General features: G+C 43.1%; 3 protein-coding genes and 1 pseudogene across 7 annotated transcripts; 1 reads left to right on the forward strand and 3 right to left on the reverse strand.

The window, feature by feature from the left end:
• The first annotated feature begins 1253 nt into the window (after positions 1–1253).
• RBM47 (RNA binding motif protein 47) lies at positions 1254–166561 on the forward strand. 4 transcript variants are annotated; one of them, XM_080677179.1, is made up of 8 exons: positions 1254–1350; positions 1500–1658; positions 75973–76057; positions 133246–133369; positions 154711–155870; positions 156727–156933; positions 159777–159973; positions 163833–166561. In XM_080677179.1, the coding sequence occupies exons 5-8, from the start codon at positions 154742–154744 to the stop codon at positions 164067–164069; spliced, it is 1770 nt and encodes a 589-aa protein (XP_080533305.1). In that variant the 5' UTR covers positions 1254–1350; positions 1500–1658; positions 75973–76057; positions 133246–133369; positions 154711–154741; the 3' UTR covers positions 164070–166561. The 4 variants fall into 4 exon arrangements, with proteins under 4 accessions (XP_080533305.1, XP_080533306.1, XP_080533304.1 ...); XM_080677180.1 differs by having other exon boundaries at positions 1257–1350; positions 156730–156933; XM_080677178.1 differs by lacking the exons at positions 1254–1350; positions 1500–1658; positions 75973–76057 and adding an exon at positions 92839–92904.
• A 42689-nt stretch (positions 166562–209250) lies between these two features.
• Positions 209251–219731, reverse strand: CHRNA9 (cholinergic receptor nicotinic alpha 9 subunit; the record flags this gene model as incomplete). The annotated part of the gene is made up of 5 exons (XM_080668029.1): positions 209251–209792; positions 213243–213775; positions 218124–218278; positions 219235–219380; positions 219668–219731. The coding sequence occupies 5 exons, from the start codon at positions 219729–219731 to the stop codon at positions 209251–209253; spliced, it is 1440 nt and encodes a 479-aa protein (XP_080524155.1).
• A 23217-nt stretch (positions 219732–242948) lies between these two features.
• Positions 242949–243542, reverse strand: LOC308253362 (transmembrane protein 126A-like; annotated as a pseudogene). The gene has a single exon. The product of its transcript is annotated as a transmembrane protein 126A-like (transcript).
• Positions 243543–283367: 39825 nt separating this feature from the next.
• Positions 283368–283949, reverse strand: RHOH (ras homolog family member H; the record flags this gene model as incomplete). Its single annotated transcript, XM_080660757.1, has 1 exon — positions 283368–283949. The coding sequence occupies exon 1, from the start codon at positions 283941–283943 to the stop codon at positions 283368–283370; it is 576 nt and encodes a 191-aa protein (XP_080516883.1). The 5' UTR covers positions 283944–283949.
• Positions 283950–288358: the final 4409 nt, after the last annotated feature.

Raw genomic sequence — 288358 nt, forward strand, 5'->3', positions numbered from 1 at the left:
TCCCTCCCACTCTCTCTAAACACCCCCCCCACAAAAATTTCTCTCTCTTCCTCTCCCTCCCTCCCACTCTCTCTAAAAACCAATGGAAAATATATCCTCGAGTGAGGATTAACAATACATACATACATACATACATAATCAAAGGAACCGAAAATGTTTCAGAATTCATTGCTAATTTTAAGGAATCATTTTCCCTAAGGGTGGCAAAGGCTGTTTTTTAGATTTAACTAGAACCATGAGCTAGTCTCTGCCACACCATGAAATGAAACTTGGAACTAATTGATCTCAGTGTCTTAACCTACAAAAGGGGTATAAAGTAGCTCTTAGGATTGATTTGTAAGATCAAATCAGATGAGGTGGGTAAAATGCTTGGTAAAGTACAAAGGGCCTCATTGATGTAAAGGGATTTCTTCTTTAAAAGTGAAGCTAAAAGGAGGGAAAAGGGTGTTCTGTAGGCACTGACCAGATTTTAGCCTCCAATAATCACTTTTTAATATTCATGACAGGTTTAAAGATTATTTCCCCCTATTTCATACTGGTTTTCACACCCCTACTTCACACTATTAGCATCAGTTTCTAATTGAATAGGATAAGGAACCCTCCCAGGGTCAGAGAGCAAATCAAATGCCTAAATCCATGCTAGAAGGAAGCACATGGAGGGTGATTGCTGGGTCCAGAGTTTCCCCTCTGTCCGTGAGATTCTTGGAATGCACAGGCCAACTTATCTCCACCTATCTTGTCAATCTTGCAACTTTTCAGTGAGATGAAAATCAGCTGGACACTCCTTTACATGAACTTTCTTCCCAATGTAAACTGTTAGCAAAAAAGACCCAAAAAAACAAAACAAAAAACACCTCATCATTGGAATCTTCCAGAAACTGACCCTAGGAGATGTTTTTTAAAAAATTGCTCATGGCCTTACCTAACTGATCACTCCCTCTCCTCTTCAGAAAAAAAGCCATAGTACAAATAATAATAATAATAATAATAATAATAATAATAAAGATAGCTAATGCTACGTGGCAGGCACTTGTTCCAACCTCTTTGTATGAATTAATTCATTTAACCATCAAAAAACATTTTTTGAACTAGTTCTTCAGTAAAGTAGCCCAAAGAGAAACAAGCACTTTTTTTTTTCTCTCTCTCTCTCTCTCTCTCTCTCTTTTTTTTCTCAGTTGCATGACATTGCAACCAGAAATCACAACTCTGTTTTAGGTTCCTGGTGGTTCCTGCTTCCTCTTCTAGTTTGTTTAGTCACAGAATTCGATTCCTGTTGGCCGATTACGCGCCTGTAAACAAGCTTAGCGCTCCATTGAAATGCGTGAGGCTCCTGAACTCTTGTGTAAACAGGTAATGCGAAGGGGTGGGGCACAGATTGCCGGCTTCTTCGGGATGAGGATGGGGGTGGGAGTTAGAACCAACTCCTCCGAGATCAGGAAAGGTTAAGGGAGGCCTTGGCTGCTGTTTTAAAGTCCAGCGTCTCTTGGTTCCCTTTCTAGAAACCAGCTGTAACTTTAGGGCACAGCGCACTCAGTTAAGCCACTTCTGAACAAGCTGCACCCAGGCCCCGGGCCGTGCTGCCCAGGCCCCCGGCAAAGGTCGGCCTCGGTCCGCGCGACGCTCCCTCCTGCGCTGGTCCGAGCGGCGCTCGCCTTCAGGTAAGGACACCCTGGGGGGTCCCCCTTCCGTCCGGCCCGCCGCGCTGCTCGCTCTGATCCTACCTGGTCGAACAACGTCTTTACTAGGGGCCGGGATGGGGGCGGGTGGTGCTGATCGGCTCGTGATTCAGCTGCAGGTTCCTTATTCCTCAGCCATGGTTCTGCTTGGTTTCTCTGAGCAGCCCGAAGGGGGCCGGGCGTCTGTTTCGGATCGCTGTTCTCAGGTGGAGCAGGTGTCACTTCTGGGGTCACGTCTGGGTGTCTGAAATGGAAGTGACTCTCTGAGCGGGGAGGGCAGCCTGCAGCGAAGTCCCCCGATCTCTCCCATCGAGGCAGACTTATTTTCTAACCTTCAGCAAAGGTATCTCGGCTCCTAAAACAACAGGAATGTTGCACTGGCCTTCAGCCAGTGGAGGCTCAGCGAGCAGGATAAAATTTCAGTGCAGATTTACGGGAAGTTCTCGGTGTTGAGAGTAAAAATCTGGTTTGGTGAGTTTAAGGGAAGGGAGTAGACGAGAGACAACCTTGCTACTGTGAGGCGAATGGCCCCGGCGGGGGAGGGCAGCAGGAGGAGGGAGGAGGGGACCGGGAAGGGCTCGGGGAGCAGGCGCTGAGCGCTCCCGTGCGCTGCGCCGCACGCAGCTGGGCTCCCGGGCCGCGTCTCCCCGGGGTGCGCACCGGGCGCCGTCCTGCCAGGAGGATCGCCGCGCTTTCCAGGTCTCGCTCCGGCCTGGAGTTGAGCCCCCGAGCGCTGGCTGCCTTCTGGCTCTCGCTCCTGCTTCCCGCTGCGGGGTGTGCAGCCTGGGACAGCGAGAAGCCCGGGCTCGGGGAGTTGTCCTCGCTGAGAGCTTCTCTCTGCAGGTTTCCAAAGTGAAAAAATTCTGACAAGTTGGAATTCCCAGGGCCTGGGAGTTCAGCCTGAAACGACCTGTTGCTTTAAGCGGCGCGGTGGGGAGTAGCTGGACACTCCTTATTTTGGTTTTACATTAAAAAGAGCGAGGCCGGGAAGATGTAGTAGGTGACTTGCTAGCCTTGTCAATTGCTGCGGGGCTGTGAATGAATGGTGTTAATTTCTGAAGTGGGGCGACTCCAAATACATAACAAAGGTAAGGTGGTTTTTGGTAATCCTTCCAACTACTGTTGCTTCATCTTACATTTGGGTCCCTATTTTGAAAAAAAAAAAAAATTTTTTTTTCTTTTTCTTCTCTCTTTAGCCCTTATGTCCCTCATTCCGAAACCTTCCTTGTGACTCTCGTATATTTAGTGGGAGAGGAATGGTTTATAAAAAAAAGATTTTAAAAGCGTCAGCTTCTGGAAAAGCAGAAAATCATACACAGTCATCGGCTTCATGTTTCCTATGGTGGTGGAACCTTTTCATACAAAAAAAACCCCAGATTTTTGTCACCCTTGAAAACACATGCTGGGGCCATCCCGAGGCACAGTTTTTAGATTCAGATTATTAAAGTGAGGTTGAGGAAACCAGACAGCCATCTCATTTAAATGTTAAGGAAGAGGGGGGATGCCTTCCTGCAGTAATTTATCTCCAAAGGTAACACTGGCTGGAGGCTTAGTTGTTTAAAGTTAGAAATTCAATCATAAAAGTGTGGGACTGATCAATTATGACAGCTGGCCAATCACTAGTCAACAGATATTTAAGAAATCAGTTACAATAAATGAAATGGAATTTTTCAAATAAATTATTCCTTTTTTAATTAGGTAAAAGTTCGGTTACTCTTGGTTACTGTCTCAAGGCCTTTGGGGTTGTGGCTTCTATCTTGAGGCTTATCAAAGTGATAGAAAGATAGTGTCCTCAAGGTACTTCTTATAGGCCATACTGCGTTGAAGGGAAAAATCAAATAATAGATTTTTTCTTCCCAGTGGCATTTGAATGACTCACTCCATTTTCTTTAGCAGGAATGTAGGTTAGAAATGTATTCTTTAAAAGCTTTAATGCTGGATCACATGCATTTTTCAGAGGAGGGATAGCAGAGGGTTGACAATACAGACGTGAAGAGGTGGCCGCAGATTTAAGCACAGTTACAACTAGACCAAGAGCATTTGGGAATTTCAGGTGCCAATTCTTAAAAGTGAGGTGTTGTCAGCGGCATAAAGCACAACCCCTAGACAAACTGAAGTACCCCACCTCGGCAATGAGATAACACTTGGTGGGAAATTGTGTCGCTAATAATTTAAATAATCATCTTTGTCAAATGGATGATCTGGAATCTTGGAAGGGAACAAAGCCAACCTGGTCTGAAAGGGAAATCCGGGAGGAGGGAAAGAAAGAAGTTTGGGGTTTTGTATCCTTTCTTCTCCACCTAACCCTTCCCCCTGTTCTGATACACTCCCTGATGGATGGCCTCTTTGACTTGATTACTGGGTAATTTAAACAAAGATTAGAAAGTTAAAGTAGATGGAATTCTTTTACAAAATGAGTTTGCTTTCCAAATTTTATTCTTGATCTGAAGATTAAAAGTAAATCGCCACAGGAAAGTATTTGACTATTTCAGACAGGTTTCCACCCTTCTGAGGGACACATTTCAAGTCCCTTCTGAGTTTTCAGGACCAGGCAGGGAATGGAGACCGAGGTGCTGGTGGGGAAAAGGAGAGCTCCTCGCCAAACAGACCCCAGGTTCAAGTGAAACTGGGATTAGATTTCCCCAGAGAAATCATAATCCTAGAAAAAAAAACTTACTCTGAAAAGGGTTTTAATTTGGGATTCCTAAGACTTAGAGAAACAATGCATTTTTTCATGACTCTAGTATTGTGCGCCAAACATTTGTGACATTGAAGTGAAGATATAATGCAGCTTAAAAAATGGTTGTCAGAATGATGCCAAGTTAAAGGTTATATTGGAACGTTACAGCTGCTGGCCTGATTAAGAGATATATTTTTTTCCTCTTGGGAGCAGTCTCTGTGTCTTATGATGATGTTGATTTTCTGGTTTAATATCTTAAGAGGTATGTATTAGTCAACCACCTGCTCAGAGTACCTGCTTCAAAGAACAACAGGAAAAAGGTTTTCAATAATGGCAATGCAGGTTTATGAGATAGGGGCCTTTAGGATCTCAAGAGAAGAACTATCGTAGAAATAACAATAATTCATTGTTCGGTTGCCACCTCCATCTGTTGGGAACTTCTCATGCTGGAGGGATTTAGGGGGAGATGGCACCCTGCCACTTCTGGTGTGTGGTCCTGAATCGTCTTGTCAGTCAAACACTCCTGAGGTCACCTGGCCTTGATTTCTGAGTGTTCCCACTTCTGTCAGAGTTGCTTCCCTTTCTAGTCTATCAGCATCTGTATGAGGGAGAGCCGGCAGAGGGGGGGATATCCTCCTTTTGAAGTCAGTGAACCCCCTCTTTTCAGAACGTCTTATATTTTGCCCTGAAAAGGAGGTGAAGAAATTTCCCAGTGAATGTAGAAGGGGAGAGAGTGTCTGGAGGAATAAATAGACAAGAAACAGGTGATTTGCAAACACTGTTAGTAATGCAGAGTTCGCCAGAAAGCTGGCATGGAGGTGATCAATGTCCTCTGAAATTGAAGGTGAACTGTCAACTGCAGGGATTTGAAGCTCATTTCCTCACTTTTTGTAGTTCCGATGCTCCTAGCGCAGTGCAATAGATAATTTGAATGAGTTAAAGATATCATCTCTTGGTACAACCAAAAGTAAACTGATTACAAAAGGCACAAGCCTCCCAACCTCACTCCCACTGTGTCTGTCCTCTACTTTCTGCAGTGATTTAAGGACAGCTGAAAAACAGCACCAAACCCACAGCTTAGTTTTTATAACTTATGTATATGATGTGAGCATTCTTTTTGTTGTGAATATGCAGTTTTTGTCCTTATATGAATTTAGTTCATGAAAAATGATTTGTGAAATGTGCTTGGATGTATACAGTTTATATGTTTGTAAAATACAAAACATAAGTAAATTGATACTTTAATAGAAATCATTAGCTGCAGTTTATAGTTGCCCTTTGGGCAAACCCTATCCGTTTCTGAGAGAGTCGTTTTAGAAATCAAAAGTACAATTCCCCACCTTGCTGAAGGCCGTGTAAGAGAGATGACATCGGAGAAGTGCTAATGTAACCCTGAAAACTCTTTGTGATTTGGGGAAAAATACCAATCCTTTGGTCTCAGCAGATTCCTGGTAGTGCAAAATATATACTTTATTTTATAAATTGTAGCCATTCATATTAATCAAGAAAACAATCTCTGCTTTCTTCAAATCACGATGTTTGTCTTTGGGGATAGCGTCTGTTTGTGGTTCTTATGAATGTGGCAGCCCAGTGCCAAGGACAATAGTAAGCGCCTGGTGGGTGTACGTTGAAGACAGGGGAGTTGCTGACAGTTGTAGCCCCGTGTTTGTGCGTGGCTTTGGATAATAGTCAATATTGTGAACATGGAAGCTTCTGCCAGCTGGGCAGAGAGACCAGCTGATCCCATGATAATCCATACTTGGGTGAGCAAGAGTTAACTATATGTACGAACGGGCAGCGGGTGGGTGCACAATGAATGCGGGGCATTGTGCAGGTGAAACAGGAACAGGACGCCTCTACCTGACCAAGGAAATGCCAACCTGTAAAAATTATAACAAAAAGCATTCAGCTTTCAGAGCACTGAGACCCGGCTTGGTCATTCCTGTGAAACATTGCACATCGTGCCAAAAACACATAAAGAACTATTTACGAAAATGAAGATTTTTTTCAGGTGTTCGTTCTCTTAGATCCATTTGATTGCCATTCTGAAAATGTACATCTGGGCCTTTCGAGCTCAGGTGAAATATTCATGTTTCTAAAAGGAAGGATCCGTGCCCGTGATAGCACTGTGCCTTTTGAAAAGATGTCTTAAACCATATTTCTTTTTTGTTTGTTGTCATTTCGTCTTTGAAATAATAACATGGTTCTTGGGACACCAAGCCCTTGCCAAGATTAGGCCCATCTTCTCAGTAGCCTTCTTAAGACAAAGTTGCCTTTGTATAGCGGCAACCGGGAGGATTTGGTGACACAGAAAACTCAGTGGGGCACTGCAACTTATTATTAACAGAAAATCCAATGGCCTCCTGTTTGTGCTGTTTGTTATGCTCTCCGAGCTAAGCTCTGTGTTACATCTCTCCATAGAGATGATCTTACTGTGTAGACTTGCCCAGGAAGGACGTGGTGGCTGCGGGTTTATCGTGGAGTTTAGTTAGATTACAAAAGGCCAAAGCTGCAGCATGCCGATGCCCAGGAGAGCTCGGCTCGTGAGCTAGTTTGTTCTCAGGGTAATCAGCAAAATTTGATCACAGGTGGAAAGAAAAAAAATGGCCTCAGCCAGCGTGAAAAATGACAATTTTGGGGGGAAGGGCTGACTATTGGCTCTAAATTCAAACTGCATGGCAGAGTGACTAGGAGCAGAGATAGCCTAGGTTCAAATCCTGGCTCTGCCTCTTACATGCTGTGGGTCTTTAGGCAGGTTACCTTTAAAAACAAAACAAAACAAAACACTCTGTGACTCAGTTTTCCCAAGCATAAACCGCCTACCTGGCAGGGTCTTGTAAGAATTGAATTAATTAATCATGATTGTAAAAAAATTTTTTTTGGTATATACTTCCTAGATTTCTCTTTTCTCTTTCTAAAATGCCTGATAGGGGCATATTCAACTTCTTAGATTGCCTCCTTATATTTGAAAGGTGTCTTATATTGTTTATTCTCTCATTACTCATTTTTCTTAGCGGACTATTCTCGTTTTAGGATCTTAGTCTGTACAAGATCTCCTGTAGTCTTTCTGATGATATTAATTAAACTTATGTAATCTCTCTCTCTTTAATTTTTTTTGGTTGTTGTTAAAGTATACTTGGCATACACTAATATATTAGTATAAATTAATATATCTACTGTCTGAACAGAGCTTAGAACAGTGCCTGGCATGTACTCAGTATGATGTGCATATACATCATGTTTGAATGCATTTCTGGGTTTGAGTTCTTGTCTCACTATTCTAACCATGTAAGAGTTGTCTTTCGTGACCTCTTCTGCTGGTTGGAATCTAGGATTCTCTTCCCAGCATAACTCCTTGGCTTGGACCACATGGCCACTGGCATTGTAGGCAGGCACTATTTTGCTGTTTGTTTTGTTTTTTGTATCTTAGTTGTATGAAGAAAATGTTACTTAGAATGATCCAGGTGCATTTTCCCTCCCTTAGTAAACTAGATCTGTCAGAAACAAAAGGAATGATGCTATATCATAACTGCCAAGTGTGAGACTGCACGATTCTGAAGATGACTGATGCAAAGTAGACATTTTCTGTGTGAAAGAGAAACTTAAGTAGTTAAGTAGTTCTTACTATGTTTTTTATTGGTTAGTATTAACTAGTCATAAGTATAATATACAATCTGGGACTTGCTCAGAACTGCCACAGTGCCTCATCTGTGTACTTCTCATGGCACAACTATATCACTTCTGACTTTGGTTCCTATACTATTTTTTCTACCAGACAGAAATGAAGTTCCTTAGTGGCAGGATTTGTGTCTGAATAACATTTGCATCCCTCAATGTCCCTAGTTTATAGTTGAGTGCTCATAAAATAATATAAGAATTTATTTGTCCAAATACACACATAAAAGCATTTTTGCATTCCATGGTATGTACTATACATCGTAGTTGTCTGAATGACTTGTAATGAACTCAGGCAGGAATGGATGAGAACCTAAGCCCTATCCACAGCCCTGCCTCTGAAAGCTTGGCAGGGTGGGGAGGCCTGGGATAGGGAGGGTCGATCTCTTACAGCACTTAGGTGCCCATTACATTGTGTAAAAACGTATATGCTCCTCTTTTTCTGTTCTTTACCAGTCTTTAAAAGGCTCAGCTTTGTGGCTAGGTGACTATGAGAAGGGGGGAAAATATATTTTCTCAGAGTTAGAAGGAATTTATTAGATAACTAATAGAAAAATATGCATATTCTTAAATTAGGGAAAATGAACAACCACAACAAAATCCAAGTGAAGAAGAACAATATCAGGTGAATGTTCAGGTCTGTGAGCCCAGTGGTGCGGTTTTCCTGGTGGGCTGGTTTTCTCTTGGCTAAAGGAAAGAGTTGAAGGACAGGTGGCTAAAGAAGTATTGAGACAATTGCCTCTAGTGAAATCCTATTTGCAGAGCAAAGAGAATGCAGTAATAAGTCAGCTCTTTCCACTTGGTGCAAACAGTAGTTTGGCCCAGGGACCATCTTTGCTCTTTGCCCTACATTGTAGGTTTCAGAATCTGCCTCAGATAGTACCGAAGAGTGGAATTTATGCTCGTCTCCGCCCCCTCCCTCCAGACTCCCCCCCCCCCGAGCTTTATTGAGATATAATTGACGTATAACACTGTGTAAGAATAAGGTGTACAATGTGATAATTTGATACACATATATAATGAAAAATAACTATACTAATAAGGTTAGTTAATACATCCATCACTTCACATAATTACCATTTGTGTGTATGTTGAAACATTAATGTTTACTTGCTTAGCAATTTTCAAATATCCAATAGCGTATTATTTACTAGTGGCCTGGTGCATGGATTCATGCACATTGAAAGGAAATTAGAAGAAATATTTTAATATTGGTATTCGCCCTTTCTCTATAATAGAAGTGTCAACCAAATTCACGATTGACAATGACCGATAGAAACACTTGCGTGCGATTGGTGCCAGCTAGAGCTTTATATGTATAGAGCATGCGCGAGTCAACTTAGCCTTTTGTAGATATAGAATAAACTTGCTTAATTAGACCTGCTTTCTGATTTAGCTAAACTTTTTCCCAGCCCAGTGAAGCACCCCAACTTCTCTTTCAGGTAATTGTTAGCAACACAGCAGTAAATATCAATACAAAGCATATCATTATTGTAGATCACTCAGGGAGAACAAAGGGTAAAATATTTAACTGCAGCAGTGTTTGACTATATTCTGCGCAGTGAGAAAACCTGAAGTCATTTTCAAGGTCCACCATTTCTTACTTCTTTTCAGTCAGGTTAAGTTTCTAAGCTTTCTAAATCTTTGTTTTCTGGCTAATGAAAAGAAAATAGGATTCTACTGAGTCTCCTATCTACCTACTCCAGGACTTCTGTGAGGATCAAATGAGAGGAGGCATGGAAAACGCTTCACAAACATTTGGTTAAATTGTAAAATATTTGCACCTGGCTATAAAGCAAGTTGTGTTCCTGGGCTGAAGAAACTCTAAGGCTAGTTGCTAGGGAGAGGAAGCCAGGTGTTGCTATGTGACGTCATTACCTGGAGCCCACAGTGGCCATTTCTGGGCTGGGCTGGGCGGTGGGCCGAATTTTGTGTCATGGGGTCTCGGCAGTGTTGGCTGCAATTTGGTGGGTTGTCACTCTGGGGTGATAGCGGGGCCTGTGTCCCACTTGGGGGAAGCCGAGTATTGCTTTGTCGGCGCCAGGTCCACGCTGCCGTTTCTCTGTAAATGGCCAGTGCATGTCACGGCAGCGCCTGTGTTGAGAGTCTGCCCCTTGGTGATCAGTGCACGTCATAGTGACTGGTTGGATGGGCGGATGGACACTTAGCATATTAGCCTTTTATATATATATATATATATATATATATATATATATAGTCACCATGCTGTACATTAGGTCCCCAGAATTACTCATTCTTTTAACTACAAGTTTGCAGCCTTTGATCGTAATCACCCATTTCCCCCTCACCCCCCACTCATCCCTTGGCAACAACCAATCTATTGTCTATTTCTATGAGTTTGATTTTTTTAAATATTTACTTTTTAATGTAATTTGTGCCTTTCAACTGCGGTTGCTCCATATTCATAACCACCCGAGCCTGGGAAGGCAGGGCTCTTGGGATATTCTTCTAGTGCCATTCCCACTGTGGAAACCAGGAGTCACTCTCTCGGTGGGAAGGCACACAGACCCTGAAATGAAATGTTAACAGCCAGGCTCAGCCAGGTGTGGCTCAGTGGTTGAGGGTTAACCCAGGGACCAAGAGGTCACTGGTTTGATTCCTGGTCAGGGCATATGCCCAGATTGTGGGCTCAATCCCCAGTAGGGGGTGTGTAGGAGGCAGCTGATGGATTATTCTCTCTCAACATTGATGTTTCTCTCTCCCTCTCCCTCTCTAAAATCAATAAAAATATTTTTTAAACGAACAGATAAATGTGAATGTCCATGTTCTCACACATCCTACCTAGTATGGCGTGAAAGGTCTTGCCCTTTCCCCATTGGCTATAGCTAGTGAAGGAACTAGTCAGTGGAATTGTAGAATCTGCTTATCTTTTCCCCCTACTTCCATCTTTGCCCTCATCCACACCTGTTATTGACACAGGATCCAGAGCAGAAGTCAGATCATGTAAGTCCCCTGCTGAAAACTTTCCAGTGCTTCTCCATCTCACTCTATAGCCAGTGAGGTACTCCCTGTATTTCTAACCTAATTACCTCGTTAATCTCAACTCTTATCACTCTGTTTTCACTCTGCTTTAGCCCGTTTCATGCCTCAGGGCCTTTGCACTGGCCGCTCCCTCTCCCTGCATCAGCTTCTCCAAATACCTGTGTGGCTCACTCTTTCACCTCCTTCAGGTTATTTCCTCTCCTCCCCCCATCTAAACAGTAATTCCTCTTTCCTGCTGGCACTCTCTCTCTCTCTACCCTGTTCTATTTTTAAAATACTGTATACTTACTAGTTTTTAGCCTACTACATAATTGTATGGCTTGTCTCTTCCCCACTAGAATGTCTGCTTCATTTAGTTCAAGCATCTTATCGCAATCTGCTGCAGAGTAGCCACTCAATAAATATTTTTTAAATGAATGAATAAAACACAGGCTTTTACACAGCACAGGTATGACTGAAAGTGTCATATAACTTGTGTGTTCTACACAAAATACAACCTTGAACACACCTTTCTGAGTAAGCATGGATTTCCTCCCACACCTCTCCTATTAAGCGGCCTTGTTTTCTCTGGTTTCATTATTTTTATGCCACCCAGAGCCCCTAATGGAGGCTGATGACTAAGTAATGAGCAAGGCAGGTCTCCGGGTGGGGATGGTGCAATCATTTCAGCACTTCTCTCTGTTTCCAAATCAAAACCTGGTCTTTGGCAATCTTTTTGTGATTTCCAATTCTTACAGCCCTCTGGTTTGAACCGGGCTTGTGAATTGCATGCCCTACAGATAATTACACTTAACTAACGCATGTTACTATACTGTTTATCACTTTTTCTATTGTCATTTAATTATAATTAATGATTGTTCTGAAAGTTAACTGTCAAGACAAGTTATTATTTTTTTTTAACTATCTCTTCTGACCTTTGAGATTTTGCCAAATGCCAACTGCTGCTACAGGATTCCATCTAGATTTTTCTCGATTGCAGAGCTCAGTTAGGTATTTTAACTTGACCTGACATGAAATAAGAGTGCTGGTGTCATTGGCCGAGTCTTCAGTATTTCCCCAGACCTTCACAAAACCTTGGTCCTGCCCTTTACTGAGTGGCAAAGTAACACTCTGATCTGTCACACTTGTTCGTTAGCCCCGGCCTCATTCTCTCCTTTTGTACAATTACCTTGGTTTGTGAAAACTGCATTTCTTGATCTTTGGAAGTACAACTCCCTCTGTGTGTCCACTTGCCTCATTTAGATCCATAACTCGGCACTGGGGAGGGCTTCCCCAGTGGTGGGTAGAATCCCGGGACTACTAGGCTTGGGGACCCTAGAGCCAGTCCTGAAGGCGAGTATGTACTCCAGGAAGGTTATTTGCTTAAGAAAAGTAATGTTATATAAGTTTTGCTGAAGGTACATGAAGATCCTGGTTATGGTTATTTCTGACTTGTTGATCATGGCTTGTGGCTGATTTAGAATTATTGTATATTTTTTCACTTCTAAATTGATTTGGAAATTGTTACCACAATTGATAGTAACTGGACAATTTGCTGAGGAATTTTTAAAAAATGAAATATATTTAATAAACAACTAATATTTATGGTACTTTCTGCAAATCATTTCATTACTTACCATAGCTACCAAATGGGAAATTAAAAATGAATAGCATATAAATGTTAAATTAGACAGATCTGTCTTTAACAATATACTATGTAGAAGGAGCTGGTGGTAATTACTTACAATTTAGAAAAAATTATCCAAATATAGAATGAGTAAATAGGTCCACTTGTAAAAAATAAAGATGATTATTAATTAAACTGGACATTGAAAGCACCTACTTTTCTAATGTAGACATGGACTCAGCGGTTACTTTTTGAGTACCTGCTATGTGCCAAACACTAGGTACTAGGTATGCAGTGGAGAGTAAAGTTCTCTGCTCTCTTGGGGCTTTCTTTGGTGATGAAGATGGGATTCAGTACTCTGAATGAACCAGCAGGCACCAGACAATAGTGATGGGATTCTTTTTTTTGTTTGTTTTGTTTTTAAATAAATCTTTATTGTTCAGATTATTACAGATGTTCCTCTTTTTTCCCCCCATATCTCCCCTCCACCTGATTCCCCACCCCACCCCATGCCCTTACCCCCCGCCAGTGTCTTCATCCACAGGTGTAAGATTTTTGTCCAATCTCTTCCCGCCCCCCTCACACACCCTTCCCCCCGAGAATTGTCAGTCCACTCCCTTTCTATGCCCCTGATTCTATTATACTCATCAGTTTATTCTGTTCATCAGATTTTTTATTCACTTGATTTTTTAGATTCACTTGTTGATAGGCATGTATTTGTTGTCATTTTGTTGTTCATAATTTTTATCTTTACCTTTTTCTTCTTCTTCCTCTTCTTAAAGAATACCCTTCAGCATTTCATGTAACCCTGGTTTGGTGGTGATGAACTCCTTTAGCTTTTTCTTGTCTGTGAAGCTCTTTATCTGACCTTCAACTCTGAATGATAGCTTTGCTGGGTAGAGTAATCTTGGTTGTAGGTTCTTGCAGTTCATCACTTTGAATATTTCTTGCCACTCCCTTCTGGCCTGCATAGTTTCTGTTGAGAAATCAGCTGACAGTCGTATGGGTACTCCCTTGTAGGTAACTAACTGTTTTTCTCTTGCTGCTTTCAAGATTCTCCCTTTGTCTTTTGCCCTTGGCATTTTAATTATGATGTGTCTTGGTGTGGTCCTCTTTGGATTCCTTTTGTTTGGGGTTCTCTGTGCTTCCTGGACTTGTAAGTCAATTTCTTTCACCAGGTAGGGAAAGTTTTCTGTCATTATTTCTTCTAATAGGTTTTCAATATTTTGCCCTCTCTCTTCTTCTGGCACCCCAATAATTTGGATGTTGGTATGCTTAAAGTTGTCCCAGAGGCTCCTTACACTATCTTCATATTTTTGGATTCTTTTTCCTTTTTGTTTTTCTGGTTGGGTGTTTTTTGTTTCCTCATATTTCAAATCTTTGGTTTGATTCTTGGGGTCCTTTGGTCTACTGTTGAATTTCTGTATATTCTTTATTTCAGACAGTGTATGCTTAGTTTCTGACTGGTCCTTTTCCATTTTTTTGGCATTCTCATTAAGATCCTTAAAGGTCTCACTAAGTTCCTCAGAGGTTTTTAGAAGATTCTTGAGTAACCTTATAAATGTGGTTTTGAACTCTATGTCCAGTAGTTTGCTTTCCTCCATTTCTTTCATTCGTGACATGTTTCTTTGTCTCCACATTTTGGCTGTTTCCCTGTGTTGATGGGGTGGTTTTCTGTGGTAGGTGACCTATAGGGCCCAGTGGTTCAGCCTCCCCTATCACCTGAGGTGGACACCCTTGGTACATCCCTTTGTGGGCTGAGTGCAAAGTCTTGTTATAGTTAAGCCTTGATTACTGTTGGTATACTGGGAGGAACTGACCTCCAGGCCAATTGGCTGTGAGGAACCGCTATGTCTATAATGGAAGAACTGCTGTGCTGGAGACACACTTATGGGGCAGGACTTGTTTCAGTGGGGCTTTGGTGCTCACTGAGTCTGCCTCTTGAATGTGTCACTTATGGATGTGAGGAGTTGAAATCTGGTGTCATCTCACACTGACCACTAGGTACACTGGCTTCTGCATCTCCGATAGGGTGCAGGTCAGCTACTGTCTGAGGCCACCCAGCAGGAGCTACAGCGAGATATGCAGATTTCTCCTTTTTGCTTGGGGTTTGGAGGTTTTAGAACTGTCTGACAAGAGCTGCACTTTGTTAGGTTAAGCTGCTATAGGGCAGGCCATTTATATGCAAAAGCCTCTGCTTGGAGCTTGGGTGGGTTTGTAAATTGTGCGGGGCAGGGTTTCAGGGAGTCACTAGGGCGTGGCAAACAGTGATGGCTGCCAGTCAGCTGTCTCTGCATCTCCGAGTTTCCGCGTCCCTGCGTCCCACGTCCCAGCACAGTAAACAATGATTCCTGCGCGCACCTCTGCAAGAAAGCCACCCTCACTTTCTGACCCGATGGCAGACAGTCCAGCTTCTCCCTGTAGATATCTGGGTCCCCAGAGTCTCGCCGGAAACTGGAGTTCAGAGTAATCGGGAGCTTGTGTCTCCCTTTGGGTCGCCAGCCGCCAGCCCGATTCGCGCGCCTCCGTACCTCAGCTTTTCCACGCTTGTGAACGTCTCAATGCTCTTTTCTCTTTCCTTCTAGTTGTAGAACTTCTACTCAGCCAGCTTTCCCGCGGTTCTGGGTGCTAGACGTTTTGGCTTTTAGTTGTAGTTTTGGTGTGGTTGTGAGAGGCAGCTCGTACAGATGTATACCTTATGCCACCATCTTGGTTTTCTCCGTGATGGGATTCTTAACTGGAGTGGTCCCAGAAGGCTCCTCCAGGGAGGTCATGCTGATGAATAGAAAGATTCTTGCCAGATAGAGTAGCGTTTATATAGGTCCTAAGGCTGGAAAAAGCTTTGCATGTTGAGGGATGTAAGTGCTAGGAGCAAGGAGTTGATGGATATGAGATAGGGTTGTGGGGGTTACTGAGACCATATGTAGGCCCTTCAGGACCATGGAAAAGAGTATGTGTGTTGTTCTTTAAGCCCATTGGAAAAGCCATTAAAGAGGATTTACTTGTCAAGAGCTAACTGACAACTGGGTGAACATTAGACTGGAGGGAGGCTGTCCCAGCAGACAAAGCATGAATATTTGAGTTCCTATTGGAGGGTAGCAGTGGAGGTGGAAAGAAGCTGGTCAAATGGGTGCAATTTCTTCTGTGCATCCAACTGCATTTTTACAGCCTCAGTTCAGCCCTGGCAGGAGTTTCACCAGTGGCTGGCAGGAATAGCAAGATCTGATGATAACCCAGATGTAGAGGTAAAGAAGAGAAATAAGAATTCTGACTTGAGGTACTGGGTGCAATGGGGGAGAACAGGTTTGAGGAGGGCAGAGCGGATCAAGAGTTCAGTTTTGAGCCGAAACCAGTTTGGCTCAGTGGATAGAGCGTCGGCCTGCGGACTGAAGGGTCCCGGGTTCGATTCCGGTCAAGGGCATGTACCTTGGTTGCGGGCACATCCCCAGTAGGAGGTGTGCAGGAGGCAGCTGATCGATGTTTCTCTCTCATCGATGTTTCTAGCTCTCTATCCCTCTCCCTTCCTCTCTGTGAAATATCAATAAAATATATTAAAAAAAAAAAAAAGAAAAAAAAAAAAGAGTTCAGTTTTGAGTATCTTTACTGAGATGCCTCATAAAAATCACAAGGAGATGTTGTAAGTTTTTTCTTTGTTATCCAGCACCTCCAACAGAGCAGGAGGTTCCTTCTAGGCAACTATTTTATATTTTAGTATTTCTCTTTCTCACTTGGTCCAGATTTACACATATAGGTAAGGTGTGTGACCTTTATTTATATAATAATCTCAAGTGACAAAATAATATTTTTAATTGAGCAGCTACCGTGTATAGGAAACTGTGATGGGGGATGGGCTAAAGGATCGAACATTTAACAATCTTTTTTTAAAAAATATATTTTATTGCTTTTTTACAGAGAGGAAGAGAGAGGGATAGAGAGTTGGAAACATCGATGAGAGAGAAACATCGATCAGCTGCCTCCTGCACACCCCCTACTGGGGATGTGCCCGCAACCAAGATACATGCTCTTGACCGGAATCGAACCCGGGACCCTTCAGTCCGCAGGCCGACGCTCTATCCACTGAGCCAAACCGGTTTCGGCTAACAATCTTTTTTTAAAAAATATATTTTATTGATTTTTTACAGAGAGGAAGGGAGAGGGAGAGTTAGAAACATCGATGAGAGAGAAACATCGATCAGCTGCCTCCTGCACACCCCCTCCTGGGGATGTGCCCGCAACCAAGGTACATACCCTTGACTGGAATCGAACCCGGACCCTTCAGTCTGTAGGCAACGCTTTATCCACTGAGCCAAACCAGTTAGGGCAACAATCTTTATTTATTTACTAGTGGCCCGGTGCATGAAATTCATGCATGAGGGGAGGGGGGGTCGTGTCCCTCAGGCCGGCCTGCACCCTCTCCAATCTGGGACCCCTCGAAGGATGTCCTACTGCCGGTTTACAGGGATTGGGCCTAAACCGGCAGTCAGACATCCCTCTCGCAATCTGGGACTGCTGGCTCCTAACTGCTCATCTGCCTGCCAGCCTGCTCGCCCCCAACTGCCCCCCACCACCGGCCTGCTTGCCCCCAAATGTCCCCCCCCCCCCCGCCAGCCTGATCACCCCCAACTGCCCTCCGTGCCAGTGTGCTCACTCCCAACTGCTCCCCCTGCTGGTCTGCTTGCCCCCAACTGCCCCCCCTGCTGGCCTGCTCGCCCCCACCCTACCTCCCCACTGGCCTGCTCATCCCCAACTGCCCCCCCTGCTGGCCTGCTCACTCAGCTGTCCTGATCACCCCCAACTGACGCCCACTGACAGCCTGCTCACCCCCAACTGGCCCCCCTGCTGGTCTACTCCCTCCCAACTGCTCCCCTCCCTCCCACCGGCCTGATCACCCACAACTGCCGTCCCATCCTGGCCTGATCACCCACAACTGCCCTCCCCTCTTGTCCTCTAACCGCCTCTACTTCCACCCTACCACCATTGCTTTGTCCAGAAGAACATCCGGAAGGTCTCCTGGAAGGTCTCCCAGTCTAATTAGCATATTACCCTTTTATTAGTATAGATTTTATAGAACTTATTGGAGTGACTTTGGTTCACAAAACCATACAGGTTTCAAGTGTACAACTCAACAAAACATCATGTGCTTACTGCATCGTGTGCCCTTCGCCCAAAGTAAAGTCTCTTTTCGTCCCTATTTACCCCCCCCCATTAAAAAATCTTAAGGCCCTAACTGGTTTGGCTCAGTGGGTAGAGTGTCGGCCTGCGGACTGAAGGGTCCCGGGTTCGATTCCAGTCAAGGGCACATGCCCTGATTGTGGGCTCGATCCCTAGTAGGGGGTGTGCAGGAGGCCGCCAGTCAATGATTCTCTCTCATCATGGATGTTTCTATCTCTCTCTCCCTCTTCCTTCCTCTCTGAAATTAATAAAAATATATTTTAAAAAAATCTTAAGTATAGTTTCAGCACCAAGCAATCTTCTAATTCAAATTAATCCTATATATAATATTGAAACCTTAAATGTATATTTGATATTTATATTACCTATTTAACATTAATTTATGTACTAATATAAATATACTTAATGATCTCTAAAACTTGAATTCATATTTAATATACATTAAACAACATATTTGATATTCAAAACTAAGTGTAAATCATGCATGAACAAAAATTCACCCACATTACAAAAGATAAAAGAAAATATTGCAGGATGAAACAGTGGATTTCCTTGAGTTACAATCACCCAGAGGCATGCTGATTCATGCTGTAAATATTGACAATAAAAATGGATCCGTTTAGAACATGCAAATATATTTTTTCTTTTCCTTCCCTAACTTTACAAAGGGCCTGCCGCACTTCTGCATGACATGTGAGTGGAAACTGGGAGCCAGTACAGACTCATTTTACTAGAAACTACGTTGTGAAAGGCTGACTTATTTCTCTAGCAAACTCATCTTTTGAGCTTCTAGAGCAAGCATTGGGATATGATGGTGAATAAGGCACAAGCCTTTTGGAGCTTAGAGGAGTGGAAGCTTTATCTGCTTATCCTATCACCACTGCAAGCCCTCCCCCGCAAAAAATAAAATGGTTATTTTGGGGGAGGGAAAGTGGTTGAGCATATATTTCCAAATTTATAGGAATAAAATGCTATATTTTGGTCTTACGCTCTGGAAAAGTTCAGTTTAAAAAAAGTAATGTTTTAAAAAGTCATAAACCAGTAGGGGTGGTAGATGGGTATTATTTTGCAATCATAGCTATAGGAATTGTCAACGGCTATAGCTTTTCATTCTGGTATGTCAACACCAGTGAGTCTATGGGGTATAATCAAATTTATTATTCTTAATTGAGCCAAATGGTGTATTTTTTGTTTTTGTATAAGATGGGTCAGTTTCCAAAAGTAGTGCCTGAATGTTTCACATTTATTCAAATTCTGATTTTGATAAGAAATATACTTTGGTGAGGAGTTGTTAATGTGTGCCTACAATAATCTCATGGAGAAAGGAGGAGGCTTACGTCTGAGTAATTGCTGAACGGCTGTCTGTAACTAAATATTTGAGGTTGGGAGCTAAAAACAAAATAATAATGACTAATAATAATGGCTGACATTAAATAAGCACTTTCTGTATGCTAGGCATGACCTTATTTAATCAACAGAACCACTCTTAAGAAGTAGGTCCTAATATTATTTATTTATTTTTTATTTCAGAGAAGAAAGAGGGAGAGAGAGAGAGAAACATCAATGATGAGAGAGAATCAATGATCGATTGCCTCCTGCACGCCCACACTAGGGATTGAGCCTGCAACCCAGGCATGTGCCCTGACCAGGAATCGAACTGTGACCTCCTGGTTCATAAGTTGATGCTCAACCACTGAGCCACGCCAGCCAGGTCCTACTATTATTCTTATTTGACAGATGTGGAAATGAGGCACTGAGAGGTCAAGCAACTTGACCAGGGTAAATAGTGGTCAGGATTTCAGGCTATTGTAAGGCTTCCGAAGTGAGGGCTGGGAAAATCCCTGGACCAGAACCCAGTCCTCTTACTGAGATCTGTTGCTGGCTTAGCAGACAAGTGCCCTTGGACATGGTATGTTTTACTGGCTTTCAGTTTCCTTGTCCTTAAACTTGGATAGAAGGGAAGGGAGGTTTTGGACTAGACATGTTTTGCACAGCCCCAAATTTCTCGACTTCTAAGTCTTTTTACGTTCATGGTTCAAATCTATTATAGATTGCTATTCGTCAGATGTCTAAAGGAAAGATCAGGGTGGTGGGAGTAAACTGGGGCTATGGGATTAGAAGGGCAGGCACCACCCTGACGTTAAATCACAGGAAGGAAATTGCTAGGTTAGATGGTGTGTCCAAATCTTACAAAGTTCTTACAGACTTGATTCCTGACTCCTGAACCCATTCAAGATAGTGAATATAGCTGGTGTATGGGGTGGTTCTAGACAGGTGGTTCTCCACTGGGGGAGACTGTCTTTCAAGGGAACTTGGGCAATGTCTGAAGACGTTATTGGTTGTCACCATCTGGGAGGGGCAGGGTGCTACTGGCATCTGTGGGCAGAGGCCAGCAAGCTGCTAAACATCCTGCAATGCACAGGACAGCCCCTCACACAAAAAATTATCTGGTCCCAAATGTTCATAGTGCCAAGCTTGGGATACCCCATTCTAGATGAGCCTTCGTTTTCCACATCCACTACAGTCTTACAGAACCCGAATAAGAAGTGTTCAGACTTTCTTTAGGGGTTACCCTTATCTCTTTCTGAAGAGCCAGAGTCTGGGAAGGAATTTGGGGAAGGAGGTCAGTGACAAGGCTGGATTGAACGTTGTCTTTTGGGTGCAGGGGTTCACCAGCAGCCTGCCAGCAAAGGCCTCAGTTCATAGTTTATTTTTCCCTTTGCTGTGGATTTGGTGACTAATGTCAGTCACTTCACTCCTTCCTTCTCCAGTTTTGAGAATTCGTCCTTAGTCAAATGTCACTAAATATTTCCAGAATTTGTTAGACTTTTAAAAATATGTATTTTTATTGGTTTTTAGAGAGAGAGGAAAGGAGAGGGATAGAGAGAGAAACACTGATGAGAGAGGAACATCATCAACTGGCTGCCTCCTGCATGCTCCCTACTGGGAACTGAGCACACAACCCGGTCATGTGCCCTGGAATTGAACCGGCGATCTCTTGGTTCCTCGATCCATGCTCAATGGCCAAGCCACACCAGTTGGGCTAGACTTTCGTTTTTGAGAGGTGTCTTGGTATTTATAAATTTCTAACAGAGCTGGGCTTTGAGAAAGTTTGTTAGTAGAATCTTTTCGGACCTAAAGTTTGAAGCTTGAGATTAAGTAGAATGAAGTTGTTCTATGCTTTATCAAGTCTGTATCTTAAATTCATTTAAAATGAAAAGCATTTGTACTATGCTTTAAACTCCGTGGAGAGAGAAGAGCTATGGTAAATGAATACACGCGGGGATAAAGATGCATTGTCCACAGCTTTGGAAAAACGATAAACATTAAAGGATGGCTAGAAATGAACTCCATGTACTAGGCTGATATTTCCCTCTGCGGAAACATTTTGGTCAATATTTGATATCCTGTAGATTTGGGAAAGAAAGATAAATGCATTTAGGTTCGCAGTTGTTCCTGGCTGAGGGAAGCTGAGTTTACCTAGTTTCCTTAAGAAATCTATTACAACCAAAGAAAACATTTTGATCCCCAGTGGGGGTGCGTGCAGGAGGCAGCCGATTGATGTTTTGCTCTCACATTGATGTTTTTCTTTTCCTCTCCCTTCCTCCTCCTCTAAAAACCAATAAAATGTGTGTGTGTGCGTGTGTCTATATATATATATATATATATATATATATATATATATATATATATTTACACAGTATAGGTCCAGTGCATGAATTTGTGCATGGGTGGGGTCTGGCCAGCCTGGCCAGGGGAGGGGACATGGGCGGTTGGCCAGCCTGCCTGCTGGTCAAACTCCTTGTCGAGGGGACAATTTGCATATTAGCCTTTTATTATATAGGATATACACTGAGTGGCCAGATTATTATGAGTTCAGAGATCATAATAATCTGGCCACTCAGTGTATATTTAAATGAATGCCATAAAATATTCTAGATGCTATTAGGAATCAGTAGCATCAGTTCAACCTGAGGAGGCATAGCCGGTGAAAAGAGAGATGTTTAGGGAACTCTTCATAAAGATAAGACCTTTAATATACTTAACATTTACATAACACGTGGTAGGTGTCTGGTGCTATTCTGAGTACTTTACAAAGATCCATTCATTTAATCTGCATAAAAACACTGGGAGATACATACAGTTATTGTAGTTTTACAGACCAGAAGACTGAGGTACAGATAAATAATTTGCCTAAGATGACATAGCTAGTAAGGGCAGAGCCAGGGTTTGAACCCAGGCAGCTTGGCTACAGAGTTAGAGGTAATTCTTGAGTGAGTCTTGGAAGAGACTCAGAGATCTGAAAAACAAGTAGTTGCCATTTAGGGGGAGTCCCTGAGCCCAGAGAGAGATGAGGCTGAAGAGGTGGGGAGAAACCAGATCACAAGGACTTTGTCTCATGGGTAAAGCATGTTCTTTATAGAAAGTATAGAAAAATGGAAACTATCAGAGAAGGAAACATCACCTGGGCTCCTACCCAAAGAGCTACGTTAGCTTTGTCGGTGCCTCTCCTTAAAGCCCTTCTGAACATGTTTGCATTTTTTCACATAGTTGGCCTCAAACCATACTGCACTTCTGTACACGACTGTCCCCCCTTTATCTCACTTAATCCTCACAGCATTCCTGTGATACTCACAGTTTCCATGTTATAGAGGTGGACACTGAGGCTCCATGAGGAATCTCCTTAGTTCATATGGAACCCACAGTTTAACCTGGTGTTCTCCCACAGTTTAACCCGGTGTTCTCCCACAGTTTAACCCGGTGTTCTCCCACAGTTTAACCCGGTGTTCTCCCACAGTTTAACCCGGTGTTCTCCCGCAGTTTAACCCGGGTGTTCTCCCTCAGTTTAACCTGGGTGTTCTCCCACAGTTTAACCTGGGTGTTCTCCCACAGTTTAACCCGGTGTTCTCCCACAGTTTAACCCGGTGTTCTCCCACAGTTTAACCCGGGTGTTCTCCCACAGTTTAACCCGGGTGTTCTCCCACAGTTTAACCCGGGTGTTCTCCCACAGTTTAACCCGGGTGTTCTCCCGCAGTTTAACCCGGTGTTCTCCCGCAGTTTAACCCGGTGTTCTCCCGCAGTTTAACCCGGTGTTCTCCCGCAGTTTAACCCTGTGTTCTCCCACAGTTTAACCTGGGTGTTCTCCCACAGTTTAACCCGGTGTTCTCCCACAGTTTAACCCGGTGTTCTCCCACAGTTTAACCCGGGTGTTCTCCCACAGTTTAACCCGGGTGTTCTCCCACAGTTTAACCTGGGTGTTCTCCCACAGTTTAACCCGGTGTTCTCCCACAGTTTAACCCGGTGTTCTCCCACAGTTTAACCCGGTGTTCTCCCACAGTTTAACCTGGGTGTTCTCCCACAGTTTAACCTGGGTGTTCTCCCACAGTTTAACCCGGTGTTCTCCCACAGTTTAACCTGGTGTTCTCCCACAGTTTAACCTGGGTGTTCTCCCACAGTTTAACCCGGTGTTCTCCCACAGTTTAACCCGGTGTTCTCCCACAGTTTAACCTGGGTGTTCTCCCACAGTTTAACCTGGGTGTTCTCCCACAGTTTAACCCGGTGTTCTCCCACAGTTTAACCCGGTGTTCTCCCACAGTTTAACCCGGGTGTTCTCCCACAGTTTAACCCGGGTGTTCTCCCACAGTTTAACCTGGGTGTTCTCCCACAGTTTAACCCGGTGTTCTCCCACAGTTTAACCCGGTGTTCTCCCACAGTTTAACCCGGTGTTCTCCCACAGTTTAACCTGGGTGTTCTCCCACAGTTTAACCTGGGTGTTCTCCCACAGTTTAACCCGGTGTTCTCCCACAGTTTAACCCGGTGTTCTCCCACAGTTTAACCTGGGTGTTCTCCCACAGTTTAACCCGGTGTTCTCCCACAGTTTAACCTGGGTGTTCTCCCACAGTTTAACCCGGTGTTCTCCCACAGTTTAACCCGGGTGTTCTCCCATAGTTTAACCCGGTGTTCTCCCACAGTTTAACACGGGTGTCCTCCCACAGTTTAACCCGGTGTTCTCCCACAGTTTAACCCGGTGTTCTCCCACAGTTTAACCTGGGTGTTCTCCCACAGTTTAACCCGGTGTTCTCCCACAGTTTAACCTGGGTGTTCTCCCACAGTTTAACCCGGTGTTCTCCCACAGTTTAACCCGGTGTTCTCCCACAGTTTAACCCGGGTGTTCTCCCACAGTTTAACCCGGGTGTCCTCCCACAGTTTAACCCGGTGTTCTCCCACAGTTTAACCCGGTGTTCTCCCACAGTTTAACCCGGTGTTCTCCCACAGTTTAACCCGGGTGTTCTCCCACAGTTTAACCCGGGTGTTCTCCCACAGTTTAACCCGGGTGTTCTCCCACAGTTTAACCCGGTGTCCTCCCACAGTTTAACCTGGGTGTTCTAAATCAAGGTTCTGGTCTTTTTCTTTTTCACACCTACCTCCCCAGCAAAGGTGGATATGAAAAGAAGAGGTAAGGAAATGTATCCCAGCATCGCAGGCAGCTCACTTATTTTGTGTCATCTTGTTTTTCCGAAGCAGTAATGACAGCAGGATTAGCAGATTGGCCCTGAGGAATGTACGTATAAGACCCTCAGCCTCCTTGCACGGTGCCACGTTCGTGGAATTTCTGCAGTGTATAGTTACTTCATAGCATGTGCTCACCCAGAGTGTGGCTTCCGTGCCAGGATCTGAGAATTGTACCTGCTTTACGAACAATGGCTTTGGCGGGACAGTGGTTACCAGAGCGGAGATTGTTATAGGCCGACAGTATCTAAATTTGGGATTTGCATGTTTGCCCGGCATAACAAGCCTCGTTGACAAGAGAGAAAAGAAAACTAAGTCTAAGCTTGTTTCGTTCTCAAGCAAAAGAAAGGGCTTTTTATGCTGTTTTGCGCACAGACTTCACACTCGGCAGAGGTGCCCCCACCCCAGCCCCGCACCGTGCCAGGGCATATGAGATTTTTTGCTACTGGGTTGGTACTGTAGAGCCTCACCCTTAAGGAAATAAGTTTCTCTCCAAGTCTTATATGGTAGGGTTCTGCTTATTATCTCGACAAGCAATGACTAGAACAACGACTGGACACTTACTGGTCATTCTGCTGAATTCTGGGGAGTTGTAGATGAACAGATGGACACTCTTCCTGCCCTTGAGCTGCTCACCTTCTGTGGAGACAGTGCCCATTTACTGTGGTGTAACAGGGCATGTAATCTCAACAGGGAGCCCAAAGGAGGGGATAGTCAGGGGATGGTCTTTTGGCTGGACTGTTTTTTTTTTTTTTATGTTTTGTGGGGAGAGATAAAATTTCATCATTTAAAATGTAAAATTCAGTGGTTTTTAGTATATTCACTAAATTGTGCAACCATCGCCACTGTCTAATTGCAGAACATTTTCATTACCCCAAAAAAGAAACCCATGCCTGTTAAGTACTCACTTCCCATTTCTCTCTCCCCTACCTCTGGCAACCACTAACCTACTTTTTATCTCTATATATTTTCTTGTTCTGGACATCTATAATAATAACAGCGTAATATGTTAATTAGACCAGACAGCCAAACAACCTTCTGGACGTCATTTGGATATCCTTCCGGACAAAGCCACCATTGGGGGGGGGGGGGGCTGAGGCAGAGGCGGTTAGGGGCGATCAGGCAGGCAGGCAGGTGAGCGGTTAGGAGCCAGTGGTCCCAGATTGCGAGAGGGTGCAGGCCGGGCTGAGGTGTTCCCCTCCCCCCCCATGCAAGAATTTCGTACACTGGGCCTCTAGTTTCATATAAATGGAATGATATAATATGTGATCTATGGTGTCTTGCTTATTTCACTTAGCATGTTTTCAAGGTTCATCCATGTTGTGTCATGTCAGTACTTTATCTTCTTTATGGCTGCGTAATATTCCATTATATAGATATACCACGTTGTGTTTATCCATTCATCATTTAATTTCAGCTGGATTTGGAACAAATAGAAAAGTTTTTGCCAGGCATAGAGGGAGGGTGCATTTTGGAGCAGGTAAAACCCATCATTTTAATGCATACGTATGGAATGTAGCACAGTACTTACTGAATGCCAGCCACATTTCGAGCCCTTTACAAATACTAACTTTCTGAGTTCTCACTACCACCCTGTGAGGTGGCATATGAGGCACAAAGAGGCAAAACCATTTCCTAGGTTACCAACCAGTAGGTGGAGAGCTTAGGGGCTGAATCTAGGCAGTCTGGCTCTGGAGTTCCTCTCTCAGCCACCCAGTCTGCTACAAAGGCAGGGTCATGGGCAAGGCGAGCCCAGTCAGTGCAGCTGTCTAGATGGGGTTAAAGGGCACAATGGAGATACAGGAGAGAGTGATAGATGAGGTCAGAGAACAGGTGTCCTCACTCAGCAGTTGTCTCTATAAAAGACACATCTGACCACATCATTTTCTATCAAAAAACGGCCCCTGGTTCTCCATCTTTCTATTTAGCTTCCCAACACCAACCATTTCCTACTACGTTTACAATTTTCCTCAGACCTGTATTTCATCTGTATCATTGTTTCATTAATACTTTTATATATATCAACTCACTTATTTTGCTTAAATGCATTTATTTAAAGTGCAATTTTGTCTCACTACCTTAAGAGGAAAAGCAGTGTTTTTCTAATTGCATTTAGATAAGCCAAACCATTTAAATGAACTACCTTTAGTCATTACCACCCAAAAGCAGCTTGCACACCAGCAGGGTGTGTCACGCATACGGTATTGAGAAATTGGGGCTTGGAGGGTAAGGGTCTAACACTTTCACTAGGTTCTTCAAAACCTGGCTTTAGTCCACACCACAGCCCCACATCTGGTTCCCACACATCAGCACCTCATGTGACTATCACATCAAGTGGGCTTCCCTCCTCCCTGGACTCATGCTTTTTCATTGTAATATATTGTTCCTTTGATAGTCCTGCCTCTTCTTTGTCTATCCTTTTTTAGGATCAGTTCAAATAATTTCTCCACATTTATTTTATTTCTCTTTAAAGTATATTTTGATTGACTTCAGAGAGGAAGGGAGAGGGAGAGAGAGATAGAAACATCAGAGACGAGAGAGAATCATCCATCGGCTGCCTCATGCATGCCCCACACTGGGGTCCAGCCCACAACCAGGCATGTGCCCTGACCAGGAACTGAACTGTGACCTCCTGGTTCATAGGTCTACACTCCACCACTGAGCCGTGACAGCTGGGCTAATTCATCCTCAGTTAAGTCTTCTCACATGCTCTGGGTTCCTCCAGAACTTGGCTCTGAGATAAGGTCTTCTTTTACATTGCTGTTACTTGTTTAGTGTATCCCTATCAGATTGGGAAGTGCCTCAAGGCTGGGGACATATTTGTTGAATGAGTAAATGATCGGTTAGGGCCAGAGGGTAAAGACCTTGAATGTGATCTTGAATGCAGCATTCCCAAATCATAGAATGTTTTGAAACAAACATTTCCAGTGCTATTTTTAACATTGTTAAGTGTGGTTGGTTATGTGGAGGTCAGAGGAGGAGTGAGATCCTAAAGGCAGGGAGACATACATGAAATAAGCACTAATTAAAATGTCTGGAGCCAAAAAAAAAAAAAAAATGAAAAGGATTCACTAAAACTAAAAATTTTCATACCTTTTGAGCCAGTGACTTGATTCTTAGGAATGTACCCAATAAAATATGTACATATTAGAGGCCCGGTGCATGAAATTCATGCCTGGGTAGGGTCCCTAGGCTTGGCTGGCGATCAGGGCCCATTTGTGGGATGACTGGCAGAGTGATATTGGGGGGGGGGGGGGCAGCTGGCACCCACCTTGGCTGGCCTGGCACCGCCTGCTCACTGGCCCCGCCCCCCATTGCCGCCACTGGTTGCCTCCCTCTGCAGGGCGACCGGTGGGGTGATGGGGGGGCCCCCCACTGGCATCCGCCTTGGCTGGACTGGGGCCTGTGGGCTGGGGGCAGCTCCTGCATTGAGCGTCTGCCCCCTGGTGGTCAGTGCATATCATAGTGACCAGTCGTTCTGCTGTTCAGTTGATTTGCATATTAAGCTTTTATTATATAGGATGTTCACCAAAGACAAGCTTAACAATGCTCTTTGCAGCATTATTGAAAATATGACCAAACTGAAAGCAACAAAGATATGTATCAATAATAGAATGAATTTAAAAAAAATACCTATGGTATATTCCTTCAGTGGGATATTCCATATATAATGAGAATGAACAACTATTACTGCACAAAAATGTGCTCAGAGCTCACAAACATGATGTTCAGTGAAGGAAGCCAGACGCTATAGAGTAGCCACTGTAAGCTCCATTTACATAGAGTTCAAAAACTTGGGCAGCTGGTTACAAAGAGACCATGAGGGGTCTTCTGGGCTGCTGGTGAAACACCTGTTCTGTTCCGTTTGTGAAAATTTACTGAGAGGTGCTCTCCTAGCCTGTGCGTTTTCTGAACGTATGCTAAACGTCAATGAAAAGTTTATATTTTTAAAAATGGGAAGAATTGCTGAAACTGGTTTGGCTCAGTGGATAGAGCGTTGGCCTGCGGACTGAAGGGTTCCGGGTTCGATTCCGGTCAAGGGCATGTACCTTGGTTGCGGGCACATCCCCAGTGGGAGGTGTGCAGGAGGCAGCTGATGGTTGTTTCTAGCTCTCTATCCCTCTCCCTTCCTCTCTGTAAAATATCAATAAAATATATTTTTTAAAAAAAAAATGGGAAGAATTGCCCTGGCCGGTTTGGCTCAGTGGATAGAGCGTTGGCCTGCGAACTGAAAGGTCCCAGGTTCAGTTCTAGTCAAGGGCACATGCCCGGGTTGTGGGCTCGATCCCCAATGGGGGACTTGCAGGAGGCAGACGATCCATGATTCTCTCTCATCGTAGATGTTTCTATCTCTCTCCCTCTTCCTTCCTCTCTGAAGTCAATAAAAATACATTTTTTAAAAAAATGGGAAGAACTAAAAGGACTTAACAATTTTTTTTTAAATTAAAAAGCCCTGCTCCAGAAAGAAAGAAAGAAATATACTTAATAAAAAAATAAATAAACTAATGATGACTCTCAGATCCTGAGCTGTTTCTCTCATGAGTTTTCATTCAGTGAGCTTGGGATTTTTTTTTTTTTTTTAAATATATTTTACAGAGAGGAAGGGAGAGGGATAGAGAGCTAGAAACATCGATGAGAGAGAAACATCGATCAGCTGCCTCCTGCAAACCTCCCACTGGGGATGTGCCCGCAACCAAGGTACATGCCCTTGACCGGAATCAAACCTCGAACCCTTCAGTCCGCAGGCCAACGCTCTATCCACTGAACCAAACCGGTTTCGGCTGAGCTTGGGATTTTTATCTGCCGCATTTTAGCTTTAAAAGTCATGGCTACTAACAATTGCCTTTTGTTTTACAATTGTAAGCCATATGGAGTCATTATTCTATTTCATCTTTAGAACATCTCTATGAGGGTTCATTATTATCCCCGTTCTCCAAATGAAGAAACTGAGACCCAAAGGGATTTCAGTCATTTACAAGCCCTGATTCACAAGGCTAGTAAAGTGACTGAAACCGTTTCCTCTAAGTCCTGTCCACGACTCAGGGCCATCTGGGGTTGGCAGTTGTGCTTGGACTATGAGTCTCCAGGATCAGAGAGGAGCAGGAGGCTGGCAATTAACGGAGAAGGAGTGGTGAGCTACCTATGTGACAAAATCCATAATGAACATTTTATAACTAATTATTTCAAGCCAATAAACGAAACTTTTTTGACATGTAAATTAAATCCATTGTTCTTTCTCTGCTTTTCTGCTTATATAATTAGGGGTCTTCAGTACAAATTAAATGACCCCAAGGTAACAAAAAGAGATTGTTGTGGTCTGGATTGAGTTTTAATTGAAAAACATTTGGCTGCTTTCAACTGACACAAACTTGCCATGAGTGGTCGTGGGATCATCTAGCATGTTTTCAGTTGGACCAGGCCACAGGGACTTTCTGGTTCGACATTCCATCCAATGCAGGAATGCCTCTGCAGCATTAGTGATAACCATGATCTGATAAATATGTTCACTGAGCTTCCCATGTAAATTATCTCTATTTTTCAGATGAGCAAATTGTCTTAGAGAGGCTAAAACACACAGGTAGTTATAGCAAAACAGATCCAGACACAGGTCTCACTGCTTCCATGCTGGCCTTGAATTCCTACAGTGATGGGTGCATCATTATTTCCCTGAGACACTTGAGGATGGAAATGGAAAACCCTACTGGGAAGCTCTTACATTTATCTGGAATCTTCTTTCTCATAAATTTCATCCATGGGGCCGAGTTTTTTTGTTTTTTTTTAAATATATTTTTTATTGATTTTTCACAGAGAGGAAGGGAGAGGTACAGAGAGCTAGAAACATCGATGAGAGAGAAACATCGATCAGCTGCCTCCTGCACACCCCCCAACAGGATGTGCCCGCAACCAAAGTACATGCCCTTGACCGGAATCGAACCCGGGACCTTTCAGTCTGCAGGCCGACGCTCTATCCACTGAGCCAAACCGGTTTCGGCCCGAGTTTTGCTCTCAAGAGGAATACTACTTCAGATCCCTCTTTTGGGGTGAAAGGCACCCCTTTAGAAATTTAAAGTGAGGAGTCACATTAGTCTGTAGCTTCCAGAATGATGCATGGATTCCAGTGATCTCTTGGTATATAATAAATCTTAGTAGGTCAAACACCCACCAGTGAGTACCATCTCTCTCATGGTTTGGGCATGATTTGGGCAGATCTCAGCTGGGAGATTCTTCTGTAATACATGCATCAACAGGGATCAGTTGGTGATACTCAACTTGTGGCTAATCTGGCCCAAGGATCCTGGGCAGGGTCAGTCTCAAGCCTCTCCATAAGTTCTCTCTTGCAAATTAGTTGGACTTCCATATCAGCTAAGCATTCCAAGGGTCTAAAGGCCATCAAAGCTAGCCTCTTTGGGCCTGGGCTTGGAAGCTGAAACAGTGTCACTTTCAGGGTAAAGCAGGCACAGAACACACCCAGTTCAAGTGGAGGGACGTAGACCAACTCTCAGTGGGGGGAGTGCTACTTTGGATCTGCCATGCTAGGGATCAACCTCATGTAATCCCCATGTTCCTGGGTTGGTACTATCTGTTTTGGTTTGGAGTCCTGCTGAACATTTTATTTTCTCTATTTTGGGGCATTTGAACTTTGGGACTTCTTGTTCTAATAATTATTTTAGTTATATAGTACAATCTTTATCAGTACTAATTATTTGCTGAAGTTAAGGATGATGAGCCTGTTAATATTTTAATCATACAAGGAAAGATCCTCCTTCAGACTGATGGACAAAAGACTTATTTAAAAAATATATATATTTTTATTGATTTCGGAGAGGAAGGAAGAGGGAGAGAGATAGAAACATAAATGATGAGAGAAAATCATTGATTGGCTGCCTCTTGCATGTCCCACATTGGAGACCAAGCCTGCAACCTGGGCATGTGCTCTGACCAAGAATCGAACTCTGACCTCCTGATTCATAATTCAATGCTCAACCACTGAGCCACACTGGCCGGGCAAAAGACTTTCTGATATAATTCATTTGAAATTTATACACATATGAGTAGAGGACAGAGGATGCTGGAGATTGGGTAGAAAAAGAATGTAGAAACCCTTCATCAAAGGGTTCTTAGAAGGAGCTTACTTTAGACTCTTATCCTATTACATAATTTTCGGTTTTCAAACCCCACAGAGCATGTGTGGCATTTTGATTCTTTAAAACAGCATTTTAAAGTACTGTAATTGGGGTTAATGATATGTGTACTTTGTTTTCCATTGGAAATTGGGGCAAAATTCAATGGGTGATTCCTCTACCTATATTATCAGAAGGGGTTAATTGAAATTATTTCTAATCTTTTGATCCTTATCACACTCCTGCTATGCAATAATGCACTAAAGAATTTCCAGAAAGCAACTGTCAGGGACCTAACGTAGCTCCCTGCTTTAAGAATTTGCCATTTTGTGGAGTTCTGCTAGCAGCTGGCATGCTAAATTGACCAAAAAAATGCAGGTTTAGAAAGCAGAAAATGCCATGTGCAGAAGTAAAATTGAGATCCTTTGGATAAGAGAGGTCAGTTTATTCAATAACAAGGTGCTTTGTTTTTCTACGGCTCAGACTCCCGAGGAAAGTCTGTATGGGGATTTACAAGCTGAAATAATAGGTTTTTCATGGACACATGTTAGCGTTTGTTTACTTGTTATTTTTTACTGACATAGTCATTACTGAAAAAATAGAAATGAACCTGAGCAATCTCATTTTATGTCCCCTTTACCCTGTTTTATTGAAGTATTTCAGACCTAGGGAAAAGTATAGGGAATGGTACACCAAATGCCCCTGTGTCCATGATTTAACATTCTATATAATAAAAGGCTAATATGCAAATCGACCGAATGGCGGAACCACTGGTCACTATGAGCGCACTAACCATCAGGGGGCAGACGCTCAACGCAGGAGTTGCCCCCTGGTGGTCAGTGCGCTCCCAAAAGGGGAGCACTGCTCAGCTAGAGGCTGGGCTCGTAGCGGCGGTGGGGGGAGCCTCTCCCACCTCCGCAGCAGTCGGACATCCCCCAAGGGCTCCCGGACTGCGAGAGGGTGCAGGCTGGGCTGAGAGACCCCCCTCCCCAGCCCAGTGCACAAATTTCGTGTACAGGGCCTCTAGTAAAGAATAAAACATTAGAGAGCTAATTGAAGCCCTTTGTGAACCTTACCCCTCCTCTTCCTCCCTTCACAGGAGTGGCCTCTACCCTAAATGCAGGGATTATCATTCCCTGTTATGTTTTCTTATCTTTACTACACCTGGGATATACCCATAAATAACATGTGGCTTTTACATTCTTAATCATTGTGGTGGGGAGTGCGATAAAAAGAATAACCTTTTGTGACACTTGAAAGTTATATGAAATTCAAATTTCAGTGTCCGTAATAAAGTTTTATTGGCACACGGTGTAAAGACGTGTTGTGCTATGGACACAGACAATAGTGCAGTAAAGACCTGGAAGGAGCCACGAGGGGAGGAAGGGGACATCTATAATACTTTCAAAAATAAAGATACATTTTTAAAATGTAAAAACAACAACAATAAAAGACATATTGCCTATGCTTACTTTTGTGTAATGTGGCAGCTTTGAGTTGTTGGAACTGAAACTGTATGGTCACCAGTGCCCAAGTATTAACTATTTGACCATTTACAAACAATGCTTGCCAACCCCTTGTCTAGCATTTGCACACACACAAAGTAAATAACCTGGCTAGAGAAAGGTTGGTATGTCAGTATATGCGCTTTGGCCAGGAGAAGGCTGCAGTGGACAAAAGGCTTTTCTGTAATAACCCAGAAATTCTTCCTTCCTTTTCTCTTGTCTCAGGAGACCAAGAATGATTAACTTTCCCCGTCCAACCCCCATCCCCTGAATGATTAGATCTTATTCTTCTGCTTTAAGCTTCTTTTCCTCTTGCTCTCACTTTCCCACCTTCATGCCTACAAAACCAAATTCCATTTGTCCTGTGACAGAAAGAACTGCTCCAAGGATAGTCACCTCCCCACTGCTGAAAGCTCTCGCTTAGCAATATGCTTTGCCTGTGTCTCTGATTAGGCACATTGAGTTCCCTTGTACTTCCCTTGCCTTCTGTCTCTTAAAATTCCCACTTATGGCGCAGCAAGAGATCACGTCCACACTAGCAGAGGTAGACAGGCCACGGTCAGCAAGAGTAAGTGAGCGAATGAATTTCTAAACAAAAACTATAAAGAGTTGGAGATATTTCAGTTTCTTTTGAAAAAAAATTAATAATGATAATAATACCTCTTCCTTGTTTCTCTAACGAAGATTCTTCTCCTTTCCCATGCCAAAACGATGTAGGTAATTGTCCCAACTGGTTATTTCCTTTTCCAATAGTAGCTGAATGTTGAATGGTGCTGCGCACTCAAGGGGGGCCCTATGCACAGTGGTGAGCTTCGTCGGCTTTGAAGCCCGGCAGTCTGTGTATTAGCAGTGAGACCTGGGAGTTCTCTTAGCAGAGAAGAAGGGAATGGTCATCTTGGGTGTCTGCAGAGATGACAGATAGAATACAAAGAGTAATAATAATATTCAGTCTTCAACCTCAGGGCACAAGTGAGCAAGTGAAATGAAACAAAGAACAATTGAAAATGATAAATACTCCAGGGGGAAAAGGTAGAGTGTGATAAAGGTTACAAGGGAGGTACAGCAAAAGTATTGGAGCGGGAAGGAGGGAGAGGTGTTTTCATGCTGGGGACACTCTGAAGGGCTTCTAGAGGACCGGCAGGAAAAGCAACAATGGAATTCAGAGCAAGAAAATTCTAGGCCTTGGGATCCGCGTGAGCAAAGGTACTGAGGCAGAGGTAATCAGGTTGCAAGCGAAGACCAGGGAATGATTCAGTTGGACCACATACAAAGGGAAATAGAGGGAAAGATGAGAGTGGTAATGAGGTTTAAGGTCTGTTAGGCAAGGCCTTGATGCGAGGTAGAGGAGTTTGGTAGCTATGGTTGTGTATATACTCCTACCAGCAATTTGTAAACCTGCATGATGATAGCTTTTTGAGTGTGAGCTCTGTCCTCCGTTCCAGAAGACTGCCATGCCACAGGCTTTGGCTTTTCCTGTCTTGGTCCAATGTCACTCTGTGCCGATTTGCTATCTCAGTACAAATTAAAAAAAGAAAAAAAGTGGAAGGCACAGGAACATGCTGTTTTCCAAAACATCTCCGAAAGAACCAATCTGTGAAGCATTGCACAATGGCCCTCATTTCTCCATTATCACTTTCAAATCAAGAGAAATATCCCTGAGTATAGTGGAATATGCTTCCACAGCTCTAGGCGGAAAAAGAGGCCAGAGTGGAAATTTTCATATCTGAAGTGGGTGGAGGAGGGGAAAAGAGAAGAATGATTTTCTGAATTATTCCCTTTGATTGGTAGGGAATGTGCCAGGGTTCAGGTACATCTAAAGTGGCCTTCCACAGGTCTCCTTCCTTTAGTCAGGCATTATTTAAGGTTTCTATTTATGAAGACAGTTCATAGAGTAAAAACATTCTTTAATGTTTTTATAATAGACTAGAGGCCCGGTGCACGAAATTTGTGCATGGGGGTGTGTGTCTCTCAGCCCAGCCTGCACCCTCTCCAATCTGGGACCCCTTGAGGGATGTCCGACTGCCCGTTTAGGCCCGATCACCCCCTAACCACTCCCCTGCCAGCCTGATTGATGCTTAACTGCTCCCCTGCCAGCCTGTTTGCCCCTAACTACCCTCCCCTGCAGGCCTGGTCACCCCTAATTGCCCTCCCCTGCAGGCCTAGTCCCACCCAACTGCCCTTCACTGCAGGCCTGGTTGCCCCCAACTTCCCTTGCAGGCCTGGTCCCTCCCAACTGCCCTCCCCTGCTGGCCATCTTGTGGCGGCCATCTTGTGTCCACATGGGGGCAGTCATCTTTGACCACATGGGGCAGCCATCTTGTGTGTTGGAGTGATGGTCAATTTGCATATTATTCTTTTATTAAATAGGACAGTGGTCGGCAAACTGCAGCTCGCGAGCCACATGCGGCTCACAAGCCGCGGTTTGCCGCTCTGTTGACTAATGAGTTTGCCGACCACTGACTCTCGATTTCAATAATTACAGGCTGTTGTTGTTCCTTGTGGCTCGCGAGCCGCAGTTTGCCGACCACTGAGATAGGATGATGTCCCAAATTGTTTTCATTGATACTAAGTTGGATGGGGAGGTTATTAAACCAGACTAAGGTTTTGAATGCCATTTCAGTGTTGATGTAAAGGGGCAGGGATTCTCAAGTGTGCCAGCCTGAGTCCTGCGTCAGGACATTCTGGGTGTGAGGCCGGGAATCCGAAATGTTATACAACCATCACTTCTATCTAGTTCTAAGTGTTTTCATCACTCCCAAAGGAGACCCTGTATTTACTTAAGAAATCACTGCCCATCCTACCTTTCCCTAGCCTATGCAACCACTCATCTGCCTTCTGTATCTATGGCTTTACCTATTCTGGATATTTCATATAAATGGAATTATTCAGTAGATGGTCTTATGTCTGGCTTTTTTCACTTAGCATGATCTATTGAGGTCTGTCCGCATTATAGCATGTATCAGCACTTCATTCCTGGCTTTACTTTTGTTTTGTTTATCTATTCATTTGTTGATGGACATTTGCATTGTTTCCACCCTTTTGGCTGTTGCCTTTTTTTTTTTGTTTTTTTAGGTGAGAAGGAGAGAGAGAGAGAGAAAAACATCAGTGATGAGAGAGAATCTGCCTCCTGCATGCCCCACACTGGGGATTGAGCCCACAACCCGGACATGTGCCCTGACTGGGAATCGAATCGTGACCTCCTGGTTCATAGGTTGATGCTCAACCACTGAGCCATGCCGGCCGGGCATGGACCGTTGCTTTTTAAGTTAACCACAACTAAGCTAAGTACTGATTACCAAGTGAGGCAGTGTGTCTTCAGTATGGATGCCAGGGCCCTTGCCCAGGAACAGGGAGCTCTACCAAGACTGCTTAGTGATCTTAGCTAAGAGGCTGTAAATGGGCAAAATGAGGGCCCCAAGCTGTGTTGGGTTTCCTCTTGCAGGCATTGTGGTCTTGCTCAATCGTTAACAATTGAATCAGTTGCCCACATTTAAAATTTAAGAGATCCTCCCCACCCTCCACACACATCTGAATTTCTGTCTTACAAAACAAAACACACACACAAACACACACACAAAACAAAGCTTTAATCAGTACCTGACATATCTGCCTGGCAACTGCCACCCACAGTGGCGTGTGGGCTGCCCCATTCTGCCCCTGGTGGTTGGGGAAAGTCCTCTCCGGGTTGTCATGGCCCCACCTTTTTTTTAGTGAGGCCAAAGGTCAGACCGCTTGAGTTGCTGTTTTTTCTAATAACGAAGCTAGAGGAAAGTGAAAGATGGCCCCTACCAAAAATAGAAAAAGAAATGAAAGTCGCTGCTTCCCGAATTGCTTTCCTTGCCTCCTCAGGCACTTAGGATCAATGTCCTCCATTTGACCTTCCTAAGTACCTGAATTTTTATAAAAACATTTTATTGAGCCCTAACCGGTTTGGCTCAGTGGATAGAGTGTCGGCCTGCGGACTCAAGGGTCCCAGGTTTGATTCCGATCAAGGGCATGTACCTTGGTTGCGGGCACATCCCCAGTAGGGGGTGTGCAGGAGGCAGCTGATCGATGTTTCTCTCTCATCGATGTTTCTAACTCTCTATCCCTCTCCTTTCCTCTCTGTAAAAAATCAATAAAATATATTAAAAAAAACAAACAAAAAAAACAAAAAAACATTTTATTGAGATAGAATTTACATCCATACAATTCACCCATTTTTTAAAAATTTTATTTATTTATTTATTTAATTGTTTGAAGTATTACAAATAGTAGTACATATGTCTCTTTTTTTTTTCCCCCATTGACCTCCCCCCAGCCTCCCCTTCCCCCCAGTACATGCCTTTTATTCACCCATTTTTGAAGTATACAATTCAATGAATTTTAGTATAGTCACAGGTATCTGCACTGATCACCACAGTCAATTTAGAATATTTTCATCACCTCAAAAATAAAACCTTTGGCTAGTGCCGCTCTATCCCCTTCTCCTCAGACCTAAGCCACCACTAATCAAATATCAGAATTTTTGATACAATAGAAGGGATTGGAAGAGATTGAAAGTGAAAGATGGCCCCTACCAAAAATAGAAAAAGAAGTGAAAGTCGCAACACAACACTTACATGTCAGTGAAAATTCCAATGCAACCACTGTTGGAGCATGACAGTGTCTCCCATTGCCATCAAGGGGGTGGAGAGGGACTATAGCTCTTCATTATTGCTCTTCCTTGTCCCCCACTAGCCCTGCTTTTTGCTCTGCCCAGTCTCTTATTAACTCACTAGAGGCCTGATGCACGAAATTTGTGCAAGGGTAGGGCTTCGCAGCCACAGCTGCCTGGATCCCTCCCTCGCAGCCCTGGCGGCTGCCTCGATCCCATGTCTGGTCTAATTAGCATATTACGCTTTTATTATTATAGACTAGAGGCCCAGTGCACGAAGTTTGTGCACGGGGGGGTCCCTCAGCCCGGCCTGCACCCTCTCCAATCTGGGACCCCTTGGGGGATGTCTGACTGCCAGCTGTCGGACATCCCTCTCCCAATCCAGGACCGCTGGCTCCTAACTGCTCACCTGCCTGCCTTCCTGATCGCCCCTAACTGCTCTGCCTGCCAGCCTGATCGCCCCTAACTGCTCTCCCCTGCTGGCCTGATCGCCCCTAACTGCTCTCCCTTGCTGGCCTGATCACCCCTAACTGCTCTCCCCTGCTGGCCTGATCACCCCTAACCACCTCTGCCTTGGCTCCTGCCACCATGGCTTTGTGTGGAAGGATGTCTGGAAGACGTCTGGTCTAATTAGCATATTACCCTTCTATTAGTATAGATGTTGCACCCCCCGCCCCCCGCTCCCCCTCCCCCCATCAATACAGGATCTTTCTTTGGAGTCTTAATTCTCGCAAAATAATTTACAGCTGTGAGCAGCTCATCACTACATTCCAAGTCCAACCCAGGCATCTGAGAGGATGGACATAGTTAGAATGAAATCAATTGGTCCCTTTGATCAAAGTGTAGTTACTGCCACACATGGAAAACTTCTAGGCTCTCACCCAGCCAGTGAATTTCTATATGAACTTCAGAGACAAACTCATTTATGCTTGAGTGTTTTTAAGGGAGTGTCACGACTTCCCCCCCTACCCGAACATTTCTTGTTATGGTTGGTCATCTTTTGAGGAAAAGTTCAGTTTTAATGAGACATATGCAAGGACATTCCAGGTGTCGCCATTATTCTTACTGTGTATTCAGTTGTGACACTTTGAATCCTGAAAGGGAAACCACCCCAGCAATAATGACCTTGGGGAAGAAGCATTGAATTTAAATGGTAAATCCTCAGGGGCTGGACAGTTTCTTTGCTTACCCTGGGGGACTCACCTTGCAAGCAGTCTTCAGTTTCCTGTTGACCTAAGGTTGCCATAGTTAAACAAATGAAGTTTTATTGGTTGTTTATGTGAAATTCAAGTTTATCTGCCATTCCTCTGGCCTCACCCCAGTTCATGCCATGGCTCTGTGTTTGCTGTGTGTCACTGGTCCTTTGAGTTGCAGGTCCTTAAGGCCAAGTCTGGGAGGGTTTTGCACACCCTGGGAGAAGTGGGGACTCAGTGGGGAGGGCACTGGGCTGGGGCCTGTCCCAGCTCACACAGCAAGGTCTCCTGACTGGCCAGGCAAAAGAGAGATTCTGGCAAGTTACTGACAAATGGAAAACACGTAGACTGCCATGCGACTTACTCATGGTGCTGCCTGGCAGAGGTCCAGTTTTAGAGCCTGGCTTTGTCACTTGGTCAAGTCACTATAATTCCCTGGAACTGCAGCTTCATCCTTTTTACTTCCCTGAAATGAAAACAGTGAAAATACCAAGTAACCAGCATTTGTCTAGGGCACTGCTGCTTGCTGTTTAAGTTAATTAACAATCCTAATTAGTCTGGCCTCCCCACTCACCCGTGCCCTGGGCATCTCATTTCATTTTTACAGCTACTTTCAAGGGTGTCATTATGCCCATTATATAGACAGAGGCTCTGATGGTTAAGGAAAATGCCAAGGACGGTCTTATAGTTGTGAATTAAAATTCTGAGAATGCCCCCACCCCACCTTTCCAATATTTTATTTAGTGAAATCAAGTTAAAATGAACTCTAAAACTTGCTTGGTGGGGAAAAGAATTCATAGAAATGGAAGGAAAAGGCTTATTTTGTCTTTATATTTCGTGTCCATGTCCCTCTACCATCCCTACCTTTCTGTAGCGTCGCAGGGGTCCTCAAACTACGGCCCGCGGGCCACATGCGGCCAGCCGGGTGCCGCTGCCTGTCCTGCTTAGCAGCCGACTTGTCCCTGGCCCGCAGTGCGCATAGGAATTTGTTCATAGTTTTTTTTAAACTATAGTCCGGCCCTCCAACGGTCTGAGGGACAGTGAACTGGCCCCCTGTTTAAAAAGTTTGAGGACCCCTGGAGGGTGCTTGGCACAGAGTCTTAATACATGTTTATTGAATGTATTGGGTAAACGTTTGGAACCAGAGGGAGCAGTGAAGGGAGTCAAGCCTTCTGGTCTCTTCCTTCCCATGACTCCCCACCCCTGCCCACAGCTCCTCCTCCAGCACAGCCTGTGGTACCTGTGCCTCTGCTCCAGCTCCTAGGACCCTCCTCCCAAGTCAGCAGTGAGGACTTCCCCAAACACACCACACACAGTCCCAAACGTAAGGCTGTGAGTCTTTGTCAAACTGTTCTTCCCTTTGCCCTTTCCCTCTGCTTGTCTTGCTAGATACTCAAATCCTCCTCGTCCTCAGCCCCGGTTCAAGTCCCGCCTCCTCCACAAAACCCTATCCAACCACCCAGCACAGTGGACTCCTCCATTCTGAACTCTGAGCACTTAGTGTGTATCACACCTTTTAGTACTTAGGTTAGTAGCTCATGTCAGAGCAGGAAATTCCTTTGGTAAAAATATTCAGCCCAAACCCCCCATTTTATGGATGAGGCCCAAGCAAGTCATGTGACGTGCCCAAGGTCACACTGTTTTCTAAAATATTTGTTCATTGCCTGCACACAGCTGTTCTGAATCTCCCGTCCATCCCTTCATGTTACCTGCTGTGTGTGTTTATGCATGTTTTCTGTAAGGAAACTCAGAAAACGCCCTTAAAAGAACTCAGATCTTCCAAATGGGCATTGGAGGGGGTCATCAGTGGTTGGGGTGCCTGGTCCTCCTCCCTGTGACTCTTTTCCAAGGACCACCTAATCCTTGGATGGCTCTTACCCATTACCGTTACCCACCCCCTCCTGGCTGTTCTCAGGAGCTCTACTCCCACTTTAAAACTTGAGTAAAAGCTGGATAGTGGATGCTTGAGGGGATGAAATAAACACAAAGTTACATGCAGACTACACACTCTGATTGACAAGAGCAGACTTTTCCATCTTTGCTGGTAGGTGGGCCTCTGCTCTAGGTCTGTCTCCCTCTCATCTCCATGAAACAGAGGCGGTTACTAACCCCTTGATACCCAGGTGCATCCTCCAAAGTCTGACACTCAAGCAAACACCCCAACACAGGAGTTTCTATTCCTGGAGATCAAAGGCTCACCTTCCAGATTCTCTTTCTGGTTTGAGGAGCCTCTTTTCACAGTTACATTCTTTGGGGGGACCCCCCCCCCCACACAAACACACATACACTACCCAAATGGTTCTTGATCCCAAAGCTCAACAGGATGAACCCAGCAGATTATAACACATTGATCCCTACATTCAACATGTCTGCGCAGGAGTGGGAGGTGGGAGGCAGCTTTTATGGTGTCTCCCTAACACGCTAACTCTCTAAGACGGGTACCCTCTCTTATGAATTGCTGGTCCATTAGCCTTTAGCACAGTGCTGGGCATTGAGTGAACTTGAACCGAGTGGACTTGACATATCAGTGTATTTTGGGGAAGGGGCTTAGGGTAGGAGGAAGAGGTTTGTATGGGAAGAGATAAAGAATGCCACCATGCCTGGCCGGTGTGGCTCAGTGGTTGATCGTTGACTTATGAACCAGGAGGTCATGGTTCCATTACCGGTCAGGGCACATGCCTGGGTTTTGGGCTTGACCCCCAATAGGGGGTGTGCAGGAGATAGCTTATCAATGATTCTCTCTCCTCACTGATGTTTCTCTCACCCTTTCTCTCTGAAATCAATACAAATATTTTTTTAAAAGAGTGCCATCATGTTTCCCACCTTCCAGAATACTAAAGAATGACTCCTCCACTTTTGTTCTCTAGAATGTATTTATTCATTCATTCACTCATTCACACATATTTCTAGAGTGCCTGTTGTTTGCCAGGCATTTTATTTGGTCCTGGACATCAGTAATGAATACAAATAGCCTTTGTGTATGCCCTAAAGAGCTTTGATGGGTGACCTGCCATGATCTCATTAGTAACAGTAGGAGCGTGGTTAGTAAGGCATGCTTGATCATGTGCTGAAACACCTCTGTCTCCTGGAATGCCTGGATTTCCTTGATTTTGTTGTGCAGTATGGATGCTAAGATGGGTTTAGCCCAAGAAGCCCCACCGATGTGGTTACCCTGGTTAACCAACACTACCAGTTTGAGGCAAGAAAAATAATAGGCAGTTGTGTAATGTATGCACTTTATCTTTACGTAAGACCTTTAAAGATCAGTTTATTAGAGCCTAATGAAACAATTAGGTATATATGGGGGTAATTTAGTTGCTTCTTTACTTCTACAATAAATGTCACAGTTTTTGATGATTGCAAATTTGTTCTGGTGCCTGGAAATGAAATGGATACATAAGAATTAGGCTCACCAAGGCCTGCATGGCTCAGTGGTTGAGTGTCAAGCTATGAACCAGGTGGTCCCATTCAATTCCTGGACAGGGCACATGCCTGGGTTGTGTGCTCATGGGGCGTGCAGAAGGCAGCCGATCAATGCTTCTCATCACTGATGTTTCTACCTCTGTCTTCCTCTTTCTTCCTCTCTGAAATTAATAAAAATATATTTAAAAAAAGAATTAGGCTCAAAGGAATTTGATCTTATTTTCCCCTTTTCATTTTTATTTGGCTCATGAATTTCATTCCATACCAGTTTTTTTCCCTGTGTACAATTAAGTTTTAAAATAAACAGCAGCAACTCTGTTTTTCTAGTTTAACTAACATGGAAACACATAATCCTCTTAGTTTTCTTGGTTTTTCGAGCAAGGATTTGTTGGGATAAAATCTTTAAGTAGTCCAGTCACATGGAGTAGGTATTCATGTAATGACCTCAAGTACAACATATTAGAAAAGCAGAGTAATGAATTAATAATGTCCCTTGGTTATTTTCTCTGCTTTGTTTCTCAGCCACATTTTGTGCAATTGTAATGGAAGTAGTGAATGCACAGTAGTTTGCCCCTGAAGTAGAGGGTAGTCAGTTTATGTTCTGCCGCTGCTCTGTGCAGTCCAAAGCCACCAGCTGCTTGTGGCTTCTGAAATGTGGCTACTGTGACTGAGCTGAATTTTTAGCTTTAATTAATTTAAAAACTGAGGCACTGTAAAGTATTTTTTATTAAACACAGCTTTATTGGTAAGCTTAAAGTATGTTGGAGTAACTTGGATGTGTGAATCTACTTTTTCAACTGTAAATTTTATGTCATACTGATTATTTCTGATGAAAATTTAGCATCCAAATTGGGATGTGCTTTAAGCATAAAATATACCCAGATTTTGAAGACTTGGTTAAAAAAAAATTCATGTGAACTATCTTATTTAGTAATTAATTTTTTATATTGATTACATTTTGAGTGGTAATGTTTGGAATATGTTGAGGTTAAAGAAAATATATTAAAATTAATGTCAGCTGGTTTTTGTACTTTTAACATGTGGCTACCATAAATTTAAAATCATATGTAAGTGTTTCTCATGATGTTAATACAGAAGAGCACTGGTCTGATGGATCACAACAAAAGGTTCCGTGTCATGGCCCACAGGGTTCTCACCAGTTTACTTTGTGAGGACACCATAATGAGCTCAGTTAAAAACAAACAACGAAGTGTATGTCATAGCAAATCACAAAACACATGTAATAATTTGGTTTTTTAAGCTTGTCAAAGCCAGAGGGTCTTGGATAATTTCTGATTGCCAAATTGCACCATATATTTAATTTTACTTATCATGGAAAATATCATAATTTGAATATTGAAATTTTATTTTATTTTTTGTTAATCCTCACCCGAGGATATTTCTCCATTGATTTTTAGATAGAGTGGAAGAGATGGGGAGAGACAGAGAGAGAGAAACATCAATGTGAGAGACACACATCGATTGGTTGCTTCCCGGACCAGGGCCAGGGATCAAGCCTACAACCAAGGCATATACCCTTGAACCTGTGACCCTTCAGTCCTCAGGCCAATGCTCTATCCACTGAACCAAACTAGCTAGGGATAAACTTGGAAATTTTAAACAGCTCAACTGGTGAAGAGCCATTCAATAGCATGGTTAAGTCGATCTAATTATAGATAACATTATAAAGCTCTTAAATAATATTTTCTGCTATGAACACCGAGTACTTGTAGTTAAAAGCTCTGGTTTTAGAGTCAGGCAGACCTGAGCTTGAATTCCAGGTCTGACATTTTCTAGTTGTGTGACTTTGGACTAATATTTTAAACTTGCTAAGCCTTGGTTTCTTCATTTATAGAATTGGACAATAATAGCCCCTACCTAAAAGCATTGCTACAAGTATTAAAAGTTATAACCCACATAAATCACCTGGCATCTGAGATGCGCTCAGTTTTTGATAATGGTTGCTGATCACAAAGTTATTGTTGTTGTTATTATTATTATTGGCCTTATAAAATATCCAACACTGTCCTCAAGCATCCGATTTGCTATCTTGCTGTTGTATCTGGAAGGCTCTGTCAGAGCTGCCATTCCTTTGCAAGTTGTTAAAGTTATTTTAGTGTTAAATTTACTTGCTCTTCTTGTGCTTATCCTTGACCTTGTCTTGTTTTCCTTTTATCCTTCTGTGTTCTTTGCCCCATTCTGCAATTAGCCTTTGATTCCAAAGTTTCTCTTCTCTTACTTTGTCCTTTCTGTAGTGGGCACATTCCATATCTCTACTAAAGTTTTATTTATGAGCATGTACTAAGCACTTACTATGTGCCAGGCTCTCTGATACGTGCTAGGAATACAAAGATGAATATGAAGTTCCTGCCTTCAAGGTGCTTACTACTAGTCCAGGGAGAGAGTTTATAAATCAGGACAATAAATGTCACAGGTGCCCTCATAGAAGGTGGAAGAGAGTCCAGTGTGGGCAGAGGCAGGAATGAGACAATGGATTCTACCAGGGTGGTGATTAGGAAAGATTTCTTAGAGGAAGTGACAATTGAATGGTTTTGATAAATGAGCAGGAATTGAGAGTAGGGCATAAAGTTGGAGTAGCTCCAGGCAGAGGGCCCAGTGTAGACACAAGAAACAATGCGAAGCCAGAGTAATGTCAGTCCAGTAGCATCTCCTTGTATTTAAATAAGACCCCACCTCCTTTCCATGGCTCCTAAGGCCCTTTGCCACAAGACCCCTGGCCAACTTCCCAACTCAGCGCTTTCTCCCCTGCCTCTATCACCAGATTCCAGCTACAGGTTCCTGTTCCTGGAATGAAACACAAAACAAGCGAACCAACTTGCTCCTGCTGCAGGGCATTTGCACCAGGTGTTTGCCTTGTGTGTATCAGCTCTGCTAGGCTTCCTTCACTCTTTGTTGAGGTCTCAGCACAGATATCTGCAAGTGGCCTTCTCTCCCCAATCCCTGTCAGGCTGCACCCATTGCCCTGCTGTGTACCTCTCAGCACCTACGGCTGTCTGAAAGTATCTTGTTTACTCGTGTATGGTCCATCTTTCCCTTTAGTGTGTAAGGCCTGGGTGCCCGCCTACCCCCAGCACCTAGCACAGTGCTGACACATCACAGGCACGCAGTAGGTACTTGTTCTAAGAGCTTGATTCTTGGGGGAAATACCCCTAAGTTAAGGTGTTCTTCTCCCCAGTCACTTCAGCTAAGTTGCTGTGAAACAGATGCTAGTTTCTGGAGTGATTGTATCTTTTGTGGGAGGAAGGGGAGGCAGCTCTATCAGTCAGATTCCCGATAGGAAAGAGATGTACACTCAACAGGATAATTGAGGAGCGATTATTAAAGGGGTTATCGAGGTTTAGGGAAACCAAGAAGGGATTGTGAAGTACTCCAAAAACAGAGAGAAAATAGTTACATGGAGCAGGCCTGCAGCCACCCTGCTGTCACCCGGAAGCCAGGGAACCCATTGAATGAATGCCCTGACCTTCTCTGCTCCCAGTCTCTCATCTGCCCGTGCCCCCATTGGCTTAGCCCAGTGGGGTGCCACAGGGCAAGGGAGACAACTCCACATAGATCAGCCTCCAGCAGAGGGGAAGGGTGCACAGTACAAGGAGAGTAAATCATATAATGTGTCATGCCAATTATTTTGTTCCTTAATCAAACACTGTTTTGTATTGTTACTTATTTTATATGTTGCTTTTTTTATATGATGCCAATAAGGGGATGGTATTTGTGGACAGGGAACATGCTTACAGCTCCTTTAAGACCCTGGAATGATGTGATGGGGGTTATTCCTCAATATGTGTGAATTTTGAGTCTTAATTAATAATATGTGAAAACTTGTGAAATGAGTATGTTCTGAAACCAGAATATTTTGAGTAAATCTTAGGAATGACAAGCCACAATTTAACCCTCCATGATAGCTTGTTCATAGTACCCCAGCGCCTGGTATGCAAGAATGATAGATGGTCATTTTTGTGTGTTGGTGAGCTTGTTCAAGTGCATCATTTATGGCCACAATCATGGCACTCTATTTGCTTCCCAGACCTGACAAAATTCTCTGTAGGGAAGTGGATGATTGATGAACCTTCCAGGGCACTTTCTCTGTCTCAGCTCACTCTGTTCTGAGGCTGATTATATTCCTAAAGGGTTAGTGATTCAGCATTGTCCTATCAAATAATGTATTTTAGGAACAAAAAAAGTGATTTAATTTGATGTTAAAAGGCAAAGCTAAGTACTAACACAATCTATTCTTTATCATTTGTTGAGAGCTCATGATGTAGATCCTGAATTTTAAAACATAACAGAAAATAATAGCTACCTCTTTTGAGCTCCTACTCTGGACTCTGCCTGATGTGCAATCCAATAGTCTCATATAGTTGGTATCAGTGCAGCGTTATTTTTGAAATAAACTTAAAGCATCATCAGGAACGCTAGATTCAGGTTTCAAGCTTGGCATCTCTCTGAAGCCAAGGGCCAGGTTCTTGCTGCATGTACAGATGCCCTCGGGCGAGGACTGTGGGGACCCTCATCGGCAGCCTGCAGAGGGTAAGGGTAGGACTGTGGAGCTGGTCAGTGAGGAGGACCGGGCTGAGGTGGTCACGCGTCGCTCTCTTGCTTTGCTGTGCCGTAGGAAGTAAGCGACCACGGAGAAGGATGAGTGGCGTGGAAAGGTCCACGAGGAGTGCCGCTGACGCCGCCAGTGAATGCAGCCCCCCGTTGGTTGACTCATTGGGGAGCACTGGCAACCATCATTTCAAGCCCCTCTCCTTCCAACGTGTAAATCAACTGTCATTCCGCTTATGGCCGTAGGGCCTCCACCATGTGTCTGAGTTCCTCATTTTGTACCCGAAGGTTATCTTGTAGCTTTCTCAGGAATTGTTGGAGCCCCGAAACCAGAAAGAGGATTTAGAGTTTGGGTTCCAAATGAGGAACCTAAACTCATTTGTCGAGCAGTTTGACTCTCTTTCACTGAGAGGAGGTATTGGAGACTTGGAGGAGGAAAATGAGAAAGAGAAAAGGATTCAAGCATACAGGTCAGTCACTTGGATTCTAAGATTGTCTTTTTTAAAGTGAAAGTAAACAAACTTAGAAACTATCCATGAGGTGGAATCATTTGACTTTGCTGACTAAACGAAGTTTAGTAGAGGAAGATTTCCTGGTGGATATTCAGCATGTTGGCATTTCAACAGAATTAGAATTTGGGAGCACTCTGAAAACATTTCTGGGTAAAAAAAAAAAATTACTAGATTTTGCATACGATTTTCTACACAGTAATGATCAGGGTGGGAGAAAATGCTTTGTATTCCTGCTGGTCAGTAATTACCTTAAAGTCCACTTTCCCAACGCAGTAACTCCAAAATCACTGGGAAAAAAACCAAAACCAAAAACAAACATGGCAGCAAAGAAATGGCCCACAGGAAAATGCTTCATAGGCTTTCCCCAGAGCTGCTTGTTAATGTGCATTTACCCACACGTGTGGCGAAGTGCTCTGATTTGCACAACCTCCACAAAGTGGGTACAGTGAACAATCTCGTTCTCCCTGAAGTCAGACCTTAGTTTTCATCATTACTTTTTAAAAAAAATATGTTTTTATTTATTTCAGAGAGGAAGGGGGAGAGAGAGAGAGAGAGAGAGAGAGAGAGAGAGAGAGAGAGACAGACCAGTAGAAACATCAATGATGAGAGAGAATCATTGATCGGCTGCCTCCTGCATGCCCCCCAATGGGATCAAGCCCGTGTGCCCTTGACTGGAATCGAACCTGGGACCCTTCAGTCACAGGCTGATGCTCTATCCACTGAGCCAAACAGACTGGGCCTCATCACTCCTTTTAAAAGTGACAAAATTCTAACGACAGAGACAATCTGAACTAGTGATCCTGTTTAACGGAGGGATTTTATTCATCGATGGCAGACAGGCTGCTTGAGCTGTGCACTATGCACCAGGCTTCGTGCCAGGTGTCTTAGGAGCATTATCTTGGTCAGTGCTCTCACAGCATGCACTGCTCTCACACCATTTATAGGTGGAGGATCGGGGGAACAGAGAAGGTCAATCTCTTAACCTCTTGATATCCTATGTAGCACGGTAATTCTCGAAGTTAAGGTAAAAGAGAAAATTATAGGAAAGGCCCCCAAACACAAGCTTTTAGAATTAAGAACAATGAACTGTAAGTAGGCTTTGACACGAGGTAAGGGTATAGAGAGAAAAAACTAAGAACACTGAAAATGAATGGAAGTAGAGAATGGACTCAGAGGGAGACCATTTATTCAACAAATACCTGTTAAGCACCGGGGGTAGACTCCTAAGTGTGTGTGCGTGTCAGTTTCTTTACCAGGGAAAAGCACAATGGTCTTACAGCTATCTAATCAGAAGATTTGTGCTGAAGTAGGAGAAAACGCCAGTTTGAGAGTGTCTGTGATAAGGTGAGATGGAGGCTTTTGGTTTCTTGTTTGGCGACATTCCTGTCTCTGTAATTCTAAGGTTATTCCAGACCTTTTTTTTTTTTCAAAAAAGCGTGAAACACCGTAGGAGAGGATCAGGAAAGGGAATTCAGGATTTTTTTATTTTTATTTTTTTTAAATTGGGACACAGGAGGAGAAAATAATTGGCAGAGAGGAACATCATTATTTTTGCATAGAATCTGACCAGGTGCCTATTACACTCTCTGCATTTGTTTGGACTATCACGTGAGCTGTTTCTAGAACTGTCTTCATTAAGCTACTGACTCCGGGGTCTTTCTGAGGCCACCTGCAATGAGTTTCGTCTGCCGACAGCTGTGGGTCAGGGACCCTCCTTGGTGAGCAGGCATTTCTGTTTGAGGAAGTCTCCGTGGCTCTCCCTGTGAGGCTGGAGTGTGGACGCAGCGACTGGAATTAGCCTCTTTCCCAGAACTGAAACTGGTCCCATCTGTTGGCTCAGCACTCGAGGAAGGCTGTTCCAGGAAGCAGACCCAGAAGGAACTAACACAGTCATGTGTTCCTGAGTGACTCACTCAGGGTTTCCACTCAGCACGTGACCCTCAGGCCACCAAATGCTTGGGGTGGGCTGAAAGTTACTGATTCATTCCAGGAGGGGCACCTTATCTGAACAGTCCCTTCTTTATCCTGGAATGGCTTGAGTGACAGGTAAACATTCAGCATTCGCTTTGGAGCCAGCCTGCCTGAATCTGAACGTTATTTAATATTCTACCTCAGTTTCTTCTTCTGTAAAATGGGCATCAGATTCATAATACTGCATAAGGTTTTTGTGAATGTTATCTGAGCTAACACATGCACAGTGCTTATAACAGCGTCTGCCCCGTGGTAATTATAAACATTCATCAAGAAAGAGAAGCCGCCGTCAACTGCTAACCCTCAACCCAAATGATTTCTCATTATGATGTTAACCCATTACATTTATTTTTATTTTACAGTTTGTGAAATGCTTTCATATATGTTATGTCCAGTGATCAGAGGATAGAGAGCAGTTAGAATATGTCCCACATTTATAATAGGCTGATGAGAGAGCATAATCTAGGAAAGCTAAGGGGGATGGTCTCAAGGGATGCGTTTCATTGCCTGAGGTGCCGCCCCAGGCGGAGCTTAGGAGAGGTGGTCCCACCAAGGCTGACTGCACACCCTGTCCCTTAGCAGGCTGTGTGGACCCCAGGGCAGGCGCGATTCCCCAGGACCCTCTCCCAAGGAGAACCTGGACCCTGGACGGGGAACTGGGTGGGTGTAACTGGGGGGGAATAGAACCAGAGGAACTATTGACAAGTCTGAGACCCCAAGAGACTCCACCCTTCCTATTGGGGCTGTTTGCCAAGAGAGCATCTGAGAGATCAAACTCTTTCTTTCCCTCCTGCGGCCTGGCCTGCCCGTTGGGAGCTTGTGTTTTTTTAAAAATATATTTTATTGATTTTTTACAGAGAGGAAGGGAGAGGGACAGAGAGTTAGAAACATCGATGAGAGAGAAACATCGATCAGCTGCCTCCTGCACACTCCCCACAGGGGATGTGCCCGCAACCAAGGCACATGCCCCTGACCGGAATCGAACCCGGGACCCTTCAGTCCGCAGGCTGACGCTCTATCCACTGAGCCAAACCAGTTTGGGCGGTTGGGAGCTTGTTATACGTGAGGCCAGGCACAGAGAAAGCCGTGAAGAAAACCAGATTTGTCTCTTCAGAAGAGAAAAATTCCAAATGACCAAGTGGCACTGTGCTCTTGGCCAGCAGAGTGGCTTCACTGGTCCTTTCAGGGCTAAAACCAGGACAGTCCCAGGAAAACCCTCAGGGGTTGGTCACCTGGCACACAGCGGCCCTGATCAAGTGGCCCAAGGCAGATTAAGGACAAAGCCATTACTCAATGCCAAGGCCAGGTAACTTGGTGAGACTCCTTAAAGGTATCTACGGGAGTAATATTCCCTTTGTGAATGATAGTGTTTCATTCTGTGGGGCCAATACCCTCCCTACCCAGACTTCCCTCCAACCCCTGATCAGGGTTTTTCTTTAGGAAAATGACCACCTGATCATCTGTGTAACCTGTCTGAGTTATTCTTGATTTTGTATTTTTTCCCTTCAATTATATTTCTTCCAATATTTTGATAGCGGTCTTGCTCTTTTCTTCTCCCCTCCTACAGTATTTGATCTTGTGGTTACTTATGAAATTCTCAAACATACCTACAGAATCCAGGTTTGTCTTAACAGCCGGGAAGGAGTCATTTCTTTGAGTTTTTTAGAATCTGGAGATTCTGCCCTCACCAGTTTGGCTCAGTGGATAGAGCTTTGGCCTGCAGACTGAAAGGTCCCAGGTTTGATTCTAGTCAAGGGCATGTACCTTGGTTGCGGGCACATCCCCAGTAGGAGGTGTGCAGGAGGCAGCTGATGGATGTTTCTCTCTCATCTATGTTTCTAACTCTTTATCCCTCTTCCTTCCTCTCTGTAGAAAAATGAAATATATTTAAAAGAAAAGTATCTGGAGATTCTTACCTCAATTTCATTTGTCTCAGTAGGGTGGGTCCCCTGAGGTTCACTGGATTCAAGCAAAAATAGGTCTTCAAGGTTTCTTAGAAAAATTATAATTAAAATTTATGTGTTTTTTTGTTTGTTTTGTTTTTACTAGAAAGCTTGTTTCTCTCATGGTAGAAGCTTTTCCCGGGCTATTTCTGAAATAATGCAGTGATGTTCTGTGTAGGCACTTTAGGAGGAGTCTCTTGCATTCTTAGAGAAGATTGTAGATGTCAGAAGTCCAATAACCCACAACACCCACAGGAGGCTGCAGAACCGAAGACCTGCACAATGTGGATTCTTCCACCTGTTCAGTTGGCACTACTCTTTCTAATTTCTTTAATGGAAAAATATTCTAAATATTGCTCTTCAGTTGCTATGACAGCTTTGTGGCAAAACATCATCTGATTGACCTTTTAGCTTTTAACAAATTAGTATTTAAACCAAAGCTATCTAATACTATTTTTAAATTCTTAAACTCTTGCAGAAATAGAAATTCCAATTATCTTTATTAGTAAACTGTTCCAGTTTGTAATCACCCTCAAAATAATTTTTTCCCCTTTTCTTAACCACTGAAGATAATTTTCTTTTTTATAATGTTTACTTTATTAGGAAAAATTTTAATCTAATTATAAAAATGGCCACTAAAGAAAACAGAGAGGAACACAAAGGAGAAAATAAAAATAATCTGTAATCCCACAAACCAGAGATAATTGTGTTGGAATTATACATCTTTTTAAAATGCATGTAATATATGGTCATCAGGTTTTCTCCTATTCAGTTCTCTCTAGGGATAGAAAACATTTTCACAGTTTTGCGGTGAATTTTAATTTATTGTACTTTCAAATGAATAAATAAAGAGTTTCATAGGAAAATTAAATGAACAAAGAATGCATCATGATGAACACACAACACTTTTTTATTAAGTTGTTTTATTCAAATAAACTGGGCATGGGCCATGGGTACCAATGTTCTTAGTTTCTTATCTATCCTTTTGGAAATTTTTTCATGCTATGCAGGCAGATATACTTGTAGCTTCTACTCCTCTCCTTCCTTTTCCACAAAAGGTAGACTATTAGGTGAATAGTTTTGCAACTTGTTTTTCTTCATTTGGCAATACATTTTGGAGATCTCTCAATCTCAATGCATTGAGAACTTCCACATTAACTTTAAAAAAATGACATAATATTCAGTTGTATATATTTACCATAATCTATTTAACTAGTTCACTGTTGATGGTCATTTGGTTTGTTTCCAGTCTTTTGCAATTAAAAAAAAAATGCCAACTAACATTTCTTATACTTACATCATTTTGCAAGTATTAAATATACCTATAGGATAAATTCCCCAAAGTATACATGCAATCCTATATAATAAAAGCCCAGGGACCATAATGGCATAACAACTGGAACAACCGCTCGACCAGTCGCTGTGAGGTGCATTGACCACCTCTCGGCCCGCAGGCTCCGCTGGCGGCGGTGGGGTGGGACTGGGGGTCAGCGACGGGAACCAGGTGGCTGGCAGCGGCGGGGCGGGACTGGGGACTGGCAAGCGGGCAGAAGACGGTCCTGATCACAGGCTAGGCCTAGGGACCCTACCTGTGCACAATTTCGTGCGCTGGGCCTCTAGTAGTAATTATAATGTAAATATAATAGGTATAGTAATTATAATAGACTAGAGGCCCAGCGCACGAAATTCGTGCACGGGGATGTGTGTCCCTCAGCCCAGCCTGCACCCTCTCCAATCTGGGACCCCTCTCACAATCCAGGACTGCTGGCTCCCAACTGCTCGCCTGCCTGCCTTCCTGATTGCCCCTAACCGCTTGTGCCTGCCAGCCTGATCACCCCCTAACCACTCCCCTGTCAGCCTAATTGATGCCTAACTGCTCCCCTACCAGCCTGTTTGCTCCTAACTGCTCCCCTGCTGGCCCGGTCACCCCTAACTGCCCTCCCCTGCAGGCCTGGTCACCCCTAACTGCCTTCCCCTACAGGCCTTGTCCCCCCCAACTGCTCTCCCCTGCAGGCCTGGTCACCCCTAATTGCCCTCCCCTGCAGGCTTGATCGCCCCCAACTGCCCTCCCTTGCAGGCCTTGTCCCCCGCAACTGCTCTCCCCTGCAGGCCTGGTTCCTTCCAACTGCCCTCCCCTGCAGGCCTGGTCACCCCTAAGTGACCTCCCCTGCAGGCTTGATCACCCCCAACTGCCCTCCCTTGCAGGCCTTGTCCCTCCCAACTGCTCTCCCCTGCTGGCCATCTTGTGGCGGCCTTCTTGTGTCCACATGGGGGCAGGATCTTTGACCACATGGGGGCAGCCATCTTGTGTGTTGGAGTGATGGTCAATCTGCATATTACTCTTTTATTAGATAGGATAGAGGCCTGGTGCACGGGTGGGGGCCAGCTGGTTTGCCCTGAAGGGTGTCCCGGATCAGGGTGGGGGTTCCCTTGGGGCGTGGGGCGGCCTGGGTGAGGGGCCTGTGGTGGTTTGCAGGCCAGCCACGCCCCACGGTGACCCAAGCGGAGGTCCTGGTTTCTGGGATTTATTTATCTTCTACAATTGAAACTTTGTAGCCTGGAGCAGAGCCAAGCCTTCTGCTTGCTCTGTGGCAGCAGCCATTTCTATTGGGATTTATGTATCTTCTATAATTGAAAGTTTGTAGCCTTAAGCGAGGCCTGGGCCGGCCAGGGTGTGCGGAAAGCTTGGCTTCCTCCATCACGGGGGGCAACCCTAGCCTCCTGCTCTTTCCAGCTCCGTGGCTGCCGCCATTTCTGTTTGGGTTTATGTATCTTCTATCATTGAAACTTTGTAGCCTTGAGTGGAGGCCTAGGCCGGCAAGGGCAGATGGAAAGCGAGGCTTCCTCCATTGCCAGGGAAACCCAAGCCTCCCTCCTGTTCTCTGTGGCCGTAGCCATCTTGGTTGGGCTTATTTGCATATTCGCTCCTGATTGGCTGGTGGGTGTGGCTTGTGGGTGTAACAGAGTGATGGTTAATTTGCATATTACTCTTTTATTAGATAGGATATATAATAAAATGCATGTGTCCCCCATAGGGGTTGTACCAATATACATATATTCCCATGAGAAATGCATGAGAGTATCAATTTCCCCACATCTTTGACAATATATTAACACATTAATATGTTACTATCAACTTTAGGATTTTGGCCATCTGATAGATGAGAAATGATATTTCAGTTATTTTCAGTTTGCCTATTTTATTTTATTTTATTTATTTATTTTTTAAATATATTTTATTGATATTTTTACAGAGAGGAAGGGAGAGGGATAGAGAGCTAGAAACTTCGATGAGAGAGAAACATCGATCAGCTGCCTCCTGCACACCTCCCACTGGGGATGTGCCCGCAACCAAGGTACATGCCCTTGACCGGAATCGAACCCGGGACCCTTCAGTCCGCAGGCCGACGCTCTATCCACTGAGCCAAACCGGTTTCGGCTAGTTTGCCTATTTTAATAAAATTGAAGGTCATTTGTATTTTGTCAACTACCTGTTCATATTCTCTGCTCATTTTTTCTATTAGTGTATCAAGCATTTCCTCACTTATTTGCATAAGCATTTTATATATTACAGGAACAAGCTCTTTGTGTTGTGAATTATGAATATTTTCCTGTTGATCATTTATCCTTTGATTTTGTTTGTAGTTTTAAGAACTATTGTATGGACTTGAAATTATAAGACTTTTGCTATGGCTTTTGGTTTATGAGTCATGGTAGAAAGGTCTTTCTTATTTCAAAGTTATGAAAGAATTCATGTTTTCTTGTAGAACTTTTGTGGTTTAATTTTTCACATTTAAATATTTGATCCATTCAGGGTTTATTAGATAACAGATATGGGATATGAGGTACAAATCTAACTTTTTTTTGCTAAATGAATATCTAGATGTCCCAACACCAAATCCTGTCTCTATCCTATATAATAAAAGGCTAATATGCAAATCAACTGAACAGTGGAACAACCGGTCACTATGATGCACACTGACCACCAGGGGGCAGATGCTCAATGCAGGAGCTGCCCCCTAGTGGTTAGTGTGCTCCCACAGGGGGAGTGCCGCTCAGCCAGAAGCCAGGCTCATGGCTGGCGAGTGCAGTGGCGGTGGTGGGACATCCTCCGAGGGCTCCTGGACTGCAAGAGGGCCCAGGCTGGACTGAGGGACCCCCACCCCCAGAGTGCACGAATTTTGTGCTCTGGGCCTCTACTTTGTATATAATATCTCTTTCATCGTCTATTGAATTGCCATCCATACTTTTCTGGATTTTCTTTTCCATTCCATTGTTCCAACTACCCCTGTGCCAGCATTCTATTTTTTTGTATAAGTGTTTGTGTTTTATCATCCCATTTTCCCCTTCATTAATTTGGAATTCTGTCTTTTTAAAAAGCAGCATTTACCTTATATGTTGCTGGATTGCTTTTAAGTCTATTTACTTACCTTCTGACTTATGTGCTATTCTTGCCATGTTTAATTAGTATTTTTAATTTATTAAATCTTTGTTTATATTAAAACCTCATAAGACATTACCATGAAAGTTTTATATAGCCGATGTTTATTTAATTTTATCATTTTTATTGCTTTTTATTCTATCCTGTATTCTCTAACTTCCCCTCCTGACTATTTTCTTTTTGCTTAAAGAGCATCCTATAGTGGCCATCCACTTGCGATGAACTCTCACTATTACTTTGATCGAGTATGTCATTATTTTCAGTTTCATTTTTGAAAGATTCTGGATGAGAATGGAATTCTATGCTCATAGTTTTGGTTTGTTTTCCACCATATTGAATACATTCTACTGTGTTCTGGCTTCCTTTATCAGTGCTAAGAAGGCAGTTGGCAATCTAACTATTAGTCCTTTGAAGATAATAACTGCATTTTGTATAATAAGCATAATTATTATATTTGTCTAATAATTTCAATATCTGAAGTCCCTGTGAGTTTAATTTTGTTTCTTATATTTTTGCTGGTTCTCACTCATGTTGTCTGGCTCTCTTTGACTGGATGCTGGATTTTGTATTTGAAATGTTTTTATAGAAATGATCTGAGGTCTCCTGTTCCTCCTGGATCACACTATTTATTTATTGAAGCTTTATACTATGTTTCAATATCTGATAATGCTGCTTGCCCTTCAGTCAGAATTGTCCTGCTTATGAACTTTGGGATTAACTTGTCTACTGCCAAAGCTCCCTTGCTTAAAAAACAAACAAATGAATGAACAAAACAACAACAACAACAAAACTCCATTTTTTTTTTTTTGGAGGTGAATATGTTAAATTTATACATTAATTCAAAATGGCATCTTCTGATGTTTAATCTTTCTATTCAAGAGTATGGGAGAGAAAACACTTCGAAAAAGAATGTTGTTGGGATTCTTAGATATAAATTGCATAAATTAAAACTGTTATCTGAGGTCACTGAAGCCAGTGTTAGGGTATTTAATATAGAAATGATTATTTTAGATTGCTCATTTATAAAGCATGGTAACATTAGGAATGATGTGATATTAGATTTTTGAGCTCTTGGTTCTCCAATTTGAGCTTCTATTTCCATACCTCTCTTGTCTTGTTCCATCCCCAGTTATTTTGGACAACCAAGTGCCCTGACCTTTATCTGGATACTGTTGGGCTAGCCCCACATTTCTTTGGCTTTTATAGACACTGATCACATTCCTTCCTTCAAATGCATTTGCTGTGCTGTACACCAGTATTGGATACCCAACCTTTTATACTTGGGCTAGAGACTTAACCTTTTGAAGACACAGCTTTCTTCTCTGAAAAATGGACATCACGAGAAATCATCATCGAAGTATCATTGTGAACATTAAATGAAAAAACTTAAGGGTATGTACAGTAATAGGCATATACTAAGTGCTCAATACATTTTAGCTATAATGCAACCCCTTTATTTTATAGATAACTTCTGAGGGTCAGACACTTAAGTAACTTTTCTAAAACCCCTGCATTTTTAGGAAATGGGGGAGCTTTTGTCTCTGAGTCCAGTGTTCTTTTCATGGCGCCACCAATGAATAATAAGAATAAAGAATAAGTAAGGGTGTATGGCCCTTAACCCAGATAGGCACCATTCTTAGCACTCTGTTTATCCTTATGAGTCAGAAGGCAGGTACTATGACTATTCCTAGGTATAAATGAAGAAACGGAGGTCTAGAGAGGTTAAATGATTTACATATAACTAGTAAGTGATGGAGCCAGGATTTGAACTAAGATGGAGGCCTCAGAACTGGCTCTGCAGTCCGGTTTCTAATATGATGCAGGGCTTCTAGTCATTGCGAGTGAGAATGAGCTCTTGCTTAACCCAAAGTTCTAGTTTGGGCTGGTAGTACCCCCACTTGGGGCATTGCCCTGTTTTTGAAGCATTTCTCTTCAACCACGTGTGACATCCTCCTCTAGGTTCCTCTTCTTTTTTTTTTTAAATCCCCACCTGAGGATATTTTCCCCATTGATTTCCAGTGAGAGTGGAAGGGAGGAAGGACCGGGAGAGAAAGAGAAACATCCATGTGAGAGAGACACATGGCTTGGTTGCCTCCCACATGCACCCCTGTTGGGGCTGAGGAACCTACAACCCAGGCACATGCCCTTGACAGGTAATCAGACCCACAACCCTTCGGTCCATGAGTTGACACTCTACCAGCCGTGGGCAAACTATGGCCCGCGGGCCGGATCCGGCCCGTTCGGCTGTTCTATCCGGCCCGCGGAGCCGAAAGAGCGGAGGGTTCTCTTGCTCTCCCCTCCGCTCCTTTACTTTGAATTTATATTAGTTCACACAAACACTCCATCCATGCTTTTGTTCTGGCCCTCCGGTCCAGTTTAAGAACCCATTGTGGCCCTCGAGTCAAAAAGTTTGCCCACCCCTGCTCTAACCACTGAGTACTGGCCAGGACTAGATTCCTCTTTGCCTTCTTTTTTCTTCTGTTTCCCCCTCCGTCTGCTTATCCTTTTCATTCTGTGATCTTATCATGTAGCCTCTGTTTTTTCTTTATCCTAATCCAGTGGTCGGCAAACCGTGGCTCGCGAGCCACACGCGGCTCTTTGGCCCCTTGAGTGTGGCTCTTCCACAAAATACCACGGCCTGGGCGAGTCTTTTTTGAAGAAGTGGCGTTAGAGGAAGTTTAAGTTTAAAAAATTTGGCTCTCAAAAGAAATTTCAATTGTTGTACTGTTGACTAATGAGTTTGCCGACCACTGTCCTAATCTATGTGTTTTATGCTTACAGTGAAGGTGATGTGAGCTGGGAGGGGGTTCGGGGAGACTAGTTTTCACTAAACACCTACTAAACATCAGGCATTGTATCAGGTGCTTTCCTATCTAGCTCTCACCCTCATTTTGCAGTTGAGAAAACGAAGGCTCAGAGAATATAAGGAATAAGTTGCCCAGGTTCACACAGGTGGATTGTAACTGAATTAAGATTTGAGCCCAGGTCTGTTTCCAAAAGCGACCAGGGCTGATAGTTGTGTGCACTGGTACAGCCATGCTGGTTTTAAAAGATAAAAAATCTTTCTGTACCTCTTGGTGGATAGCTGCTGCCCCAAGCCTCCCACGTGTCCCCACCACCGCCAGCCTGGACCCCCTGGCCGCTTCCCCAGGAACCCCTGGACCTGCCCACAAGCCAGCAAGTACAAGGTTAATGTCCAGCCCAGCAGAGGCAGCAAGGCCGCTGCTCCAACTCCAAGGCTGGCGCGCAGATGTGTGCCCTTGAGTTCCTCCTGCTCTCACCCCCCTGCATGTCGTATCAAGTATCGTGCTGAGTACTGTTTAACATCACTGGGGCTGCTCAGGATGAATGAGAAAATAACTTCCCAGCTCATGAATGAAACTGCCATTTGGGATCACATCAGAAACACTGTGGAAGCTTAGCTGAATTCATTGCCTCCCTTCATTGAGTACAGGATGAAGACCGTTGCATCTGTGGACAGCTTTGGATTTTGTGTTCTCACCAAGACTGAGGTTGCTGGAGGGAGCATTTCTCAGACCCTGCCGAGTCCACTCCTGCTACCTAACCTCACCTACCCAAACCACCCATCCAGGGCCCTCCTTCTAGGCCTTCAGGCCCTGGGGCCCTTGCTTAGAAGCTCCTCTGCCTGTCTGTGCCCCTCCATTCACCAAGGATCCCCAGGCCTCAGAGGCACATAAGACTGGTGTTACTTTTAGAATCATTGCTATTGCACTCGGGCAAAAATATTTTTTGGTAGGGTTGGGGGTTGTGACCATCATTTCTAACATTCTTTCTTTGGAAAAAGGCATTCTGTGTTTCAAAAAGCAATTTATAAATGAACTGTTCTGAAAGCAAGATAGGGATTTTTCTTATATTCTAGAAGGAAACTCGTTAGCCTATGTTTTACCCTTTCCCAAATCCTGTTGTCTTGTGCTCGATGATAAACAACAGATGTTACCTGTGCTGTTTATTTCTCTTATTTTAAAGCTATACCTTCCCCAATCTTCAGAGATTCCTTGTTTTCATTGGGATTGGCTAAGAGGCAGTAACCTAGACCCCAATATGTCAGTGGCTTACCCAGTAGAAATGTATTTCTTGTCATTCCTGATGTGTGTGCACGTTAGTGGGGCCTCATCTCCATGAACTTATTTGGAGCTCCAGCCTGAGAGTGGCTTTGCTTTTTCCAGTCCTTGGTGTCCAGGGTTGCCTGGGCATTGCTGTCCCCGTCAGCCAGAGAAGGAAGAAGCCAGAGGAGAGTGCTTGGGCGATTTTTAGGGCCAGGCCCACATTGCATCACCTTGGCTCACATTATTTCCTCTCCATTCATTGGCCAGAGCTAAGTCAAACGGTCATACCTAACGGTGGCCTCACTGTGTGGGAACGGTAGCCACACTGTGCTCCATAAGAAGGGAGCAACCTGTGCACCTGTGTTTGTCATAACTTTCAAATACATCTGGCATTTATGCTTGTAGATGTGTCATTCTGAAGGCCATACTTAGGACATGTGCTACAACAGTTCTGTCACTTTTTTTTGCTTTAATTTCAAGAAGTAGCCTTGGTTTCACAGCCTCACTGGGAGGAGTGTTTATTACCTCTCTGTATTAGGAAAGCACAAAGAGTAGATCAGGTGGGAGGTCAGCATGTGAGAGCCCACCAGGGTTTCCCTAATGGACGCCACCCTCTCCGTTGTACACGCAGTGGGAGAGGCCTCCATCAGGTCTGGGTGGTGTGACCTTGGACAAGTCATCTCTCTGAATCTATTTTCTTATCAGCATCAACTAGTAGATATCTAAGGTATTTCACTGTTTTAAGAATTTGGCCTCTGGCGATCCTGCATAATTATAACAGTCATAAAGTTTGGAGAGCATTTTGTAGCTTTTACAGCCATTTAATCTTTTTTTTTTAAAAAATGTTTAATGGCCATTTATATTTTTTTTCTTTTTAAAATATATTTTTATTGATTTCAGAGCGGAAGGGAGAGAGAGAGAGAGAGAGAGAGAGAGATCGATACATCAATGATGAGAGAGAATCATTGATCGGCTGCCTCCTGCACGACCCCTACTGGAGATCGAACCTGCAACCCCAGCATGTTCCCTTGACCAGAATCGAACCTGGGACCCTCCAGTCTGCAGGCTGATGTTCTATCCACTGAGCCAAACCAGCTAGGGCCATTTAATCCTTTTTTCTTTCTTTCTTTCTTTTTTTTTTTTTTTTTAATGAAAAGAAGAGCACCACAGAGCCTCAAAGTGTTCATTGCTTAAATGCTATTTCTGAAGTAAAAAGGTTTTATTTGGAGCCAGCATTGTTGAGTGGTGAACAGTTTGGAGGTCAGTAACCACACTAAAATGTACTTTTGATTTTAGTGAGGGTGAGTGCTTGGGAGATTTGCCAACTTAATATAACACATGATTCATTCACTCTGGATAGTTTTAAAGCACATGTTTATGCTGCCTTATTATTGAACTTACCTCTCTCTGGGATGTGACTCTTGAAGCTTTCACACCCACAGAATATGACTCTCATCCCCTGGAGTGAATTCTTTATGGATGCCTCTTTTAAGAAGAATATTACTTCTGAGCAGTCCTATATATATTGACCCAAACCACTCAGCAGGAAAAAATATATTGTTCGTGAACTAGGTCCTAGTTTCCAGGGAGTCGTCATAAATAGAAAGGAAGCATTTTGTGGGCAAGTTTTGTGTGTGTGTGTGTGTGTGTGTGTGTGTGTGTGTGTGTGTGTGTTGTCCACTGTGGGAACAACGTATTGTGTACCTAAACATTTCTGTAGGTTTTGACCAGGCTGTTGAAAAATATTGAGTGCTCATTTGCTGAAAGCACTGGGCTAAGGGTGTCGTTAGCTTTCAGAATATTAACATGGCTTGGGCCATCTCGCATGAACTGGTCTTCTGAATATCATGTCCTGTGGGATTTCAGTGGGTCAGGATCTAAGTTTCTGGGACTCACTAAGTAGGATTTTTGGGCAAAGGAATGTGGAAAAGGGGGCCTTGGTTTGAAAATAAAAGCTGTTATACAATTCTCAAAGGATTTTTCAAAAACTCTGAATCCCCACTTTATCCCATTGCATTGAATATATTGCCTTTTACTGGGCCCACACCCACAAAGAGGTTAAGTCCGTTGCCAAAGAACTGTGGTTGACAGTCTTGTCCAATGAGTAGACTTACTGGGACACTATTTAAAATTAGATATTTCCAGCTGACCAGCATGGCTCAGTGGTTGAGCTTCGTCCTATAAGCCAAGAGGTCAGGGTTCGATTCCTGGTCGGCCCGGGGTTGCAGGATCGATCCCCAGTGTGGGGCCTGCAGGAGATAGCTGATCAGTGATTCTCTCTCATCGTTGTTTCAGTCTCTCTCTCCCACTCTTTTCTTCTCTGAAATAAATAAAAATGTATTTTAAAAAATGAAATAAAATGAGAGATTTCCAGACCCTTCCTTTAATGGTGCTGATGCAGAAGATCCAAGGCAAGGCCCAGGAATTTTAACAAGCTCCCCAGGTGATTGAGCAAGCTTGAGTGCAGTGCAGGGTCCCCCCCGCCCCCTGTTTCAGAAGAGGGGCTCTCTATAGTGGGCATACGTGCTCCTACTAGAAGGCCCAGAGGCAGAAGATCTGAGCAAACGTCTCACACTACAGATGGCTTGGAGCCGGCCCTCTATCATATTTGTTGACTTTTGAAAATAAGGTTACTTTGGGAAATGAGGACATTCACTCTCAACCTTGGGTGGCCAGGGAGTGGCAAGTCACATTCAGAAGACCTCTGGGTGAGCATGGAGTTAGAGCTTCCTTGGCCTGGGATGACCCCAGGCTGTTTCACAGGAGGCCCATCTTCTCTTCCTTCTGAAGTCCAGGGGCTTCCAAAGTCCCTCTCCCCATCAGGGCTTCAGGGTGCTCTGCCAGCTTTCCCCTGGCCCGCTTTTCCTAGGCTTCCCAAGGAGGACCACCCTTCCTCCGGCAGTCACATCGGTTCTTTAATCACATTGCTCTTGCAGTGTTGGAGCCAGACAAACCAGGTGGTCTTTTTCTGTTGACTTTGCATATCTTTCAATCTAGTGGATCTTGAAGATGATATTTCAAGGGGCTAGTTCTCTGGATTGTCTAATTACAGCTTGTAAAATATGCAATTGATTTAATATTAGCTTTAAAAATCAGTAACTATAACCAAACATAAAATTTGGTGTATAATAGAGTAGAAGAAACAGGTTTCAGGTTATATATAGATGAGCAGACCATGTGTTGTGGACCTCTAACAAGTGTTGCTGATTGGATGGATGGATGGATGGATGGATGGATGGACGGATGGAAGGATGACAAGAGATTTCTGATCTCCTAATAGAAGGATCTCTTATTTTAAAACAATGGAATAATGCCAGAAAAACCAAGGTGTAAGTCTCAGCCTACCTCTTAGGAGCCTTTTTTTTTCCCCCAACAAGACAGTATCCCCAAGCTTCAGTTTCTTCACTGAAAATAGGCTTACAGTCCCCACCTTGTTTGGCTGTAGGATTAAAACCAGACACATAGTCTGTGTTAATACAGTGTCTGGCACATAGCCAGTGTGAAAAACATGGCAAATACTGAAAGAAAAGGGAACAGCATCAACATCTGATTTGGTATGGTGGTCAGCAGTCAAAGGGGACACTGTACAGACTGTATTGAACTTGAGATGCCGAGGAGGTAGGGAAGATCAGGGAGCAGGTTGAGCCCTACCTCCAGGCTGCTCAGGCTTGTGACATAAGGCAGCACTGGGGGGAGTCTGGAGAGCCAGGTATCTGTCCTTTCACCCGAGGGATTAATTATAAGCTCCAATTAGGTTTTAAAAAAATTGAACCTTCAAAGAATGCCTTGAGCTCCTTTGGTCATCGAGGGTGGGAAGGAAGTGCTGGGCCATGCGAAATCTCACTCCTGTGCCTTGGGGACGAGGAGATGAGCACTTGTATTTGAAGGGCTGACCTTAGCGAGTGCTTCAGGCATCTTAGGGGGCTCTGCACTTTTCATGGAGTGCATTCAGATTCTGCGGGTGATGTTGGTGGAACCTTTTACTGCCGGTGACCTTGGCCATGTTAGGAAATTCCTAGTGATTGTGAAAATTCTGAGTGGTTTGGCTGTGTTTGAACAACAGCGTTTCAGCTGACTAGTCTGGTTTTTAACTGTTGTGCGTCTAGGAGGGTTGGGGCAGAAATGAGAACAGGTTAATGCCTGAGAGTGAGTGCCTGGCTATGGGTGAATGAGTCAAAGACCTGCTTGCTAATAATTCATTAGCATCTATCATATGTAATTTGACAAAAAAAGGGGGGGGGTTTGGAGAGTGAACATTAAAAACTGTTTGAAATATATAGATTTGAAGGAACACGGAGTTATCTATTTCATTTGTGGTTTGCTGGGCTTGAGAGTCAGGGCCGGGCATATTTTGTGCTGCCAGCAGGAATGAGGAATTGAGAAATCATGAACAAGTGTTCTTTCTACCCTGTAATAAGGGGCCTGACTTGGCAAAGCAACAAAAATCCTGCTTTTGTGCCACCAAGAGCCTTCCCGATGTGGGTGGGATCCGCAGGATGGCCGAGGCGATATTTCATGAAGCTAAGAAAGAACTTTGCTCAATTCAGATTTTTCTCTGCCCCTGTGTTGGTCACTCACATAAACAAAGTTAGAACCTGTGTTTTATATTTAACACTCAGTCTTTCTTCTCAGATACTCAACTCACTTTTTAAACATTTCAGACAAAATCTACAATGTTTGCTTCAGATTTTCTCACTTGACACTACCCTGCACTCTGGGGCTCCAGTTTCCCCACCTGCAGTAATACCTGTTTTGAACACTAAAAAAGGCAACCGCATAAATAGGGCAGAGGCCAAACACTGGTGAGGGAGCTGTGAGAAATTCAAGACAGTATGATTTACACTCAGTGTGTTCCTAATCTAGCTGGGAAGACAAGATCTAAACAGGTTAAAAGTTAAAGGCTAAGAATAATAGAGTGAAGTAACCGCCCAGAACTGTGGAGATAACACGTCACTGAGCAGCACATGATGGATTTCCAAACAGCATTGCCCAGGCATTGAGGCTTTCACAGTCAGAGGTTGGGGAGGACCTCGTGTGTGTCTGCTGTGAGGTGCTGCCAGCCCCTGGCTTTCTTCTGTGCAACTCAAGACTCATTCATTCATTCATTCATTCACTCATTCAACCAATATTTATGGCGCCACTAGGATGTCTCAGGTGCTGTGCTACGTGCAGGGGAGGTAGAGGGGAGCACAGACAAGGATCCTGCCACCATGGAGATTGCAGTCTGGTGGGGACAGCCAGGCAGTGAACAAGTGGACTCACACATATTTAAGGACAGATCATGATGGGTGCTGTGAGAGAAGGCTTTACACCAAGATGTGAGAGAGAATGAGGGCGGGTATTTAATTTGGGGTGTTGGGAAGGCTTCCCTGAGGAAGTTGCATTTGAACCGGGATCCGAAGACTGGAATCCACCTCAAGTATTTGGTGAAGTGAGAACACTGCTGGGCCAGACTAAGACTAACTAGCATCTTTTATTTCCATAAATAAAAAGCCAAGACACATTTATCACTGCTCTGTGTTCCGGACATTGGGGAAGTCAGTCGGCAGTGAGCACGTGCTTCCATGCACACACACACACACACACACACACACACCATCTCTGCTTGCATAGCCTCCTGCTCCACCTACGGCTCTCCCACGCCACTTTGCAGATCATATGAAAGAATGTGGGAAGATCATACCAGATCTCTAGCAGATTTGCCTCAGTGTTTCCCAGAAGCTCCCGGAGGGGCGTTCAGGGAGGGCAATGTTTTAATCACCAAAAAGCTTTGTATGCCCTCTTTCTGAACGTGGCCATGACCTCCTAGGAAATCACTGTGCTCGTGTTACCATCCCCAAGCCCTCCTTATCTGGGGTCATCGCTAGTCCTAATCCATCTTCATGGGTGACAACACAAGTCCGCCCCCACATTCACCTCTGCATCTTATTTCCTGGAGCCGCACCAGAAAAATAGTTGAGGCAATAACTGTTTTTCAGGTCACATCGGCATCATCGATGAGAGAGGCAGGATAATGTGCCCCAAGCACACCTGCAGAACTAGCCTGTTGTCACACTGAATTGCACTCCCAGCTTTGCCACCACCTACGTGTGTGACTTTGGACAGGTTGCTTCTCTGCGTTAAGGTAAACCTGAGACATCCTGGCTTGAAACCCATTGGGTCAGATGTGCTTTGGAATCCAGACTATTTCAGATCTTAGAAAGATAATGTGCCGATGCACTCCACATTGCTTAATCCCACTTGCCAAGTCTGTAGCAACGCCCCCTATTCAAACACTTCACTATTTCTTCAGCAAAGCACATGGGTATGCAGACCTACTGGACCAAAGCAAGTCTGCAGGGCGTCACAGGGGTCCTCAAACTTTTTAGACAGGGGGCCAGTTCACTGTCCCTCAGACCGTTGGAGGGCTGGACTATAGTTTCAAAAAAGAACTATGAACAAATTCCTATGTGCACTGCGGGCCCGGGATGAGTCAGCTGCTAAGCAGGACAGGCAGCGGCACCCGGCGGGCCGCATAAATGTCCTCGGCGGGCCGCATGTGGCCTGTGGGCCGTAGTTGGAGGACCCCTGGTAGATTTGGCTGCGCATTGATTTCTGAAAGGGACTTGGGTTTTGTAGTATCTCTTCCACGGGTGAGGTGTTTGTCTTGGGAGGGGTCAATGAGGAGAGGTATGTAAAGTGCTGAGAACAGAAGGCACCGTGCACGTATAAGCTGTGATTATACTAGTAAAGTGAACTTACTGTTATTATCAAACCACTGTAGGCTGAGTATAAACGGAATCTGCTCTGTCATTTTCTTCTCTTCTTCCTCCCAGCAAATGGGCCATGACTGTGTGCCAGGCACACTGCTAGGTGCTGCAGGGAAACAAATATGAACCACACCGGCTCCTGCCCTACAGTACAGTCTCGGCACCTAAGGCCGCGACCAGTTTACTGCCAGCTTATCCTCCCTCCTCCCTCCGCCCATCCTTCCCTCCCTTCCTTATTTGCATATCCCAGCTTTTCATATTCCACGTTTTCCTTGGTATTTCCAGGCTGTGCTATTTGAGTTATGTTAGAATTAACCAGCCCCCAGATGTACTATCGGGCCTCATATGTTGTCAAACTGCATATTAAAGGGAGAGAGGACAGGAAGCAGTAACACATGACACAGCAGCTGGAAATGGCTCTCGGATAGGAAGTTGTCGTTGAGACAGAGAAGAGGGGAAGTACAGAGCAGCTGAAAGAGCCCTGAGAGCAGGATTGTGGGAGCTGTTACTCAGGCGCACTTGTGCTGAGCGCATTCTTTGTGCCAGGTACCGTGCTGGGCCCGGGATTAAGGAGATGAACAGGGCAGGCACTGTACATCCTGTAAGCGATCTGGTATTTGCTGATGTTTGCTGTTTCTGTGTGTGTCTGGAGGTACCAGCCAACCTCTCTGAGCCTGTGTACTTATCTGCAAAACAAAAGGGCTGCAGTAGGTTGTAACTAAGGCCCCATTTTACCTTCCAAAGTCTGTGGTCCCAAAGCATTATTCCGCAGAGCATGTTGGTCAGCCACTGTCCATCACTCTGGGATTCGAGTAAAGGATATCGGCGTTTCTTGCCATAGGAGAGACTTGAGGCAGACCGTGTTGCTAACTGATAGCATATTTTATTAGGGTTTATCATCTCCCCAAGCAGATTTATTATCATTTCTCAAATAATAAGTACTGGCCACTCCCAGGCTGTGTTTGAGGAGAAAAAGCCCCTTCTCTCAGGGAGCTCACATTTCAATGGGGCAGAGAGATAATAAAACGTGATAAAAGTAAATAAGCAGATAATGTAATGTCAGATACTAATAAATGCAGAGACAAAAAAATGAAGATGGGGAAGAGGAGAGTGAGTGCAGGGTTCGTGATTGGAAGTTTGTTGTCAAAGATTAGTCAGGGAAGACTTCTCGGAGGTGATGTTTGAGACCTGAATCAGGGGCAGAACCCTGTGTCTGGGGAAGGAAATTCCAGGGGAGAGCACGTGGAGCCCTGGGAAGGATTTTGGGTTTTATTCCAAGTGTGAGCAGAAGACATTGGAGGGTTTTGAGAAGGGAAGTGACATGACTTGATTTAAAAAGAAAGGTCGCTGTGCTAGAATATGGACACGCAGTCATTCATCAGGCGCGAACCTAGCCCTGGTAGAAGTTAATGTAGTCCAGCCTTATACTACTGATCTAGACTCGATGAATTTTTTACATCTCAGCCATTGAAATACAGCATGTCTTCCTCTATGTCCCATCTTTTCTCTCTATATTTCTCTTACAAAAGGCCTTGTATGAAGATGAATTGCTTTCTAAAGAGAAGACTTGGCCATTTTTTTAAGTTCACGCTTGTGCCATCTTTTATCTTCCTTATTCGTTCAACTTTTGAAAGATATGCCATTTGATCCCCCCCTTCTCCCTCCCTTCTTTTCCTTCTTGTCTACTTCCTTCTTCCCTCCCTCTGTCCTTCCTTCTTTGCTTTTATTAAACAAATGCTTCATGTTTCATAAGACACCTAGATTCCCCACGTGCCAATGTTAATAAAGCCCAGTGTTTTGGGTTTGGTTGGTTGTTGTTTTCTTTGTTCAGGTAAAGATATCTTGGGAATGTTGAATAATACAGATGCTGGGATTGAAACTTCGTTCTCTTTGCCCTCACCTTGTTTGAGACACATGCTTGCTTGTGATAGGCAGATTCTGTGTTGCAAAGATGAAAGTGTGTGCTGGAGTACATTAAAATTAACTGACAATTTCAATGGAGATACAATGTCTTTTGAATTCATCAACCTCAAACCGTGTATGTTTTGTGGCAAGTCTATTTTCTTCGTTATGGAAAGCTCAGCTGTGACACAGCCCATCTGGCCCACGTGTTCTCTTGGTGGAAGCGGCTAGCACACCCACTCTCAGTTACCTTGATAAATAAATGTTTGTGGGCAGGCTGGGATTGCCACCCTATTAGCTTAATAACTGCCCACTTCTGTGCTCAGAAAATATATATCAGAACCACCAGAGGGCAGCTTGTCCAGTGAAACTAGGGGTAAAAGACTGTTCTTTAGATGTAGGATGATGAGGGTGAATTTTAAAAATGTGTCTTTCATAAGCAAGCTCTTTTACACTCCTAGCCAGCTGATGTTTTTGGAAATTGAAAGTGTGTGTGTGTGTTTCTTAAATCTTCACCCAAGGGTATGTTTTTATTGATTTTTAGAGAGAGAGAGAGAAACATCGATCAGTTCCCTCCCATATGCTCCCCGACCAGGGATTGAACCTGCCACCGAGGTATGTGCCCTGACTGGTAATCGAACCCACAACCTTTTGGTGTAAGGAATGACGTTCCAACAACCTGAGCTACCTGGCCAGGGTGGAAATTGGAAGTTTTAAGACAAGTTCTTTCATGCAAATCTGTTTTTCCCTTCTCTTTGGAATATAAATATCAATTTTTATGTGAATTCCCCTTCTTCCCATCTTCCACTTTATTCAATCTTTGTTGAAGTTTAATTTACGTATAGTAAAATTTACACATTTGAAGTGATATTTGGAACATACATAGCCTTGGAATCACTGCCCCAGTCAAGACAGAAATTTCCATCACTCTAGAAAGTTCTCTTGTGCCCCTTTGCATTCTCCCTTAGCAAGTCCCATGGCTCCTTGAATCTTGAATCTCTGAAAACATTTTACCTGAGACAAAGCATTTTATAAATTTAAAATCACAATCATGCACAAATGTTGGGGCCCTTTCTAAGAGGCTGTGGACGAACTCTAGAGATCAAGGAAATAGAGGCTGCTCCTTTCCAAGACAATTACTGAAGAAGTTCTTAGTCTGTGGTTGGGCTGTTGGTTTAATCTGGCTCATGTTCACTGAGAGGGAGGACTCTTAATTGCAGTCATTAATTATGCATTTGTTCTTTAAAGTTTATTTCTGCCTTACTAGTTGCTAGCACTTGTCGCATTTAAGTACTTATTTGTATTAATGAACTCCAGGAATCCTTCTCAGGGGAGTGTCATTGTTATCATATTCATAGAAAAGGAAGCTGAGGTACAGTCACATATGGCCTTGACGGATAAAAAGAGTGAGTAGGGTTAGTTTCCTGACGTGAAATGTAAGATAAATGAAATTAAGAGCTTCTTAAGAAATGCACGTTCTCATTGACCAAAGTACCCAGCTTAAAAAACGAGTGCTTCTTTTTACGCACATAATGTCCTTGGGCAATGTCACCCAGGGCCATGGTTGAACACCATGACGATTCCAGTTCTGCATCCCTGACCTTGACCAACAAGCATCCCTCATCTGTCTCCCTGGTTCCTGCCTTCATCTTCTGATGGATTGCCCTGCCTTTGGCCCTTTTTGAGTTGTGGTCAGGGTGATCTTTCTAACATGGAATTTTGGCAAGTCACCTTCCTGATTAAAATTCTCCCATGGTTCACTGTGCACTAAAATGTGAGCTCCTGGTTCTTTGCCTTGTTCGGTGGCATGCCTTGCAGCTCTCCACAGCTCACCCTCAGTCCAGCTAGTTGTCCTTGTCCAAAGATGCCATGCCCTCATGTCCCTGGACCCAGGAACTGGGTGTTCCTTCTGTCTAGAAAGTGCCCTCTCCTTGTCCGTCAACCCTGGGTTGCCAGACAAGCTGCACCTCATCCTTCAGGAGTTGGCTCACATCTTCTTCGATTAACCTTGAAATGACTTGGAATCATTTTCTCCCCACTTTGCATTGCTTCTTGTGTATTAAGCTGGGGTCACATTGTCTTAAAATGTTCTTGTTGCATCTCTATGCCCTGCTAATCTGTACCCTCCTAGAGGGTGACAGCTGTGTCTTTTCAACTTGGTATTTCTAGCCTGGATCAGGCTATCCAGGCCATTACACTCCACGAAGGCAGAGAAGACACCTGTTTTATTCAGCACTGCTATGCCCAGTGTCTGGCCTAGGGTCATAATTAGGACAGTGAAACAAGGACCATTTCCCCCCTGGTTGTAAGTCTCATGGGGTCCCTTAGAGATTAGAGGATACATGCCTGTGGAGGAAAGGGAAGGGGAAGGGAATGGCACGGGTGTGCTCCCTGGAGGGAGAACGTCCATAGTGGGTGTCTTTAAATATCAATTGTTATTAAATGTCAGACCACAATGGTTTATTCCATGGATTGTAACTGAAGGGTCGCCAGCATAATTGGGCTCTGAATATATTTTCTTTTTCTTTTTTTTAATAAATCTTTATTGTTCAGATTATTACAGGTGTTCCTCTTTTTTTTTCCCCCATAGCTCCCCTCCACCTGATTTCCCACCCCACCCCATGCCCTTACCCTCCGCCACTGTCTTCATCCACAGGTGTAAGATTTTTGTCCAATCTCTTCCCGCCCCCCTCACACCCCTTCCCCCTGAGAATTGTCAGTCCACTCGCTTTCTATGTCCCTGATTCTATTATATTCACCAGTCCATTCTGTTCTTCAGATTTTTTATTCACTTGATTTTTAGATTAACTTATTGGTAGGTATGTATTTGATGTCATTTTGTTGTTCATAATTTTTATCTTTACCTTTTTCTTCTTCTTCCTCTTCTTAAAGAATACCCTTCAGCATTTCATGTAATCCTGGTTTGGTGGTGATGAACTCCTTTAGCTTTTTCTTGTCTGTGAAGCTCTTTATCTGACCTTCAACTCTGAATAATAGCTTTGCTGGGTAGAGTAATCTTGGTTGTAGGTTCTTGCTATTCATCACTTTGAATATTTCTTTTTTTTTTTTTTTAAATATATTTTATTGATATTTTACAGGGAGGAAGGGAGAGGGATAGAGAGCCAGAAACATTGATGAGAGAGAAACATCGATCAGCTGCCCCCTGCACACCTCCCACTGGGGATGTGCCCGCAACCAAGGTACATGCCCTTGACCGGAATCGAACCCGGGACCCTTCAGTCCGCAGGCCAACGCTCCATCCACTGAGCCAAACCGGTTTCGGCTGAATATTTCTTGCCACTCCCTTCTGGCCTGCATAGTTTCTGCCCAGAAATCAGCTGACAGTCCTATGGGTACTCCCTTGTAGGTAACTAACCGTTTTTCTCTTGCTGCTTTCAAGATTCTCTCTTTGTCTTTTGCCCTTGGCATTTTAATTATGATGTGTCTTGGTGTGGTTCTCTTTGGATTCCTCTTGTATGGGGTTCTGTGCGCTTCCTGAACTTATAAGTCTATTTCTTTCACCAGGTAGGGAAAGTTTTCTGTCATTATTTCTTCTAATAGGTTTTCAATATTTTGCTCTCTCTCTTCTTCTGGCACCCCAAAAATTCGGATGTTGGTACGCTTAAAGTTGTCCCAGAGGCTCCTTACACTATCTTCATATTTTTGGATTCTTTTTTCTTTTTGTTTTTCTGGTTGGGTGTTTTTTTGTTTCCTCATATTTCAGATCTTTGGTTTGATTCTTGGGGTCCTTTGATCTACAGTTGAGTTTCTATATATTCTTTATTTTAGACAGTGTATGTTTAATTTCTGACTGGTCATTTTCCTTTTTTTTTTTTTTTGGCATTCTCATTAAGATCCTTAAAGGTCTCACTAAATTCCTCAGAGGTTTTTAGAATATTCTTGAGTAACCTTATAAATGTGGTTCTGAACTCTATGTCGTCCAGTAGTTTGCTTTCCTCCATTTCTTTCATTCGTGACATGTTTCTTTGTCTCTGCATTTTGGTTGCTTCCCTGTGTTGATGGAGTGGCTTTGTGTGGTAGGTGACCTATAGGGGCCAGTAGCTCAGCCTCCCCAACCCCCTGAGGTGGACGCTCTTGGTACACCCCTTTGTGGGCTGAGTGCAAAGTCTTGGTATAGTTAAGCCTTGATTGCTGTTGGTACACTAGGAGGAATTGACCTCCAGGCCAATTGGCTGTGAGGACCCGCTGTGTCTATAATGGAAGAACTGCTGCGCTGGAGACACGCTTACGGTGCAGGACTTGTTTCAGTGGGGCTTTGGTGCTCACTGAGTCTGCCTCTTGAATGTGTCACTTATGGATGTGAGGAGTTGAAATCGGGTGTCTCACACTGACCACTAGGTACACTGGCTTCTGGATCTCCAATGGGGTTCAGGTCAGCTACTGTCTGAGGCCACCCAGCAGGAGCTACAGCGAGAACTACAGTTTTCTCCTCTTTGCTTGGGGTTTGGAGATTTTGGAGCTGTCTGACCCGGGCTGCAAGTTTGCTAGGTTAAGCTGTGATGGGGCAGGCCATTCATATGCTAAAGCCGCTGCTTGGACTTGGGTGGGTTTGTAGGTTGTGAGGGGCAGGTCTCAGGGCCTCACTAGGTGAGGGCGTGGCAAACAGCGATGGCTGCCAGTAAGCCGGCTCTGCGTCTCCGACCACGTCCCTGCATCCTGTGTCCCAGCTCAGTAAACAATTATTCCTGCGCGCAGCTCTGCAAGCAAGCCACCCTCACTTTCCGACCTGATGGCAGACAGTCCAGCTTCTCCCCGTAGGAGTTTGGGTCCCCTGCGTCTCCCCAGAAACTGGATTTCAGAGTAATCAGGAGCTTGTCTCCCTTTGGGTTGAAAAAAGCAACGCCTGCCGCCAGCCCAGATCGCGTGCCTCCGTACCTCAGCTTTTCAGCATTTGTGCATGTCACAGTGCTCTTTTCTCTTTCCTTCTAGTTGTAGAACTTCCACTCAGCCAGCTTTCCCATGGTTCTGGGTGATAGACTTTTTGGCTTTTAGTTGTAGTTTTGAAATTGTTGTGGGAAGCAGCAGTTTAGGTGTTTACCTACGCCGCCATCTTGGATCCTCTGAATATATTTTCTGTGGCCTCACAGTATTTTAAAGTTTTAAAATTTGATGGCTGTAGATAGAACATATCCTCTCCTGTTTACCACTGTCTACACCACTTCATTATCTTGCTCTTTGTCTACTTCACTCATTTGTTGCCCGCTTGTTCCTGGGACATGCAGTTGAGAGGTGCAGGGAGTAGGGCAGTGTACTTGTTTGTTATAACTAATACCACAGATTGGGTGGCCTAAACAAGAGAAATTTATTTTCTCACAGTTCTAGAATTCTGGAGGCTCAAAGTCCAAGATCAGGGTGTCAGTGGGTTTAGTTTCTCCTGAGTTCTCTTGCTCTGGCTTATAGATGGCCACCTTCTCACTGGGTCCTCGCATGGTTGTCCCTTAGTCTGTGTGTGAATGTGTCCTAATCTCTTCTTATAAGAACATCAATCATATTGGATTAGGGTCCACCTAGATGACCTCTTGTCAGTAGTTAATTACCTCTCTAAAGGCTCTATATCTAAATATAGCCACATTCTGACATACAGGGGGCCAGGGCTTCAACACATGAATTTGGGGAACACTATTAATCTCATTACAGGCAAGAACACAAACTCTCAAGTACTGTGGCCTCTGCCTTGTGTCTGATGCATGTTTTATTTAACACATTAATAAAGAGGAACTCAGGAACCATCAGAGAGAACAGTTTGACCAAGGCAGAATCTGGACAGACGTAACTTGCACCTGCTCAACACCTGGTCTACACTCTGATCACCTTGATCTTGGGACCATGTTCATGTTTTCTAAACAACTGACATTTAGTTAATATGCCAGGTAGAATTTAGGTGCTTTTCAGTTTGGAAATTTATATCCTTTCACTCTAAAAACTGACATGCAGGCTGCAAACTTTTTTTGTCCAGGGTTCAGTGGACAGCAGAGGTAAAAGTCAGATAATGACATGGCACCGCCTCCGTTTGCAATAAGCAAACAGCTAGGTCCTTTATTACCCTTGAAACTGGCATTCGTGACACGGGTTGGACTCAGAGAAGCAAGGCAAACGCCAAGTTTCTGTGGATCAAAGTTCCTTCAACCACTGTATGTTAATCAAAAGCTCAACCTTAGTTAATTAGGCCATTGAGTTGGGGAGAACTTTGGAACAAATGATTGCTGAGTTGGACCATAGGCGTTAGCAGAATTCAGTATTTTATTTCCCAGAGGTAGGTTGTGGATTCATGGTCTTTCTTGGAGAAGGCAGGAGTGAGATTCCTGTGGAGTTTTATTCATTCTTCGTGGGGAAGTAGCATAAGAAAATCTTCTGTACAGAGTCTAGCTAATCAAGTGTATTTACTTATAGATGAGCTGAACAGTTATAGAATAGTAGAGGCCCGGTGCATGAAAATTCATGCACTGGAGTGGGGGGGTCCCTCAGCCCGGCCTTCCCCCTCTCACAGTCTGGGAGCCCTCAGGGGCGGGAGGCGACCCGGCGATCAGGGGAAGGTGACACCCCATCACACCTCTACTGCTGCCACTGCTGGCAGCGCAAGCCTTGGCTGGCCCTGGTTACCTGAGCTTCGGGCGGCCCTGGGCAGCTGGGCAGCCACCATCTGAGGCTTGCCTGCACCTTGGGCTGGCCCTGGGTGGCTGGGGGGGCTGAGGGGACTGAGCACCGCCATCTTGTGGCTGTGGGTGCTGCCATCTTTGAGGGCAGAGCAGTCAATTAGCATATTCTCTCCTTATTGGCTATGGGTGCCACCATCTTTGAGGGTGGGGCAGCAATTAGCATATTCCCTCCTTATTGGCTGTGGGCGCCGCCATCTTTGCAACAGCACGAGGGTCAATTAGCGTATTCCCTCTTTACTAGATAGGATTAGTTATATATGGGCAAAAAAGCCAGATATACAGGGCTGCCAAAAATAAAGGAACATTTAAAATACTAACAGCTCATAATGCTTTAAACAATTTTGAGTGGTGATTTAAGATCACAATTTAATGTGTCTCTGCAGAAAGAAATGGAAATGAATATAATATTCACAGCTGCCCTCCATGAATGTTTTCTTTCACATGGGACCCCAAAGGCTTTGTATCTGTCATCTTACTTATTGTCACAATGTCCTCAACAGGCGGGTTACATTAGGCCCAAATTAGATGAGTTAAAGGAGGCTCAGAGAGGTTGAGTAAAAGTCCAAGATCACCCAGGTGGCAAGTAGTAGAGCTGAGTTTTGAGTGCCTGGGAAAACCTGCGATCTTCTCTTCTCTATTACCACCTCCTGATACATGTTCCTCTTCTCTCCTTGTAAGATTTTCTTTCTTGAATGTCCTTCAGCTAATATGAACCTGAATGGCCTTGCACAGTTGACCTATTTTCTCCATGTGTGTGGGCCAGTAGAAATTTACTATACTGTCTGGTTATGTAGTTTTCCATGTGATCCATGCACACACTGAGATGTGTGATAATAATTAAACACGTCCTAACCCCTCCTCCTCCATCCCTTTTAGCGGTCATTGATAGCGTACCCCTTATTAGTGGTCTCTGGTTCAGTGGTGTTTTCTTTTCCATTTCACAGTTCACGTAACAGAGGCCTTGGAAAGATACTTTGCATCAGGACACGCCGCAGAGATCAGCCATTCCTGGGCTCACAGAGAGGTTTGGTAAGCCGGCTACCTCTTCACCTCCGCTCAAATGAACATAATCCAGGGGTGGAGAAAAGTACTGAACATTGCATAGTGACATTCACAGGCTAATCCCCACTTTTTTTTTTTTTTTGGACCAACACCTATGGTTCTGCTTCTGGGTATTTGCTTAATTTACTAGGCCACAGTGCTCTGCATATTTATAGGCATGAATGTCTCCAGAAGATTCCATAGTCACAAAGAATGACAGAAGCTATATTTGAATGACTTTGCTTAAACGCTTTTAATAACGAGTTTTTCCTGTAGTGTTTACTGCATTTCATCAACTCAAGAATGCATTTCCATCCCACGATTTAACATGTCTGAAATTGAGGTGCATCTTCTGGAACTTAGACATGGTGAAACATAGCATTTCTCTAATAATCCCCAGTGACCAATGTCAAGTGTTTTCTACCTCCTGTTTTTCACAGAGTTCAAATGCTTTTCTTTTTTTTAAAGGTAGGAAGTGAATATTTTTCTGTTAAAGAGTGAGTCAATAAAAATTTTGTACTTACCAAAGAAAGAATTTAGGATTCTCATACTGAGAGAAAAACCAATTTTTTTCAGTGACTTCAGATGACGATTCTGAGATTAGTGGCCCTGGGCCCTCACGAGCAGTGGTGATGGCACTCAGAACAGCCCAGAATCAGACACTCTTATCCAAAGCCAGGTCCCCTCCAGCAGTCCACATCACAGGACTTGCAACTAAAATACTGTGCTGTGCCTTCAGCATGATTTGTCAGCACCTGTTTGTGAATGAGTTCAAGTTGGCATTCATGTAGAATGGGCAGGATTCCCCAAGCTACATGGGCCTGATTTTTATGGACTTGAAGATTTGCAGAACCTCCCCTCTGTAGAGCCTCATGGAGGGTAGAACACTAGTGCTGAAATCAGGAGGCTACAGGTAAATGGGCTAACCAACATTTTCTGAGCGCCTGCTATGTGCCACGCTCTGTGCTAGGCACTGGGTAGTTAAGAGATGAAGACAGAAAGGACTGGATTTCTGTCCTCAGGAAACTAGCTGGTCTAGTACTCAAGGCAGACATTAAATAATAGAAGAATAATGAGTGGATTGAAGAAGTGTAAGGAGTTTGAAATTGGAGGCCTTAACCTAATCCTCAGTGGGAGGGGCAGCTATCAGGGAAAGTTTTTGGAATTTAAGTGGTATTTTAACTGAGACTCGGAAGGAGAAGGAATGGTTTACTAGGCAGAGGGAGATTGGGGGCAGATGGTAGTGACTGCACCAAGTGAGAAACAGCCTTTCCTGAGTGTCAGGTTCAAGATTTAATATGAACTAATGAGGAAAGGATTCAGATAAACAGATGTCTATTGTAAGGACTTGGTCAAATTTTAGGAAGAATCTTTAAAACCACTTAGAGATTTATTTCAAACTGATGATCAGATTTTTTTGTTTTTTTGTGGTTCAGACATAAATTCTTTCTTCTCTATCAGCGTTATTTCCCCGAGCTGGATCTCAAGTCCTGTTTTCCTGCCAGTCCTTTGAATTCTCTCCAAATCTGTGTCTGAATTTCCCTCACTTCCCTCCAATAGGGACGCAATCAGCTTCCAGTGAGAGATTGCTTTCATCAACAAATGTGTTGTTTTCTTCTTTTTCTCTACTTTCTTGATGGTATAAGGAAAGGGTCATCATTGGCATGATTTCCCCCACCCAAAGGCCAGATTCTTAAAAATAGAAAATAGATGGTTTAAATAGAACAGAGACCAGCTACTTGAACCTGCTTCTGCTTTTGGATCATTATGAGATTCTCAAGTTTCAAATTTTAGTGCTCGATGTTGACATTTTATATCAAGAGTACTGCTGAGCTGAGGCTCTTTGACCAGTAACTAAACTGACAGATTCAGAAATTCATGTGTGTGCATGCATGTATGCACACACATACATATGGAACCCCAGTTCCAGTGGATTGGCCATCTCAAGATTTCTGGTTTCTTAATCATGAGTGAATTTGATGTGGTCATTTTTTTGAGAGGTCTCTTGAATTTGGGGCTGACCAGAACTATCTAGATTTTTTTTTTTTTAAAGACCAATCTATTTAACAGGCCTAAAAATTTGGGGTGGGGGGCTTATTTACCTCAATCTGAGATAAGGTTGTTCTGTTTTCCCCATACAAAAGAAAAGAGTATATCACTAGCTATGATTGATATAAAGAAATTTTAAGTTTTAGTATTAATTATTGGTGACCTCTTGGGTCAGTCCTCTTGAAAAGTTAATATCTAGATCATTACTTGATTTTTCTCAAGCCACAGGAATTCTGTGTTTCTCCATCAAGATATGGTCATCGGAAGTCAGATGGTGGAGATTCCTGGGAAAGAGGAAGAGAAAAAAATCATGGAGTTCCTGATGGAAACTTTAAATAGCTAAACATTTTTTTTGTTTGTTTTTTTAAATATATATTTTATTGATCTTTTTACAGAGAGGAAGGGAGACGGATAGAGAGTTAGAAACATCAATGAGAGAGAAACATCAATCAGCTGCCTCCTGCACACCCCCTACTGGGGATGTGCCCACAACCAAGGTACATGCCCTTGACCGGAATCGAACCTGGGACCCTTCAGTCAGCAGTCCAATGCTTTATCCACTGAGCCAAACCAGTTAGGGCTAAATAGCTAAACATTTTGAATGCTGACCCTTTCCCACTCATCATAGCCTAGATTTCTATTCCAAGGCAGTTAATAAATTAAAAAGTGGACATTGTTTAATCTTCAAATTGAAAATACAAGTTGATTTTGAAAAGGAGGAAAGGTAGGCTGCTTAAGACATTGTTTTCTATGGTGAATGGCTCTTCATGCTTCTGAATGATAGCTATCATTTAGCAGTTACAGATCCTCTTAGAAACAGATTTCCCCCAAATCCCTAAAATTTATCAGAAGGTAAACATTTTAGAAAATGACTTTCCCATCATTTTTTTCTCCCAAGAAGGCAAATTGTAACTCAAAGAGGGCTTAAGGTAAGCTTTGTACAACTCCTATGGTCCGTATGAAGGAAACTTACTAAAGAACAAATACACACAAAGGTCAAGCAAAAGAGTTGAGACAGATTCTCTTTTGTTTAGTCAGCTACTAATAAGGACCTGTCACAAAATGACACCAGGATGTTGAAGACAATCCCTAAAAGCAGGTTCTAAATGTGATTTTTCTGCTTTTTCACTTGAACATAGAAGAGATGTTTTTCCATCACATGTTACTTTTTAATATTTACTTTGTACCATGTAACTTATTACTACACAGAGGGGGAATAAAGGCCTGTAGTTTAATTTAATAAACCTACAAAGAACCCCCACATGAAAAAATAAAGAGATTGGGGCAGGTGTATAGGGATACAAAGATGATTCAGACATGATCTTTGCCCCAGAAGAGTTTAAGAGGAAATAGCTATAATAATAAAAGGGTAATATGCTAATTAGACCGGACGTCCTTCCTGATGAAGCCGGGGCCCGAGGGAAGCCAGCCCAGGTCCCGGGTATCTGCTGGCGGCCAGAGGAGGGAAGCAGCCCGGGTCCCGGGTGCCGGAGGGAAGCCGGTGCCAGCAGCCGGGGAAGGAAGGCCTACTCTTGCACAAATTTTTGTGCATCGGGCCTCTAGTTAGTAATAAAACAGGAGTTAGAACAAGCAACATCATAACTCAAATATTTAATGGCACGTTTGAAAATGCAGTGGAAGTTAATGGATCCTCTTTTCTCATCTGTATCCACATTTACCAGAGAGTAAACTCATCACTCTGTTGTCTGGACTTGTTACTTTTTTCTGATCTCTGATCCAGTTGAACAAAAGTAACCCTGAAGTCCTTTGCAGTTTATAATGATCCATATGTAATTAACACAGTGATATAAGCTGAAGAACTTTCCAAAAAAGACTTAGTGTCAGAGTAATTGGACCCAACTCACCCATAGCCCGTTGTGGATACTGTCAACCAGTGACTTCATAACGAGGCATTCCTGTAACTAAGATGATCCTGAGGTTGTTTTCCAGAGCCAAATGGACATAGGTTTGGGAAAACTGATTTTTAAAGGGAATAACAAGTTTTCGCAGGGAGTTTGTGGTTAATCACAAACTGGATGATTTCCCTTTAAAATTATTTCATCCACATGGGCAAAAGTTTCTTAGAGCCAGTGGTTCCTTTGGCAGTCTGCTCCTTGATGACTTGCTGTTTGTAAAGCAACCTAACTCATTTTTAAAACTGAAAAGGTAGAGTGGTGGCTGTGGGCCATGACTCAACCAATAACATTATGGCTGACAAGTGGACGTACACCTACAAAAGGAGGACTGTCTTCCTAAAAGGAAGAAGTTTATTCCCAGGAAGGACAAGGAAAAGGAAAGCTGTGGGCATCAACAAGATGTGTGTGTCTTTTGGCAGAATAACAGGTCAGCGATGGCATTATGCTTTGTAGGAGGATATTTGATGCTGTGGAAAGCAAGGAGAATTCTCCAAGGTTATGAGGCTGAAATCTGTGGCTACAGTCAGCATCGAACCTTTAGGCAAATTTCATAGGCAACACTCAAAAAAGTCAGCCCTGAAGTTTCCAAGAACAAGGTCTTCAAACCAGTCATTAGACATGTACCAACATTATGCTGCGTTGGGGCCTCGTCCAAGGCTGTGCTTTGGTTCATGCAGGTTGCCCCCAGGTGTCAGCAGTTGCTTCAGGAAGGGCAGACTGAAATGGCGTGTCTGATGTACACTTCGGTCATACTCATGGTATCTATGCTGCCAAGAAATAACAGTAACAGAACAAGCACATTGCTTTCATCAAGAATAACAAAAATTCTGTCTGCAAAATAAGTCAGGTCCTTTTGAAACTAAGGCCAAGTTCAGTAAAATATAAAGGACATTTTAAGGAAAGAATGAAGTGGTTATTAAAGACTCAGGCTGGGGTGAAAGGGAGCTGAACAGACTTTTAAATCTAGGCAGGTCAGTACCTACTGATTTTGTCCATTTCCATTTGTGCAGACAGCCACCAAATGGTTCTTAGAATCATAACATGTTAGAGTTAAAAAGGAACTCTAGAGGTGATGATGAAAATAAATGATAAATAATGATAACATTTATTGAGTGCTCGCTAAGTGCCAGGCACAAAAGAAATCTTTTACTTGCATTGTCTCTCTTTTTTCTCTCTTTATTGATTAAGGTATTACATATGTGTCCTTATCCTCCCATTGCCCCCCTATCCCCCCACTCATGCCCTCACCCCCCTGGTGTCTGTGTCCATTGGTTATGCTTATATGCATGCATACAAGTCCTTTGGTTGATCTCTCCCCCTTACCCCCACCCTCCCCTACCTTCCTCTGAGGTTTGATGGTCTGATTGATGCTTCTCTGTCTCTGGATCTGTTTTTGTTCATCAGTTTATGTTGTTCATTATATTCCACAAATGAGTGAGATCATGTGATATTTATCTTTCTCTGACTGGCTTATTTTACTTAGCATAATGCTCTCCAGTTCCATCCATGCTGTTGCAAATGGTAAGAATTCCTTCTTTTTTACCGCAGCGTAGTATTCCATTGTGTAGATGTACCACAGTTTTGTAATCCACTCATCTACTGATGGGCACTTAGGCTGTTTCCAAATCTTAGCTATTGTAAATTGTGTTGCTATGAACATAGGGGTGCATATATCCTTTCTGATTGGTGTTTCTAGTTTCTTGGGATATATTCCTAGAAGTGGGATTACTGGGCATTGTCTCTTTTACTTGCATGTCCTCATTTAATTTCTACAGTAATCTCATCAGGAAGATGTTAGTCAAATAAGGAAACCAAGGAATGAAAGAGAATATGTCACTTGTGCAAGGTCATACAGTTAGTACATGGCAAAACTGGTACACACACCTAGGCTAGTCTAAGGCCAAAGCCTACACTATTTATTTATTTATTTATTAAATATATTTTATTGATATTTTACAGAGAGGAAGGGAGAGGGATAGAGAGTTAGAAACATCGATGAGAGAGAAACGTCAATCAGCTGCCTCCCGCATACCTCCCACTGGGGATGTGTCTGCAAACAAGGTACATGCCCCTGACCGGGATCGAACCCGGGACCCCTCAGTCCGCAGGCCGACGCTCTATCCACTGAGCCAAACCGGTTAGGGCGTATTTTTTAAATATATTTTTCTTGATTTCAGAGAGGAAGGGAAAGGGAGAGAGAGATAGAAACATCAATGAGAGGGAATCATTGATTGGCTGCCTCCTGCATGCCCCCTACTGGGGATCGAGTCCATAACCAGGGCATGTGCCATGGCCAGGAATGGAACTGTGACTTCCAGGTTCATAGGTCAATGCTCAACCACTGAGGCACACCGGCCGGGCAAGAGTGTACACTTTTTAACTACTAGCCTCTTGGAGGGCCAAGTGATCCTTGGGAAAAGGCATGTTCATTAACCAGAGTTCATTAACTGGGGAGAGTCCCTAGGAGTTCTCTAATGCGTGGTTCAGTGAAAAGACAAAGGAATGTATTAAAAATGACAGATCCTACATTCTGAAGTAGAAACTGTATATAGTTGAATATGCAAATCATAAAAGGGGGTTCTAGGTTGGCCTCCAGATCCCCCTCACTAAGGAACTGGCTGCAACTCCTTTTTTTTTTTTTTTTTTTAATAAATATATTTATTTATTTATTTATTTTAGAGAGAGAGATTTGTTGTTCCACCTGTACTTGCACTCGTTGGTTGATTCTTGTATGTGCCCTGACCGGGGGTGGAACCCGCACCCTTGGCGTATAGGGATGGCACTCTAACCACCGAGCTGCCGGTCCAGGGCTCTGTATTGCTTTTCTCAGAGAGCATAATCTGTGTTTGCCAGCAGTAGTTTTGGTTTTTTGCTTTTCCTATTGTCTGAGAAGATGTCTTGGGCCTTAAAAACCTTTGGCTCCTTGGAAGATGCTGTCCCTGCTTGGCCCAGTCCTCTCTGAAAATGAATTACCTGCGTACATGGCCCCATTACATATCCTGGGAACTGCATCTGCACATTCTCACAATACACTGCCCAGAATATATAGTTCCATTCCTTGACACCTAAAATCTTGCAGGCTGCAATGGGCTATATGCTGTTGGTGCAATCTAAAGACCTAGGGAACAATTTTGTCTTATGACAACCCCTGCAATTTATATGTATTTTTCACTTAGAATCCACATAGACATACACATACATGTATTTTAGTTCCTCTTTAGGTCTTGAGGAGAGGTCTCAAAAAAAAATCTCATCTGACCCTTAATTAGACACCAGAGGAACCTAGACTAGTACCTTGATTCTAAAATGAGGAGACCAAGTCTGGGGTTTGAGAGAGAGGAAGTCCATGCCGTGCCTAGAACTTGGGCCACTCCCTCTTTATCCTGCTGCCTTACTTAAAAATGTATCTTGTAGACTTTCCTCTTTATTCACACTCCCACCTTCCTAGTCCTAGTCCTAACTTTATTCCTAAATTATTGCAATAGCCTTGGAAAGGGGGACCTGAAGAAACCACATCAAAGTGCCAAAGAGGTTGAGTTTTAATGGTAAAGGTCTAGTTTAACTATATTTGCTTTTCTGTGATTTATACATATTCTTCAATAAATATTTTTTTCCTAAAGGAAAACCAAAAACCATAGTGGAATAGCCTCCTTACTGGTCTCTGAATGTATATATCCATTATGAAACCCATTCTGTGGCTTGCTATCAGATTTGCCTTCCTAAAACATGCTTCTGCTTAAATGTTCAGGGTACCTATTGCTCTGGAGAAAAGTCCAAACTCCTGGAATCCAAAGGTCTCCTTAATCTAGCCCCACCCGTCTGCCTGTCTCCTAATCTCTGCCACACCCAACACAATCCTCCTTCCTGCCTGCCAGCACCCACCCCAGCATAGAGCCAGGGGAGCACCACCCAGTTCCTTTGCTCATGCTGTTCTCTACGTGAGAGTCCCCCCCCCCCCAACTCTGTCCTTTCCTCTTTACCCGTCCAAATGTTGTCTTTCTAGGTTCAACTCAAGTACTTCTCCTCCAGCTCACTTTTGTCACCTTCTATGTGTATCTGGGATGGCAGATAGGTTTTGTGTTATATATCAGGTCCAGGCAGTTGAAAATATGTTGCATGGAGACTCCCGAGAGCCCATATGTGCTCAGAGGGAAAGAGTTCTGTGATCAGTAGTGGTTTGTGCCATGGCATGAGAGGGAGGAATGACAGAACGTGTATTATACATTTTCCATCCAGGCCTATAATCATTCTTTTAGACCCTGTGAGGTCCAACATGGTAGCCACTAGCTACATGTGGCTAATAAATTTAGATTTCTTAAAATTAAATACAATGAAAATTTTTCCACATGTAGTTGCACTACCCACATTTCAAGTGATCAATAACCACATATGGCTACTGGACACTGTATTGTGTACAGCAAGGGTAGAGAACTGCTCTGTCATTACGGAAACTTCTGTTAGCCTTGTTTTAGCCAAATAGTCACATAACAATGTAAGATAGAATGTATTTGTGTGTGTGTGTGTGTGTGTGTGTGTGTGTGTGTGTGTGTGCGCACGCCTTCTTTTCTCAGTGAGAGCAAATGCATTTTATGGGCAGGAATCCTCTTACACTTCTTTTGTATCCCTACAGCACCTAGCAGACCTGGGCATGTTGGGAACACTTTATAACTACTTGTTGAACTGAATTTTTAGTACTAATTTGACAATGCGCTATAAAATAGAGTAGTAGAAGGAGAACTAATTTGGAAATCAGGATACCAACTTTCTGGACCCAGCTTTCCCGCCAGTTACTATGTGACTTGGAATATCTCATTTAACCGAAGTAGGTCATAGTTTCTGCAAGTATAAAAAGTTATAAATTAGACAATATCAGAGGATTCTTCCTCATTTGGAATTTTGTGATATATATGGAGTGTTCACTTAATTTTAAGCAAAAATGCACACACACACAGAATAAACACTAGCAGATTAAAAACCTATTCTAGCTTATTTTAAATCCTATTTGTCTCATTTTCCAAATATATGACTGTCATTTGAGGACTTAATTTTCTGCCAGATCTACAGCTAAATTCTGTTTTAAAGAGGATCCTAGCAGAGGTGAGATGACTCCACAAGCAGAGAATGTCAGACTTGGGCAATTGTAATGGAGGCTTAGGTAGACTTTGCCCTGAGAAGGAGGTGTAATAGCTACATAACATTTTAACACTAAATGGAACTGTAGGCAGAAGTCACTCACCAGAATGTGCTGCTCACCCCGTGCCATTGCTCTAAGTGAGGTCTCAGCAAACTATGGCCCGCTGTGCTGTCTGTTTTTGTGTGTTTTATATGTAGCTAAGAATGGTTTTCACATTTTTAAGGCTTGTAAAACAAGAAAAAGAAAGAACAATATGTAACAGAAACCATATGGCCTTCGAAGCTAAAATATGCATCATCTGGCTCTACACTAGTGGCTAATGACCTTCATGTCCAGATCCAACCACTTTTCAAGGGCAGTGGCTTTCAGAAATGTCATAGGGCCTGTGGCTCAAACACGGATATAAATCTCTGTTATTGTGCTTTAGAGAATCCCGAAGATGGGGAAAGGCAGCGGCCTGGTGAGGAGCGTGGCCCATCACTATACCTGAAGCAGGCAGGGCCCTTGACTCTGTTCTAAAGGTAGAAAGTGAGGCCTTGGATCCAGAGTCGATGTGTTTTGGTCTTGCCTTTGGAAATGTGATGAGTCTGTTTCTGGCTGTGTCCTCCTTGACATTCAGCATTCACAAGAATAGATTCTGAAGGCCCTTTGAAAGGGAGACCTCCAAGAAGCATTGGCCTCCTGACTTTATCTAGGAGGGAGCCCAGCCTTGCATCTCAGTTTATTCCTTTTCCTGCCGCAGACACGCCTTTCAGCACTTGAGGGATCTAGATGGACTGGGTGATAAAGAGTCTCACTAACAAGCTTGGGGCAAGGCTGGGCCAGGCTTGAACTGAGACTGAAGCCTGCCTGATGGGTCTGAGAGCAACTGCAAAGTTGGCAGTTTTAAAAATAAAAAATTATTATTTTTTTTCCTTTGAATGCCCCATGGCCAGGTGTCCCAGCCCTTGGATTTCCCCAAACCCTCTTTCCTCCTAGGCCTGCTGTCTCTCTCTCTCTCCCCTTTCTCACCAGTCTTGGTTTCCAAAATGCACCTTTCCTATAATTATCAAATACATCAGTTTGGCATCTTTTGTTTTCTGGTCTACCCCCTTTTCTCTTCTCCTTGTTCCACTCTCTCTTCTAGGCTATTTTTCAAAGTTTGCAAAATCTTTTATACAAATCTCTCTCTCTCTCTCTCTTTTTTTATTGCCTTTGGCTCCTGTATACACAACTGCCCTTAGTATAATCCAGTGTGCCTCATCTAAAAATCCAAATGTACAAAACAAAAACTATTTGAAAGGTAAATCTTCCCTTTATTAAAAAAAAAAAAATTTTCCCCAGCCCTGGCTGGGTAGCTTAATTGGTTATAGCATCTTTCCCATACACCAAGGTTGCAGGTTCGATCCCAGGTCAGGGCACATCACATACAGGAATCAACCTGTGGATACATAAATAAGTGAAACAATAAATTGATGTCACTCTCTCTCTCTCTCTCTCTCCTCCCCCTTCCTCTCTCTAAAATCAATTTAAAAATATTTTCCATCTGAAAGACTAGTATCTCTCTCTCTGACTTATGTTCTTCACTTTCTACATTAAATTATAGACCCTAATTGGCTACAGTTGGATTTATTTCTGTATTTGCAGATCTCGTGGCACAGTGGAGTGCATGCCCTTGCTCCCATGCTGGATCATAAAAAAATTTACTTTCGCCCTAGCTGGATTGGCTCAGTGGATAGAGCTTCGGCCTGAAGACTGAAGGGTCATGGGTTCGATTCCAGTTAAGAGCACACGCCCGTGTTGTGGGCTTGACCCCCAGTAGGGGGCATGAAGGAGGCAGCTGATCCATGATTCTCTCTCATCATTGATGTTTCTCTCTCTCTTCCTTCCTCTCTGAAATCAATATATATATATATATATATATATATATATATATATATATATATATACACACACACACACACACACACATATATATATATTCTACCTAATAAAGAGGGAATATGCTAATTGACCATCATGATCTCACAAAGATGGCGGCACCCACAGCCAGTAAGGAGGGAATATGCTAATTGACTGCCATGCCCTCAAAGATGGTGGTGCCCAGTCCCCTCAGCCCCGCTGGGGCAGCAGGTGCACAGCATGGCCAGGCCCACCCCCACTTCGCACACCTGCCTCCGGAGTCCCACAGTCCCCTCTGCCCCCCAGCCACCCAGGGCCAGCCCAAGGTGCAGGCAAGCCTCAGATGGCAGCTGCCCAGCTGCCCAGCTGCCCAGGGCCGCCCGAGGCTCAGGTAACCAGGGCCAGCTGAGGCTTGCGCTGCCGGCAGTGGCAGCAGCAGAGATGTGATGGGGCATCACCTTCCCTGATTGCCAGGTTGCCTCCCGCCCCTGAGGGCTCCCAGACTGTGAGAGGGGGCAGGCCAGGCTGAGGGACCTCCCCCCTCCAGTGCATGAATTTTCATGCACCGGACCTCTAGTGTATATATTTTTTAAAAAATTTACTTCCACTGGTGTGCTTACTGTCGAGCCTGAGCTTGTTAAATATATCCAGTGGCAGGGTCATGATTATACAAAAGACAGGGCCTTGGCTCACTTAACAGCAGTTTATGCATTTGCTTCATTGGTACAGATTCTTTTGGGGAAATTCCCAGCTTATTCTCAAGGATAGTCTAGCTCAACACCAAGCTAACTGTGGCTTCAATCAATAGTAATGAGCAGAGCCTGTGCACCATTGCTCCATTCTAGAATTCCGAGCCCAGAGAAGCATCGCGAGGAAAGTCGGCACCAAGTAAAAATGCTGATGGCCAGTTCTGGGTAGAATTCCTTTACATTGGACTGACAGCCTTGGTTTTCACCATTGTTCTGATAGCAGAACACAGAGCTGTTAGACAAAGAGAGAGGGAGAGAGAAGGTAAGCGATAGAAATTGATTTACTAAAATTTGAGATGCAAATATACAGAAAAAATCCATCATCTTTGGGTATCTCCATTATTCAGATTTCAGTGTAAGCCTTATCGTTGCAAACTAAGATTTGGTGTCCGAGCAGGTGGGTTCCAGTCTTCCCTTAATAGCTTCACTTGAGTTATTTGGGTTTCTGTTTTCTCATTTATAAAATAGGGATTATAGTAGTGCTTGCCACCTAGGGTTTGGAGATGATGGAAGAGGTCATAAATGTCAAGGATTTAGCACTGGGCCTGGTACACAGCAGATGCTTAGTAAATATTGTAATGAATGCTTCAGCACACATGTGAGGGACATGGGCTAGTGCAGTGGTCGGCAAACTCATTAGTCAGTAGGGCCAAATATCAACAGTACAACGATTGAAATTTCTTTTGAGAGCCAAATTTTTTAAACTTAAACTTCTTCTAATGCCACTTCTTCAAAATAGACTCGCCCAGGCCGTGGTATTTTGTGGAAGAGCCACACTCAAGGGGCCAAAGAGCCGCATGTGGCTCGCGAGCCACAGTTTGCCGACCACTGGGCTAGTGCAGTGTTTCTTAAATGTTTGGGGCTCAGCATATCTTATCAGGCAAATAAAATAAAGGATACTCAATTAAATCTAAACTTAAGATAAGCAATATTTTTTTTTAATTTTCAATATGTCCCAAATATTGCATGGATATTTATACCAAAATGTCATTTGTTGTCTATCCGAAACTCAAATTTAATTGGATGCCCTGCATTTTTCACTGCTAAATTTAGCAACCCTATATTTACATTCTTAGAAATTATTGAGGAACCCAAAGTGCTCTTATTTATGTGGGCAGTATCTGTTGCTATTTGTCACATTAGAAGTTCAAACTTAAGAAATTAAAATTATTTATTAAATCCTTCAAAAATAACTGTAAGGTTTGAGGCGCAGGAAACGGGAGTAGAGAAACCAAGGCATATTAAAGGGGAGGTTTATTCCGAAGTAACGAGCGAGATTCCTTACGGAGGAGGTAGACAAACCAGGAAAACGGGAGTGGGAGGAGAAGAAGGAGGGACCCAACCGGACTGCCTCCTGCAGAACAGAAGGGAGACAGTAACAGGGGCATGGGTGGAGAATCCTTTTAAAGGAAGGAACAGGAAGGGGTTGGGCCCAGGGCAGGGATGTCTCGGTGGCAGATGCGGTAACGTCATAACTCCGCCCACCAGTTGGGGGGAGGGAGGATCTATCAATAACAATAGTAAAATCTTACATTGACATAAATAACATTTTTATGAAAACAAAATGTTTTCAGTATATTTCCAAACAAAGTGGATGGTGAGAAGAGTGCATCATTTTATGTTTTTGCAAAACTTCTTCCCTCCCTAAATCTCTTTAATGACTGGCTTGATAGAAGTCAGCTGTATTCTTACATGTGCTTTGTCTTGAATCTGTTGAGATATATTATTTTTATCAAAATATATAAAGAAAATTTAGCTTCACAAAGATACACAGTTGGAAAAGGGGGAGTACTTTAGTAGCCTTTTCAGATCATTGTGAACATTCTTCTTTGATTCTAAACCCAAACTCTAGAAAAGAATTTCGTAAAGGGTAGTTGCACTGCAGAATGTGAAACCATGTCAATGGACTTTTCCTTTGGGACCCTGCTTTTGGGACCCTGCGTAGGGTCTGAGTTTAGGCTGGAGTGGGCGATGAGCAGTTTTGGGGGGCCACATTCTGAGGCTCTGAAGAACGGAAGGGGCTCCAGTGAATCAGCAGAGGGCCGAGGCCATCAGCCGGTTCTTACCCTCCTGCTGCTTCCTCCTCTCCTATCTCCTAGTATCCAAGGGAGATCAAAGTCCCTTTCAGAATCTGGGGCCATCCTGCAGACCAAATGGATGCTAGACTCAAGGATATCCAGACTAGAAGTGGGCCCCTGGAACTGACAGAGACCCTGGACGAGGCCCAGGGAGCTACAGTGGCAGGCCCAGAGGCTGGTCATTCCGCCCTGTCAGACCACAGCAGCTAAAAGTCCCAGGGTATACCTGCATGCTGGCATGCCCAAAACAATGGAGCAAAAACTCAACTTAGATTTGCGTGACTGAAGTGGGAAAATGCTGTTATAAAACATTCATGTTGTCTAGAAGGCACAGTTCTTCCTCAGGGCCACAGAATTTAGTCTCCGAGCAGCATGAGATACCATATTTGAATACAATAGCACACCAAGTGCTGTATGTAACACAAGGAGTTTTAACACCACCTGCAGTGTTTAAAGTCAAGCTTCAATTTTATGGCCACAGGAAAAAAAAAATGAACATAAAGGCTTCCCTGAAGTGAAGTGAGGGAATCCATACTGCCTATGAATAGGCTTCATAGATTTCAAAGTGAACAGGACAGATTGTCTTTGGGATAAGAAGAAAAGGTGGGGGAAGAGCAGTCGAACAGGGCCAAACAGGTTCTGAGCACAGAGCGGCAGAAAAGGCGCAAGTGGCTGTTGATTTCATGGTGTGAGGTGATAGCTTTTTTGCTATCTTGTCTTTATAACCCACTTTTATCACACTCTTTTGAATTAAAAAAAAAAAAAAAAGACAAAGCAACCGTAAACTCTCAGGCTCCCACTTATACCTGGAGTGTAATCCATTGAGGCACTGCTTTGGATTATACTATGTCTTCACATTTTTCTTCATGGAAATTCAAGTATGTGACTTGACAGTGAGCACGGGACTCCATGCTAAGGGGTGCAGCAGAGGTGGATGCTCTGGTGGGCTAGACAGCCATCGACATACACACAAATCCGTGACCCCAGAGAGCCACTAATGAGGAAAGACTCCTAGGAAGTGGTCATTATCCCCAGTCATGCAGGTATGTCCCTGTGGAGACGTGCTCCCGTTGGGTTTGCCCAGGGGCACACTGGGACAGCAGGAACCAGAGGTGGTAATAGGGGTCAGGTGAAACAGACTCTAAAAATAGGATAAGAGGCAGCCCAGCCCAGGGGGAGACGGAAGGAGATAAGAAGAGCCACCGAAGAGGAACATATACTACAGTTGGCAGGGAGAACTGACTCCTCGGGGTTGGGACATAAAGAGGTGCGTTTGAGGGCAGGAAGTGGGTCAGGCTCGAGCGGCAGCAGGGCAATCCTGGCCTGTCAGCAAAGCTGAGCTTCAGTCCCAGCCCACCAGCATTTCCCCGTGACCTTGGCCAGCTGTGGAATCTTTCTGGATCTCAGGTCTCCCTTTGGTGGAATCTGTATGATAAGAACATCTGCCTTACCGCCCTCACCCTCACCAAGTGGTTTGATCTGCTGCATAAAATAATCAAAGAAATGGGAGGATGAGAATTCTTTCAGGGAAGCAAGGCAGAAAAGGAAGTGGGGGGGAGGGGGAACGAAAATGAGCAAAAAAGAGAGAAGGGAAGGAGAGGCCAGGATGAGACTAGAAGGCAGGTTAGGAGGCGTGAGTAAAAAATGTGAAAGTAAAAGAGATGGCAGCCTGGGCTGGAGGCCAGGGAGGCCCCTCACCACGCCCTGAGAGGCAGATAGCTGGTCATCTAGGATCCCACCCAAGACAGATTAGTGAAGTCAATTGCCCTGAGTCACAGCACTAACCTGAGGCACCTGTATATGAGGAAACAGAAACAGGATGGACCCATGTACTTAAGGTAGGGGGGACAAAAAAAAATTGCAACTACTCTTAAGGTGTTTTGAAAATGCAGAGAACTGCCTTGTGCCATTTTCTAGGCTCTCGGATTGGCACAGCTGTCTGTTCCTTGGAATATTTTCCCTGGAAGGGGGTGAGGACAAAGGAATGGGCTTTCTTACCTGCCTAACCTGGCCTTGTGTGTGGTTCTGGAACCAAAGTCAATTCTTCCTTCTCTAGATGCCCTTGGTCTCCTTTTAGTGAGTAGGTTTGGCGGTTGCTAAGTAACACGACTTGTTTCTCAGATTGTCCTACTCACAGTCGGTGTGTGCTGCCCACAGGGGCTTCGGACTCCAGCAATCTGGGTAGTTCCTGTAAAGCCAGGCGGGGGGGGGGGGGGATCCCTGGACACCCGCTTTATTTGTTAACCCTGGTGGTACCAAGAGGCACCTGACACGCTGGGTCTGCTAATAATTCGGAGCCAGCAAGTTTCTGTTATCCTCCCGTTGTAATTGTTAACTTGAATGGAATGCAAAACTTCTGGTTTGGAGCAGACTTGGTTTTTAACTGTGAATTTACTTGAGGGATATGGAAAATGGGAGTACATTCTGCTTACTGTGGAAGATGCTTTATGGAAAGCGTGTGTGAATTGCAGTGGCGCCGATAAATAGAAATAGACGGTAAATGTGTAGATACTGCCGCGTCTACAGACTCACCGGTGAACTGTACCCTTTACCAACTCTTGCCTTTGACACCTTTTTAGTTTTAGCAAGCTGAGACTTGCTGGGGATTAGAACAATGAGCTTATCATAAGGCCGCTTTAAGAAGAAGAAAACACACACACACACACACACACACACACACACACACACACACAAAACTCTAACACTTCCAGTGTCAGGGTTTACTTCTTCACGCCTTCCTGCCTGCTTACCGCCTCCCCCCACCCCCCCACCCCTTGAAAGTTTGGGATCCCCCCCCCTCGTTAATAGAGCCCGCCTGTTCATTTGCATTATTGTACTTCACAGGCTGTCTTTGCGACCATTATATTGTGTTCTCTCTATGGTGTTTGCTCTGAGGGTGGGACACAGGCTGTTTAGTGTCTTGTAAAACATTTACCAAAAGCACTGAGCCATGGTTTTGAAGGGCATTCCCTTGCCAGAGTGTGGGAGGAGAGAGCAGCCGCCGAAAGAGAGCTCCAGGTGTTTGCAGGTACTTGTCTCGTACTTTAGTATTTAGAAATGTTTAAAAATTCAGATTGCATGCGATCCGGGTCCCCTTCTACTGGAGGGGCGGGGGCGGTGAGGGGAGGGGCAGGGAAGGGGCCAAAGTCATTTCTTCGCAAACGGTGTGTTTCAGTGGCTCACAGTCCCCGCAGAGTTGTGATCATCGGTTTCGGGCAAATGTTTTCAGTTTTACTAGAGAGACTAGCGTGTCAGGGAGCGTGAGTTAACATCTACCTGCGCCTGAGGTTTGTCGGTGTCTGAATTAGATGTTAGCGGCGTTTGCTTGAGCACAGAATTCAGGACCAGGTGTGGTGTCCCCGGGAGGCGACGTGTAACCTTGTGATTTGCACTTCAGTGTGCCCCGTGACGCATTCCATTAAAAGCTCTCGCTAAATGGTGGCTCTGGTTTCATGAAAATACTTTTAAACTTTCTTTCCTCCCCCACCCCCATCCCACACCCCATCCTGTTAAATTTCCACTAGATAACAAATTAAAGGTCAGCTTGAAAGGCTGCTTCTTACCTTCAAATATGTGTTTTTAGAATGTGATCAGTGCTAGAAACGACTATACGCTGGTCCTAGATAGTTTTGGAGGTACTAGTGACTAAGTACATCTTGGAAATAGTGTGTATTTATTTTCTAGCTGGTTTTGTTGCAGAAAATATTTGCATATAAAAAATATAAGCATATATAATAAAATGGGAGCCTTAATCAAGTGTTTACCTTTGAGCAATTGTAGTGTTGATATCCTGGACACAGATACGTCAGCCATGTTATTAGTGGCTAAAACCCAAACAGCGAATAGGAAAATCTAGAAATAGAATAGCTCCAGAAGATTTCTGTAGTGGCCACCTCGTGGGGAAAGAGGCTGCGTTGTAATGTACGCAGTATGGCTAACAGGGATTGGCCATTGACTGGGTCTGATGGCAGGAGGCATAAGAATGAAGACAGTGCTGAAGTTTAAGAGCCCATGGAGTATGAGAGAACTTGATTTGAGTACATTTTTGCCCCGTGATAGGGGCAGTAAGAAGCCAGCAGTCTTCCTCCCGACAAGTTCCCACTCATTGCAAAATGGCTGGGAGAAATGGTTGTTTTAAAATTGGAGGAAACTTCCTTTATGGGCAAAACCTCACTGTGGCTTTGTGTATTTAGGCAAATAGGACTAAATCTAACAGACTGTGGAGGAATAGCGCCTTCGATTGCTTGTGTACAGGTCTCCAAAAATTGAGTCACTACCCTGACCACGGAAAGCTTGTCCCTTCGGACAAAGGAAGGAACCTTTTCTTACCGCTGAGATTTCGAAATAGTGGTCAGAATACTTGTTCTGTACTTGTTTGTTTCATAGAAGCACTTAGATTGCTGAATCTTTTGACCTTCTGTGAAACCACGTAATTTCAAAATATAGACCCTGGACAGTGAAGGGGATCGATGCCGTTTTAAGCTTGGAATTGTATCAGAGGAACAGAAAGATTCTGAAAAAAAGTCTAAAAATAAATTACTTCCAGGTATTTGTCATTCCTCATTTCCCTTTATTTCACTGGGAAAATCTCGATTCGGTGTTTCTTTGTTTAGCTTTTTCAAATGTCAGGTCTCACAGATCTATATGGACTTGTAAGAAACCTAGATCACCAAAAGCTACATTTATAGCTCATACTAGGGGTTCTTGCGGTTCCATGATAGTTGGCTGATAGATCAAGTCACATGTCAAACTAAGCCCTGACTAACTCGGCCCATATCTCTGGCATTTAAAAACTTTGCTGCTCTCACAGAGGATGTGTAATAATGCTTCTCTATCAGGCTGTTTTCACAGGCATATAACTGAGTAAAGCCTCTCTATGACCGTTGCTATCTGTTCCTTCTGTCCTTTACACTGTGAGTTCTTGCTTTGTAATGTGTCATGAAGGTGAACTCTGGAAACAATAATGGGCCCCCAGTGAGATGGCAGTTTGCAACATGCAGTAATGCCCCAGGAGTCGGGGCAGTTTGGGCTTGGACAGAGCTGTCACACAAAGGCATTGGTTGGGTAACAATCTTTCAAGGTGGTTTTGGTGACTGTGCCAGAAAAGTCACATCTGTGTGAGCTTGGGTCAGAACTATGCAGGCAAAATGGAGGAATCACCAGGATGAGTTGGGTATTTTTGGCTGGTTTTGTTTTGGCAGGGTGAAATAAAAACTGAACCTGTGCAGGTTAGCTGAGCAATTACTACAAATCCTTCACTTGACTAGTAACCCAAGGTCTTAAGTAAGGCAAACAACAGTGCTCCCAGCAGCCAAAAGTAATGCCATTAAGTCCACCAGGGCCTCACCCAGTGCCTACTGCCAGTTGGTTTAAACGCCTTTGAATGCAAGTCGAGTACACAGTAAATCAGGGCTCGTCCTCTTAGCTAATTATCACGCACGATTCATTCATTCAACCCGTACTTAGGTCTCACTCTGGGCTAGGTTCTCATCTTTCAGTTCTTAGATGTCATTTCCTCAAGGTGACCTTTGGAACCCCCTAAATTCCGTCCAGTACTTCCCCCTTTAAGATAGTTATCACACTTGTTTTAAGCTAAGATGTCAGTCCCCCTAGGTAATGAGTGTCTCATTCACGACTATATTTCCAGTGCTTAGCACATACTAGGTGTTTAAAAAATAGGTGCCAGATATATGAATAAAGGAATAAGAGAAAGTAAATGAGAAGGACCGGTATGGTTAGAGGCAGCCATGCAACAGGGAAAAACAGCCCCAGATAACAGGGAAGGGGCAGAAAGTACAGCAGCCTTGAAGCTGTCCCTCCATGTCAGCCCAGCTCAACCATTTACATTTCTAAGGATAACTTTGGTTCACCAAGAAGAATGTGCTCAGTAGCATCTGTTTAAAATAATAGGGGAGACTACAAATCATTTTATACAGATTTTTATCCAAGAAAGTAATAGTTTTCTTACTTCAATACTTAAATTCAGTTATTTTGGAAAATTTCATATATGACTAATTCTTTATTCCTACAGTTACAAGGTACCAATGAATACATTTCTCACTCATAAAAATGTAAAAAGAGAATGGAAGAAATGCATAAAAGAAAACTTTATGTAATAGGATTAAGTCAAGTAAGTGCTTTGAAAAAATAATATTTTAAACATTATATATTGAGGTTTAAAGGCAGTAAAATGCACAACTCTTGGGTATACAAATTGATGAATTTTACACACACACGCGCGCGCGTGCGAGCCCTTTTGCAGGTGACCATTATTCAGACTTTTATCACCATAGATGAGCTCTGGCTGTTCTTGAACTTCATAAAAATGGAATCATACAGTATGTGCTCAATTGTATCCAGCTCCTTTTACTCAACCTTATGTCTTGAGATATTCATCCACATTGTTTCATGTAACTCTAATTTATTCTTTCATTGATGCATAATATTCCTTTGTAAGAAAGGGCCACAGTTTAATAAATTTGGGAGGCATTGAAAACACGACTGTATGAGCTGGAAATCCTTCCCCATGTGTGCCAGCTCTTTAAACTTAAATGACCTCATAAAGGGTGCGGTGGAAGTGTTATCACCTGAAAGGGTGGAAGGAGAGGAATCTATTTCTGGGAGTGTATTTGCCAAGCACTCTGCATGGGCTGTTCATCTAAACTGGAACCATTGTCCATGGAGGCAGCTGCCACTGCTTTGCAGATGAGGAAACTGAGCCTGAGAAAAGATTCATGACTTCACCATTGGGCTGAACTAAACACACAAGCTGTTAGCTGTGGCAGACAGAAATCCGGTCCTGGCAAAGACGGTGCCAGATGGCTGCTGAGGCTGTGCCACCTCCTTAATGAACACTGGGCTTTCATATAATAGTACGCACTTGTGTGTTTCCTGTCAAAAGCCAGCCATTGGCCTGACATTTCTTAGGTCATCTCTCTTTCCCTTCAAAGTTTGGCTCCCTTGTGTATTTTTTATTCTCACCTTCCTTTATGAATATCTGTCTTGCTTATGTATAATTTACTTTCAGATGCACATGGTATATATTCTAAAGTCTGTATTTAGAATATTTTTGAGGTGTTTCTTTTTAAAGATTAGGTATTAATATTTGTGCATAAAGATGTATTCAATCACCATAGGAAAGGTTGGTAAATTTCAAATCAGAATTGCTGAGAAATGGGAGGCATATGTCAGGTCTTTCAAAGTGGGGTTTGAAGTACTTTAAACTCTAACTCACAGACAGCTCTGCATGACCCAGTAGGTGTCAAAGTCTCTGATTCAACTGACCCTCTCAGAAATGAACAACGTTTCAAAATGTCCTTTTCATTACTACCTTCCTCAGTTTTCCATTCTACAAATATATGCATTCACAATCGCAACTATTCTATTTTTACTTCACAAGTTACCACCAACTTCTAAATGTGCTTCATTTAGAATAACAAAAGGGAGTATATACCTTTTAGAATATTTTTATAGCTGTGGAAGAAAGAAGTTATGTTTTTTTTTAAAATATATTTTTCTTGTTTTCAGAGAGGAAGGGAGAGGGAGAGAGAGATAGAAACATCAATGATGAAAGAGAATCATTGATCGGCTGCTTCCTGCAGCCCCCTACTGGGGATTGAGCCAGCAACCCGAGCATGTGTCCTTGACCAGAATCAAACCCAGGACCTTCCAGTCCACAGTCCAATGCTCTACCCACTGAGCCAAACCAGATAGGGCAAGAAGTTATGTTAACTTCACATTAATATCACGAGGCACATCAGTGTGGCCAGGTTGTCATTTCAGGGAGGCTGCAGCTAAACTGGTGGGCCCACCCTTTGCAATGGAAGACAAGAAAATATCCCGAAATCATCTCAGTCAAATATGTTAAGTCACTTCTAGAAAGAGCAAGAGATGCCCAGAATCTTTGCTTCAAAACCTTTATTTTCACGTTAGTAGAAAGCCCCTTGCAAAGTGGTCATCAAAGATTAGAGTTGATTCTTTTTAACCTTATGAGGAACATAAAGTATCAGAACATAACCCCAGGAACAATACCTTGTATTTGTATGCTTTTAAAAATACTTTCTCAAATAATTTTTGTGGTTACCTTTAAAAGAAATTCTGAGATGTAAAATATACTCATTTTGTATACGAGAAAGCTGAAATAAAGAAGCCTTTTCCATATGGCACTTACCTTTCCACACATTTCCCAATCTCCGGCTGTTCCTATTAGGATTAACTGAGATGCGGTGCAGTGCGTGAGAGTATCTGGCACATCATGGGTGACCAGAGGCTCTTAATTTACCTTCCCCTCAAGCAGGATTCCCTGGAAGGAAGTTTGCACATGTGAACGCAGCTAGACTTTAACAGTGAATTCAGAAAATTGAACACCGTCACATGGGACTTTTTTTTCTTTAAGGATCGTGAAACATCAACATTTAAATGAGCCATTGTTAAAGTAAGTGCTGCCTCTGTGTCAATCACAAATGCAAACTTGGACTCTGAATAGAAACAAAAGCTTTCATTCTGCTTTTCTAATAAAATGGCTTCTTATTGTAAAGCCGTAGAAAGGCCTACTTTTACTTTTTCCAGTTAATTTTATTTATTTCCAATTCATTTCCAATTTAATTTTTAAGTTAAAAATGTTAGAGCACTTCATGTGTACAGTCCCTGATGTTGTTTAATAAGATGCCAGAGAAAGTAAGATTGTACAATGAAGGTGTAAGACGTGGGCATCTACACACACGTACATCCACACAAATGATTTAATATAATCATCCCATGTACGTATAACATGATGAGGGCTTTATTTGCAACATAAAATGATAGTTAAGTATTTTAATGGGAATTTTAAAATGAAATTGAATTCCATAGGAAACATTATCAGGCTCTGAGGGAGTGGAAAGACACTTGACCAGGAATCAAGGAATTGATCCATTCTGGGTCTTCCTCCGAGCTAGTTCTGTGACTTCGAGAAACTTCTTCATTCTTTGAGCTGCTCCCTCAGCTGTAGTCCCCTCACATTATATGTTGCTCAGGAGTATTCTGTTGTTTGTGCAATGAAAAGTATTTTGTTTTTAATTCTAGGAAATAACATTGATTTGGATGTTATATTATTACTGGAGGCCTGGTGCATGAGATTCATGCAACTCGGAGGGTGGTGGGGGTGGGGGCCCTCAGCCTGGTCTGCACCCTCTCGCAGTCCGGGAGCCCTCGGGGGCAGGGAGCGGGCCTAAGCCAGCAGTCAGACATCCTTAGCTCTGCAGTAGAGGCTGGAGAGGTTCCCACCACTGCCACTGTGCTCGCCAGCCACGAGCTCTGTGGGAGTGCACTGACCACCAGGGGGCAGCTCCTGTGTTGAGCGTCTGCCCCTTGGTGGTCAGTACGCATCATAGCAACCAGTCATTCTGCCATTTGGTCGATTTGCATATTACCCTTTTATTATATAGGATTATATACAGAAAACTTCAATATCAGAAGATCCTAGTATCTATGAAGCTTATAGTCCAACCCACTCTTTACCTTTGCAATAAGAAAAATTAAGGAATCTTCTTTTTATTCTGAAGAATAAAAAATAACAAACAATCTCTTTCATTTTTATGATTTGCTTTCAGAAGTTGGTAGTCCTTGGCCCTCCCTAAGCATTCTTTGATAGAGAACCTGCTATTTGCAAATATCTCAAAAATGGCCTATTTCTGGTCCACAGAAAAAGTGTGGCCAAATTAAGGAGTGTATTGTGAACAAATTAAGTTAATGGGGATAATTTTTGGTGGGTAGAGATCTTCGACACAAAGAAGTAATCCAGTATTCTATTAATTTATTATTCTAGTAACAAGGTTCTATCATAGAATCTGAGAGGGAAAACTACAGAAAAATAAAAGTAGAAAGAAACAGTGTAATTCACAAAAGAGAAATTCGGGTGTATAACACAAGGAAGAATGCCGAAATCACAAATAACCTGCAAATTAAAGCAACAGTGAGCTTACCATTTCCTTGCCGTGAAAGAATCTAATTACTCATACATGTCTGGGGCCACACAAATTGCTATGCTGTAGCAGGAAAACAGTTTGGCAACGTATGTCAATGACCTTAGGAATGCTTAAACCAGTCCTCACACCAGTGGGATCCTGTTAGAAATAAAAAAATGCAACAGAGGAACACCTGAAAAATCAGAACCCCCAAATTTCCACCAATGAGAGGTTTATAATTTTATGTTATATTTCTATCTCAGTTCCTCTTTCTTCCCTATGGTCTAGCTCTGAGAGAGATAATGAGAATGAATGTATGTTTATATTCCTCCGCCCCTCCTCCCTCTTTGTTTATGGATTTCTTGTATTATCAGAGTGGCATATAAAAAATGTTGTCTCTGCCCCAGCCTGTTTGGCTCAGTGGATAGAGCATCGGCCTGTGGACTGAAGGGTCCTTGGTTCGATTCCAGTCAAGGGTACATGCCTGGGTTGTGGACTCGGTCCCCAGTAGGGGTTGTTCAGGAGGCAGCCAATCAATGAATCTCTCTCATCATTGATGTTTCTATCTCTCTCTCCCTCTCCCTCTCCCTTCCTCTCTGAAATCAATAAAAAATATATTTAAAATGATAATAATAAATAAATGTTATTTCTAAAAGTAATTACTGAAATTTTAAGTCTCCTGCTGGCAAATCCGTAAGATAATGACAGTAAACACTGTCCAAGGTGAAGGGCAGCAGAAAGCAGTGACCATGGGGAGATTATTGACCTTCCAATTGTATGCTGCTAGTAAGATACAAGCTCCTTTCAAGCTCTTGGATTCTGAGCTTTTTCAGAATGTCCAGGACTGGCATTGCTTGTGCCCATGGCTTCCCCTTTGCTCCCCGCTCTCCCAAGGCAAACCTGCAATTCACCTGTCATGAGTAATCCTCAGGCATGAGCTGAGTATACCTTCTCCTCCCAGTTCCGTCTCCAACTGTTGGCTATCAGCACCACCCCAATCCTCTCCAGACCTCGCCTCCACCTATCCTCTTCCTGCTCTAAGATCACTGGCAGGGAGGACTCCCCGGCCCAGTGCAGACACATCAGACTTCTATTTCGTCTGTTCTGCCCTCTCAGCTTTAGGTTCTGATTTCAAGTCTTTGTAGTTCTTGTTTCAAAGTCAAGGCGTGAAAAAAGGAAGATATAAATATCAGATGTTAGTCACTGATATGTCTGTTTAAGCTTAACAAATTCAACTTTTTCTCAAGTTCTGTATCATTGAGCACTGACTGATTCACATATAGTTATTAACGTCTCTCCCTGCCACGCCTCCCCTCCCTACCAGATGAAAAAATACCATCTTAGCTGGGGAGCACATTTGTCAACAGCTCTTGGGGAGTCCATTCCACTTCCTCCTTCATGCTTGACTTCCCCTCAATTCAAGCCAGGCTGGTGTCATCGAATGAAGGTCTGCACTTCTTTTTCTGAACAAAGTAACAAGGACTCATCAAACAAATATGCTTGGGAAATATGTCAACAATAGTTACGATACAGCAGGTGACTTGTCCAACTTGGCATCTCCACCCAAGACGTCAGACAGGCAAACCTGCTTTTGTGGACCACGCTAGTGTTGAAGACCATCTGGGTGGAAACTTTGAACTGGGGAAGGCAGGAGAGGGGTGGAAGAGCATGTGTGTATGCTGGGGCTTGTAGGGAAGGTAGTCACTGGAAGTGGTTTTGTGAGTGTTTAATGCTGGTGCAGGGAGGGAATTCAGCCTCTGGAGAGGAAGAGCTAGACCGAAAAAAAACAAACACATCACTTGAGCTACTGAGCTTTATTTAACTTTCATCTGACTCTATTTTATTATTTTTTAAAAATTTGTAATCCTCACCCAAAGGTATGTTTTTACTGATGAGAGAGAGAGAGAACACATCAATGTGAGAAACATTGATCGGTTGCCTCCCATACGCGCCCAACTGGGGAACGAACCTGAAACCTGGGTATGTGCCCTGACCCAGAATCAAACCTGCAACCTTTCTGGAGTATGGGACGATGCTCCAACTGAGTCACCCGGCCAGGGCTCATCTGACTCTTTATTGAATCTTGGAAAAGGTGGCCAAGAATTCTAAGTGCATTAAATGGGAAGGGCATTGATTACATTAGTTCCTTGTCCTCTACCAAAGTGGACACATTTCTAAGACTGACTGGTCTAACTCTGCCCCAAATCTCTTGTCCAGGAGCTGCTTTATCAATCTAGCTAGACCTGTGTTTTCCAACATGGCAGCCAGTAGCCACATGCAATGCAACTGTTTCAATTTAATTAATTCAAATTAAATGAAATAATTTAGTTCCATGTTTGCACATTTCAAATGTTCAGTTGCATGTGCTTAGTAGCTACTGTATTGGACAGTGCAGATAAAATGTTTCCCTCATCACAGAAAATTCTGTTGGACAGCACTGATCTAGATGCTTGTTTTTAGGATCTGACAGTATGAAGTATGAGCTGTGCATCCCTCTAGCCTCTGAGGTTAGAACTGTATGCAGCAGCAGAATTTAGATCTGTTTTACAGACCACCCTCCTTTCTGTTGTCCACATCTTCTTTGCCTTACAATCTTCATTATAAGTATGGCCTCAAGTTGCCATGATCAAGTTCAAGTTTAGATTATGCTCGAATTAAGACTGAGAGTGTTTCCCTGTGTTCATTTCACTCTTCATGATAAACAAAACCATCAGGTGAGCGTGTATGCACATTTGGACTCTGAGTTAAAATTTCACTCCCCTGGGATCTCTTATTTTATATTGTTTTTATTTTTTCGACGTTGTGAAATTCAATGAAGAATGTAACTGTTACCAGAAACCAGTTTAAATATTGACCTTGCAGACATTTCTTCAAAACCTAGAACTTGAAATTTATAAACAAGTGAAACCTGAAAGAGAGACGTAATACAGAACCAAAGAATGTCAAGGACTGTAGCCCGTGTTTTCTGTGATGGATTAGTTACTGGAAAGCTGTGGTTAAAGGAAAACCTAGTAAACCAATCGAGTTTTAAATGTATTGAAGAAGCATAAGAGAATAATGGGATAGATCATTTTGTAAAGAAAAGGGTTATTTTGTTAGGTGACATAAACCACCTTCCAGTTATCTGTTTGGTAAATTCAGGAGTTCATGTGTTGTATGGTTATCTTAGTAAGGCCAAATTCATTAAATACAAAATTAAGTCCCGTTGTTTAGGGTCAAGTAGATGAACATTTTATTGGTTATATTTCTCTCTTAAACATTTTTTCTGGTTGCATTTCTATTTTATTTTTTTAATCCTCACTTGATATTTTTTCCATTGATTTTTTAAAATATATTTTTATTGATTTTTTTTTTTTTTTTACAGAGAGGAAGGGAGAGGGGTAGAGAATTAGAAACATCGATGACAGAGAAACATCAATCAGCAGCCTCCTGCACACGCCCTACTGGGGATGTGCCCGCAACCAAGGTACATGCCCTTGACCGGAATCAAACCTGGGACCCTTCAGTCCGCAGGCCGATGCTCTATCCACTGAGCCAAACCGGTTAGGGCTCCATTGATTTTTATAAAGTGAAAGAGAGAGAAAGTGGGAGGGAAAGAGAGAAAGAGAAACATCGACATGAGAGTGGCTGGGGATCGAACCTGCAATCAACGTGCAACCAAGATATGTGCCCTTGACCAGGAATCAAATCCACGATCCTTTGGTCCATGGGCTGATGCTCTAACCGCTGAGCCAAGCCAGCCAGGGCTCTGGTGGCATTTCTTAATGTCATAACCATGTGTGTTATAAATGTTTAGGCATAGGTAATAGCTGTGGAGGTGTTTTGTTTTTTTTCCCTAAAGGTTTTTAAGCGTATTATGCCATCTTTATATTAAAAAAATATTTATTGATACTTGTAATTATATTACTATGGAGTTTGCAAACGAGACATTTATTGAATGATTGAATGAATGAATGGATGGGTGGATGAATACTATGTCTAATTTAATATGACTAGTCCACTGATTCTAAAACCTGCAGTTATGACCTGAATGTTGCTAATTCATTCAAAGGAGAATTCTAACGCAAAGGAGCTTACATTAGAATTTTTAAAATTTTAGTAACAAATTGAGCTTACATTCACTTTAACTTTAAAAAAGGAAATCTATTATAACAGTACTTTTAATGAAAGAGGTGTGATATTACATCTATGACAGAGTCTTATAATTTCAAATTTTTAGGACTAGCCATTTGATTTTTGTAGTCTTAATATAAGTGTGGACTATTTGGTTTCAAAAGAACATTTAAAAATTTCATATTTGCATTGAAGTTTAGAGGGAATAAATATAATAAATTCCCATATGCCCATTATACAGATTTAATAGCTTTAAAGATTTTGCTATGCTGTGACATCATTCCCTCCCCCTTCATTTTTAAAGTTTTATTAAAGCAAACCAAAGACATCTATTATTTTTATTTCTAGGACTTTAATATACATCTTTAACAATATGGCGATATTTTTATATAATCACAATGTCATGATTATACCTAACAAAATTAACAGTAATTCCTTGTTATCATCTAATACCCAGTTCACATATACGTGATCTTAATAATTTCTTTTTACTGTTGTTGTTTTTTCATTAGGTTTATCAGAGAATGCTTGTTTTAAGTATCTTTTTCACCAACATTTTATTATTATAATGTCAAACATACAGCAAATTTGAATTTTTATGGTAAACACTCACATACCCCAAATTTAGATTCTGCCATATTTTGCTATAATTGCTTTATTATGTATCTGCCCATCAATCCATTTCTCTATCCATTAATTCATTATATTTTTTGATGACCTTCAAAATAAATTGCTGAACATTGGACACTTCTCCTGCAATACTTGGTTAACTAAAATTCAGTATTTGTTTACAGTTTTTTAAAGATAAAGTTTGCATATAATGAAATGCACAAATCTTAGGTATACATTTACTGAGTCTCAACAAAGGCATACCCTGTGTAACCCGCATCCCCATCATGATAAAGAAGTTCTCTTCATGCCCCCACCAAGTCAAATCCCTGCTCCTGCCCCCCCTACCTCCCACTGATGTGAAATTTTTCCACTAGTTAGTTTTTCCTGTTTTAGAATTTCATATAAATGGAATTCACTCAGTATGCACTCTTCTTCGATGTAAGATCCCTTTTACTCCCAATTTTATGCTAATGAGCTGGATCCATTATGTGTCATGTATCTGATTTATTTCCTTCTGTTCCCGAGTAGCATTCCATTGTATGACATATCACAGTTTGTTTATCTATTCCCCTATTGATAGATGACTAAGATGTTTTAAGTTGTAGGCTATTATAAATAACAGTGCCATAAACATGCTTTAAAAAAATTATATATATAATTTTTTATTTTTTTATTTTTAGGGAGTGGGAGAAAGAGATAGAAACATCAGTGAGAGAGAACCATCTATTAGCTGCCTTCTGTAGCTCCCCAGTGGAGATTGAGCCTGCAACCTGGCATGTGCCCTAACTGAGAATCAAACCGTGATCTTCTGGTTCATGGGCTGATGCTCAAGAACTGAGCCAAACCAGCCAGGCTGCTATAAACATACTTTTTTTTTTTTTTTAATGTATATTTTTGTTGATTTCAGAGAGGAAGGGCGAGGGAGAGAAAGATAGAAACATCAATGATGAGAGAGAATCATTGATGGGCCACCTCCTACACACCCCCCACAGGGGATGGAGCTGGCAACCTGGGCATGTGCCCTGACCAGGAATCGAACCCTGGAGCCTTCTGTCTGCAGGCTGATGCTCTATCCACTGAACCAAACCAGCTAGAGCTATAAATATTCTTGTATAAGACTTTGTGAACACGTTTTTATTTCTCTTGGTTGAATACCTAGGAGTACAGATACATTTTTAAAATAAAATGAAGCTTTTAACCAGAATATTAACATATAGCATAACTAATTATTAATCTTCATTATTATGGTATTTAAAAACTTCACCTAGCTGGATAAACTCATAATGCTCAATTTTGAAGAGCATGCCCATTAAATTGCAGTGTTTCATCAATAAATTGGAGCTTTGCCGAAACCGGTTTGGCTCAGTGGATAGAGCGTCGGCCTGCGGACTGAAGGGTCCCGGGTTCGATTCCGGTCAAGGGCATATACCTTGGTTGCAGGCACATCCCCAGTGGGAGGTGTGCAGGAGGCAGCTGATCGATGTTTCTCTCTCATCGATGTTTCTAGCTCTCTATCCCTCTCCCTTCCTCTCTGTAAAATATCAATAAAATATATTAAAAATAAATAAATAAAAATAAATTGGAGCTTTAAGGACACCTGATTCCTTAAGACATTAGTGGGCTTTTGAGCTAAAAGAAAATAGCTATCACAATGCCACTTGAATTATAAATTGATTTGGAATCGATCATAAAATGAATTTTACATGAAGTTTGGATTGAGAGAAAGGAAATTTGACCTTTAGTCCTGCCCTACCACTAACTAATAGCTTTGTCACCTTGTGAAATAATCCAGTCACCACCAGGAAATGAGCTGTTGAGCTGGACGATCTCTAAGGTGTGTTTCAAGTCAGCAAACATTTCTCAAGTTTGTGCTAAGCTTTGAGGACACAGGTGGGAATAAGATATCTTTTGGTCTTCAAGGTGTTTATAGCATACAAGTGCTAGATTAGATGTGTCTGTTATATTGCTGATTCATTATAATAGATGTGTCTGTTATATTGCTGATTCATTATGTACCACATGTTGGGCAAAGCACAGTATACTCAATAGATGAACGAATGGATGGAAGCAATATCAAGACATTATAATATATCTATGATCAGTGTACCTATAACCAGCCATAACGTAGACACAGTATGCTGTCTGTTGTAAGGAAGTGTTCTTGGGGAACACACAGGGAAATGATTAAATAAGATGTGACTCTGAAGTTGTAATTGCTTCCTCACAGTTTTTAGGGAGAAAAGAGTCTAAATAAATAGCAGTCTCATTTCTTTTTTCTTTTTTTAAATTGAGGTAAAGTTGGTATATAACATACTAGTTTCAGGCATACAACATAATTTGATCTTTCTGTTTTTGTTAATCCTCACCTGAGGATATTTTCCCATTGATTTTTAGGCAGAGCAGAAGAGAGAGGGAAAGACAGAGAGAAACACATCAATTGGTTGCCTCCTGCACTGCTGGGGAGGAGCCTGTAACCGAGGTACATGCCCTTGACCAGAATCAAACCCGTGACCTTTGGGTCTGCAAGCCGACGCTCTATCCACTAAGCCAAACTGGCTAGGGCACAAAGTTGCATTTCTGATGTAGGAAAACTTCTCCATGCTATTTCTAGTCACCTGAAAATTTAAATAAATGACATTTTATAATCAAAAGGCCTTCTTGTTAATGTATAAAACCCATATACTGTATATCTTAAATTTTACCCACTTTGATGTATTTTTTAATGACCATGAGGTTTTTCTGTTTGAAAATTTTTGCATTGCAATCCCCCCTTATTTGTGTATTCATTTAATAAGTGTTTATTGAGTATCTACTATTAACATGAGGTGTGAGTTGTTAATGCGTAGAGATGGTAATGCCTGAACTAACTGAATAGACTCATCCAAAGCTAACTGTAACAACCTCTCCAGTTTGTTAAAATACCAGCCACATTTATACAGTGTGTTAGAAATGAAAACCTCTTTGTGTATGCATCTTATGTTTCTAGCAATTAAAGTTTATTATATCCACTGTCAGACTTACTTTTTAATAGAATGTTGTACTAGTGTTTGCTTTCCAAGGATCCCTCAGGGGAATTTCTAAATTGAGCAATAATTTAGGTATATTCAGGAAAGGGAATTTAAAGAAGCATCAATGTTAGGTAACTGGCATTCTGGGATATATATATATATATATATATATATATATATACACACACACACACACACACACACACACACACACACACACACACTAGAGGGTTCACTGCTGATTACATGTGCAAACCAAGTGCATATTTACCAGACTAAGCAAAACCAGCTTGCTCATGAAGTAAATTCAAACTAAAATGGACATTAGAGTTTTAAAGGTAGGCTGGTAACAGCTCTGGACATTTGTCTCTGCCTTCCAGAATTAGAGAATTGTTTTTAAATAATGAGCATTACAGTTCATCATATAAAATGAAGGAAACTTGTTTTGAATTTGTATTCTCTTAGTTTTCATTAGTTTTTAAATCTATATAAAAGCCTAAGCGACCATTGGATCATTTGACATGCACAGACCACCAGGGGGCAGACGCTCAGTGTACAGGCATGGACACATGGAACAGACTGATGAATCTCAGAGGGAAGCAGGGAGAGGGAGGGTGGGAAGAGATTAACCAAAGATCTTATATGCATACTAGAGGCCCGGTGCATGGATTCGTGCACTGGTGGGGTCCCTCAGCCTGGCCTGTGGGGATCGGCCAAATCCGTGCACTGGACCTCCGACATCCCCGAGGAGCCCTGGATTGTGAGAGGACACAAGCCAGGCCAGATGTGTGCACCGGGCCTCTAGTAATCATATAACTGTATTTGTACACATGAGTCCTCTGAGCAATCCCAGTCAACACAGCTCAGGACAGCAGACACAGATATGATATCCACAGGTGACAGGGCCTTTTAGGGACTGCACTTCAGTGGCATTAGGCTATGATCACTGCAAAAAAGCTCTATCCATGAACAAGAATTTTCTGTAAGCTTCTACTACTACTACTACTACCACTACTACTACTATACACACACACACACATCTGACAACTTTCCATAAGTTAAAATATAAGGAACTTCTAGGAGGAACCTTCTTTAATTGGAGTGTCCTTCGTCAACTTTCCGTTTGAATGCCAGCACTTCTCTTCAAAGATGCATCAGATTAGTACCACTCTTCTGATATACCAAAAATAAAATGCCCTTTTCAGTAAGGGCAAAGAGGCATGAAGTAAAATTTTACTAGGAGGGAAAGTGGCAGCTTTTTATGAGACCTGGAGAGGATGTTTGTTGAACTGGAAAAAATAATAGGAAGAATGAATGGGTCAGGTGAGATTACTGTGTGACCTACTTGGCTACCCATCCCCATAAAAATATATACCAAAGAAAAGAGGTCTAGTGAGACCCTTTTTGTAAGTGACAGAAACCCAATTTCAAATAGTTTAAGGAATTAATCAACAAACAAAGATATCAAATTACACACAAAAGTTGGGGCAAAAGTTGGTTTACCATTGTAAGTATACAAAACACAGTTTCTCCTTGTAATACTACTTATTAATTATTGTATTATTTTCCATACTAACAACTGTAAACCTACTTTTGCCTCACCCTGTATATATTTACTTAATTAGAAATTCCAAAGGGTGGACTATGATGGGATCAAAGGATTCAAAATAGGTCATCAGGATTTTTTTCCCATCTATATCTCTGTTGTCCTCAACGTTGGTTTTATTTTTTGAAAATGTCAGGCTTATATTGTTCATACAACTCTCATTCCTAAGGAAGACCCTACAGCTTTCTTATGCCCAGAGGGACTCTGGTTCACCTGCATGGTGCCCCGCACCCGAGTTCTAGGACATGGAGGGTCTTCTGTGGGAAGGGGGACGGGCAGGAGAAAGTAGGTATCTTTTATGCTCCTGGGCTTCCTTTCCTCAATGCAGGTGCTTCACTGATGTCTGCCTTAGGAATCTTATGCCAGGGGCTCCGAAGTTGAATTACACCATGTTCCCTGCATGCATAGATTTACTGACTCTCGGGGTTGTTTGTTTAGGCAGCTAAGCCTCTTGATAACTGCTGGAGGTTTTATCATTTCAGCAAGCGTTTGCTCTGAGAACACTGCGTGCTTGACTTGTCTCTATTGAGAAACTTTATCATTTCTCTTTTAACCAAAGGGAAGCCCATTTGCAAATATCTAGTTCTAGAAGTTAGTGTCAAAGTACAGGTCTGATCAAGAAGGAACCCACATTATCAGCATTATCTCTCTGTTTTGTTTCAAGAGCAAGATAGCCTCCTGAGCAAATACTGAGGGAAAATATAGGCAGCGTGGTATTCTGCCATGTATTACAATTACTAAGGACTTGCTTTAGCTTCCCTACTCATTTGCATACTTGTTGAAAGTTCAATTTTATGTCTCTGTTGCCTGATACCACATAATAGGAAGTCAATATGTATTGAGTGATTGAAGGAAGAGTCAAGGATTTTCTTGTGGACCATTTTACTGGATGTTTTAATTAGCTAAAATTAGAATTATGGGTTAAAATTTACAGTATTAACCTCCGGATATCCACATTTCATTGTTATAATATAAATTTATGATAATACCTATATAATACAATATAGAGATATATTATAATTAATATCTTCAAAAATAAAAACAGATGCCCAGCTTCCTTTAATTGAGTTAGGCCTTGATAATACTCTGGCTGGTGTGGTGAGGAGTCCTTTTCAGTACAATTTTTCTTCTTCTAAATTCCTAGAGTCCTTTGATCACCTGGTATGTGCCAAGTGTTCTGTGGACACATTGTCTATTGAGGTCTCACAGCCATTCCCTAAGCCTCCTTCTCAACCACGGGGAGAATTAATCCTTCTCTTCTTCATAATACCATCTACCATGGCATTTATCGCACTGCATTGCAGTCATTATTTGTTTATATTTGTGTCTCCCACTAGACTATGAGTTTTTCAACTATAGAGTCTGAGTCTTCTTCAGGTGTGTATTATCAGTACCCAGCTCATGGTGAGAACTCTAGAAATATGTGATCTTCATGGTACAAATTTGACATCTGAGGCTTGTCCAAGGTTTCTAAATAGAAAGTGATACGGTTAGTTGAGCTTGTGTCTACCAGACTCTACAGATTGTTTTTGTTCTGTTCACCTGCTCTGGGAAAGCAAGATTGGCTGGGGGATGAGGATGATTGAGGAAGGGAGGTATGCGGGGAAGATGAAGGAGAGTTGTTGCTTGCTGCAGCTGGGAAGGAAGTTTGGCAGTGGTCTGACCCCAGACTCCCATCCCCAGCAAACCTCACACACACTTGTGCACGCAGATACCTTGGGGGACTTTCGTCTCAGAAGGAGTGCTGAGTGAGCAGGGACCAGAGAAAGCATTTCCTTGGGAAGGAACTGTAACAGAGCTGGAGCACTAGGTCGTCCACCTGGACATAAAAGTATTATTGTCATACTGGAACCTTCTCTGTAATGTTGTGTGGTGAGATTTTTGCACTTGAGGTTCCAGTCTGAAATGAAATTAGAGAATAATATGTAGCAGGAACATCATAGTTCCCACAGCTGCATACTTGAGTTTAATTTCTTGGACATGATGGTTGGAATGGAAGAGATGTAGGGAAAGCTGCATCTGCCATATGTCCACTCTCACGTGCTTGGCTTAAACAAACAAAGAAACAAACAGCCCAGCCTGCATGGCTCAGTGGTTGTGCATCAACCTATGAACCAGGAGGTCATGGTTTGATAGCCGGTGAGAGCACATGCCCAGGTTGCAGGCTCGATCCCCAGTGTGGGGCAGGCAGGAGGCAGCCGATCAATGATTCTCTCTCTTCACTGATGTTTCTCCCTCCCTCTCTCCCTCCCTCCTTCTCTCCTCCCCACCCCCCCTCCTTTGACTCTTCAAAAAAAAACAAAAAACAAAAAACAAAAGGGAAAAATATCCTTGGGTGAGGATTAACAAAAAATGAAGTAAAATCTTAGCTTTATTTGGGATATAATTTACATACCCTTCACCTATTACAATTGACTGTAATTCAATTAAATGGGTTTTAGTATATTCACAAAGCTGTGCAACCAACATTATAAGTAATTTTAGAACATTTTCATCACCTCCCTAAAAATTCCTTGTGCCCACTACCAATTACTTCCCTTTTCTTCCCACCCCTCTACCTCCAACCCCCTTCTCAAGCCCTATACAACCTCTAATCCCCTTTCTGTCTTTATAGATTTGCCTATTCTGAATATTTCAAATAAATGGAGTCAATATAATATGTGGTCTTTGAGACTGGCTTCTTTCACTTAGCTTTCAAGGTTCATCCATGTTGTAGCATGTATCAGTACTTTGTTCCATTTATTACTGAGTAGCATTCCATTGTATGAATATACCACATTTTACCTATCTATGTATTTATGTATCAGCTCATGGATATTTGGGTTGTCTCTACTTTGGGGCTATTATAATGCCGCTATGATCATTCATGCACAAGTTTTTATGTGGTCATAAGTCTTGGGTATATACTTAGAAGTGGAATTGCTCAGTCATATGGTAACTCTTTGTTCAACCTTTTGAACACCCATCCAACAGTTTTCTGATGTAGCTGTACCATTTTACATTTCCACCAGAAGTGTATGAGTGTTCCAATTTCTTCACATCATTGACAAAACTTGTTACCAATCCTTTTTATTATAGTTATCCTATTGGTTGTGAAGTGGTATCTTGCATTGATTGATTTTCCTATGTTAAAACTTTGCATGCCTGAGGTAAATCACACTCAATCATGGTGTATAATCCTTTATATGTTGCTGAATTCAATTTGCTAGTATTTTGTTGAGGATTTTTGCATATGTATTCATAAGAGAAATTGATGTAGTTTTCTTGTGTCTGGGGTTTGTAGTGGGGTAATACTGGCCTCATTAAATTGAGAAGTGTTCCATCACTTCTAGTTTTTGGAAGAATTTGTGAAGGATTGGTGATAATCAGACTTTAAACATTTGGTAGAATTCACTAGTAAAGCTAGTTCCTGAGCTTTTCTTTGTGGAAAATATTTTTTAATTACTAATTCAATCTTTTCATGTGTTATAAGTCTATTCAAATTTTCTATTTCTTCTTGAGTCTGTTTTGATAATTGTGTCTTTTTAGGAATTTGTCTATTACAAGTAGTTTATCTAATATGCTGGCATACAATTGTTTATAGTATTCCCTTACAATCTTTTGAATTTACATGAGGTCAGTAGTGATATCCCCTCTTCTATTCCTAAGTTTGGTAAGTTGAGTTTTCTCCCTTAATTTTCTTGGCATTCTAGGTAAAGGTTTGTCAATGTTGTTGATCTTTTCAAAGAACCTACTTTGATTTCATTTATTTTCTTTATTGTTTTTTTTATTCTCCATTTCCTTTATTTCTATTTAAATCCTTGTTCTTATTTGTTTCCATTCCTGCTGTGTCAAGTTTACTTTGCTCTTCTTTTTCTAGTTTCCTAAAGTGGAAGGTTAGGTTGTTGACTGCCTTTTAATTGCCTTCTTTCTCTATCTCACAAGACAATTTGTGAGCTTAAATGACCAATGCTGAATCCGTCAGTGCCTTCAGACTTCCTCCTTGAGAATAGTGACAAGGCAACTGAATACATGAAGCAGGTACACAGAGGAGAACTGAGGAGCGCTGGCCTCTCACTGTGATGGCGCCCCCGTGGCACTGTGATTCTGGGATCAAAGCATGGGCTCTGGAGTCTGGCTGCCTGGGTGTGAATTCCGTCTCTGCCACTTAATAGCTGTGAAACTTTGGGCAACTCATTTAAGTTCTTTAAGCCTCAGTTTGCACACTTGTAAAATAACCTGGCAGATAGTCACTACCTCATAGTGTTGTTGTAAGGAATAAATACGCTAACATGTGATGTACTTAGCCCAGAGTTGGTACGTAGCAAATGCTCAGTAAGGATTAGCTATTCTTATTTTTTGTTGTAGTTGTTGTTAGGTCAGATGGGTTTATGCTGAGCTAACTCTATGTAAGGTAGCTACAGAGCCCTGGGTTGTATTTCCATTAGTTTGTACTTCGCTGACCATCCATGACCTCACCCGAACATGCTACCAGGATGAACCTCACCTCTGTTTGCTACCAGGTGCTGAGACAGATTTCCTACTGGGATGTGGCAGCCCTGGATGTTACTTTCAAACAAGAGCTCTTTTCTTGAATGAGCACAGACATTACTTATTTGATCATCCATCCAGACTTCAATGATGATCTGAGAACCACAGCAGGAAATATTTTCCTAAACAAATTTGAAACAAACTCAGGATGGGAGTACCATAAATTATGAAAATGGTATCACTAGCCCAGCCAGTGTGGTTCAGTAGTTGAGCATCAACCTATGAACCAGGAGGTCACAGTTCAATTCCCAGTCAAGGTACATGCCAGGGTTGGGGCTGGATCCCCAGTGTGGGGTGTGCAGGAGGCAGCTGATTGATCAGGTTCTCCTCCTGAGGTGGGGGCAGAAATGCCCTTCTCTGAACCCCCTTTAGGAATTCACATTCAAGTCCCGTTATCTGAGGCTTTATGGGGGTAGCTTGTTCTCATTGCAGCTTCTAGGCTCATGGCTGCCATTATGTGCCTGATGGGCATTTCTCAGGAATAAAAAAAAGTACGGATATTGTTATTTTCATCCTTCAACCAAAGAATGACCATTACTTTCACAAGAAGAAAAAGGGTATGGATCAGTGCTCTTCTGGAACCTTGAGTTAGCCTCCTTTAACATGTAAATATAGCTACTGTAGTTATTTATGAATGGTATTAGCTAAGATAATCTCAAACCTTCAAAAAAAGCAATATTATGTTAACTATAGCTAGGTATTTTTATATTACTACCATTTGAATATAAATATTAAATATTAAAATAATAGGCAAGCATTATTTTAATAATAAGTTGCTTCTCTTCCTGAAAATATAGAGTACTTTCATGCATACTGCATATTTTTTCCTCACAACATATCTGAGGTTGATACAGGGAAATAGTTATTTCCATCTTACCTATAGGAAGAAGAAATAAAATATTCTTTTTATCAAAAACAACACTAAGTAGAAAATATGTGGATACACACATACATACACACGCACAAAGACAAACCTTAACACCTGCTTTTTTTTTCTGGCCCCGAAGGTGTAGAGAAATTATAAAATACGAGAGAAAACATAAAGAAAAGAACTCAAATCTACAAATTGATAATTAGCCTTCTTTGGTATATAAATCAAGAAGTTGAATTATATCCAAAGATTGGTGAAAAGTATATTTGTTTTTTGGAAGACTGAATTTAGTATGAATAGTCAGAAATATTAATAATAACAAATTTCATTTATTTATTCATATGTGGAGCATGCCATATGTTCTTTGTTTAGCCGTGCTTACAAATAATTATATAAGATGGGCACATGAGGTGTTGAGGAGCCTGCGTGCTGTGGGCTCTAAAATTAGACAAGTAGTGTGGCCTGGGATCAGCAGCACACATATCTCTCCAGGTTTGTAGTTCGATATTAGTAATCAGTATTAGCTGTCAACTATTTCCCAAAACTTTTAGGCCACTAGCACTTTATATTATTTTTAGTCCGGCCAGCATGGCTAGGTGATTGAGCATCGACCTATGAACCAGGAGGTCACAGTTAGATTCCCAGTCAAGGCACATGGCCTGGGTTGCAGGCTACATCCCCAGTGTGGGGCATGCAGGAGGCAGCTGATCAATGATTCCCTCTCATCACTGATGTTTCATATCTCTCTCTCCCTCTCCTTTCCTCTCTGATATCAATAAATTATATTTTTTAAAGAAAAAAGAATGACAAGATGTCAAGCCACACACACACTGAGGCAGGTGTAAAGGGGTGTGTGTGTGTGTGTGTGTGTGTGTGTGTGTGTGTACTCTACATCATATCTAGACACTGGGTTTTGATAGGAAATAAATAGATTGTGTAGAGGTGAAATCACTATCCACAAGGAACATCTCAGTTCCCGAGACTCTGATTCATTCTAGTTTCCTTTTTGTATCATTCAGTTTCATCTGCTAATCCTCAATAAAAGCTCCACTCTGATATAAAAGAGCTAAGAGATGACCCTTGACCATCTAAGGCTGCTCCCTCCCAGGGAAGCACAGGGACTAAGCTTTGGTGGCTGTTGGGATTTTAGGTCCCTTCCACGCCAGTGACGGCTTAAAGAAGTACTGGCACTAACTTCTGGGATCCAAAAAGAATCCGAGTCCCTGTTTGATATTTAGATTTCTATTTAAAAATTCAATTTGAATAAGGTTGAACATATTTTTTATGTTTATTGGCCATATAATTTTATTTTTCTGCAAACTGTCCATTCTTATCTTTGCTCATATTTCTTGTTATCTTTTTCCTAGTTTTGTAAGAGCTCTTACATATTAAGAAAATTAACTCTTCATTGAACGTGCTGCAACCCAACTCATTTGTAGTTTGTCTTTTATTTCATTTTAGTAAATATTTCTAAATTCTATTTAATGCTCAGTTCTTGATAGAAAGAAAAGTTTAAGTTGAAATTTAGATAAATTCTCAGTGTCAACCTTGGCTACTATGTTTGGTTGTTTAATTTTTCAACCCAAGTTCAATTACTAACTGATGTCTCTTCTGACACATATGTATGTTCCTATAGAGTCTAAAATGGAGATTTTTAAAATATAATAATTTCTACTTCTTCATTTCTAGAAGAGAAGTAAATACCACTAATGGTATTTTGTTTCCTCAATTAATCATGATTTTTTTTGTAGTTTTATTTCCAATCAATGCATTAGTGACAACCACTCAAAAGAAACTTAATAAGTAGTTACTGTTAATCACATGCTTCTCTGTTTGAGGGATGTATCTACTTCCTCTTCATAAAAGTGTATTTTCACAGAAAGGTGTATTTCCAATTTAAAAAATTGTCCATTTGAGTAATTACAAGGAGTCATGACACTCTTATTTTCATTAACACTTCAGATCAAAGTGATTTTCATATAAATTTTTCATAGTTTCACTTGGAACTCGGGAACTGATGATTTCGGTGTTGGCATTCTAAAAACATACTGTTAATAAGCTGCTTTCTTGCCATTTCTTGGCTTCCCTGTCTGTAAGACAGAGCTGGAGAAATGAGGTGCTTTCAATCACTGAGGTGTCAGAGGCACATATGCATTTCAAATCAGAAGCCTGGAATCAATCCAGTAGCACTGAAGAGGCACATACACGCATGCTCCCACTAGTCAGAGATAGCAACTGGCAATATGCTTTTCCTTCCTCCTAATGACTCCATAGCTGTTCACCAAACAGCTCAAGAGATTGAACACTGAGGTCTTTGTTTCACAATGATTCTTTTATTTATTATTTATGGATTAATGTGTGTGTGTGTGTGTGTGTGTGTGTGTGTGTGTGTGGTGACAGAGAGAGAGAGAAAGAGAGAGAGATTTGTTGTTCCACATATTTATGCATTCATTGGTTGATTCTTGTATGTGCCCTGACCAGGGATCAAACTCGCAACCTTGGCATATCAGGACAACACTATAACCAATTGAGCTACCTGGCCAGAGCTCAGAGTGTTTCTTAAGCTAAGATTTCTTATTATGATGTATGGCTCCATGTTGTAACTCAAAAATATTTTACCAATAGTTTGAAATTCTTATCACAAGCAATTATTGAGCCCAATTCAGTGAATTTCTGTGTGTATTCGCTGGGCAGGGGAGAGAGGTTGAAAGCAAATGCCTTGGATAGACCTCAGAGGTAGCTGTCATCTTGTCATGCAAGCAAATGACAACTATGTGAACAAACAAGAAACTGACTATCGGTGTCCAGTATCTCATTTATTACATGACTGCCTTAAACTTTGTGTATAAGTTTTAATTTTCAAATGTGGACTTAGAGTTTATGTATACCAGAAGCAATTGCTATTTAGGCAACGTTGTGATGAAACAGGAATTTCCATCCATTTTGCAAGTCTGATTGCAAATGACAAGCATAGCCATTGCCAAATGTATAAAAAAGGAAGGGATGCTCTAAGCCAGTGGTTGGCAAATTGCGGCTCGCGAGCCACATGCGGCTCTTTGGCCCCTTGAGTATGGCTCTTCCACAAAATACCACGGCCTGGGCGAGTCTATTTTGAAGAAGTGGCTTTAGAAGACGTTTAAGTTTAAAAAATTTGGTTCTCAAAAGAAATTTCAATCGTTGTACTGTTGATATTGGGCTCTGTTGACTAAAGAGTTTGCCGACCACTGCTCTAAGCAACGTGGCAGTAGAGTTGTTTGCAGAAAAGCAGGTACCTGGGTAAGAAGCCTTTCAGAAGGAGTTAGGAAGGAAAATAGGGTCTGCTTAGAGAAAATAGATGGTAGTCCTGGGGATTTTGCGTGTGGGTGTGGATCTATTGAGGTTGAGAGGAACAAAGGGAAATCACCAAAGATTTGCAGTTCATGATCAAAAGCTTGGAGTGTTATGGATGACCAAGGATCATATCGAATTCCCTTCATAGGGGTAACATGATCCCAACCATACTTAGGGTAGACATTTCTTCCTAACTACTCTCAGGATGGTCACAGGGAACGTGGTTAGCAGGGAGGAAAGCAAAGGGGTGGAGGTGGGAGGTTGTGCATGGTTAATGCTGAGCTCAGTCTGAGAGAGGAAAGGAAGAGAACTGGCAGAACTTAATGACGGGCTGAAAAGGAGAGAATGGGGCTTAAACGAAGAGATTTATTTTATCAAATCATGTTAAATCGTCGGATGATCCAAGTTACATATGCTACAGTTATATAACAAATGTATGCGTGTATAATGTTAAAATGCAGAAGTACATAAAAAGGAAGTTTTTAAATCACCTATATTCAATACTCTTAGTACCCAGAGACAACCACTCTCAATATTTTGTTATATTTTTCTAGTTTTTATTTCCATAGTATCATTTGAGACTATGTGATCCACACAGTTTTATGTGTATTTTCTTAGTCTTACCTAAAACCTTTACTTATGACATTAAAATTCTTCATAAATGTAATTTTTAATAGCTTATGTACCACCATTTATTTAACTATTCCTTTAAGGTCAAGGATTTGGGTAGTTTCAAAGTTTTTATTAAAAATTCCAAGATAAACATCTTTGTATGTAAACTTCATTTTGTTATTATTTCTTTAGTGTGGATTCTTAAAGACATAATTAGTAAGTGAAGACAGTGAACATTTTCCAGAGCTCTTCATATGTATTAGAAAATCTCTTTTTAAAAGAATGTTTTTGATCAACGTATACTTACCTTACTGAATAATGATATTTTAGCATTATTCCCTTTAAATATTTGCTAATTCACCCTGGCCTGTGTGGCTCAGTTGATTGGGTGTCATCCTGTGCCCTGAAAGGTTGCTGTTTTGATTCCTGGTCAAGGGCACATGCCCAGATTTTGGGCTCAATCCCCAGTAAGGGGCGTGCAGGAGGCAACTGATAGATGTTGGGCTCTCGCATCTATGTTTGTCTTCTCCCTTCTTCTCGTAAAAAAAAAAAAAAAAAAAAATGAATAAACTATTATTTTAAAAAATATTTGTTCATTTTATTGATTAAAAGTGAAATTGTTTATAATATTTGCCTTTAATATACATTATTTGCTTACCAATGTGAGATTGAACACTTGGTTGGGTTTGAAAGTCATTTGTAATTTCTAAAGAGAGACATTAAAATATAAATACCATATATATACCGTGTGTGTGTGTGTGTGTGTGTGTGTGTGTATCACATATAAATTAATTGACATTCTTTATGTTATTAGCTAACAGGATATCTAAATTGGTGAATAATATGTGTGTGTTTTTATATACTTCCATTGATTTCAGAGAGGAAGGGAGAGGGTGAGAGAGATAGAAACATCAATGAGAGAGAATCATTGATTGGCTGCCTCCTGCATGCCCCCCACTGGGGATCGAGCCCACAACCAGGGCATGTGCCGTAGACCGGACTCAAACCTGAGACTCTTCAGTTCACAGGCTGACGCTCTATCCACTGAGCCAAACTGGCTAGGGCTAATATGTTTTTTAATGGAGGAATGGAAAGCAAGTAATGTAATTGTGAGGAGTGAGTGTGCAGGGGCAAGAGAAGAAGATTCTAGACCTTGGTCGGTGTTGAGGGACAGAGAGAAACGGGGTCAATAACAAAAATTATGCAAAATCAGGTCACAGTTATGAGGGGGACCGAGTAAGAATAGGGTTATGAAGCCCAAGATGAAAAGAGTATGGACTAGAGAGGCCTGCAGAGTGGAGAATGAAGGGGGGACCCACTCATTACATCCCCCAACTCTACTGTCCACGAGGCCTTGGGGGCTTCCCAAGCGTTTTCCAGGCTGGCTCTTATTTATGCACATCTTTGTTTCTCAACTCAAGTGTTGAGAGTATGGACCTTTTGTATGATCACTCCCACCCCAACCTATCCAGAGTGTCTCTTAAATTTGTGTTTTATCCTTTTAATAATGTAAGTCGCTGTGACTATATTTTGGTATTTCGTTGCTTCTTGGCCCTGAAATCAGTTGTCCATAGTGTACACATTCTTTTGGGTTAAAGAACAATGAAAGTACCAGAGAAAACTGAAAATGGAGAGACCGCAGAATTCATGCACAATATATTTAACAATGAAGTTCAGGACAGAGGGCATTGGTTGCCTAAAACCTACATTTTAAAAAATAACATTTTAATACGCTGCCTGATGATTAGCAGCACCCACACTTCATGCCTGTGTGTGTTTTTACTGTTTATGACTCAATGCAATGCTATAAAAAAACGTTTTGACGTGGTATTATGGCACCACCCTTCTCTCAATGCACAGGCTGAAAATATTAGTCATCCTGGACACTGTCATCAGACATGCCATCCATTAAACCAGCTCTGTCAACCCTGCCTTTAAAATGTAACTCAAAGTTAACTTCTCACCAGCCCAGCATTACCACTCTCGGGGAGGCCACCATCGTCCCATCCCCTGGATGACCCGAACAACCTCCCATACTACCCCTCTGCTTCCTCTTTTGCATGCCTCTGGTTTCTTCTCCGCCAGAGTGATCTTAAGAAAAAGAAAATTACATCACATCACTTCGCTGCTCAGAATCCTCCAATAGCCCAATAGAACCCAGAGTCTTTTTGTATAAGGCCCTCATCTGCCCCTCTCCTGCTGCCCTGCCCCTTTCCTGCTGTTCTTCAGGCACCCCAAGCTACCCCCTGCTGTAGTCTCTCCTTCCTTCTTCTGGAATCCTTTTGCTCTGGGTCTCCAAACATCAGGTCCCTGCTCAAGAAAGGACTTCCCTGACCACCCCAACCAAAACAGCCACCATCCCCCCCTCCTAACCCTGCTTTATTCTTCCTCATAGCATTTATCACTCTGCTCCCCGAAAACATATATATTTGCTTGTTTGGTATGGTTCCCCAACATGATGGCAAGGACCTTGTCTCTCTTGGTCAGCACTGTCTCCAGGGTCTAGAACAAAACCACACACAGTAGGGGATCAGTAACCACCTGTTGAATGATTGGATAACTCATACAACCAATTCAAAAGCAGATGCCTTGCGAAGTTACCATTTGCTCATAGTAAATTAGGTTCATTGTGTCTAAACGACTTGCTCTAGTACTATTTTATGTTGTTCTTTTTGTGGAACGCACACTCTTTGCTAATTTCAGCACCCTATTTAAACTGATCAGCCTTCCATGTTTTTAAGGGATGACTTAACCTGTGCTCACAGATCCACAGGAGCTAGTTTTAAAGCATTAGATTTTTTTTGCATGGTTTCAACTATTTCCATATTTCTTTTTTTTAATCTTTATTGTTGAAAGTATTACATATGTCCCCTTTTCCCCCCGTTGACTCCTTATAGGCCTCCCCTCCCCCCCCGCCCTGTCACCTCCACCACAGGCCTTCACCATCCATATTTTTAAAATTTCTTTAGAATATCTACTTTTATGTTCTCAAAAAGTAAGAGCTTATTTTAGAAAGTAGTAAAATACTGTGTTGAACAGATAATTCAGCCTAAACAAGAACTGAACCCAAAGATCTTAAGAAAAAAGCGTTCTTAGTCTTTTAAAGATAACATAACTTACTCAATACCTTGCCAGCTATTCAAGCCTCTGACAAGATTCCATTTCCTGGTTGATGAAGGTATCATACTTATAAAAATATATTATGGTTAAGATTAATACCAATATTGATAATACCTAATTCTTAAAATAAAATAAAAATTCTTCAGGAAAAGGTGTTGCTGTTGTTTTTAATTACAAAGTGAACAGAACAGAAAAATGCATATCTTAAAGTTGTAGGTTTGTGACTGCCCATGGTGGTAACCTAAAACTACTGTAAATCAATTGCAGTTCCAGACGTTTCTTTCCATAAGCTTTCCACACCGTCACTTGACAATGCTCTCTACCATAGCTCTTCCTATCCACACAGCACATGGTGCTTCGTTTTGCCGAGTATCTTATATGTCCTAGCTGACATTTAATTGTCTCTCCAAGAAGATTATTAGCTCCTCTTTAACAGAGATCACATCAGGTGTAGGTCTTAGACTGCATTTCCCACACACTGTCCCCACACACACCCCGAGCCTGAATCTACTTGGAGTTATTATTGGAAGTACTCAGTAAACACCCACTGGAATGGAAAAGCACTCTACTTGGTAAATCTAGAATGCTAGGGGATTTCTGTGGCCATTTTGTAGGAATTAGTAAAACACCATTTAATTATTAATAATATTTGGCTAAAGCACACACTTCCTGAGCTCTTGTTAACCCGACTGCCCATTCTAAGGAGGGAACATCTGCTGCCATATTATGACTTAATGTAGCTGGCTTTTCTCTAGGGAAACATGGGTTTGAACTTGTACACATCATAGATGACTTTGTAATAGGTGTCTCCTCTCCACCTACATTCAATATTTATTCTGAACTTCCTCTTTCAAAAAGAAAGTCTGGTAAACTACCACAGGATATATAAAGACGGGTAATTGCATAGCTTATCAGACACTGCAGTTTGCTATGTTAGAGGGGCAGAAAGGAATCACTGTAAAACCCAACAGGTTTCTGAGAATCAATGATAAGTGCTGCCTAGAATGGAGGAAGAGTTCGGGGGTGGGGGGGAGACAAAGAGAAGTGTCTTTAGATTTAAATTAGATTTTGTGGCTTTTTAAAGTTATGGTTTCACTCCCCAAACAATTAAAGGTTTTCCTATCTGGCTCCAAAGATACCATCTCTAAAATTCCCAAGCTTTTCCTATTAAGTACAGAAATGCCTGTCACTAGCAGGGTCAGAGAAGTAAGGTGAAGGGTGGGTAGGTAACTAGAGGGATGGGTGTGGGGAAGAAAGAAAGAAGGAGGAAAGAAGAAAGACACAGCACACACGCACTCCTGTTTGTTCTGTTTTCCTGATGCCTTTTCTTCTTAGCTCTTTCACACATTTTACTGATTTAGCCATTCAGTGCCTTCTCCCCCATGGGTTTGTAGCGCTCACGAGGGCAGGGATTTTTATCTGTTCTGCTCACTGCTGTCGCCCCCGTACCTAGAACAGTGCCTGGCATTTGAAAGGGACTTGATAATATTGACTGAGTGAATGAAATCACAAATGTTAGTTACTATTATAATTTTACTCTTTAAAACAATTGTACCGATTGAGAAGATAAATTTTAGTTTACAACGAAAGCTCTCAGATCCTTTCCTAATATCCAGATCAGATAAACTCTTCATCCCAGATGTGGCAATTACTTAATTCTTCCTGCTGATATCATTGATGGGGTATTTAACAAATTAATACACTATGGGGGTTTTAATCATACAGGTTTATGAAATGATGTGCCGGTTTATAAAAGCAGAGAAAGGCTTTTTGTCTGAAGTAGTGATGGAAGTGGGCAGGTAAAGGGATGTAAACAATGCATACAGCTTCGTTGACTACCTTGACATTATTGGTGTTTTTATGAGTTTATTTATTATCTGTCTCCCAACTGGAATACAACTCCAGAGGGCAGGGATTTTTTATTATTAAATGTTGCCATCCCAAGTGCCGAAAATAGGAAATGGCATCGTGCAGAAATTCAATAATTGTCCTAGAATACTGAATGCCGTAAATGAGATCAATTCCAAATATAAGAAAACAGTGCCTATTGCTGAGGCCAAGTCCTTGTTATAATTTTGCCATTCTTCTGGTGGGTTCTGTGTGCCACATACATTCTTTAGGACTCTCCAATGGAGAGCATGCCATCATCTCTTCGAGCTTACTTTCCTAGTGCTGGTCGGTTAGTTTCATGGTCAACCATTACTGCTGATACCATCAGCACAGTTACATGGCTTCAGTGCCAATCTTGGACACCTTTTCAGACGGAGATGAGTACTTCAGTGTGTGTGTGTGTGTGTGTGTGTGTGTGTGTGTGTGTGTGTGTGTGTACAGCATCTTCCTCTTATGCTGTAGTCACACATTAATACCATAAACAATTTCAACAAAGGTTTTCAAATTCTAAATAGTGTAAAATCTACTTCTGGAAAGTATATACTATTATGTAGAAAGCAAACACACATTCACTTGATCTTTACATCAACTCTATCTTAGCCTTTAGGTAATTTAAATTACTAAAAAATATATGCAGTAGGATGTACAGGTGACCTTACTAATTATTACTTCTATTTAAAATAGACCACAGAACAGTTTCCTGCTTTCCTATTATGTATTCACCAGGGCTGCATTTCCTCCTCTCCCAGAAGGGTCTGAGTATTATTGTTCCTTTTTTTCAAATCTACCATAGAGCTTATCTGGTCTCAAGCTTCTATTTTGTGCCTGTATTTTCTTTTCTTTTTTATGCAGCCTCAGACCTCAGATTAGCCTGCTGTCACTCCACTCTAAAAAAAAGGTGGCTTGCCCTGACCGGTTTGGCTCAGTGGATAGAGCGTCGGCCTGCAGACTCAAGGGTCCTGGGTTCGATTCCAGTCAAGGGCATGTACCTTGGTTGCGGGCACATCCCCAGTGGGGGGTATGCAGGAGGCAGCTGATTGATGTTTCTCTCTCATCGATGTTTCTAACTCTCTCTCCCTCTTCCTTCCTCTCTGTAAAAAATCAATAAAATATTAAATTAAATTAAATTAAATTAAATTAAATTAAATTAAATTAAAAAAAGGTGGCTTGTTAAGACAAAAGGTCACTCCTCCAGGAATGACTTAAGCTTGTTGTGAGTCGGATCTACCAGTAGGATGACATGTCCACTATTTTATGCATTTGCCTCCATTGGGGACTCTGTAGTAGGAGTCAATGCCAGTGGCAGTGGAGGAAGAGTGACCTTTACTTTTCATGTGTATTTTTCTATAATGTTTTAAATCATTAGAACTAGTTTCTTACAAAGACCATATCTTTAATCAGAACCTAGCAATTTCATTTTAAACAGTATTTAACATGTTTATAATCTTAGACTTGTTCTGGATTTTGACCCTGTACTAACATTCTGGCATTTTCTAGTTACCATTGATAGGTTTAGATTATATTCTTTGGAAGTAATAAAACTGTCTCTTTTAAAAAAAATAGAGGTAGGTAAATACATTTAAAACTTTCTTGTTCACTCCGGCCTTTTTACTTCCCCTCCGGGCTACTTCACGTTGCTGTGGTTTATAGAATGTAGCAAGGTTAACAACTACAGAGTAACCGCTAAGGGAAAACCGGAGGCCGCCGCTTTGGAGTCTTTGTTTTAGAAAGAGTTACAGAGGTGTTTCTCTCTTAGTATGCCACGGAGCTCAATTTATTCCTGGTTCAGAAGGTCTGTGCTCCGGGATGTCACGTGGCTTTCAGGAGCCCTCCTGAGACCCCTGTCCCCCGATCTCCCCATTGCTTGGACCCACAGACTCAGCCTCTAGATGAGGCTCCATCTCCTAACTGCCTGACAAGGGGTGTATTTACTCTGCTTAAGGGCCGCAAGTCCTTCTGATCGGTTGTCATGTACGGACTGTTTTTGTTATCAATGAATTCTGTCTTAACCACTCCCTTCTTTTTCTTCCTTCACACCCTTCTATTTTTCTCTACTTTTTTACCAGTAAATCCATATCCAGCTCCAAATTGATAAAACAAAATGAGAGTTTGTTTATGCCATATTTTTGCCTGTATCCTTTTTTTTCCAGGCTTATCATAACCATGATTGTTGGTAATGATTACAAGGAAAGATAAAGGGTCTTCAATCCAGATCATTTGCCCTAGAAATAAGAAGAAGAAGAAGAAAAAAAAGCAACCTTTGCTAAAACTATAACATTTCTAAGAAGTCATAGTAACATTTTTTGAGAACTTTCTATATGCCAAGAAATTTTCTGAGTGCTTTACAGGAATTCATTCATTCAATCCCCACAACCACCCAGGGGAAGTAGGAATTACTGTTTTTCTTGTCTGCGTTAAGCTAAGCGGTACAGGTTGTGGACACCCATCTTATTCTAGGAAGGTGGATTTTAAACATCATTTGTTTCCTTTTAGTCAGTATTTGTGTTTGAATAAAATATTTCAGCTAAATTTCCTTCTCTGTCTTCTTGAGTCTTTTCTTACAGTAGCATTTCCATGAAGTTTTCAGCTGCTGTTGAGCATTTTGTGTCTGGTAGTTTTAACACCTCCCTTCTTTCTGTACCACCCACTCCAAGTTCATTCCAGGTGCCCTTAGCAAATGACTCCCAAGGCATTTAAGTGGCCAAAGCTCACTGACCAATGAGGAGCCGTGGGCCGTATTAGCCGAGTTACGCAGTTCCTGGGATCAGGAGCGAAGGTTGCTTAAGCAAAGCTTTTGTTACTATTAGCCCGCTGCATCCAGATTTCAGGACTGGAAAGGTAGGGGGACACCTTATTTGCTTAAATTGTATGAGAGGACGAGATGGTTGTGTTTGATTAAAGTAATTTAGATCAGGTCGAATAAACAAATGATCCGTTTTGTTTGTTTTTAATTGAAGGCCGAAAAAAAAAAGTGAAGTTTGTGAGGATGTCAAATACTGTACCATTTACCTTCTAGCAGCAAAACCAAAATTCTTAAGTTATGAACTAAAAAAACAAAATCAGTTCATCCAGCAGCTAAATACACTAAAAGCTAGATCTTTGCAAAGTCATTATTTCATAAATTTCTGCTATTTTAACTGTGAGATAGAAAGCAGGAATTTATCAATAAGGCCCACACTTGTTTTCCATAATCTTTTCAGAGTCTGTCTTTGTAGAAGAAATCTGTGATTTTAAGATGTGAGATAATGAAAATAAAACAAGTTAATGGAATCAGCATTATGATAATTACTACATAAAGGTTAGTTCTCTGAGAAAACGTTCTGGTTTAAGAAGATGCTTGAGTCAATCACTTTTTCAAACCAATAGTAAAGTTTATGAAATGGAATTAGTTACGTGTAGATTATATGCTTTAAAGACTACAAATAAGTTTCACTTTCATTATAAAGAGTAGGCTAATTATATTTTATATGCTATTTGAGATTTGTTCTAATATTGACTTGAAGAAACAAGAAAAATAGAATCAGATTGCTACCTGAAAATGGAGCAATTTTAATAGCATTGGAAGCTAATCCTCCATAGAAAAACCTTCCTCATTATGAATAAAATGAGAAATCAGTGTTGCAACAAAATGTATACATAAGAAATGTATGTTGTTATTATTGTCAAAAGCCTACATCTAATGTTTACTATTAGAAGGTAAATTTGAGTTAGAAAAAAAGTATAACTGGTTTCTCATTTTTGCTTTATCTCAACGATGGCTTAATATGGGTTGTATTTTGTAACAGAAATAAACTAATATATTTGTTTAAAGATATAACATATAAGAGATGATACCATTTGTAAAATTTTTAAAAGTATTTAGTTAAAATGCTATTTTTGTTTAATTTATAGAACTTTTTAACGCATATACCACTAAGTATAAATGCCCAATAATTTAAATAATCTCAGATTCCCCCCTTTTCTTATTATTTTTACATACTCGTTTTAAAAGATTTTTGCATCCTGAAACTTTTTACTTTTATTAGATTTGTTCAAAATGCCACTTTATGGCAAGTCACTCTCAAGATCTTCCTGGTGGTCTTGCTCTGGCTGACTCCTTGGGGGAGTGGATGGGACTGACCAATGATCACAGAGTTAACAATTCACAGCAGAATCCTTGCTAGCCATCTTGTCCAGCACAAGTAAATGCTGTTTCTCCATTCCAAGCTGAGGGTCAAAGGTTTTAGACTAACTTCACAGACCAGAGGTCAGGCATGAATTGCTGCAATTTGTAGTTCAATTCTGCCGATATGACAGAATTTCACAGCTATGATGATTGCTTTTTTTCCACTTCTGCACACAGGCCAGGCCAGGCAGTTAACAGTGTAATTTGTACAAGTCGGCCCTTGGCACCCAAGTTTAATGAGTAACTAGCTGGTGCCTTAGGTTTCACTGGTACAAGGTGCATATTATAAAAAGGGTCAAATGTTAATGCACAAAGACTGAGGGGGTGGGGAGCGATAGCTCAATAACCACCATCTATGAATCATATGTAAAGAATTAGTAATTTGTATTTATTTTTAAAATTCTGTTTCTATAGTGTGAATGTTAGTATGTTCCTTTCCTTTGCAACTAAAAGAGGTAGGTGATTTTCTAAAATGTAGCAAGAAAGAATAGTCTGATTAGAAATTACTGACTGAGCAGTAGAAAGTGAAATTGCGGGCTCTGCTTACTCCTTTTGTGGGTCTCTGTGATTTCTCAAACGCTTTCTAAAATGTGACAGGTTTTGCACGAAGCTGGGGAACAAATGGGATAACCAGGGATTTCTGAATCTATGATATTTATGAGTTTCCGACGTTCTCTACTCTTCAACCAAAAAGTTGAACTCCTACATTTCTAACCCAGGTTGAGAATATCTTTTACTGCTGAAAGTTGAATTCTGGGACTCTAGATAAAAATTCTTAGAGGGTAGACCTTGAGTTACAAATGACTCTGAAGCTGCAATATAAATTCATAAAAACTCACCATTTTTGTTACAGCACAACTTCTTCCAGACTTGGGTGCAGCAGCAAATGAATTCTTCCATAGAGCAGAATAGCTAAGAGCACAGAGTCTAGCCTCAGAACTCCTGGGTTTGAATCCCAGCTTCATCACTTACAATTAAGGGGCTTAGCCAATGCGCAGCCTCCAGAATGAAAACAACCTTAGAATTTGCTTCATGGGGCTGTGGAAGTGTTTAGATAAGACAATGTAAGAGAAAAGCATAATAAGCACTCACTGACTGTCAGCTGATATTAACACTATTAATATCATTAAAGTACATAGCTTGTGAAGAAGCCTAACCTACCACATACATCAACCCCACTTGGTTTAGACTTGGTCTTTGTTCTGTCCATTTCATGGGGGACGCTAAATCTGGCATAGTTGGATAAGTTTTAGGATGCATTCCTTTTGAATATCATGGGGAAGTGTACTTTAAAACTCCTATTGCAAGTCTAGCACTCTTTTAGATGCTATCTTTTCCCCACTAACTGATTTGCTATTGCACGCAAAAGCTGCAAAAAGAGAGACATCCAAACCATCTGGTTGCCTTTCTGAGTTGTTTTCATTCTGCCCTTCAGTGAGAAACATTTGAGTTTTAAAAAATTCATGAGTGATAACACACCAGTGGGCTAATTTTATCCCTAATGATGTGTATTATACTTACCAGGATTCATGCTTTCTAGAAATGCCAGAAATGAAAATCTTAAAAAGTAATTTTTTTCATTCCATTTCTTCATTTTATTCCTTGACACTTAGAAGTAGCATTTGAATAAAAACATAATTTTTACTACCAATGACAATATAAAAGTTACATTGCTTAGCATTAAAAAGGCAGTATAACATCACACATTAATTTAAAAATTAAGCACCTACTGGGTGCTAGGAAGGGCTGAGGGACACAGGGTTTATAGTAGTGAGTCGGAACTAGATTTTGCCCTATTAAAGTTTACAATTGACTGGAGGGGACCACGATTATACCAATTATTGTAAGGATAAACCATATAAAATTGCCAATAGGCTAGCATTTCTTGCCTCCAAAATGGCAATTTCATGTGATTCAACTTAGTGTTATGAGGAGTGCTATGAGGGATTACATGACATTACAGGAATGTGTCTCGGGGACTCCGGGGATGACTTCTGAGGTTTAAGGACGAGTGTAAGCTGGGTAGGTAAGCGGGGAAGGGGAGGTATGGGGACTAGCAAGGGTTTGAAGAGTTGGGAACAGCACGTGCAAGATGAGGTTGACAAAAGGAGCCAAAGTCTTCCTTATAGGACCTATTAAGAATATTGGACTTAATCCTACGTCAGTAGGATATTGCTTAGAGGTTTGAGCAGGAAGGTGATATCATCAAATTGTGTGTTTTTAAAAGGTCACCTGGCCGGCCATGAGAGCTACATTGATTGCAGTGGGCAAGAGCGGATGGGACAAAGTCAGCTGGGAGGCTACTGCCGGCATCCAGGCAGAAACGGGTGGTTGACAGTTTACAAGATGCTTTCAAATGTACTAGCATATTTTACCCTTGTAGCAGTTGTACCATGAAGTATTGATATCAGCGTCCATCACACGGCATGCCCAGGGTCAGATGGTGCTGGTGGCAGTGACACCTAGAACTCTCTTGTGTGACTCTTGCCCCACAGTCTCCTGGGAGTTTTAGACCCATGTACATGTATCTCTGAGTGTGCGCAATTGGTTTCTCTTAAGAAAAGATTTGCTTATAAGAAACAGAAATCTCATTCCTTCGTGGTGGAGGGGGGAGATGAAAGATACTCTTAGCCTAGTTTTATGACTGAGAGTTGGGAAGCAAGCAGAACATAACATGGGACTTGATTTTAAATTAGAGCATCTTTTTGGGGAAAAATACATTTATTAATTTTATGTATTTATTTGTACCCTGCCTCGTTCCAAAAATGGATTTGAAACAGCTTTCAAAACTACATATGGCATGACAAGAAGAGAAGGTAAAAAATCAGGGTAGGCATATTAAGATGATGCCACAGGGGTCTTAAGTCCAACAAACATTTGCTAAAGAGGGACTCATAATCAACTTTAAGATTCACATGCCCCTCTCCCCCAGTAAAAATAAACCAAGTGTGCTGCTCAGAGTAGCTTTTCCTTCTCCTGGAATCTAGAAAAACTTCCCCATTGGGTCTTCATAAAGACTCCATAGTTTAGTGGGCAACACCCAGACCTGTTTCACAGAATGAGCAAGTGAATGAATTAACCCAGTCCGTGTCCGGAGGCCATTTCTTATTAGTATGCCAAGTCATGTGACCTTTGGTCAAAGTTTCCTCCACAGTAAAGTCAAAAATTTGGACTAGAGCTAGTCCAAAATTCTCAAAGTGGGTGCCTTGGGGTACCTAATATTGTGACAGGAAGAATGTGAAGCCATAGGACAAAATGGCATATGGGTTTTGCTTGAAGATTTTTATGACAAAACATTAAAATTTTTATGAAATATCTTTGGAGTTGTCTGGAAGCATACAATTAAACCTATGTGTTTTATTTTGGGGAAAATTCCTGTTTTTTGAATAGACATTAGAGGCACATCAATAAAGCCCTTTCCTTTATAAAGATATAATACAAAACTATGTAAAACCTATAATCTTGTTTATATATTAGTAATTTCCTTCAATTCATGGAGTTTACATGTCCATTACCATGACACTTTTTTAAAGGAGGACATTTTGCCATTACGCAAAGAGAGACAACTCACAATTCTGCACAAATATATATTGTTCATCTTGAAGTCTGATTCCAGGAATGGTGCTTTTATAAGTATTTCCTCTGTTCTCCATACAGTTCTGCAAGGAATTATCTCCACGTTATGGATGCGGAAAGTGAGACTCGGAAAAGTTAAATAAATGTCTCTGAAGTCACTTAGCTAGTAGATGAATAGTGCGGGCATCTAAATTTTATTCTGTTGCCTCAGCAGGATAGGATTAATTTCAGGAGCAGCTTGTAATTCGCACGTTTATTTTGACTTATCAAACACTGTGATGTTGATCATTAGGTGTTATCCAGGATGCAGACGGGGGTGTAGGTTATATACTTTAAGCAGTAGCTTAACAGCTGTTACTCTATGATTTATTTGAGGGAGTGGTAGCCCCCCCCCCCCCAGTAAATCATTGATAATAAGGATTAAAATCAGCTCCTCGTTTTGTTTTATTGCACATGTTCCCATCAAGGTATGAATCCCACTGAATGCTTTGCCAGTCATTGCAATATAAAGATAGTTAGGGCAGAATCATTTTGGAGCTGCGAATGTCTTCCAAGGCCATTTAATCGGCAGGTTCCAAACTGTGCTCTCTGTAGTCCTAAAAGTCCTGCGGGGTCCCCTCATGGCTCCCGTGGATGATGGAGCAGAATCAGTGATGAGCTGGAGGGGCCTCCCCATATATCCCCTGCCTCCACTTCAGCCAGCTCCTGCTTTCTCGGTTTTGTTCCTGCATCTAGGCACATGTTTGATGGAAGAAAGGGTGCTATATCTAAAGAAATAAAACAAAACAAAAGCTAAAAACGAGTTTGAAAACTACTGGTCATCCAACTCCTTATTTTCTTTAAGGGAACAAACTTTGGCTCAAATAGGGGAAATGATTTACCTAAGAACACAGAGAAAGTCATGGCAGAGCTAAAATTAAAACTACCAGACCATCACGTTCTACATTGATATACAATTATATTTATATACAATTATATTTGTCAATAAAGTTGGGAAAATAAAAAATACACATAAAAAACTAGTCCTCTAGTTCCCAGGCTGGTGCTGCAGCCGCTGTGCCATATTGCATCTTATGCAGCTCAAGGAGGGCTCTCAGTTGTTGGGAGGGAACAATCTTTTTTTTCTTTTCTTTTTAAAAATGTATCTTTATTGTTGAAAGTATTAGAGATGTCCCCTCCCCCTCTATCGCACATCTGCACCCCCCAGGTCTACCCCACTATTGTGGAGGGAACATTCTTAAAGTTGGGCTGATTATGTATCCAGATGTGAGATAAAGGTAAAAGTTTTGTGCTTAGGATATATTTTAATGTCTCACCCGAAATACCCTTATCTTGAACTTAAGTCTCCTAAATTTGAATATTTTCTGTATCATGACTTTAAAGTCGTTTATCTTCGGATCCCAAATCCTGTGGGACTCTCCATGCAAAGAACATTGTCAGCAGCGTCTCAACTACACATTTAGGGCAGAATACCAAGTCACTTTCACAGCAACTCTCATCAGTTGGCCGTGATGGTGGTTCTTGCTTCAATGGGTCTGAGATCCTCCCTGGATTCAACAGGAAAGAGTGTGATGATCTATCAGTGATGAGTACAGAGCCCCCCAAATGAGGAGGGGCAGCCCATGAGCTAGATTTACCAGCCCTGTAAAGTGAACCACCTCACTTATTAAGGGTCTATAAGCATACAATGTAGGCTATATCTGTATTCCTTCCTAAACATATACTGTTCATCTTGAAGTCATGGGCGCTCTAAAGAAGGGAGAGGGGAAAATACAAGAAATGGAAGAAATTGGTCATTTTCTTATTATGGTTCCCTATTCAAGGACCGGAAGAAAAAAAGGGTTGCATTTCTTGGTTTGTAGATAACATGATAGAGAAATGGTAGTCCATTTTCTTTTGAAAGAAAAATGGCCCCAAATTTGTAATGCATGTATGAAAATTGTATTGAAATAGAAAACATTTCTAGCAATTTTTTCTTCTTTTTACCCATAGGATTTGCCTCAAAGAGCACTCCAAAAATTGAACTAAGATATCCCAAGCAAGCTGCCTGAATTTGCTTGAATTCTTGTTCTACATCCTGTAAAGGACCAGACAAGTCAAATTGGTGGTGTTTTTGGTGAGTACACCAGCTGGTATTCTTTTCTTCTTAAGGAAAACCATACTTTTTCATTCCTATCAGCCAAGGTATCTGCTGCTTAGACAATGTGAGCCTGGTGTGTCATTTTGTGGCAACACGAGTGGCTATACCCAATAAGTTATTTTGAACCCACAATATAAATCCTTATTTCTCTGTTTAGTTTTTATCTTTGTGGCCCAGGAGGAAAAAACTACTGCTGTTGTATGCATGTGTGAGCATCTTAGGAGAGATGAGGAACAATTATGTATTGCTTATAATTTGTCTTTTACACCCACAAATGGCGGTCAAGGATATGTCAATCAGCATTGTCTTTCAAAAGGGTTGGACACAAGGAAGGGCCTTGGTACAAGCTAAGGAAGATGATTGTATTTTCTTGAACAATTCTCATGCCTTTTCTCATTTGTTACCTCACCTGTCGGATGATGTCAAAGTAACTATCAGAACCCCTAACTCATGGCAATCCAATGAATTACAACATATATAAATACACTTCCACAACTATATAATTCACTACAGATAGGAGGCATTATTATTCTGTGGGTGATAATTTTATGTACGCTACGGCAGGGATGGGAAACAAAAGAAAGAGGTAACCTGTACCTTCACCTGGAGCCTTGCATGGCCAGCCCTCCCCAGTTGCAGCCACAGCCCTCACATAGATCTGAAAGGTAGGGGCCGTAGATCCTTGTATGTCAGGGAGGAGTCCTGGTGACACTTAGGTGCCCAACAACTCCTCACACCCCTAACCCAACCCCAAGTCCCTTCTTCACATATCCTCTAGGCTGGGATCTGGACTGAATCAAGGGACTTGGAGAGCCAAAATTTTTTTTAATTATAATTTTTTTCTTTTTATAAAAGCATATTTATTAAAGGAAACCTGGAAAATAAAGAAAAAATATAAAATTACTTAAAATCCCACATTCCAAAGAAACCACGATTAACATTATGGCAAATGTATTCCCCTTTTTTTTTTTTAAATTATTTCATATATATTCTAAAATATGATTTTGCAAGGAAAACATAGTTGAGAACATGAAATTAATATTCTAGACTACAACTATGCCATAATTTGTTTAGCCATTTTCATACTGTTGAACATTATGTTTGATATATTACATATAAATATATACTATTACGTTCATTACATTATGTTACAAATATCACTATAGTGAACAAATTTGACTATAAATTTTACTTGTGTCTCTGATTATTTTCTTGGGGTAAATTTCCCTAAATGGAATCATTGGGCTAATGAGAATGAACACTGTAAAGCTCTTGATATATTCAAACTGTCCTCCAGAAATGAGCAGCCCATTACCTATTATACTTGTCCTCCCAGTACATATGACTGTTCATTTCAATGCACGCATGTAATGTTTGAGATCTATCATTTTAAGAAGGTTTAAAATCATAAATATTTCTACAGAAGTTCAGGAAATAAAAGCCGGTTCCCTCCCCATGGAACACTCCAGCCTTAACCAATATCAGGACTCTGAAGTAGAAGACAATGTCATTTGATTGACATTGTACATCAATCTCTCAGATCTGTTATAAGGAAAAGCATATGCGAGGCTTGCATTTATTTGGTGGGTATTATCACCACTTTTGTTCATTTCTATACTGTGTGCTTCAGGGGAACAAAAGATCATCTTTTCATTGTCTTTGAGAAACTTAATTCAGTTAGGAGTCCAAACAGCAAACTTAAAATACTTATCTTGGATAGGTCACTTACATTCTCAAGGCCTGTTTCTTCTTTTACATGAGAGACTCAATTTGTCTCTATCTAAAGAATATCTGAAGTGGTTATTAGTAAACAGAGGTGTGTACAAGTAAGGCCATTCATTATCTAGATGTCTAAACTTAACTGTGAACACCATAATGTGTTCTGTCACTTCTCGGGCAATGGAAGCACATCAGTTTAAGAGAGAAAGTTTCCCTAGGAAAATTTTTCAGTATGGCCTTTAAGGTTTCCTCTAGCTCTAACATCTGTAATTCATAAATAACAGATAAACTATCAAAGGATGAGAACCCCAAAGCAAAGGAATGGCCAGGGGGCTTCACAGAAAGGTTTGTAGAATCATGACCAGAATTTTAAAGGTGATAGATTCTACAGTTCTGTCTAATCTTCATCCTCATCCTGGTACCTATTGCCTCCCACCCCACCCCAACACACATACACTAAAAGTCTACATTTGAAACACACCAAACAGGTTTAAAGGGCAAATAAGTTTGTGAGCCCTGGCCAAATAGTTCAGTTGGTTACAGTGTCGTTCCAATACACCAAGGTTGCAGGTTTGATCCCTGGTCAGGGCACATAAAAGAATCAACCAGTGAATGCATAAATAAGTGGGACAACAAATCAGTATCTCTCTCTCGCCTTCCCCCCTCTTCTCTCTCTCTAAGAAAAAATAATAATAATAATTGCATGAATATTTAGCTATCCTTCACCACCTACACCTGCCAGAAACATTAAAATTGTGTGACTAAACTACTGAGCTATACTGAGCAATTTCAGGAGACTAGGCCAATCTTTGTGAGAAAGTCTGCACCTGCCAACTAATCTTTCTCTCTGAGGTAGATTGTTCCTTGCATATTAACATAGAGTACATACTTCATAAATATTTTTTGGATTCCTCTCTACTCAGATTTTTTGCCACTTTGGCTTTGTACTTTAAAAAACATATATTTACATATGTTGGGACAACTTCCAAAACCTAAAAGCATGAAGGAATTGTAATAGTTCCCCAACTGGCTGTAATCTCAATCTTGGAACAACACAGACACTTTTTGACTATATTTCACACAGTTAAAAAGTCTCATTTGCTAATAATATATTGGTCATTTGTTTTGCTTTGCGATTTAAATTGCAAACATGAAGAAAAAGCTGTATAACCTAGAACATCATTTTTCTAATTGATTTTCCCATCTTGTAAAAATCTGCATTTTTAAAAATTTCATACTAGAGGCCCAATGCACGAAATTCATGCAAGAGTAGGCCTTCCTTCCCCCGGCTGCCGGCACCGGCTTCCCTCTGGCACCCGGGACCCCGGGCTTCCCTCGCAGCCCCAGCTTCATCCTGAAGATCGTCAGGTCTAATTAGCATATTATGCTTTTATTATTATAGATTATTATAGATAATCTCTGCTGGTTTTCCATGACTCTCTTTTTATCGTGGTAAAATATGTATAATATTAACCATTTTAACCATTTTTAGATGTACAGTTCTGAGGCATGAAATACATTCACATCGTTGTGTAAATACCACGATCCATCTCCAGAACTTTTTCATCTTCCCAAGTGGAAACTTTTCATCTTCCCAATGGCAACCACCTTTCTACTCCTTGTCTCTATGACTTTCACTATTCTAGATTTCTCATTTAAGTAGAATTATAGATTTGTCCTTTGGGGTCTGCCTTATTTCACTTACATTAATGTTTTCATGATTCATCCATGTGGTAGTATGTGTCAGAATTTTCTTCCCTGTTAAGGCAGAATAATATTGAATTGTGTTTATATTCCACATTTTGTGTATCCATTAATGCATTTTTTAAAATATATTTTTATTTATTTCAGAAAGGAAGGGGAGGGAGAGAGAGACAGAAACATCAGTGATGAGGGAGAATCACTGATTCGCTGCCTCCTGCACACCCCACACTGGGGATTGAGCCCACAGCCTGGGCATATGCCCTTGACTGGAATCGAACCCAGGACTCTTCAGTCTGCAGGCCACTGCTCTACCCACTGAGCCAAACTGGATAGGGCCATTAATGCATTGATAGACATTTGAGTTACTTCCACCTTTTGGCTGTATAGTTACTAATGCTTTTATCATGGGTGTACAAATATCTGTTTGAATCCCTACTTTCAATTCTTTTGGGTATACACCTTGTGGTGGCATTGGTGGATCATACGATAATTCTATGTTTAAGTTCTTAAGGAACCACTGTACTGTTTTCCATAGCAGCTGCACCATTTTACATTCCCAGAAGCAATGCACAATTGTTCCAATTTCTCCACACCCTTGCCAGCCGTTGTTATTTGGGGGGTTTTTGTTTATTGTTTTTTAAATAGTAGCCATTTTAATAGGTGTAAAGTGGTATGTCGTAGTGGTTTTATTTGTGTTTCCCAAATGATTAGTGATGTTGAGCATATTTTCATTTGCCAGCTGGCTATTTGGGTATCATCTTTGGAGAAATGCCTGTTCAGCCCTTTGCCCGTTTTTAAATTGGCTGGTTTGTTTTGTTATTGTTGCATTGTAGGAGGTCCTTATGTATTCTGAACGTTAACTCCTCAGTAAGGGTTGCCTTTTCACTCTGCTGATCGTGTCCTTTGATTCACAGAAGTTTTTCATTTGATGTAGTCCAGTTTATCTGTTTTTTTTTCTTTTGTTGCCTGAGTTTTGGGTGTCATATCCGATAAATCAAAAGCCAAATCCATTATCATGAAGCTTTTCCTCTATATTTTCTTCTAAGAATTTTATAATTTTAGCTCTTTCGTTTAGGTCTGTGAGTCAATTTTTGCATATGGTGATGGTAAGGGTTAGGATTATTTTTAAAGAGGTACCGTTCAATCCCACTAAGTCTCAGTGAAGACGTGTGCCAGCCAGTTAAGCACATGGCACATGTTGACATCTAATGTTCATCCTCACCACCTATTTTTCTATCTAGTGTTGGCTTTGGTGGTTTCCCAACAAACAGGTGAGACAAAGCTGAAGCAATCCGGGAACTAAGAGCTGTCTCAGCTCTTGTAACTAGGATACAGCAGGGAGGCAGTGGCTGGGATCAGGACGCATTTTGATGTAAACATGCTTGATGAAATCCCCAACAAAGGAACAGCAGAGGTCGATAACGTTTTAGACTAAAAAGAAAGAAGTGTGTGTGATATATATGCGTATCTGTGTGGCAGCAGAGGGAAAGAGAGAGGACACACCACACCGGATGTGGCTGTGAATGAGGGGCTACAGTCAATATTTATTTATTTTTTTTGTATGAAAATAAATTCCGTTCTGTTTTAGGGAAAACAGATCTAGATTAGCCGCAGTTCCGTTTCCAAACAGTTTCTCCAAAACAGCTATCCTAGTTCTGTTTTACTGTGGACTCTGTCATACGGGTAGCCCACCTAGCCTTCACTTGTAGAATCAAAGTGAGCAGGAACTGCCGGGCTGTGTGAACTGCCTCTCCCAGTATCGCCCGTTCCAAGGTCTGCGCTGACTGGCTGCTCTCTGATGGGTTTGGAGATAACAGCCCAAAGACTATAACTCAGAGCTGTAGGATTCTTCACATGAATTAGATTCTCAACATTTGAACATGGTATTAACAGCTGGGTGTCCCAATCCCATATAAATTAGAGTTAAATCAACTAAGACGCTGGCTACAGGACCTATGAGAAACACACTGTACCCAGGCCACCCCCGCTTGGTTTTTATAAGGACAGGCTTATGAGGGATAAACTCTGTTTGCTGCTGTAGGTCCTCATTTTCTCTTTGCCATAAAAGGGGATTTGGAGAAAAAGGAAATAACTAAGCCAATTAAATTTTCTGTTGCAGGTGGGATAAGATAAACCGTGCTTTCTAAAAACATTTTGCAAGACTGGCATGGTATATTGTATTTCCCTTGAAGCATTAAAGTCATTTCACACTTTATTAACTCAAAGAATATCCAGTATTTCTCTGTGAGACTGGGAATAAATGACTAGCTCAAATCAGGGACATTTTTACTGGTATGTTGGTTTTTCAACTGAAATGTTAGCTCACATGCACACAATGAAAGGACAGAGTACATAAGGCGTGAACAATTGTACTCCAGCCCTAGTCCCAGGAGTTAATATACCTGGAAGCTCATAAGCTTGCTGACACTTGAACATTTCATTCTAAATGCTCTGGGTTCGGCAGGACTCTGGATATCTAGTTTCTGTTCCTTTCCATTCTAAAGATTTTAGTCTTCTAATTAATTTCTAATAAATTTCATAAGCATCTTCCATTAATCTAGTTGTGCTTTCTATGCAACTTTTATGTAAATTTTCAACTAACTTTAACTGTCTAATTAATTTATAGAGACTGGGAAAACTGGTTCTCCTTCCTCCTCCCTCCCTTTCTTCTCCTTTTTAAAATAAATGTCTCACCTCTAAATAGAACAACTTTGTCTTTTCCAAATATCTGCAAATTCTACCTCAAAAATAATTATGAATTTAGCACTGAAGTAATTTGTAATTGACAAACTCTTTTCCCTTCCCTAGATTTATACTATATTACTACTACATTTTGTTCAAATGGTGAATACCTGTTAAAAACGGCAGTGTGTGTTTTATTTAAACAATGATTAAAGCAAACGGCTAATCAGACAGTAGCATTGCTCTATTCCTATACATTACTCTGGGTATTTATTAACCAAGGTCATTACATCAAAAAAACCAGGGATACTAAATGAGAATTTAAGGTGAGAAAGAGAAAGGAAAAAAAAAAAGGTAGAGGAGACGAATGAGGAGGAAGGATGACAAGCAGTAATGCCTTTTGCCTACTGAAAGGTGTGCGTCTTCCCCGTCTTTCCCCTCTGCACACGAGGTTGCTTCCCTGGTGGCACACTCCCACAGAAAGTGGAACAACAGATAAATGAGTGACTTTATTGGATCGAGAACCTTGGATTTCATAGACAGACATTTGTGAACTTCGCTATTACATTGTTAGCATCAGATTAATTTGTGATCTCCTTTCCAACTCATCAGGCCCCACCACTGCTGGTAGAGAACTAACTGCCCAGGAGGAGAGAAATACCAGGGAGAGAAGGATCCCTCCCAACGCCAGTGAGTGTGCACAGCCCGAGCGCTGTAGTACCCAGCTTCCAGAAATGCCTGCCGTAAAATGGCGTTTGGAAGACGCCTTTGGTCGCTGTGCCTCTTTCCTGTGGCATGAAATCGCTACCAAACCCCAAGACAGTGTAGCAGAAGCTAAGCATATGGACTAAGGCAAAAAAGTCACGGTGTTCTACAGCTGCCTCACCAGTTCCCGCTTTGCCAAGGAGGCTCTGAGGGGTTCACATGTGCATTCAATGTAGTCCCTCAGTGGCTGGCGTGGCTTTCCCCTGACACTGTTGGGGTCTGAACTTTGTGTTAGGAACACCAGCTCCCGTACAGAGCTGGCCTATCCATTCTCTAATGGGCCCCTTTTGGTCATACAGACACACTGCTGGACAAGACTTAGAATGACGATTTGTACACAGTTCTGGATGCAGGTAAACCGCACAAGTTAAATATAAATAGATTTTTCAAAGCAATTTACTGGTAGTTAAAATAATGATAAAATTATTTTTGTAATTGGGTCCTACCAGGTTTTGCTCATTCATTGGCTCTTTCATTCATTTCTTCCATTATTGAAACATTCTTTCCTTCAGTGCTAGCCACAGGGAATACCAAAATAAGGTCCCTGCCTTTGAAAAGCTTCGATCATAGCTAATAAGATAAACCATAGTGCTTTCATTTTCTAATACAGTTTAAACAATGTAGAAGTGGAAATAGCCTAAAATATCTAAAATCTACTTCATCATAGAAGGTGAATTTTACCTTTTCTGTTATTAAGGTACCTCTCAGATGGCCCCACTTCTAATAGAGTCCTTTTCAGAAAAGACTGAAAAACAAAGGACGTTGTTAAAACGTGCCAAGATATTCACAAATACCTGTCACAGGTTTCTTCTCAGACCAATGAATTCAGTCTTCCATTCTTTTCCATGTTTTTACATTAATAAATTAAGTTATTGGGTATTAGGGTTTAACCTTAGCCATCATTTTGCTACCTGTTTGTTTCTCATTTTATGTATATCTAAAAAAATTTGTTTAAAGTCCAAATAGCACCAGGGAACAAAGCTGGAAAGCTAGGTAAAGGGAGAACAATACTTAAACATTTAATGAATAATAAGCAAATGTACTTCCTGGATTCATTTCAAGTTGCATCTTAATGCATATTGTCTTTGTCTCCCACTGGAGAGGAAGTTTCCTTTTACATTTTTTTCTCATAAAGAGCCTATTATAGTCAGATTGTCATGAAATATTATTGGGCTATTTGAAAATATTTTTAACTTCAAAAATACGCCACATTCAACTTAAACATTCATAGAAGAAAGTAACCCATGAGTTATTCAATGTTGAGATTATTCCTGACCAAATGCTCTTTCACTGTAACTATTGCCCTGAGGTGTACTTGTCAATGAAATACAAGGACGTCACATTAAATAGGATCTGTTTTTTCTAAGGTAGCAGATACTATTGTACAGTCACAACTGAAATGACTAATGTTAACCAACTCAAATCTGAAGGTCACTCCTAGAACTGAAGCCAATATTTGACTCTGTCACTCTGTTTCAGAGCCTTTGTTTGAGGACAGGCAATTTGTCATTCTTCTTACAAAGAGACCTGTGATACTCTTACATACTACTGTTTGACACTGCCAGGAGGTAATAAAAGAACATATCCTGGAGTATGGACTCACGTATAACATGGCATAGTAATAATAGAAATACTAATACTATATTACTACTTGCAAACTACCAATACAGTTTGCAATTGGGAAGAAGAGCATTTACACATCACAGAGACTGAAAGCTTATCTTGGAGAAAGTTCACTTTCCAAATCTGTTTTGGCATAAATTCAAGAAATCAAACAAATGAAAAATACCCTTTACATACAAAATTTTAGAATTTTTAAGAAGCTGTTTATAGGCGGATCTCTACTCCATATGGACTGTCAGAGTTTTGTTTTGTTTTGAATATAAGCAGACTCTGCTGTCAAATATAAGTTAAACTAGAGACTATCACCCCAAAGATGAAGCTTCTTTATTAAATTATAATCCCAACTTTACTATTATCTAGTTGTGTTTTCAGCTAAGCACATGATCACCTTTGTTCTCAGTTTCTCCATCAAGAAAATGGGACTGATACTTTTGCATAGTATTGTGGTTATATATAGATACACAGGCAAAGTATATATTGGAAAGATAGATAAATAGATAGAGATAGATAGATAGATAGATAGATAGATAGATAGATAGATAACTTGAATCATTCTAAGTGACTTGCAGGATTTCCTATGTAAAGAAATCCCTTTACAAATTAAAGAGTATTTTTATAATAAAAAGAATCATACTTGAAACTGCCAGTTCATATATTCAAATGCTGGCACATAAAATTTTTCTGAGAATATTATGCCCTAAGGTTATTCAACCCTAGGAGTCACATCTGTTCTTTCAACAAACATTTTATTGAGTGCCAAAGCAACAGTGGACCATGGGTCAAAACAGAACCCAAGGAGTGACCCAGCTGTAATAGTTGGACAAGGACTGAACGAACATCTGTAGGTGCCTAGTTTTATTATGTTTATAGATGGAAAATCTGCAAGAGTGGAGCTCTCTGTACCCTCCTGCACTTCAGCACGCATTATGTCATGTCACATTATTGCAAACATAATACATAAGCAATGATGCCTTAATGAATGAATTAAATCATGAAAATCAAAATCGATTTAATTGAACATCTATAGGAACCAGTCTGCTGACTGCAATCGTTCAGCACAGAGGAGGACACCTTATTTGTCTGCCCATCTTAGCTCATGGTGGTCCCTCTGCCCTCTCTCCCTCTCCCTCCTTCTTCTTCCACTCTTGGTAGACTAGGGCTGTGCAGTGGTCACCCCTGTATCCCCAAGTCCTTATTACAGCCTGCCATACAGCAACTGTTCAGTCAGCGTTTGAATGAGTGAATGAATGAACACATACACAAATATTATTTGTCTATCCTATCAGACCATTAAGGGCTAGGGAGGTTGGTTTTAGTACCAGTGAGTTGACTATGTTCCAGGAGCACATTTTTAGGGACTATTCCTAGTATATCTAAAAAACAAAACAAAACAAAAAAACCTCTGAATCTTCAATGCGGCTTTCTGTATTATTGAAGAAACCAGCAATGGCATTTGAGCGAAGTCCAAGATTTTAAGACCAGATTGTCAGCAGTTTTCATGTGTCCACGAAGCAAAGGGGTGTGAACTTAAAGAAGGCACTTCTGCCACTTGGCCGGTCCTTAGCCTGATTTCAAAAGTGTGTGACCCAGGCCTCGCAGTTTGTCTGTGATGACAAATCAATTCGACATCAGAACCATCTGATGGGGCTTGATGGTGGCAGTTGTTTGGTTTGAAAAATTAAATTGGTAGGTTTTCAGCCAAATTAAATGAGTAGTAATGGCATCATAGAGACACTACCTTGGACTTTTGAAAAGTGTTGCACATTTCTCAGTCTTGACAGTAAAAGACAGATTGAGCCCATGCTGGGGGTGGAGAGTATATCCTATCTAATAAAAGAGTAATATGCAAATTGACCTTACCTCCGCTACACCCACCAGCCACGCCCACCAGCCAATCAGGAGGGAATATGCAAATAAACCCAACCAAGATGGCTGCAGCCACAGAGATCAGGAAGGAGGCTTGGGTTTCCCTGGCAATGGAGGAAGCCAAGCTTTCCGCCTGCCCTTGCTGGCCCAGGCCTCCACTCAATGCTGCAAAGTTTCAATTATAGAAGATACATAAACCCAAACAGAAATGGCGGCAGCCACGGAGCTGGAAAGAGCAGGAGGCTAGGGTTGCCCGGCGATGGAGGAAGCCAAGCTTCTGCAGCCCTGGCCTGCTTTGGCCTCCACTTAAGGCTACAAAGTTTCAATTATAGAAGATACATAAATCCCAACAGAAATGGCTGCCACCACGGAGCAAGCAGAAGGCTTGGCTCCACTCCAGGCTACAAAGTTTCAATTGTAGAAGATAAATAAACCCCAGATACCAGGGCCTCCGCTTGGGTCACCAGGGGGCGTGGCCAGCCTGCAAACCACCACAGGCCCCTCGCCCAGGCTGCCCCACGCCCCAAGGGAACCCCCACCCTGATCCGGGACACCCTTCAGGGCAAACCAGCTGGCTCCCACCCGTGCACCAGGCCTCTATCCTATCTAATAAAAGAGTAATATGCAGATTGACCATCACTCCAACACACAAGATGGCTGCCCCCATGGGTCAAAGATCCTGCCCCCATGTGGACACAAGATGGCCACCACAAGATGGCCAGCATGGGAGGGCAGTTGGGAGGAACCAGGCCTGCAAGGGAGGGCAGTTAGGGGTGACCTGGCCAGCAGAGGAGGGAAGTTGGGGGTGACTGGGTCTGCAGGGAAGGGCAGTTGGGGGGGACCAGGCCTGCAGGGGAGAGCAGTTGGGGGGGACCAGGCCTGCAGGGGAGGGTAGTTAGGGGTGACCAGGCCTGCAGGGGAAGGGCAGTTGGGGGGGACCAGGCCTGCAGGGGAGAGCAGTTGGGGGGGACCAGGCCTGCAGGGGAGGGTAGTTAGGGGTGACCAGGCCTTCAGGGGAAGGCAGTTAGGGGCAACCAGGCCTGCAGGGGAGGGCAGTTAGGGGTGACCTGGCCTGCAGGGGAGGGCAGTTAGGGGTGACCTGACCTGCAGGGGAAGGCATTTAGGGGCAAACAGGCTGGCAGGGGAGCAGTTAGGCATCAATCAGGCTGGCAGGGGAGTGGTTAGGGGGTGATCAGGCTGGCAGGCAGAAGCGGTTAGGGACCATCAGGAAGGCAGGCAGGCGAGCAGTTGGGAGCCATCAGTCCTGGATTGTGAGGGGGATGTCCGACTGCCTGTTTAAATGGGCAGTAGGACATCCCTTGAGGGGTCCCAGATTGGAGAGGGTGTAGGCTGGGCTGAGGAACACCCGCCCCCACCCCCGCACCCCCACCTCCCGTGCACAAATTTTATGTACCGGGTCTCTAGTAAAATAATAACTGCTCTGACTATTTAATTTAGTACCTGCCATGTGCAAGTATATAATCTGCTTATAGCTCTAAGACTTGATCGGATATTCTCAATTAAGAATTTTTGGTTGTCAAAATAGGGGGCAGATGATCCTGGCATCTAGGGTAGAAGGCAGGGATGCTACAGTGCACAGGACTGTCCCCCAACGCATAGAGTTATCACACCCAAAATGTTCCTAGGAGATGAGGTTGAGAGAGAGCCTGGAGTAAATGATACCTAAGACCCATTTGCAGCTTAAGCTTTGGGATTTGATTAAATTAGATGTATATGTGAAATAATTTTATAAATTGCAAAACACAGTATACATTTAAGCTGCTATTATATAAGCTGCTTTTCCTCTTCCTTCTCCTTTCTGGTATCTCCTTTCTGGTCAGCCTTTCTGTTCCTTGACAGATTCTCAAAGGTTTAGGTCAAAGCAGCCAAAATAAGGGGTGAAACTAGAAATCTCTCCTCCTGCTTGTTCAGAGTTTGGGAAAACGTTAATCCAGGAGGCAGATGTGCGCCGAATTGACGGGTTTCATTATTTTCAGCATTACCCCATCAACCTGTTGAGAAAAAGTGTGTGTAATGCTTATTTAAAGGGAACAAGATAACAGATTCTCAACGGGTATTGGTTTGCTGCCAAACGCCCGTAGACAACCCCCTCCACCCCTTTGGGGCGGGTGACTTTATCCCTGGGAACCCACAGCGAAAGGCCTCGTTTTCAGGGATGTGTTGATAGAAATGCCTGGGAAAAGTAAGCCCCTTGGCTCTGCATCTGCTTATCAGACACAATCATTCATTGAAGGGTATGCTTTGCCATCACGAAATCCATACAGGCATCGACACAGTTTAAAGCCCAGTAGGAATGAACTCTTGTCACATTAGCCAGGCGTGGACAGAGGTATGGCCCGGAATGTCATTCTTCCACCCCACTCTATCCTCTCAGGATTTCACCCAAGTAGGAGAGTCATGGAAGGGTTTTTATGCATCCCGAGGGTCATGCCCTCAAATAGAAGGAGGTTGCTGGCTGAGATAGAAAAAGAAAAGAGCCTGAATTACAGTCTTCGGCTTAGTGCTTGGGCCTTCAGGTAAATTCCTAGTATCCTGCCTCCTTCTGTAGCAGAACTTTTACACTTTAACTCCGGGGTATGTCCCACTGCCGGAGGTCTGCCTGCTGGGGGAGTGCCCTCCCTGCTGTTTACTCTAGTGGGTGGTGGCAGCTTGGCACAGGCAGTTAAGATAAACGCTCAGGGTGAGGCCGAATCTTGGAAACTTTTTGCAACCGCCCCCCCCCCCCCCCCATCCCGTTTGTGGCATTAAATGCCCTTTACTCCTGAAACTGATCATCTGAAATGGGTGCTGTCCCTAGACCCATCTTAGAGATGTGGGGATGGAACTGAGGTAATTCACCTTGTGTGACACGAATAGTAAGTGGCACCGTCATGATTTGAACTTACATTTCTTTGACTCCTAAGTCTTCGCTCTTAACTAGTGTGGTATGTATTCTATTCTGTGCACATTGTGTGCGTCAGGTCATGCCTAAGAAGTGACTATTAGGAAAGACAAAAATATTATGATGTGAGTAAAGGACATCCAAACAGAAATCTAATCGCAAACAGAGATAGAATTACCTCTTAGATAAATACATTTTAAGACCTTCCATTGAATTAAAATCCAGCTAGTGCTGGAAGACCCTGCTCCCCACTGAATATATCTTCAAACTGCAATGTGTCTGCTGGTCAGCAAATAACCCTCCCCCAAATTCCAAATTGCAAAATTAACCCCAACACACACACACACACACACACACACACACACACACACACACACACACACACCTAGAGAAGCGAACCAAAGTTAACTGGCAGTTGGGATAATTCTACAGTAAACACATGCCTGTTCTGGATCCTAGGTAATGATGGGTTGACAAACATCAGAAATATTTCACAATACAATGGTATCCCTTGCCCCTAAAGCATCCCAGTTCAAACTTAAAATCCTACTGAAAGGTACTCTGAACCAGTACTAAGAAAGGAATTCGAACCCCTGATGGTTTTTGCTTTAAGTCTGAGTTAATCCTGAAATTTTATTTTACCCTGACAAGCTCAAACAAGGACAACAAAAATTCTAGCTAAATAGTTCAGAATAGTAAGAGCTTGGTTTGAAAGGATAGGTTTCTCTGTTTGTTTTATTTGCCAAACTGTGCATAAGTGATTGGTTTCAAATATATTGCCATGTTTGTTTAATGCTAGCCGTCTTCAGTGAACACTAACGCAGTGTTAATGTGTGTGTGTGTGTGTGTGTGTGTGTGTGTGTGTGTGTGTGTGTGTGAATGGCTGTGGCTTGGGAGGGTCCTGCCTCAGGGGATTTGGCATCCCCGTGCATGACTGATGGGAGCTTTTGCATCCAACTCAGCAAGTCTCTTCAGGTTCATTCTGGAAGAGCCTTTGCACAGTGCTCTGGCCAAGGGTTAGATGAGAAACAGGCTTACACTTGGATGCCTGAGCCACACCACCAGCGGAGACTCACACTGCCAGGCAGCTTACTGCTATGAGTGGAATCTGGGGACTCTGGTACACCGGTCTCTACCAGAACTCACAGGCGGGACTTCTCATACTGACTGGTTTAAAGCTGACTAAAATAACCTCTTGCCTGTTTCCTCGTAAACAGAAGCATCCGACAGAGGGGCAAGATTCCTACAAGTTCAAATCTCTTTATTTATTTATTTATTTATTTATTTATTTATTTATTTATTTTTAGTTTGAATTTCTCGTGCTAAGATTTCTTGAGCACATAGTGCAAGGTTCACACTGGGAGCTTTACATGGATCATTCCATTAGGGGTCACTGAGGGGCAGCTGGAACAGACTGTCAGGGTTTCAAGACCAGCTCTGATGCTCATGACCCGAAAATCTACTTAATCTCTCTGTACCTCGGCTTCTTTATAAAGTAGAGATCCTAATGTCCCATAGGACATTGTGAGGATTGAAGTGAATGAAATACATATAAAGAGCTTAGCACACCACCTGGTACATAATAGACATTAAATAAACATTAGCTATTTTTGTCATCATTTTAAAGATGAGAACATTGAGGCTTAAAATAGTTAAATGGCTTTTCCCCAAGTTCACCACTAGTAAGCAGAGGAGTCAAGATTTGGAACTAGGTCTCTCTGGACACTGTATTCAGTGGGCTAAGCAGCCAAAATCAGACTGTCCAGTCCATTAAAAACTGTCATATCCTGAATGGGGTGAAATTGGGTAATTCTGTTCCATTTATCCAGATTTTTAAAACTATTATTCACATACAAATTTCATCTTATGAAGTCGGCTTATTATCCATTGTGTCCACACCTCCATCCCAAGGAGAATAGTATCGTTCAAGAGGCAGTATTTCTCACTGTTCCTTAGTCACACACACATTTACACTAAAGAGGGTTTTTAAAGCATAATTCTGATGGTGGCTGGATTTTAACTTGAGGAGCGATAGCCTGTGAGAAACAAATTGTTAAGATACTGAGGCACAGCTCTTTCGGAGCAGTCTCTGGGCACTGAGCACGAGAACTGAATGCCTTCATTCTTAACTCTTCCGTATGTGAAGCATCATTCTGTAGTTCCTTTAACTCTGAGGAAAACTCCATGAGGACAAGATGTGCCAGTGCCTGACACACAGTGGGTGTTCAATAAATAAATATTTGTTGATTGAATGCATAAGTGGACACAAACCCTTCTATTTGTGTCTCTTCTGAAATCTTAAGAAATTGTTGTTTACCTGTGTGTTAGGAGCTGTCCTTCCTTCCAGGCACCATCAATTGGACCAGGCAGTTAAATGGAAAACAGCTTAGAATGAGCGGGAAAAGGCAGGTCAGGAAGACTGTCTTTAAAATATGTTAGAATTTTAAAACTGGTCCTGAAATTAAGTCATTGCTCAGCATAGGAAACAGAGGGAAAAGTGACTGTAATTTTAACAATAGGAATGTATGTTCTTTATCCTCAGTGATGTTCTCTGCACATCTCCTGGAGAAGAGGTTAGCAAACTTTTCTATACATGGCCAGGGAGTAAATATTTAGGCTTTGCAGACCATGGAGCCTCTGAACTAGTCAACTCTGCCATGTGGTACAAAAGCATCTATAGATGATACTTAGAAAAAGGGGGGGGGGGCATGTCTGTGTTCCCCAACAAAAACGAAGGGCAGGCCAAGGCCGTAGTTGGCCAAGGCCTGGTCTAATGCATGTCTAATTGTAGTAAGTTACATCTCTAAGAGAGAAGTCATGTTAGCTGTATAGTTCCCCCTTTTAAGGCATTGAATAAATTATTCTTTATATATCTAAGCCTTTGGGCTTAAATTCATTGCACAGCACACCGTATAATTTTTCAACTATGTTATATTAGCTATGAAGATAGGAGAATAGGGCTTATAAACCATAAAATTTTTCTTGAATGTGTTAAACTGATTCAATGTATCTTTTTTATGGCTTCCAATGAAATTCTAATTTTATGGAATCTTATTTTTGACCATTTTGCATCACTTTTTTTGTTTTGTTTTTAGAAATTGTAGTATAAAATTGATTTTTAGAGAGAGAGGAAGGGAGAGGGAAAGGGAGAGAGGGAGAGAGGGAGAGAGAGAGAGAGAGAGAGACATCAATGTGAGAGCAAGACATCTATTGGCTTCCTTCTGCATGCCTCCTACTGGGGATTGAGTCCACAACTCAGGCATGTGCCCTCACTGGTAATCAAACTGGCAACCTTTGGTGCATGGTATGGTACCCAACCAACTGAGCGACACCAGCCAGGTCACCTTTTTAACTATTTTTTTAAGTGTATAGTTCACATTGTTGTTCCCATCATCCCTAACAAAGTCAGAAAACACCAATTCCCCTTTCTCTCTTTCCCCAACTCCTGGCACCCACCATTCTACTTTTTATCTCTATGAATTTGACTATTCTAGGTACTTATATAAGTGGAATGATACAGTATCTGCACTTTTGTGTCTGGCTTATTTTCACTTACATAATGTCTTCATGGTTCATCCATGTTGTAGCATGTATCAGAATTTCCTTTCTTTTTAAAGCTTAATAATACCCCATTGTGTATACATTGAGTGGCCAGATTATTATGATCTCTGACCGCATAATAATCTGGCCACTCAGTGTGTGTGTGTGTGTGTGTGTGTGTGTGTGTGTGTGTGTGTGTGTATATATATATATATATATATATATATATATATATATATATATATATTTGAGGCCCGGTGCATGAATTCGTGCATGGGTGGGGTCTGGCCAGCCTGGCCAGGGGGAGGGGACATGGGCGGTTGGCCGGCTTGCCTGCTGGTCAAACTCCTGGTCAAGGGGACAATTTGCATATTAGCCTTTTATTATATAGGATATACACTGAGTAGCCAGATTATTATGCGTTCAGAGATCATAATAATCTGGCCACTCAGTGTATATGCCACATTTTGTTTATCCATTCAAGTGGCCATGGACATTTGTTTTTTCCCACCTTTTCATTATTGTGAATAATACTGTTGTGATCACTGGTATACAGATATCTGTTTGAGTTCCAGTTTCCAATTCTTTTGGGTATATACCCAAAAGTGACACTGGTAGATTATATGTTTAATTCTACGTTTAAGTTTTTGAGGAACCACCATATTGTTTTCTAAAGCTGCACCGTTTTACATTCCTACCAGCAATGCTCAAGTGTTCCAATTTGTTCACATTCTTGGCAACATGTATTTTGTTTTAAATAATAGCCATGCTAATGGGCGTGAAATTGTATCTCACTGTGCTTCTCACTTGTTTTTATGTCAATGTTTGTAGTTAATGTAATAGTTTCGATACTACATTAATTAACGTCTGGTGCAAATTAGGTTTGTGTGTGTGCATTTATTCCTCTCCTAGCTCCCAAATGAGGTGACATGGCTTCTAAGAACATGCAAACAATAAGATTAATAATATAAATAGCTAAATTCCCGGCACTAGGAATATAGAAGGCTGAAAAACAAAAACAAAAAACTATAGCCAAAATTAGATGAGCATGAGAGTGTGTTGTAATGTTCTATACAGTTATTAAGACTGAAGTGACAAATTCAGTCCTGGACTTCCTAATGGCCAAAGAAAAAAGGGAAAGAAGGCCAGTAACGTGATTCATTTATTCCAGATGATGTAAGTTCAGGAGGGCAGGGAAAGATGTAAGAAATAAGCTATAACTATGTTAAATGAAATGATTAGGTTACCAATACCAACAGATTTCAGACTGAAAACAAACAGAATTTGGGGTGAATTTAATGGAGTTAGAATTGAAAATAACTCCCGTAGCCTGACCATTATAATTTTTTTTTTTTAAATGGTAGTTTCAAGTACAATTAGGAAAACAAAAAGTCAATTCCACATAGCTCAGCAGAGTGATAGGGTCGGGTCTATCTATTCCTTTGGACTTCAGTCAATGTTTTAATAATGCAACACATAAGATCTTAAATTGCCTCATACATGTTTATAATATATACTTAGCATTTCTTTTCCAGGGCAAAGATTATAAACACACATGTGTTTATACAAATAGTATTCTTAAGAATATGACCTTTTCTTCCATTTGAAAGGAGGAGAAGGCCTTCATATTCAAATCTGATATTGAAATTTTTGTTTCAACTTGAAACTAGAGGAGTTAAAGAATAGAAGCCTTATCAAACAGATGTTTTTAAAGAACCGGGAAAGTGTCAAAATTACTCTAAAACTAAGAGAATTGGTCTGAAGTTTTACCCAGAAGTTTGGATGAAAGATAATAATGACATTTCCTGAGCATTTGCAATGCTCTGAGCACAATTCAAAGTGCTTTGTATATATTGTCACTCTTCTAAACTTAATATTAATTCCATCATCAGTATCCCCATTTTATAGATGAGGAAACTGAGGCATGGAGCAGCTGAGTATCCTTGCCCCAGCTCAAACAGCTAGGAACTGTTAAAGCTGGGATTCACACACAAGCAAGCAGTCAGCTTGGGAGGCCACACTTCTCCCACTAAACTATACTGGATCTAGATGCTACAGCAAATAAACCAGGAAAGTATTGGTTTGGCCAACTGGCAAATAAATAGCTCAGATTCCTTCCTCCCTCCCTCACTCCCTCCCTTTTTTCCCAGAAAAGAAGGGAGAGGAAGAGATAGAAACATTAATGATGAGAGAGAATCATTAATCAGTTGCCTCCTGCACGCCCCCATTGGGGATAAAGCCCGAAACTCAAGCATGTGCCCTGACTAAGAATTAAACTGTGACCTCCTGGTTCATGGGTTGACGCTCAATCACTGAGCCATGCTGATTTCTGTTGTGTCATTATAATTTGTTTTGTTTTTTCTTTAGATAGATTTAATTGTCCTTCAAATTTCCCTTAATACTCTTGTATATAATTCCTAGTGGTAGATTTAAAAAAAAATTAATGATGCTCCCAGTCCTTATTAAATGATGAAACCTTAGCAGCCATTAATTTTTTATGTTTTTACCAAGCATTTTAAGACCATGGAGGAATGCTTATAAAATGCAGGATACAAATTTGCTAGAAGCCAAAAAAAACCCCACTCCAAAAAAACTATCTTAAAAAAAGATAAGTTTAATTTTAGCTATCATTGAGTAGCAGAATTAGGAATGATTTCTTACTTACTTTTCTCAATTGTCCATAAAATTTACTTGAATACTTTTATAGTCCAAGAAATGAAATAACTTCATTTTTCAAAAGGCCAATCACAGTTTTTAATTACAAAAGCGCACTATGCAGCTCCTAGTGATAATTTTATTGTATAATTTAAAATTATTTCTACTGAGAAAAACAATAAAAAATAAAATCATGCCCTAGCCGGTTTGGCGCAGTGGGTAGAGTATCAGCCCATGGACTGAAGGGTCTCAGGTTCAACTCCAGTCAAGGGCACATACCTCGGTTGCAAGGTCAATCTCCAGTCCTGGTCCGGGCCCATGTGAAAGGCAACCAATCGATGTGTCTCTCTCAGATCAGTGTTTCTCTCTGTGTCTCTCCGCCCTTCCACTCTCTAAAAATCAATGGAAAAATATCCTCAGGTGAGGAATATATATATATATATAATTTCCACAGACCCCTGAGCTGTATGAGTGAAGGTGGCACAGTTTAGACCTGTACTATCATATATGATTCTAAATTACTTAATTCTATTTAATTCTAAATTAGTTAAAATTAAATATAATGATAAGTTCAATTTATCAGTCATGCTAGCCCCATTTTAATTGCTCAGTAACCACAGGTGGCTAGTGGCAGCTTTTCCATCACCACAGAAAGTTGTATTGCATAGCACTGGTTTATTTTTTTTAATATATATTTCTTTATTAATTTCAGAGAGGAAAAGAGAAGGAGAGAGAGATAGAAACATCAATGATGAGAGAGAAGCATTGATAGGCTGCCTCCTGAACATCCCCTACTGGGGATCGAGCCCACAACCCAGGCATGTGCCCTTGGCCAGAATCAAACCCGGAACCCATCAGTCTGCAGGCTGACGCTCTCCACTGAGCCAAGCTGGCCAGGGCACAGCACTGGTTTAGAAGAACACAGATCTGAGGCCAGACAACTTGGCATCAAGTCCCAGTACTAGCTGCTACTTGCTATGTGAAATGGGCAATTTACTCAACCTCTCTGAGCTTACTTCCCCACAGACAAATTGGGACTAATGATAATATCACTTACCATGTAAGGCGATTAAGATCAAATAAGATAGTGCATGTGACACTGCTCTGAAAACTATGGTGTGGCTTACCAGGTAGTTGCTGCTTCACAAGTCTCCCGGTTTGAGCTTAATCTCTCTGAGGACTGATTTCTAAATCCAGGACTTTTGCTTGAATGGCACCATTAAAGTCACAGTTAGTCGCTCTTGACCACAGCTCCTCGGCCAAGTCCTTGGCAATTTGACTGGTCCAATTCTTCCTTGTGAAAAGCTTCAGCGCACAGCTCTGTATCTATCTTGTACAGCACCTCAAAGTTTTTCTTAACAGTGTAAATACATTGCTCTATTTCCATTCCCAACTGAAAAAGACTGTATTTTTAAAAGAAAAGAAAGAGGCTTTGTCTGCCAAAGAAATAAATGTGGGTGAAGTGCTATCACTGAAGGGAAATCGATCTGAGTTGACAGTGCAGGAATTAAGCAAAAGATGTTGCCATTTGCTGCAAGAGCGTAAGGTTTTCACTGGCAATTACAGCAGGTTCTCCCTTCAAAGCTGATTAAGCGGAAGTACTTGCTCATTCATTCTGAATGTTTTTCCGAGTCACTTCTGGTTTTTCGTGCAATACCACTCGACTAATTAGACTATTTTAGAGCTGCTGTGTTTCCAGAGCAGGTCTCCATGTTATTTCTCATACAACCACCTGATGGTTAAGCATGAGCCTTGTATGTCTTCAAAAAAAGGGGGGAGGGGGGAGATGGGGGGGGAGGAGTCAGGTTCTAGCTGCACTCGGTGCAGATGCCACACTCACCCCTCCTTCTGCCTCCCCCAGGTTTCCAGCAGCCGTGGATGCCTCTGACATTATGACTGCAGAAGATTCCACTGCAGCCATGAGCAGCGACTCGGCCCCCGCGTCCTCGGCCAGGGTGCCCGAGGGCGTGGCGGGCGCGCCCAACGAGGCGGCGCTGCTGGCGCTGCTGGAGCGCACGGGCTACACGATGGTGCAGGAGAACGGGCAGCGCAAGTACGGCGGCCCGCCGCCCGGCTGGGAGGGCGCACACCCGCAGCGCGGCTGCGAGGTCTTCGTGGGCAAGATCCCGCGCGACGTGTACGAGGACGAGCTGGTGCCGGTGTTCGAGACGGTGGGCCGCATCTACGAGCTGCGCCTCATGATGGACTTCGATGGCAAGAACCGAGGCTACGCCTTCGTCATGTACTGCCACAAGGCCGAGGCCAAGCGCGCCGTGCGCGAGCTCAACAACTACGAGATCCGCCCGGGCCGCCTGCTCGGCGTGTGCTGCAGCGTCGACAACTGCCGCCTCTTCATCGGCGGCATCCCCAAGATGAAGAAGCGCGAGGAGATCCTGGAGGAGATCTCCAAGGTCACCGAGGGCGTGCTGGACGTGATCGTCTACGCCAGCGCCGCCGACAAGATGAAGAACCGCGGCTTCGCCTTCGTGGAGTACGAGAGCCACCGGGCGGCGGCCATGGCGCGCCGCAAGCTCATGCCCGGCCGCATCCAGCTCTGGGGCCACCAGATCGCCGTGGACTGGGCCGAGCCCGAGATCGACGTGGACGAGGACGTGATGGAGACCGTGAAGATCCTCTACGTGCGAAACCTCATGATCGAGACCACGGAGGACACCATCAAGAAGGTCTTCGGCCAGTTCAACCCCGGCTGCGTGGAGCGCGTCAAGAAGATCCGCGACTACGCCTTCGTGCACTTCGCCAGCCGCGAGGACGCCGTGCACGCCATGAACCACCTCAATGGCACCGAGCTGGAGGGCTCGTGCCTCGAGGTGACACTGGCCAAGCCGGTGGACAAGGAGCAGTACTCGCGCTACCAGAAGGCGGCCAAGGGCGGCGGCGCGGCCGAGGCGGCCGCCGTGCAGCAGCCCAGCTACGTGTACTCGTGCGACCCCTACACGCTGGCCTACTATGGCTACCCCTACAACGCGCTCATCGGGCCCAACAGGGAATACTTCGTGAAAGGTTAGTGGGGACTGTTCTCCTGGGTAGGCCCCCCAGAGCCCTGTCTGCTAGGCGGTGTTGTGGCTGTAACCGAGCTGGTGGAGGCTGACCCCCTACCCACCCTCATTTGGATGTCCTTCTGGGTTCTGTTCTTTGCTGGCACTTAAGGAATTCACCTCTATAGCATTGAGAGACATGCAGAAGCTTCCTGTGTATGGAGTGAGCAGTAAAATCAGGGGGCATCCAAGCTCTTGCATGCTGCCTTTCTGGGATCCCCCTAGCTGTGGTCTAGTCTCCAGGTACTCAGGTTAAAACCTGCTTGTGAAATTCTGTCTTTAGAAGGTTGCGGGGTAGAGGGCACAACGTTGTTGGTTTGCTTTTTTGTTTGTTTGTTTGTTTGTTTTTCGATCATTTGACTAGGTACCGTAAAACCAAGCACTCCATCAGGAAACAGAATACCAAGATTCTGGGTCCTGCTCTTGGATTGACTAGCTCTGTGACTTCAGTCAGCCTCTCCCCCCTCCCTAGGCTGGTTTTCTCACGCATAAAATGAGGAAGATAAACCAGCAGTTCCCTTCCAGTTCTCACTTTTTTGCAATCTATGACATTTTTCTCTACTGAAGTTACAGTGGCAGGCAATCCTAGGAACTCGCCCTGCAAGTTCGTCTCTTGCATCCGGCAGGCATACTTAGGATGGGAGTCTAGGCTGCAGGGGAATGTTGGAATCATCTTTACCAGCTCCTTGAACAGCAAAGGTGTAGCCCCCCTGCCACTTAGACCCGGGGCAAACATCTAAACGCTAAGCACCTTGCGTTAAGGTCTGCCCCCTGTGCTGTCACTGTTGGTTGCTCACCATGTTTTGTGTTGTTATTATAAGCAGGCAGCATAAGAGGCCGGGGTCGAGGTGCAGCCGGCAACAGAGCCCCAGGGCCCAGGGGTTCCTACCTCGGGGGATATTCTGCTGGCCGTGGCATATATAGCCGATATCATGAAGGGAAAGGAAAGCAGCAAGAAAAAGGATTTGAACTTGTACCGAATTTGGAAATCTCTACTGTCAACCCAGTTGCCATTAAACCTGGTGCAGGTCAGTATAAATGAGAGCGAGATTGCATCCGTTCAGCCTAAATCCCAACCCTCTCTTTGCAAGCGACCCCAAGCCTACCTCGGGTTCATGCACATGGGTTTCTCCTCTTGTAGGCAACCAGAGATTAGGCAAAGAATGTGGCCTCCTGACTGTTCTTAACCTGGAATTTAAGAGGACTGTCTAGTTTTGACCATGCTCAAGTCCAACTTCCCAATAGTGGGTTTTTCAAATGTGTGTCATCCATTGTTAGGCTTTTTCTCAATCTATGACTGAGTCGGCAGAGTTGTGGGGGCAGGTGGGAGGTAATGGAAGAATATGAGGCTGTTCTGTATCTTCTATCAGCTAAAAACTGTCTTTTCCTTTACTAAATCCGATTTCTACTCTAGCCATCAGAAGCCAGAGGGTGCAGCTAGCTTATTGCCATTCTGAGAGTTGTAGAAAATTCCCCTTCTGGAGCAACTAGCACTACTTGTCCCTTTTCATGGACTTAACCAGCCTGGACGTCCCGGGAACAAGAGAACAAGGCAGTTGCTAATTGCCTGGATTCCAATTCCCTGCACCCATTTCCTCCTCTCGCTGGATCAATAGATTGAGTAGGGGTGCTCAAGTGATTCAAGCCAGGAACCTTGAACTTTGCCTTCACCTCCAGGCCTCTCAAACCAGTTTGCCAGTGTTGTGCCCATTGGTGAGACAGGTCTTTCTGGCCCTAACCTGCAAGGAACTTTATTTAACTCCACTGTGTGAGCACAGCACAAAGTCCCTATTAACATTGTAAAAAGCCAGTAGTGGGTAATGGGGGTGATCCTCCTCCTGCCCGCTTCCTGGTTTCCCTGAGGGTAGATTGAAGAGCTCTTGGAGAGACCCCTCACTTCGAAGTTCAGCTACTCTGATTTTCTTCTGGTCCTTCTAGCTAACACAGTCAAGGGCTCTGCTCGTTTGGGGCAGAAGGTTTGCGTAGGCCACCTAGGGCTTAAAAGCATTTTCCCAGTAGAACTTCCTTTTGAATTTAATTCAGTGCTATGATTTGGGTTTTTGTTTTGGAAGGGGGGATGTATGTATATTTGTTGGTTTTTGTTTGTTTGGGCCTGTGAAAAAAATCTGCAATTTCTGCAATTCAGTGACTCCTTAGACTGGCTTTCCGTATAAATGCCATTAATGTCATAATCATTGTAAAACGGATCCTGTGTCTTTCTGTAACTCCATAAAACCGAGCCTGGAGACACGCCACGTCTACTTGTTGGAAAAGGGGCTCCGGTTGGCAAGCTGCAGTAGCTAAGGTTTAACTAGAGAAGAGAACTCTTTAAACCATCTTTAAGGGCATAGTCGTGTCCTGGGGCCCCAGGTAGAAATTCCTGTGGGCGGATAACCAGAACAAGCCAGAGTTACTCTGCACAACTCCAGTGTGGCTGAAACTACAACCTTCTCTGAGCCCCCACCCCTTCGCATCTATCTCTGTTCAGTCCAGACAGTGAGAACTTCTCATGGTAGGAGAGCCACCAGGGCAGTGATGAAGTGTTGGCACAAGACCATATGGTTGGAAAGGCAAATGAAAGATTTGCTTAAAGCTTTAGGTAGATTTTATTGAATGACCATGCCATGTTTAGCCTACAGTCAAATCTGGTTCTTTACCTTATATATTAAGTCAGCTTTTTTTTTCAAAAAATTTTTTTTTATTGATTTTAGAGAGGAAAGGAGAGGGAGAGAGAGAGAAACATCAATGATGAGAGAGAATCATTGATTGGCTGCCTCCTGCACGCCCCCTACTGGGGATCGAGCCCACAACCCGGGCATGTGCCCTTGGCCGGAATCGAACCTGGGACCCCTCAGTCCGCAGGCTGACGCTCTTTCCATTGAGCCAAACCAGCTAGGGCTTAAGTCAGCTTTGATTAGAATAAATGTACCTACTGTTGGAGAAAGACCATAAATGAAAGGATATTTGTGTATGCATTTCATATTCTTGCTTATCCTTTCAACACACACACATACACACACACCCCACATGCACTCGCACAAATGCCCCCAAATCAGGGATAGTATATTTTTCTTTTTACCTCTCTTTATCATACACTGACATTTGATAACTCCTATCTGTTTACATCTCAGAGAAATGAGTTGGGCTTTACTCACAGAAACACCTCTTCAAATTGGCAGGTCCCATTAAAAAAAAAAAAGTCACTACTGCTTCACTATTGAGTGGACATTAGAAAATTAGGGAATTTTTTATTTTTATGATGTATTTTTCCTTGAGTCAGTAATGTTGAAATCTGAAACACAGGGTGGGGAAGATGTACACAGAGCTCTGAGTGCTCAGAGTGAAACCCTCCACAGCACCTGCTTCGTGGAACGCGGTGAAAGTGAAAGGGCATAGGTCTGATCAGGGGAGAACTGAGTGAGAAAGGGGCTTATTCACCCCGTGGGGCCTCCAGCCTCTGTTCTCATTTCTTATTCTGATCCTATTTTCTCAGTTACAAGGCCCCTTCTTGCTCTGTAGGACATCAAGAGTAAGATTCAAAATGAGATTTTTCAATCCAGAGTTACTTTGCACAGCCCCCGTGCAGCTGAAACTAACAGGGAAACGGTGCAGAAACCTAACCCTAGACTTTCCCCCCGTGATGATCGATTGGGAGCCTACGTCCATGCCCACATGGTTCCTTTCGAAAGGCCAGCGGGGCGGGGGCGGGGCCGCGGGTACCTGCCACCTCCTCTCTCTCCTTCTTTGGTAGCACCGCCACACCTGTACTAAGAAAGCATAAGTTAGCAGGGAGAAGCCCATGGCTGCCAAACTTGGTTTTTAAAAACATCAAGAAAGTGATGCACCTGTTTCCCTCTTACTTCTCTTGCAGTGGCCATCCCTGCCATTGGGGCCCAGTATTCCATGTTTCAGGCGGCTCCTGCTCCTAAAATGATTGAAGATGGTAAAATCCACGCAATGGAGCACATGATCAGCCCCATCGCCGTGCAGCCAGATCCAGCCAGCGCCGCTGCCGCCGCTGCCGCTGCCGCCGTCATTCCTGCGGTGTCAACGCCGCCGCCTTTCCAGGTACAGTTCCTGCCGCAGTCATTGTACTTGGTGTGTGAGGCCTCCCTTTGCATGGATTCATTTACTGCTCCGCAGGGGAGCTCATTGTGTGCCTAGCTCTCCGCTAGAACTATGGAATCGGGTGGCAGAAAAAACGTTTAACATAAACCATGACAGGACATAACAATTTTCAATAACAATTGCATTACTCTACTATTACCACTGTGTGAAAGATGGGAAGCAATACACACAAATGCCGTGTAATTTTTTAGTGTCACAATATTGTGCTTACTATTTTTTTTTTATGACACAATAATTTTTAACTCATGTTTTTTGTTAAGGTGCAAGTGTCAGGGAGATGGTTCCCAGGTTCACATTCCTAACTGCAGTTCAATGAAGAATTTTGTTTTTAAACCTCGCTGTGTATAAATATGTACATTTGTATATGTGTATACATATATAAGCATGTATGTACATGGAGAGAGAAATATCTGTAGAGGTAGAGGTATGTGAAACCTTATACAATCTGCGCGTAATCACCTCCTCCAAGCATATCCTACTATTCCCACATCTCTCCCAATCCACCCTCACCTTTCACCCTTCTTCTCCACCTTTGCACACAGTGTTCTTATGTGCGGCTTCCTCCATCTCATCTCATTTCAGCATCTTCCCCACCCACCTGGCCTTGGAAGTCTCATTACCTACAGCATTACTTGGCATATGACTGTCAGTATGTTCCATCTCCCCAATTAAAATGAAGCTCCGCCAGCCCTGGCTGGTTTTGCTCAGTGGTTACAGCTTCAGACTGACTATTTCCGGTCAAGGGCATGTACCTGGGTTGCAGGTTTAATCCCTGGCCCCCGTTGGGGCACGTGCAGGAGGCAACCAATCTCTCCCTCTCTCCCTCTTTCTCTCTCTCCCTCTCTCCCTTCTTTCTTCCCTCCCTCCCACTCCTACCTCCCTCCTTCCCTCCCCACCCCACTTCCTTCCACTCTCTCTAAAAATCAATAGAATAAATATCCTTAGGCTCCTCCAGACGAGGGCTACATCTTGCATTTCTTTGTCTCTTCAGTGCATAGCACAGTGAGAGACAGCCATTTATCCAATCAGAAAATAAAGTCTTGTTAAGCTATTCTTTGTGAGGCAGTGAAATGCCTGCCCGGTCAACAAGCACAAATACTCTGGCCTGGGGTCTCTTATCTAATGGAATAAGAATTACCCAGGGAACAGAGATTCTCAAACCTCAGAGGATTCCAATTCACAGAACTGCACTGCGGTTCTAGAATCCACGTTCTGTACAAGCTCCTCAGTGATGCTGCAGCAGCCAGGCTTGTGAGCGCCGAAGTGGGATGCTGCTCGCTTGCATTTGCCCACTTGAGCACCAGTCTGGACCGCACTATTCAGAAAGGTGAAAGTGCATTCACCTACCAATATGTCACCGAGTGTTCTCTAACTCAGGAAGCTGCAGCCCAAAAAAGGAATAGGTGTCACTGATTCACACTGTAGAATGACAGCCAAGTGTCATTACTGCTTGTGAACTGTGAATATCTACAGTAACCTACAAGCGATACTTGGTGGAATGTCTGTAATAATTTCTAATTCCTCTTTATTAAGAAACGCGTGAACTTCTGTCTTTGGCATGTAGCATCGGCTCTGGTCAGGCCCAGATTCCAGGCCTCACACGCGTGTTGACTAGCAGGCTGTTGCTGTCTCTTGTCACTCTGCACTGGATGTCACCTTCAGAGTCTTTATTTGATGTCTCTGCTTAAGAATTTGCTCACTGTACAATCATCAATCAGTTGATCCTTTGGAGAATTTTCCCTCCTTCAGTGTATTCTGCAGAATGCCTGGTGCTACTTACTGTTTTAACCTGGGAATGGCTCCTTGGGGTGTGCCTGGCCTTGGTCTGTCCCTCAAACCTACGTGCTCTGTGTCCTGCCTCTCTGGCCTTTGACCTGGCTTCTCTGCCTATTCCCGGTCAAGGGCATGTACCTGGGTTGTTGCTCCATCCTCACCCCGTCTGTGTTCTCTGCCAAACCGCAGCAGAGCAAGGAGCATTTTAAACACTGCTGGTTGGTGGATAGAACACATTTCTGAGCCCAGGTGTTGGGTTGGACTGTAGCATTTGGGAAGGTTTCTCTCTGATGTCACTTCCCCTGCGATGACCCTCCTTTGTGCATTTGTCAGTAAATGTATGTCCACACATTGGGAAAAGATTGCTTGGGTCTTGCTGTGAACCAGTCTTCCCAGTTCCAAAGTTCCTCTCCCGAGTTGTAAAATGTTGCCAAAGAGGTGTTTGTTGTTATAGGTTATAGAAGGCAGGCTTTCAAGTACAGGCTCTGGAGTCACAGTGCCACCGCTCCAAAGCTGTTCCTCCCTGTGCAAGCCACTTAGCACATGCTAACCTCTCCATGTAATCCCAGTACCAGCTTCATTAGTGGTCGTAATGATCCCATATGTCATACAAATAAGGCGCTTAGACTAGTGTCTGGCAAACCACAATCTCTCAGTTATTATTAGTATCATTAGTATAATTATTATTTTGGTTACAGTTACAAAAATGACTCTTAGATTATGAAGTTCTTTGAACATAGTTTTGTCACTCTGATTTGCAGATTTTGTAAAGGAATATATTCCTTTATAAAAAATCCAGGAGGAAATAATGTTTTAAACTTAATTCTCCACGTCATATGTCCTGAATTATTTGTAGATGCATTAAGACACGGAGACCGTAGCAGCATTTGCTATAAAGCATCCTGTGGGAGAGAAAGTGCTCCAGATATTTTGTTAAATGTATGTCTTATTTTACCAAAAGTCCCCTTCTCTGTCGCTGACACTTGGGGAAGTACTGAACCACCGTATGCCCTCTCTACTCATATTTGCTCTGAAAACATAGTGTGTTACACTTTCAGGTAGAGAGGAGGAAGTAGCAGGGACTTTTGCAATCGGTGGTGGCAGCTACATCGAGGCAGCTCTAGGTAGCTTATTTTTCCTGATTCATGTCCCCCTTATCCTCCAAAACCCAGCTCAGTGTCTCCACTTCTGAGATACTATCTCCAACTTCCCAGGTTAGTGGGTTCCTTTTGTAAGTTTCTACAACAATTTGTATGTATAGTGGTGTTACATCTTAGGTGGTTAAAACCATTACATTTGTTGAAAATTGTGTATGGTCGATATTTTTTAGGAACAGCTTACGAAGCTGCCCCTTTGCGGGGGGTCTGCATAATTTTTTCCATAAAGTTGTCAGTCCTTTCTCCTTGTTTTTGAAATATCATATTTCTTCAGTTAAGTATGAATTGAGGCAGCTGGCACGTATTTTAGGTCCCTGTTTTAGGGGGAAAATATGTTCTTATTGACTTTTAGAGAGAGGAAGGGAGAGAGAGAAACATCGACCGGTTGCCTCCGTAAGCACCCCAGGAACCAAACCCACAACCTCAGCATGTGCCCTGACCGGGAATCTAACCAGCAACCTTTTGGTGCACAGGACAACGCTGAACCAACTGAGCCACACCGGCCAGAGCTAAGGAAATTTTTAATTACTGACATCAACTCAGTGAAGGGTGGATTCTCAACTTCCTTCTCTAGTTCCCTGGGCGTATGCTGGTGGAGTGAATGGTGGGTAGAAGATTCCTTCAGCATTCTGGTTCTCACTTTCACCTGTGGAATGTGAATGAGCCTCGAGATGCAGCTCCGCCTTATCTTAATGGCGCTTTAAACAAATAACTGTTCTCTGTTTACTCCTCTACCTCCCCTCCCTGAGAGTGGGGACCTTTATTTTTACCTCTGGGAGTTGAAGGAAAGGATGGAGTTGTTAAATGAATGGATGACTAAATGGGGAAACGTGCTCCTGATCAGTAAGGGTTCTTTCTCTCCTCCTCAGGGCCGCCCCATAACTCCCGTGTACACGGTGGCTCCCAACATTCAGAGAATTCCCACTGCCGGCATCTACGGGGCCAGTTACGTTCCATTTGCTGCTCCGGCCACAGCCACGATCGCCACACTACAGAAGAACGCGGCCGCGGCCGCCGTCTACGGAGGATACGCAGGCTATATACCTCAGGCCTTCCCTGCTGCTGCTATTCAGGTTCCCATTCATGACATCTACCAGACATACTGATTCTGGGGGTGAGAGCGGAGACGAACCACGAAACTACCACTGAAGGAACACTTTACTATTTATGAAGAAAGAGCATGGTGGATCAGCACACATATGAAAGTGAAGAATGTCAAGTACCATACTGGAATATTTTATATACATGAAGTTTTCCCTAGTTTTTTAAGACTATTTTCAACTTAGCAGGCCTGTGTTCATACATTTCTAAGAGACTTGGAATGGTTCGTGCCTTAAGACCATCTCTTAAAAAATTTGTATGCTGTAGTACGTTTGTATAGAGGTTTTTGTTTTTTTGTATTTTTAAGGATATATTTTCAGTATGAAGGTTATTTTCTTAACTTCTGCACTCCAGAGATTTCTATTTTGTAGTACCTTCAATAATATATCAACTATATATTAAAAAGCACACTTGAGCAGCTAGGGAACTATTTTGAAAAATATATTCAATATTTAAAGATACAAACAATAGTGCTTTAAAACTATCACATAAGACGTTATTTTAAAAACTATACTGGAAAGTGCAATTTTAAAATGAGTAAAACCTCTATTTTTGCTGGCATTAAGGGTTGGCGGGGTTACCATGTGTTATCTACGATGGTTCTATTTTTTTTAAAGAAATTAAACACCCGGTCTCTCCTTAAGCCAACATTGGAAAGACTTGTCACACTTCTGGGTCCAAACACTGGAAAGCTCTCCCCTGCCACCATTACCCTGGGGCTAGCTCCTTCTCTCTGGGTCTTTGCCCTTAAACTTAATATTGCCTTCTACTCCCCTGCTCTTCCCTTCCTTCTACCCCCACCCCACCTCCCTGTGTGGCAAGTCTGGAGCAGATGAATTACTCTGGTAGAGAAAACATGGGTGGCTTTTGTACTTCTTCCTGGGTTTTTGTTGGGGATTTTTGTTTTTGGTTGGGGACATATTTTCAATAGCCCAGTATGTGTAAGCACAGATTTTAATAGTTTTCATAAGACATCTTTGCATAGCTATTTAATTGCCTGATATAAAACTTCAGTTCCTTCTCTCACACTTGTATTTTATTTGCTTTTGAAGTATGAGTTTGTAGAGACGATGAATGTCATTGTAGCAAGGCCCCCAGAGACTCCTGTTGCAGAAAGTGACGCTTCTAGTTGCCTTACCATGTTTCATGCAAAATGTCTGTGTTTCATGCAGAATGTCTGTGGTCGCCAGTGGCGTTAGAAATAGTATGTTTATTGGACAGGGCTTTCCCCCGTGGCTGTGCACGCCCAGGAGGAGGCAGGGGGACCTGCAGGAGTTAAGACATAGTTTGTAAATATCTCCTAAAGCGACTTTTTAGGTTTTTTATGTTGCAGAAGTTCATGGTATAGAGTTTAATGCAAAAGGAAACCATTTTATTTCAATGTTAATTAAGCGCTTTGTTTTATTAGGAAGTAAATATATTGTTGCAGTGTTTTGTGCCTGTTTAAAGGCTTTTGTTTAGCAGAGTGAATGTAAAATACAGTAAAATATTAAGATTGTCATCTACTTTATGAAATACATCAACATGGAATTTTTTTAAAGGCTCTACCAAGGAAGTGAGGTGTGCAATAAATAGCAAGGAACACAGTTGTGTTTTTATATAATACTAGAGACCCAGCAAATCTTTCCACTCTCTGAATTTTTGCTGGTGGCGGAATTCTTATTTGTGGATTAATAATAGGATCATGCCTCTAACAAATATTTTAGTTTTGTTTTAAATTTTAAATTAAGAGATTCCCAAATCCTGCACCCCCCTCCCACCCACTCCCAACCCCCGTCGCCAATTTAGAGTGGGATGAATTTTTTATATATAAGCAATATTTATTTATTGTGTAAAATTATTGAGCGCTCACAAAGGCCTTTAAACATTCCTAGCATTTCTTCCCATCATTCCTAAATGACATAAAGTAATTGTGCAATGTTCCTGATGATGTACCCAGCAAGCTGCATCCAAACCCAAATGCCGTTTGGATCAGAGCCTCATCCCTTGTCTTTGTGTGAAGGAAGTGGTCTCCTTGCAGTGTCTGATTGTCACAGAGGTCACTGGATGAGACTCTGACCCAGCGCTCTTACTGTATTTTACACGTGCCTGTACATTGTTTTGGGGGGAAAGAATAATAAAAAGAAAAGGAAAAATAATGATACCTTAACATGGCAAATGCCAGACTACCTTAAAAACAAATGTTGGTGACAGCCAGTTAAGTATCAGTGAGCCTCTTATAACTGTTTCTATTTCAAACCCATTTCACATACACTACTGAGGTAAGTTTATAACTTGAAATGTGAACTTTTTTTTTTTAGGGTTAAGAACAAACTATATAAATGTAAAAAAAAAAGCTTTAGAGTTTTCTGTTTTCAAACATGCTAGCGGCTTACTTCTCTTTAGTTGCTTTGTATTTGGAAAGCTTTTAAACTTATTTAGATCTTGCTCCATTTAAAATACATTCTTAGGATGTGTGTAGTAAATAAAGCTTTCTTTAAAGCAATTTCAAGACCTTATTCTAAGTTGTGTTTTCTTTATGTCATACTAGAGACCCATAACCTCTTTTGTTTTCTCTTCCTAACAAAATTAGAAAAACCCTTAACACCACAGAAGGAGTGAACTAATTCAGTACTTTCAGCTGGAAAACCAGCAAGTTGCTATCATGTTTTTTCATTTGAAATTGCCGTTGTAGATGGGGTAGTCGTAACTGTGAATTATTACTAGGTCAAACTTGAGCTCGGTTGGTTGAGAGTTGAGCTCGTGGACACTACTCAGCATCTGGATTGGAATAGGATGTGGCAGAGCCTGTCACGCGGTCACTAAAGTTTGTTTATGACCCTGTTAGGCTTTACACTCAACTTTAAATGGAGGCGGTTGGTGTGACATTGAGCTGTTTGGTGGTTTCGTGAAAGCGCTGGGGTGGCCTGAATGTTGGTCACGGCATAGGAAACCCACACCTTCTGTTTCTCCTTTCCACACTCTCAGCAAGGTTAGCAGAACACTTCCTTCCCCTTTCTCTAAAGTTCATCACTCACTTCAGACAGCGCCCATCAGCACAGCCAATCAAATGATTCAAGGGAAAGTGACGGGTTGTCAATGGAATTACTTCTAAAAATGGCCTCACATGGTTCTGCCATTGATTAAGAATTTTACCTTCTTAGTCTTGAGCTGCCTGAGTTATAGCGTCCGGATCCACATTCCCCTTAAAAAGATAAAGGCCCTTTTAGAGACAGAAGAGGCTTGGAAACTTTCCGGATGACAGATCATTAGGCAGTATTTTCAAGGGCAACCAGATCTGCTGATTCCTTCTTGTCCTAGGAGAAGAGTCCAGATGCCTTTCAAGTTACAGAATCCTACAAAATGTGAATTGCACTCTACTAGGGGCCAGGCTTTGTTCTAGGTGCTGCGGTGGCTATAGTATGAACAAAAGCAAAAAAAATCCTGCACCCACAGAGCTAACATTCCTGTGGGAGAACACAGACAAAAGGAGCAGGTAAATAGCAGGTGGGGTAAATGCTATGATTATATGATCCGGTAGGCTCCTGGGCTCAGGTGGACCTCAATAACTCAGTGAAGAAGGCAGGGCAGGCAATGTGACTGGCCAAGGTCATACAGCTGGTAGGAACCGGGACTGGAACCTGAGCTCAGACTCCAGTTCCCAGATTCTTTCTAACAGCTCTGACCCTGGAAATGCGTAAAACCAGTCACGCCAACCACCTACTTCAGAGCCCAGAAAAAGGAAACAACGGATTTTTTTTTTTTTTTTTTTAACAAGGGTAGCTTCTTTGTTGTTGTTGTTGGCTAAAGGTGTGTTTTCATATGCATCCTCTTTTCTTGGGGGATGGGAATGAAGGTAGAATGGCTGAAAATGCACACTCTCAGCATGAAGACATAGCAGCTCTAGGTGAGGCTGCTGGACATGTGTTCTCTGGTAGATTTAAGGCGTTCTGTCTATGAGGCCATCCCAGAGAGGATGGAGGAGGCTAGAGAATGATCATGGGGAGATAATTCCTTCGGATCTTCCACTAAAATAGGTATCCCATGCATGTTTTTATTCCAAAAATATCAGTCATGACAACATACATAAGCACTAATTTAGTTGACAGAACAATTAGCAGGCCAGCAGCCATCGCTGGCATATGCTGCGCTGGGTGTATTTTGTCAGCTATAATTGACTTCACTGGCTTACCAGGCCCTATTTTAAGGATATTAGGGCCTTTGACATTTTAAAAGAAATGTATAGTATATTACTTCAAGTATTATGTGATTTTTTTTTAATAATCCTGTGGGCACAAAATGTGGCATGGCTGCTTTGATGAAATGGCGTTTTGACACCATGACCCTAAAAAATTGCTGGGTAGGTAGGATGGTAGAGATACACCCACTTGATCCTTGCCCTACCACACTTTGACCCATTCCCCATCTCTGACCACTCAAGGTCAAGGGCAGGATTAGACTTAAATATAGAATGAGACTCAAGAGATATCCACAAAGTGTTTGCTAATTCCAAGTACTAAGATGTTGACTGGATATAGCCTTTTCTTTGTCCTCTTTTCCCTCATTAGTTTAACCTTCCTAAGTACCCAGTATTCCTCTATTGCCTAACTCCTCACACCAGTACACCTGGAAAAAATGTGATTGCCCAAACACTTAGCTCTGTGAGCAAACACCACGGCCTAGCCGTGGTCGGCAAACTGCGGCTTGCGAGCCACATGCAGCTCTTCGGCCCCTTGAGTGTGGCTCTTCCACAAAATACCACAGCCTGGGCGAGTCTATTTTGAAGAGGTGGCGTTAGAAGAAGTTTAAGTTTAAAAATTTTGGCTCTCAAAAGAAATTTCAATCGTTGTACTGTTGATATTTGGCTCTGTTGACTAATGAGTTTGCCGATCACTGGCCTAGTGGAACAAGGTTGAATTTGCAGTCGGCAGGCCTGGGAGGTGAAACCCCAGCTTTGCCACTTGTCAGCCATGTGACCTTGGGAAAGATGCCTCACTTGTCTGAGCACCAGTTTCTTAATTGGTAGAGATAATAATCCTGACCTCATAAGGTTATTGAAAACCAGATGAGTTAACGAATCTTTAAAAAATCTGGTGTGTTGTAGGCACTCAACAAACACTTCCCTTCTTTATGCATTCTGCTATAATAACTCTAGTAAGCCTTTTCATTTTATGCCTTTTTATTCCTTTTATTTCTGTTTCTTCAGTAAAAGTTTGTTGAGTGCCAGCTGTGTGCCAGCACAGCGTGAGGCACTGGAGAGACAGTGATCAACAAAACCGACCTCTCTGCCTTCCAGATACTCCCAGGCATGATAACACAATGTCGCAAGTGCCATAAAATGCTGGGGACACCCACACAGGCCTGGCCGAGGGGTTAAGAAGCATTTGGGGAAGAAGTGGCATGTGAGCCATGACTGCAGGATGAGTAGGAGTTAGGGCCGGTGAGAAGGAAAGAGAGGGAACAAAAGGTGCCAGGTCCAGAAGAAAACGCGTGGTATATTCAAACCTGCTGCCTCCGGGAGAAAGAGAAAGGGTATGAAGAAACTCAACCTTTGTTCCGTTCTGTATTAAACATGGTTCATGGGCCTGTGTGAACTGTGGAAGAAGGAGAACTGGTCCCTATAACAGGGAAGTGGGGAGAACCCTAAATCATTTCTCCTTAGGATTTTGAGATTCTTTTAGAAAATGGCGGCGCTCAGTATTTACTAGTAGATCAACTGCAGAAGCTGAGGGGTTGATTGTCTAGCAATCAACAGCCCGGTGTATCTGAGTGCTCCCCCTAGTGGGCAACTTCCTCCCTTCAGCCTTCCTGGCCCCAGGTGATGTCCGCCCACCCAGATCTGGTGAGAGAGTCTGAAGGGGCAGCAAAGGCTCTTAGGGTTTCCCACACCTTCCTTTAGATCCAGGGTCCACCTTCTGGAGTCCTTTAGCAGCTACATGTGTTGGCCAGGCTGGTAGTTCCCACTCTTTCTCTGGTCGCCCTACAGGAATACAGGCTTCTCAGCAAAGGTGATGGAGGTCTACAGTCCTCCAGACGACTGCAAGGACAGAGGAGGGTCCCACGTAAAATCTTCACAGGTGCACTGGCTTCCTCAGTGGGATTGTATTTCCTTGCAACTCCATTCCACACGATTATGCCCACAATCAAAAGCAACACCAAACCCTGCATTTGCAAGAAATATGACCTTTCCTGAGCTAATTTTTAGCTACCCTTCTTTCTTGGCTTGCTCTACTTTGTTTGTCAAAAATCTTCATTAATGATTAACCAACCACGAGATTTAAATAGGCCTTAGTCATTCTGAGGCAGGTAAGACAAGTTGCTGAAGCTCAATTGTTTCTGAAATGACCTTGCTGGGGGCGCTGGGTCAAGACATTTTGAGTGTATGGTATTACGATAACACTAGGCCATGCAATTTTGGTTTTGCTGGGATTTTTCCATTTCTTTTCCAGAACCTTTATTCCAAAGAGTGGTGGCACCAGAGAAAAGGATTTCTATCAGACTCACCCCCACCCCAATTCAAATATGGTCTTTTGACCCTTTCTCAATCTTATACAAAGTGCTATGCACACTTAGCTTCCCGACAGGCCCCTGGACTTCCTTTCCTAAATGAGATGCTCCCCTAAGAAGAGAAATTCTGGAAATGTGACTGATTCTAAATGTGCTCTAGTATTTCTAGAAGGAAGTGTTGTGAGCATAAGAGACAAAAACAAAAATAATTCCAGAGCTAAGGATGGGCATGAGGGGTCACTCATAAGGATGGGGGTAATCCACCCATTTTGTAAGGATTTAAAGTCATTTGTCTGTTCTAGAAGTTACACTGACCTCCTAAAAGAGTTGCTTCACCATAAAGGTAATTGGAAAGGAGAGGGGGGAAAAAATCACCCATGGCAGAACATGAGGTACAAAACCTGGAGTATCTAGCCTCTGTAGGATTACAAATATATACATACGTATTCCTGGTGGCTTCCAGATCTCTCGCACCCTATTGCCCCTTTCACTAAATTTTCTCTCAGGAAAGGAAGAAATGAACTAATTCACATTGAGGTGAGTTATGTGTTTTTCACTAAGCCCCTTATTCAATAAACAGAGGAATAAAGCCCTAATTTTGGAATTTAAAGCCATAGCCAGACAAGTAAAGAGAATTGCTTCAAGGGTCAGGAGGTCCTCCACCTGCCCATGACATTGTACCACAAAAGCAGCCCAGTCTAGCCCAGCCAGCATGGCTCAGTGGTTGAGCATCGACCTATGAACCAGAAAGTCATGGTTCAATTCCTGGTTAGATCACATAACCAGGTTGTGGGCTTGATCCCCAGTAGGGGGCGTGCAGGAGACAGCCAATCAATGATTCTCATCATTGATGTTTCTATCCCTCTTCCTCTCTGAAACCAATAAAAATATTTTAAAAAAACAAACACAAGAAAACACAGCAGCCCAGTCTAGGGAGCTCAGCTTAGGAATTAGTAGTAAAGTCATTTGTTCTAGAAGTTACATTGATCTCCTAAAAGATCACTTAACATTAACTGATCTTCTAAAAGATCAATTAACCCTCTGGAGAGTTAATTGAACAATGCTAATAATGAGGAAAATACTGGAAAGGAACTCTAATCAAGGAACTTTCCTTATTCTACAGCACTAATATCATTAGCTTATCTTTGAATAGATTTCAGTGTCCACCAAAGGCTTTCTTCATCTCTATCTCACTTGAATCTCATGACAATCCTTAAGACAATTACAGAGGGCATTGTTCTCCTTCTTTTGCTTTTCCTCCTCTTCATTTATTCACTCATTTGTTTATCCAACAAATGTCTTTCTGAGCCTCTATGTGTGTCAGATGATAGTGGGCTGGACTAAGGGACTAACAAAGGTGTTAGAGATGGAATGGACTCAAGAGGTGTTATCGTCAATAAATGCTGGTGACTAGTTGGGGATGGAACAAAGGGAAATGAAGAATAACACCTGAGCATCTGGCCTGGATTATTGGGTGGATAATGGTGCAATTTTATATGGCTAATATTTATCACTGTGCTAGGCATTTTGCATGAATTGACGCATCTAATCCTCCTAATGATTATTCTTATCCCCATTTAATAGATAAGGAACCTGGGGAACAGAGAGGGTAAATATGTTGCCCAAGGTCACACAGCTAGTAAGTGACAGAATCTGGATTTAGACTCAGGCAGCCTGAGTACAGAATCCACATTTTTTCTTCTTTTATTTATTTATTATTGATTTCAGAGAGAAAGGGAGAAGGGGAGAGAGGTTGGAACATCAATGATGAGAGAGAATCCTTGATTGGTTGCCTCTTGCATGCCCCCTACTGGGGATTGAGCCCACAACCCGGGCATGTGCCCTTGACCAGAATCAAACCCGGCACCCTTCTGTTCACAGGCTCTATCCACTGAGCCAAACTGGCTAGGGCCAGAATCCACATTCTTACCCAGTACCAATGGACATGGACTGCAATTTATTGACATCAGTACAGAGGGAGTTGTAAATTTGGTTGAGCCTAAGACAAGACCAGTTTGGGACATGTTGAGCTTAAGATGCCAAGCAAAGTCCAAAAGGTAGTTGGATATATGGGGGGGGAGGGGAGGAGCTAAATCTATGGGTTTTAAAGTATTATATTTATAGCAAATATAAAGGGTATGACTTTTGAAAAATGTCAACAGATGTGTTTTTTCATCTACCTTAAATCGTGGTGTCCTGGGACTCCCTGTAACTGGGATCAATAGGATTCAGTGCTTCAGGGGAGAGTGGGATGTCAGCCAACAGTTCAAGCCATTCCTCCGCTTTGACTATCAGATTCTTTTCAGTCCATAGCAAGACATTCACAGGATGTCTTTTAAAATTTAGGTCTTTTAAAATTTATTCCAGCAATGTTTTCTTGTTTTTATTATACAAGTCTTAGTTAAATTTATTCCCAAGTAGATTATTGTGTTTAATGCTACTATACATGGGTTTATTTTTGGATTATTCATTGCTAGTGTGTAGAAAGCAACTGATTTTTGTATGTTTGTAGCATCCATTTTAACTCCTTGTTTCATTTCTCAGTTTATTCAGAACGAGGCTTTTTATTGGGACCCTTTCAGAAACCAACAAATATTCATATGTTTGGTGTCTGAGGACATGGAATGAAGGTCAGACAGGAGTGTGCACAATGACAAGGGAGGGGTCAAGAATGGAATTCGGTGAGCACCAGTGACTAGAGGACAGTCAGAAGAAGAGTCACCATAAAGGGCCTGAGAAATAGCGGGGAAACTACGTGTTTCATTATATGTTCCTATGACAAAGTCCAGCCCAAAGCTTACAGGCCTAAAACAACAACTAGGCCATGTCTGTGTTGTCACGTCCGTACTAGGCTTCTGCCCGGTATTTGACCACATTAGTTTTGCCCACTGTAAAATAAGTCTGGAGACCATGAAATTACATTGGTGTGCTCTTTCAGTCTGAAGGTTTAAAGGTTTGGTGTCTGTGTTGAGGAGGTAATGGGGTAAGGCGGTGGTTTGCTAATAAATGTTTACCAACTGGCTCTCCAGAAAGAAACAGCCCTGATTTGTCACCTTCGCAAGCTTCCATGGTGTAAATCGTCCCACCATGGCTGCTTTCAAGACACAAGGTGCTACCACTGAGTGCAGAGTTGGGAAGCGAGTGCCATATTCCAGCTTTATTCGGTATTTCCCCCATACAGATAAAATAGGCATAATTAACTTTAACAGCATGAAGAACAGTGGCAAGTTTTGAGTATTTTTCCTTTTGTGTTTATTTATTTTTAAGTCTTTTTATTTACTTATTTTTAATATATTTTATTGATTTTTTTTACAGAGAGGAAGGGAGAGGGATAGAGAGTTAGAAACATCAATCAGCTGCCTCCTGCACACCCCCTACTGGGGATGTGCCCACAGCCAAGGTACATGCCCTTGACTGGAATCGAACCTCGGACCCTTCAGTCTGCAGGCCGACGCTCTATCCACTGAGCCAAACCAGTTAGGGCCCTTTTGTGTTTAATATAATTTATTTTACTATAAGTCCATGTAATTTGGCTTTTAATAATGGCTATGTTTAACAATTGACTCACTAACAGAAAGACACTTGAGAGTCACCCAGGGTACAGTTGGGAGTCACCAAGTCCAACATTAGCTATGACACTTGTGTGAGGACATAGATGCAAATAAGCTTCACTTACTATACACTTTGCATGGGCAGAGCCTTGGGAGTCTTGCCCCGGGGAGTTTGGCAGAAGGAGGAACAGAGTATCAGGCTCCTGGCAACCCTAGAAATTGGGCTGTGACATAATCAGACGGTGATTATATATCCCTCCCTACAAGGCCTTCCTGGCCCCCCAAATATATTCCCAACAGACTGTTCAAAAACTTGATAATTTTACCCTTTAAATTTCAAATGCGTTACCTAAAGGGAGTGAGGGTTTGCCCAGAGCACACCACAAGACTCAGCTGATGAATCAGCCTGCATGGCAGAGAGCAGGGCCCCAGAGAAATGTCACCTGGGGCAGGTGTGTGGGTGTGGGACAGGGGCAGGGGCCTGGGCCAATGCTTCTGGCGTGGAGTAGGGCTTTGCTGGGGGCTGTTGGGACATGCAGGGAGGGAAAGATACCAAGCAGCAGTGAGAAGGAAGGGTCAAACAGAGACACAAAACCAGTTCTGCCCCACCTCCCAGAGCTGCTGGAGCCTCGGATGTCGCACACCCCGTGAGAAAGCTACCACCCTCTCCACTGTACTGTGTCCTCACCTGCAAGCGCCAGGGATATGGTTAATCAGGAAGTAAACCACAGTGGCTGGCACCTGATCCACCTTCAACTCGTCTGTCAACATTTTGCAGCCTCTTTGGAGAAGCCTGTGGAAAGATGAGCTAAGAGGTATAATCCTTTCGCCCTGGGGAGGCCAGGTGGGTTCCCCCACTCCCACCTCCCGGAATACTGGTCATTTACCAAACAGCATTTGTAACCTGTCAATCATGTTTTTGGTATGGAAAATCCACCATTCTGGCAACCCCACCAAAACAGGGTCTTATCTCAGAGAGTGGTGACCAAGAGTGTGTTGGGAAACCTGGCTTTGTGCCCAGCTGGGGTCCCTGGGCAAGTCACCTGACTTCTCTAGACTTCCATATCCTTTCTGTAAACCTACCTTGCAAGGTTGTTGTGGGGTGACACAATGCAAGTAAAATGCTCTGCCTAGTCGTAGGGAATGCTGTAGCAGGTGCTCGGTAAATTGGAGCAGCTGGTGTATTCCTACTACCTATGTGACCTCAACAAGTTATTTCCTCTTCCTGGGTCTTATTTTCCTCATTTGTGTCTTGTGGACCAGGTAAGCTCACAGGCGCCCCTAGTTCTAGCGCCCTATTATTCCATGACAAACAAGATTCTTTGCCTCCGCTCTGGCCCTGCCTATCTGTGGTGAGAGATTAGGCCGTTTGCTTTTGCTGTTGCAATGCTCAGATAGCAAATACCTTTGACAGAAGGCCTGATGACTCCTGCCCTTGCCAGAGCTCCAAGGCTCTGGGACAAAGAGCAAACCAGGGTGCTTCTCGAACCACAGGATTAGAAGAGGGACAGGGTGCTCGGCAGCAGGGCCTGAGTGCAGTGGAAACAATGCCCTCAAAATGCTGCCTAGAGGGGGATCATGACAGACATGTCAACATTTGCTGGGGGACCCAGTATCATCTCCTGAGATCCTACCCCCAAAATAGTGGTGGTGGAGAGGGGATGAGCCAGCTCTCCACTTACGGAATAAAATTCCCTCTGGCCTCTGGTTGAGTGAGGCAAAGGCTCTTCTTTCCCATCGAAGCCCTGTGAGTGATTCCAATAAAGTGAGAGCCAGGGAAATGGGCGGGTGACGTCAAAGCCTGTCTCTCCAGGTTGGAGGAAACAGAGGGAAAGGTTGAATGCAGATGGAACCCTGCTCATGCCCTTAGCCCTGCCTAACATTTCCAGTTGCCCTCATGTCCTTCACTAAGGTACGAAATGGGACAAGGATTGAGTACCTTGGACCCAGGACAGAAGGAAAGTCTTTTCCTCAGACCTGGTCCTAACGCAGGATCCCAAGGAGTTCAGGATGGCTTATTCCCAGAATACCTTGGGTCAGCCCCGTCTTCACTAAAACAACAACAACAGCCCTAGCCAGTTTGGCTCAGTGGATAGAGCTTCGGCCCCCAGAATGAAGGGTCCCATGTTTGATTCTGGCCAAGGGCAGGTACCTCGGTTGCAAGCTTGGTCCCTGGCCCAGGCCCTGGTCAGGGCACATGAAGGAAGCAAACCAATCAATGTGTCTCTCTTACATCAATGTCTCTGTCTCTCCCCCTCCCTCCCACTCCCTCTAAAAATCGAGGGGAAAAAATATCCTCGGGTGAGGACTAACACAAATAAATAAATAAATAAATAAATAAATAAATAAATAAACAAACAAACAACAGCAACTTATGATTATGTGTAGGGCACATTTGCTCCCATCTGTGTTTTCCCAGAGCCTCATTTCTGTAGGGGCCTCCCCTAATTTCCATTAGTGATTTCCAGATGTCGGTTAGGGAGCTGGTTTCCAGCTGGCAGAAAGCATTGCTCATTAGGAACAGTCACAAGACCTCAGGCCCTTGGATGACAGCTCACAGGGTTTCTGTCACCCTCCCAGCTGGAAGGTCTCTGCTGAATGGCAGGCTTCCTGAAGTGTTCCCCTGCGTGTCTTGGACTGTGATAAACTTTCAAGGTCAAGTTTCAGTTTTTTTATACTGTCCCTCATTTTATGCCACTAATTCCAACCCCCTCCCTCCCCTTCCCTCCCCACCCTCTCCCCGCCCCGCCCAGCAGTGAGAAAGAAGCATCTGTCACAGAAAAATGGCTTGAGTGGGCAAGGGACAGCCACAATCCAGCTGCCATCTCTGCGTGCCTCTGTCACTCCGTTTCCTGCCCGAATTCAGAAGAGTGGGGGCTGCAAGGGGCCCTAGAGATCACGCGTCCCACTCAATCCCAGCCTGCCCACTGATCGTCACACCATGGCCACACTTTTATGCAAAGTAATGGCAATACACTCAGCATCGCCTCAAACAGGAGGATCAGCCTTGTCGAAGCCCTTCCACTTAAACAGTGTGCCCAACCTGAAAATTATATCATGGTAACGACGGTTACCCCCATACAGTTAAATTTTTTAAAAAGAATGCCCACAAGGAGCGTGGGGAGGGCTCTCTTTGACCACTTGCACAATTCTATTATCTTGGCACAAACCAGCAAAGGTGAGTGTAATGGTTTCCTAAGGCTGCCATAACAAAACACCCCAGACTCTGTGGCTTAGACAACAGAATTTATTTTTCACAATTCGGGAGGCTAGAAGCTCATGACCAAGGTGCCGGCTGGTTTGGTTTCTCCAAGGGCTTTTTCCTTGGCTTACAGGTGGCTATCTGGTGGCTGTGTCTTCACCCGGCCTTCCCACTGTGTTCCTGCATCCCTGGTGTTTCTTGGTGTGTCCAAATTCCATCTTCTTAAAGGGCACCAGTCAGATTGGATTTAGGCGCTTCGTAATGCCTCACTTTAACTTAATCACCCCTTTGAAGGCCCTATCTCTAACTATGGTCACATTCTGAAGTACTGAGGGCTGGGGCTTCAACATAGAATTTTAAGGGGACACATTTCAGCCCACAACAGTGAGCTTCCTGCTTTCTTTTGTTGCTACTGAGGAGGGAAAGATGAACACTGTAGAATTTCAAAGGGATACAACCATTCAGGAACTCTCCAGGGGTTAGCAACTAGAACCAAGAACGCAAAATCAGAAGAAAAGTAAAAATAGCTCAGATCACTGGGCCTGAAATAGAAAAGGCTGTCTTCCTTGGGTTGAAACACAGGTGTCGGGCTGAAGTATGCTCACCATACAACCTGGATGTGCAGGGGACATACTTTCCTTGTGTTGTCATCTTCTCTGTTGTTACTTGCTGGAGAAAAATAACTGGATGCCCGATCCAGCTTCAACCTGAGTTTAAATCAGTCATTTAATTGGTCCCTTTTGGCTCCTGCTCAGGGTCTTCTACTTCTGCTGGCTTCTTCCCCGTTCTCCCTCAGGGTGTCTGAGCTTTTGGCCCATGGCCTGCTTGTGGGGAAGAAGGCACCTTGGTTTTACGCAGACCCTTAGGTGGGTCCTTGTCTCTGAGGTTCAGCTCGCCCCACCATTGATGTCTGTAATTGCTGTAGCTCCTCGGGGCAGTGGGTGTCAGGGCTGGCTCACCGGCTCTCCAGTTGGGACTGTAAAGTGAATCCTCTCTCTGCTTGACAGGCAGCCTGATTTTGTACCACGTTGCATTGCCCACTCCACCCTTGACCCGTCCCAGAGCAGAAACTGCGACAAGAGCTCTCCTCACAGTCTTAACAAACAGGGCATGGGGGAGAGACCTGTGTTCTACCTGCCTCCCAGCTTGTGCGACATGCCTTTCAAAGGGACATCAGAGCATGGACCTCACCCCTTCCCCTCCTAACTTGGCCTCCGTCCATGGCCTCCTCTTCCCATGATGCCCCAGGACAAGAAGAGGCAGTGAGCTCATTTTCTTCCTCGGCTTCATCGTTTCCTGGCTCTAACCTAAGCCTAAATCATAAACAGAGTGACTAGTACCTTCTCTGTCCTATTAGAGAAACCCTATGGTCTCTAGACCAACTGGAAGGTATTTTTAGAAAAATGTTTTCTCTCACCCCACGCCTAGCATTCAAGTCATCCTCGTGCTGTGAACTCTATTTTGAATGTCAGAAACGGAATACTAATTCTCTTTCTCTTTGAATGCCTTCAGGAAGCATTCTATTCACTTCTCCAGACCAAAGGGTCCAGCAGCCAGCAGGGAAAAGCAGAAGACGAAGCACAGGAATCTCCGCTCCCACTCGAGCAGTGTGTGCGTACTTGCCAGGCAATGGCAATTCCCTAATACTCTTGCTTAATGCTTTTTTAGGAAACGGAAGAGAAAAGGAGAAAGAAAAGTAATATATTGAAGATAATGCCCTGGCCAGTGTAGCTAAATGGTTAGAGCGTTGGCCTGCACACCAAAAGGTCTCAGGTTCTATCCTAGCCCCAGGTCCGGGTGCATGCTGGAGACAACCAATTGATGTGTCTCTCTCACATTGATGTCTCTCTCTCTCTCTCTCTCTCTCTCTCTCTCTCTCCCTCTCTCTGTCTCCCCCTCCCTTCTTTCCACTCTCTCTAAAAATCAATGGAAAAAACATTCTCAGGTAAGGATTAACAACAACAACAACAAATATATATATATATATATATATATATATATATATATATATATATATATATATATGATAACAACTAATTATCCCCTGTTTTGTTAGGGTAGAAAAATGGAAATTTGAGTTGGATTGAAACGGAAACTGTTTTGAGCAGTTTGAGAGAGGCTGAGCATGTAGTCATACTTGGGATTTGGATCGGGAAGGGTAATCCCGCCGAAGACGAAGCCATGAACGAAATGACGTCTGCAAATCTCATCTAGACAATACTCCTGCTCTCCCAGCCCTGAGAAGGCCCAGAGATGACGTTGGAGCCATCTTTATGGAGCCCAGTGTATGCGTGTGGTCAAAGAGGCCACGCCCAGCATGGTGGTCTCTGTGAGAGCGGCAAAAAGATTTCGGTTCTACAGAGAGCCTGTGAAATCCTTCTTAGCAAGTGGATTGAAGCTCAGTAACTTTCAGGGGACTTGGAGGCTTTGGGAAGAAGAAAATCAGAAAAGCAACAGAGATTCCTTTAGCCCTGGAGATTGGGAAGCTGAGGGGATTTGGGGAGAGTGAACCAACTCCACCAGGAGGCCTGCTTGGTGACTCTATGGGGGCTGATAGGGCTTTAGAGAAGAAGGCCACTTGGCTTCTCCATGCCTCATTTTCCTCATTCTCAGCAGGAGAGCGTTGGTGCCCACCTCTGACATCTACTGAGTGGGTTACACGAGAAAATGTAGGTCCTGCTCCCAGCACAGGGCCTGGCACGTAGCCAATTGTTAGCCAATGATAGCTGTTTTATAACTGCCATTATTTTTAGTGAAACCCCCCAAAAATAATACAGGGAAGGCAGAGTGGGGAAACCTGCTGGAGGATCCTCTGGCATATAAAATAAACAAAAGATCGCTTTGTATGCCCCCCCCCCTTTTCTGGGTAAAATCAAGGAGCAAAGATATGATTCTGAGGTTGCAGTCCATGTCAAAAAGGAACATAATGTAACCAGTGTCATCTGGGTTTTTACCAAGAAAATGACAAGGATATTTGACCCCACGCTGTAGGGTAAGGTTCACATGCTGAAGGCTCAGCCCCTCTACTGTCTCTGTGACTCTGAAAAGTCAAAGTCCTCAGGCTGAGTGATTTGGGGCAATCTATGCAAGATACTGAGTGGGAGGACTCGGGTTGACTAAAGAGTGGAAAATTCCCATTTTTATGGTGGTTCCATAACTGGTGAGTTAAAAATGAACCCAAGCGATAGAAATAATGCAGACCAGAGTTAGGGGTGGGAAAGCCAGGAAAGTCAGGGATCCAGGAAGTAGAATGGAGAAAAAAGGACACTCGAGTTAGCACCATAATCCCTGTGATTCAGCAGTTCAAGAGATCTTTCCAGTCAGCACGCCTCTGATTTTCCAGATAAGGAAACTGAGGCTCAGAAAGTCAAAGTACTTGCCCAAGTCCATAGTTAACTAATCTGTGTCTCCCAGCTTCCATCTGGCCCTCTTTCCAAATCCAGGGATTAGAGACAAGACCCTCAGAGAGAAGAGCCAAGGAAGAAAAAACAAAAAAAAAAAGAAAAAAAAAAAAAAAGAAAAAAGGTCATTTCTATCCAAGTCCCAAGATCTATGATTGGTTAGCTGGCAACTAGCAGCTTCATGAAAAGAAACTTGACTCCAAGAACTGCAGCCAGGAGAAGGCCCTGGGGATGGAGGCCCAATGTTAAAACAACACGAGGTTGGAGTTGAGCAATGGATGGCAGGACTCCAGGCACAGGAAGGGAGCAAATGCACCTGTTCAGGTACTGAAGTGAAACAGGACTTGGGCAGCCCTGGCCCCAGCAGGAGAGAAGCCACAGGAGGGGAGAGCAAAAGGCTTGGTTAAAAAAAATTCACTTTGCAACACTGTCCACAATTCCATCACATTAGTGGACTTTTTTTTCCCCTTGCTGCCCAGCATCCAAGTCCCTTGTCCTAATTTTGAGGAACCTCCCGTTGTAAGAAAAAGCACTCTTTTAGAACCAACACCTCAAGAGTTAACCAGAGGATATGAACCCAGGGTAACTATGCTGTATCTTCTGGTTGTTAGCCAGTGCTACATAGCACAGCATGGAAAGGAAAGAAATCCTTGCCCTTTTGCCCTCAAATGCCAGAGGCCACACAGGTTCTAGGTCACCACCACCACCAAAGACTGTGAACTATGCAAAGTCAAAGAAATAGTGAGTTGGATCCGTGGTGGCCGCTGAGGTGCTCTGTCATTGAAATCAATGTCTAGCCTAGCTGGTGTGGCTCAGTGGTTGAGGGTGGACCTATGAACCAGGAGGTCACAGTTCGATTCCCAGACAGGGCAAATACCCTGTTGTGGGCTTGATCCCCAATAGGGGGCGTGCAGGACGCAGCCCATGGATGGTTTTTCTTTCATCAATGTTTCTCTCTCCCTTCCTCTCTCTGAAATAAATTTAAAGAAAAACATACAAAATCAATGTCTAAGGATAGTGACCCTGGTTGATAATAATGGTGACATTCTCATCACATTTCATTCATTTATTTTCTGCCACCCTTGGCTAGCATTCACTACAGCATCCACTCCCTGGTTGACCTGCAGGCACCACTCCTCATCTGCACCAGGAGAAGCCAAGGAGTTTTAGAAGGCTGTGGCTCAGCTCACTTGTGAATCTCACGAAGGCAGAAGATGTTAGAGCACAATGGAAGATAAAAAGCTTCACAGTGGGACACACTGAGGAAACACATTTTATTTTTTAAATTTCTACTTTATTTTGTTATTATTTAATATATTTTTATTTATTTCAGAGAGGAAGGGAGAGGGAGAGAGATAGGAACATCAATGATGAGAGAGAATCATTGATCAGCTACCTCCTGCACGCCCCCTACTGGGGATCGAGCCCGCAACCCAGGCATGTGCCTATGAACCTGGAGTTGAACCGTGACCTCCTGGTTCATAGGTTGATGCTCATCCACTGAGCCACACCAGCTGGGCATGGAAACATTTTAAAACCATCCGTTGTACTTGCTAAACGCCACTAATAGGATGTGGAGGGAAAGACTGGACCAGACAGTCCTGCCTCTGCTGCTCTCCTGAGGGACAGACCCACAATCCAGTTGGGGGTTTAGAAACTTGCCCAGGGTCACACAGGTAGCCAAGTGGCAGAATGCTTGGAAGCTGTGGGGTTCCATTGAGCTTTGAAATGTCAGGAAGAAAAGAGGCTTTGCTTCCTTTTAAAAAGAAGCATTGGGTGCTAAAGGTCTGGTCTGGATTATACAAGCTGTACCAAGGACTTCCTGAGTTCCATAAACAATGAAGCATTGATTTCGGGAGAGAGGGAGTGGAGAGCCGCTTCCTGGTGGGAACAAAGAAGACAACCTGGGATTTGTAGGCCCCGCTGAGAAAGTTACAGAGCCTGCCTGTCTCCCTGCATTTCCATGCCCATCATGAGAGGGGAAGGAGGAAGGAGTCCATGGCAGACGTGGGGAAACACCCTCTGATCTGCTCTGAGGCTCCCATTTCCTAGGTCCGGGCCCTGGGCTCACCGTTCCTTCTTTGCAACAAACCCCAGGGATTCCCCTGTGTTAGGAAGGAAACCACAGGCCCAGAATGGCGTCACTCATGCTAGAGCCCGTGAGACCAGACTTAGACTTAATACCTGATTTAATTTTAGTTTCAACCACTCCCAGAAATATAATTTTAGTCAAGCAGTCGGGGATTTTTAGTCAAGCACCAGTAAGATAATTCCTCCTGTAGGCCCTCTCCATTTCTCTTAAGAAGAGACCATCTGTATGACAAAACCCTTGAATTCCCTTCCCCCAAAAAAGAAGATGCCCCAGTCTAAAAAATAACCCACTTTTCTTTTGCTAATGACTCTAATGACTCCCCTCCATACACTTCTTCTGATGAAAACCTTCCATGTTGTACCACCTTTTAAAGCACCCTTCTAGTTGCTGGATGAGATGCTGCCCAAGTCATGAATCACTTAATAAAGCCAATTAGATCTTCAGAGTTACTTGGTTTAATTTTGTTTTTTTAATGTCTGTTTCCATTTCCTCTCTAAATTTGTTCCCACCCACTCTATCCCCTAGAGTTCTTATTACTCCTCCACCCCACCCCAAAACGGCTAGAGTAAGAACGTCTCATTCCATCTGCCCACCCCCTCCCCCAAGACAACTATAAGCCCTTGCTCTCTTAAGGATTTTCTTCCTAAGCATTCAGGAAAAAGGACAGCTAGAGAGCTTAAGCATTTTACAAGGTTCCCATTGTCCTGATTCTTGCATGTTGAACCAAGACTAACCATAGCCTGTACTCACCAGGCACTGGGCTAAGGGTTTTAGCAAGTGTCAGTTCACTTTGTATTCCCAACAACCCTATGCATTTTATTAATAGGACTGAAGCTCAGAGAGGCTAAGTAACTTTTCCACAGTCAATTGGTAGTTAGCTGCAGAATTGGAATTTAAATCCAAGCCTGTCTTAGTCTGTACCTGGTGCTCTACTTTTAAATTTATTTTCTTTTTATAATGCCCACTTCCATCCTTGTCTCTTCTTCCTGTCCCTCGCCCTCTCATAAATAATTTCTATTACTTCCTGAGTTATCTTTCTAGTATTTCTTTTTGAGAATATACATACACATGCACACACACGTGGATTTGAAATCATATTAAACCTCTGCACAAAAGACCCTCTCAGAACTCCCCAACCTCACCTCCAGCCAGACTGGCCTCCTCACTCGTGATCAAACACACCAAGTGAGCTCTTCCTTGGGGTCTTGACGCTGCTGTTCCCTCTGCCTAGAGAGCCTTTCCTCACACTAGTCACATGCCTCACTCCCCCACTTCCTTCAGGTCTTTATTCAAATTAAGAGGCCTTTTCCAAGTACTTTACCTAAAGAAACACACATATTTCACCCCCTCATTCTCTATCTCCATTATTTTGGTTAATTTTTCTTCATTGCATTACTGACTCCCATCGGCTCTCAGCCCCAGTAGAATGGATGCTCCATCTAGGCAGCAATTTTTCCTGGTTTGTTCACAGCTGTATTTCCAGCATTTAGAACAGTGCTTGACACAGAGAAGGAACTAATAAATAACCGTGAATAGATGGATTTCTCCTCAGCCACACTATCTTTTTTTTAGTGTTTGAAACAAAACAGATTATCATCAACCAAGTACTATATCCAACTGAGGACACCAGGTATGACTTTTAACTTGCTAAAGAAAGTATCAGTGGATAGAAAAAAATACTCTGTCTCCTTCCTCTTCTTCCCATTTCCCAGCCCTACTCCAGTATACCTAAAGCAAGATGAACTCTAAGCAAAATGTGCTAATTCAACCGCCTAAATTAATCCTGACTGGCCCCCCTCACACCTCTCACCCCCTGCCCCTCGAGGTGCCTTGCTCAGTCTGGCTCTGAGAATGTGGACCAGTGCCATTGAGAGCAAATCCTGCAGAGCTCCATCCACGTTGGAGGAAGCCACCCAATCCTAGCCCAGAGCCCAGAGCAAAATCAACAAAGGAAGAGAGGAGAGGCAAGGACAGAATCCACAAGGGGTCATCCTGTGCCTGTCATACCAGAATAACTAGACTCTTGGTTTTCAAAGGAAGTAAGGCAGAGGAGGACTGCAAGGGAAGAAGTATATTTTTGTTTAATGCATTTATTTTTAAACATATTTCTTTAAAGTAACATGTTGGAGAAATTTAGGAAAGTCTAAAAGTAAAATGAAGCAAATAGCAATTTTTTAGAGTCACACTCCCCAGATATAACAACTGCTCAAATCTTTTGTGTGTGTGTGTGTGAGTGTGTGTGTGTGTGTGTGTGTGTGTGTGTGTGTGTGTATGTGTGTGTTTACAGTCTTCTTCCTATGTGCTTTTTGTTATTCATGTAAACAACACTATAGCCTCCTTGTGCTGGCCAGAGTTCTGATCACTTCCACAGGACACTGCTGCAAAATTTGCACTCCAATGGATGATCATTTTTAAGGCACTTTGAGATGCACTGGCTAGTCGCTTTCCGGAGCAGTCATGCTAATTTGCATTCCTTCCAGTAAGGCATGAGAATACATACCTCACCTGGCTTCACCTCACCTCCCCCAACCTCACCTCACCAATGCTGACCAAAAGCACCTTGAAAACATTTGAATCAATGTAGTGAACCCCTTTCACGTCCCGCGTGGTTCAGGGTTCAGGTTCAGGGTTCGGGCTCTGGAGGAGGCCACACGCAACTGAAAGAGACTAGAAAATATTAATTTGGAAATATTGGGGGCCAGGTGGGAGCCCAACTCAAAGGGAAGGACTCCACCCTGCTCTGGTTTGGCTATCCCTTTTATTAAGACTACTAGAGGCCCAGTGCATGAAATTCATGCCCTTGGGGGAGTGGGAGGGGGGTCCTCAGCCCAGCCTGCACCCTCTCGCAGTCTGGGAGCCCTCGAGGGATGTCCAACTGACAGCTTAGGACTGCTTCCATGAGCCCAGCTTCTGGTTGAGTGGCACTCCCCCTGTGGGAGTGCACTGACCACCAAGGGACAGCTCCTGCGTTGAGCGTCTGCCCCCTGGTGGTCAGTGCATGTCATAGCAACTGGTTGTTCAGCCGTTTGATCAATTTGCATATTAGCCTTTTATTATATAGGATGGGATACACCCATAGCCTTTAAGCAGGCAATTCCAATAATAGCCCATCAGCAAGGATTTACATAAGATTAAAAGGTGGAAGTTGCTTTAGCTACCATTGTCTCAACTGAACAGTGGGTGCTTGGCTCTGACCTTTCAGAGCTTCAAGGTTGACCAGCCTTCCGGGTTCCTTGTCCACACCTCTCTGCTAGTGAAGGCAATGGGCCGCTTCCAACAAATCAAGACACAGTGTAATGTTGTATACCTGAAACTAATATAATATTACATGCTTACTGTAAATTAAAATTTTTTAAATCTTTTAAGAAAAAAATGTTTAAAAATATGAAATCAACTGGCATTACCCTCTGACTACCTTAAACTTCCCAGAAAGGCCATCAAAAGGCAAAGGATAAAATTTGATAGATTGAGATGCCCTTTTAGTCTAACAAAAAGTGCTTCTCATTATCTGTGCTGGTCTTTTAGAACCTCCGTTAACCGCCTCCCCAGTTCTCTTATTGGATCTGTGGCCAATCAATCCATGCCCCCAGGGCTTCTCTTCTTTCCTAAAATCATGTTTCTCTTTTTTGGAATTTCCCTGCTTTAACTCTTTAGGAATGTCCTGAGCTCAGAGCCCAGCGCCGTGCCCACTCAGGTTTCTTTAGAGTTCTCAAATTTGGCCTTTTCCACTCCACACTGCGAATTGAGCTCGCAACCTGGGCATGAGCCCTGACCTGGAATCAAACCGTGACCTCCCGGTTCCTAGGTCGATGCTCGACCACTGAGCCACACCAGCTGGGTTACACGGGAGTTTTCTTCTGTGGCATGTGTGTGTGCATTTAAGGACTCAAAATATTTCAGAGATCCTGGTGATGGTGATGACGCCACTGTTTTATGCAGTAACACCTGGCATTGGCTGAACATTCCATTCACTGTGCTCAGCAACTAGATACATGTGTCCCCTTAATCCTCAGCCTGTGGGATGAGCACTATTATTATATCAATTTTACAGATTAAGGAGATTTAGGGAAGGAGGTTTGATTTAGGTCACTTAACCTATAAACGGCAAAGCCACACCTAGAGAAATGTCTGACTCCAAAGATGATGTCCCTAAACCTCCCCCTGGGTTTTCTGTCCAAGCCAAGCATCCCAACATTTTCACTCAACACTTCCTTTAATAACATCATCATTATCATCATCACGTTGTCATCATCACGTCATCATCATCATCTTCTTCATCATCGGATCTGGAAATCACACCTTATATATTCGCAGGAAATCAATTTCCCTTCCAAAGATTTCTCAAAATCTTGAGGAATGGAGAATGCTGTCCCCTATAGACAGCTGCTCTGGGCTGCTTTGTGGCTTACTCCTGCCTTCTCATAACTTTCCTGCAGGTGGTGGCTCACCCCAAACACCCAAACACTACCTGTTTCCCTGTGTATACACAGCTTCACTCTGCCTTCTCCCTTCATGACACCCCTACACCCCGAGTTGGATATAGTTTACTTTGCTGCAGGCTTGCAGGGAACAGACGCTTATTAGTGGACAGAATAGGTGGGCTTGAGGTGATCAGACTTCAGCTGGGATGTCTGGGGATGAGGCAGTATAGTGGGGCATATGCAAAAGTACTCTGGAGCCCAAGTGTTAATAGACTGCACCTAGGCGGGGCCTGTGCCCCTGCAACTTGCACTGGGGTCCCCTTGTTTGGATCTGTGGGGATGGGGGTTGGAATCGTCCAGCCGCGGTACCAGGCTCCAGTCTGTGGCCTGGACTGCCCCTGACCCAGCTGTGCCTGCTGCTCAGTGGCAGGAAGGCCCGTGGAACGTCATGAAGGAAGGTCCAGCTACTAGTCCTAGGTGAGGATTCCCACCGCATGCAGAATGGCAAGGAGCATAACAATGCCAACCACCAGAATGAGGAGCCCGTAGACATCAGCCCACTGGAGCACCTGTAGTTCCAAGTCCCCCAGGAGGGCTCAGCGCCCCAAGTGCCGGCTGGAACAGCGCTTTACTGCAAAAGGACAGGTGAGGAAGCAAGATCAGCATCAATAGTGTGTGCCATTCTCCCTTGACCAATTGGTCCCAAGGCCAGTGCCCTGGGCCGGGCTGGTGGACAGCTTTTAATGCTTGTGCTGAGAAGGGCCCCTGGTGGGAGGTGGCTCAGAGGACACTCAGATGGGGTCCGTGCTGTCTCCAGTGTCTGCAGAGGCCCACTAGCGGCTGTGCTTCCTCTTTATTAGAAGCTAGTGACAGGGACTTCTGTTTAACCTTCTCTGGAGTGCTCTCTTGACTCCTGTTGGCGTCCCCCTGACCACAAGCAGTGGAAACGGGGCTCTTGCTGTGATGATGTTTCGGTGGCTGCCCTGAGAAAGGCTCTCACCCGTAACCGTGTCATAAAAACCAGCCTTCTCCAGCAAACTGTCCCTCTCAAGTACTCTCAGATTTCATAACTATCCTTACCTAAAACTATAAAATTTTGCCATTACAAAACTAATAATTTATTATTAAAAGAAAATTTGGAAAAGGAGAAAAAAGTACATACAAAGGTAGAATGGCTAAGATTCTAGTACATTTCCTCCTACTCTATTTTACATATTTGTTTGCTTGATTGCACAAAGCTGTGTTGATGTCAATGTTTTGCTTTTTAAACATAATATATAAGTACTAGAGGCTCGGTGCACAAATTCGTGCATGGGTGGGGTCCTGCCAGCCCACCCCAATTGGGGCCGATAGGGCTGCGCCAGCCCCAGGGAGGGGACATGGGGGTTGGCCAGCCGGCCCACCCCGGATCGGGATTGGTGGGGGGAGCCAATCGGGGATGGGCTGGCCAGGGGGAGAGGCCGAGGGAGATTGGGGGGTGGGGGCAATCAGGGCCTGATTGGGCTGCTTGGCCATTGCAGTGCATGGCATAGCAACCAGTCGACTGGTCACTTGGCTTTTATATATATAGATATTTGTTAAATATATTTTTATTGATTTCAGAGAGGAAGAGAGAGGGAGAGAAAGATAGAAACATCCATGATGAGAGAGAATCATTGATCGGCTTCCTCCTGCATGCTCTCTGCTGGGGATGGAGCCTGCAAGCCAGACACATGCCCTGACCAGGAATTGAACAGTGACCTGTTGGTTCATAGGTTGATGCTCAACCACTGAGCCAGCCCAAGCTATAAATGTTTTTATTGTTTTTTTGTGTGTTTTTTATGGAGAAAGGAAGGGAGCAAGAGAGAGAAATAACGATGGACTGCCTCCTGCATGACCCCGACTGGAGATGGAACCCACAACCTGGTCATGTGCCTTGACTAAGAATCAAACTAGGCAACCTCTTGGTACATGGGAGGACGCTCAATCAACTGAGTCACACCGGCCAAGGGATCCATGTTTTATTTTGTTGTTTGTTTGTTTGTTTGTTTGATATATTTTATTGATTTTTTACAGAGAGGAAGGGAGAGGAATAGAGAGTTAGAAACATCACTGAGAGAGAAACATTGATCAGCTGCCTCCTGCACACCCCCTACTGGGGATGTGCCTGCAACCAAGGTACATGCCCTTGACCAGAATCGAACCTGGGCCTTTCAGTCCACAGGCAGACGCTCTATCCATTGAGCCAAACCGGTTAGGGCTGTTGTTTGTTTTTAAGTGTTATCAGTAGTGGGACCATTGGAGTTGTTCACAGTAACCTCTGTTTTGATTGGTTAGAATTCATGCTGGCCTCTGTTCTGATTGGTCGGTTTTTGAGAGTTTTCGATCAAAATCATGCAGGTCATTAAACGTTTTGAATATCACCCTCTACTCAGTGTGTAAGTTTTAGCCCATTATTTAAGCATTTTGGGGCCTCCATTTTCTCATCTTTTTGCAAGAGCTCACAAATCCCTTTGCTTGGAGTAGGGAAGACTATTATTGTAGTAACTGGCCCCTGAAGATGGGTAGGAAGAAACTTAGAAAATGAATTAGCTCAGTATATTGGTGCTGAAATAGTCCATCAACTTATAACCTAAGGCCTATCTGTTAAGCACCATAAAAAAAAATAAAATCCTTAATTCACTTGACTGTTTGTTGACCATTACAATTTCATGAGGGCAAAATTCACATGTGACTATTGCTATAAAAACTCCTCATTGTCACTTCTTGCAGTAAAACAGCTTTCTGTCACCCGTTCCAGGTGAGTGAGTTTCAAATGAATAAGCATCACAGGGTTCTCCGGAAATAAGATAAAAAGAGATTTCCTGAGAAATAGACAGAGTTTTTAAAAGCTGCTGTTTTAAGACTAACTTTGCATCAGAGGAAGTACAACAGATTTAACTATACCAAAAAAATCTAAATTATTTTGTTTAAAAAAAACACACTTAAAATCACTAACCACAAACTAAAAATACGTGTTACAAAATATTGCAAATAGTTTAATCTCTTTAATATATAACTATACCAGTTCGTAATGTTTGTAGCAGAAGCAGTAGCAATACAGAGAAAACATTGTCTTTTGGACCCTAATTTTTAAAAATGGCCAAAGAACAGGAATAGATAAGACATAGAGGAGTAAATATAAATGAGGAAAAGAATTTTGGAAGAAATATTTTACATCACTGATAACTGAATAAATTTTAATTTAAGAAATTATTTGCCTGTCAAATTATTTATTCATATTTATTGCATATTTAATAATTGCTAAGAGAGTAGATCTTAAATGTTCTCATTACAAGGAAGAAAATTGTAACTGTGAGGTGATGGATGTTACTAGACTATTGTGATGATCATTTAGCAATATATACAAATAACAAATCATTATATTGTACACCTGAAACCAATATAATGTTATATGTCAATCATATCTCAATAAAATCATTCATTCATTTCTTCAACAAATAAATACTATGTGCAAGGCATTTCAGACCCTGGAGCTTCAGCATTGAACAAAGCAGACACAAATCCCACCCTCTTAGAGATTTCATGCTAATACAGGAAGCAGACAATAAAAAAAATACATAAAGGATGTAATATCTTAGTAAGTGCTAAAAAGAAAAGTAAAGCCAGGGAGGGGAGGGCCTTCAGGATGGAGGGTGAGTCATGCTCTTTTAGATAAGGTGGCCAGGGATTGGGTAAGGAGTTGATAGAGGTGAGGGAGTGAACCACCGAGGTATCTGGGGAAAGGGCTTCTCAGTGGAGGCCAGAATGTTCAAAGGCCCTGAGGCAAAGTGCAGCCTCACATTCAAGGAACAGCAAGGAAGTTGAGTGGCTAGAACAGAATGGGCAAAGGAGAGAGTAATAGGAGTAAGGTTAGACAAAGGGGGTGAAAGGTCAGATGATACTGGGCTCTGTAGGGCACTGTAAGAGCTTCCGCTTGAACTTGGAATAAAACAGACAGCCAGGGAAGACTTGGGGAGAGGATGGTTAACTTGATATATTAGTTTGCTGAGGCAGCCTTAACAAAAATACCACAGATTGAGTGGCTGACCCAACAGAAATTTATTTTCTTACAGTGCTGGAGGCTACAAGTCGAAGATCAAGATGTCAGCAGGCTCTCTCCTTTGCTTGCAGACGGCCGCCTTCTAGCTGGATCCTCACATGGTCCGTCCCCTGTGTGCATGCACTCCTCCTGTCTCTTCCTCTTCTTACAAGGACACCAATCAGATTGGATTAGAGCCCATGGCTCATTTTAACTTAATCACACACTTAAAGGCTCTATCTCTAAATACAGTCATATTCTGAGGTATTGGGAGTTAGGGCTTCAACACACAAATTTGGAGTGGACATATTTCACCCATAATAACTGATTCACATGTTAAGAGCATCACTTTCCGTGTCAGGTTGAGAATAGATTCTAGGTCCTCAAGGACAGAGCCAGGAGATCAGTTAGAAGGGTATCACAACCCTGACAAAGGATGACAGTGGTTAAGTATTTATCATTCCCACACTTTGTCCCACCTTTTTATTGTGAAATATAACACAAAGACATCCAATTACATAAATAAACAGCTTGATGGAATATTACAAAATCAGCACCTCTGTAACTAGGTGAAAGAATAGAACACTGCCGGCACCCCAGAATCATGAGCTTCTTTTAAAAATCCTTTTGGTTTGAATATTTTCCCCCAAATCCACGTTTTAGTTTTTCTATCAATTTTTTTCATTTTTTATTGTAGTAAAATGCACATAGCATAAAATTTACCTTTTTAATCATTTTTAAGTGTACAGTTCTATGGCATTAAGTACATTCACATTGTTGTGCATCCATCTCCAGAACTTGCTTTATTTTCCAAACTGAGACTCTGTAGCCACTAAAGTTACTCACCATTCCCCCTTCCCTCCATCCCCTGGCCACCACCATTCCACTTTCTGTCCCTACGAACTTGACTGCTGTAGCTAGGTACCTTGTATAAGAGAAATCATACAGTATTTGTCTTTTTTATTAATTACTTCTTCAATTTAAAAAGATTGTTAGCACTTACAAAACAAATTGAACTCATAAGAACCAGTCCCACTTGGTTACAATCCCATGATGCGCGACAATAAACAGCTCAAACATGACTTAATCAGCTCACTAAATGTCCCAACTTGACAAGACTTTGCAATTCTTTGGCCCAGACATATTTTTTGTATGTTCCTACCAATCCCAAGTTTCCTCAAGCCATCTGGGCGGGGGGTGGAGCAGAAGCTACAGAACAGGGGGAAGGTTAGGGATGTCAAACCATCATCACAGTGTGCCAGCCACCTCCCCCCAAATGACCCTTGACCTGGAAGTGCTCATAGCAGAACAAAAACTACCTAGGACTATCAATAATTAATCATGCCAGTCGTTATCTATTAAACACTTACTGTGGAGTAGGTCACTTTTTAAGCACTCTATATGCATTAACTCATTCAATCCTCACAGCTCTATGACACAGTTATAACCATTATCCTCATTTGCAGATGAGGAAATCAAGGCACAGAGAAGCTGAGTAACTTGCTCAAGATCACACAGATAGTAGGAAGTCGAGCTGGCTTCCAACTTAGGCAATCTGGCTCTTCACTCCTGCTTGTCATCGGTGGTTCTCCAATGTGAATGCACACCAGAATCCCAGGAGGGCCTGTTCAAACACTGATGGCTGGGCCCACCCCAGAGTTTCTGACTTAGTTCTTAGGTGGAACCGAAGAATTTACATTTCTTTTTTCTTTAAAATTTTTTTTAAATTATTATTATTGGTTTCAGAGAGGAAGGAAAAGGGCAAGAGAGATAGAAACATCAATAATGTGAGACAATCATTGATCCAACCGTGACCTCCTGGTTCATAGGTTGACACTCAACCACTGAGCCACACCAGCAGGCTGCATTTCTAACACATTCCTAAGTATGCTGTGCTGCTGGTCTGGGGACCACACAGTGAAAAGATCTGCTCCTGGCCACGAGTTAAAGGTAATTACTGTGTCACAAGCATCTGCCATGAATCAGGTGCTTTATAAGAACACTCTGTCAGGTTGTTTCCATTTTACAGCTGAGTATTTGAGAATCAACAAGATTAAGGACCTGCTCAAGTTCATAGAAGTGCAAGTGCTACAGCCTGTGCTCAGCACCAGTTTTCTGAATGCCAAAGCCCTTGTCTTTTACACCCACTGCTCACTGACAAGCTAGACCGCGGGCTCTAGGCAGGGTGATAGTTGGGTACCTCTTCAAAGCAACGTTCAGTAAGTAGTTGTCTGTTGTTTGTTTTCCTGGAGGTGTGAGGCATGGGTTTTCCATTAATAGAACTATACACCAGCTCACACACACATATACCTTTATGTTCAAAAACAGAATTGATCCCCTGCACGGAACACAGTCTAACATTTTAACCTCCATAGCAGTGTTTTTCATTTTATCCTACCTTTCTCATAACTGGGTAGTACGTGGTCATTCACAGTCATTAGGATGACTTAATGGATGTAGTTTCAAAGTCTTGTTCAACATTTTGTTAAGTTTGTTTCTTTTCTCTTTTTTAAATTGTCATGCTGGCATAATTTTTTCCTTTGTTTCTAAAGCTCTTGTTCTCCCTTCTGTGTTCTTACACAATTTATCAACAGGCACACTCTGAGAAAAACTAGTCAAGGGTTTGATTTCAGACTTTCAGTTGGCTCTGGGAACCAACTTGCTGTTATTATTGGCTGATTGGTCTTAGAGTGGATGGGTGTGAAATGGGGCTACTTGTAACATATATGGACCCAGATTAGAGTTTCTGCTCCTCATTCAAGGTTGCTGTCTTCTCTGGTGAGATAAGGACAAATTTATATTTTTCCTGTTACAGAAAGAGTGGTATGTAGATACCTAGGTTAACTGGTGCCATATTTTCTATTCTTTCCCAATGCTGTGGTCCACACTGTTGGCTATCCAAACAAAATCTTTCTTGCCAACAGATCCCTACTGTTCAGGCATTGGGAGTGCAGCAATGAGGTGAGAGAAAGTGGACCCTTTCTCCAGTCCCAGGGAATAAATCTGACTGTTCTAAAACCAGCCAGGCGCCCGGCTAGTGTGGCTCAGTGGTTGAGCATCGATCTATGAACCTGGAGGTCACAGTTGGAGTCCTGGTCAGGGCACATGCCTGGGTTGCAGGCTTGATCACCAGTAGGGGGCATGCAGGAGGCAGCCAATCAATGATTCTCTCTCATCATTGATGTTTCTATCTCTCTCTCTCTCTCTTCCTCTCTGAGATCAATAAAAATATTTTTTTAAATATAAAATAAAATACTACCAGCCACAGAGAAGCATTGAACAGACTGTCAAATTACAACAGGAAGGTTGGGGAGGAGGGGGGAGGTAAGAGATCAACCGAAGGACTTGCATGCATGCATATAAGCATAACCAATAGACACAAGACACTGGGGGGGTCAGGGCATGTATGGGAGTGGGGTGGGGGGCAATGGGGAGATATGGACACATGTAATACCTTAATCAATAAAAAAATTTGAAAAAAAATACTACCAGCCATGCAATTGTATACACTAACCTCTGTCAATGATTGGTCTAGGGATGTACATGTGACCAAGTTCTGGCCAATGAGATATAAAAGGAACACTGTTGGGGCTTCTGGGACAGATTTTGCTCCCTGATAAAAATAAGAAAAGCTATTCTACTTATTCTTTTTCATTGCTAATTTTTTATAGTCCTTATATTTGCAGAACTTTTATTTTTATTTTAGAGAGAGAGAGACGAAGGGAGAAAAACATCTATTTGTTGTTCCACTCATTTATGTGTTATCTGTTGATTTATGTATGTACCCTGACCAAGGATTGAACCCACATCCTTTGCATATTATCATGAAAACTCTAGCCAACTGAGCTACCCTACTCTTTTTTTTTAGAATAATAGAAGTTACTGCTTAATTCTCTTAAAAAAAAAAAAAAAAGAGTTGAAACAATCGTTAGAACAGGTTCCCACAAAAAGATAGAATGCTTGGAGTTCTGTAGTTTTGACCTTTCAATCATTGCCCAGGATGGGGCAGAAATTGGAAGGCTCAGGGTCTACTCCTAGGGACAAAGAACATCTGGAGGTGTGCCATCTCCCTGCCTAGTAGCTGGGGTCTGGACCTTGACCTAGTTATCTGATGTGAGGATCTCAGTTGCTATATGCTCTACGCTAAATTACATGTGAAGGCTCTGAGTGTGTTACAGCTTAAATAACTTCCTACAAACACAACCATTAACAATTAATGTAGCTGGTGTAGAACAGGATAATTCCCTATCTATAGGATCACAGGGACACCTGTAGGCTACATCTAGCTACTTGCAACTATTCAATTACTACCACAGCCATGTGCCATGTAATAATTTAATCAATTAAGAAAATAAGGAATATATCAACTTGGGCCCAGAATTCTTTTCAACCCAGCCCAGACTCAGGAGAAAGGATGAGGGAACATGGGGTGAGTGGGGAGCAGAGCCCTGTTTCAAATCTCCAAGATCTTGAAACAAGGCAAGTCCTTTGCTTTGGGTTTATATATATATATTTTTTTAAAAATATATTTTATTGATATTTTACAGAGGGGAAGGGAGAGGGATAGAGAGCTAGAAAGATCGATGAGAGAGAAACATCTATCAGCTGCCTCCTGCACACCCCCTACTGGGGATGTGCCCGCAACCAATGTACATGCCCTTGACCGGAATCGAACCCGGGACCCTTCAGTCCGCAGGCCGACGCTCTATCCACTGAGCCAAACCGGTTTCGGCTGGGTTTATATATTAACCTTCTAACCTTGGGACCTGCAAGTGGATTGTTAGTGTGTAAATGACTGAAGTCAACAGGCTTCAACCACAGCCTTCAGGCCAGAGACAGGGCAAAGAAAACCTTTCCTTGGCTTATGGTCAGAAAGGGGACCTCACAGACAGAATCTGTCAAAATGCTGTTCCCCTTGAACTTAAAGAACCAGACCTTCATTGTCTCCGTGAGAACAACGAATTGTCTTAGAGTTTATGATTCTGAATTATGTTTCTTGTCTCTTCTTGCCTAGTGTCCCTCAGCTCCCCCCCCCCCCCCCCGGCTCAGGCCCCCTTCAGTGCTTTCTCACCTTGAATTTCTTATCTCCCTACCAGCCAAGATTTAGTCGGGTTTGCTTCCTGTAGTTGGATTAAGGAAAAACACTAGCTGTATGGCACAGTCTTTTCTGAACCAAAGACACTTCTGCATTTCCTGGTGGTAAGGGCCCCTTCCCTGATTTGCGAATGTATGTTCTAGTCTTGAATAATTCTAATCCTTTCATTTTTAACCTGTGGGGAGTCACTTATTTCTAAATCTGATGAAGGCACACACTGTGTAAAATGGAAATTTTGTTATATTTGGGTTTCTCTGACTTGGATAAGGAAACATGTACAAAAGAAAGAGATCGTTGGTTACATCTCTCATGATCCCTAGCACCGTCCTTACTTCTCTTGTATTTATCTGTCTGATTATTACTGTGTTGGCATGGATTATTGGCTACAAATCAGTATACACTTTGCTTTTATTACATTTCCCCTTAGATCACTAAAATTTTACTGCTTGTTTTATGAATTTTTCTTTTAAGATAAAGATTTTATGAGTGTAAACTTCTTTGCAGATCAAATTAAGAAGAGGTCATACTGAATTAGGACCCTAAATCCAATGGCTGGATGTCCTTGTGAGAAGAGAAATTTGGATACAAAGACAGAGACAAACAGAGAACACCGTGTGAAGACAAAGGCAAAGATTGGGGTGTTCCATTGCAAGTCAAGAGATACCAAGGATTATAGGCAACCACCAGAAGCTGGAAGAGGCCAGGAAGTATTCTCCCCTGGAAACTTCAGAGAGAGCATGGTCCTGCAGACACCTGGATTTGTTACTTAGCCTCTAGGACTGTGGGGCAATGCATTTCCGTTGTTTGAAGCCATCCAGTTTGTGGCACTTTGTAATAGCAGCCCTTGGACAAGATTATAACACCCAAATAATGACAAAATAGAAAGATAAATAAGATACAATTTTTAAGAACACAGCTGTAGATATTTTTAACTTACAAAATTTTATTGTGTCATAAGGTAAATATAGAAATTTGTGCGTGCTTATAGAGACAACACAAAGGAGTAATTAACAAACTGGGAGCACAAGAGAAGCACTGCAAAAGTGTGAATTTTTATTTTTATTTTTTAAAAATATATTTTATTGATATTTTACAGAGAGGAAGGGAGAGGAATAGAGAGCTAGAAACATCGATGAGAGAGAAACATCGATCAGCTGCCTCCTGCACACCTCCCACTGGGGATGTGCCCGCAACCAAGGTACATGCCCTTGACCGGAATCGAACCCGGGATCCTTCAGTCCGCAGGCCGATGCTCTATCCACTGAGCCAAACCTGTTTCAGCAGTGTGAATTTTTAAAATAATTCTTTTTTTTATACAAAAGCACTGGCCCTTTTGTTTGGCTTCCTTCCTTTTCTCTTTTCCTTTCAACCCATATCAATCATCCTCCTCCTATCCCAGTTAATCTTCTTAACACTCTGGTATTTATTTTTCCATATTTTTCTCCAACTTTAGGTAATTAATCATATTCCTATAGATATACATGTTGTTTTTTGTTCATTTTACAAAAATGTAATCATATTGTAGATATTTTATGTATCTTTCTTTTCTCAATAAAACCTTATAGGAACCTTTCCATTTCAGTCAGTATAACTATAAATCATTCTTTCTATTGATATTATTCCACAATATTCCATCCTGTAAGTATACCATATTTTATCCAACCATTTCCCTGTTGATGGGTGCTATAAGCATTGTTGTAATAGACATCTTTGGACATGTATTTTTGCCTGCTGCTTCTATTTCTATGGGCTAAATTCCCAGGAAGGGGAATTTTTTGTGGCAAAGGACATAGTTTTTTGTGTTTTTTTTTAAATTAAATCTTTATTGTTCAGATTATTACAGTTGTTCCTCCTTTTTATCCCCATAGCTCCTCTCCACCCAGTTCCCACCCCACCCCATGCCTTTACCACCCCCCCCGCCACTGTCCTCATCCACAGGTGTATGATTTTTGTCCAGTCTCTTCCCACACCCTCCACACTCCTTTCCCCCCGAGGATTGTCAGTCCACTCCCTTTTTATGCCCCTGATGCTATTATAGTCACTAGATTATTCTGTGCATCAGATTTTTTATTCACTTGATTTCAGATTCACTTGTTGATAGATATGTATTTGTTGTTCATAATTTTTATCTTTACCTTTTTCTTCTTCCTCTTCTTAAAGAATATCTTTCAGCATTTCGTATAATATTGGTTTGGTGGTGATGAACTCCTTTAGCTTTTTCTTATCTGTGAATCTCTTTATCTGACCTTCAATTCTGAATGATAGCTTTGCTGGGTAGAGTAATCTTGGTTGTACGTTCTTGTTATTCATCACTTTGAATATTTCTTGCCACTTCCAACTGGCCTGTATAGTTTCTGTTGAGAAATCAGCTGATAGTTGTATGGGTGCTCCCTTGTAGGTAACTAACTGTTTTTCTCTTGCTGCTTTTAATATTCTCTCTTTGTCTTTTGCTCTTGGCATTTTAATTATGATGTGTCTTGGTGTGGTCCTTTTTGGATTCCTTTTGTTTGGGGTTTCTGTGTGCTTCCTGGACTTGTAAGTCTATTTCTTTCACCAGGTAAGGGAAGTTTTCTGTCATTATTTCTTCAAATAGGTTTTCAGTATCTTGCTCTCTCTTCTTCTGGCACTCCCATAATTCGGATGTTGGTACGCTTGAAGTTGTCCCAGAGGCTCCTTACACTATCTTCATATTTTTGCATTCTTTTTTCTTTTTGCTTTTCCTATTGGTGTTTTTTGCTTCTTTGTATTTCAAATCTTTGACTTGATTCTTGTGATCCTCTAGTCTGCTATTGGATCTCTGTATATTATTCTTTATTTCAGTCAGTGTATGCTTAATTTCTAGTTGGTCCTTTTTCATATCCTCGAGAGTCTCATTAAATTTATCGGTCTTTTCTAGAAAATTCATGAAAAACCTTATAACTGTGATTTTGAACCATATATCCAGTAGTTTTTTTCCCTCCATTTCTGTCATTTGTGACCTCTTTCTTTGTCTCCACATTTTGGCTGCTTCCCTGAGTTGATAGAGTGGCTTTGTGTGCTAGGTGTCCTATAGGGCCCAGTGGCTCAGCCTCCCCAGTTACCTGAGGTGGACACTCTTGGTGCACCCCTTTGTGGACTGTGTGCACATTCTTGTGGTAGTTAAGCCTTGATTGTTGTTGGTATCACTGGAAGGAATTGACCTCCAGGCCAATTGGCTATGAGGATCAGCTGTGTCTATGATGGGAGAACTTCTGTGCTGGAGACACCCTTATGAGGCAAGACTTGCTTCAGTGGGGCTTTGGTGCTCACTGAGTCTGCCCCCTGAGTGTGTCCCTTATGGATCTGAGGAGTTGTAATCTGGATGGTCCCACTCTGACACTGGCTCTTGGATCTCCAAGGAGGTGCTAATTTAGCCTCTGCCTGAGGCCCCCCAGCAGGAGCTATGGAGATCTGCAGATTCCTCTTCTTTGTTTGGGTTTTGGAGGTGCCCAGATGAGGCCCAGCTGTGAAGCAATGCAAGCTGCTGTGGGGCCTTGGGCCTTCTTTTGGATGTTCTGGGTCTCTCTGACTCAGCTGCAGTTTGTTAGGTAAGTTTAGAATTTAAAGGACCAGGCCATTCATATGCAAAAGCCTCTGTGCACAACTTGGATGGGGCGGAGCAAACAGCAATGGCTTCCCATCAGCCCTGCCCTAAGAGGCCCCTGGGTCTCAGTGTCCCTTGGTAATCGCTGCAAGCACCTCTGAGAGAAAGCCGCCCTGGAGTTCCGCCCGCTGACAGTCCAGTTTCTCCCCGTATGAGTCTGGGTCTCCAGTGTCTCGCCCAGAACTAGAGTTCAGAGCAGTCGGGAGCTTGTGTCTCCCTCCAGATTGAAAAAGCCAGCCGCGTACTCAGTTGCCCGCCCTCTTCATGTGCCTCTGTACCTCTGCACTTTACTTCCGCACCTCCTCTGAGTCTCAGTGTGCTTTTCTCTTCCCTTCTAGTTGTAGAATTTCCCCTTAGCCAGCCTTCCTGTGGTTCTAGATGATGTCTGTTTTGTCTTTTAGTTGTAGTTTTGAAGTGGTTGTGCGAGGCAGCAAGTTCAGGTGTTTACCTATGCAGCCATCTTGGTTTCTCCAGGACATACTTTTAATATTTAAAAATGTTGCTAGCATGTATTCTGAAAATATTGTAATACTTCACATTTCTATTTATGTTGTATGAAAGAGTAGCCCTGCCTTCCCCTACCTATCCATAGATGTCAAGATCTTTTTTAATATTGGCCGCCAGTTGGGTGAAAAATGGCATAGCATTTTTTTAAATTTGCATTTCCTGGACTATTCCTTGGCCCTGACAACTTTTTATATGTTTTTTAGTCATATTAATTTGTTTTTCTGTGAATTGTCTTTTCATATTGTTTTTTCATTGTTTTGATTGGGTTGTTTACACTTCTTGATCAATTTGTAAAAGTGTTATGGCTATTAGCAGTTTTAATGGTATGTCTAAGTCTGTCCTTTATCATTTGACTTTTTCATTTACTATATTCATTATACTTTTATCATATAGAATTTTTAGTTTTTATATAATCAAATATGTTTATCTTTTCTTTTATAGCTCTTGATTTCTAGCTTTTTCATAGATTCTTATAGTTCTGGTGTTAAGAAGATCTCAATAAATAAGTCATGGTGACTATAGTTAATAATACTGTTTGTATATTTGAAAGTTGCTAAGAAAGTAGATCTTTTATATATATATATATATATATATATATATATATATATATATATATATTATTGATTTTTTACAGAGAGGAAGGGAGAGGGATAGAGAGTTAGAACATCGATGAGAGAAAAACATCGATCAGCTGCCTCCTGCACACCTCCTACTGGGGATGTGCCCACAACCAAGGTACATGCCCTTGACCAGAATTGAACCTGGGGCCCTTCAGTCCGCAGGCCGACGCTCTATCCACTAAGCTAAATCGGTCAGGGCAAGAAAGTAGATCTTAAAAGTTCTCATCAAAAGAGAAAACATTTTTTAACTATGGAGACAGATGTTAACTAGACTTATTGTGGCAATCATTTCACAATATATATAAATATAGAAACATTCTATTGTATACCTGGAACTAATATAATGTTATATGTCAATTATACCTCAATTTTAAAAACAGGATCTCCTGTGACACTTACTGTAACCTCCTAAATTTTCTTCCTCCCACAGCTTTTATTGAGGTATAATTAACTAGTGAAAATTATATATATATAGTACCATTGGTGTTCAAGGTATATCAGGTGATGATTTAATATATGCACACCTTGTGGACTGATTACCACAATCAAGTTAATTAATACATCCATCCCCACACATAGTTACCGTGTGTGTGTGTGTGTGTGTGTGTGTGTGTGTGTGTGTGTATGTATGGCAAGAACACTTAATAGGAAGACTGTAATCCCTCATTCTGCTAATGTGGTGTATTGTGTTTATTGTTTTGCATCCTAGGAATAAATCCCACTTGATCATGATGGATGATAATTTTAAAGTACTGTTGAATCCAGTTTGCTAGAATTTTGTCGAAGAATTTTTTATCTATGTTCATCAGGGATATTGGCCTGTAATTTTCCTGTAATTTTTCTTATCTGGCTTTGGTATAAAGGTAATGCCTACTTTGTAAAATAAATTTGGAAGCGTTCTCTCCTCTTCACTTTTTTGAAGAGTTTGAGAAGGATTGATATTAATTCTTTAAACATTTGATAGAATTCATAGTGAAGACATCTGGCCATGCACTTCCTTCATTGGGAGGTTTTTGATTAGTAATTCAATCCCCTTATTTGTTGTTGGTCATTTCAGATTATCTATTTCTTCAGGATTCAATCTTGGTAGGCTATATGTTTCTAGGAATTTCTTGTAGGTTGTCCAATTTGTTGGTTGTATAATTATTCATAGCAGTCTCCTATGAGCCTTTGTATTTCTGTAATATCAGTTGCAATGTCTCCACCTTCATTTGTAATTTTATTTATTTGAGTCCGCTTTCTTTTTTTCTTGGTTAATCTAGATTCTAGACAAAGGTCTGTCAATTTTGTTTATCTTTTTAAAAACCCAATTTTCAGTTTTGTTGATCTTTTCTATTGTCTTTCTAGTCTCTATTTCATTTATTTTTGCTCTAATCTTTGTTATTTCCTTCCTTCTGCTGACTTTGGGCTTGGTTTGTTCTTTTTTAGTGCCTTGAGGCATAAAGTTCCTGGGCAGACAGTGGCCCCAGACCATGGCTGAGAGGAGCTGGAACCAAACCATAGGTCTGTTTTAGAATCTGTATTTAGACCAAGGTTGGGGGCCTGCCTTGGAGGACACAGAGGAGGATGTCTCCCACAGGATCCCTGGGCAGGCAGGACGGCTCCTGGACTGAGAGGGGCTGGAGCCCAGTTATGGGGCCATTTCGGGATCTGCAGTCGGACTGAGGCTGATAGACCATACCTACCAGATGGGCGTCTCCTTTGGCAGATGGTGCTGGTGGCAGGGCCAACCAGCTATTTCCAATTCTGTAGCCAGGACCACAGTTGGTGAGTTTGCCACCTGGCCATGTGCCTGCCATCTCAAAATGGCTCTCCTCAGCTCCACCAGGGTTTTACAGTCTCCTATCTGGATCCCACAGCACTCCCACAAAGGCACTATGAATGGCTGCCAAATTATTATTGCTCAGGGGAGATGTGTGTAGGGGAATCTCCTATTCCACCATCTTGCTGATAACCTAGTTTTCGTACAGGATTTACATTGTTTGATTTTTAAAATAATGTTTTTAATTGATTTTTTTAGAGAGAGGAAGGGAGAGGGAGAGGGAGAAACATTGATCAGCTGTTTCCTGCACACACCCCAACTGGGGACCGAACCTGCAACCTGGTCATGTGTCCCAACCAGGAATTGAAGCTGCAACCTTTTGGTGCACAGGACAATGCTCAACCAACTGAGCTACACAGGCCAGGGCTGATTTTGCTTTTTACATTTAAGTCTCTAATCCATTTTGAATTAATATTTAAGATAGAGGTCCCATTTATTTTTTAATAGATAGCCTTTCCCCACTGATTCAAACTACCCTCGTTGTCATGTATCAAATTCGCACATACACTGAGAATATCTGACTTCTCAACTCCTTTTTACTGATTTTTGTTTGTTTGTTTGCTTGCTTTTGTCTATTTCTAGCCTAATCCTAATTTGATGTGCTTATCATGGCCTCTAATATCTTCTCAGGCAAGTATTTCTCACAGTTTTCTTTTGCAGATTTTTCTTGGCTTTTGGTATTTAGTATTCATTCTTCCATATAAACTTTAAGATTCAAGGTCTCAGTCTGAGTCACATGCCCAAGGTGGGAAATCAGCTTTGCTCCTCCTTTTTGAACCATCAAACACCCAAAGTCTTATTTCTATCAATCTTCTCATGATGAAGACCCCGATTGCTCCCAGAGGTTTCAGACTCTCACAACAGAAAAGGTCTGATTACTTCTCTTGCAAGAGATAGCAGGGTGGTTCCTTTCTATGCCAAAGAGATGAATTATAGCCTCGGAGTGAATGAACAAAGGAACACCTCTTGGTAGAGCAGCAAAAAAGAAAGCACAAGTATACACATTTTTAATCTCTGCTATATCATATTAAGGAAGTGGGACTCTATCCAACTTGTAGGTATTTAATTAGCCATTTGAAAGTTTTGGGTGGGAGAGTCACAAGATCAGTTTGGCATTGGGGAAGAAGATGGAATAAAAAGGGAAGAAACTGGAGACAGGAGGCTCAGTTAAAGTACTACTGCAATAGTCCAGGAAAAAATGACAGAGACCTGAAATAAAGCAATACAGGGTATAGCAAGAAGAGGACAGATTTGAAAACCACTTAGCAGGTAGAATTGACAGGATCAGTGACAGGCTTTATGCTGGGTTAGGTAAGCATCCAGAATGACTGCCTGATTTTTAGCCTGGGTGGTAGAGTTGGTGTTGGTGCAGCTAAATAACGCAGAAACACAGGAGGAAGAGTAGACTTGGATGGCAACGTAGATAATGAGCTTAGTTTGGAACATGTTGAATTTGAAAGTCTATGAGACATTTAGGTGTGATACTCAGTTGGCATGAAGATTATATTGGGTTTGGAGCTAAGCAGAGCACAAGGCTGCACAATGGTTCTGAGAACCATCAGGATATATCTATAATAATAAAAATGTAATATGCTAATTAGACAGGAAGACCTTTCAGATGAAGCTGGGGCTGCAAGGGAAGCCCAGGTCCCAGGTGCCACAGCGGAGCTGGTGCCAGCAGCCGGGGGAAGGAAGGCCTACTCTTGCATGAATTTCATGCATTGGGCCTCTAGTGTAATAGTAAAAGGCATGGAGGAGAAGCGCTGAGGACGGAACATTGAGGGACATCAAACTTTGCCAGAAAAGGAGGAACTGGAGCCAGCCAAGGTTTCTGAGAATGAGCCATTTAAGAAGCAGACAATAGTAACACAGAAGGTAAGAGAGAAAGGGTTCAAGAAGGAGAAAGTGGTCAGTTGTGCTGAAGGCAGTAGAGAGGCCTCAGACATATCCAGTGGATTTGGCAATTACCATATAGTGAATTTGGCTAGAGCAGTTTCAGTTGCTCCCTGTCCCAGATATAAGGCAACATCAAAAGGTTCCCATTTCTCCATTGAGTTTGGCCAACAGTGAGCCCTGGAGATTGGAGGGAAGATGGAGAGTGAGGTGGGGACATATAGTCCCCCAATTCCTTCCTTACAGAGTCTGCATCCTTCACTCAACCCAAGGTTATAGCTCTCTCCAGCTGGGTTCAAGCAACCTTCCTCCTTCTTTCAGGCCTCGGAGTGCTCTGCTAGTTCTGGGGTCTTCTGTCACCCCTTGTGTTTCACTACATACTGCCCACACCTTTATAGAGAGTTCTTTATTAAACGTTCCATGAATTATCCTAATCTGAACACACCATCCATGTCTTGCTGGAACCCTAAACGATATGGGGAGAAACCTTGGCTGGGGATGGTAAAGAGAAAGGCAGGGAGGTTTTATCATGGGGTTTATTTTTTAAGGGTTGGAGGGGCTTGACTATGCTCACACGCTTATGAGGTTTTTACAGCTTACTTCAAAGGTGTGATCTAAGCGGAGGGAAGACACAGGTAGAGAGTTCTTGGTGAGCCTCTGGAGTTGATGACATTACAAGTGGCCTCACCACTGTTGCTCAAGACATTCTAAAACCTGTGTTTCTGGTTTGACCAAGACAGTCCATCTGCCAGGTTTGCCTGTGGCTGGTTTGGCAAGTGTTGGTTTGAGCAATAAGCTGATGGAAAAGTAGACAGTCTGACGAAGGAGAAAGAACAAAGGTCAGGACCTCAACAAACCCTGGCACACCTCGGTGCACCAAGACAGTCAGACAATAAACAGAGTCATTGATGTTTTTGAAACTTTGCAAGGCTCTGCCTGACCCGGCCTTGTTCTGTGTCTCTGCAGGTCACTGATTCCATCACACTGCTTCGACTCTCGGGCCTCCTTTCTCTTCCTCAAATAATAAAAGCTCTCCTCTGCCCTGAAGCTTGAACTCTGTCCTTCCCACTGCCTGCAACCTGGGGTGTCCCAGCTCCTCCCCCTCAGATCTCATATGAGCACCACTTCCTCAGCAGGCCAACGGCCCAAACCAACCAGTCCCCCTTTGCTGTCTCCTCCAGAGGGCCCTGCACTTCTCTTTCATAGCAGTCACATCTCAAAATTTATTCAGGTGGAGGGGTTTTTTTACATTTTTTAAATTGATTTCCAAGAGGAAGGGAGAGGGAGAGAGAGAGAGAAACATCAATGATGAGAGAGAATCATTGATTGGCTGTCTCCTACATGCCCCCTATTGGGGATCAAGCCTACAACCTGGGTATGTGCCCTTGACCAGAATCAAACCCAGGACCCTTCTGTCTACAAGCCAGCACTCTATCCACTAAGCCAAAGCAGCTAGGGCGAGGTGGAGAATTTTTTTAAGTCTATTATTATTATTATTATTATTATTATTATTATTATTACTATTGTTATTATTGATTTTTAGAGGGAGAGGGAGAGATAAAAACATCAATGAGAGTGAGACATCATTGATCAGCTGTCTTCTGCATGACCCCCACCCCTGGGATCCAGCCTGCAACCTGGGCATGTGCCCTGAATTGGAATCGAACCAGCAACCTCTTGGTTCATGGGTCCACACTCAACCACTGAGCTACACTGGCCGGGCGAGATGGAGAATTTTATTTAGAAATCCTCCTATATTTTCTTATAAGCTTTTTGTTTATTTTTACATCTAACTCTTTAATCCATCTGGTGTTTTTTGTTTGTTTGTTTGTTTGTTTGTTTTTAATGTGGGATAGAACAGGCACCCTGTTGCAGTCCTCACTTCTCTAGCACTTTGTTGGACCCTCCTACAGCTCTTCCTTTCACTCACTCATCCATTCAATGATTGTTTAGTGACTAGTGACTTTGTGCTATGCCCTTCACTGTACAAAAGGATAAAAAGAGAAGGTCCTTATCACAAAGGATAAGAAAAGACTAATAAGAGGAATCTCTTACCTTTTGGAGACTATTATGCTAAGTGAAATAAGCCAAACTGAGAAAGACAAATATCACATGATCTCACTTATTTGTGGAATCTACTGAACAAAATGAATCTATATATATAAAAGCCTAAGTGACTTAGTTCTACCAGTAGCTATGACGTGCACTGACAACCAGGGGGCAGAAGCTCAACACACAGGCATGGAAACATGGAACAGACTGATGAATCTCAGAGGGAAGGGGGAGGGAGGAGAGTGGGAAGAAATTAACCAAAGATCTTATATGCACACTAGAGGCCTGGTGCATGGATTCGTGCACCAGTGGGGTTCCTCGGCATAGCCTGTGGGGATCAGGCCGAAACCGGCAGTCTGACATCCCCCGAGGGTTCCCGGATTGTGAGAGGGCACAGGCCAGGTCAAGGGACCCCCACCAGTGCATGAATTCATGCACCGGGCCTCTAGTTGACCAATAAAATAAGACCAGAAGCATGGAGGCATGGGACAGACTGACATGCCTCGATGTGGGTTTGGGGGAATGAGGAGAGATAAACCAAAGAAATTGTATATTTATATGCATAGCCCATGGACACAGGCAATAGGGTGATGAAGACCTGGCAGGGGGAGGGAGTGGGAAGTAAGGGGTGGGTGGAGGAGAGTAAAGGGGGAGAAAATGGGAGACATCTGTAATACTGTCAACAACTTAAAAAAAATTTTTTTTAAAGAGAATAATGGCCCTAGCCCAGTAGTGGGCAAACTACGGCCCGCGGGCCAGATCCAGCCTGTTCGGCTGTTCTATCCGGCCCGCGGAGCTGAAAGAGTGGAGGGTTCTCTTGCTCTCCCCTCCGCTCCTTTACTTTAAATTTATACTAGTTCACACAAACACTCCATCCATGCTTTTGTTCCGGCCCTCCGGTCCAGTTTAAGAACCCATTGTGGCCCTCAAGTCAAAAAGTTTGCCCACCCCTGCCCTAGCCGGTTTGGCTGAATGGATAGAGCATCAGCCTATGGACTGAAGGGTCCCAGGTTTGATTCCGGTCAAGGGCACATCCCCAGTGGGGGGCATACAGGAGGCAGCTGATCAGTGATTCTCTCTCATTGATGTTTCTATCTCTCTCTCCCTCTCTGAAATCAATAAATATATATTTTTAAAAAGAGAGAGAATAATGACAGAGCTGCTGGGCCCTAGGCCTGGGGAGGAACTGAATATACTTGGGGAAGCAGATACATGAATGGAGAAATGACAGTTTTACAAGGCAAATGCTTTAATGATGTTTGATGGTTCTAAGCTTCTGGAATTCTGGCAAAGAATGTGTTTTCATTCTTTTGACTCTCTTATGGCTTGTAGCACTGTGTCCTACCCACTGAAATCACTTAATATATTTTTTAACAATGAACTTGCGTGTACATCTTTTTTTTAAGCTTTCACTTATATCCGAAGTTCCAAATGTACATTCAGCTACTTATTGGATATCTCTACCAGCATGTCCTAGAATCATCTCCAGCTCAAGATGTCCTAAACAGAATTCTTTCCTCCAAAACCTCATCTTCCTTTATTCCTCACCTCAGTTGTCTGAGATAGAAAGCTCAGAATTACTCTCAATACCACTCTCTCCCTAACCCCATATCTAACCAGTCACCAAGTTTTGTCTATTCTAGGTCACAAATACATTATGACTCATTTTCTTATTCCCCCCATCTTGGGTCAAGCTTTCATTATCTCTTTCCTGAATTGATAAAACAAAAACAACGTATTCCAACAGATCTCTCTACCTCTTCTATCTTCTCTCTACAATCTCATAGTCACCACCACAGTCTTATTTCTGAAACACAAATCTGACACTATCATTCCCTTGGTTTAATCCTTGTGTGGATCCCTTCAGAATAAAGTTCAATTTTTAGAAATCCAATTTTAGAAAACAATATAAAAATCTTATAAATAGCTGCTTGATAATACATTTGAAAACCTAGATGAAATTTCTAGAAATGGCTCAATAGAATCATTTTAATCTGGTTATAGTCAAATCTATCCCAAACAAATAATCTAAAGTATGGAAAAAGCTGTATACACAGAGTTACTCACTGGTTCCTATATTAGTTTTCTATTACTGTTGTAACCGATTACCACAAATTTAATGCCTTAAAACAACACAGGAAAAATGGAAAGATCCCTGGACTTAGTAACTAGATTTATTTTTGTGTAGATGCGTAGTTTCTATCTGTTTAAGTTATGGTCTGTTGGGTTTTCTGTTATTTGCAGCCAAATGCAACTGAACTGGTAAAAGTACTTCTGTAATTAAAATGGAGAAGACTTGGAGGAATTATTAGTGTAGATCACAGGAATTCTATTACTTTAATCCCCACATACCACGTGCTCATTAATCTGCTCTTGCTATGATCAAAACAGTCATCACAAACACCATAATGAAAAAAATCCACATGAAGAATCGATCTATGACTTTCGCAACCTTCTTCCATTCACTCCCCTTGGAATTTGTGGCCTTGTGGTCTTTGAGGCACTTGGCAATGTATTGGATATTCCTCGTCAGCACTTTGTACCGTGCACAGTAATTGTCAGCATCCTGAGGGGTCTCACCTTGGTACCCCAAGTCATTCTTTAAGAGTTTGTTCATTTCCTTCTTTCTGGGAAGGTCTTTGTTCCTGGCTGTTTTCAGATTAGCCTCTGGAAGTTTGCCATAAACCTTCGTGAGGTGGCTTCGCTCCCTGTCGTGGCGGGGGCTAAGGCAATTCTCACCCACGTCGTAGACGAACAAGATCCTGGACATGTATTTCAGTATAACCACCCTGGCCCAGTGTGGCACTGGCCGGGCCTCAGCCCCACAGAAGTGGATATTCATCACCATAATGGTCAAGGCAGTGGAGGCTGTGATCAAGGCCATCGTGGCTATGTAGTATTTGCCTGAAAAATATCAACAACCAAGTCAGCTTAAAACTGTCCTCATGTTTGGCTCAAAAAACAAACACTTTTTCTAAGGAGGCTATATAGACTAATGAGTACTAGTATAGACGTTTGAATCAAAATTCCTGGGTTCAAATCCAAGTTCTGTCACTTACTAGACTTGTGGCCTGCAACAAGTTATATAATGCTACTAAGCCTGTGCTTCTTTCTTTGCAAAATGAATATAATACTAGTATCTAACTCATAGGAATATAGTGAAGCTTAATTGAGGTGACTCATGTAAAATCCTCAAAACTGCCCCTTATACCTACTTAAAAGGTTTGTAAATGTTTGCTGAGATCATGATGTGAAAAATGTTCACTTTCAACAAACAAACAAATAATTAACAATCTCAGCCAGTTCTCCGAATTATCACATTGTCTAATGTGAAAGCTCATTACTATTGAATAAGAAGAGACACTGTGTCCCTATCTCTTTAACATGTGATTATATAATAAAGTGAATAATCCTGAAAAAAATGAAGGAAGGAAACAAAGATAAGGGTAAAAATTTATAAAATATAGAACAAAAAAATCCAAGAAAACGAATAAAATTGAAAGGGAGCTATTTTTTAAAATAATGAAATCGATAAACTTTTGGTAAGACCACACATAAAATAGAGGCAGGTGGTAGTGGGGAGAGAGAGAGAGGGGGGATGCAAAAGAGGAAATAAGAGAATCAAAATTGAGAAAACAATATAATAATCTTATAAATAGCTGCATGATACTACATTTGAAAACCTAGATCAAATTTCTAGAAACATATCAGATGTCAAACGTAGTGTAAGAAGAAAGAACACTTGATTAGAAATGTAATTAATCAAATATATCTATCCCCCAAATACTCTAGGGCCAAATGATTTTGTAGGTGAGTTTTACCAAACTTTTAAGGAACAGATAATTTATTTTATTCAAGTTGTTCCAGAAATAGAAAAAAGAGTGAAAACTGCCTGGTTCGTTTTGTGAAGTCAATTTAACCTTGATTCCAAAAGTAACAAGAAAGGAAATATTAAGGTCATTTCACTTATAGACATATTTGAGAAAATCCTACAAAAATTATTAGTAAGCTAACTCAATTGGTGTCTTTAAATGATAATTCATGATGATAAAGAAGAGTTTAGTTCAACATCAGAAAACCTAATTCACTACATTAATAGAGTAAAAGAGACGACTCACATGCATATCTTAACAGATGGAGATAAAATTTAATAATATTCATCATCTGTTTATTATTTGTTAAAAGCTCTGAGTAAACTACAACTAAATGGAACTGGGTAAAGGCTAAGGGCCAGATGCCCAGATCAAATGCTATACTTATGAAGAAAACTTGAACACATTTCTATGACTAGAATTTCATTTCATGAGTGCTACAAATAAATTGTGATTGTTAGTAAATATTCTCAAGATCTGTGTGCACCCTTCCTAAAAAAAATACATTTTTATATTTTCACAGAAATAGAAGAAGTAATGCTTGCAAAATTTCCAACACATGTCCTGAGACATCGCTTTTCAGAACTAAGCCAGCTTGCTGTTGAATGTCACTGCTAAAGAAGAGAGAGGGATCTACCAATTGGTGCTGCCTCAAATAGGGTTATGATTGGATGTCATCACTGTTAATCATTTCTGCCTCTCAGAAGAGGTCATAAAAAATGCCAATATACCTCTTCCTCTTTAGTGGTGGGATGGGGATTAGAGAACCTTCTGGGTTTATTTCTTAAAAAGGTGTGTGTATGTCTGTGTCTGTGTTTTGCTTGGAGAGATCTAAGAAACAAACCTCCAAACAGAGAAATCAATGTAGTAACATCTGAATCCTATAAAAACATAGTATGCAAATTGTCCCCTCCACCGAGAGTTCGTACAGGAGTTTGACCAGGGGCAGGGCTGGCCGGGGAAAGGGAGGGAGGCCCTGGCCCTGGCCCTGGCCAGCAGCCAGCAGCCAGCAGCCAGCAGCTGCTAGGGACCCTACTAGTGCACAAATTTCATGCACTGGGCCTCTAGTATTAAATAATATGGGATTCAGTGGAGGGTAAAAGGGCGATGCAATATCCCTTTGATATTGGTCTGTAAGTCTCTTGTTCTGAAATTTCTTCTCATTGCCTACTTTAAGGAGCTAAAAAAAAATAGGTCTAGTTTTTTATTTGGGTAAGCAATATTTTTAAAATATATTTTTTATTTTTAAATATATTTTTTATTGATTTCAGAGGGGAAGGGAGAGGGAGAGAGAGATAGAAACATCAATGATTAAGAGAGAATCATGATCAGGCTGCCTCCTGCACACCCCCTACTGGGGATTGGGCCTGCAACCCAGGCATTTCCCGTTGACCGGAATCGAACCCAGGACCTTCAGAATCCGACACTCTATCCACTGAGCCAAACCAGTTAGGGCAGGTTAAGCATCTTTTACAATAACACAGCATTGACATAGAGGTGTTGAAGCTGAGTGATATCTTTGGTGGCAGGGTGTAGATATTAAAGGTGTTAGGAGGGAACTCAGAACGAGATAGGTAAAAAAATACAGGAGAGAGGAATGGTAGTCTCAGTCTACACTCTACCCATAGGAGGATAATTCATTATTGCAGATTTTTAAAAATGTGATCCACTTTAGAATCACCTCAGATTCTCAAATCTTGCCCAAGATTGCTAAATTAAACTCTTTGGATATAGGAACCTGCATTTTTACTAGCCCTCCCACACCTATTATACCCAATAAAGGTTGAGAATTATTTTTTTTAAGGGTAGATGGCAGGCTTAAAAATCCAGTTCATTTCTAACACGTTTACCATTCTTCCCAAGAAAAGACCCCTTGTGATGTGAAAAGATAAAAAGAGTCACTCTTTATTCAGTACTTATCATATGCCAGGTTCTGAGCTAAGCAATGACACATGAGATAGCAGTTACATGAATTCTGCCAATGAGGTAGCAAAGACTCAAAGATTAAGTAACTTGTCAAAGATTGATCAAGGAATGAATGGTGACGTCAGAGTTCAAATGTAGATTTCTTTGACTTCAAAAAATCAAGGCCTTACCTTCAAAATCACCCAGAAGGCTTGTTAAAAAAGAGGCCAGCCCTCACCCCCATGGTCTCTAATTCATTAGGTCTAGGGTGAGCCCTGATAATTTGCGTTTCTAAAAAAGATGCTGGTGCTGTGGGTCTGGGGACCACCCTTTGAGAACCATCGCTCTAAACTATATTGCCTCTCAATATTCTTTTGGGTCAATCTGGAGACCACAAGGCCAGTTTGGTTTCCAACAGCCACGCCTGTATTCAAAGATGCCAACGGAAGACACTAAATGAAGTATGTGGCAGCCTGTGTTGAGTGTGAAGTTGGCCTAATTGTTATAAGTTTAAAGGCATACATATCACTACAGTCACCACAAAGCTGAGCTCTAAGTGTAAGACACTTGAACTCACCTATCAGAGGGACGTTTTCTGAGGCCGGCATGATCTCTGCCACCATGAGCTGAAATACGGTCATGGCCAACAGGATGGTCACTCCCAGGGAGACCTTTTCCCCAGAGGCTGCAGGGAGATAAAAACTCAAGGGAGCCAGAAAAGATATGAGGACGCAGGGGATGAGGAGGTTGACGATATAGAAGGAGGACCTCCTCTTCAGAAGGAGAGTGAATGTCACATCGGGGTAAGGCTCAGAGCAGCAGCCATAGGAGATCACGTTCTTCACCGCAGGCATGCCATGGACCTCCCACTCCACATCTTCAATGAAGTCGGAGAGGTCTCCACTGTCCAGGGCGTTGAATATGTCCACCTGATTGCCATTGTAGGTCCAGGAACCAAAGGTCAGGTTGCACTGCTGGTTATCAAAGGGGAAGTAGGTGACATCCACCACACAGGAGCTTTTGGTGATGGCTGGTGCATCCCAGGTGATCAGCCCATCATACCGCAGGACCACATTGGTGTTCACAGGCTCGGAAGATTCATCGTCAGCCCTGAAAGTTAGAGGGAGAAAATGAAAGCAGCTTGCTGGAATAACTCACCAACCTCCTGTTCCAGACAGCTCACCACCCTGTGTCCATCACTTTAATGTCTTTGGCAATGGGTCACCCTTCTCCCTGTTACTTTGGCATGAAAATCTGAAATCAACTCTAATTTTCTCTTTTCCTCCATCTCCTGTGATTAGTGAGGGGCAAGTTGTCTTGGACTCTTCCTTAAAAGCATCTCTGCTTTATGTCCCTTCCTCTCTATTTCCAATGCCACTCTGCTGGTCCAGGTATAATGACTTATAAATCCAGACAAAATGTAAACCTGTCAAAGCTAAAATCTGAAAGGGAGGTTCTGCTTACCTGATTTTGTTAACTTTAGGCACAAGAATATTAAGGCAACTTTTCGTTGCTGTTGGAAAAGTTTTACATGTGTAGTAGAACTTTTGGAAAACATGGAAAAATTTTTATTCACCCATAATTTAAGATATAATAATTTATTCTGGATAAATGTTCTTTTTGCTTTGTCAACATTTATGCCTGACATTTTGGGGTACAGAATTTTTATTTTCCTTTAGGGGATAACTCTTTCTCCACCACCATTGCAAGGCATATTGACTGTTGATCAAGTCATAATAGGAGTTATGACCTTCTGTCCAGGGACAGACAGCCAAAGATAACTCTATAGAAAGGCAACATATTCTGACCTCACTTTCTTTTCTCCCTTTAATGGCCCACTGGTACTCCCCAGAAGCCAGAGGGAAGAGTTTAAAGGCATTCCTATTTATTTACTTCAAGACCAGTATCTTATTGTTTTATCTCCCTGGTTTCTCTGATCATGTTTTATAGCTCAAAACTTGCAATGGTTTCTTATTGTCCAACAAATACTCCCAAACCTCCTTAGTTTAGTGTCCCAGATATTCCATGATCTACTCCCATCCCATTTTCCAGCCTGATGTCTCCCACGGTCTCCTTCACTCACACTCCACCAACCAAGGCTGAAACCCTAATGCATCCTGTGAGTTTCTCTTCTTTACGCAAACCCTTTTTTCTATCTATAATATTTTGCATGAACAAATCTAATACATTGTTCAAGACCCACCTCTTAAAACACTATTCATGTCAACTGTAATTGATAAATAAAATTTTAAAATAAATTAAAAAAAAAGACTCACCTCCTATGAGAAGCCTTCCCTGCCTCTCCTGTCAGATGAAATGTCCATCGTTTGGGATAAATATATATATATATATATATAACTGATTTCAGAGAGGAAGGAAGATAGAAAGATAGAGATAGAAACATCAATGATGAAAGAGTCATTGATCGGCTGTTTCCTGCACGCCGCCCCCCCCCCCACTGGGGATTGAGCCTGCATGTGCCCTGACAGGAAATGGAACCATGACCTCCTGGTTCATAGGTCGACTCTCAACCACTGAGCCATGCCAGCCAGGCCAGAGACTGAGTTTTAAAATCCTAATTTGTTCTTCAACACACTACAGAAGGCCTTGCATAGAAGAAAGATTTGACAAAGAGAGGTAGGTAAGTAGGTAAATGGATTGCTTGAATAATTGAGGCCCATTCTCCTTTAGAAGGTGTCATGGCATCATAGAAATACCACCAAGAGATTTTGGTTCAAAACCTCATTCAGGTTTTATAACCTGGAGCAAGTTACATCTCACCTGTAAAAGTAAGGAGTATAATACTTTAAAGTTTCTTTTTAAACATTATATTAAGTAAGTAAATTGTATGTGTTAATTTCTATTGCTATTGTAACAAATTTCCATAAACCTTTAAGAATTTGTATCTTAAAACCATACAAATTTAACATCTCTATAGTTCTTAGAGGTCAGAAATCCTAAAATCAAGATGTAGACAAGGCTGCACTCCTGTGGAGGCTCTGAGGGACCGTCCATTTCCTCGTCTTTTCCGGCTCCTAGAGGTGCCTGCATGCCATTGGAGCAGGGCATCCCTCTGTCCTCTGCTTCCTTCATGGCATCTCCTACTCTGACCCTCCGGTCCCTCTTTTATAAGAACTCCTGTTCACATTGGGCCCAGCTGGATAATCTCCTCCCTCAAATCCTTCCTGTAATCACACCTGCCACGTCCCCTTTGCCTCGAAAGGTAACATATTCACAGGTTTCCGGGATCAGGGTGTGGACATTTTGGGGGCGATTATTCTGTCTACCGCCCTTTGTAAAGCCCCAACTCTGCCTGACCCATAGTATGTGTCCAATGTATGTTACTTTCTTCTCTTCCCCTTCCCTGTGTTTCTAACTGGGCTCCATGGTCTCAACCAGAATATGAAAAATTACAGGGACCAGCTTTCAAAATGGAGGTCGACAGAACAGGATGCCCCTGAGGATATGTCATTTGTTTCCCTGTTTGCTTCCCTTTCCTCAGCCCTTAGTGCCCTCCAGGCAGCCCCTGGTCCCCTTCTGGAGCTGATCAAAGCCTGAGCTGATCTCAGCCAGCTTGCACTTGTGCACACAGGCCTTTCCCGGTGGGGGCTGTGAGACTCCCACCCGGAACCAGAGGAGTGGGCCGGGGAAGGACAGAACAGTGAGTCAGCCAGTTCTCTCAGTCGCCAGAGTGTCTGGACCCTCAGCATAGACTTGTCTGTTCACTCAGTCCCACGATCCACCCCACCAGAGTGGCTTCCTGATGGGGCGCTCGTGCCCACTGGCAGGCTGAGCTCTCTCTTAGAGAGATCCCCTGAGCTGCCCCTCACTCACCTTGCTCTGAGCCCAAGAGGAGCCTTTCCCAGCCCATAGAAACTTGAGTTCCAGAATAAAAAGAGATTGAAACTCCTTTGACAATAGGTGGAGCAACTGAGCCTGAATTGTGACAGAACAAGCTGGCTCCTTCTCAAAATGTGGTCCACGGGCCAGCAGCTCTAACATCTGGAGCTTGTAAAAATGCAGAATAAAAAACTCTACCCTAGACCCACTGAATCAGATTCTGTATTTTGATAAGCTCCTCGGGTGATTCATGTGTGCTTTACAGTTTGAGAAACATAAGCCTGACCTACATTTACTCGAGGCCCCGTGCTCTGAGATCAGCCCACTGGTGACCTTACAACCTCGTTCATCCTCCTCCCCATACAAAGTCCAAAGTCCATAGGCCAGCTTCCAGCTGGCCCATCCCGATTTAATCTTAGTAGCATCATTGTTATTGATACATGACCTTGGAGAAGGGAACACCACTATTATGTGTTGAATTGTGTCCCTCCCAATATTCATATGTTGAAATCCTAGCCCTCAGCACCTCAGAATGTGACCTTATTCAGAATAGAGTCATTACAGATGTAATTAGTTAAGGTGAGGTAGAGTACGGTGGATACTTAATCCAGCACCGCTGGTGTCCTTATAAAAGGAAACTTGTGTGCCTGGCCCCTGTGGCTCAGTTGGCTGAGCATCCTCTCAGGCACCGGCAGGTCACTGGTTTGATTCCCAGTCAGGGCACATGCCTGGGTTGCTGGTTCAGTCCCCAGTGTTTCTCTCTCATTGATGTTTCTATCTTTCTCTCCCTCTGCCTTCCTCTCTCTGATATCAATTAAAGAAAAAAAACATATTGAAAGAGAACATGTGACCCAGACAGTACAGAGAAAATGCCACGGGAAGATGAAGCAGAGATCGGGTGATGCTTCTGTACGTCAAAGAACAACGACTGCTACCAACCGCCAGAGGCCAGGGGAGAGGCCGGGCCCAGAGTCTTCCGCACGACCCTCAGAAGGAACCAACCTGGCTGGCACCTTACCCTCATCATGCACTTCCAGCCTCCAGAAGTGTGCGCTAACACATTTCTACTGGTTAAGCCCCGCCTCCCGCCTCCCGCCCCCAGTTTGAGGCACTTGGTTTCAGTAGCCCTAGAAAACGAATACAGCCTCTATACAGTTCTTACCTGAAAAGGGGAATGTAGCTCCAAGCTCTTATGAACTATCATCTTACCATCTAAGATTTTATGACCATTATTTTAGGGCCTAGGAACAGAAATTGACACTTGACTTACATATTATTTGTTTCATTTTGTTTTTAAATGATGCAACATCTTTTCTTAATTGATTTCACAGAGTTAGGAGGAGGGAGAGGGAGAGAGAGATAGAAACATCAGTGATGAGAGAGAATCATTGATCCGCTGCCTCCTGCACGCCCCACACAGGGGATGGAGCCCCCCACGCCGGGCATATGTCCTGACCGGGAATTGAACCAATGGCCTCTTGGTTCCGGGCTCGATGCTCAACCACTGAGCTACACTGGCCAGGTGAGTTACACATGTTTTAAATATTCCTTCTTCATTATGTTTAAATCCAGTTACATCAACAAGTTCATTCCCGAGAAAGCACTGACTTGCACTTACTTGTTATACAGGACAATGTCTGGCCTCCACACCAGGTCGCTGGGGATCCTGATGGAGTCCAGGCCGTCATACTGGTCTCGATCCCACGTGAGGTAGGCATCCTGCCAGGTTTGGCGGATCCATAAGTAGGCGGTCAGAATTTGGTTTCTCTCATCCTGCACAATTGACCCAGATGTAATTTTGTCCAGCGGACACCTCGGCTGGTGCCCTCCATCTCTAGAACACTTGTTCTTCACGCGGAATTCCAAGAGTGCTGCTCTGTTTTCAGTCAGTGAGAGCTCGCTCAGCCTAGCCCCTTGACTGACTGCCAAGGCCATATTTTTTCTGCTTTATTTAGTGTTTGGAATGTTAAGTGGACAAATATTTAAGACATCAGATTTTTGCATGAATCCACTGCCCAATTTTCTCCAAAAAAATAATTATCAGGTGATTCATTTGAATGAGAAAGTCAGGAAATATTTACAATGGACGGAAGAAAAATCGATTCATAACTTTGTGCAATTAAACACATATAAGCAGTAAATAAGCTATGGCATCTTAAAACACTATGGCAACTTAAAAAACGCTTTGTGTTTTTTAAATTGGAATAAAGTGCACATAACATAATAAGCACATAACATAAAACTCACCATTTTAACCACTTTAAAGGAGATCTACATTTTAATCATCCGGTGGCTCCCAGAATATTCGCAGTGCTGTGCACCCATCACCACTATCTAATTCCAGAACATTGTAAGAAACCCTAAGACTGTCAAGCAAACACTCCCTACTCCCCTGTCCTTCCCACCGCCCCTGGCAACCGATACTCTGCTCTGTCTCTGTGGGTTTGCCTCTTCTGGACATTTCGTAGAAATGCAATCATGCAATATGTAACACCATCTTTCTTTAGATGATCTAAGACTATTACCGTTAATGGCCTGGATAGGTAACAATTAGCAAAATTAATTTCGTAGAACGCTTCCTTCCCCTGGGGTCCCCCTCTCCCACCAGCTTGCTCACAGAGCTGTCTGTTCTCCTTCCCGCTCAGATTACCAGTTCAAGCATCTCTTTGAAAAGTGCTGTTAGTTTCTCCTAAGCAACATGCCGAGGAGTCACCACTTTGGGTACTCACCATGTCCTTAATCTGGGAAAGCGTAATCTGCAGGGTGACGTTCAGGACCTTGTCCGTGTCTTCTACTGGACGAAGAGCATTGGAATAGTCTTCAAAGAGGTCATGAAATAACTTCTGAGCGTATTTCCCATCTGCTGCTCCTACAACTGCTCAGAAAGAGGGACCTGATCAACACTCAGCGCTGTGTGTATCTAAGGCAAAGAACAACAGACGGAGGACTGGAATTGGGGACGACCCAGCATCAGCTGGGGACAAGGTTTGGAGGATGAGGTGTATTCTGCCTTGCACTCCGGGGGCCAGCGCAAGTCAGTAAGAAGCACGGGACACTTCCCTACAGCTAGATCATGGGTTCTGTGCCCTGGCCCACCCCACCTGCCACCAAAGAAGTGGCCCCAGATGAGCAGAGGTGGGTACCCACCCACCAGTCTCTTACCTCTCAGTCTGGAGGCAGCAAAGCAAATCCAGCAAAAGGAGATGCAGGAATGGGGCCAGTTCATCTTTTTTCTGAGCCTCTATAAATTCCCAGCCAGGCAGCGCTGTCTTCCACTTTCCTCCGGGAGTGGGAAGGGTCTGGGCACAGCTCTGAGGCAGTCTCCACAGCGATGGAGAGTTCCGGTTTGCACTGCGCGGAGGGCCCCAGGTCCTGAGAGCCCTCCCCTCTGGTAATCGGAGATGGGCAGTGGCAGCAGCTGAAATGCCAGGAGTCTCAGGAGGGTTAGGTCAGGCAGTGCTGCTCTGGGAGGCCCGGGAGGGCCACCCCACCCTTCGCAGGAACATCCAGACCACACTTTCAGGGGAAGCGATTCCATCTTAAAAGATTGGGTACTTTCTACCCCTGCAGCAGGCTGATTCAGCCTGTGTCTGGGGCTAAGGGAAGCTGAACAGACCCAACCACGGACAGCCATCTGGAAAGGCCATGTGCGCTCTGAGCAGCACTTAGAAACGGAAAGAGCAGCAGTTCCGTGATCTCCAGAACAGAGCGGCTTTCCTTTCTGCCTTCTGCTTCTCATCCCTGCCTCAGTTGTCCCCTGGAGCACGGTGCTGGGGTGGTCTGTGTGAGTTTATGTGTGAGGGGGTGATGGGTAGGAGAAGCAGCAGACTGTGATGTGGCCCTGGGTTGGACGACCAGCCCAAACCCTTCCTAGCTCTATAATACCGAGCCTTCCTGAGGCAGACACTGGGAAAATACCGTGCCCTCTCTCCCAGCTACCAGGATGCTGCATGCAAGAGCACTTTGAAAACTGTAAAGCAGTACATTCGGATCAGCCTTACAGATGCAGAATTTCCATATTTACCAAGTCACCCAGGGTTGGCTAGCTCTGAAAAACAACAGCTCAAAGGCTACTAAGCACATCAGCATGAGAGAGATTCACAAGCAATGATGATATTGCCAAGGATGATCTATCCCTTCGCATTGAATGTTGCTTCATGTAATTTTACAGCCTTTTCTCATTTGTGATCTAATTTTGCTCCCACAAAAAAGAATGTCAATGTTCAATCGCCATGCTTGCTCTTGCCTGGGGAAACTGCCTTGGAAACCCAAATTAGGATCTTTCCGTCAGTTGCCTGGAATCAAAGCAAGGAAACTGGATATAACCTCGTTCCTCAGGTGACAGCCGGCTGATGAGTCATCCTGTCCCTCTTCAGGAATATAGCTTCCGAATGGAGCAGACGCTCAAGCCGTCAGCTAAATGTGTTTTTTAATTGCCTGGGCCCTGGTGTTGATTGTGAAGACATTATTTTCCTGACGCCCTAGTCTGACTCACCCATCAAATGACACAATTCCTTATGCCCACGCTCAGCAAACCTCCGCTCTGCAATCTCAGGGGCTGAAGGCACTGTTGAAATTGAATTGACCATCTCCTTTTCACATGAGAAATTGAGGCCCAAAGATGCCCAGTCACTAGCTCTTCCTTAGCTTCCAACGAGAGAGAGAGAGAGAGAGAGAGAGAGAGAGAGAGAGAGAGAGAGAGAGAGACCTATAATGTGACCCCATAGCTTGCAAGACACTAATGGAAGAAGAAAGCCGTTGAATTTACTATTTAGAGTTCAATAAGGCTTCTGAAAATCAGGCAGCTAAGCTTTAGACTGATTTTCTAAAATGTGGGCTCAGACAACCAAAAGAATCTGAATAAACGTCAGCCATCCAGAAATGTGGAACCTCCTGAGTACATCCCGTTTCCTGAACACCCATGAATGTAGGACTGGTCCCATGTACTGGCATGTTAATTCAGGCTCACAGAGCACTGAACTCTTCCAGTTTGGAAGTTCATGATCCTCATCCCAGCAGCTGCCTTTCCTCAGCTAATGGGCAGAGCTTCTGAACAGCATCTGACCTCAAAACCATCCCCCGAGGGAGTATACTCTGGCCAGAAACAAGAGATGCACAGTTCAGAGAATTTCTAGAGAGCACAATAATCCTTTCAACCTCTGCACCATTTACTGCCACAGTAAAATAGCCCAGCCATTTCAGATTTGCAGGGAGCCAAATCCTCCCCTGTGGACCAATCGGCACTTGCCTATTGCCAAATATGAGATTGAGGTATTAGAGACATTTCATAAGTTCTTAATATTTTTAACACAATTTTTATTACATAAGCAATGCATGTCTCATGCAGGAATATTAGAAAGTATAAAAAAGCACAATGCAGGAAAAGAAAGGTCACCGGGAGAGTCCCACCAGGCAGAGGTACACAGGTTTTATGCGGCAGCTGTCTTTTGAAAATGCTCATGGGCTGTGTTGCCATGTCCTTGGGATCCGGAGGCGCACAGACCATGAGTAGATCTGTCTTGCTCCATCATAAGCACATGGAAGTGCTGAGGATGTTTTTTCCTGCTCTCCTGGGATTGGACTGTAGCTCCTATGTGGTCTACCTTGAATGGTCTTCCATCCTCTCCTGCCCCTCTCCCCTCCCCTCAGGGTCCCTGCGCAACCCTTTTGGGTTGAAGCTGCTGAGAACCCTTGGCCCATTGGGGTCATGCCTCCTGGAACACTCCTGGATCCACTCCAGGAGGCTGTACTCCAGTCCCTTCGGAGAGATCCCCTGCCCCACAAAAAATCCTGGTGAATTCTTCTGCTAAAAGACCCTCTCCCAGTAGCAGAGGGGAAAGGGTGAAGACAAAGGGGTGAAGAGGACAAATACCTTCATTCTGTTACCTGTATTTTTTTTTTAACAAAACTTGCAAAACTCAAACATCCTATCTAATAAAGAGGGAATATGCTAATTGACTCTCACACCATCACAAAGATGGCAGCACCCACAGCCAATAAGGAGGGAATTTGCTAATGACTGCCACGCCCTCAAAGATGGCAGCGCCCACAGCCACAAGATGGCAGCGCCAAGTCTCCTCAGCCCCACAGGGGTGGCAGGCGTGCAGAGTCCCCCAGTCCCCTCACCCTCCCCCCCCTCCCCAGCCACCCAGGGCCGGCCTGAGGCACAGGCAAGCCTAGCATGGCAGCTGCCCAGCCACCCAGGGCCACCCAAGGCTCAGGTAACCAGGGTCGGCAGAGGCTTGCACTGCCGGCAGTGGCAGTGGCAGCAGCAGAGATATGATGGGGCGTCGCCTTCCCCTGATTGCCAGGTCGCCTCCCACCCCTGAGGGCTCCTGGACTGTGAGAGGGGGGCAGGCCGGGCTGAGGGAACCCCCCTCCAGTGCATGAATTTTCATGCACCAGGCCTCTAGTAATGTTTTATAAAGGACCCCCCCCCCTCAAAATAAGATGGCATGAATATTTTCTCCATTTCATTAAATCTAGAATCAGAATATGTTTAACCCATAAAGAGCTCTTGGAGAGCATCCAGTTGAGCTCCCTCATTATACAGATGGAAAAACTGAGGCCCAGAGAGCCCGTAGATGGGAAAGGATTCTGATTCCATCCAGAGCCAAGTCAGAGACCCTCAGTGTTCCCCACAGGAGCCTGAGCTCTTGGCGGAGGGGAGCTGTCCTAGGTGCTCAGATCTGGGACACCTGCTCCCACTGCTTCCCAGCTCACGGAAATCTCTGGCCTCCGGGCCTGAGGACCTCTTCACCACTGCTTTCTAAATTTGCTGGATTCGTGCTGGGCATGTGCCTCGAAATTAAAAAGTTAAAGTTTCTTTAAAGGAATAGTTCCCTAATTCTTTCACCATGCACCTGAGTTTGGGATAAGGGCTGGTATCTGGATGCCAAGTCATGCCCAAAGGACTACCCATTAAGGCAGAACTTTCTTTCTCTGTTTTCACCAAGAAAACCAGAATAATGTTGAATTTAAAGCATAAACTTTGGAGTCAGACTGCTTGGATTCAAGCCCACCTGCCACTCACTAGCTGTGGAACTTTGGGCAGATCACTTAACCTCTCTGTGCTTCAGTTTCTTTATCTATAAAGTGGGGACAATTATAACAGTGAATGCCTCTTAGGGTTGTTTTGAGAACTAAATAAGCACAGGCTCCCAGGAGCCCATACCAGGTTCCTCGGAGTAAAATCCAAATCCTACCCACAGCTGCAAGGCTCCGGACATTCTGACTCTAACACTCTCCTCTGGTTTACTGCACCCCAGCCACATTGGCCTCCTTGCATTACATAAACACACTATACCACTTCTGCTCATGGCCTTTGCTCTTTCTGTTCCCTCTGCCAGGGTGCCCTTGGCCATATCCTGTTGGCTCCTCCTCTCTCTTCCTTCTTGGTTCAGCTCAAATGCCATCTTTCTTGTTGACCCTACATAAAGTAACACCTCACTCCCTCTGTCCACCTTCTCTGCTTCACCTTCTCATCACACTTAGGGCCAGCTGATGTATATGCACGTGAGTGCCCTTACTTGCTTATTGTCTAATCTCCCTATGGAAATTCAGTTCCATGAGAATGGGAACTTGGCCTAGTTCCAGGCTGTACTCTCAGATATAGAGAAGATATTTATTGGTTGAATAAATGAGTAATATCCAATGGGGGCAGGGGGCGGGGGGATCTAAGGGATCAAAAAGTGGGGAAAGGCCAGCTTTCAGACAAAAGAAGGTAGATATATTTCCTCTGATTTATAAGCTTACTAGGATCTTTTTAGCACTCATGGCTGGGGTGATTTTTATAGCTTTATCTTGCTAATCTACTGCTGTATCTATTTTCACCTATGTCAAAGCAAAATTCCTTGAGAACATGGATCATAATTTCTACTTCTCTATATGTAGCCTGTGCTTTATTCACAGTCCTAGCTCTAGCAGTGGTCGGCAAACTCATTAGCCAACAGAGCCAAATATCAGCAGTACAATGATTAAAATTTCTTTTGAGAGCCAAAATTTTTAAACTTAAACTTCTTCTAATGCCACTTCTTCAAAATAGACTCGCCCAGGCTGTGGTCTTTTGTGGAAGAGCCACACTCAAGGGGCCAAAGAGCCGCATGTGGCTCGTGAGCCACAGTTTGCCGACCACGGCTCTGGGGGAACAAGCACCAAGATCAATTAGCAGCACCTGCCATGGCTGCAGAAGGAGGGCGTGGAGGCATCTCCCCATGTCTCTGCTGACCCAATGCAACAGAAAGAACACAGAGACACAGGAATTGTCCCGTGGTCCAGGTTCAAGTCCTGGAACCACCACTCGGTAGTTAATGTGAGCTAGAGCAATCACAAGATTTCTTCAAGTTTCAATTAAGGGTGTTATGAGGATTAAAGAGAAAACTTAAAGTGCCAAGCACATACTTGGCATATAGCAGTCTTTCAACTGAACCACATGGTCTCCAGTGGCCAGCAAAACCTCCATCGGTAAAAAGAGACTCACGCGTTGCCGACAGAAGAGCCAAGTTCATGCGGAGTCATGAGCCGGTGGTAAGGGATATGCCGTTTTCTGGGTCAGAAAAACAGCTGATATATGATACGGGGTATCCGATGTGTGCAGGTGAGTGATCCTGGGACTGTGGCAGGCTCTGGTGTCTGTGCCTTGTCAGAGGGTACACCCTACTCTCCCTGAAAACTCCCAAGGGGAATATATGTGAACGCCGTAAAAGTTTACACAGTTGCACAGGCGAGTACCTCCTGGCTTCCTCTTATCTCTGGGTTCTTTCTTCGCCATGTGCTGAGGAGCCCCCATCCATCAGATCCTTTTGGCCTCTTTCTTAAGCCACTTGCTTCTTTTTTTTTTTTTTAATATATTTTATTGATATTTTACAGAGAGGAAGAGAGAGGGATAGAAAGTTAGAAACATCGATGAGAGAGAGACATCGATCAGCTGCCTCCTGCACACCTCCTACTGGGGATGTGCCTGCAACCCAGGCACATGCTCTTGACCGGAATCGAACCTGGGACCCTTCAGTCCGCAGACCGACGCTCTATCCACTGAGCGAAACAGGTTAGGGCAAGCCACTTACTTCTTAAAGCTGTTCTGAAATTCTCCTTTGTTCTTGAGTTCCTCATCCTTCCTAACCCCATCTGTTCTCACCCCACTGGCTTTACTTCCTCTTTCACAGCAGCTTGTGGCACTACAATTGCACAACATTTCCCTGCTGTTTGATTGACAACGCATGAGTTAGGTGAAGGACAAGCCTGTAGACTCGGGGAGGAGGCTGGTGGGGACGCTCTTATGTTCACAGAAGTTAAACATCCAGGTTGCTGATCCTCATGAAGAGGAACGGGGAGATTCAGACATAGCATCACACAGACCAAACGCATACCCTTCCCAGGTTCTTTTGGGGGTATACCAGCTACCGACATCTCCCACCCATGTCCCCCACCCCAAGGAGTGGCATGTCCCCTAGTCTCAGATCCTCACGTATCCGCCCCCACCTCCTGCCCTGGTCCTGTAAATGGGAACTGAAGGGATGTGTTAAAACAGGAACGAAATGAAAGGGGCTCTCTCTGCAGAGCAACGCCCTCCTCCACCTCCCATTCCCACTGGTCCTCAGTGTCTGTGTCACGGGCTCAGGCCCAGGGAGCAAAGAGCTCCGTGGGAATAGTAAGCATGTTTGGGAGGAAGGAGGGTCCTGAAAGGCAGGAGAACCCGAATATTTCATTCCCAACGTTTCCCCTCAAGGCCACTTTTAAATGTTCTATTCTTTACTTCTCTTTTTACCTATCATTGCCATTGACCTAGACTCCTTATACTGGAATTGGAGAGGAGACTAAGAGAGCCACAGCAAGGACAAGGGAAACCGTAGGGGGGTGTGTGTATGTGCGGGTGCGGGAGGGGAGACACACATTCACTGACCATGAATGAGCCAGGTGAGGCGCTAGGCCATTGGCTACATTTGCTCCTTCCAGTGCCTCCTGGAGCCACACTGGAGCCTGAGATAAAAGGGAAAATCAGTAATACTGGTCCTGTATTTACAGTTTTGATGTTTTTGTTTATCATAAATTTTTGCATGGATTTTAATTTTTTAAAATAGTGCATTACATACTGTCTATATTCATCACTGCGCATGTTGGCACTTCCTTATGCTTGCACTTGCCTCGCCCTCGTCCTAGCCCTGGTGAGATTGAGCCCAGCAGATGTTGCTGGTCACCTGGTTGATGGTTTCTTTCGGAAAGAAAGGCTGGAGGCTATAAAAATAATCTAAAGGAATCAAAATCTATTTTTAAATACACAATGTCAGTCCTATGAAAATAAATGGCAGAAAGAATGAAATTGTCAACCACAAACACAAACCAAATTGTAGACATAATTCCCATCTTTTATTTTCTAACAAAGCTGGGTACTTCACCTTCCCAGCCACCAGGTGTCTCTGTAAACTCCCTGCAGGCCCCTGCACAGGATGCTGAGGATGACATCATAAGTGAACTCTGTGGTTTGTCACCAGCTCTAAAGAGATGGCACGCAAAAACAATTTGAAATGTAACAGGCTCCAATGCCAAATACTTCAGAGATCCATCCGTTTATTCAGGATTTCTGGCTAATAGCTAAATGCTTATTACAATAGCTCTTCACCTATCTCTGAGATAGGTTATTAGAGTCAGTTTGTCAATATATTTTCTAGAATATTCCTGCATTATTCTTTCCTCATTCGTCAGCCAGATTAATCTCTAGCAGAGCACAACCCTGCAAGACCCAAACAGAGCTTCCCAGGAGCATCTCAGAGGTACCATCTTCACCCAGTGTGATCACAGTACTCCTTCAGGGCAGGGAATTTTGAAAATAGTATTCAAACCATTTGTTTATGTTAAAAAAAAAAAAAACCCACAAAACTCATGAAGCGCTATGGTCAAGGTCCAGAAAACAAAGTGGTACAAAAGCTGTCTCATTCCTTAAAATAAGTTTACTTACTTGTGTTCTCAAACCCGCCCTTCGCACCACCTCACCCTACCCTCAAAGGGAAGTGTAAACGGTGAACAGACTACTTCCTCTGACCTTATTTGTTTTCTGAGTTTATTCTCCGAATCAGCCCTTTTCATTCAACATCCAAGAAGGACCATAAATACTTCCTCCGAGGGTCCGGGAAAGTGCCTCTTGTGGGAAACCTCAGTAATGATGCTTCTTGACTTCCCCCAGCTTGACCAGGAACACCCACTCTTCATCTTTAAATTACTACTGACAGAGGTCACAACAGGGACAACGGTTAGGGTTCGTGGAGTGCTCACCACGTGCTCGTCAGGGTGGGAAGGGGACCTGACAAATGTTGCATCCCTAAAAGGTCTTTGCTCTGGGTTTCCATGACCGCCAAGCTCCCTGGTTTTCTCCTAGCTTTCTGGACAATTCCTCCTCATCTGCCCCCTTCCCATATTGGATTCCTCACTTTCAGTCCCAGGTCCTCTTCTCTTGGTCTATGTAGCAAAAAATTCTTGGCAGTTAAAGTCTCAAACTCACATAAAAAAAAAAAAAAAAAGCTCAACCTCATTAATCATCAGAGAAATGCAAATTAAATGAGGTACCACCTCACACCTGCCAGAATGGCTATCATCAATAAATCAAAAGAACCCCCTTGCACTGATGGTGGGAATGCGGACTGGTACAATCACTATGGAAAACAGTGTGGACTTTCCTCAAAAAAATTAAAAATGGAACTGCCATTTGACCCAGTGATCCCACTTCTAGGAATATATCCTAACGAAAGGGTTAGTGAGCTAGCTTAATTAGGAAGGTTTAGGGAATGAGGAGGGCCCCCGGGGGAGGGGAGGAATCCAAAGATGGAGACTTGAAGAACCAGGATGCTTCTCTTACTTGTAGAGAGGACAGAGAAATGCCACAGGCAGATGGAAACATTTCTGGCCTAAACAACTAAAACAGCCATAAACCAAGGACAGACGGGGTATCTCTGGCCTGAGCAATTAAAGTGACCATAAGTTAGACCAAAAGTAGCCCTGACCTGAGCAGCCAGGAAAGCTAGAAGAGAAAACATCCCCAGGCCAGCACAACGGGGAGAAAACTACAAAATAAATCAAAAGTGACTCCAACCTAAACAGATAAGATGACCAGACGAGGAAAAGTGCGGACATGGGGGTCCTGGGAGCTGATTACAGGGTAAGGTCCCACAGTAGAAAAGGGCGGTCTCCAGCCTATGTAATGTTTCAAGACAAAGAAAGCAGCGGTCACCTGAGATAAAAGGGAAATGTCCTCTAGGAACTTAGAGGACACCTTTCTTAGGTGGCCCCGCTGCCCCTCTGTGCCAAGGGGAACAGAGCGTAGGCTTAGGATTTAGAAGTAAGCTTTAGAGGTAGTATTTGCTTGCAATAAAGTTTCTGTACTTTTTACCTACCACCTTTTGTCCGTGGCTTCACTAAGAAGCCAGAAACACCAATCATGTACCCCTATGTTCATTGCAGCACAATTTACAATAGCTAAGATCTGGACACAGCCCAAGTGCCTATCAGTAGATAAGTGGATAAAAATGGTCTGGCACATTCACACAATGGAATACTATGCAGCGGTAAAAAGGAAGGATCTCTTACTCTTTGAGACAGCATGAAGGGACCTGGAGAATATCATGCTGAGTGAAATAAGTCCGTCAGAGAAAGACAAGTATCACATGATCTCACTCATTTGTGGAATCTAATTAACAAAAGAAACTGATAAACAGAGTAGATCAGAGACATGGAAGCATGGAACAGAATTCGGAATCTCAGAGGGAAGGCAGGGAGAGTGGGTGGGTGGGAGGTAATCAACCAAAGACCTTGTATGCATAACTCATGGACAGAGACAGTGGGGCAGTGAGGGCCTGGCGTAGGGGGTGGAGGTAGACTTGGGGGGGGGCGTTATTGGGGAAGGGAAAAGGGGACCATCTATCATACTTTCAACAATAAAGATAAATTTTAAAATATAAAATAAAGTCTCAAACTATAAGAAAAGAGGACGCCATTGTGGTTCTGATAAATTAGTTGCATGTCCTGAAGAGGAGTGCTAGCTGCAGGCCTGATCCCTCACCTGCAGGTAGATGAATTCTTTATAGTAGTGCTGCTCTCAATTAAAGTGCAATCATATCACAGCGGGGGTGTCTTGTTAAAATGCAGGTCCTGAGTCATCTTATCTAAAGTGGGGCTGAGATTCTTCATCCCACATGATGCGGACGCTGCCAGTCCGTGGACCACACTTTGAGTAGCAAGGCTCTGGAAGACTCCATCATTATAATGGGGTACTGATAAAGCACACCTAAGTTGCCAGCTACACCACAGACCAGATCAATTATAACAATGGCTGAAATGTGGGATGGGGAATACAGACTGTGAAAATTTTAAAGAATACATGCTTCTGATTTCCAACATTCAGTATCTATTTGAACTTAAAGGGGACTTAAAAATTCTGTAACACCAGAAATAAGGCTTGATTATTTTTAAAAGGGCTCAATCTGAAGACTAACTGTGCAGGTTGGAATTGCTAGGCCTGGTAACCCCTCCAAGAAGCAATGATTTGAGAACTCAGAATCTGCAACTTTGGTTAATCTGACTCTTTTGGGGGAGGGGAGGAAGCGGATGATCAGTATGATTATTGCAACCATAAACTGATATGGAAATAGGAATCTCAGAAAGGTATAAAATAAAAATAAGAATTAAAATATGGATCACAATTAGTATGATGAACAAACAACCTTAAATCCATGGTAGTAGCAATTTTAAAATACATTTTTCATAATAACTTCTGTACTCATTGTGATAATTAGTGTGTGTTTTGTCAGCTTTTTAAGGTGTTTGATGTATGCATTTAAGAAAATCCAATGTGTTCATGTTGTGATTTTAATTAAATGGATAGAAGAACTTAATTTAGGCTTGCAATCAACGCTTAAATGTTTGGAGAAAATTCTTTCCTTAAAATCATAAGTTTTGCTTTATTAGTTATAGACATACTGTGTGACGAGAGAGATGCTGACTGTTGAATATTTAAAAAGAATGCTAATTGTTGAATAGATGTATGAGATCATCCTGTTGGCCTTCTTTGCGGGTAACCCACACTCCAAGTTCCCCATCAGAGCAAGACTTCTGCAGGCCCTTCTCCCTAGACAGGGCTCCGCTGGTGCTCACATGTCTATTTGTGTCTTCGTAGTTAGCTTCCTGACTCTCTTACCCTGGGCTCTGAACTCTCTGCCACTGTAATCCTTATAGACCTAAAAAGTTATCCCATGGACAGATGAGGAAGGAGGCTTGGGAGTTTTGAGCAGCACGTCTAAGTAGCAGAGCTGAGATGGAACCAAGGCTTCTCTTACTCTCGAGCCCTTGGTCATTATTATTACGCTGAATCCAATCAACAGGACTCAAGCGCTGAATGCTCATGCTGCTCATTAGCAATCTGCTGCGGTCTGCAAACACAAAGCCACACAATTACAGAAACTCCCAGCGCTTTCCCCAAAAAGGCTGGGGCAAATCTTTGAATGCTGCTTTCTTGAAGGATCACTCATGGGAGAGCGTAATGAAAATATACAGCTATAATTTAGGCCTTAATACACATGATGCTACCTGCCTGTTACAGCATCCATGCACTGATAAGAAATCAGAGGCCGTGTAAAGTGATATTTCCTAGCATTTTTTTTACATGGAGAGGCAGGAAAGCACAGTCGTTAATTGCCTGTATAAGGATTCTGGACCCAGACTATCAGCCGCTTTTTAGCTGAGTGGCCATGGGTACGTCACTTATACTCTCTGTTCAATTTACTCATCATCAAAGGAGGCATAATAAAGGAATTGCCATGAAGTTGTTCTGAGAACTGAAGGAAGCAATACATATAAAGAGCTTAAAACTGTTACTGTATCTGTAAAAGTGGCAGCAACTTTTACTGTATCTGTAAAAGTGGCAGCAACTGTTTATTACACACCTGATCATTTATTATGGACACCCAAGTAGTTCGCTAAGGAATCATCTCCTGACGTTAGACTTTCATCTCTTTCTACCAGATCAGATCACTGCCTCGCCCCCTTTGGCTGGAACTTGCCCACATTTGTACGCTGCAGGCATGCTGTGCCCTCCTGTGCCCCATTCCTCATTTCCCCTGCTGCATTTCTTTTCATTGTGTCATTGAAAACCCGACTGCAGCAGAAGGGTTATTTATAGCTGGGAAAAATTAGTGTTATTTAGCTGGAGCTTTTCTGCAACCATCAGTCCATTACCGGGAGAGCATCCACATTTACGTTGCAAAATCGCTCTGTTTTCCCAGTGCCTTGTAATCATTAATTAGCTACTCAAAACAATCTTTATGGAATGTCTACAGAGAGGGAAGCCTGATCCAGCCGCTGCCATCAGAAACCAGCCTCTTCCATGAGTTCAGACTCCCACACACCAAGCACTTACCAGACAGTTCTACTTGGATGGCCCACACGCACTTTAGACACATGGCCAAAAGTTAACTCCCCCTCCACACTGACCTTCCCCACCATCCCATTTGTTCCTGAGTTTGTTGAATGGAGCCACCATTCCCATCTCCCATCTGGAGTTATCCCAGATTGCCCTCACGCCTCACTTCTCATCTTTCACCAGGCATGATCAGTTCTGTCTTTTAAACCCACACAGCCTCTCTTATCTCCCCTGACATACATCAAGGTCGTGTGACCAGACTATGGCAAATCACCTCAGGGCCGGTCCCTCTCTTTCAATCTCTTCCTCTTCTAGTACCTCCTTCACATTGTCATTACGTAGATCTTTTGAAATCTGACTGTGCCACACCCCCCTCCTCCTTTGAAATCCTCCCATGTTCTTCACCATCCATAGGATGGAGTCACACTCTAAAACACAGCATCTCATCCCTTCATATTTTTCAACTCCACCTTCCCCCATAAGACTCATTTCCTGCCATCTCAACATCACCTTGATAATGAGGTGGGCTCAGTGGTTGATCATTGACCTATGAAATAGGAGGTCATGGTTCAACTCCCGGTCAGGGTACATGCCCAGGTTGCAGGCCCCATCCCCAGTGTGGGGTGTGCAGGAGACAGCTGATCAATTATTCTCTCATCATTGATCGTTCTAGCTCTCTCTTCCCTCCCTTCCTCTCTGAAATCAATAAAATTAAAAAAATAAATACCGAGGTGGGTTTGCTGCACTCCTTCACACCTCCGTGTGCTGTTCCCTCAGCCGGAAATATTCGTTCCACCCTCCCAACCAGTGAACAATTTTTCCTCTTTCTAGACTCATTTGCAGAGTCTCCTAACCTATGAAACTTTTTCTGAACCTCCATGGGCAGAATTCTGTACTTCCTCCTCTGTACTCTCATACATGCTTCTATTCTACTGTCTCTCGTCTTATTTAATTGTTGACATGTTTGTCCCCCACCCCGACTGGACACCTCCCAGTTGCTGTATTGGTCTTGGTATCCCCAGTACCTGGCACATAAGAGGTGCCCAATAAACACATGACTGCAGTGGCCAGAGCTGTTGGGGGGACTCCTGACTGCCAGTCAGCCTCCTCCCAGGCCACACCTCCCCAGGCAGTCTCGGCCGGCCTCTCCTGAGAAGCAGCACTCCCTGCTGTCCACGGGGAGAGGGTGGTGGGAGCTGGGTGCTTTGGGTCTCAACCGTACTGTGCACGTCCCTGCGCCAAGTGTGGCTCCCTGGAGGGCAGCCCTAGGAGCAAAACGAGCAAACCCAGGTGTAAATGCTCCTGGTAGACAACCCAGCAACTTGTCCCCAGGTCTATTCGGGTTTCAGCTTGTTGGAGCAGAACCTTGTTTCAGAAAGTTGTGCCCTTTGCCCTGGGAACCAACAGATTCCAGTCAGCACAGAAGGAGCTACCTGAATTCCCCCTGTGGCCCAAATCCCGTGTCTTAATAGTCAAGCTACATGTGTGCTCAAGGTTCTAAGCTCCTGGAGAAAGAGATCTGAATTTAACTTATGTTAGGTTGCAACGCGCCCTCCCCGCCCCCCGCCCCCCAATCCAGGGAAAACGTCACTTATTAGGTGTGTGGGGTTTTTTAAAAAAATGTTTTTCTTTATTGATTTTAGAGAAGAAGGGAGAGGGCGAGAGAGATAGAAACATCAATGATGGAAGAGAATCACTGATCGGCTGCCTCCTGCACACCCGCAGTGGGGATTGAGCCCACACCCAGGCATATGCCCTTGACCGGAATCGAACCTGGGACTCTTCAGTCCGCAGGCTGATGCTCTATCTACTGAGCCAAACGGTCTAGGACTAGGTGTGTTTTTATGAGAATAAATTTTTCAAACAAAAATTAAAACTGTTTGCTAGTTTCCTATTACCAACAGGCCCTGGGAGGTAAGTTCTGACTTACACTCTAACTGCAAATATTTACTGAATACTGGGCAGAGAGTTTACGGATTAATACATTGTCCCTTCCTTATGAACTATTTGAAGACAAACTTCTAAGAAAAGTTAAATGATAATATAAAACTATTTAAACAAATAATATAAGAAGAACATGCCCTAAAGGGGTGACTCACTGCCGAATGAGAGGTTCAGAGAAGTGAGAGGACGTTGGCCTCCAGGGCAGACTGACCCAAAGGATACAGAGATCATGGGGCTCTGACCCGACAGGCTGGACAGCAAGGTGGTGGGCATTGGGGGTGGGACATCTTGGTGGAAAGAAATGAGCAGATGCTTTGGAATTTGGGGCTTGGGTTTCTGTTCTACCACTTGTTAGTTAGAGATCTTGGGCATTTGTAAAGCTCTTTGCACCTAAGTTTCCTCACTGTAAAAACAAGGAGAATATTATCTGCTTCATGGGCGCCATGTATCACTCCAGACTACAAACATTTAGCACAAACAGATGTGTCAAGCCCTCAAGAGCTACCACATGCCCAAACAATGTGGCTCAGTGGTAGAGAATTGACCTATGAACCAGGAGGTCACTGCTCGATTCTTGGTCAGAGCACATGCCTGGGTTGTGGGTTCAGTCCCCAGTAGGGGGAGTACAGGAGGCAGCCAAATGAATGATTCTCTCATCATTGATGATTCTATCTCTCTCTACCTCTCCCTCTCCCTGAAATAAATAAAAACATATATATATATATATATATATATATATATATATATATATATACACACACACACACACACACACACACACACACACACACACGCACACACATACTAGTGACCCAGTGCATGAAATTTGTGCACATTAAAAGGGAATTAATTAGAGGAGATATTTTAATATTGCTGTTTTCCCTTTCTCTATAATAGAAGTGTCAGAGATGAGAGAAAATTAGTAAAATGTATATGAAAATCTTCCTCCTGTCAGAGTCTGGGGCACGCCATGGGAACCAGAGTCAAGTCCCCGCCCACCCACGTGCGCCTTGAAATTGCACGAGACCCAGACCCGGCCGGCCCCACCCCCATTGGGCTAGATCCAGTCCCAACTGGCCCCACCCTTGTCAAGCCCTGCCAGGTGGGGGGCACAGCCTCAGGTCCCCTGGCCTGGGCTGGGGTGCGAGCCCTGAGGTCCCCTGCTGATTGCTTGTTAAGGCTCGTTACAGGAACTCAGCCTCTGCCATGGGCACAGCCATCTTGTTATGGTATGACAGTCAATTTGCATATTCCATCTTTATTAGATAGGATATATATATATTTTTTTGAAAGAGTTACCACATGAGGAGAGGTCAGTAAATATTGGTTCACCCTCTTCCTTTACCCTCCAGGTGTCTATCGCTTTAAAGTAGGGTAGCAGTGGAATGCAGGGCATGGGGTCAGATATTTTGGAATAAGCTCTTCTTCACTCTCCCCCTTGAAAAATTCCTGCCTCCTGTGCCACCTTCTATTAGGAAGAGGGTTCATCGTTCCAGAGGCCAGAGGTCCTGATATGCAGCCTCTCCCTTGAGCTGTGCTGAGGCCTAGAGGGAGTCAAGGTCAAAGGCAGGAACCTGCTGTTTATGCCTCACTTAATTTTCTTTAATTGTGAAAGAGAACCACTAGGGGGCCTAGGAGTGAGCTTTGGGCTCTGACCCCATTCATTCGGCAGAATGCCTCTGGTCCTTGCTGGAAAACGTAGTAGTCAAAGTCAACAAAGCACACAAGTGGGCAGAGAACAACACTTTCTGCACCTTCTGCAAACTCTTCGTACAGAACACGGCTCCCGGGAGGCTAAAAGGCATTCTTCACCCAGCCCATCCTCCACCCACAGCCCATCACGCTGGGCCCAGGGGTTCTTAGTTCTGATTCCATTTTTTGGTGTTGCCTCCTGATTAAAAGCCCTTGGGCTCAGCAGGATGATCGGTAATGATAGTAAATGGCTCACACGATGATTAGGCAATCTTTTTCACATCTTGAGCTGCAATCCATCTTGTATATCCTTGCCACTGTCTGCATTCCCAGCCCTGGATTCTCAGCAAAGCCAGCCACCTGGGGTTGTTGCTTTGGGCTCTTGTTCCCCACCCTCAGCTCCACCCAGTTTCCCATACCATAAGCAGATACTTGAATATCTATCTACTTTACCTACTTACAGCAATCTTCATTAAAATCAATTACTCATTTGCAAAAAAAAAAAAAAAAACCACACAAAAAAACAAACACACAAACCTCAGGCCCCCACTGTGCCTGTGAGGTCACAATAACTCCGTTCCCCATGACCAAAACTGGGTGGCAAAGCCTGTTTTTCCTTAGCAGGAGTCTGCTTTCACAAGGGTTCATCTCTTACATTTTCTCTGACAGGCTCACGCACACTCCAGGAACAATGGAAGGAACATGATTTCCCAAGCAGGTTGCCTAGAAACCACTCCGTGTTTCTGCAACTAATTTAAACATGAAAATTCAGCTCCTGACTCATGCCAGGAATGCATGTCATGGTTTTCTCAGTGGTTTACTTTCGTTTTCTTTCACATTACAAAATAATGCATGCATGTTGAAGAAAAATTGAAAAGAATATAATAAAATAAGAGTCTACAAAGAAAAATACTCCCTGTAATCTCACTATCAGAGGCAGCTACTGTTGTCATTTGAGGATATTTCTTCCAAGTTTTTTTTCCTATGCATTTTAAATATCATTGCTATTAATACTGAATTTACATAGATTATGTTTTTTCCACTTAGCATATTGTAAGCATTTCTCCCATCTGGCTACGCTTTTCAGAAACCTGATTTTTTTTTTTTTCAAATGACCAAATTATACTACAGTCCATTCTCCTTTATTTACTTAAGCATTCTCTTAATGCTAGGCATTTAGGTTATTTCCAATCTTACACCATCTTCATAAATGTCATGATCATTTTGTACAAAATATTTATTTATCTCTATTTCCTCAGGAAAAAATTACAAAAGGAGTTTCAAAAAGCCTGAACATTTTAAAACCATTTTTTAAATGAAATAATTCATGTTTATGATTTTTTAAAAATTTAAACAGTACATTAAAAAGTAATTTCTATCTAGTATCATTTCCTATAGGTCACCACTGCTACCAGAAGTTTTCTATGAATATAGAAACACATTTATATCATTTCTTTATTTGACACTATAATTATTCTACCCCACTTGCTTTTTTCGCTTACTGGATCTTGGACAGCTTTCCACATCAATCCAAATTGATCTGTTATTTTTAGAAATTGCACAATATTCCATCAGATGATGTATCATCACATACTGCCCTGGGCAGAACTTCTTAATGCCCTTGATACATATTCAGTGAGCTGGACTCCCATAGTGGGTCTGAAGCCACACTGCTCCATCCACATAGTATCTTTGCTGAAGGAGGGAACAGATGGCGGCAAAGGTAACAGCAACCTTACCTGGCTGGAATTAATCAGAATTAGAGGTCTCCAAACCTTTTCTCTTTTTGAGGTTTAACTGAAAGTTTTACCAAATTGATATCCTTTCACCAATCTCTCCCCATTTCCTCCACATAGTGATTCCATGCAGTATTCGTCCTTCTATCTGGCTTATTTCCCTTAACATAATGTCCTCCAGGTTCATCCATATTGTTGCAAATGGCATGATTGCCTTCTTTTTAAGGCTGAATAACACTCTTCTCTGTGTGTGTGCATGCGCGCAAAACATTTTGTTTATTCATATAGCAACAGGCACTTAGGTTGTTTCCATATGTTGGCTATTGTGAAAAATTTTGCATGAATATAGGAGTATAGATATCTTTTCAAGCTAATAATTTCATTTCCTTCAGATATGTATGGCCAAAAGTGAGTTTCCTGGATCATATAGTAGTTCTATTTTTAATTTTTTGAGGATCCTCCATACCGTTTTCCATAATGGTTGCACCAGATTTATATTTCTACCAAGTATAGAAGATGAAGACTGGTGCAGCCACTGTGGAAAACAGTATGGAGTTTCCTCAAAAAAATTAAATATGGAACTGCCATTTGACCCAGTGGTCCCACTTCTAGAAATATATCCTAAGAATCCTGAAACACCAGTCAGAAAGAATATATGTACCCCTATGTTCATAGTAGCACAATTTACAATAGCTAAGATTTGGAAACAGCCCAAGTGCCCATCAGCAGATGAGTGGATTAAAAAGCTGTGGTACATTTACACCATGGAATACTATGCAGCAGTAAAAAAGAAGGATCTCTTAACCTTTGAGACAGCATGGATGGACCAAGAGAGTATTATGCTAAGTGAAATAAACCAGTCAGAGAAAGACAAATACCATATGATTTCACTTATCTGTGTAATCTAATGAGCAAAATAAACTGATGAACAAAATAGAAACAGAAGCACTCTGCCAGTGTGGCTCAGTGGTTGAGCACTGACCCATGCACTAAGAGGTCACTGGTTTGATTCCTGGTCAGGGCACATGCCTCGATTGCTGGCTTGATCCCCAGTGGGGGGTGGGCGTGCAGGAGGCAGCCAATTGATGTTGATATTTCTCTCTCATCAATGTTTCTATCTCTCTTTCACTCTCCCTCTCTCTCTCTGAAATCAATAAAAGCATTTAAAATAAAAATAGGAACAGAAGCATAGATACATGGCTGACAGCTGTCAGAGGGGAGGGAGTAGGAGGGAACTGGATGAAAGAAGGTGAAGGAATTAGCCGAAGAACATACTGTATATGCATAACCCATAGACACAGACAACAGTGTAGTGATGGCCAGAGGGGACTGGGTGGAGGTGGGCAAAGGGGGAGGGGAGGAATGAGGACATCTGTAATAGTATCAACAATAAAAACAAAAAAGAAAAAAAAAAGAAGAAGAAAAAGAGCGAAGATTTCTAGTATGATGTGAACATCTTCCCTTCGGCTCCCTCTCAGTTCCTCCCTTTTCTTCTTTGTCTTCAATTTCTAAGAATGTTTCCCACTTGTCGAAACAGAACATTCTAGAATGCACTCTTTATGTATAAAGGCTGCCAACTCCATGTTGGGAATAAAATTCCCTTTGGTAATTTTGTCACTTCTAAAATGATGATAAAGAAATCCATGTTTGTGTTTTGGGATGCAGTGGGAGAGAGGAAGACCTGGAGTTTGGGGGGAGTCTCACAGCACCTATGGGAAGCTCAGTAAAGCGGACTTATCCCAGCCCAGAGGGCTGCTGAGAATAGAAACTTTAACATTTCTCAGAAGTGATGCTCATACCTGAGAATTATAGCAACAGGTATGGTAGAAAGAGAAAACCCTAGACTCTGCCATTTATGAGCTGTGTGACCTTGGGGAAGCCACTTACCCTCTCTGAACTTCACTTTCCCTGTCCATAAGAGAGAGTAACAATCACTGTCTCAGAGGATTACTGTAGCATTAAATGAGAAACCTACAAATTAGTGGAGAAACATGCTATTACTATTATTATTTTTAGTTACTATGGGAGTAAAAAGGGCCTTCATGTTCCGAACCCAATTGGCTCAAAGTAAATTGTAGTACTTGACAAATACTGCCTTTTCTACTTGGAAACTTGACTTAAAAAAAAAAAAAAAAAAAAAAACTGAGACAAAAGAGCAATTCCTAAAGCAAAAGGAAATTGTTAAATATTGAACTACTAGAGACCTGGTGCACGAAAGTCGTGCACGGGTAGGGTCCCTAGGCCTGGCCAGCGATCAGGGCTGATCGAGGCCTTCTGGCTGCTGGCTGGGGCCTTCCTTCATTCCGCGCCACCCCCTGGTGGTCAGCACACGTCATAGCGAGTGATTGGTCTCCCGGTCAAACTCCCACAGGGACAATTTGCATATTAGGCTTTAATATATATAGATCCTTGACCTCAAAGTCTCAATTCATACATTGTTTCCTCTTTCCCTAATATTCTAGCCCAGTGGTCGGCAAACTCATTAGTCAACAGAGCCAAATATCAACAGTACAACGATTGAAATTTCTTTTGAGAGCCAAATTTTTTAAACTTAAACTTCTTCTAACGCCACTTCTTCAAAATAGACTCTCCCAGGCCGTGGCCTTTTGTGGAAGAGCCACACTCAAGGGGCCAAAGAGCCGCATGTGGCTCACGAGCCGCAGTTTGCTGACCACGGTTCTAGCCCAATATGTGTAACCCCTTGCTTCTACCTCAGGGCCTCACAGGAAGCATGGATAGGCAGACAGGACGTGTCTTTGCCCAAATTAGTTTCACTTCCTCCCAACCAGGCCAGGTCATAGCAATGGAGGGCTGAGGGCTGCATTTCTGATTTTATCAAAGCAAGGAGGGCAAGAGACTTAACTCAGAGAACCTGGGGAGGCAATAAACTTTTTTGAATTGGTTTTATTTTTCCCATCTTCATTTATCCCTTCTGTGTCCTCCTCCACCTCCACCCATCCCTCTCCACCTCCCCAAGGTGAGGCAATGAATTTTAAGCTGCCAACTGCACTAGTACCTCATCACATTCCTTTGTCGCCTTCCCTGACCCCAAGTCTAGCAGGCGTCCATGTTCTCATTAACAAAGCAACGTTCATAAAGAATGATGAGTGAAGCAACCTTTGACTACTACCTAGCTACCATCTGCCCTCACTGGAAGGAAGCTACCTATTGAAAATAGCGGAGAATAAAAGATAGAAGGGAACAGGGTCCCCAGCATCATGGAGCCACATGCTAGCTCTGGAAAGCTTCTGCATGATGAAATCCTCAAGAAGCCTTCTGAAAACCAGATGTCCCCATCCTTCTCAGGACCCCTGCCCTCCCCTGTAGCTCTCTGCAGACCTCATCTCCAGCCTCACCCTGCTGCCACGCCAGCACAAGCATAAGCTCTGTTGAACTGCAGATAGCTTTGGGAGCATTATTCTCTCTGCCTCAGCGATGCTTCTATTTGATATCCTTTCCTGCTGCTGTCTGGAGAATGTTATTCACTCACCTGAGACCCATTCTGTAGATAGAGCTCGACTGACTCAGAGGAGAGGACATCATTCTTGTTGCAGCTGGAATATATCTGGGACACAGCTTGTCCCCGCCCCCCTCCCCACCACCACTAAAGTGTAAACAGCTGCAACTTAGACAACGTTTCCATTGCTGAGGATTTTATCTGTCTTACAAATTGGTTTAGAGTTAAGGGAGTTGGAGCTGTCAGACACCAGTCCATAGCTGAGAGAGAAAGAAATATCTTAAAAGATTTGTTAGCAGCCACTTTGTGCCAAACAGAACTCACATTTGTCTTGTGTCTAAAAAGCTGGTCTTTGACTTTGAGTGGGTTTTCGCCGATGCTGTCAGAAAACATTTGAGCACTAAATGGAAATAAAGATGAACTGCCTCTCTGAGGAGGCAGAAGGTAAGTGATAATAAAGAAAGGAATGTTGACATGATTTTGTCTGGTGCTTGATGACCTTCAGGGCCCCAGGGAGGCTTTGGGACCTCTTTTCCCTTTTGATCTTGCAGAACAGTCTGAATGGACACAGAGGTCTTCCATATCAAAGAGTAACCTGGGTACATACGGCAAAAGAATTTTCCAGGAAGGGAAAAGCACACGTATTTTAATAAGCAGAAACATGAACTCCTCTGTCTTGCTATTAAACTAATTCCTTCTCTACTTCATATCCTACCAACCAATTACTCAGCAGTATCCTGCAATATGCAAAGAGGGCAGTAACATTTAGTTTTCAGAGTGATTTCATCTTGCTCCAGGCCAGCTCTCCCCATGCATATCGGCCACCTGCCTCTTCCACAATCCCTCCTCCCTCAGGCATCAGAGAGTTGCACTTATTTTGGTCTCTTCTTTAAATTGTGGGGCCTTACGATGATCTGATTGATGCAGGTATACAGTCTCTTCATGTCTCCCACTTTCTTTTTTTTTCATAATATTTTTAAAAATTGATTTCAGAGAGGAAGGGAGAGGGAGAGATAGAAACATCAGTGATGAGAAAGAACCATTGATCAGCTGCCTCCTGCATGCTCCCTACTGATGATCGAGCCCGCAACCCAGGCATGTGCCCTGACGTGGAATCAAACCGTGACCTCCTGATTCATAGGTCGGCTCTCAATCACTGAGCTATGCCAGCAGGGCTCCCACCTTTTTTTCTTGCTTTCCTGCCTCCATTACACACTAGCCCCCTCACCGAGATACTTCCATCCCCAGCAATTTGTCCATGATCTTGCTTGCCTCCACCTTCTGATTAGGCTAACCTTAGAGAGTCCATGAGGCTGAGTGATATGGACTGAACATAAATCACCAGAACATCAAAATCCTGGCTTTTTGCTTCCAAGCTGTGTGATCTTTGACAAGTTAGTTTATTAGCATCTCAGCTTTAAGAAAGAATAGTTATAATACCTCCTCATAGGGTTTCTGAGATGATTCAATGAGAAAATGTACATTACATTTATGGTACATTAAGTGCTTTTTTTCCCCTAAATCCTCGCCCAAGCCCTAGCCAGTTTTGCTCAATGGATAGAATGTCAGCCAGTGGATTAAAGGGTCCCAGATTCAGTTCCAGTCAAGGGCACATGCCCGGGTTGTGGGCTTGGTCCCCAGTAGGGGGCATGCAGGAGGCAGCCGATCAATGATTCTCTCTCATCATTGTTATTTTTGCTCTCTCTCTCTCCCTCTCCCTTCCTCTCTGAAATCAATAAAAATATATTTAAAAAATAAATTAAAAATAAATAAATAAATTCTTGCCCAAGGATATTTTTCCATTGATTTTTAAGAAGAGTGGAAGAGAGAGGGAAAGACAGAGAGAAACATCAGTGTGAGAGAAACACATCAATTGGTTGCCTCCTGCATGAGCCCTGACCAGGGCCTCGGGCCAGGGAGGAGCCTACAACCAAGGTACGTGGCCTTGACCAGAATCGAACCCAGGACCCTTTGGTCCATAGACCAATGCTCTATCCACTGAGCCAAACCAGCTAGGGTTTAAGTGCTTATTAAACAGCAGTTCTTTCCCCGTCTGTTCCCCCAAAGTAGTCCTGGATTGGAGGACTCTGTCACAGACAATACTACAGAGTCTGGCGTTATTATTACCTGAATTTCAATCAGTACCTTCTTTTTTCTTTTTTTTTTTTTTATTCTTACAGTTTTATTTTTGTGCACACATTTGCTTAACAATCACTGAATCTTTAGGCCAGGTTGAGGTAATTGAAGAGCCTTTATAAGTAGTTTATATTGCCATATGCTGAAAACCCAGTCTGCAGCAAAATGGGGAATAACATCTTTCTAAAGATAGGTTGAGAAATTCTGATCCAGTAGGTTAAGATGTTTCCTCTCTCTGGTAGCAGGGCTGAGGCATACCTGGATGCTGGGCCACCATTCACAGGAAGAGCCAAGAAAACGGGGTACAGACCACCTTAGGTCCAAAAACAAGTCCAGCCAATCCACCTCGTGTTTGGTACAGGTTTCACCATTCAAATCACCTGTATTCAATGGTAAACTTACAACACTTTTGTAAGATACGTCCGCTGTCAAAAATGGGATCGCTGCCATTGGTAAACCAGCAGCTATACGAGCCTGTGTCACATTTAAGACAAGTCAAAAAAGACTGTTTGCTATTAGGCCACGGAGAGCAGCATGAAGCCCCACATATGTTGATCCATGTTCAAGTAGATTCCTTTCTGCTTCTGGAAGTTGGTTAATTTTTCTCTTTATGATGTGCAAAATGTGTTCTTTCTTGAAAGTATCATCTGATTCATGATTTTCCATCTTGAGCCTTATGCTCTCCCTGCAGCCTTCCTCGGCCCTAAGGCTCACCGCAGGCACGTGACTCCCTCATTCAGTGCTTTCATTCATCATTCTAAGGAACACAATAACCTGTCCTCTGGGGCGCTGTCCCTGGGGAGGTAGTTACGTCTCTTTTGTCAGAAGTCATTTCCAGAGCCAGTCTTGCACGCTCACCGATCGCAGCGGGGGCTGCTCATTTCGAAACTGGGAGGATGCTCTGTGGTTCCACACTTGGCCCAGGAAGCCCTGGCGGCCACTTGGGAGCCAGAACAGTACCAACCGAGAACTTCCTACTCGCCTTCCGCTCTGAGGGCACTGCCGAGAAAGGGTGGGAGGGCCGCCTGCTCAAGTGTGGCCTTCCAGGACAAGGTGGAGATGAGCATGGGGCACCGGGGCCTGTGAAGCCAGACGCGCAGCGGTGGGGAACAGAGGCCCCTCAGGAGCCGTGTGTACAAACCCGTCCACAGCCGCCAAGTGTACCAGCTGCAAGTGGAGCCTGTGAGGCGGGGGCAGGGTTTTCCAATGGCGCTTGTACCGTGAAGAAGCTTATACCTCATCTCAGCTCTTGGTGCAACTTGATTTGACGCTTCCTTCATGGGTCCCATTTACAAGGAGAAACTACTAACTCGGGATATGTTCATTAAGATACAGTGGAGGCTGCTGTGAGAAAGAGAAAGAAAAGTGGAAGTTTATTTTTCTGATGTAACAGTCTGAGCATAAGCTTTCCAGAGGAGGTATGCGGCTCCTTGTCGGAGACCCAGTTTCCTCCTCCATTTTTTTTTTTAAATGCTCTGCTGTTCTCATTACATAGCTTCCATCTCGTGAGGTCGGAAGGCTGCTCCAGCTCCCACCACCCTGTCCACATTCCAGCTGTCAAGAAGAAGAAAGGGAGTAGAAGAGGCCACCCTGCTTTACTTTAAAAGCACAGTCTGGAAGTTGCAAACATCAATTTCACTTTTATACCATTGGCCAGAACCTAGTCACATGATGACATCTAGCTGCAAGGGAGGCTGGGAAATGTAGTCATGAGTCCACCTGGAACATTACTATAGAACAGGGGGAGAATGTAATATTGGGGGACAGTTAGCATTCTCTGCACAAAGGACCAAACAGGAACATAAATCAGTGAAGCTTACTGAGTATGAGGACATATGCATATTTTGTGGGGGTGGTGGAGCCTAACGCAAACAGGAGAGCCCCATTTTGAGTCACGGCCGCTTTTACCCAAGCAGTACTGTCATGCAGAAATCCATGCTCAGTGTTCCAGATCTGTTGGTTTTCAAGAGAAGCCAGAAATCAACATTTAAATATATGTAATCTCCCAATTTTAAAATGTTGACCAAAAATAATTTCTTTAAACACTGTATGGGCCAAACATATATGTGGACTGGCATTTGGGGCCCTATGATTTGCATGGAAGTGCCAATGTGCTTAACTCTCTGCCTTAAATGCAAAACTTTTGAAATCCAAAGTTAGACCTAAAAGACAAATAAGGCTAATAAAGAGCTGTGATCAAGATCAACTCTTTAAAGTAAATAATCTTCGGTTTGTTAGTTGGGCATTGAGACAAGAAAATCATGAGTTGGTCATGAATTTCTTTCATCCTTCGAATATCACATTTGACTTTTCGGTGTGGAATCATTTTACTCTCTCTCTCTGGGTTGCAACAATCAGGTAGTTAGTTAACCAGGTAAATGCACTGGAGGAAATGCTCAGGCTCCATTTTTCACATGTAAGATGGAGATGACGTGTGCAGCAGCCACAAAATACAGGGTGGGGCAAATGTGGGTTTACAGGTGTTCATCTGGAAAGTAATACAATAATTAATCAATACTAGCACAAGAATAAACTGTGTTTCATGTGTTCATAACTGTAAACCTACTTTTGCCACACCCAGTATGCCACTCAGAGCTCCTGCTGTGGGAGCATAGTTGACTGTCAACCCAGATGCCACCTCCTGGACCCACCACCACGTTCACATGAAGACCACATGTTCTCTGAGTTGCTCCCAACCGATGAATGAGCACAGAGGGGCGCTTCTCCAATGGTTGACTTGGGCTCCAGGACTCCTCATCGCCTGGCCAAACCTCACTTGTGGTTGTACTGTGGTCAGAGACTCCTCCAGCCCCGCCCCCTTCCTTGCCCAGAACTTCTCTCCCACTTTCTCTGCTCCCTCCTCCATGCTCCTTCACAGGCTCCCCCTTCATAAATCCCTTGCCTACCTACCCCCATCTTGACATCTACTTCAAAGCAGACATGAACTAACACATGGTGCTAATAGCAGCAGTAATTCTGGAAGCAATTACAATTGACTGTGTGTGCTCTGTACCAGGCCCTGTGCTGACACAAGCACAGTTCTGAGAAGTAGAAATAGATTCCCTGGCAACCATAACAATAGCTAACGTTATTGATCACTTAGGAGGCAATCTTCACAAGAATTCTAAGGTAGGTAGTGAACTGTTGTTTTGGTTTTACAGGTGTGGAATGAGATTAAATAACTTGCTCAAGGTCATACAACTAGTAGGTGATAGACAGCGATTCAAACCCAAGGTTGTCCTACTCCAAAGCCCAGTTGCTCCGATGTCAGATATTTGTATCATCCCTCCCCAATTTCTACTGTATCCAAATGTCACCACAAACCACCCTCACAACTTAAATTATTTATGAATAATAGTACCTGTACAATTATTTATATAATATTTTTCTTTAAATCCACCGATTTTAAAATATATTTATTTATTTTAAAAAGAAACATAATATCCCTAGAGCAGTGGTCGGCAAACTCATTAGTCAACAGAGCCAAATATCAACAGTACAATGATTGAAATTTCTTTTGAGAGCCCAATTTTTTAAACTTAAACTTCTTCTAACACCACTTCTTCAAAATAGACTCGCCCAGGCCGTGGTATTTGGTGGAAGAGCCACACTCAAGGGGCCAAAGAGCCGCATGTGGCTCGTGAGCCGCGGTTTGCCGACCACAGCCCTAGAGTAAATAGTAAATTGCTCTCTCTTGCCGTAAATTGAAGACAATCCTAAAAATAATGTACACACTGCCACAATAAAAACAAAACAATATTATCAAATTTTTTCTGGACAATATTATAACATTTAAGTAGATACTAGAACTAAAGATAAAAAATCTGAGGCCTGCACTCATTTATAGTTGGGTGTGTGTGTGTGTTAGAGGGAGATTAGCAAGTGTTAGATGTTAAAGACACTAGCTTCAAATGAGGGCTGTTTTTCTTGACGAAACCAGAAAGGTTGAAGAAATTTTAAAAGGGACTGACTTCCTCAGTCTGTGACTGGATGCTCTTTAGTGCTGTGTCCATGCACTACCCCGGGTGGTACGCTTTGGGGAATAATGACTGATGTGAAAGTGGAGAATGCTCATTTGGAAAGTGAAGAATAAACAATTTTACATAATGGTCCCCCCCCCCTCAATCCCCTAAAAAATAATTTCGTTACTTTTCAGCCTCCGCAGGTCCTCAATGCACACAGATGTACCCTCAGGTTTATCTGGAGGGAGCAATCTTTCAAAAGTAAAACAGCCAGAGCCTGCAGCATGCGTGAACCCTGCTTTTGGGGCAGGTGTATCCGGTAGAGAAACAAAACACGGCTCTGTGGTTATGCCGCCCAGCGCGCTAGAGTTCAGCACATTCACAAATCAGCCTGCCTGGGAGGGGCCGAACCACACACAGCGACAAAGTGGGGTCTGTGTGAAAACCTCCTAGCCTCTTCGGGTGAAGACCGTGCTGATCCAGAGCTAAGCAACGTGGATGGAAAAGGCAGGCCACACCATCTGTGGGGATCTCCCCGGGGCCCATTCCAGCCCAATACTCCATAACATAGAGTAATGTGCTGTATGTTACAGAGACAACGGGTGAGACCCTACTGTAACAGATCCCACCCCTTGGCTGCAGTGTAAACACGTGTCAGGAAACCATACCCCCATTCTTCTCTCCCTAAGGTTTAACCCAGAAAGAAGAGCCTGGCATCTGGCCACTCTGTGGATTGGACAGCGCTCTGAACCCAGCAATGAGGTGTGGCAGGCTTGTCACTAGCCCTCCCTTCTGACTCTGAGCTCCTGAATCATCATGTATCATTTGTATTGTTTTGGTAAATGGCTGGCAAATTTAAGTTGGACCTGCAATTGAGGTAGGACGGGATGCCATAGTGCAGAAGTTTTGGGTCCTCCATTCACTGTCACCAAATCCCAGTCTTGTGTCCACTCAGAGTCACTAGAAACTGAAATGAGTGGCTGAATGCTGAGGTCTGATAGTGAGTCTATGGAGATGCCTCATCCTGTGCTTCCTCAGACTTCTGGATTTTGGGCACATTATTCTTTTGAATAAATCACCATCCCCAGCAGACATAAGTAATAGAGGAGGAGGAGGAATAATTAACATTTGTTCAGTGCTCAACACCCAATTTAATTCTAAAACTCATATGGGATTAATCAACGGATTGATTGTTCCCTCTCTGCCAATGAGAAAATGGAAACACAAAGAAGTTAATTGTCAAAGATCACCCAGCACAAGGATTCAAGCCCAAGTGCTCTGACCCCAATGTTTGAACTCATAAATGCTATGCCGCCTTTTGAGTCAGACATACCTGAGTTCAAATCCAGGCTCTATCTAGAGCAAATCATTTAACCACTCTGACCACTGTTTTCTTATGTATAAGTGCCTACCACTTAAGGCTATTAGAGCTCGATAAAAGTTGAGTATTGTTAGCAACGTAATGGTGGTTCAAAGGATTGATCACTTCCTCTTTACTTCTCTAATGCCTGTCCTCTTTCCAGTTCCTCCCAGCTGTTGACAAAAGCAGAGCCTTCCATTTTACCGCAGCCACCCCAAATGGCTAATCAGGGGAGGGGAAGCCATAAGACAAAGAAAAACTCATCCATCCTCCTCCAACAGTCTTTCCCCTCTGGAGCTGCTTACAGGGAGTCATGGCAGGCCCACACAACGCTTTCAGAACCATTAGGGTTTTTAAAGGCACTGACAAAATCCAGGAGATAGATGGCATCATAGAGCTATTTGTCTTAGAAGGTAATGTACCTAATATGGGAGCTTCTGAAAACAAGCCAAATTGTGCTAAAGATCTATGTGCTCTCCAGGACATTTCAGAGAATGAGTCCACCGAGAAATGACCATTCTTTGAAGAGAACCATAGATTTTGTAGAATTTCTACATGTGACAGTTTTAAAATATATCTGTGAATTCTTTGACATGCTTCACATCAAGAGGTGGAATCTAATTCTCTTACTCTTTTATTTTTATTGCTTTCAGAGAGGAAGAAAGAGGGATAGAGAGATAGAAACGTCAGTGATGAGAGAGAATCATTGATTGGTTGCCTTCTGCATGTCCTGCATTGGGGATCAAACCTGCAACCCAGGCATGTTCCCTGACCAGGAATCAAACCATGATCTCCTGGTTCATAGGATGATGCTCCACCAGCTACACCAGCCAGGCTAATTCTCTTACTCTTGAATATGGGCTGGACCTAGAGACATTGTGTGACTTCCAAGGCGAGGTTATAAACGTTGTTTTAGCTTGCCTCTGTCTCAGGATTCTTGATCTTCAAACCCAGCTGTGCCATGGTATAAGGAAGCTCACTGGACCATGTAGTGGCCAACTATAGGTGTTCCTGTCTTCAACTCCAAGTGAAGTCCCAGAGAACAGACAGTCTTTGAGATGACTCTAGCCCCAGTCACCACCTGACCACCACCTCGTGAGAGACTCCAAGTGAGAACTGCCTCCTGAGCCCAGACAACAATAAATGGTTGCTGTTATACCTGGAGTGCTTTCTGTGCTGCAATAAGTAACTGGAGCATTACAATGCATTCCACAAAGCTCTGCCTATGGGTCAGCAGTAGCTACCATGAGCTTTATATTACTATGGGTTGTGGTTTCTTAGAAACTAGTAGTTTAGCACATTTTCATGATGCATAATAATTTTTATTAGGTCCGTATCAACTATTTTTATGATCCACAGTAAGAATTTTAATCAATTTACTTAAAAGTAACTCTATAATAAGAACTGGGAATATGAGTCAGTATGTTCTCTGGGAAATGCGAATCCGCTAATACGTCCTCCTGAAAGGCAGCTAGGTAGCCTTTCCCTCAAATAAAACAGAAGGATTCGTTAGCTCCCTAAGCCATAAGAAATGGGGGTGCTGGAGAACAAATCGACCCTTGAAGTCCTCCTTGAAGCAGGAGTAGAGCCAATAGACAAGCAGAACCATGGTCCCTAGGCAGCCCAGCATGTCAGGCTGTGAAATAGCAATGCAGAGATTCTCTGCAAAGCATCAGCCAACTGCCAAGTGTTTTCTAGAAGTTAACTTTGTCTTCAACCCTTACTATATAAAACTTCCAACTCTTTGCAGCTACAAAAAAAAAGGGTATCTATGAATATTAATACATACATACACATACAAACACACATACTAGTACATACACAAGTCCCCACTATCTTGCCTATTGTGAACAAATTACTTAACCCCTCTTGTCTCGGTTTGTCTCTATAATGGAGATAATAATAATAATACTTTCCTCATAGATTGTTAAAAAGTAAATGAGTTTAGAATACTAGGATTAGAGCACTAGAATAGAGCATACTCAATGAATATCAGTGATTATAATAACCTGTACAAGTACATACACACATGGAAAGAGGCTGGAATAAATTGCCCCAAAGAGTTGCTGTGTTTATCTCTGGGTGAAAGGATGATGGATGCCTTTTGTTTCCTTCTTTATACTGACTTACATGTTTAAAACATCCTATAATCTATCTGCATTTCTTCTCTTTTCTTTTCTTTTTTCCCCAATCCTCATCTGAGGATTTTTTTAATGTTTTTATTGACTTTGGAGAAAGAAGGGGAAAGGGAGAGAAAGAAACATCAATGATGAGAGAGAATCATTAATCAGCTGCCTCCTGCACATCCCTTATTGGGGATCAAGCTCACAACCCGGCATGTGGCCTGACCAGGAATCAAACTGAGACCTCCTGGTTCATGGATTGACACTCAATGACTGACCTACACCAGCCAGGTCAAGGATATTTTGTTGTTGTTAATCCTCGCCTGAGGATATTTTTTCATTGATTTTTGTAGAAAGTGGAAGGGAGAGAGAGAGACAGAGAGAAACATTGATGTGAGAGAGACACATCAATAGGCTGCCTTCACACACACTCCCACAAGGGCCAGGGATCAAGCTTGCCACTGAGGTACATGCCCTTGACCGGAATCTAATCCGGGACCTTTCCGGAATCTAATCCGGGACCTTTCAGTCCGCAGGCCGACGCTCTTTCCACTGAACCAAACCAGCTAGGGCAAGGATATTTTTTCTATTACTTTTTTGAGAGAGTGGAAAGAAAAGAGGGAGGTGGAGAGAGAGAGAAACATTAATGCGAGAGAGACACATAGATTGGTCGACTCCCACACATACCTTGACCAGGGGCTGGGATCAAACCTGCTATCCAGGTACATGATCTTGACTGGAAATGGAACCTGTGACCCTTCAATGCATGTGTCAACACTCTAACCACTGAGCACACTGTATTTCTTTTATTAATTTTTTTAAAAACATCATTTCAATAGGAACTATAAGGACAATGTAAAAAAATAGAGGTGGTTACTGCAAGGATGGTAGGATTGTGGGTAACTTTTTTAATGTTTTAAATTTTTTGTGGTTGATTTTATTTATTTATTTATTTATTTTAGAGAGAGACGAAGGAAGAGGGATAGAGAGATAGACATTGATCAGCTGCTTCATTCCCCCCACTGGGGACCAAGCCTGCAACCTGGGCATGTGCTCTGACAAGGAATTGAATCAGTGACCTCTTGATTAATGGTCAATGTTCAACCACTGAGCCACACTGGCTGGACATTTGGGGCATTTTTAAAATTGAATTTATTGGAGTGACAGTGGCCAATAAAATCATATTGGCTTCAGGCATACAACCCTTTAACACATCATCCATACATTGCACTGTGTGTTCACCACCTAATTTTCTTAAATTGACTTAATTAGTGAAATTATTAGGGCTAGGAAAATGAAGATGGAGGCTGAACTAATACTCAGCCATGTAATACAGCATCAAGATGTCCCCTGTTGTAGAGTTTCTTTAGAATCGCGATTTAAAGTTTAGGTGGTTAGATGGAGATCAATGAAAACTGCAGTAGTCATGGATGCTTCTTGGAGGTGGTGGGAATGAAGGTAGACATAGGAGAATGGGAATCTTTTCCAGGGGACTTGGTTCCATTCATACAGACTCACACACACGCATACACACACACATAATTTTGAGCTCCAACTACACAAAGTGCTAAGGAAATAAAGAAATGATCCTTGTCTTCAAGAGTTTATTGCCTAACAATGGAAGTATACATGTAAACAAGTAATCTTTCAATTTAATGTAGTAAATACTAACATAACTACATGCACAAGCATCAATGGGAAAGTGGACAAAGGACATGAACACACTCTGGGGTTCAGATTGGCTTTTGAGCTAAGAGTTGAGAAATATCTTAATCAGCTTGGGAGGCTATAAGAAAATACCATGGACTGGTGGCTTGAAGGTTAAGCCTTAAACAACAGACATTTATTTCTCACAGTTCTGGAAACTGGAATATCCAAGGTCAAGATGCCGGCAAATTCAGTGTCTGGTGAGAGTCCTCTTCCTAGTTTGAACATGGCTGCCTTCTTCCTGTATCCTCACATGTGGTGGGGAATAGGGGACTCTGATCTGTTGTTCTTATAAGGGCACTAATCCCATCATGGGGGCCCCACCCCACCCTCATGACCTCAGCTAAATTTAATTACCTCTCAAAGGCTCTATCTCCTAATGCCATTATCTCGGGAATTATGGCTTCAATATATAAATTCAATATATAAACACAAACATTCTTTTTATAGCAAAGGAAGAGTCAGTCCTAGGCATAGAAAGATGGGCATTCCCAGAGGCAGGAACAGCATAAATAAAGGAACAGAGGTGTGAAATGACTTGGTACATGCAGTAAAGTACAAGCGGTTTGGTATTACCAAAAGAGTACTCTTCAAACTTGTTACCACCCACAGATTCCTTCCTTCAAACAACAGGTAAAATAGGGTAGCTGTGTAGGGGCAGCAGGGGACACCTCTCCTCAGAGGTGTCCTCACAAGGTCTAAGGCTTCAAGGCTGCGGGTGGTAGGGGGTAGAAGTGGGTGTAGCACAGAGGACAGAGAGGGTGACCCTGCTGTAGCAGCAGGCTGGTGCCGGGTCTTGCACAGCCTAATGTACTCAGCCTTTGTAGGAATGCAATAAAGCACCTCAAGTGGGTTTTGTCTGAGAAGTTTGTGCTCAGATTTATGCTTTGGAAAGAGGAGAGTTTCTGTTTCTCTGGAGAACTCTGACTCATACAATGGCTCACCACACTGTCCAGCTAGCTGGGGATAGAAGCAGGAATAAAAAGTTATTTTTGTAATAATTTATTAATTCAAGTTTACCACAGTTCCTCCCACGATGATGAGCTCAGAAGCAGAAGCAGGTCATGCTCTTAATTGTCATTCCTAAGACATGCTCTGATAACATCACCAGCTTGCTCAACATCTCCATTGATTCTCTGCAGCCTTCCAATAAAGCCCCAATTACATAGTCTAATGTTCAGGGCGCTCCGTGCCCTGGGTTTAATATCCATTCTCAGTCCTACCTCTTACAACCGGCAAATTGATCAATGTGCACCAGTATTCACCCTATCTCCTAATAGGTTGTGCATCTACATCCATTGTCTTGTGACTTATAGTCTCCCCATAGGAAGAGGATCGATTCCTGCTTCGTTGACTTGGGGCTTGTCCATATAACTTGCTTTGCCCCATGACATGTAATCAGATGTGAAATCTACCCATGCTCCCAGAAACTTCAAATGCTGTGTGGTTTAGCTGAACTGAGGGCAAGTGGACTCTAGAAGATGGGGAAGAAGAGTGTAGAACTCTATCACGAAGATTATTTTACTTTTCAAGTAATAAGAGTAACGGCTGCCGCTTGAAAACTTTTTCTTGGAAGTCTGGATTTTATGCTCCCCTGCAGTGTGAAATGGTTTCATTTTAAGAAATGAGCAGCCTGTGTTTCTTGAGAGTTTGTGAAGTCGGTTATGATTTGGGATGTTTACATTACAGACCAAGGGATTTTTTTCTGAATCTTAACTCGGTGTTTTGAGGGAAAGTGTCTTTAAATGATGTCTTGTTTTCTTTTTTTGCCATGTAGCGGTAAGGGGTGTGTGTGTGGGGGGGGGGGGGGAGACTTAACAGGTGGTGCCAGACTCCCAATTTGAATATAAAATGTCTTTGTGATGGGAAGTGAGTCCCTGAGACATGAGAGAACAGGTGGGGGTGGGGGGTAAATGAGAGATAGCTAGATGGTTTTGCATTAGAAAGAAATAAGAATAGGGGCACAGGCAGGAGGCAGGGGGAGAGGGCTGAGATTAAAGGAGAGTGGAAAGAGGGAAAGAAGAAAGAGCAAAAGATTAATCAAAGGGTCGGAGGCTGGAAACCAAATTGGTCGAAGCAGACACCTCCAGTGGTCTTCAAAATCCTGTTCTCCCTTTCAGGCATGATAATAGAGTTTCAGCAGGGCCCATGACTGCCCAGTTAAAGACTACATTTCCCAGGCTTCACTGCAGCCAGAGTGATCACATGATTATATTCTTGCCAAAGGAATGAGAATGAAAGTGATGTGTATAATTAATTACTTAGAAGGAAATCCTTGGCTTCCAGTCCCACCTCTTCTCCCTTTTCAATGGCCTTTTGTGGGTGTGGTTTGATCCCGCTATGACCATGCAGATGAAGACACAGCTACTCCCAGGGGATGGCAAAGCAACAAGATAGAAGGAATATTGGTTGGAGTGACAGTAAAGAACAAAACTGCCTTTCAGCCTGGACTGAGAGAGATAAAATCACAGGTGTTCAGCAGGGGGCCACGGGGAGGATCTCTGTTGTTTCAGGAACATAGCTTAAATCTTAACTAATACAATGGCAAATCACACTTTTGAAAAATAGAGATAACTATTATTCAATTTTTTATTTTTGTATTTTTCTGTGCTGCAAGTCCTTCATTGTTTGACTTTTGGCAAAATGTGTTACAAACATAAAGGCCTGTCTGAGTGAGAGGCATGGTAGAAATCAAGGAGAATAATGGGGTCCCGAGCTGGGCCTCCAGAGCACAGACAAGAGGGAGAACTCAAGTACCATGGCCGTGAAAAATGGCATGAGTAGAGCCACATTAAAACAGAGATGGAGCCTGGCCGTGGTGGTTGAGCATCCACATATGAACCAGGAGGTCAGTTTGATTCCTGAGCTGGGCACATGCCCAGGTTGTGGGCTCGATCCCCAGTAGGGGGCGTGGAGGAGGCAGCCAATCAATGATTCTCTCTCATCATTGATGTTTCTCTCTCTCCCTCTCCCTTCCTCTCTGAAACAAATTAAGATTTATATATATATATAGCTGGAGTAGCCATTTCAGAGGAACTGCCCTGCATGTTTGTTTTATTTATCTTACAAACTACACCAAACTACCAACATTCCAAGAAGTCAGTAAGAATGAGAATATCCTGTTTTGTAAGGACTGTGATCTGTTGCCAAGGTTCATGATGGAAGGACATGCTAAATTTCAGTTAGGGGGTAGTGAAAACTAAAGATGTAATTCTTTTCTACGTAGATTCATAGAGCCCAAGTTCTATCCACAAACTCCAGAGAGTCCCCAAGATGAGGTTAACTCTGGGGACTATAATAGGAAACCCAGGAGCTTATGTTCTAGTCAAGGAGGACTGATAATAAGCACAATAATTCAGATTGTCATGATTTGTTTAAAGACAATAAAAAAATAATTTTAGGTAATAATGAAGCATTAAAAAAAAATAAAGTGGTAGAGATTAACCAGTAACTAGGGTGGTTAATTAAGGTGATTAGAAAAGGCCTCCCAAGGTCTCCGCTGAAACCCAAAAAAAGAGAAGGAGCTGGTCTCATGAAAAGCCAGGGGAGTGTCGTAAAGAGAGGGGACAGTGACAGGCAGGCTTGGGTTTGGCAGCGAAGGGAGATGAATTCAGAGAAGCGAGCACACCTTCGTCCTAAAAGCCAGGATAGGAAGTCCTTGAGCTCCTGCTTCCATTCCCTCCTCTTGAAAATCAGAATGGCATTCACAACCAGCATCCCTGTTCTGTGCCCTTGAGAGAAGGCGAGTAAGAAGGCCTGGTGACCAACACCCTCAGAACCTCCCAAGGGCCAGTGTCATCTCATTTAACCCCCTGAGGGCACGCTGCTGTCCTGTGAAATGCATGCTGTTAGGACCCACTTCTCCAAGAGGTGGGGTAAGTCATTTGCTCACGGTCCCATAGGTGGCCTCTGACAAAGCTGGGACTCAGAAGATGCTGACTCTAAAGGCCTTTCACTTGACCACCACCCTTTTCTACCTCTGGTCTATAGATAAAGCCTAAATTCTTTCCAATCAAATCCACCCACCTCCCAATGCGCCCCTCCCCCCCCCCCCCACGCCTGTCTGTGAGCACCACCCCCACCAGCCCAGGAGAAATTAAAAATCCAAACACAGCCGCTGAAAGCTGCAGGGCCTGGGGAAAGCCATTTATCCCTAATTCCCTAACTGTTAAAAGCAGCATCACCATGGCAACCCACATTCAGGGCTTCTATTAGAGAGTCCAACAGTGAAAATCAGGCTGAATCAGTGTGAGGAGGTGTTCCATTCTCTCAAGCACAGCTGCCTCTGTCCTCGCCAAGCACCCTGAGGTGCTAAAAGCAGCCCCCCAACCCCCAGCAGGATGGCCTTCAGCCTGTGAGAAACTCCGCATCCTTTTTTTTTGTTTAAAGTATTACAAATAGTAGTACATATGTCTCCTTTTTTCCCCCATTGACTTCCCCCTGGCCTCCCCTACCCCCTGGCACATGCCCTCACGCCCCCACCCCCAGTGTCTTGCGTCCATTGGTTATGCTTATATGCATGCGTACAAGTCTTCAGTTGCTCCTCATCCTTTTGTAAGAGCAGAAGCTCCAGCAAGCACTTCCCTGCACTCTTGGGCCCCTCGCCTCCCGAGAGAAGGTTTTCTCCCCAAGGAGATTCAGGTCTGAATGAGGAGTCAGGCGTGCGCTGTGCTCACCTTCCTAAAACAGCCCATCCCCACCAGGTGGTCTCCTGCCCAGTTTCAAGGAGGCGAGACTAAGAGGAGAATGAGCAGAGGGAGAGGATTTGGGTAAACCTCCTCTATTCCCACTCTTGCTTTTGGTCTTCTCTCCCTGTCACCATCTCCAACAACTTGACCTTGGAGCCTTCCCCTCAAGAGGCCTCTGGGGATCTCCTTCCTGTTGGTGGTTTTGGCCTAAAACTTTGAAATACAGGTGTCCCCTGTTACTGAAAGCAGAGCGTGCCTATGAAACCTTCCCTAAATGAAATGGCTAAGGCGAGGAAGCATTTGCCTTAGGACACAGCTTGCTGAGGGAAGTAAATAAAGTAAATAAAGCACGGGCGCTGAGATGGCTGAGATGCGAGTGGGAAGGAGCTTGGCCGGGCCACTGCCGCTGCCTGCTCGGTGCTGCTGCCTCTGTAAGAACTGCTGCCAAACAAATGCTGACCGCTGTTTCCGCCTTTTGCCTTTCTTTTTGTAAAATTAAAAATTCGGATTTCTTTCGGGCAGCTAAAACAGGTCCTGATGTAGGTCTTTGGTAAAACTGGTGACATGACGTAAACCTTCAAAAAGCAGGGGAATGCCTCCCGGGTTCTCCTGCTTCCTCCAGGTGTGTGGGGGCCATAACAGCCCTGCCTGCACCTGCACCTGCACCTCCAGGACAAGAAGTCACCCCAGCAGCTCGGTGCCCTGCTTCCCTTAGGCCTCCCCTCGATTCACTAAGACCTTCTTCACTGCGGGGGACACATCCCAGCACCCTGGGCACCGTGGGCAGCCCGCTGTAGGCCCGGGGGGCTTCTTCCCACCCCTCTCACATCACCGGCACCAGCAAGGCTGAGGATGCCCCAGAAATGACAGGTGAGAACTTCTTACTGAGTCTCCTATGCCCGCCCATGGGCTGTGGGCATTACCTCGCTTCAACTTAATTACTTTAGGAAGTGTGTCCTGCTGCTCTCTCATCCCATAACACATTATTCTTCTTTTACAGACAGAAAACTGATATGTAGGAAGTTTCATAACTTGCCCACCATCACGCAGGGTTTTAAACGGAGGCCCTCTGACCATGGCTTTCCCTTCCCCAGACACTGGCCCTGGGTCTAGATTCGACCCACATTATTTGGGCCCAGAATTAATTTGTCAACATGAGTGACACGGGTCATGTTGTGTCATGGGGAGTATTACACATATACTGTACCATGGTCCCAGCTGCCTTCGCGAATGGAAACTATGAACCGTCCCCAAGCCGGCTGCAGGCGCCTCGTGGAAACCCAGGCTCCCACGGGCTCACGCGCTGCAGATACCGAACGGTGACAGCAGCCTCCTCCTTTGATGTGGCTTTGCTCTCCAGCGCATCTTGCCACGCTGCTCGAGAGAAAGAAAATTCCTTCCACTGGGCGAAATTCCTACTCCTCTTGGCTGCAGCCCCCGAGGAGGAAGAGGAGGAAGAACATCAGAGAGAACCGAGGAGCGCACGCGGGTGAGCACGTGGGTGGGCTCCTGGCTGCGGCTGGCAAGGGCGATGGGACCCCAACCTGTGCAGCCTGACCAGCTGCCACTCACGCTCCACAGATGGAAAATACGTGAAGCGTTGGCCGGTTCCCCGCAAGCTGTCTGCACAGCACCGCAGATCGGAGCGCTCCCAGGAAGGAGGAAACACTGTGAAATAAGAGCCTTGTCAGAAGAAAGGAGAGGGTCCCGGGCTGCGTTTTCTTTCGCAGCCTCCTCCTGGGAACCCCAGGATCTAGCGCCTTCCTCGGGCCTGGGCCCAGCGTGATGAGGGCACTCGCTGCCCTCTCTCGGCTTCACATTTCCCTCCTCGATGGCAGCTCCCCAAGGGCAGGGACCTCGTAGCTTCCTGTGCCATGACCCCCAGCGCCAAGCGCAGCGCCCACCAGATGGCGGGGGCTCAGGACTCTTTTGGTGAATAAACTCACGACGTTCTGAGACCCAGAAGGCAGCCCCAAGAGTCCTTTGAAATCAAACCATTTTCTCCTGAGAAACATGGGCCCTCCGCTCATGAAAGTACAGGTGCGGCAACCTGGGAACAGAAACAAGAGTGGGCCCGGGGCAGATGGTCCTTAGGGAGCCGCCTAAAAGGAAAAGTCTGCGCCACAGTGTAACAGGTAATTCTGTAATGTGAGAGGAGGCGCTGCTCCACGTTGTCAATGCCAGCTTTTATGTGAGTTAAGAACATTTCTGTTTCCTTGGCTTGCATAGGAGACTTACATGCCCCCTTAGGTACAACTCGAAGTCAAGGTTGAGCTCTGGGAGGCAGCCTGCTGAAGGTACAGCTGTCAGAGCCCTCACAGCGGTTCATGTGTGTAGGCCTACATATGGGTCTACCTGTGGAAGATATATGCATGCACTCGAATTATCATCACAACACCACCGAGGCCTCTGAGGCTGTCCCCCAACAAATAACATTCTTCTTCACTATCTGGGTCCTAAACAAGTTAAGAAATAAAATAGAAGGGGAAGCGGGAGGCCACGATGTCACCTTTGTTACTGATAAAACTAGTAGGAAGCCACAGCTTGGTGTGAGAGCTTGCTTCCTGAACCCAGAATTAGGTGGATTCCCCACCCATTCTCAGCAGTGCTCACCAGGAGCCGGGGACGGAGAGAGGCCGGGGCTGAGGAACCTGCTCTGAGAGGACTTTTATTCTATTTTTTAAAAAAATATTTTTAAATATTTATGTATTGATTAAGGTATTACACATATTACACATATGCAATACCTTAATCAATAAAGAATTTAAAAATATATTTTTATTGATTTTCAAAGAGAGAGGAAAGGAGGGGGAGAGAGAGAAACATCAATGTGAGAGTGTAACATCAATCACTGACTCCTGCATGCCCCCCAACAGGGATTGAGTCTGCAACCCGGCATGTGCCCTGGCTGGGAATTGAACCGGCAACCCTTCTGTGCACGGGAGAATACCCAACCAATTGAGCCACATCAGCCAGAGTTCTAGGAGGACTTTTAGCATGAAGGATCAGGGGCGAACACTCTGGCCAGGTCCAGCCCCCAAAATACAGAGAAGTGAGGTAAACATACCTAGTTGTTTTCCATAGACTTACAAACGAGATGAGGCAGTGCGCCTGCAGGGTATGGAACATACAAAAGGAGAGAGAGAGAGAGAGAGAGAGAGAGAGAGAGAGAGAGAGAGAGAGAGAGAGAGAGAGAGACCTAGAGTTATATTAATCAAGTTCCCTTCACAGGAAGGAAGCACCTGTAGTGTTTAATCACATGAATTAACTGTTTATGTATCTTCTCCCATTTACGACCAGAAACTCCTTGAAGGGAGGAATTGTGCTTTATTTATCATTGTTTGCCAAGGCCTTGTACTTGGAAGGCATGCAAATATTTGTTGAATGAATATGGACCCAGAGACCAGACAGCCCTAAGTTCAAATCTCCTTTTCGGCCAATTACTGTGAAAACGTGAACAAATTATTTACCCAGAGGCTGCAGACGGATGGCCCACAGACCACATCCAGCTCAGACATAATTTGTTTGGCCCACAGAGTATTGGCCTACCACTGCCTTAAAAGTTTGTAAAATTAGTTGGCAATACTTAAAACTCAGGAAATTTCACATAAAGATCTGAATTTCTGCTTTTCCTGAAAACTTGGAAGACCTGATATGGTAGACTGATTGCAAAAATGGCCTCAATTCCTCACCCTTCCCTTTGCCCACACACTTTGCAATGTTACTCTACAGTTCTTTCCATAAAGGGTTGGAGTCCATGTCCCCACCTTTTATCTCTGGGTTGGCCTTTTGACTTGCCTGGGCCAATAGAATGTGACAGAAATGACAGAGTGCTGGTTCTGATCCTGTAGCTTAGAGGCCTTGTACACTTTTCTTTCTTTCTTGGAAACCTGCCAGAACCCCATGTGAACAAGCATGGGTTAGCCTGCTGGAGGGAGAGATCGTATCAGACAAAGACAAGCCCAAAGCCCCAGGCCTGTGAAAGATTAGCGGAGCTAATCCACAACTCACCCACCAGCTGACCGAGGACATGCATGCATGAGTGAATCCAGTCACGTCTAGTAGAACCACCCACCTGATCCACAGATTGTGGACAGCAGTTAATGCTTATTGCTTTAAGCCACTGAGTTTTGGGGTGGTTTGTTATGTAGCAATAGCTAACTGATACACCTGACCATGTTGAGCCTGCTGTCTGTCTGTCCCTCATGGCAACACTTAGCTGGGGTGATCAGCTCCTTGAAATGAGGCATGAATTTTGCAGCTCCCCACTGTTCCTGCTATTGTTCTCTGTTTTCTCTTTACAGGGTAGGTGGGTGATGGTTTATATTAATTATTATTCTTGAGCTATTGTTTTTCCTCATCATTGGGCTAAGAGTAATCAAAAATAGTTTTTATTATCAATAGAGATTGAAGAGCTATACATACATTTTAAGCAAAATGAGAAAGTAGAGGAACAAAGTATCTTCTTACACTGACTCCATTTGTGAGTCAGTTTGAGTTCTTGATTTATCCCTGCTCAGTCTCAGTTCCTGTGAAACATGGGGTGGAGTGCATATACCTCAGAGAATTTTTTAGGAATCGAGTTAGGTATAGCAGGACAGCATGGTGGTTTAGTACATAAACTCTGGAGCGAAACTGCCAGAGTTTAACCTAGATTTGCCATTTACTAACTAAATTCATGCACAGTGCCTGAACAGATGCAAACTGCCCCCAGATGGTCAATAAAGTGATTTAGCCTTTTCCCCCTGTAAGAATTATTTCTAATCTTTACATTGTGCTAGTAAGTTATTATCAACCAAAGCTAGCTTTAAAGGAGATTATTATTTTAGAAATGTTTAAGAACTGAGAGGGACTAAATTAATGTCAAGTTGCTAAGTATTTAATAACTTTTATAAGAATTATAAAATATTCATACTTACTGATCAAGGTATAAACACCTTGTGAAAATACCCCAAAGAAATTATATAAAGGCAAAAAGCATATGGATATTTATAGCATCCATTCATACAATGGAATATTTAGCCATAAAATCAATAGCACCACGAGAAACATGGAAATTTGTTCAGAAAATAATGTTAAATGAAAAAATATATACACAAAATAGTATATACACACTAATTGAAATTATATAAAACTATAATTCAATGTTGAAATAGGAAATATCTGTAAAACTATCAACAATAAAAATATATTTAAAAAACTATAACTCTATGTTGAGAATGGTTGGGAGAAAATATTAGAAAATACAAATTATTGCCATTACAAGTTTATAAGATTTTAATAAAATTATTAACAAATATACTATAATTTTAAAATTTGGAAAATATAGATTATTATATCACATTATCATAAAAAAAGATTAAGTATTTGTAGGGCATTTCTAAAAGTAAATCACAATATTTTATTTAATTGGTATTCATCAATAAATGTAATTGAGTATTAGCATGTTTTATCAGTAGACATAAGAACAAGGTATTATATAAGCAAACACATTTTTTTCTCTTAAAACCAGCAATCTGAGTACTTTCACTCAGAGTCTGTCCCTCACTCCCACCCCAAACCTACATTCATCCCCCTTGTCATTAAAAACCAGACAAGTCAAAACACAATTGCAACACTTCTCGCTCCAGATCAGACTATATCAGGGGAAATAAAGGTTTATCCTCACCAGTCACTCTGCACTGAGGGCAGGTTGCTTGTTCAGCCAACCAGAACGAACAGCATGACCCCAGCTCCCCCCCCCACCATGCCCTGTGATGGAACATTTCCCCCCTGGGTCACAGTCACACTCAACTTCCGGCACATCCCCCTCTGGTTGCATGTGGAAAGGGATATCTTCCTCCTCCTGAATGCTAACACAGAGTTTCTTCCAAGAGAGCTAGGATGCTTTTGTGGTTTGTATTAAGAATGGAGGAAGGGGGTCAGTGACTGGAGACAGCTTAGTTAATGAGTGAGGTGGGACTTCCTGTATCTTCCTGTTAACATGGACTCTGTTTCCCTGTCTGTAAAATGGGCTGATTCTTTTTGCCCTTGTCTACTTCACAGGTGGTGGTGGTGATGATGATGGCGGTAAGAGCAGCTCATGAATGCCTACTATGTGCCAGACCCAATGCTAAGCTCTTAATACTTAACCTCACTCAATTCCCACAAAAACCCATGAGGAAGGTATATTATCCCCAATTTACATTTAAGAAAATGGGGCTTGGAGAAGCTATATAATTTGCCTTTGGTCACAGAGCTAACCAATAGCCATGAAAAAATTTAAACGCAGATCCATCCAATGATGCTAAAACTAGGCTTTTAACGTTTATGCCATATGCCTTGATGTAAATTTATAAAACATCATAGGAAAGCATGTTAAATATCTGAAAAGGCTGGAAAGACACATATTAAGAAAGTAACAAAAGGACAGTTTAATTTTATTATTCCTTGTATGTAGTGTTGGATTCCAAAATAAACATTGTTTCTGAAACACTTTTCCCTGCTTGTTGAGAAAAAGCACACACAATAAAAGGGTTTTTAAAATTGCTCTCAATCCAAGGACCTTGCAGTCCTGTGACACCAGCTCAGGGCACCAGAAAGGAAGCTTCACGGTCGTAGAGACCAGTCACCTCCTTCCATAATGGAACACACTGTGCCAGGGAGAGCAGAGGTCATGGCAAGGCGACACGGAGCTCCAGCCCAAGCCTGGTTTTGCCAGGCCTCGTTTAGTTTCCTCCTGGTCCCTTCCACGGAGCTTTAATCTCTGTTCAGATGGTTCTTGGAGGCACTGAAAAATTCACCTGCCTTTCCCTCCCTGTCTCACTCCCTCCCCCAACCTCCGCCAACCACATCCTTGGGCCCTTGGGTCATGGTCAAGCTGTCTGTACTGCTGGGCCTCCGCTTTCACAGAGCTCTGCACACAGGAGCAGGAAGGGCTGCAGATGTGAATTTTGGTTCAATGGTGAGAGACTTCCCCAGACCCCAGCTAGTCACCACATTCCAGGTAGCCTCATCACTCCGCTGCAGAGCGTGTCCCCCCATCTGAAGGTGACTGCAGCCGAGATATCTGCAGAACTGCATCTCCATTCTCTGAAGATGAGGTCAGTGTCCAGATGATGATGTCACTTGCCTGAGAGGCCCATCAGTGCCCCAGTGACAAAGGTTTGGCAGTTAACACCAAAACGGGCCAGCATTCTTTGTAGTTGTTGAATATACAGGGTGTCCCCCCAAAAATGTACACACACTTTAACAGCTGACAGCTCAATTTTGAAAATGAAATATATATATATTTTTAATATATTTTATTGATTTTTTACAGAGAGGAAGGGAGAGGGATAGAGAGCTAGAAACATCGATGAGAGAGAAACATCGATCAGCTGCCTCTTGCACACCCCCTACTGGGGATGTGCCCTCAACCAAGGTACATGTCCTTGACTGGAATCGAACCTGGGACCCTTCAGTCTGCAGGCCAACGCTTATCCACTGAGCCGAACCGGTTAGGGCGAAAATGAAATATATTTTAATAAACACTGCCTTTATAATTATTCAAAGTGTGTGTATACATTTTTTGGGATACCCTATATACGTGTGCTTAAGTTAACTGTGTATAGGTCCCTTTATGAAATAAGTTCAGTTCTTCTCAACTTAGCTTCTTTTTCCAATTGCAGTTTACATTCAATATTATTTTGTATTAGTTTCAGATGTACAGATATTTCAAGTACCCACCTGGCACCACCCATAGTTATGACAATATTATTGACTCGATTCCCTATGCTGTACTTCACATCCCCAGGACTAGTTTGTGACCACCAACCGGTAGTCACAAAATAGACAACTTAGCTTTTTTGTTGTCTTCAGGAAGCACTAAGTTTACAAAGTCTGTACAGATCTGTTAACGAAAATCTGTTGAGCCTAAAAGGATATACTATTATCAACTTCTACCCACACACCTGCCTCTTGGTCAGAGCCCACAATGCATCAGGAATTGCAGAGTCTAAAGGTTAAGGTCATACACTTACTGGAGCCTTCTGAGGCCTCACTGTCTGGCTTGAAATTCTGGCTCCAAGGCTTACCAGCTTAGAGAACAAGAGAAATATAAAACACACAAGGCTGCCATGAGCAGCTGTATAAGTTACTTACTGCGTGGAAGTGCTCAGCCAGTGAGTAGGTGGTGGATGCAGTTTGCCCACACTCCTCTCACCGAGCCCTGTGTCCAGGGCAGGGTTATGTCCACCTGAAGTGCGTGCCCACGAGATGTGTCTCTTCGGAGGAAGGGATTTTTTCCTACTTTACACAAAAGTGCCAAATGCCTAGCAGCAACCCGGGAACTAGGTTCTCGAGAGGCAGCCCTGAAATTGGGGCCTGGGTCTTTAATATAATTTAGTTGTAGGATCAGTGACATTTAGGATCCCAAAGCCTAGAATGCTGCCTCGCATAGCACTCAACAAATATCTGTAGAATGAATGAGTATAAAACAATCTGAGAACAAGATGTAAGTGATGAATATTGTGGAATACAGCAACTTTTCTCAAAGTGAAATCCAGAAACGCCTGGGCTCTCCAAGACTCTTACAGGATACCAGGAGGTCAAAACTATTTTCATAATAATACTAAAGCCTTACTTGTCTATTTCACTCATTCTCTACAAGTGTACAGAGTTCAAACGGTTGATTGATAAGACTTCCAGATTCCACATTGAAACTAACCTTTAAGAAACCACAATATCAATTTTTGGAGTACTATCAATGAAAAATATCCACAGTTATCTGAAAAGGCTATTAAATATACTCCTCTTTCTTCTAAGTACATATATGTGTGAAGCCAAATTTTCTTCAACTATTGCATCCAAAACTATACTTTACAAATTATGCCAGGTTGAATGCAGAAGCAGATATGAGATCTAGCTATCATTTATCGTTAGGTGTTAAAGCAATTTTCAAAAATCTAAAACAATGGCATTTTCTCACTAAAATTTTTAGCTAGGAAAATAGTTACTTTTTCATTTAAGAATGTATTACTTATGTTAACATTAAATTAATTTATCAGTTATTTTAAATGAATTCATATCTAAATATTTTGTTATGAATAATTTGTTATAATTTTAATTTGGTTAATATTAATAGTTAGAACTCACATCAACAAAAACTCCAGGTTTTTCAACGATTTTTAAGAGTGTAAAGTGGTCCCAATGAGAAGGCTAACCCCTATTTTGTAAAACTACTGTTTGGAATTCTCTGCTATTTTTTAGACGGCCTCTTATTCTAAAAAAAATAACTTTGCTTTCTAGCCTGCTTTAGCCTGCTTGAATAATGAGGAAGATAAACTTAGCTGTCTGACCTTCTGGCCAGAGACTAGATATGCCCATACTCTCAATGCCATGCCAGGTGCATTTTTTAATTGGATAGAACTGTGTTGTTTTCAAGGCCAGCAGCGAAATAACCGCTAAGCATACACAGGGCTGGTTTTTTGATAAAAAGGGAAGTTCTGCTTGCAGCTTTGCTTAGAATTTGAATTCATTTTCTCTAAGCCCACCGGTGAATAAAGTGTGACTCCAAACTCTCCGAGCATTGCTTGATTTGTTCCGGTTCTCTGTAACACCAAGACCAAAAAGTTTGAGAACAGCAGATACAAAGCCAACTCTAGATGATCAGAATCACCCGGGGAACGTTGTAAAGATACAGATTTTGAGTCCCACCCCTCCAGATTCTGATTCAGTGGAGCTGTCATGGGGCTCAGAGAATTTGTTATTTCCTAAGAACTTGCCCAGTAAAGAATCATCCGTCACTGGTAGAAACAATAAATATAATAGAAGTTTGGGGAAATACAGGATCGAGATGCACTACCATTGTCAGAGAAGACTTTGTTTACCCAGCATTTACCCAGCACATACTAAGTTCCAGGCAATGTTGAGGACATTGGCCAGACACAAGCCCATTCTGAAGAAACAGGCCAGTGGGAGGGACAGACAAGGCAGGCACGAGTTACAGCACCCAGCCATGGGGTCCGTGATGGGGAACACAAGGTGCCGGGGGCAGAAGCAGGGCCCCCCACTGCAGAAGAGCTAGCCTTAAACAATGGGAAGGATAGGTAGAAAGGGGTGACAGGGTATTATGAGTGATGACCTGGAGGCAGAAGGTCATGAGGCCCACGTGGCGGGCAGTCCTGGTTGGCATGGAGGGCTGGCTAGAGAACAGAGCAAGGTAAGGACAGACAGGCTGGGTGGGTCAGACAATGGAGAAGTTTAACCCCAATGAGCAAGCGGCTTGCAGGTTGGTGGAGATACGCTGAGACACGCTTTAGGATTACGGCTCTGGAAACACAATGGAGAGCGAGGGGCTGAAGAACAGGGCACCTGCTTGCTGCCAATCAGAATCCAGTAATATGATTCTGGAGGTCACCCAAGCCAGGCAGCAAAATAAACAGCCATGTTCACGGCCATGGTGTGAAAGCAATGAGATAATCCGCTGAACATAAGACAGTGAGATAAAATATATTTAATAAGCCCTCCCTGAACTTTCTGTGCCCTTTTCGTTGGAATGGTCTGACTCATTTTATAGCACCAGCTCTTGAAATTTCAGGGTCATAGACTTATGAGAATCTGATGAATGTTTTAGACATTCTCCCCCAGGGGGGGAAAAGTGAATTAAAGCAAAAACATTGTGTTGGACTAGGAAGGATTTTGTCCACTCTCATGTTCTCTTACCCTCACATCTTCTTTTCTCCTTTTTTTCTGAAAGGTGTCATTTGATTGGGGGGCAAGGGGTTCTCTTGGCCAAATAAGGCACCAGCGTTTTCCTATAAGAAACGTGAATAGCAGCAGCGGAAAGGTTAGGGGTAGAAATTTCACTGTGAGGTCCAGGAAGCAGCTGCCTGGGGCGCCCAAAGACGGTGCTGCAGGGAGGAAACAGGGCCAGAGTCCAAATTCGGCGGAAGAGGAGGGGTGAACAGATTCTGCAGGTTTTGATCCCTGGCTCCGTGGGGGCAGGGCAGAGCTGCGCTGAATGAGCAGGAGCGAGTGCCCAGGAACAAGGCTTTCTTTCTGGAAAGGACTGCACCTTTATGCTCCCCAGACTCTGCAGCCATAACCGAGGGCAGGTTTACCTCTTCACTCATCGCCCGTGAGCCCTCACCTTCCGCAGCATTTGAGACGGGTCTTCCCCCAGGCAGGGCTGCTGGTCACAGTCGTTCAGGCCGGTCCCTGAACAAGGCTCTGAGTAGAGGGACAGAGGAGGTGGCAACCGGGACTGTGCTGCGCTCGCTGAGCTCTGGGCTGGCCCGCCGTGTGCGCCAGAGCTGGGGCCACGTTCTCATTCTCACGAGGGGAGCCCTGCAGAGGAGCTGCCCCACACCACCTGCGAACACTCTGCTCTCCCTCCTCCTGCCTCCTCCTCTTCCCTCCCCACAGCGGGCCATGCAGAGAAGGGTGAGTATATACCAGCCGTGAGCAAACTACGGCCCGCGGGCCACATCCAGCCTGTTGGGCTGTTCTATCCGGCCCGCGGAGCCGAAAGAGCAGAGGGTTCTCTTGCTCTCCCCTCCGCTCCTTCACCAGCAGCAGTGTTAACATGGCAACGTGGGGAAACAGGGCCAGCTCCTTCTTCTGAGTGGGCGGATTTATATCCGCCCACTCAGTAGAAGGAACAACCTCTCCATCTTCCAGAGGCTCCTTGTAATGCCCGCGGACGCATCCCCCGACATCACCCTGGGAATGCGTAGACACGTTATCGTGGTGATGTAGGGAGACACGCCCCTGGAGAGCACAGTATCAGAGCATTAGCTAAAAAGGAGACCAACAACACTGTTCCCACTGAAGTTGATGTTTTAAAGACCAAAAACCTTTCAACCCAGTCTACATTGCCATCTACATCTATGTCCCGGGCATAATTTGGAAGTTGCACTAAAGAAAATGTTTAATTTACTGTTCACACATTTTGTTCTTTTCTATTTGTTTTAGTTTTAAATTATTTTATTATATTTAAGTTTAATTTGAAAGGCTTTTGTACCTTTCCTTTGTTAGGCAATTTTATTTTGCCTTTGCCATCTTCAATATAAGGTATGTTATTGTGCTATGATTCCTCCATTTTTTGAAGTTTCAAATTATAATAATTAGTGTTTACATTCTTCTTGTTAAAATGTTTGAAATGAATAAAACTATTGAAAAAAAAAAAAAAGACCGTACCCTTTTATGTAATGATGTTTACTTTGAATTTATATTAGTTCACACAAACACTCCATCCATGCTTTTGTTCCGGCCCTCCGGTCCAGTTTAAGAACCCATTGTGGCCCTCGAGTCATATACCACCCCTGGTGTATACGTTTCCACAGTCGGCTGGGAACATTGGCCAGACCCCCATCTCCCCTCCTCCCTCTCTCCCTCAGCCTCTCCCAGAGCTTCTGACAGGACACGTGGCCTTCCCTTTCTCAGGGAAAGGAGAGTGAGGGTGAAGGGCAAATATGACTCACGACATGGCAGGTAGGCCGCTTCTGCTGCAAGCAGAGAGAAGAAAATAGACCCAAGCAGAACACAGCAGCCTCCCTCTCCTGCCAGCCAAGCCCGAGCGGAGAGAAAGGCTGTGAGAAAGGACGGCCATCAGCAGCGCCGGGGTGGGGTGGCAGCCGCAGAGCTGAGCCACAGGCGAGCGCGCCTGCTCCCACCGCTGTGGGGAGAGCTCGGGTTTGGCTGGCTCCCAACGCTCACACCTGCTGCGGCTCAGGCTCAGCCCGGGGAAGTCTGTCTGCCCCAGTCACCCCCAAGCTCCTTCTAGCTCGATCCCCTCCTCCCTGCCTTAGGGGCAGCTTTGAAAGTGTGGGAAACACCAGTGTTACCCCACACGCCAGCCCAGCTGACTTAGGGGCTTCAGGCAGCCCCCCTCCTGCCTGAGGGCCTGGACTCCTGCTCCTCACAGTCTCATTCCTGCGAGAGCAAAGGAGGAACCTGGCAAAAGGGCTTGTCACTTCCAGGAGACCAGCAGGCCACAGGCATCATTTTGATAATGGTGAGCATGTATGGTGCACTTGATTCTATCCCACGCCCTTTCCATTCTATGCCTCACCTAATTCTCACAACCTCTTCCTGAAGAATTGTTCTTTTCATTTCATAGATGCAAAAAAAATGAGACTTGGCCCGATAGAGACAGACTCAGAGAGGGCAGGCAGACAGCTCTGGTGGGGGTGGGGATTGTGTTGGGGAGCAGTGGAGGGATTGAACCAAAAAGAAAAAAAAGAGAGAAAATTCATGGGCATGGACAACAGTGTGGTGATTGGGAGGGTGGGGGGCTGGAAGTGGAAGAGGGCATAGAGGGATACATGGTGATGCGGAAACAAATTAATAAAAAATTTTTTAAAAAATGGAGACGAGAAAACAAAGTTTGCGCAGGGTCACCAGCTCCCACCAACTCCACCAACCCATCAGAATTCGCTCTTCCTTCCTCTTTCGACGTGACCATGTGTCCAACAGTATTGTGGCCGTTCTTCCGGGGCAGGGGCCTGGGGAGTCCACTTCAAAGATTCACACTTGATAGGCATGGCCAGATAATTATTAGTAGACTAGACACAGGAAAAATGAAAAAAGAATGTCTGGTTAAAGGTCAACTAAACTGTTATCTGACAGTCAGCTGGAGGTGGGAGTAAGTGACTAGTTTCCCAGAACAAGCCTTAATTCCATCACAATCCACCAGAAGATTGCAGAGGCGTTTCCACAGAAGCACCGATTTTCTTCCCAGAAAGAGGCTTTGAATTACACCACACAAAGGTGGGTCTGTCCCAGACCAGGTCTGGGTCCTTTTTCTTTTTAATGCTACTCACGGTGAACATTACAGTATATTGATGTATTATGAGACTACTGCAACTTAATTATGTAACAATAGCACATAAGCATGGTCACAGAAATGAACTTTCTCAAACAGAGAAGAAGTGAGTGCACCATAATATCAAGGCTGCTCAAAGTGCGGTCCGGAGACCTGGCAGGGTAGGTCTGCAAACCGTTGCCCGGCCATAGCAAGATAAGCACTGACATCGGGAGTGTATATTCAGAAAGATGTGTTTTCAGCAATTGGATAATGTCTATTGAACCTAAGCATCTAATAATAAAAATGGGACTTGCATTTTATATGTCCTTTTTTCATCTCATTTTTTCCTATTTATCTTTTGCTTTTTTTTCTTCTTCTAGGAATTCATTATGCTTTTAAACAGTATTGGTCTACAATGATTGGAAAACATTTTTTTTTTAAGGTCTTTTACCACAGCAGTTTAATCAGGTGATCACAGACCCATTGGAACGGCCAGATGGCTCTATCACATCAGAAATTCCATTTCAAAGAGAAAGAGACTTGGACAGAGAAAGAGACCCCGAGTCTGCCCTACACAGTCCTCAGCCAGCAGCGCTAACAAGAGCCTCGCCCAAGATGACTACTCCTGTTTTTTGTTTTGTTTTTTTTGGGGGGGGGGGGGCGGGGGGGGAAGGGGGGAAGGTGTCCGGCCAAGGCTCCTCACCCTCAGCTTCTAGAGCCACACCGTAGCTTGGAGGCCCGGACCGCTCGTACACTCCTGCCTACCCCACCCCCAACTTCAGAAGGAACCAGGGAGAATCAGAGACGTTAGCATCAAAGCAGGGCAAAATCCGAGGCTCTGTGTTGTGGCAGGATGGGGGTTTCTCCCCCCCCCTCACCCCCTCCTGTCCTTCCTCCTCAGGGCCCCCTCCCAGCCCTTCCTGGGAGGAAGTCTGGTGAGAAGGAGGAAGGTGACTATTCTCTCTGACAGGTGTCAAGAGTAACAAAAGCAAGGTGTGTTTTTTCATAACTGTTTTCCTCTGAAGGGCTTACTAGTAAGCCTCCTCCAGGGACCTTCTATAGGGAGCCCTGCCCTGTGGAAAGGGCAGAAAAGCTAGAAAAAGATGCAGGGCGGGGGGGGGGGGGGGCGGGGGATAGTTGCGGAAAGATAGACAGAGAAGACCAGAGATGGAAGAGCTCGGTGGATGGTTTTCAAACTATGTCATGAACTTACATGTGACTTGGTAGGAAAGGAAAGAAATCTCTGGACTTCACATCTGTCATAGTAAGATTTTTCTTTCTGGGACTGGATGCTCCCACAGGCCCACCCAGTTATGTAATCAAGAAGCCAGCCTGTGGCAACAAACAGATTGAAGCGTTATAGGAAGCGTGGTGGTCAGGAACCCCGGCTTGAGCCAGAGTGTCTGGACTGAATCTTGACTCTGACACAGGCGGAGTGTGTGACCTTGGGTGAGTTTCCGCCTCTGTAAAATGGGGAGGATAATAGTGCCTTTCTCTTGAGTGCTTACAAGTAAAGCACATAGTGCTAGATATATCTGTGATTTTTACCATGGCTTTAAGCAAGGCCACATACACACACATACGGACACACAAGCATGCACACGCACATACATTTTCAGTACGAAATTCAATAGATACCTATAGATGCAATTAACAAGCGTGCTTACAGGTTCATTGGGAAAATCTGGGGCAGTTAGCATGCTGCCTTTACACTCAACAGCGTAGGCGTATGTATATTCATTAACACGCTGACACTGAAAGCTGTTCACAATCTAGTAAGTGAAGAAAGCAGATTGGAAATCAGATTGTACCATATGATCCTATTTTTGTAAAAATACACACGTGTGCAAGAAAAATTCTGGAAGGATAAATACAAAAAAAATGATGTGACATCAGGGTGATTTTTAGTATTGTCATTTTGCATTACTGTTTTTTTTTTCTAATCTTTTCAACAATAAGTGTGCGATAGTTATAAGATTTGGTGGGGAACAGATATGCAAGTATATATCTGTATCAAGAATCTGTGGCAAGCCGGCACCGCCATGGCATACTCAGCCCCAGGGCGCCTTATGTGCCGCGCCAGCTCAGCCAGGTTCGGTGACCCTGAGTGGGGGCAGTGAAGGATTTAGAAAAGACAGACAAGATAATGAAAGCTGGGTTCTCGGTGGGACGCTGTCCTCTCTTATGGAGAGCTAGGGACAGCGCCACGGACTACAAGCCATGTCTTTATTTTATAGCCAGGTTACAACATTTTCATGGGTTTCAATCCTACTCAATTACATACACCTGAACTCTATCAAGCCCACATCACTCAGGCACGTGGGACCACTTGTTCAGACCATAGGTTCAAGTTTACGACGACAGCTGTTGGCTATAATTGTGCTGGGAGGGCTCTGCTCTCCAAGCTGGGACTTGCACGTGGCCATGAGAGGACTGTGCCCTCTCATTAGTCCAAGGCTTGAACCTGTCCAAACACGGTAGCCACTCTCCACAAGAATCTCTTTCCTTTATGATTCCTGTAATCTGCCCCAACCAGGCTGGCTTGCAGATTTCCCTTCTGAGCAGGTAGGTGGAGGTAGGAGAGCGTCCCTCAGGTTCCCCCTGAACCACGTGGCCCCAGCCCTGAGTGGTCCAGGGCTCTTGGCTCTGGCTGTGGAGCTTGTCAGTAACAGATAGTGCAACGCTGCTGGCTGGCTGTGGTGTCCCGTGTCTTTCTGCTCCACTACCGTTGCTGGTTTCACATGCCGGCCTTTGCCTCTGACATTTTCTTATTTTTTTTAATCACCTGCCAATGCGCTGACATTTTAAGCAAAGGGTAAACCTTTAAACTTCCATCATTGAAACTGAAACAAATAGACACAGAGTCGGTAGCTCAAAGGTAGAGTTGACAGTCTGCGGCCTGAGGGAAGAGCTGAGACCTGGCTCTCAAGTCCCAGCTTTGCCTGAAGCCAGCTGTGTGTCCTCGGGTAATAGTAAGAGATATTATATTATATTATATTATATTATATTATATTATATTATATTATATTATATCTAACATAACCTTCTTCCAACTCCAAAAGTGTGAGTCTAATATAAGTAATATAATATATTATATTACATATTACATATTATATAATATAGATAATAATACCAGATAGTATAGTAATAATACAATAAAAATAATAAAGAAGCAGAAGAAAATGTTTCCGTCATGTTGATTTTGATATTTGACCTTCGATGGAAGTATACACACTAACAGAGGAGAGAAAAAACTAGTGCGAGTCTGTAGGCAGCATCCAGAGAATTAATGCAAACATGGTTTGGGGCCTGGATTAGCAGATAATTTCCTCTTTTCAGACTTTTCTATTTACTGAACGGAGATATAATCTATGTCTGTTTAACTCACCTAATGAGTGCTCTGCAGGCAACCACACAGTGGTGGGTCCATTTTAAAAATGTGTCTGATAATAAAGATGATAAGGGTGTGGAAATGGAGGCCTCACTTCCGGTGTGTGGCCTGCATCCATGGCATCGCCTCTGTGGGCCTTACCCCTTTCACTTCTACTTCCCAGGGTCATCTTGACCGCAGATGGAAGCCTGGTGGAAAAAGGAGAGTATGGAGCCAAGAGATCAAAGTCTGATCCTGGTTCTGCCAAGCATTTGCTAGGTGTGCATACATGAGGCATGTAGCCTTCCTAAGCCGTAGCTTCCTCGCCAGCAAAATAAGCCGGGTAATAATAATCCACACCATTGTTGTGAGGTCATGTGGGACCATGTGCACAAAGTCCTTGATAAACTAGAGAATGCGAGGCAGACCCTGGCAATTGTTACCAGAAGGCATGGAAAAGCACTTCAGATAGTTTGAAAGGCTGCATGGATGAATGTTTGAGATGAAGATCATGGGGATTGAGTCACCCAAGAAACAGAATCCAGCCTTTGCTGTGCACACGGCACCATTTCAGATACTGGAACAATCAAAGGTGGGTGAGGGGGGCACCTGGCTAGAGAGAGAAATGATGAAGAGGAGAGGAGAAAAGGAAGGACAGGAGATATGCATACAGTGATTTGTTTGGGGCTTTCTGAAGACTTTTTAAAAAATGCCTTCAGCCAGGCCAGTCTAGCTCAGTGCTTGAGCATCAACCTATGAACGAGGTCACAGTTTGATTCCCAATCGAGGCACATGCCTAGGTTTCGGGCTCAGTTCCCAGTGAGGGGAATGCAGGAGGCAGCCAAACAATGATTCTCTCTTATCATTGATGTTTCTATCCCTCTCTCCCTCTCCATCTTCCTTCCACTCTGAAATCAATAAAAAAATATATACTTAAAAAAAGGAAAAAATGCCTTTAGTCAAAATCCTCAGTAAATCTTCTGTTCCCTGAGACAGCAGCTCTAGCCTCCAACAACTGCCCTTGGGTTCATTCCGATGACTCACTTGTAAATTGCACCCTTGCCTGTTTCTATCAGCATGAAAGTTCCAGACTGGGGCATTTTAGTATGTTCTAGTTAGCACGGCTATAGAAGGCAAGCACGTCCCACTGCATGAGCAGATGGGCCCTAGCTGCCACACCTTGCTGCTTCTCAGGCACGTGCCACCACAGACGCCCACAGGGCCTTGGACCTGCTCCACAGTGCCCAGCAGGCAAGCTCTGGGCTCTACTTTGAGTCCTATCTAACCCCGAGTCCTCGTCATTTCCTTCCTTGTTTTCAGAATCCGTTGGAAACCACTTGCTTGTGTAAGCCCCAGCCCTACTCTGCTTCTGTTAATTATGTCCCTTTTCTCTTCCAGTCTATTTGCTGGTTCATTCCTTGGAACAACCCTAACCCAACAGGCAGGTGGGTTGGAATCCCCAGTGAAGTCACTTCTGGGGGGACCTGGGAATTGAACGCTGGTTATTGTAAAAAGCATGTGTGTGTGTCTCTCTCGGGGCCAGCAGAGAAAATGCTAAGCCTGCTATTTTTTTTTTCTGTTTATTTTTAAATGAAGTCTGCCTACATCATTCAATTAGGAAAATAAACTACCAAATATTCTCTCCCTTTTCCTAATTTATTTTCTTCATAACGCTGATCACCCATCCACATTTACCTGATTTGTTTACCTAATTATTATTTGCACACACACACACCCATCCCTACCTAACTAGATCCTCAACTCCACCAAGGCTATGTGCAGTCTTAGTGCTAAGATGGTCATGGTTCAATGGGGGAATGGAAACAGACAGAAATTTATGAAACAACCTGGTAAATCCAGTGATGGAGATATGCTAGGGTCATTATCTGTTCAGTGACTGGGCCCTCTACTCTCTTTGAATCACCCCCATAGAGAACCTAAGAGCTTTATAAATGTTGAATGAATAAATAAGCAGGTGGAGATCTGTTTCTACTTAAGGAACTGGCCTCTGTTGATCCCTGGAAGATACTGAAGGCACCTGCTTTGTGCTAAGCAACAACACTACAAATTACAACGTGCAGGAAACCCGCAGTGAAAAGCGAACTTCTGAAAAGCAACCAATTAAAAAAACAAAAAAACCTCTCTACTCAGGAAGCTTAGAGAAAAGAGCACCTAAAAGAATGGTAAGAAGGGTGAGGTGGTCAAGAGCTTTGGACAAGTCATTTAATAGTCCCAAAGTTTTAGTGTCTCGTACACAAAACAGAGGGTCCTCTCAGCTCTGAGGTATATAACATGACAATTGAATAACACAGCTGCCATTTATTGGGCATATGCTATGTACCAGGCATAGTACAGCCTTTACCCGTATTAATTCCTTTAATCTTCACTACCCCATGACATTATTTTCTCCATTTTACAGACGAGAAGACTGATGCACAGAGAAGTCAGTTATTTTGCACTAGTGAGTGGCAGAGTTGGATTTCAAGTCCAGGCAATTCGACTGTAGAACCTGAACTTTAAAAAACTTTTTAAATTACAAATTATATCAGACACAGAAAGTAGTGTATAAAACACATAAGAATATTTTTGAAGGATAAATAACAGAAAAAAATTAAATGATCACTCATGTACCCACTTCCCAAACAAGAAATAGAACATTACCAATATCTCTGCTACCCGGGGTGACCCTGCTCAATCATGTTCCCTTCCTCCCCAGTAAAGGTAACCACTTGTTTAAATGCTGTGTTAATCACTTTCATGCTTTAAAAAATTTTTATTTGCAATGAAAGTTTTGTTTGTATTTGAACTTCATATAAGTGGAATAATACTATATATATTATTTGCTACTTTTTCCCTCAACATTGTCTACATTCACTTATATTGCTATGTATAGCCACAATTCATTTTCATTGTTGCATAGTATTCCATATATGAGTATACCAAAATTTATTCAGCCATTCTCTATTGATGATGTTGGATTGTTTCTAGTGTTTGCTATTACACACAATATTACCAAGAGCATTCTCAGATATGTCTCCCAGGAAATCTATGCAAATGTATCTCTTGAGCATGAAATTTTTATTAAAAATATATTTTTATTGATTTCAGAGAGGAAAGAGGAAGGAGAGAGAAAGATACAAACATCAATGATGAGAATCATTGATTGGCTGCCTCCTGCACACTCCCTGCTGGGGATCGAGTCCATAACCCGGGCATGTGCCCTGACCAGGAATTCAACCATGACCTCCTGGTTCATAGGTTGACGCTCAACCATTGAACCACACCAGCCAGACAGAAGACCCACAGTTTTTGAACGTTGCTATCCCAGAACTAATCTTTTGCTTATTCAGATTAGAATTAATATACTCCTCCTTTTTCTTCCAAGCAAATAGCTATCGAGAATGGTATTTCCTGGGTTTTGAAGCTAGAACAGGGCAGTTACCCAGATTGGCAAGCTGATTCCTTCAGTAGAAATTTGAACAATCACTTAATGCCAGAACATAGAGACTATTTTAATACTTAGTGAGTGTATCAGTCAGAATCCTGTAGGAAACCAAATGTATTCTAGATGGTTCAGATGAAGAGATTTGAATGAAGGCACTACTGGTAGAGGTCTGGGTGAGGGACCACATGAGGGATGTTGCTGTAGCACCAGCAGGAAGCCATTATCTCTTCCAGGGCTGATGGGAGAGGTGAGGAAATACTGTCCTAGAGCCCCGTGAAAATTAGAGCCAAAAAGGAGAAGCAGCCCAGCAGGAGCTGCAGCTTTTCTCACGGAGCAAGTCACAGCTATTGACAGATATGCGTCACCAAAGCAGGAAAGGAATAGGACGGCCTAGCCGGTGTTGCTCAGTGGTTAAGCATCAACCCATGAAACAGGTCATGGTTCAGTTCCCAGTCAGGGCACATGCCTGCATTGCAGGCTCAATCCCCAGTAGGGGCCATGCAGGAAGGCGGCCGATCAATGATTCTCTCTCATCATTGATGTTTCTATCTCTCTCTCCCTCTCCCTTCCTCTCTGAAATCAATAAAAAATAGATATTTAAAAAAATGAGTAGGACAAAAAAACAAATATTTTCTCTTCCTACCTCAGACTTCCAGAAACAAGAGGACAGCAGCTGAACACAAGTGGACAGCAGCCAGGAGGCGATCCCAGGTGGTGCAGTCCTTAGGGTTAACCTCCCAGGCACAGAGGGGAGCAGTAAGGGTGGAAAATGGAAAGGGGAGGAGTGGGGACAGCCAGCAGAGACCAGTCAGGACTAGGGTCTATGACCCACCTGAGACTTCTCAGGAACAATGACCAAAAAAAAAAATTCACACAAAAAGGCTGCTGAGCCCCTATGGTGCGTAATGGTTCATTCTCGCTTCTTAGCTAAATTAGCAAGTGTAATGGACATCATATACAACTCATCATATGATTTTTAGCTGGTCAAGTTTAATTATGCCAAAATTACATGGAAAAATTGGGACACTTTGAAAAGTAACTGCACAAGGGAAATACCTCCACTTCTCTACCTCAGGAACGTGTTATGAGGATAAAATGAGATGATGTATATAAAGAACCTAGTACAGGACCTGGAACCAGTGAACATTCAAATGCAGTTGTTGCTATTATTATGTGTCATTTTATTCATCTCACTCTACCTTGCCACAAACAGAGCTTGCTTCTGCATCCCGTCATGTGGCCCAACAGTTCTAGAATATTCTAATCTGATCTAGTATATTCAGCCTACGTATCTGCATAGAAATCCACCAAAAACTCATCAACACCACCATTGGAACAATAGTTTACAGGTATAAGACATTTCCATAATCATTATTGAATTAATTCTTAGCGTAACCCAGGAATTGTCTCTGTCTTAAGATAGGGAAGCCGAGGCTGAGAGACACAAGACCCAGTCTCTCTGACTCTAAAATGTGTCACAACTGTGTGGCCTTTTACTTCATCATGGCTTTCTAATTACCATTAAGTATTAAATCCATGTCAGGATATATTTCTTAAACATATTTTTATTGATTTCAGAGAGAAGGGAGAGGAAAAGAGAGACAGAAAATCAATGATGAGAGAGACTCATTGATTGGCTGCCTCCTGCACACCCTGACTGGGAATCCAACCGTGACCTCCTGGTTCATAGATCGATGCTCAACCACTGAGCCACGATGGCTGGGCTGTCAGGATTTTTTTAGAATCGACTAAAATAGTTAATGTAAATTTTAGGTTTAATCAAGTACTATTTATGAACTCACAAATAATTTCCACGGTTTATTTTATCTTTTCTCGTGAAACACTGCTTGAGATCTTAGCCAGTGATTACATTTCTTTGCTTTATCAGGAGAATGATGGCTTCAGGAAAAACAGGTCCCGCCCCTTGAGTTGTTCTGATCTGACTCAGCCCGTAAGATCGACTGCCTTCTTGGCGTTGAAGGTGGAACACTCACAGAATCCCTGTCCCCTCTGTCGTATCATCACCCTGCAAATGTGCCAAACTGGAGTCGGCCTCTCACACCTCATGCTGGGTAAATGCCCTTTCGTGGTACCAAACCCCTAAAAGAAAAAACCCCAGCTCTGCTCTCCCCTGTCGCTCTCTCATCCAAAGGAAATACCTGAAACCCGGGGGGTAGGGAAGTGAGAGAAGAAAAAGGGAATATTTTCCAAGCTTTTTAAAGCATCAAATCATGATGCATATCATCTCTGCCGACTCACATGTAACCAACCTACAAAGTTTTACTTAAAAGCCAAGGGTTGGCCTGGCCGGCATGGCTCAGTGGTTGAGCATCAACTTAGGAACCAGGAAGGTCAGTCACCATTCGATTCCCGGTCAGGATACGTGCCCGGGTGTTGGACTCGATCCCCAGTGTGGGGCGTGCAGAAGGCAGCCAATCAATGATTCTCTCATCATTGATTTTCTATCTCCTTCTCCCTCTCCCTCTCTGAAATCAATAAAAATATATTTAAATAAAAATTTTAAAAGCCAAGGACTGGATCAGGGACCTTGGCCAATATGGTGCTCTGTGACTCAGAGAGGTCCTGTTCTCATTGCCAGAAAGAAAAGGGGAGGACTAAGTTCAGACTTGGAATCGTTTATTAAAAGTAATTTTAAAATACAGGCCACTTGACTGGTGGGGGTGAGGCCGACAGGCTGCATGAGATCGGATGTGGCAAAGCCGTGCAGTCGGGTTGCTCTGGGAGGAAGTGGGGCACAGCGGCTCTGAGCAGGGCTTTGGAGACAGACAGACCTGCTCCGGTCTTGCTGCTGCGGCTCAGCTGCTGTATGGCCTGGACTTGTCACGTCAGTAGTAGGCCAGGCCTCAGTGGGTGATGCTCATTATAGAGTGGCCACCTACACACCACGTGGTGACACGATGCGCACTCTAGCGCTGAGCGCAGCGCCGGCCCACTGGAAGTGCTCGGTGAACTGTAATGGTTAGGGTGCTTTCAAGTCTCTCGTCGTTCAGCCTGATTTCATCACACTGGGTTCTGCTGCCCATTTATACAGCTGGTAGAAAGGGGAAAAGAAGAGGATGGCTAACTCCACCACTCCAATCAACTCTTTAATGTAAACTAAGAGCATATTTAACGTTGCCATAGTTAAGAATCAACATACTCTAGCCTACAACAAGGTCGTGCAAGTTTTGAAGTGTAAGAAACGTGAGCCTGAGTTCAGGCAGGCAAACAAATATACGCTCATGTAGAACATACATTACATGGATTCCAACAAAAATGACCTACTTTCACTTCTTATCCCTGCAAGGCCTGCGGGGGTCTGCTTCCTTCCCAGACCCACTTTGCGACACAGCAGCCCAATTCCTTTCCCCTCTCTAATTCAACACAAGTTTGTTTAGCTACGGTGTCTTCTCTGTGCTGGCGCTGGCCCTGGGGGCATCGAGACACATAGGAGGTAGCTCTGCCTTCAAGAACTTATAGTCTGGTAGGGGAGACAGACACCCATGAGCCTCGATTCCCACCAGTCCCATCGCTAGGAAGGTTTACACACAGATTCTTATATATATATATAAAATATATACATATATATATATATATATATATATATATATATATATTGATTTTTTACAGAGAGGAAGGAAGAGGGATAGAGAGTTAGAAACATCGATGAGAGAGAAACATCGATCAGCTGCCTCTTGCACACCTCCTATTGGGGATGTGCCCGCAACCAAGTTACGTGCCCTTGACCAGAATCGAACCTGGGACCCTTCAGTCTGCAGGCTGATGCTCTATCCACTGAGCCAAACCGGTTTTGGCTACACACAGATTCTTGTTCTCAGTGTGAGGGTTCCCAGAGGGAATCTTTAGGCGTGGCTCCTGCCAGCAGGCAGAAGGCTCATTGGTGTGTCTGTCCAGGTGACTATGCCCTCTCTGGCCTTCCCTTCCTCCTTTGAAATGGAATCACCTCCTCTTCCCTCACTGTGAATCAGGGACCTGGGCTTTCCCATTTCAGAGATACCTCTGCCCTCATCTCCCTTCAACAACAAAGGAAGAAAAGCTTGGGGAAAGCCCATCTTAGTGAATACAAATTCACTCCTGCTAACAAGCTAAATAGTCTCCACCCTAAAGACTGGTCCTGAAGGCGAATCTGTATGCGTTATATAAGACCGTTGATGAAAAAGACAAGGATCAACAGGGATATTAAAGAAGGTGAGCTCCCCACCTGGTCAGGTTTAAGCCCTCCAACCCTCGGATGTGCAATACAGAAAGCTGGATACAAGGGTTCTCAAGTCAAGGGACACAGGTGACACAGAGGCCAGGACAAGCCACAGGACTAGAGGACTAGAGAAGGCTGGGTGGAAGCAGATACATCAGCCCCGGGAAATGAAGGAACCTCGGCCCCAAAGACTAAGATCCAGGCTCCGGACCTTTTACCGGATGTGGATGAGAGAGAGAAGAGAAAAGTGTGGAGATGAGCACACATTTGATTTTAACACTGATTATAGCTATAAAGACTTGACCACATAAGGAAACGCAACAATTGGCTTGGTTATGTCAACATAAGTTTAATCATAGTCATTTATGCCAAGTGCCTTACCATTTGTATATGATGGCCACATTATAACATAACAATGATGTACTTGAATAAACGTGGTCCAGAGTGGTTCTGAGTTTTATTGGATTAGGTGAGTAAATGATGTACCCGGTGCCAGCATTTGCAATTTCTTTCTTGAGTTCCATGGTCTCTGTTCTCAACTTTAACAGATGATTGATACCATTGTTTTGAAGCTTTTTAGATAGAACGCGGTTTTGAGGGGGGTGGGGGGGTGTCATTATTCAGTATTTTCCCTGATAAGATTTTATCTGAAAATCTGCTATACAGTTTTCCTGTTCCCTGTGCTTGGAATTTGTGGGTTTTTTGTTTTGTTTTTGTTTTTTTTACTCTGGTGCTTCACATTGATGAAATAGTAAAAGCTATAAGTTGTACCTGTGTTCCCTTACACACACACATATGTACATGGACACCTTAGTAATTACTCTGATTAGATCCTAAAATCAATAAATTATAGTTGCCCTTCCAGGTCAGTTAAGAGCTCAAGTAACCAATTCCCCAGGTGACCAGCATACAGAGCTCCGAGCCTGCTCTCACTCACAAGGCCTGCAACCGGGCAGGAGCCAGTGTCGGAAAACCCAGGCAACGTGCAGCGGTTCCCAAAGGAAAGCGATGTTTTTAAATTCCGTTCTGAGCTCTGCTGCTATTACTTGGAGCAGTCAGATTCCCCACCCAAAAGGTTTTCCTTTCCTCTGTTTTGGTAAATGAAAGAGGAATACTTAGTGCATAATGGGAGTTCGTTGAGTGAAAGGTAGTATCATAAATAAGGAATGCTTTTCTACATGTAATTACAGGAAAATAGACGGATAGCTGTTAAAATCATTAGGCAGTATTAAAGTAGCATATGTTATCGAATGTATTTTATATACAAATTGGTTAACAGCTGGGTGGAAAATTAATTGCAAGGATTGGTTGGCAGTCCTTTTAAAATTTGATCACCTAGTAAAATCAGGTAGGCAAGTGGCTTCAACAAAGTTACTACTTCAGGTGAAAATAACACTCCGAACATATGGCGGAGTCCTGTAAGGTCATTTCACACATAGACCAGGGTGTGTTTGTGAGTCTGTAGGAAAAGACTTCCCAAGCATGAAAACTATTATGTACAAGAGCTCTACATTTTGTTATCATTTAAATAAAACATGTCTTTAAATATAGAATTCTTTGGAAAACTCACTTCACTGTCCAAAATTATGGAGACCTAAAGTTTTTTAACCAGAGATAGAATATTCATTACAGCTTCTCAAGAGACTGCCTAGTTGGACAGGACGAGGAGTTCATTTGCAGAGTGTACTTAATAAAACCATCCAGTGACAAAGTCCCATCAACAAACTATATCCAAAAGCAAACACTGCCCGGGATGTACCCAGAAAGGGCATCAACCCTTGCTGTTTGCTCTCCCTGTCCCCATTAGTCTTTGAGGTGGGTGAGTAAATGAGTGTTGGGTGAAGTCTCTTGGAGGTTAGAAGATCTTGCACTCATTAATGGAGAAGAGCTTCCTTCTGTTGCGTCTCCTGGCTTGGTTGACGGCAGTTCGGACGGCACACTCAAACACCTGCTGGACCCCCCGATTGCTAAGGGCTGAGCACTCCAGGTAGCCCTTTGCTCTCACATCCTGGGCCAGTCTCTTCCCATCGATGGCACTGATGCAGGAGGCCCTGTGGGTCCCCATCTCCCGCTGGTCAGTCTGGGTGGCCACCACCAGCACAGGGGTACAGGGCAAGTGGCTCCTGATTTCGCCAATCCACTTGTTCTTCAGGTTCAGGAAAGAGTTATGGTTGGCCACAGAGTAGCACATCAGTACCACATCGGCCTGCTGGTAGGACAGGGGACGGATGCTTTTGAAGGCGTCATTGCCGGCCGTGTCCCAGAGACCCAGGCTGATCTGCATGCCATCCATGAAGACATCCACGCCCGTGTTCTCATACACCGTGGGCTTGTAGGCCTCTGGGAAGGTCTCTGAGGTGAAGCGCACCAACAGGGAGGTCTTCCCCACAGCAGAGTCTCCCACCAGCACACACTTGATGGAGCTCAGCATCTTCCCAGCCTGGCTCCCTCGTTACAAGTTCAGAATCCTTGAACGGCTGAAGCAAATGCCATTCAACGCAGGGAATAAAAACCAGATGGGTCTGTGGTCCCAGGGTCTCCAACAGCAATTTGCAGAATGTTACTTCTCTCCATGCATCCGAGAGAGACCTCGATCTACTTTGAAAAGCTCCAAAGTCTGGTCTTCAGCTGGAACAGAAAGAGAAGAGGGAAAATTGAGTCTTTCTTTTTCCTTTTTGGGTGACTGGGCACTTCCTCACTGGCAAGCTAATTAAACATGGGGCCCACCTCAGTGTAGTTGCCCTACCCGACTAATCTAACCCACTCTTCCCCAGCAAAGAGGGTTTGGATCTGCTATCCCCCAGCTCATGCACCCACAACTCCACCCAGTCAAGAAGCAGAAGCTGATTTTATCTCGAAAATCAGCCTAGTGATAAAAACACAAGCAACTGCTCTGATCATAACATGAAAAAGACCTCGATAGCAACCTGGTGTGTGAATGAGACGTTTTCTAACAGCTCTCTCTGGCTTCCGCTCCAAGAAGCAGGGAAGGCAGCTGACAGTGTTCTCTCGCTTCACTTTCTAATGGATCCCAGCCACTTTGGGAAGGGAGAGACCTGTAATGAGCCACCGTATTACAAGCACTTCCTTTCATTTATTGATTAATCAACCAGTCCTTGGTTTATGTGGGAATTTGTGTTGAGGTCAGAGAAAAGAAATTACCAGAACTCTAAAAATTTGCTGCTGTTTTTTTTTTTTCCTTGAGGTGTTGTTTTTTGTTTTTTGTTTTTTTTTTTCAAAAAGTGGCTACTGTTCTAATGGAAAGGGCACTGTCCTTGCGTTTCTGCATCTGAGCTCAGACTTCATCACTTACACAGCAACATGGCTTTGAACAGGCGCTACTTGGTCTCCAAACCTCATTTTGCACATCTGCGAGGTTATGATAAATTTAGGAACTGCTCCTCAGAGATGTGAGGGTTAAATTATTTCTTTCTTTCAATGTAGTGTGTTGTTTTTTGTGGGTTTTTTTTTTAAACTTTATTGTTGGAAGTATTACATAGGTCCTCCTTTTCTTCCTATTAACCTCTTCCAGCCCACTCGCGCCCCCATCCCAACCCCAGGCCCTCACCACCCCATTGTCTGTGTCCACAGGTTATGCATATATGCATACAAGTTCATTGCTTTCAACATTTTTGGATAGCTACCTATATATCAGAACTCTGGTAGGCCCCTGGTTAAACAAAATAACCTGCTTAGAAGTAACCACATTCAGTGCCTGTCACTTCAACAGGACTGCATACATAGGACAGAATCTGAATTTCATGAAAAGATCAAATAAATTCTCATTCACTGCAGGTGAGCCAGTCCCCGACGATGAGACCAGCTGTGGCGACAGTGCCCTATTTGCCAAGGGACATCATCACAAGGCCAGCCCTGCTTCAGACAAAGGAAAGGTCTTTCAGACCAAAATCCAGAGTACAGCTTATTAATACAATCCGGGCTTATAAACTCCCCTACCGGGGATCTTCCTGACATGTCACACACAAAGCAACGTAAAGCCGACCTAGAGGTCTGCTTCAGCTTTTAAAGGTCACTCCTCTAAATCCTGACATCCACTTCCAAGACATTTTTATCCTTGCCAACCCACGGTCTCTGTTGGTTTAATTAGATAGAATAGCCTTTGCAAATGAGCTAATCAAATAAATAACTCATGATTTTCATGTATTCACTTTTTTTAACCACACAAAAGCTGGGTTACTAAGTTACTTAAGTAACTTAGCCAAGTTACTTAACCTCTCTGAGTCTTGTTTTTTTTGTTTTGTTTTTTCATAGAAAATGAGAACAAGAAAGTGCCTTTTTCATGTAACTATTGTAAGAATTCAGCATGTGGAGAGTCTGGCTCAGCACAGAACCTGGCATATGGGATCTATAGAGAGCCATCGTGTTACCAATTTCCACTACTATTTATTTAAAATACCAAATACTGAGTGTCCATAGCACGGGGGCCAGGGTGTCAAAGGTTCAGCTGATTCTATCTGAAGACTCATAGTGGGTCACTGTCATGCAGGATGGTCCTGGACATCTTTGTCTCCAGACCTCGGAGCGAAGTCTCCTTGGGCTCCATCAGTCTCAAACTTCAGATCCTTAGACTTACTGATGACTTAAATATATGCATTTGTCACACACATGCACACACGCACGCATGCACGTACACCCGTTACCTAGTTCAAAGCTAAGACCTGTTAAGACATTTTTAAGCTTTATTCTGATCCCAATGTAGCAGGACCAGAACTAGGAAAAATGGACATGCGCCAGACTTTTGGTTATTAAATAAAATCTCTCTAATAAGATTGAGTAAAAGCCAAATTTCCTGACCAAATATCTGCAAAAAGAAGTTGATGAGGCAAAATTGTTAAGAACACGGGCTCCATAGTCGGGTAGATCTGGTATTGAATCTGGGCTGCCCAAACGACTTGTGTGACAACCTTAGGAGACATTCTTAACCCCCTCAGCCTCAGTTTCCTCCTCTGTAAAATCAATGTAACAGCACCGACATCACCAGTTGTTGAGAGTATTGTGTGCTTAGATGTATAAATTCCTTAGCACAGTGCATAATGTAAACATACTGTATGTACATAGTCAACACATAGCAAACACACAATAACTAGTCCTTATTAATATCACTGTTAGATAATAATTACTAAACATAATGATAATTATTAATAAGTGGAAACTTCGAAGTAGCTTTAAAGAGTATTTTTCCAGCAAAGGATTCTCTGTATATCTTATATCCAGTTATAACTACAAAAAAAGGGGGGTATTTTTATAGTATAAAAATATATCTATACGTGAACAAAGAAATTCTGTCTGAGCTTTGCCATCTAGAGAGCTCCAAAGAGTCAGACGGGAGAAAAAGATTCTGTTCCGTCAAGTGACCTTCACCCCCCAGCCCATCTGGCACTCAGAGGCTCATCAAGTCAGCTCTCCGAGCCTCGGTTTCCCAAACAGCAAAGGGGTTGAACAAGACTAGCTTTCTCTGTGGTTCAATTAAAACTAAAGCCAAAGGAGAAACCTTTATTGCCTGCCACAGTGCCTATAAGAACAAACCTCTGCATGATTCCGTAGCAGGGAGGACGGAAGAGCTATATGATGACATGCATAGCCTTTAGCAGATGCTAAATATGGAGCTGGGAGAGGAGGGCGGGGGAGGAGCTCTGGTCCAGGCTAGAGCGATACCCTATATAGACATGACAGACCATCTTCAGACGGTGTGTCACATGTGCCCGAGGTAGAGCCGCTCTGGGTCACATCATCAGTGTGGAAGGCTAATGAGCTTGATTTCAGTGGGATTTCTCCTAAAGGGGTTACCAAGTGAGAAATAGAAGCAGGATTTCAGTGATATTTCACAACTGGCTACCTGGAGGGACGCCTCAATCATGTGTCTCTCAAAACAGAAGAGTTACGGAGAGTGACTTCAGATAGCGCCATGAGCAGCCCTTGTAGGACTTAAAGCAGACTGGAATTTAGGAACCTCCCATCCCCGGAACCTCTCAGGTCTCAATAACTTGATTTCTCGTCCCTTTCTCCTCTTTTCGCCATTTTCACAGAAAGGATGCCTTCAACAGGCCCCTATGGTTCACACACAGAGAGAGGACAGAAAGGAAGCTTCATCTTGCAAAGGCAGAGGTATAGTGAAGGCCCAAAGGCAGAGGACAGGGAGGGCTTTAGGGATGAGCTCTCATCCATTTCATCTGCTGGAGAGCTGAGGGCTGTCCAGTAGGAAACCCTCAATTCTCATCCCAACTAACAGATACCCACTCTTCACTATCCCTCTTTCTTCAGATACACTCTGTGCCTCTCTATTTGCCTGGAAAGACCTGCCCTTCACTCACCACCCCCCAACTCTCATCTCTTCTTGAAAAATCTTCTTTAATCACCTAACCCACTGGTAGACCAGGTGCCCCCTCTGTGTGGCCATACTAACCCCCACTCCTCATGCCTCTAACATATCATCATCGCACTCTGCTGAAATGTTGGTCCTCTTGTGTTTCTCCCTCATCTGTGAAAATGGAATTAGATCTACCCACCTTCCTCACAGGGTGCTTATAAGGTTCAGTGGAAATATATAACAAATGGCAATAATTTGTGCTTGGACTCTCACAAGACTTTGTACATTTGGAAATACTCTCTTATTTGTTATGTAAGAAAGCCCCTTCAGAACAATAGAGCACAATAGAAAACTAAGGTGAAATTATGACTATTATTAACCAAAAGTTATTATAGTAGTTTTTAGGTTATCTGGACTTTATGAGGTGGCTTACTTCAAAATGCTGATGGAATCCTCAGCTGTTTTCTTTTTTCAAAAGTATGAACCCATGGTTTGTCCCCACATGTAAAAATTAGTTC

This window comes from Plecotus auritus (genome assembly GCF_963455305.1).
Source record: "Plecotus auritus genome assembly, chromosome: 1".
NCBI classification, from domain to species: Eukaryota; Metazoa; Chordata; class Mammalia; order Chiroptera; family Vespertilionidae; genus Plecotus; species Plecotus auritus.

Excerpts from the sequence above, each read along its gene's own strand:
- RBM47 (XM_080677179.1), top strand. The coding sequence starts at position 154,742 with ATGACTGCAGAAGATTCCACTGCAGCCATGAGCAGCGACTCGGCCCCC. Across the intron at positions 155,871-156,726 it reads CAGGGAATACTTCGTGAAAG|CAGGCAGCATAAGAGGCCGG; the intron begins GTTAGTGGGGAC and ends TGTTATTATAAG. Across the intron at positions 156,934-159,776 it reads TGCCATTAAACCTGGTGCAG|TGGCCATCCCTGCCATTGGG; the intron begins GTCAGTATAAAT and ends CTTCTCTTGCAG.